We start from the raw sequence: 272,986 nt of genomic DNA, 5'->3' as shown, positions 1-272,986 counted from the left end.
AGCCCCAGCTATTTCCCCATCCTCCCAGTATCTCCCCACCATCCTCCCAGTATCCCACATCCTCTCCCTTGCACCCAGCTTCTCCCCCAATATCCCTCCAGCATCTTCCCAGAATCACTCCCAGCTCCTCCTCATCCTCCCTACCATCATCCTCACCCTCCTCATCCTTCATCTCACCATCCTCACACTCCTCATCCTCCCTACCATCATCCTCACCCTCCTCATCCTTCATCTCACCATCCTCACACTCCTCATCCTCCCTACCATCATCCTCACCCTCCTCATCCTTCATCTCACCATCCCCACCCTCCCCCCAGTATCCCCCCCGTGCCCCCCAACTCTCCTTTAGCTCCCACCCTCTCCCCAGCACCTTCCCAGAATCTCTCCCATCACCTCTCCATCACCCCCTCCTCCTCCTCCTCCTCCTCCCTCCCCGATTCCAGGGAAGGGGCGGCGCTGGCCACGGGCGGGACCCGCCGGGGCATCGTGGTGTCCACGCTGGCCGAGGCTCGTTTCTTCGCGGCCGGGGGCTTCGATGACATCCTGTACGCCTTCCCGGTGCCCCGCTGGCGTCTGGCCGAGTGCTCGGAGCTGGCCCAGCGCCTCCAGCAATTCCAGGTGCTCGTAGACAGCCCCCAGGGGCTGGAGCTGCTGCTGCAGAACCCCCTTCCCGCTGGGAAGCGCTGGCTGGTCTGGCTCAAGCTGGATTGTGGGAATGCTCGGGGTAGGTGACCCCCAAACGCACCCTGGGGTGCAGGGAGGGGGCATCGTGTGCTGTCCTGAGGGGTTTCATCCAGGATGGGCCGTGGGGTGGGATGCTCTGAGTGCCTCCCGGATCCAGCAGCTCAACCAGGATGAGGCATTGAAGTCCCCTAAAAGTCATCAATCAAGGATGTTCCTTAGGGAATGATGTCCTGCATCCCTCCAACACACCGGGTCCTCCATCCCAGCCATGATGGAGTGTTTAAAGCCCCCCAAAATCATTATTTAAGGATGGTGCATAGGCAGGAATCCCCATGTCCCTCCAGATCCTCCATCCCATGATGGAGGATTTAAAGTGCCCCAAAAATCGTTATTTTAAGGATGGTCCATGGGAAGGAACCCCCATGTCCCTCCAGATCCTCCATCCCAACCATGAAGAAGCATCTCAGCCCCTCCAAAGTCATTTTTCCCAGCCATGCCTGGGAAACACGGCACAAGTGGCCCCAAATCCCCACAATGGGATTTTCCAGCCCCCGCCTTCCCTCCCCATCCCCACATTCCCAGCGCCAGGATGCTATATGGGGGCCATGTCCCAGTGTCCCCTCCCACACTCCTGTCCCCTCCCCAGCCGGGATTCGTCCCTCGGATCCCGAGGCTCTGGCTTTGGCCCGCGCCATCGCCCAGGGCTCCCCGGAGCTGGTGACACTCGTGGGGGTCTACGCCCACTGCGGGAACACCTACGGCTGTCGCGACATCCCGGCCATCCAGGCCATCGCCAGGGACACCACGGCGGCAGTGCTGGAATTCGTCACCGCGTGAGTGGCCGGGATGAGCGGGATTCCGGGGATTTGGGGACAGGAGGGGTCAAGGCGGCCGCTGTCCCCTTCCCCAAGTGTGGGTTGTAAATGCCAATCACCCCCATAAAGGGGCCCTCAAAGCCCCCCCGGGGGGCGCCGGGGGGTGGTGGCGGCGCCGCTCGCCTTTGATGTGGCGGCGGGGGCGAGTTGTGACCTGGGGCATTGTCCCCTCCCTCTCCCTGTCACCCTTTCATCCCACCGGGGGTTCGCATCCTGCGGGGAATTGCGGCCGGATGGTTCCTGCTGGGAGCAGGGGGAGGGACCCTCCTCCCCCCATCCGCCAGGGACAGGGATGTGCCCACCTGGGGACACATCCCGGGGGTCACCGGCCCGTGGTGGCACCGGGTTGTGGTGGGGACACCCCAGATCCCACCCCCTCCCCAAAATCTGGGGGCTAACAGGCACATCTGGGGGTCCAGAAATACCTGGGAGGGGTCCCAAGGACATCTGGGGGGGGTGCTCGGGCACATCTGGGAGGGGTCCCAGGCACCCAGTGGCATTTCTGGCACATCTGGGAACAGCCTGGCACAGCTGAGGGGATCCCAGGCACATCTGGATGATCTCTGGCACAACTGCGGCCTCACAACCACATCTGGGGGCACCCTCGCACATCTTGGGGAGGTGTCCAGAACATCTGGGGGTTCTTATTCACAGCTGAGTGTGCTTTAAAACATCTGGGGGGGTGTCCAGCTATACAGCTGGATCCCTGGCACATCTGGAGCTGCTTGGGCACATCTGGAGGGTGCTCTGCCACATCTGGGGGGATCTGGAGGGACTCACACCAACCCTGAGTCTTTGAGGGGACTCTCGGGCACATCTGGATGTGTCCCCAGCACATCTGGATGTGTCTCCAGCACATCTTGAGCTCTCCCTGGCACATCTGGATGGTTCCCTTGAGCGTTTGGTGTGCTCCCCAGCACATCTGGGGCACCCAGAGGTGCAGGACCCCCCTCTGGTCCTGTTCCCGGCGGTGCACGGGGGATGACAGATCCACCTCTGCTCACCTGGGGGTGACATCCCCGATGACCCCCCGTGTGTCCCCAGGCTGCGGCAGGCGGGGATCCCGTGTCCCCAGGCCACCATCGGCTCCACCCCGTCCTGCAGCCACCCGGTGCCGGAGATGTCGCAGCTCACCGAGGTGCACCCGGGCAATTACCTGTTCTACGGTGAGCAGTCACGCGTGTTCTACGTGTCCCCCGAGGGTGGGAGGCGGCCAGGCTGAGCCCCTTGTCCCCCGCAGACCTGCAGCAGACCCAGCTGGGCTCGTGCCGGCCCGAGGAGGTGGCCATCCGTGTCCTCACCAGGGTCATCGGCCACTATCGCCACCGCGGGCAGCTGCTGGTGGACTGCGGCTGGTCCGGGCTGAGCCTGCACGGCCGCGACCGGGGACCCGCGGGCTGTGCCGCCATCGAGGGCCACCCCCAGCTCCGGTGACACCCGCGGGGACGTGGGAAAGGGAGGGGGGGACAGGCGGGGACGGGAGGTGACAGCCGTGCCTCGTGTCCCGCAGGCTGGTGGGGCTGACCCAGGAGCACGGGCAGGTGGAGGCTGTGGATGGGGAGCTGGATTTCGAGCAATTCCCGCTGGGAAGCACCTTGGCGCTCATCCCGTACCATGTGAGTGTCACAGCTCAGTGTCCCCCCTGTCACAGCTCTGTGTCCCCTCGGTGCCAGCCCTGTCACTGCTCAGTGTCCCCCCTGTCACAGCTCTGTGTCCCCTCGGTGCCAGCCCTGTCACCGCTCGGTGTCCCCTCTGTCACAGGCCTGTGCCACGGCTGCCATGCACCCCGTGTACTTCGTGCACGCTGCCGGGAAGGTGGTGGAGCTCTGGCGCCCCGTGCGCGGCTGGTAGAGAGGAGAGAGAGGAGATTCCGGGATTCCGGGGGGATGCAGCCGCATCCAGACCCTGCACCCAGACCCTGGACCAAGACTCTGCACCCCCAGCGAGACCCTGCACCCACTCCAGGTCCTGCATCCACGTGGGATGCTGCACCCACTCCCACTCCCTGCACCCATTCCCACAGCCATTCCCACTCCCTGCACCCACTCCACGTCCTTGTCCCTCCACCCACGCCACGATGCCGCGCCCACGCTGAGACCCTGCGCCCCCCCTCCAGGTGCTGCGCCCACACCTGGGCTCAATAAAGCTGCTTTTCCCGCTTTCAGACATTTATTCCCCCGGGGAAGAGCCGCGGGGAGATGGAGGGGGGCGTGGGTGACACCGTCCCTTCGCTGCCGCCGATCCCAGTTCGGACCAGTCCGGTCCAAGTTGGACCCGTTCCGGTGCGAGATTCCCGGGCGGGACTCGAACCTGCGACCCCCTGTGCTGCGAGGGGCCACGCCCCTCCTGCCGCGCGCAGCCAATGGGAGCGCGCCCCGCCCGGCCCTGCCCGGGGGAGCCACGCCCAGCCCGGCCCGGCCCAGGCGCGACGGGGCGGCCGAGGGGAGCCGAGCGGGGCCGGGCGGAGCCGAACCGGGACCGAGCGGGGCCGGACGGAGCCGAGCCGGGCCGAACGGAGCCGAACTGGGACCGAGCCGAGCCGGGACCCAGCGGGGCTGAACGGAGCCGAACCGGGACCGAGCCGAGCCAAACGGAGCCGAACCGGGCTCCAGCGGGACCGAGCGGGGCCGAACGGAGCCGAACCGTGACCCAGCGGGGCCGAACCGGGACTGAGCCGGACCGAACGGAACCGAGCCAGGACCCAGCGGGGCCGAACCGAGGCCGAGCGGTGCCGGACGGGACCGAAGCGGTTCGGAGCGGCTCGGAGCAGTTCGGTGCCGCTCAGCCTCGGTTCGGCCCGGCCCGGAGCGGGGTCCCGGGCCGGTCCCGGCGATGCGGCCGCTGCCGGTGCCGCTGCTGCTGCTGCTGCTGAGCCCGGTGCGGGCGGGACGGGACCGGGACGGGACCGGGACCGGGACCGGGACCGGGATTGGGACGGGACCGGGACAGGGACGGGACCGGGACCGGGATTGAGACCGGGCCGGGACCGGGATGGGACGGGCCGGGTCTCCCGCTGCCCCCGGGGCGCTCCGGTCACTTCACTCCGTGGCTTTTGTTGAAGTTTTTTGGGTTTGGTTCCGTTAAGTTTGGGCCATTTCGGTTCAGTTCCTTTTCTTTCATTTTATTCCATTTCCCTCCATTTTTTTCTCTTTATTTTCTTTTATTTTCCTGGTTTATTTCCTTTTCATTTTCCTTTCTATAATTTTCTTTTTATCATCCTTTTTATTTTTTCTTTTATTATATTTTCCTCTTTCATTCGCCGTTTTTGAATTTAATTTATTTTCCTCCTTTACTTTTTATTTCCTTTTTTTATTGTATTTAATTTTCGCTGTTTTATTTCACCCTGTCTTTACTTTCCTTATTTTCCTTTTTATTTCCCTTTATCTCACGTTATTTTCCTTCCACTTTAATTTAGTTCAGCTTTTCCTTCCCTTCTCTTTTATTTCGTTTCTTTTCATTCTTTTCCATTCCAGTGCTGTTTACCTCATTTTTATTTCCTATTTATTTCCTTTCCTTTTTACTCTTTCTGTTCGACTCCCCGCTTTTTTTTACTTCCCTTTCTCATCATCATTTATTTTTATTACTCTTTAATTCCCCCTCTCCAAACCCCTTTTTCCATGGTTTTTTGGGGCGCTCCCGGTGGGAATTCGCGGATTTTGGGGGAAACTGAGGCAGGATCTCCGCTGTGCCCGCAGGTGCCGGGGCGGCTCGGGGGGTGCCCCCCGTGTCCCCCCGATGTCCCCGAGCCCTGCGACAGCCGCTGCCCACCCTGCGCCCGCAGTGAGTACCCCCCAAACCACCCCGAACCCCCGAACCCCCCAAAAAACAAAACCCCAAAAATGCCCCAAACCCGCAGCGCGGAGCCCCACGGAGGAGGAGCCGGAGGAGCCGTGCCCGCCCTGCCCGCCCTGCACCCGTGAGTGCCACCAAAGGGGGCACTGGGGGGGGTCCCCTCTTGTGCCTCGGTTTCCCTCTTGTGCCTCAGTTTCCCTCTTGTGCCTCAGTTTCCCTTTTGTGCCTCAGTTTCCATTTTGTGCCTCGATTTCCCTCTTGTGCCTCGATTTCCCTCTTGTGCCTCAGTTTCCCTTTTGTGCCTCGGTTTCCCTTTTGTGCCTCGATTTCCCTTTTGTGCCTCAGTTTCCCTTTTGTGCCTCGGTTTCCCTTTTGTGCCTCGGTTTCCCTTTTGTGCCTCGATTTCCCTTTTGTGCCTCGATTTCCCTTTTGTGCCTCAGTTTCCCTTTTGTGCCTCGATTTCCCTTTTGTGCCTCGGTTTCCCTTTTGTGCCTCGATTTCCCTTTTGTGCCTCAGTTTCCCTTTTGTGCCTCGATTTCCCTTTTGTGCCTCGATTTCCCTTTTGTGCCTCAGTTTCCCTTTTGTGCCTCGATTTCCCTTTTGTGCCTCAGTTTCCCTTTTGTGCCTCGATTTCCCTTTTGTGCCTCGGTTTCCCTTTTGTGCCTCGGTTTCCCTTTTGTGCCTCAGTTTCCCTTTTGTGCCTCGGTTTCCCCTTGTTGCTCTTTAATTTCGTCTTTTGTGCCTCTTTTCCTTGGGGTGCCTCAGTTTCCCTTCATCATGTCTCTTTCCTTGTGTCATTCCTTTATTTCCCATATTGTGACTCAGTTTCCCTTAATATCTCTTTCCCTATATCATTCCTTTATTTCCTATACTGTGCCTCAGTTTCCCCTTGCTGCTCCTTAATTTCCCCTTTTGTGTGCCTCAGTTTCCCCGTGTTGCTCTTTCATTTCCTCTTTTATGCCTGTTTCCCCTTGGGGTGCCTCAGTTTCCCTTTTGTGCTCTTCATCATGTCTCTTTCCTTGTGTCATTCCTTTATTTCCCATATTGTGCCCCAGTTTCCCCTTGCTGCTCCTTAATTTCCCTTTTTCACTCCCATTTTCCTCTTGTGCCTCAGTTTCCCCTTTTGTGCCTCAGTTTCCCTTCATCATGTCTTTCCTTGTGTCATTCCTTTATTTCCTATGTTGTGCCTCAATTTCCCCTTGCTGCTCTTTAATTTCCCCTTTTTGTTCCTCAGTTTCCCTTTAGTGCCTCAGTTTCCCCTCATTGCTCTGTAATTTCCCTGTTTTTGTGCCTGTTTCTCCTTTTGGTGCCTCAGTTTCCCTTCATTGTGTCTTTCCTTGTGTCATTCCTTTATTTTCCACATTGTGCCTCAGTTTCCCTTTGTTGCTCCTTAATTTCCCCTTTTGTGCCTCACTTTCCATCCTGTTTCATTTTCCTTACATTGTGCCTCAGTTTCCCCACATCATTCCCTCATTTCCTCTTGTCCTGCCTCAGTTTCCCCTTTTGTGCCTCAGTTTCCCTTTCTCACCTCATTCCCTTTTTGTACCTGTTTCCCTTTTCACCTCATTCATTCCTGTGCCTCAGTTTCCCCTTTTCCCCCCTCATTCCCCCTTTCTGTGCCTCAGTTTCCCCTTTTTGTGCCTCAATTTCCACTTTTGTCCATCATTCCCTTTTTGTGCCTCAGTTTCCCTTTTTTGTGCCTCAATTCCCACTTTTGTCCCTTGTTCCCTTTTTGTGCCTCAATTTCATTTCATTCTCTCCTGTGCCTCAGTTTCCCTTTTCCCCTCATTCCCCTTTTTGTGCCTCAGTTTCCCTTTTTTCCTCATTCCCCTTTTTGTGCCTCAGTTTCCCTTTTCCCCCTCATTCCCCCCTTTTGCACCTCAGTTTCCCTTTTCACCTCATTCATTCCTGTGCCTCAGTTTCCCTTTTCCTCCTCATTCCCCTTTCTGTGCCTCAGTTTCCCATTTTTGTGCCTCAATTTCCACTTTTGTCCATCATCCCCTTTCTGTGCCTCAGTTTCCCTTTTCCCCTCATTCTCCTTTTTGTACCTCAGTTTCCCTTTTTTCCTCATTCCCCCTCACTGTGCCTCAGTTTCCCTTTTCCCCTCATCCCCTTTTTGTGCCTCAGTTTCCCTTTTCCCCTCATTCCCCCTCACTGTGCCTCAATTTTCCCCCGTGTCCCCAAACCTCCAGAGCTGTCCCCAAACCCGGGGGTCTCACCCCCTTACCCCTCTCCAAGGGGAAACTGAGGCACAGCCCGCAACACCCGCACCCCTTTCCCTTCATTTTTGGGGTTCCCCCAGACGAGGCCGCGGCTCCTCTCCCTGAGGGGACCCCGCCGGTGTCGGGGACCCCCCGGGTGACCCCGCCGGTGTCGGGGGCTCCCCCCGAGCCGCCCCCCGGCGACATCATCCCCCTGTACTGCGCCCTCCTGGCCGCGCTCGTCGTGGGGCTCGTGGCTTACGTGGCTTTCAAGTGGTGAGTGCGGGGATTTGGGGACACGCGGGGATTTGGGGACACGCGGGGGGTTGGGGACACCCCCGTGACCCCCTCCCCAGCTGGGACACCTGCAGGAAGAAGCGGCAGCTGGACAAGGCGAGGGACGCGGGGGACGCGGAGAAGCTGCGCGGGGACAGCGGGGACAGCGCCGGGCTGGAGCCACCGCGGGCACGGGAGCGGCGCGGGAGCGGCGGTGGGGACACACGGACACGGGCTGGGGACACACGGACACGGGCTGGGGACACACGGACATGGGACTGGGGACACACGGACATGGGGATTGGGGACACACGGACATGGGGCTGGGGACACACGGACATGGGGATTGGGGACACACGGACACGGGGATTGGGGACACACGGACATGGGGCTGGGGACACACGGACACGGGCTGGGGACACACGGACATGGGGATTGGGGACACACGGACACGGGCTGGGGACACACGGACATGGGGCTGGGGACACACGGACACGGGCTGGGGACACACGGACATGGGGCTGGGGACACACGGACATGGGCTGGGGACACACGGACATGGGGTTGGGGACACACGGACACGGGCTGGGGACACACGGACATGAGGCTGGGGACACACGGACATGGGTTGGGGACACACGGACATGGGGATTGGGGACACACGGACATGGGCTGGGGACACACGGACATGGGGCTGGGGACACACGGACATGGGGGGAATCGGGGACACACGGACATGGGGCTGGGGACACACGGACGTGGGGTGGGGACACACGGACATGGGGCTGGGGACACACGGACATGGGGCTGGGGACACACGGACATGGGGGTTGGGGACACACAGAGCTGGGGGTTTTGGGGTGATATCCGTGCGTTTGGGGACGCCCGGACCTGGGTGGGGTTGGGGGGAGATACAGTCCTGGGGAGGGTTTTGGGGACACCCAAACCTGAGGGGGTTTGGGGTGAGATCTGCAGGTCTGGGGACACACAGAGCTGGGGGATTTGGGGACACACAGACCTGGGGAAGGAACTGGGGACACGCAGACCTGGAAGGGTTCGGGGACACCCAGCCACGGGGGAATATGGGGGAGATCCGAGGGTTTGGGGAGATCCGAGGGTTTGGGGACACCCAGCCCTGGGGAGGGTCAGGGTTTGGGGGCAGTGAGAATTCTGGGATGGGATAATGGGATAATGGGATAATGGGATCACGGAGCACTTGGATGGGGTCGGGCAGCACGGGGTGGGGTTCAGGAGCATCCAGATGGGATCAGGGAGCCCCCAAAGGGGTCGGGAATCCCCTAAACGGGATTAGGGAGCCCTGGCTGGGGTCGGGAGCCTCCCCCATCCCTCGGTCCGTCCCTCCCGGTGTGGAATTGGGGGTGCTGACCCCGTCCCGCCCCGCAGAGCCCCCCGAGGGTCCCGGCGGGGTCGCGGTGTCCCCGCGGCGCCAGGAGGAGCCGGCGGAGCTGCAGCGGCTCCTGGAGCGGGGAGCGCCCGGAGGCGCCGCGGCCGCCCCGGGGGATGTCACCTCGGCCGTGTGACACCGCCCGGGATTCCTGGGGGGGTTTTACGTGGGTTTTGTACTTTTTTAGGGATTTTTAGGGGGGTGGGACGGGGGAGTTTTGGTGGCTGGTCCTTGGGTGGGGGCATTAAACGTGTCGCTGGGTGCCACCAGGGTTTGTGTCCTCGGGTGTCTGTGCGTCCCTGGGGTGTGTCCCTTCAGGTGTTCAAGCATCCCCAGGTGTCCATGTGTCCCTGGAATGTGTCCACGTGTCCCTGGGATGTGCCCCCTTGGGTGTCCCCAAGTGTCCCCAGCTGTCCGTGAGTCCCCTCAGGTGTCTGTGTGTCACCAGGATTTGTGTCCTCAGCTGTTTGAGTGTCCCCAGGTGTCCCTTTGTCCCCAAGGTGTGTCCTTGGGTGTCTCTGCATCCCTGGGCTGGGTGTCCCCAGGTGTCCCAGATTTCCCCAGGGCCTTGTCCCAAGGATGGGACCCCTCAGGTGTCCCTGGGATTCGTGTCCCCAGGTGTGTCCTGGGATGTGTCTGTGTGTCCCACACCCACCCCAGGCATGGGTGGCCCTAGGAGAAGGAGGGGACACCATAAAGACCCCAAGGCAGGTGGCACCAGGGACAGAAAAAGCCATTTTTAACCCCAAAATGCTCCCAGGTCACCCCAAACTTCCCCTCCCAAGGGATCCAGATTCCCAGGAATGCTGAGGGTGACAGGAGGTCACCAAAGCAGAGGGGACATCCCAAGCCAGGTTCCCCTTGTGTTGATTTTGGGGTTCAGGGTTGTTTTGGGTTGTTGTTTTTTTTTTTTTTTCTTTTGATTTTTTATTTCTCTTTTTTTGCTCTTTTTTTTTACATAAAAAGTTCCGTAAAAATTGGATAAAGTAAAATGCTCGAAGCAGTAAAATCAATCTTATCAACATGGCCAGAAATCCGCAATATTTACAGGGAAAACGGAGGAAACCTCGCAGAACCAAAAGGAAAAACCAAGGAAACAACCAAAAAAACAAACAAAAAAACCAAAAATAAAAAAATCTGGGAATAACCCCCAAAATCTCCTGCCAAACGTCCCCGTGGGATCGGCACGTTTGGGGCTGAAAGCAACGGGGAAAAAAAAAAAAAAAAGCAAATTATTATCAATATATTCACATATACGTTAAAATATAATACAGAGCTTGGGAGCAGTGCTGGGAGAGCCAGGCTTGGGAAAGCCTGGATCAAGTCAGGCTTGGGAAAGCCAGGCTCATCCTCAGCAACAGGAACCAAGTTTGTTTTTCCTTAAAAAAACCCAAAAAAAATTCCATCATGGTCATAATAATAATAATTAATAATAATAATAATAAATTCACAGGTTGGTGGCTCGGAAGGGCGAGTCCTGCTGGGAATGGGGGGGTTATTCCAGGGGCTATTCCAGCTCTGTGTCCTCTTTGGGCTTGTAGAGGATCCCAAATTTCTGCATGTATTTCTTGATGTACTCCTTGGTTTTGTGTTTGACGTTCTCGTTGCACTCCAGGTCCTCGGGGTTCTTGCAGTACTTGAGCTCCTTGTTCATCACGCCGTGGGTCAGCTGGGGGAGGTGGGAATTCCATGGGAATTCCAGGAGTCAGTCCTGCAATTCACTCCCCAGCCACTTCCCAAATATTCCCTCTTATCTCCAGACACTCCCTGAGCCACTGTCATACCATTCCCTAAATATTCCCTAAGTATTGGGTAGTGTTCCCTTAATATTTGCTGTTATTGTCCAAACATTGCCCAAGTTATTGTTATATTACTCCCCAAATATTCCTCAAATATTCCCCAAATATTCCTCAAATATTCCCCAAATATCCCTTAAATATTCCCTAAATATCCCTTAAATATTCCTCAAATATTCCATAAATAGTTGGTAGTCTTCCCTCAATATTTGCTGTTATTTTCCAAACATTGCCCAAGTTATTGTTATATTACTCCCCAAATATTCCTCAAATATTCCCCAAATATTCATCAAACATTCCCTAAAGATTGCCTAAATATTCCTCAAATATTTCCCAAACAGACCCCAAATATTCCCTAAATATTTGGTAGTGTTCCCTCAATATCTGCTGTTTTTTTCCAAGCATTCCCAAGCTATTTTCCTATTATTCCCTAAATATTCTCTGTTATTTTCCAGATATTGCCCAAGCTATTGTTGTATTACTCCTCAAATATTCCTCAAATATTTCCCAAATATTCCCCACATATTTCCCAAAATATTCCTCAAATATTTCTGAAATATTTGGTATTGTTCCCCAAATATCTGCTATATTTTCCAAACATTCCTCAAGTTATTTTCCTATTACTCCCCAAATATTTCCTGTTATTCCCCAAATATTCCCTATTACTCCCTACAATACTTTTCTATTACTTCCCAGATATTCCTCAAATAATTCCCAATATTCAATTTCCTATTATTTCCCAAATATTCCCTAAATATTTGGTATTGTGCCAATATTTGCAATTATTCCCCAAATATTTCCTATTATTCCTAAATACTCCCTAAGTTACTCTATTATTGCCCAGATATTCCCCAAATATTTTCTATTACTGCCCAAATATTCCCTACCTATTTCCTGTTATTCCTCCATGTTATTTATCCATTATTCCCCAATTATTCACTATTATTGCCCAAATATTCCCTAAATATTTCCTATTGTTCTCCCAATATCCTCCCACCATTTCTCCTTCCCCTCCCTCATCCTCCAAGGAGCTGGAATGACACAATCCCATTTCCTGGGGCCATTTCTTTGTCCCCACACTCCATTGTCCCCATGTCCCTGTATCCTGTGTCCCCAAGTTCCCATGCCCCTCATGTTCCCAACTCCTTGTGTCCCCATATCCTTCTCTCCTCCATGCCCCCACTTTCCACATTCCAATGGACCTGCACTCTCCATGTCCCCAATCCCAAATTCCCTGTCCCTGTATCCCCATGTCCCTGTGTCCTCATGTTTCAGCATCCCTGTGTCCCTATGTTCCCACATCCCCATGTCCCTGTACCCACTGTCCCTATGTCCCCATGTCCCTGTATCCCTGTTCCCATGTCCCACATCCTCATGTCCCTGTACCCTCTGTCCCCACATCCTGTGTCCCTGTATCCATATTCCCATGTCCTACATCCCTACGTCCCTGTGCTCTCCATGTCCTCACATCCTGTGTCCCCATGTCCCTGTACACATGTTCCCATGTCCCATATCCCCATGTCCCTGTACCCACTGTCCCTATGTTCCCATGTCCCACATCCCCATGTCCCTGGACTCTCCATGTCCCCACATCCTTTGTCCCCATACCCTGAGTGTGACCATGTCCCCGTGTCTCTCCCTGTCCCCATGTTCCCATACTCCTCGTGTCCCATGTCCCTGTCCCCCCCGTGTCCCCCCATCCCTGTGTCCCACCTTCCGTGCCAGGTGTTTGAAGTCCTCGGTGGTGGTGATCCGCCCCACCTTGCAGTCGGGCTTCCGGTAGGGATTGAGGCACTGCACGATGAACTGGGACATCTGTGGGAGACACACTGGATCCAGCTCCCTGCTCCCACCCCACCCCATTATCCCACCCCATGGATCCCACCCCATTATCCCATCCCACTATCCCACTATCCCATTATCCCATGGCCTCACCTCTTTCCTGAACACCTCCTTGCTTTTCTTGGCCAGCTCACTGGACGTGTCGGCTTCGGCCGTCTTGGGCTTCTTGGAAGACTGGAGAGGGGAACAGGGGGATGGCAACGCTTCCCTTGGGGACACTGCCCCTGTCCCACAGCCTGGTGGCTCCCAGCCCATTCCCAGGGACACTCCCAGGGACACTCCCAGGGACACTCCCAGCCCATTCCCAGGGACACTCCCAGCCCATTCCCAAGGACACTCCCAGCCCATTCCCAGCCCATTCCCAGGGACATTCCCAGCCCATTCCCAAGGACACTCCCAGCCCATTCCCAGCCCATTCCCAAGGACACTCCGAGCCCATTCCCAGGGACACTCCGAGCCCATTCCCAGGGACACTCCCAGGGACACTCCCAGGGACATTCCCAGCCCATTCCCAGGGACACTCCCAGCCCATTCCCAGCCCATTCCCAGGGACACTCCCAGCCCATTCCCAGGGACATTCCCAGGGACACTCCCAGCCCATTCCCAGGGACACTCCCAGCCCATTCCCAGGGACATTCCCAGCCCATTCCCAGGGACACTCCCAGCCCATTCCCAGCCCATTCCCAGGGACACTCCCAGCCCATTCCCAGGGACACTCCCAGCCCATTCCCAGCCCATTCCCAGGGACACTCCCAGCCCATTCCCAGGGACATTCCCAGCCCATTCCCAGGGACACTCCCAGCCCATTCCCAAGGACACTCCCAGCCCATTCCCAGGGACATTTCCTGCCCATTCCCAGCACACTCCCCAGTCCAATCCAGGTCTTCCCATCCTGATCCCAATGAGCTGCTCAGCCCAGCTCTGCTGAGCTTCCAGGCCCATTCCATCACACTCCTCAACCCATTCCCAACGCCCTTCCCAGCCCAAGGCCAGCACATTTCCCAGTCTGATCCAGGCACAGTTCCCAGATCAATGCCAGCAACTCCCACCCCAAACCAGGCATTTCCCAGCCTGGTGCCATGAGCTTCCCAGCCTTATCCCAGCAAACTTCCCTGCCCAGTCCTGGTGCATTCCCCAGTTCAGTCCTGCTGAACTTCCAGGTGAGCTTTCCAGTTCATCCCAGTGAACTTGCCAGCCCAATCCCAGCCCCATCCAGGCACACTTCCCAGCTCATTCCTGGTGAGCTTCCCAGCCCAGTCCTGGAATGCTCCACACCCCAAAGCAGGCATTTCCCAGCCCAGTCTCAGTGAGCTCCCCATCCCAATCCAGGCACAATTCCCACTCTGATCCCAGCACAGTCCCAGCATTTCCCAGCCTTGCTCCTGGCACTCCCCAGCTTGGTCCCAACACATTTCCCAGCCTAATCCTGGCACAATTCCCAGCACACTCCTGGGCTGGGAGGCACAGGGACCACTCCTTGCTCTTGTTTTCTTTAGGAAAAAAAAGCTGGAAAAAGAGCAGGAGTGGTTCCTGGGGCAGTCAGGCTGGTCCATAGTGGGAGTAAATCCTGTGGTGGTGGATTTTCCTTCAGGAATTCCCCAGGAGGGCTGGGCCCCCCCACAAGCATTCACAGGGATTATCTTTAGCCACAGGCAAGATAAAGGGAATTTTCTCGGAATTTCTGGCTCTTCCCTGAGTAGTGATCCCTGATTTACTAAGGGAGTAGAATCCTCTCCAGCTGCATCCTCAGGCCCATCCCTTCATGCTGGATCCACACCCACCTCCCACACACTCCCATCCCAAATTCTGTGATCTCCTTGGAGCCTAAGAATGGAAAAGCAGCATCCCTGCCACCAGCACCATTTTTTTGGGATCCAGGTCATCCCAACTTGGATTGTAAGGATGAGAAGAAAAAAAGGATTTGTTTGGAAAGCTGGGGGAGGTTTCCCTTCTCTTTCTGCTCTTTGATGATGTCCCAATATTTCTTTTAATTAAAAAAATCCCACTTTTTAGAAGTATTTAACACTGAAAAAAAATCCCTTTCAATCCCTACAAATGTGCCTGGCTGGAGGGCCGAGCTGCAAAATCCCGGGAGCAAAGGGGCAGGGTGTAAATCAGCCCAGCCAGGGAGGGTTTATGGCCGGGGCTTGGCTGAGCAGGGACATCAAAGCTCCGGCCCCAGGCTCGGCTGCCACTTCAAAAAGCTGAGAATGGGGAGCAGATGGCTCAGGATGGCTCAGGCACCAAACCCTGCAGAGCTCCACGGCCAATCCCTCACCATTCCCAAAGCTCTTGTCACACCCAAACCTCTCATCCTTTCCAAATCCTTCCCAAACCCCTTGTCATTCCCACATCTTTCATCATTCCCAAAGCCCTTGTCACTCCCAAACCTCTCATCCTTTCCAAATCCTTCCCAAACCCCTTGTCATTCCCAAATCCTTCATCATTCCCAAATCCCTCACCATTCCCAAAGCCCTTGTCACACCCAAACCCCTCATCCTTTCCAAATCCTACCCAAACCCCTTGTCATTCCCAAATCCTTCATCATTCCCAAACCCCTCACCATTCCCAAAGCTCTTGTCACTCCCAAACCTCTCATCCTTTCCAAATCCTTCCCAAACCCCTTGTCATTCCCAAATCCTTCATCATTCCCAAATCCCTCACCATTCCCAAAGCTCTTGTCACTCCCAAACCTCTCATCCTTTCCAAATCCTTCCCAAACCCCTTGTCATTCCCAAATCCTTCATCATTCCCAAACTCCTTGTCATTCCCAAATCTTTTATCATTCCCAAACTCATCATTCCCAAGCACTCCCCAAACCCCTCATCATTCCCAAACCCCTCATCATTCCCAAACCCATCCCAAATCCCTCATTATTCCCAAATCCTTCATCATGCCCAAACCCTTCCTAAACTCCTCACTCCCAAATTCCTCATCCTTCCCAAACCTCTCATCATTCCTAATCCCTTCCCAAACCCTTTGACATTCCCAAACCCCTCTTCATTCCCAAACCCATCATTCTCAAACCCTCTGTCACTCCCAAACCCTTCTACCACCCCAAATCCTTCTCCACCTCCAAATTCTCTTCCACCCCAAAATCCTTCTCCGTCTCCAAACCTTTCCCCACCAAATTCTTCTCTACCTCCAAATTCCTTCTCCATTACCAATCCCTTCTCCATCATTAAATCCTTCCCCACCCCCAAAATCCTTCTCCATCACTTTTCTCCATAACCAATCCCTTCTTCCCCCCAAATTCTTCCCCATCCCCAAATCCTTCTCCATGATGAATCCCTTCTTCATCAACAATCCTTTCTTCATCATCAAATCTTTCTCTACTAATCCCTTCCCCACCCCAAAATCTTTCTCCTCCAATTCTTTCTCCATCCCCAAAACCTTCTCTGCCCCCAAACCCTTCCCCATCCATCTTCTCTCCATGTGGGATGAGGGCAAAAATCAGTGTCAAAATTGGCAGGGAAAGATGAGGAGGAGAAATGAAAACTCAATTTCCAAGCTCCTCCCTGTGCCAAGGTACCAATTCCTCCCTGGAGAAGTCTTCCTAATTTTAGGCTAAAATTCTATTTTAAATTTATTTTAAGATCAAAATCTCCTTATCAAGGCCTTCCTCCCTCACCCCTCCAAGGTGAATCCTGCAATCCAAAAGCTGCCAGGAAAACTAAAACAGGAAAATCCCCAGAATGGTGCTGTCCCTGTTTTCCAGCTTCTGGAGGAGATGGGAATGGAGAAACCACAAAGATGGGGGGAAAACCAGCCTGGGATGAGATCAAGAAGTCAAATGTTTGGGAAAACCTGTAGGAGCCTGAGTGGGATTCTCTTTTCCAGCAGCTGGGATCTGCTCCACTGACACCAACCTTTCCATGGAGAACCAATGGAATGGCAGAGACAAACGCATCCCAAATCCAAATTTTCCTTCTAAAAGGATGCAAAACCTTCAGCAGCCAGCCCAGTGTCCCTGCTGGCCCTCCTCCCTCAGGAAAGCCATTTTTCCAAGGGAAAAAACAAGATTTCAAGTGTGCTTTAAAGGGAATAGTGATCCTGGCTTGCCTCTCCTCTTGTGCCTTTCCATCAAAATCCTCCCCCCTGGCCCAGGAACACCAGGAATAGCAGCAGCAGCTGCTGGATGGTGCCAGGGGGTTTAATCCCTCCTGGGGGGGGGTTAATCCATCTGGGAAAGGTGTGGGGTGGAGAGAAGGGTAAAAAATCCAAGGAATGTGGTTGTAATTCCAGAGAGGCAGGAGCTGTGAGCATGGGAATTCAGTGCCAGGAAAAACACAACCTTTAGGCCATCCTGGCCCAGAAAAAAAGGAATGAAAGCTCTGGAGTGAGTAGGAAGCAGCTGAGCCTGAGGTCAGCCAGAGTCATGGCTCATTGAGGGATGAGGGATTGGTGGATTGAGGGAAATTCAGGGATTTGGGGTTTGGAGTGAGCAACAAAACCTGGAAGGAGCAGCTGGTTTGTGTCCAGCCTGAGGTGAAGCCCTTGGAGGGTTCCTCTTTATCCTAATTTATGGGATAGAAGGTCATATTTATGGAAATGCCTTTTCTTGCTGCTCCCTCTGCTGTGCAGGCAGCAACAAGACCCTCAGAATTCCACAGGGAAGCAGCTCCAAGCTGGAAAGCACCAGCACAGCTCTATTTCCTTGCTCAGAAGATCCCAATCTTCTCCTCAGCACCTCTTCCCATCCCAGGGATGTTCCCCAACATCCCCAAGCTGCTCTCCACCACTGAATTTCAGCTCATCCCTCCACTGGGATGCATTTCCCAGTTATTCCAGTTTCAAATCTCCCTTCAGAGCCTCTAATTCACATTTTCTTGCTCAATCCCAATATCTGCAACCCCAGTATTTGCAAATATCTGCAAAGAATATTTGTAACCCCAAAATCCTGGAATATCAGGGAATGCCATGGGATAAATGTGACACTGATGAAGGGGTAAAAATGCTTGAAAAGGCTTCTCTGGATTCCTGTGTGGAAGCAGCAGCCCCCTGGCTGAGCAGGGAATGCCAGCTCTGAGCTCATTTTCCAATTAACTTTTTTCCAGGAAGATATTTGTTGGAGTGAACTCGCCAGGAATCCTGGCAGGAGCACTCAGAGACATTCTGGGACTGGGATTAACCCTTGGGATCCTGGCAGCACATGGAAAGGCAACAGCAGCCATGTGGGATGTTCCTGGATGGAAAACACCTCCAGGAAAATCCCAGCAATGTGGGAGCACCAGAGCAGCAGAATTGATTCTTTTCTTCTCATGGATTTTCTCCATCTTTCTAAGGAACCAGGTATGGGAAAGGCTCCTGAGCTACACCCTTAGTTTGTCCTTTTCCAGTGTTATTCCACCTCATTCTCATTTTTCTGGCCAGCTCCACACACAGGGCAGAACTTCAGGGGAGTCTGGTGTCCACTGGAGCCCTGAGTGTGGCCAGTGGAGCCACTCCAAAGGATCTGGGGTCACTCCTGTCCCTGTGCCACCTCCCAGCCCCACCCCATGGCCCATGCCATGTCTCCCTCACCTTCATGGGGTTCTCATCATAAGTGGGGGTGCCCAGGTCCATCTCAGCCTCGTGCTCCAGGCTGGCGTCGTCCCCAGGGCTGTCCCAGGTTGGAGGATCCCACTGGGTTTGTCTGGAGGAAGGAAAACAGAAAATTGTCACCTCCTCAGAGAAATTGGGACCTGCTCGTGGATGATCCCATCAGCTGGGACATCTGGGATCCATCAGAATTCCTGACATGTGGAATTCACAGCCTTGCTCTTAACTTGAAGGTTTCTGAGTTGGAGAAGGTTAAATCCAAGCAGGAAGAACTGAAAAATGGGAATTGCACCATTTTCTACCATGGTGACACTGTGGGACTGGCACCAGGATGGGATTTCCAGCATGGAAAGGTGGGAACATCCCAGCAGAGCCCAGGGAAGGTTCAGCCTCCACCAAGGTTCCCTTGGGTCTCATCATCCCATCCTGACACTTCCAAACAACAAAATTCACCAATTCCTGCTCCACTGGTTTGAATTCCAGGTGTTTGAGGGTGTCCTGCTCTGTTGTGTGCCAGGGAGCAGGGAGAAATCCAAAAGGGAAATGGAAAAGGTTCATGGATGCAAGGAATTGTGTGCCAGGAAGAACTGGCAGCAGGAAATGGATATGGAGAAAAATCTTCCTGCTTATCCCTTCAGAGGTGGATCCCCATCCACACCTCCCATGGAGTTAGAAATTTTTTAAAGTCCTTTTTAGAAGCTTAAAAGTTATTATAATTTCAGGTAAATTCATAGGGATTGATCCAAAACCTGGGGTTTTTTTTCCAAAACTGATGGGAAAGGTGTAGGAAAAACACTGGGAAAATCCTATGGAGGTGGGAACTGGGCTATTGTCCCAAAAAACAAGTGAGGCAACAAGAGGGATGTTCAGGTTGGATATTGGCAAAACTCCTTCATGGAAAGGGTGAAGTGCCCATCCCAGAGGGACCTCAAAGGCCCGTGGATGTGGCACTTGGGGACAGGGGACAGCCATGCCCACACCCACCTGGTGACCACGTGGTAGTAGTAGATCTTCCCCTCGGGATCCCGGGCTGTTTTCCAGTTGGGAGGGAGGACGATGGTTTTGGGTTTGGGAGGGGAAGGTGGAGGCAGATCCAGGAGGTTGTTGCTGACCACCAGCTCTTGCTGCAAACAGCACAGAAGGGATGAAGAGGGAATGGTGAGGGGTCACAAAAAGTGCCCTGGCAGCTCTTTATCCCATGGGAAAACCCTTCCCATCCCTCTGGATGCTCACCTGCTGGATGGGCTGGGGCTGCCCAGCTGCCACGATGGTGGTGACAGCTGTGGGTGGCTGCACAATCACTCCCTGTGGATGAGCTGTGTAGATCTGCTGGCCCTGGATGTACTGGAGACCTGGCTGGGCATAGCTCTGCAACAGGGAATCAGGGAATCACACTCAGCTGCTTTCCTCCCCACCACCAAAAAAAAATCCTTTACTGCACGAGTGCAGCTTCCACCAGACCACGGGGCTCCAAGCACCAGCCTGGCCTTGGACACCTCCAGGGATCCTCCAGGGATCCAGGGGCAGCCACAGCTTCTCTGGGAATTCCATCCCAGCCTCTCCCCACCCTCCCAGACAGGAACTCCTTCTTAATGTTACCCTTAGATTTTTGTAATATCATTAATTCTAGTAGCTCCAGACTCTACTTCCAAAAACCAGTGGAAGTTGAGCTCCCACATCCATGTTTTACTCAGCTTTTATCCACAAATCTCCCTTCAACAGCCAAAAATCCAAAAATATTCCTGCAAGTTGCAAATTCCTGGTTTGGCCCCAAAAACTATGGAACCATCATCCCTGGATGTGCTCAGTATTCCCCATTCCTAGATGTGTTCAACATTCCCAATTCCTGGATGTGTTCAGTATTTCCATTCCCTGGATATGTTCAATATTCCCCATACCTGGATATGTTCAGTATTCCCCATTCCTGGATGTGTTCAATATTCCCCAACCCTGGATGTGTTCAACATTCCCAATTCCTGGATGTGTTCAACATTCCCAATTCCTGGATGTGTTCAACATTCCTCACACCTGGATGTGTTCAGTATTCCCATTCCCTGGATGTGTTCAATATTGCCCATCCCTGGCTGTGTTCAATATGCCCTACACCTGGATGTGTTCACTATTCCTAATCCCAGGATGTGTTCACTATTCCCCATCCCTGGATATGTTCAGTATTCCCCATCCCTGGATGTGTTCAATATTCCCCATGCCTGGATATGTTCAGTATTCCCCAACCCTGGATATGTTCAGTATTCCCCATCCCTGGATGTGTTCAGTATCTCCCATCCCTTGGAATGTCCAAGGCCAGCTTGGACAGGGCTTGGAGCAGCCTGGCACAGTGCAAGGTGTCCCTGCCCATGGCAGTGAATGACACCGAATATTTTTTAAGATTCCTTCCAACCCCACATTCCAGGACTCTCCAGCTTATGCCATTTGCAGACAGAAAACACCCCAGAACGTGCTTTTCTCCTACTCTTGGGCAGGAATTTCTCAGAGAAGATGCTCCAATAAGAGAATCAGCAGAGGGTGAGCACCGGGCCGAGTTACCTGGACGATGGGCGGGGTGGTCTGCGAGTAGGGCGAGGTGACTCCGTAGACAGCCTGGCCCTGGTAGTAGATGGCAGGCTGGGACTGGGCAGGGGAATAGGGCTGCTGCACAGCCACGGGCTGCTGGCCCGAGTCCCACACGCCGTAAGCCTGGCCCTGCGCCGCGCCGGCCGCCGGCACCGGCAGCGCGCCGGCCGCGTTGGGCTCCTGGCGCGCGGCGGCCTCGCCCTGCGCCGCGAACTGCGCCGGGGCCACCTCCATGCTGCTGCTGGCCACGTGCTGCACCACGGGCAGCGGCTGCGGGCCGCCCAGCGCCGCCTCCGCCAGAGGCTGGGGATGCTCAAACCCCGCCGGGGAGCACATGGACTCCATGCTGGGCGTGGGCAGCAGCACCTTGCCGGCGTTGGGGTTGCTGGGGTCCACGTAGGCCTGCATGGGGTAGCCTGGTGGGTAGCCAATGAAGCTGTGGTGGGATGTTCCGTAGCCCATGGAGTCGTAGGGGAGGGGGGATGTCATTCCCAGGTTTTGGAGCTGCTGTTGTTGTTTTTGGGCTTCCCTCTGGGCCACCTCCTGCTCGAAGAGTTTCCGGCGCTCCTCCGTGGAAAGTTTGTTGCGGTCCTTGGGCCGGACTTTCTTCTTGGAAGATGCTGGGGTGTCGTACCTGGGGGAGAGGGAACAGGGGAAGAGGCTGTGAGGCCTCAGGAAGCTCCAGCAGCAAAAGGGGCAGTGGAAAACCTGGGCTGTCCGACAGCATGAGCTCCTAAAAACATTCCCCTTTTCTCCAGCTGTTTGTTTTCAAGAGAACACCCCCTGGTCCTGCTCATCCACAGGGAAACAGGGCAGAGGATGAGCAATCCCAGTGGAATGGCCAACATCAGCCTGGTGCTGATGGAGATGCAAGGATGCCACAAAAGAGGAGCTGCTCTGGGATACCTGAGAGGGAGGGAACATCTCCAAAAGAACCCAAGGAAGGGTCACAATCTGCAGGGTATCCCAAATTGGCCCTGCTGGAAACACTCTGCCATGTTTTCCCAAAGCAGGACAAACAGGGAATTTGGAAGAGGCACCCAAACAAGAGAAACACACAATGCAGCACCTTCCCCCCCAAATTCCAGTGCTGGGGTGAGAATTCCATTTTTCTAATCCAGAACTTCCACATGGGAGCTGCAGACAAGCAAGCAGCACATTCCTGTTTGGAATTCTGCTCGTTCCCAGACCGCAGCTTCAGCTTCAAAAAATAATGGTGTGGATGGGTTTTTTTTAATTCCTTAAGAGTTTTCATCCCAAAATGCACAGCAGCTGGAGGGATTTTTCCAGGGAATTAAGGGAGGAGGGGAAAAAAAAAAAAAAAAGCCTAAGGACTTTGATCAAAGCCCAGCCAAGGAAAATTTCAGATCAAAGGTGGATATTTCCAGACGTTACGAGTGTGGTAAAACAGGGATTACAAGGAAAAATGCTTTGGAGCCTTAATATAATGGATTCTACAAAGCATCCAGGATATTCTCCATATATTCTGTGTTCCTGGGATCCATTTACATATCAAAAGCACATTGCTACCAACAGATCTGCTGGAGCTGTTTCCTGGCACTCCCAGAGGAGCTGCAGGATCCGTTAATGGGAACCTCATTGCCCAGAGGAGTTTGATTTCCCTAATTAAAGTCTTTCCTGGCACTGCCTGGAGAGTTTGGAAGAGAAGCAGCTGCCATGGAGGGAGTGGGAAGAAGGAAAGTGAGGGTTTAGTTTTCCTTTCTCCATCTATTTGGTTATTATTAGATCCTTGGGATGACAAAGAGGGATACTCAGAGTGGGAAGAACATTCCCAGAGAAGGAACTTGGTCCTTCACTGACATGGACACAGCACAGGGCAGCAACTGCTCACCCAAAAAAATGCTTGTTGTGTTTAAACCAACCCCCAAACTCCAGGATTTACTTCCTGGGGATGTTTCCAGCCTCGTTGCAGAGGGATAGATTTACATCTGTATTTTTTATCCAGATGTTTCCAACTTTCCCAGCTCAGCTCAACACGAGGTTTCCTCGTCTGGCTGACTCGGCACCAATTGTTCCCTAATTATGGGGTGGCTTTGAGAGGGACAACAGAGAAGTGACTTCTTTAAAGGAAATTCCATGGTATTTTTGCTGCCTTTAACATGATCTCCATTCTCTCTGAACTGCAAGACACGGAATATTTTCCTTCTCTTCATTAGGAGTTGCATGTTCAGCCATGGCAAGGATGCCACCATTCCCAAGGGAAGGCAGGAGACCTGGCACAGCCTGCTGGTATCACACCCACCTGGACTGCTGTCCTTACAGGTATTTTTAGAGAATAACTACTCAATCAAGGAAGTTTTGGAGTCAGAAATCCTGGTTTGAGCACTGGGCACGGATTGCTCCAAGCTCAAAATCATTCCCAGCACACTGGGAAGAGGTGGAGCAGAATGGAATGGGTTTAGAAGGACCCAGGGAGCTCTTTGTATTATGAGAATCCTGGAATTCCTGGATTCCCCATCCCTGGAAGTGTCCCAGACCAGGCTTGGAGCACCTTGGGACAGTAGAAGTCCCCATTGCACAGGGTGGGACTGGATGGGCTTTAAGGTCCTTCCAACCCAATTCCATGATCCCTAATTTCTGTGCAGGAGCTGGCAGGGCTTCCCTCATCTCCCACCTCATTCCCAAACCACACCTGAAGCTGGAGGTGCAGCTTATCCCAGAGAAGAACCACCAGGATTCCTCCAGGAGAAAACTCCCTTCCCCAGCCCTGGGGCATCCCAGGATGGTTTTTCCTGGAGATTTTACCCAGGAATGTGGCAGACCCCTGCCACCACTTGCCTGTCCTCTGGCCTCTTGGTGCCCCTCTCATAGGCTGAGGATGGAGGGGACAGGGAATCTCTCCTCCTCTTCCTCTCCTTGCTCTGCCGCTCCGGGTCCCGCTCTCGGCTCAGGATGGGGTTTTTGGGAGTGGGGGTCTGATCTCTCCCACGATCAGCTGGTGGAAAAAAAAAGGAGGAAGTTTTATTATTTGAGTATTAACAGCTCCCCTCTCTTAGAAACAGCCTCAAGTTGTGCCAGGGGACGTTCAGGTTGGATATTGGGAATGTTTCTGATGGAAAAGGCTGGGTAGGGATAGGGCAGTGGTGGAATCCCCATCCCTGGAGGGATTTAAAAGCCATGTGGATGTGACACTTGGGGACATGGATCAGTGTGGCCTTGGAAGTGCTGGGGGATGGTTGGACTCAATCTTGGAGGACTTTTCCAAGCTCTCCAATTCCATGATTTTAATTGTAGGTTGTTCCATATCACCCTCAGGGCCCATCTCCCCCCACCCACTGCTCAGATCACCCTCCCTATTCCCAGGAGCTGTTTCCCAGCAGGAGGAGCTGTGCAGGCAGAATATCAAATATTCCAAACTGGGAAAATGAAGCAGTTTCATGGGAGCAGAGGAAAACCTGAGGAAAGGTGAGGACTCACCACTGTTCTCCTTTTCTGCTTGGCTCTTCTTGGGGATGCGATAAACCTCCTGTGGAAAAGCCACCAGCAGGGTCAGAATTCCAGCTGCTCCCAAAACCACCCCAAACAGCCAAGAATCACAGAAATCACACAAATCATACATCATTCACAACAAACCACCACAAAAAGGGCTCTTGAAGGAAAGTTTTGGGGTTTTTCTGGTGCTTTCCATATATTTCCTCTGCTCGGGGTTTGATTTTTGGTGGGTTTTGGTGGAATTTTGGGCCAAGAGCTCCATGGTGATGGATGAGTGTCCCAGAGTGTCTCCTGCTGTCCCTGCCCTGCTCTCCAGGGCAGTCTGAGATAACCCAGCAAGGAGCAGGGAGTTGGGCTGGGTGATTCCAGCCATTCCATGGCTCTCTGGGGCTGGCTCTGGTGGCCAACATCTGCTCATGGACCATCCCTGGGCTTCCCTGGGGACAGGTTCCCATTTCCATGATGTCCCCAAGGTCTGGTGGGAGCATCCTAAGGGAAATGAGCAGCAGGATCAGGCCCAGCTCTGAGTGACCCCTGTGACCTGCTGAGACTGGACACCAACACCCACCACACCTTCAACAGCAGCAAACTCCAAACTCTGCTCATCCAGCTCCTCCCTCCCTCAGCACAGGAAAAACCTGGAGAGATCCAGAGGAGCCCCCAGGGCTGGAGCCAGGCTGGGAGAGCTGGGAATGCTCCAGGGAGAGCTCAGAGCTCCTAAAGGGATCCAGGAGAGCTGGAGAGGGACTGGGGACAAGGGATGGAGGGACAGGACACAGGGAATGGCTCCACTGCCAGAGGGATGGGATGGATATTGGGAATTGGGAATTCCCAGAGAAGCTGTGGCTGCCCCTGGAACATGCAAGACCATTGGGGTGGGATCACCTGGGACAGTGGGAGGTGTCCCTGCCATGGCAGGGATGGCACTGGGTGATCACAAAGGTCCTGGCAGCTCCAGGTGGAGATGGCACCGTGGGAAGAAAGGGAAGAAGAGCTGGGAATGAGGATCAGAACTTGTTTAGCACAACATCCTTGTTAAACCCCCCTGCATTGAGCAGGAACAACTCTCCCCATGTCACTGGATGTATCTTTGCATCCCTCCAATTAAGAAATGAGGATTATTAGCACCTTTCCATGCCCCACTGTATTTTTAATTGGAATATTCTGGCATTCCCAGTGGAAATCCCATTTTACCTCAGTGATGCTCATGATCCTACAGAGGTTTTTACAGCATTCCTGACTGTCCAAGGTTGGGAAAAAAAAAGCTCATTTTTGTTTAATTCCAGCTTCTATCAAGGCCCTGCTCTGTTCCCCTCCTGAAGGAATACAGTATTCCCTATAATTCCCAATTATTTCCAGCAGAATGTGATGAACCAGCTGGTTTGTGCATCCCTGATGGAGCAGCAGCTGCAGCCCAAAAAAAAACCCCCATTAAATCATAAAGGAGATGCTCAGTTTAACACAAATAAATTGTTTTGGGGAACTGTGCTGACATTCCAGCTTTCCCAGGGCACCTTCCCTAAAATCTCCTTTAATTTGGGCCCTGGATGAGGCAGAGTGGGGAAAAATATGGATTTAACTGTTCCTGGGGGGTAAAGGCTGCTCCAGTTGGGAATTTAAAGCTTCCACATGCTCAGAAATGTGGAGTTTACCTTGACTTGACTTTCAGATTTTATAAAATATCCTCTTTTTTCTTTTAATTCCTTGAGTTTTTAAAGCTGTTTGGGAATTAATTAACGGGTGGCTCAGGGGGCTCATTAGCAACATGTCCACCCCCAGCTCTGGATGGGCTAAAAATGAGAATTTCCTTTAGTAAAAAAAAAAAAGGAAAATGAGAAGAAACCCTGTTGTGGTTTGTCCACAAGGCAAAACCACTTCAAAAGTGCTGCTGCTGGCTAAAAAAAAAAGGGATTCAGGCCAAGATTTTTAGGTTTTTTTAAGAAAATTTGCTTTTCTGTGAAGCCCAAACACAGCACGTGGAGTTTGAAGCACCTACACAAAAAAGGCATTAAAATTCCCCAAAAATGCCCTTTAAAGTTTTTAAAATTTATTTATGTTTTTGCTATAGGCTACAATACTCCAAATCCAAGGTTTTTTTGATGATATGTAAAGAAATAAAGGAGCAGCTCCATGTTTGGGATGGGGAGGGATGCATGATGAGCCCATAATTATATAGGATTGATATATTTATAAATGATGCAATCCCTATAATGTCCAATCATGGAATGGTTTGGGCTGGAAGGACCTTGAAGCTCATCCAAATCCAACCATGGGCAGGGACACTTCCCACTATCCCAGAGTGATCCAAACCCCATCCAGCCATAATCTATGGATTTAATTTTATTATTTAATATTATATTTAATTTTTATTTTAATTCCCATTCCATAGGAATGACTTTGCCTCTCTTTTCCTCATGTGGGATGGAGGTGACAACAGGGGCAGGTTCTGAAGCCCCAAAATCATCTTCCACCCAGTTTTACCTTTTTTTTTTTTTTCTTTCTTTCCCACATTAAACTCCTAAAAATGTTCATTTTCAGATCAGCACATCCAAAAAATCCCCCCAAATCAGCTCAGTTGTCCTCAGGAGCCACCAAGGAATGGGAGCATGGATGAATTGAGAGCAGAAGGAAAACACAAATGTTGAGAAAAGCTAAACTACAGCAACTTCCAGCTCCTAAAAAAGATCTGTCCCATTAAAGAACAGGATGGGGAATGGAAAATCACCAGGAAAAGCTTCAGTGGGAAGAGAAGGAGGATAAGGAGCACCTGGGACTCTGCAATCCTGCCATGCCTTGCTTCAGCTTCACCAGCACCCATTCCAGGATCCATCCCAACAAACTGGGCAGCCCTAAAAAGCCCAGGAAACCCAAAACCCAAAAAAAATGTTGAGCAAGGAGTGAGCTCCGTGCTGTGAGAGAGAAACTCAGCATCCATCCACGTGGGAAGAGGGAGGCAGCAAAGGCTTTGAAGCAGGAACAGAAGGATTTGAAATTGCTCCATGAGAAGCAGATGGTGGTCAGGCCAGGCTGGGGAAACTCCCAAGAAAAGCTGATTTTATTTTTGGAAAGGGAAGCTGCAGAATTCCTCAATGGCCGCTAACGGGCTCCAAATGGCTCCTGAGCTCCCAGCTGGGCTTTGAAGGGATTGCAGAGAAAATTAAATGCAGAAGGAAAAGTGACACGAGTCTGTTTGACACAAAAGAAGGGGGGAAAAAATGGGATTTAGGATGTTCAGCCTCAGGCACAACCCAGCTTTGGTTTGGGAAAGGGAAGAGAGCTGCAGGATGGAGTCACTACTCTAAGGATTCAGTGGCAATGGAAGATTGTGTCTTGATGGAAATTTCTCCACAAATCTGTCCCCCAGCTGCTAATCACTCCTGAATTAACAGGTGGATTTAATGACCCTGGAGGTCTTTTCCAACCTCAGTGATTCCATGAGTTTCTCCTATGATTTTATGAACTTCTGTTGACTTGTTGAAGGAACACAACACAACCGAATCCATCCCCAGCCAGGCTGGATCCTCTCTCCTCTCCAGGGATGGAGCAGAGCAAGAGGAAGGACAACACCATGAAACCCCTGCTTGAAGGCCAGAAAATCCCACAACAAACCACAGCCTGGACATTCCCCAATCCTACTGTCTTCCCCAACTATTCCTTGCTCTAAGATGTAACAAATTATAAAATTCCTGATTAAAGCATGGGATGTGCATGCTGGAGCCAGAGCCAGGCACTCCAGCAAAGGGACAGGCAAGAGCAGCTTCAAGGGGCTTCACCAGGATAAATCAGAGATTTGGGAAGATCATCCATGGGGAAGATGGAAGCTCAGCTGCCTCTGGTCACCCAAGATGTCCCATTCAGAGTTAAATGGTTCCAGGGGAGGTTCAGGTTGGATACTGGGAGAATTCCTCATGGAATGGAGTTGTCCAGCCCTGGCACAGCTGCCCAGGGCAGGGGGGAGTCCCCATTCCTGGAGGGATTTAAAATCCCAAATTTAGAAGTGGATGTGGCACTTGGGGACAGGGGACAGTGGTGGCCTTGGGGGCTGGGGGATGGTTGGTCTCAATCATCTCTGAGGGCTTTGCCAACCTCTCCAATGCCCTGATTCCAGGATTATTAAGCTCCCAGATGGGTGCAAAAAAAAAGAAAAAAAAAAAAAAAAGAGTCCACTTTGTCCCAAGTCAGGGTGAGGACTCAACCTTGAGCTCCAAGTCACTGCAAACACTCCCAGACCCAGAAATATCCAACTAAAACCTTTTAAACCCAAGGCTGGCTCTTCCAAAAGATTTTTCCTAAAACCAAGACCTGGTACAAGGGAAGAGCCTGTGGATCCTCAGAGATGCCCTTTCCCAGAAAGTGAGGGCAGAAGAAGATTCCCAAAGCTCCAAAGTGAGGCAGAGCAACCCTAAAACATCCTCTCTGTCCCTCAGCTCAGCTACTCAACCTCAGCCCTAAGAGGACCTTGGGAAAAGCTTCCCAAGCCTGACCCTACGGCGTGTCCTGGTGATTCCAAGAGGTCACTTGGCCATCAGGGATCAGCCCACAGACCTTACCTGAGCACAATCCACCTGGGAGAAGCAGGTGGGAGCAGCAGCTGTGGCCCTGCTGGGTGTGCACTTGGGCACTGGGAGGGAGTTTTCAGCCTGGGAGAAGCCAGGCAGCTCATCCTAGGAGAGCAGGAACGGCGCCCACGAGCCCGGGCTGAAAACTCATCAGTGTCAGGGTGTGTGTGTGTGTGTGTGGTGCCAGTGAGAATTGGGAACCCTGCAAGGACTTACAAGTCCTGTGTGTAGAGGTAGAGAAAAAAATTAAGCTCACTTAAATCCTTTCAGGCCAGGAGCTGGGATTTCCCCGGACGCACCAAAATAACGTCGGCATCCCCGAGTTAACCACCTCTGTCCTCCTTTCACCTATCACACTGCTCATGCATCAGCCAGCTTCCCAACCATCTTCTTGGTGCTATGTCCTCTCCCTTCTTCTGCACGGAGTTGGAGGAAAGGAGCCCCTTGGTCAGCTCTGGCTGCCCGGAGAAGCTGGATGGAAACGGTGGAAATTACAAGGGGGTCATCAGCAAGGCTGGAGAGGACAATGTTTCCGACCCTCCCGCCCCCCAGGTGTTCCACCACTCCAAAATCCCTGCTTTTCCAAAGCTTGGATGTGCTGGGAAAGGCACCTGGGGGTCAATTATCCATCCCCCTTCCAGCTTGGATTTGTCTTTTAGGCTGGGCTTTGGTGGCACCTCGTGAGGTGAGAGTTGGACAGAGGTAGTTAACTCCCAGAGCCAGGAAAAAGTTCAGGACAGGAGAAATTCCCAGCTCCCAGTTTGCCTAAAATTGTTTTATGGGTGGAAAAAAATGAGCTGTCACAGCCTCGTGTCACAATCCTGCTTTTTTGGGGTGGATTTGCTGGGATTACTCCAAGATTGTGAGATCCAACCCCATCCCTACAACCACACCATGACCTGAAGTTCATTAATAAATACACAGAGAGGATGAGAATCCACATGGGAATGTGTCAGGACTCCATGGTCCAACCACAACTTCAACAAAATTCTGCAGATTCCCAAGCTGAGCTTCTCCAAGCTCCAAAGAAAACACAAATCCTGGGGATGAAGAGACACCATCAGATCAAATTTGGTCTCAAACCAACATTTTGGGGGAGTTTTGTGAAATTTCACACATTTTATTAATATTTTATTGTTTTCTCTGTGCTGTTCTGTGCACATGAGCTTGAAAGGGAACTCCAAAGCAGCAGCTCAGTGTGGATACCCAACAGCAGAGCAGGACTAAGGCCTGACTTAACTTTTAGTTTAAAACAGGTTGGACTTGATCTTGGAAATCTTTTCCAACCTTAACAATTCTCTTGGAAATGATGGAAAAGGACTTTTCCCAATTTAACCACAAATTCAACCTGACAGTGTCACTTTGAGAGGAAAACCACACCAAGAGTCTGCAAATTCAAATCTGGTAAATGATCAGATCCACTTGGAAAAAAAAGAAGGAAAACACCAAATCACAACCCAACCTCTCTACAGAAATGTGTTTTGCCTCACTTCTTCCCCCTCTAAGATTTGTGTCATAAATTGTTGTGTCCAAAATCTGTGAATGTTCAGGAGTATCTGATCCTCCTGAAAAATTCAGACTGAGGTAAAAGGTCTCTGATTTCTCCTGGGAATCTCTGAATTTCTAAATCCTGGTGTTTGCAGCTCCAGGAATGGCACAAGCAAAGTTTAAGGTGAGGTCTCCTCCACCTGCACCAGTGCTGCACAATTAACACTCATTATTTTAATTAGCCTCTTCCAATCATTACTCATTATCAAAGTCAATTAATAAATAAACTCCTTAGATCTATGATGCATCAGAAAATATAAATTTGTTTAAAACTACTTCCAGTAATTAAAGCTGGGCTGGTGGTTGATTAAGAGAAGGGCAGAAGAGCCTCCAAGTCCCACCAAGCTGGAATTGTGGCAGAGCCTTCAATTCCTGCTTTATCCTCAGGAATCACTGGGTTTGGATTTACAAAGAGGCTCCCAGCCCTCCTGCCCTTGAATATAAGGAATATAAAATCATAAAAATAATAAAATGGAATGCAATCCTACAGGAGCAGCAGAGCAGTGAAGGGCTCCCAAAGAAACTCAAGGAATGACTGAAGTGTTGAGTGCAGTGAGATCCACAGAACCATGGAATGGTTTGGATGGGGAGGGACCTTAAAGGACATCCAGTGCCACCCCCTGCCACAGGCAGGGACACCTCCCACTATCCCAGGTTGCTCCAAGCTCCAACCCAGCCTTGGACACTTCCAGGGATCCAGGGGCAGCCACAGCTTCTCTGGAAACCTGTGCCAGAGCCTCCCCACCTTCACAGGAGGAATTAATTCCTTCTTCACCACTGATCTAAATCTTTCCTCTTTTAGTTTAGAACCATTACTGGAATGTCATCCTACATCCCAGCAAAAAGAAGTTGTTGGCTGCAGATGCCACTGGCCACCTATGGGACAGGAACACAATTCCAGAGGGGAGAGAGGCACCAAGCCCTTCTCTTGAAGAGGTTTTTGCTCCAGAACACTTTGATGGGAGTGAAACCACTGAAATCCCAAATAAGACCCAAATCTGGGCATTTCCAACTGCAAACACCCAGCACTGCCTTTGAGAGAACTTGCTCCACAAGATGCAGATGAAAAGCAGAGGTTGAAAGGACAGGAAAAGCTGGGGATGTTGGGATAACTCAATTCAGAGCATCCCAGAATGGCTGGGCTGGGGAAAACCTTCAAGATCATCCAATTCCACTCTGTGCCATGGGCAGAGACACCTTCCACTACCCCAGGATGCTCCAAGCCCTGTCCAACCTTGGACATTTCCAGGGATGGGACATTTAGGAGTAACACTGAACACTTGTGAGGATGAATTCAGGAGCAGACAGACATCAATCTGTCTCAACACTGAGGGATCTGGGTCACTTCCAGCCAAATGCTCATGGGAATCTCAATCCTTCAGAGCTGCCCTTTCCCTGGACAGTCTAAGAAACAAGGGGATGACTGAGGTGTGTCCAAACCCAACCAGCTGCAGGACATTTCTCAGGTCACACCCAGAGCAGCTGGCACCAGAGGATTTATACAGAAAGCACTTTTTGTGTAGAAAATGCCATTTAGTTAACAAACACTGACCAACAAGACAACCAACCAGCCCCATTTACACCACACCACCACCAAATGCACATTTTCCTCAGCTCCAGGTGCTGCACAGAGCTGCCTCTTACCTTGAGCTCCTTCCAGCTGTCGAGCAGCCTGCTGGCCAAGTCGCTCACATCCACCATTTTATCAGTCTGCTCCTGGCTCCTTTCACTCTCCACATCAGAAACTCCTTCCTCCTCATCCTGTGATGGTGTTTCCATGGCCATGGGCTCCTCCAGCTTCGCCCCATTGCTCTCCTTGACCTCTGCCTCAGGCTCAGCCTCCAGCTCTGCAGGTTTGCTGCTCTCCACTGATGCCTCCACAGCAGTTTTGATATCCTGCTGCTGCTGCTGCTCTTCTGCCACCTCCATTGGAGCTGCCTCCAGCTGCTCCAGATCCTCCTTGCCCTCCTTCCCTTCCAGCTCGCTGGTGGTGTCCGAGATGGCACTGTCCATGCTGTTCTCACTGATGATCTTCAGCCTGCGGAACACCAGCTTTTTGGGGGTGTCAGTGTCCCCCTCCAGGCTCTGCTTGGCCAGCAGCTCAGGGGTGTTGAGGGGGGTGTGTGCCCGGGATGTGTTTTCACTGGAGTATCCGTCGCCCTCGCTCAGCTGCGGCACGGCCGCCTTGGTCTGCGCCCAGCGCTGGATGATGGGCAGCACTTTGCTCTCCTCCAGCATGTTCTTGGTGGGGATGGGCAGCAGCTCCAGGGTTTTCATGATCTAAGGGGAAGGATAAGAAGGGTGTTGTTAGAGCCAGCAGGATTTAAAGCTGTGGTGGGCTTGGAATAATTTGATTTTCGCAGGGTGAATTAATTCTGGGATATCAAGGTGATGGTGGGATTCCAGAATGGTTTGGGTGGGAAGGGATCTTAAGGATCATCCATTTCACCTCCTGCCATGGTAGGGACATCTCCCACTAGCCCAGGCTGCTCCAAGCTCCATCGAGCCTGGCCTGGGACACAATGGGAAACCCACAACCTCTCTGGACAACCTCATCACCCTCACAGCCAAGAATTCCTCCCCAGTATCCCACCTAAAATCTAAATATCTAATCTAATGATGGTCACAGGCCATGAGTGAGGGATTTTGGGAAGGATTTCTTCATGGAAAGGGTTGTTAAATATTGGAATGGGGTGCTCAGGGAGGTGGTGGAGTCCCATCCCTGTGACACCTGGAGGTGGCACTCGGAGCTGTGGGCTGGGGACAAGGTGGGTGTGCCGGTTTTGTGTTAATTGGCACTTAGAAAAGAGCATTTATGGAAGCTTTCTTCTTGAGAACTTCCTTTGTGACTTGATGGGACTAATCAGAGGCTGGTTTAGGAAACTAATTGGAGGATTTGGTCTGTCTCTGTGAAATTTATATTTTGAAGCGAGCAAAAAAAATTTAAATATATTAAAATTGACAAATCTAAACCACTACAGTGGGAATCAGGCACAGCTTAGACTCAGTGATCTTGAACTTCCAGATGTCTTTGGGCATCCAATCCCAAACTGCTTATGGAAAATTGAAACATTTCATTTCCACTTCAGACTGTCAGGATCTCAGAATCCCTGTGCTCCTGCACACAATGAACAGCAACAATCTTTAAGTCTGGCTCATGGAATCTGCCTCAGGAGTCTAAGGAAAACCACAGGAGCAAATTCCATCCGTTTATTATGGATCTGCCTGAGGGCAGAAGTTTCAGCCTGTAGTTCTGAGGCACCTGAGGTTGTTTTCCATGAACACTTGGCACGGATTTGTATTTAAAAAAAAAAAAAACAGAAGGAAAAGAAAATCCTCGTGATCCTGAGCACTCTGCAAAGCTGCCAAAACCCTTTTCCCCAAAAAGGGCTGGGCCAGCCCTGGCACAGGCCAGAGTCCCCATTCCTAGAGGGATTTCAGGGCCCTGTGCATGTGGCACTTGGGGACAAGGGTGAGTGGTGACCTCAGCAGTGCTGGAGAATGGCTGGACTCCATCTCAAAGGGCTTTTCCCAAATTAAGGACTCTCCCAATCCCAGGGAATCACTGACCTCCAGCTGCAGCTTCAGGTTGTTGGCAGTGCTTCCTCTGCCATCACCCAGCTCTGTCATCCAGATCCAGAGCAGGGACAGCCCGTGGCACTCCAGGAAGGACTTCAGGCAGGACTGCGAGTGCGTGTTCTGGAGAGACAAAGGTGGCAACAGTCAGAGACAACAGGCAAAAACATGGAAAACTGCTCCCCTGGCATCATGGGCAAAGCCATCAACCCAGCACCTGAGCAGCCCAAGCTGATTTGAGTGGCTGCAGCTGCTGGGATTGTGTGGGAGCCCAGGGTGTACCCCTGGCCTCCTTGGGGGTCTCAAATCCCCCTGGTGAGGGTCTCAAAGACTCCTGAGTGAGACCCTGGTGTCACAGGTGCTGAATTCCAACCCTGGGGGAAGTTGTCAGCACAAAGAGAATGGAAACAAGCTACCAAAATCAGTAAAGTGTAAATTAGACCTTCAGAATGTATAAATAGGTTTTTTTGGAATGTTTATGATAAGGGACACGTGGCCAAGATGGAGAATTTGGGGGGTGGACACCTTTTGCTCCTTCTTCTCCATGTCATCTGTGTTGGGTGACACGTTGGCACTCTTGGATTGGATGGGGTCAGGGCTGGATCATTGAATAAAATTGTATTGTATTGGGAAAATTTTGTAAACATGTAATACACAGTACAAACTATATAAGATCAGCCCTGCCCTCAGCAGGCAGATCCCACCATGGATGCCAGGCTGAGCAGACCCTGCTGGCCAGGCAAAAAGTGCCTGAGATAAAATATAATAAACAATCCTTGGAACAAGAGAAAACCATCTCCAGCAATCTCTCTTTGGCTGCTTCAGAGAAAACCAGGGTTTGAATCACCTCATGTCCCTCTGGGGTGATCTGGGGGCAAAGGAGAAACCCCAGACTGGGACTGGATTGGAGCAGGGATGCAGCAGCATCCCAACCACTACAGCTCACACTGGGGAACAAAACTGAAGGAAAATAGATCCTGGAGCTGTTTGGCTGAGTTTGGGATGCAGGAAAACCTGCCTCCCACATTCCCCCTCCTCCTGTGAGGATTCATTGAACAACATGCTCACCTGGATGAGTTTGAGGCAGGTGAGTTTCTGCTCCAGGGTTTCAATCCGGACCATGAGGCGGGACAAGCTCAGCACCTGGTTTTTGTCAGAGAGACCCTCCCCATTCTCCAGCAGAGCCTCCAGCTCCCCATCCACCTGCACAGCCAAAGCAAACACCTCAGGCTCAGCCCAGGCAATTCCCCAACCTCCCTTGTCCAGAAGGAATGGCACATTTCAGCTCTGCTGGGAATTCCAGGTGGTTGCATCAAAACTCTCCCAGTTGTGAGTTTATCTTTTCTTTCTAAGAAATTATCTTTAATTGAAAGTCAAATTCATTCTTTATCTTCTGAATTGTATGAATTCTTTATCAATTTATAATGATTCATGGATTGTAAAGTGGAACAGATTATAATCCTTACAACTAGAGATTCCCTCTCCACACAGACACTGGAATATCACCTTCTCATTTAGTGACTGATTATGTTCTAAAACACCCTATAAATGATTTAGGAATTACTTCTTGGCTTCCTAACTCTACAAAGATGATTTAGGAATTATTTCTTGATTTTGTCACTCTCTGACAGTAGAATATCACCCTCTCATTTAGTGACTAATTGGTGTTTTAAAACACCCTATAAATGATTTAGGAATTATTTCCTGGCTTCCTCAGTCTTTATAAATTATTTAGGAATTATTTCTTGGTTTCCTCACTCTCTGATATAGCAAATCAAAAAGAAACTGACATTTTTTAAATTTCCCAAAAGAATTAGGAATAAATCTTCTCCATATGAATAGAAGTTTGTCACTTCAAGGATGGAATAATTACAGTTTGTAGGAATTAGAGAAAAGCCTATGCAGGTTCTTACACATTTCACCCAGAAAAATTCCTCTTGCTCTGGATTCTGTGCACTTTTTCATATGGTGTGAACCCATCCCTGCAATTCCATGTGCTGTCTCTAAAATTCCACCTCCCAACCTGGAGATGGAGAAACTCTGCCCTTGGAGCTGCCAAAAATTTCAGGTGATGCCCAAACATTGAAGCCAATATTGGTTATCCTTCATCAATGTTTATAAACCATGGGCAACAATCCAAATTTTTAAATCTATATGGAATTTATGGTGGGATTTAGCTAGGGATGAGCAAATACTGGACCTGGAGAAGTCACTCTGGTGGGACTTTGAATAACCAGGAGAAAGGAAATATGGATATAACTAAAGATCCAGGAAAACACAAATCTTGAGAAGCCTTGTGAAATAAAATCACTGGAGCTGGAAAAGACCTCCAAGATCATCAATTCCACAATTTAACATATCCATGGAAAAGGCTGAACCCTGAGGCCATCAGGAATCATCTCCCAAAGGAGCAGTGACAGGATGAGAGGAAACCTCCAGCTGAGCCAGCAGAGGCTCAGGTATTGGGGAAATTCCTTCCTGGAAAGGGCTGCTGGTGGAACCCCCATCCCTGGAGGGGACATGGGTGGCCCTGGCAGTGCTGGGGAATGGCTGGGGGATGCCAGAGGGATTTTGCAGCCCTGGGACTGAGGGAGAGCTGAACTCACCGAGTCCTTTTTGCGGGATCTTTCCTTCTTCATCTTGCCCCCCGCGGCGCGGATGCTGACCCTGTTCTCCCCCCCCAGGTACCCCCGGCAGTTGGAGGAGCCACAGAAACATTTCTGAGCCTCTTTGCTGTGGGGGAGACACAAAGGGAGATCCAACAACAGCCCAGCACCACCCACAGCCACCCCTCCACCTGCAGCAGCTGGGAAAGGGAAGGGCTCTGCCTGCAAAATCCAAATAAAGTCTTTATTTCCTACACAGATCCCATGATCCTGAGCTGGGGCAGTGCAAAGCCAAGGCTGCCTCACCCCCAGGTCAAGAACCAGGATCCACAAAGGAAAAGGTGGAGCTGGTGGGGCTGACAACTTCTTATTCCACCTTGCCATCATGATTTTCCTAAGGAATTTATCCTCAGGATTCTACATATATCCGTAAGGAGACATCCATAAGGAGAAGCTTGCATTTCATAGCATTATATAGCTATGAATATTATAATACATTCATTATTTTATAATATATTATCCAATATTATTCAGTGTTTTATTATATATTGATATATATTTTATTATATTTTATTTTTATTATCATTATTATATTGAATTTTAGAGCTCAAAATAGGATAAAGAATGAGCTCAGGATTCATGGAAGCAGCAAAATCCACATGGAAAATCTGTTTTGGATGTTCAGCCATGGATAATAAATACAATATATAAAATATATCATGTATATTATATATGTTACATATATTATATAACATATATAGCATATATAATGAATATAATGAATATAATGAATATAATTAATATAATAAATACAATTCCCAAGGAATATTTCTACCAAAAGTCTCTGTATTTCTCACTTGACACACCATCCATTTTAAACTCCATTCCACAATTTTCTTGGGAAAATGTTAAGGTTTTATTTTAAATTTGTGCAACCCACTGGAGGAACGTGGCTCTGCAGTGGTAAGAAGCAGAAAAGCTCAATTCCAGGAATTTCCAGGAAGGAGGAATCATCTTAAAATTCAACTAAAAACTCATTCCTGCTTACAGGAAGGACCTGGGGAAGGATCAAGAATGAAAAGGAAGGGATGTTCATCAAGTTATATTTCCCCAAATAGTAATGGAGGAATCTTAGGCTCAGGTTTAGCCCAGGGATCCAAATTCAGCTCTCCCTGCAGCCCTGGATTAGGCAGGGAGAGGGGATGAGCTCTCCAGGGGCTTTTTCAGCTCCTTAAAACAGCAGTGGGAAGGGAAGAAGAGGAATTCTTGAGGAATATTGCAAAGCCTGGAGCTTGGCTAATTACTAATCAGGCAGGAAGAAGCATGGAGGATAATTTTGTGGGAAAGGGAAGGCTGGGGAGGAGGGAAGGTGGGATGGCTGGGGCAGGGACAGGGACGTACCCGTATCTCTGGAACTGGTAATCGAAGGTCAGCTCCGAGCCTGATGGCACCAGCTTGGTGGTGAAAAAACCAACCCTCAGCTGCCCATTCACAGTCCACTGGGGAAAAAAGATGCCAGGAGTTATTCCAGCCTGGACTGCAGGTCTGATTTTCCTTGGAAAAACAGCACTGGGGAGTTTTAAACCCAGCAAAGAGCCTGGTTTGAATCAACCCAGCTGTTCTCGTGTCACTGGTACAACAGCGACAAAAACTCCCGAAATAAAGAAGGAAAATGTTTCACTCTGAGCTCTCCTGAGGGAGGAGCTGCTGGATTGGATCCAGCATTTTACCTTTTGGGTCTCACAGTTGGGCTCACAGCTGTGGTTCATGAAGCGGGAGCAGTTTCCTTTCTGGGTGGCATCGATGATCTGAGAAGGAACAAGAAATAAAAGGGAAAAGCTCATTCCTGGGAAACAGCTCCAAACACAAACCATGCAGGAATCAGCTCCTTTCCCACTCTTTGTTTGATATTCTCCATCTTTATTTTAGAGATTGGGGTTTAATTTGACACAAAAACAGGTTTTAGGTATAGAACTCCTGATTTTCCAGAGTTCTCCAGCTGGATGCAGATCTTGGATTTTGTTTTTGATACAGCCACGAGGGGCTGGGACAGTGAATTTTTCTCCCACATGCCTCATACTCCAAGGGAAAAGTCACCACAGGAATAAAAACTCCTTTTATAACTGGAAATGCTCCTTTATGACACTTAAAATCACACAAAGAATCCCAAAAAATCCTTCTTTTAGGAGGAAAAACACTCAGAAAAAATCACTCTGAATATTTTTAGCTCCTTTTCTCTCACACTCCCCAGACCCAAAAACTCCTGACAGGAGACAAAGGAGAATAAGAGATGGAATTTCTATTTATCCCCCTTGTTCTCAGGCAAAGGGAACAGCTCCACATCCCACAGAGCTGAAGCAGCCATAAATAATTAAGGATACCCCATATATAAATATTCCAGTGGCAATCCTGCACAGAGGGACTTTGCCAGCTTAAAACATCCCAATTTCACAGAGTTTAATGTGAAAGGAAATGTGGATTTTTGGTGTATTTGGGAACCCATAAAGGGTGAACAATGACCCATGCTCCATCTTTTCCTTTGGAAGGACACTGGGATACATTCAAGCTGCCACAATTTTGTTGGAATTCAGAAATGGGTTAAAAAATCCTGAGGCTGGAAGTTTCCTTTCCTCAGGAAAACATTCCCAATGTTTTCAGGATGTTGCTCCACAGGTTCCCAAGGAGCTGGTGCAGTATCCAGCTAAATCAGCTTTTCCCAAAGCCAATGCCAGCTCACCTCATCATTCTTCAGGGCCATGAAATAATAATGGATGTTCTTGTTCCGGGCATATTCCTTCACCCGAGCCTTGAATTCCTTGTGATCCAGAACTTCCCCACAGTATTCCAAGACAAAAGTGTTGCTGCAAGAAGGAAAACCATCAATTTTCTTTGCAAAAAAAAAAACCCACTGATAAACATAAAATTATCCCTCTTGAGGTGGATTCTCTGAACACAACTCCCAGCCTGGTGGTGTAGCAATAAAATGTGCCTTAATTTCAGGGAATTCTGATTAATTTGGGATTTTATGCTGTCACATGGGAAGTGACAGAAGGATGAAGCTCCCCTTGGAGCAGGGTTTGTTCTATATATTTGGTATATTCATAGAGTTACAGGATGGTTTGGGTTGGAAGGAAACTTTGAGATTGTCCCATTCCATGGTCAGGGACACCTCACACTGTCCCAGGCTGCCCCAAGCCCCATCCAACCCATCCTTGGACATTTCCAGAGATCCAGGGGCAGTCACAGCTTATCTGGGTGCTGGGCCAGGGCTGGAAAACACTTTTCAGGAAGGAATTTTCCCAACTTCCAACCTGAGCCTCCCCTGACCCAGCCTGAGGCTCTTCCCTCTCCTCCTGTCCCTGTTCCCTGGAGCAGAATCTGTCCCCCCCAGCTGTCCCCTCCTGTCAGGGATTTATGCAGAGCCAGAATTTCCCCCTGAGCCTCCTTTTCTCCAGGCTGAGCCCCTTTCCAGCTCCCTCAGCCCCTTCTGGGACTCCAGCCCCTTCCCTTTCCTGGGAGCACTCCAGGGTGCTCCTTTCTCCCAGTAAACCTCATCTTGCTCTCCCAATCCTGATCCTCTGTTGTGCCTCAATGTTCTCACTTTTCTCTCCTTTCCTGGCCTCACCTAAACCAGCACTTGGAATTACAACCCTGAATTAACAGGAGGAAACCCTGAAACAACAGGAGGAAAGATCCCCTGAGGATCTTCTTGTCCAAACGGGAGGAGGACTCAGGGAAAGAACTTTTGCAGAGCTGGGAGCAGAATAGACACAACTGGAGTAAAGTAGGGACAGAGACAGGGCAGGCAGATCCATCCCAGGAATAAACCATGGAAAGGCTGTTGGGAAACCAGGAAGAGCAAAACCAGAGTGGGAGATCAAACAACAAAGGCCAAAGAGGAAGAGAGACACACAAGCACGAGCTGGAAGAACCTCATCCCATCTCCTCTCAGGGAAATCCAGACCCCACAGACCCTTGTCCCTTCAGGAGGGAGGGAAAAGGTGGGGAAGGGCTGTGGGAAGAGGGAAGGCTTACGATGGCAGGTCCTTGGCAGCTCTGAGCCCCCAGCCCTTCTTCTCAGTCAGGATCACCTCCACATCAGCGTGCTGCTTCTTCTGGAAGCGCCGGTTGGAGCAGTAGTCACCGTTGGGGCAGCGGGAAGAGCTGAGGGAAGGGGAAAGAGCAGAGCAAATCAACTCCCAGCAGGAAAACAGAGCCAGCAGAAAGGGCTCTGATGGGAAATAAATCCCAAATAATCATTGTGAGTTCCTTGTGAAACCTTCAAATGTGGTTTGCTATAAAAAGCACAGCACGTGACTGTACACGTGCAAATGCAGATCGTTTCTTTTTGGGAGATAAAAATATTTAGAATGCTGATCTTGCTGTATTTTTGTATTTCTGGGGTCTTCTCCCCTTGTTTTGGGGGTTATTCCTTCAAGATATTCCCTGCCCTAGGTTTGATCTATGAGATAAAAGCAAACTTGGGATTCTGCCAGGTAATTCTAATCCTTCCACAATCCCTGTGCCAGGGGGGAATCCCACCAAGCACCTTGTCTCTGCCTCCAGCTCCCATGGAGCAGCAAACCTCTTCCAGAGGGAGAAGGAGACACCAGCCATAGGCTGGAGAGGCTCTGGGGAAAGGAGATCCAGGAGATTGTGACGGTTGAACTCCTGCAGATCATCCACAGATTTAAGTCATGGAATCATGGAATGGTTTGGGTGGGAAGGGACCTCAAAGATGATTTCATTCCATGGGCAGAGACACCTTCCACTACCCCAGGCTGCTCCAAACCCCATCCAACCCCTGAAATCTTCCAGGGATGGAGCAGCCACAGCTTCTGCTGGCAGCTCCAAAGGTCACAGCAAAGACATTTCACTGCCCCCTCCCAGGAATTCCTGAGTTATCTGAGGGGTTCCCAAGTGTGTTGGGTTGATGTGGCCAGAAATGTGAATTCTGTCACTGTCTGTTGGATCCAGGTGTGGCAGTGCCCCTGATCTCCTGGCTCACATTCTCTGCTAATGGGCCATCTTTAAACCAGCTGGGCAATCATCTTTATCTTTTCCATGACCCACCCTTCATCCAGGAGGTATCACCTGTTAATGGGCCATTGTTAGAAACTGGGTGTGGCAGCAATTCTTATCACTGTGGGAGATATCTCCTGTTAATGGGCCATTGTTAAAAACTGGGTGTGGCAGTGATCTTTATCTCCTGGCACACATTCTCTGCTAATGGGCATCTTTAAACCAGCTGGGCAATCATCTTTATCTTCCCACAGCCCATCCTCCCTCCAGGAGATATCTCCTGTTCATGGCCACTGAGTCCCAGTGCATGACTGATAAAATTCCATCATCCCACTGGGAGATGCTCCAGCCAGGGCAGGAGCCAAGCCTTTCCTACCCAGAGAAAAACTGAGATTTTGGACACCAAGGAACCTTCTTTCCACTGGATTCCAGAGGAAAGCCAGACCTTTCCACATCATCCCTGGAGCTTCAGAGGAAACTGCACCTTCTCCAGGAGCACTGCTCCAGCTGAGCCACATCTGCCCCTGCAGGAGGATGCAGCACCATGGAATGGGACTGTGCCACCACCCTGACTGACTGACTGTGCCAGCTTGGATTCTGACTCTGGCAGGGCTGGGATTGTTCTTTGTAATACTGCATTGCTATTTTAATTTTCCTAGTAAAGAACTATTATTCCTAATTCCCATATCTTTGCCTGAGCGCTCCTTAATTTCAAAATCATAATAATTAGGAGGGAGGGGGTTTATTCTCCATTTCAAAGAGAAGCTCCTGCCTTTATGAGCAGACAGGTGCCCTGAAGAGCATCTCCAGGCCAGCCCAGGACTCACCACTCGATCATGAGCAGGCGGTTGAGACAATCCTCTCCACAGGCCACCTCCCCCTGCGCCCGCTCCTCCTTGGACAGGGGGGGACACTCACACAGCATCCGCTTGATGTCCCGGTGGGATTTGTTCTTCTTCCTGGGGGAGCCAAGGTGTGGAAATACGGGTGAGACAGCAGCCAGCTGGGGAAATTCCTCCTCAGTGCTTAGCAGTGGGTTTTGGAAAAAAATGGAAAATAAATTTCTCGACAAGCCTAGGATAATCGCTGGGAGAGACAGGAAGAACCAAGGACACTTGGTGATGACTTTGTGATGATAAAAGATTTCTTAAAGAGAATTTCCAGGATATTTAGCTGGTTTTTCTTTCTCCTCCCTGTCCATTTTTATTTGGACTTCCATATTTTAATAAGGCAAATTGGAGGGTTTGGTTACTTCAGCCTCTGCTTCGCTGTCAAGTCAGAGGATGAAAAAGAGGAGAAAATCAGAGTTAGAGAAAAAGCAGAGCATTCACATTCTAGCTTCCATGAAGGATATAGGTATGCTCTGGAGTGTGGATCCCAACAAGGCAAAAAAAATCCATAAAAAAAACAGATTATGGCCATTGGATTAAAAAAGCTCCTGTGAGATGATAAATAAAACATGGAAGTAACCAAAAGCTTTGGAAAAGCACCTTGCTTGCCATAAAGCTTTCCCACACCTGACAGAATTCCCTGTGCCAACAGAAAGGGAACAAGCTGGCATTTGGGGACATTAAACAGGATCTGGTGAAGCTATAAAAAGGATATAAATTAATCAACCTTTCCCTCTGATCCTCCCATTTTCCAGCTCTCCTCAGCACTTGGGACTGTCTGGGCCAAACTGGAGGATTCTCTTCAGCTGGAGTGGCTTTGCCAAATGTGGGGAATGCAACATCCCTGCCCCTCCCTTAAGATGCTAATTTGGCCATAAAAACCCAACCCTCCTGGAATCAAATGGAACTTAAACCCCAAACTTGCTCAGGGAATTAAAACAAAGATCAAGCAGCAGTTACCTCTCTGTCAAGTAGACATTCTCCTCGATGAGGTCGAAGTAACAGGGCATCTTCCCCTGCTTGGCAAACTCCTTCCAGCGCTGGGGGTCCCTGAAATCATCCATGATGCACAACCTGCCCACCATGGAGGAATCCTGGGGCGCTGGCTCCACCTGCTCCCCCTCCACCTTCCCCTTCCTCTTCTCCCCGGAGTCACCATCGCTCTCCGAGTCGCTCTCCAACTCCGGCCTCCTTTTTTTTGGTGGGCCTCGTTCCTTCACCTCGTTTTTCTCCAAAGTTTTCACCTCCTCCTTCTTCTCCCCGCCCGGCACCGGCTCCTTGGTGGAATTGCTGCTGATCTCGTGTGCCTGCACCGAGCCCTTCTCCTTCTGCCCAGGCATCTGGGATTTTCCAGAGGGGCTGGGAAAGCGGGGCTTGCACTCCTCATCCCAACGTTCATCCTCTTCAAACTCCTCGTGGTCTTCGGTGAGGGAATCGGGCACCTGCCCCTGGATGCGTTCGTAGCTCACCACGTTGGCTCTGCTGCCTGTCCTGGCATCCCAGTAACCGTTGCCTTGCCAGTAGCTCTGGGAGCTGGGATAGGCTCCCGAGCCCGGCTGGTAAACGTAGCCTGAGTACACCCCAAAGCTGCTGTCTGGCTGCTGGTAGGTGCTGCTGGGCTTCTCCGACTGGGAGAACTCCCAGCCCACAGCACCCACCTCCCCCGGGGCACGGAATCCATCCAGCCTGGAGCAGTCTCCCAGGCTGGACTGGTTCCCGCCCTGCCCTTGCCGACTGTCAGGCTTGGAAGAGCCCATCTGGTGTCGGGATGTGTCGGTGCTTTCCAGACTCTCTGGGACACAGAAGGGCTGCTCCTCCATGGGCCTTCCCACGGCCACCACATCCGGCAGCACCGTCCTCTCCTCCGTGCCGGGTTTGCCGTGGGAATCGGCCGCCAGGTCCGCCTGGCTCGTGCTGTCCACGCCGTCGCTCTGGGCCTGGCACGGATCCGCCCGCAGCTCCTCCGCCTCCTTCCTGCTCAGCTCCGTGGAGGATGCTGGACTCTTCTCCATCCCTCTGGGAGAACACCTGCTCTCCACCTGGGCACCTCCTTTACTCCCCATGTTTTCTGTCCTCTCCTCATAGTAAGGCCTGCTGGGCTCGGGCCGCTCGTCATCCCAGTGGTCGGAGAAGCGCCGGCTGCTCCGGGAGGAGCCCGGGCTGTTCTCCTCCGTGGCTATGGTGGAATTCTTGGGAACCACCACAACCGACTGGAGCTTCTTCCGTGGCGTCCCATCATCGGAATCCGAGTCCTCCGTGTCGCTGTCCTCGCTGCCCCTCTCACTGTCACTGTCCCCCATGTCGGAATAATCGTCGTGGCCGGCGGGAATGAATTCCGAGGCGTTGCCGCTGCTGTCGCACGTCGGGGCTTGGGTCACCATCTCCGTGTCCTCTGCAGTGATGATGACATCAGAGGAGGGATACAAAGCGTCTGGAAAAGCTGAGGCCACCAAGGGCTCGTTTCCCTCATCCCTCTCGGCCGATACGCCGGGACACTGAACAGCCGGCTCCTCCAGCTCAGCTCCCTCGGTGGAAACAGCACTTTCTTCCACGGCCCCTCTGCCACGGTGCTCCAGTGGCACTTCTGAATAGTAGGAATGTTCATTCTGGAACGACAACTTGCCTTTTGCTGAGCCAAGATCAACATGCTGAGCATCCAACTCCAGCATCTCTTCGGCTTCCGAATGCTGGAGCGGCTCCTGGCACACACCCGGCGGGGGCACGTCCCATTTGGAAGAGACACTTTCCTCTGGCATGGCATGATCCGACTGGAGCCTCTGGGAACAGCCATCCTGGGAGGAATCCCTGCTCGAGCTTTCCACTGCCAGGCTGATTCTATGGGAAGGATGGCCATGCTCATCCTCCCCGGCACATTTGGAATGGGAATCCTCCGTGCTCTCGTAATCGCACGTCACCGTCTGCGGCTCCACCTGCACGTCCAGGAAAGTCTCGGGTGTCACTTTCAAATCCGCGGGCTCCGCTTCGATTTCCACTTCCGAGTGGTACAAACCAGGGGTGGCATCATCGGAAATGAAGCAAAAAATGGGTTCTTTGGTTTTGTCACACGGAGTCACCTCCTCATCCAATTTCTTAAGGACAGTTGTAGTAGGATCTACATTCACGGCAGGGAGAGGGGCGGTTTCCTCCAGCTGCTGCTGCGGATCTGGAGCCTCCCCTTCCCGGAACAGGCTGTTGCACTCGCTGGACTGGACCCGGGACTCATCCAGCTCTTGCTCCTGGGACACATCCGTGCTCTCAAACCCATTGGATGGCAATGGATCTGTCGGGCTCGTCTCGATGGCAGGGGACGCTTCCGACCGACCCGGGCCGTGGTCAGAGGGCGCGGTGATGTCCTCTGCTTTGGAGGCACTGGAAGCTGCCAGATGCTCATCCTGACCCTCCGGGGAGCCGTTCACACTCGATTCCGTGGGGAAACATGCCCTTAAGGGATCGTGCTTTGCCTTTAAGAAGTTTTCTTGCTCCTTAACACTGTTATGGCCTTCGTTTGCTGCAAGTTCCTCGGATTTTGAGTTCGCCAAACCCGCCTTGGACTCGTCGGCCTTCGGCAAAGCAGGAGAATCGTTGAACTGATTTAACGGAGAAACTGTCTTTTCCCTTTCCAACTTTTTCACACTGGACACCCTGATCTCATTGTTCTTTACACAAGAGGTCTCTAAATCTAGAGAATTAGACTTGGACTTGATTTCTTCGATCGATTCTGTACAACAGAAAGAACTCTTAAATTTATCAGGCTTTAGTGCGGGGGCCTTGGAAGGGGTGGATTTATAGCGGGAGGAATTCACATTACTGTCGGGCTTGGAATGGGATGTCCCCTTCCGATAGCCCAGTTCATCGAGGGGAGAGCACCTTTTGGATACTTCACTTTCAGAAGTCCTTTTGGAATCTCGATCGGCTTTCGAAGACGACCTCCCTCGCCTGTCCACGTCGGCGTGAGACGATTCCACTTTGCTGTCCCTGTCCGACTTGGAGTAAGAGGACCTCGAGTCTCTGTAGGAGGAGGAGGAGTGGGAGGACGTACGCCTGGAGTCGCTGGACCTGGAATGTGTCCTCCTGTACTCATCCTCCGAGTCCGAGCTCTCCCGCGCCCGGCTGTCCGCGTACGACCGGGAGTACCGCGACCGCTCCCGGTACGGGGAGCTCCGGTGGTACCGGCGGTCCGAGTCGTAGTAATGCGAGCGCTCCGACCTCGAGTAGGAGGAGCTGGTTCGGGAGCTGCGGTCGGAGCGGGAACGGGAATGAGACCGGCTTCGCCTCCTCTCTCTGTCCGAGCGGGAGCGGGAAGATGAGTACCGCGAGTCTCTGTCCGATTTGGAATAGCTCGAGTACTTCTCATCCCTGTCCGACCTGGAGCGCGACGAGGACTTGCCCGCGTCATCGCCCCGGAGGGACGTGGAGCTCCGTCTGGCATCTCTCTCCTTTTCCGTGCTGGAAATCTTCTGCTCGTGCGACCGCTGGCTGGAGGAGGTCCTCACGGAATCCTCGTCAGACTCGGAGCCCTGCAGCGCGCCGTCCGACTGGGAGAACTTCCTCTTGGCGCCCTGCCTCCGGGAGCAGGCGGCAGCACCCTTGGAGCCGTCGGAAACCTCATCCTCCTTCCCAATATGGGAATCCTCCTTCGGCGGGGTGATCTCCGTCTGCTCGGGCGCGGTTTGAGCCGCGCGCTCCTCTGAGCCGCGCGACGTCGGATCCTGCTTGGCGTCCGGCTCCGGCGCCTCCCTGGGCACCGGGGCTTCGGCTTCGCCGGGCGGCGACAGCAGCAGCGCCGGCATCGGCGGCACCGGCGGGGCCGTGGCGCCGGGAACCGGCACCGGTGACGCCGGCGGTGGCGGTGGCGGCGGCGGGGGAGGCGGCGGCGTGGGGGGGAAATCCACGGCCACCGGTTCCGTTACCGGTGCCGCCGGAGCCGGGGGCGGCTTTGCCGTGACGTTCAATAAATGTTTTTTAAAATGAATCTTCCCCAGTTCTACCTTCGGCTTTGGAGGAGAAGATTCCTCGCCTGAACCGGCGGCATCCCCCAGGTCCAGTTTATTTTTGGGGTTAAAATCAGTGGGAAGGGGAACCGCCGGAGGGGTGGGAGTTTCATTTTGTTTCTCGTTTCCCAGAGCAGTCAGGAATCGATTGGGTAAAGTTTTCTTGGTTAAACTAAAGCTGAAAGACACTTTTTGTCTTCCCTGCTCCTCAAGGTTAACCTTGGTTTTGGTGCCTTTGGGCAAAAAGCGGCTCGAGGCGACGCCTTTGAACACGGGGCCTTTGATAAAACCAGCTCTCGGCACCGTTTCAGGTTTGCCCTGTGGAAGAAAAAGAAGATGCAGTTGGAGGAATTGGATTTTGAGGGGTTTGAACTCAGCTCTGCAGCGTTTTCTTTCACCTGGTGAATTTTTCATGATGATAAGAGAGAAACGCATACCCTGGGTCTGTCTTCATTGCCCGGCTCTGTCCTGAAAAAATCAATCCCTCAGACTTCTTCAGCTTGAAACTAAACCTCCTCTGAGGTTTGGGCTGAGGCTTTTTATCTCACTTATTAATGACCAAGCTCAAACTCCTTTTATCATTTAATTCCTATTTTTTAAAAAAAGAGAGTTCAGCTTGCAAAGTTAATTGAGGGCAAAACTGGTTTTTTATGCTGTTTCTGTGGTCCCAGGCTAAAAAAGACCCTGAGTTTTAAGCTTAAAGTGCATTAGTTTTCATGTGACTCTACCTGGATGCAGCTTTCCAGTGCTAAAGGCTTCCAGGAAGAGCTCAGAGCTCCTTCCAGGGTCTGGAGGGGCTCCAGGAAAGCTGGAGAGGAACTGGGATGGAGGGACAGGACACAGGGAATGGTTTCCCACTGCCAGAGGGCAGGGATAGATGGATATTGGGATGGAATTCCTGGCTGGGATGGAATTCCCAGAGAATCTGTGGCTGCCCCTGGATTCCTGGCAGTGCCCAAGGCCAAGCTGGATGGGGCTGGGAGCAGCCTGGGACAGTGGGAGGTGTCCCTGCCATAGATTGGGGTGGCACTGGATGATCCTGAAAGTCCCTCCCACCTAAACCATTCTGGGATTGTGGAATTTGGTTCCAACATAAATCAGACCAACAATTACAGCAGGAATTTAAACCCCATCCTTTCCTACCTCCCCCAACAGCCTTCTCCTGGTCATTACTAATTCCTGCAAGTTCCCAGGCTGAGGACCAGAGCAGCATTAATTAATAGCTCCCCAGGAATTCCCATCAGGAGCCAGTGGTGCACGATGACTCCGTCACCTCTGGATCAACCGACTGCTCCAAGCTCTGTGTCCTTCCCACCAGCAGGTTCTGCCTCTGCTTCTGGCCTCCTGCCCAGGAGCCACTCAGCACCTTCTGAACCCAAACCCAGGAACTTGCAGAGCACACAAAAATTCACCCATTTGGGCATTTCTCCCTCTGTTTTAAATCTCAGCTCTTATCTGTGTCCCAGGAATAAAATCCTGGAGAACATCAAGTGGGAAAAGGGCTTTGTTGTCAATAATCTTTATCTGCAAAAATCCAAATTGCATCAGAATTGTGGAATTTTGAACAGTTTGGGTTGAAGAGACCCTCAGGATTATCCCATTCCACCCCTGCCATGGGCAGGAACACTTTCCACTACTCCAAGCTGCTCCAAGCCCATCCAACCTGGCCTTGGACACTTCCAGGGATTCAGGGGCAGCCACAGCTTCTCTGGAAACTCCATTTTGTGTGTTCACCCTAATTCCAAGGGAAAGAATCATATCCAAATTGTCCAGAGCCAGGTTTTGCAGCTGTAGCTGTGCCATGAGCACATTTCTGGCAGGAGCAGCAGTTTCCTACAGCCCCCTGTGAATTATTAAGGATTTTGTTATCCTTTAACTCATGGAAAACAACATGGAGCTGCCCAGGCTCAAGGCACTGCAGTAAATGATTAAATGAGACATTGGTGGATTGGAAATCCTGGGGGTTTTTGCACCATGGGACATCACATATCCCAAAAAAAATTATTTTTTCCAACACATTGGGGATTTCATTGTGTGCATCTTTTAATGGTCTATCCATGACTCATTCTGGTGACCCACTCTGGATCTGCAGCAGCAAATTCCCTTCACTGTGGGAAAACTGGGAGCAAAACCTAAAAGTATTTTCTTGAAATTCGTATTTTTTATGAGGGGACATTCCAGGGACAATTTTAAAAGAGTTTCATGGCTAAAAGGGCACCCAAAACATTGACTTTGGAAAAAAAGGAGCATCTCCAGCTCCGAAATGGGCTCCTCTCACTACAACTCACAACCATCTCCACAAAGTCCTGCTGAAAATGCCATCCCTGCTTTCCACAGGATCCACACATGAAAAGTGATCCTGGGAATAATCCACAATTTTTATCAATTAATTGATGGAAGAACAAAGGGCAAAATTAACACCCTCCTGTAGGAGTTCAGCCTCCTGAAGTATGAGGGAAAAGAATTTTGGGGGTTTCCTGGATCAATTAATATCCTTACAACCAGAAATTCCCACTTTTTTTTCTTTTACTCCAACATGGGACAACAGAAGCAAGCAGGTTCCTCTCCAACCTGAAGGATCTCCACAGATCTGAACCCAAATTCTTATCAGGGATTGGATTCTTTAATCATACTAATTGTAAATAATAAATCAATTAATGTACAGTTAAAATATTGGAAATTCAAGAAATCAACATTTCTTGCTACAACTCTGGTGCCATTATTATAAATGTCAACATTTTGATCAAAGTCCTTCTAATTTCAAGCACAACAGCTTTGAAATAATGGGAATAAAGGGGTTTGGATAGATCCACCTTTTCCCAAATATGGGATCTGCAGGCAAGAAAGAGCTGCCCCATTTCCATTCCTCCCCACAGCCCACTCAGCAGAGCTGCCACATTCCAGGATATTTCCCCTCATCTGTTCACCCTTCCAGGGATTTCTTCCTTAAATACCAACAATTTGAACAAAACACAATTTCCAGAATTTGAAACACACTCTACAGGTAAATTTAATAGGTGGGAATTCCAGGGAAAGCTCTGCAGGAGAAGAGGAATTCTCCTTCCTCTCATGTTTTACAGAAAGGGAGTATTTCCCAAAATGGAAAAAAAAAGCACATCCAAAATGATTAACAACTCTCATTCCAAAACCAGATTAAAATCTATCCCAGGCCTTCAAGTTTTCTCTTTTCCCAATAAATTCATTGAGTCACAAGCAGCAAAACTCATTATTTTTACAAATTAAGGCTTTAAATAATCAGCATCAACCCACACCAAGCTGTGCCATCACCACCCATGTGCTTGTGGCAAAAGTGATACTGGAATTATTGTCCCTCCTTCCCAAATTTAATGAGAATTGCCCTTCCTTCCTAAATTTAATGGGAATTATTGCCCTTCCTTCCCAAATTTAATGGGAATTACTGCCCTTCCTTCCCAAATTTAAGGGGAATTATTGCTTCTCTTCCCAAATTTAGTGAGAATTGCCCCTCCTTCCCAAATTTAATGAGTATTGTTGCCCCTCTTCCTCAAATTTAATGAGAATTATCGTGCCTCCTTGCCAAATTTGAGATTTATCACCCCTCCTTCCCAAATTTAATGAGAATTACTGCTCCTCTTCCCAAATTTAATGGGAATTACTCCCACCCCTTCCCAAATTTAACCAGAGGAATCCCACAAAAGCATCCATTTGCTTTATCCAGCCCCTCAATGGCCCTGGATTCATGGAATGTCTCAAACCAACCCAGCTGGGCTCACAGGAGATGCAGGAATGATGGAATTGCTTTTTACTCACCTCATTTTCTTCTTCTCTATTGCAATCCAGCCAGGGAAACATGGAAAAAAAAAAACAGGAAAAGAAAGTGTGAATACCAGGTAGGAACAAGAAATGCAAGTCTGGACATCTGGGAAGGGGATGGATTTGGGACACAGAGTGAGGGAAACACCAACAGCACCTGGACACAAACCCTGCTCTGAGGGGGGCACAGCACAGCTGGGAGGCTCCAAAATTCCCTGGAAAATCCCACATGGATCAGGACAGAGCAAACCTTTTTGGAGAGAATTGCTGGCTTGGTGCTGTCTCAAATTATTCCAACATGCTGCAGGAATAAAACCTTCAAAGATGTGATTGAAAAAGGTGGATTTGGGATTCTTTCCACTTGAATACTTTCCTGAGTAGCTGAAAGTTTCTGCCTCTTACTGACAGAAATTAAAGTTATTAATGAAGGTCTGGCTGCTGTGAATCTGCCCTGGCTATTTGCATAATTAATCCCTATTTTGGCAGCTTGAAAATGAATTAATTAGGATCGTTCTCCATGCTGAGCCAAGTTGGGTTTTCCCAATTTTCCACTTTTCTCAAGTTCTTTGCTCTGATCCCACAGTGAAGACATTTCTCCTCAAGGAAGAAGGAACAGAAACACAATTCCCTGGAAGGTGTCAGGGAATTTCCTGGCCCTACCAACACACCCCAGCAAGGCATCAAAATTCACCCATCCCTGTCATGGATCTACAGAGATCCCAAAATCCCTCTCCAGCACAGCTCAGAGCTGAAATTCTCCTGCATTTTATCAGCTTTTCAAATATTTCTTATAGAAAACATCACAGATTCCACCTCAAGCATCAGCTCAATGAGAAATATCCAATTCTGGAAGAAAAAAAACCAAAATTTTCATTTTGGAGCAACCTGGACATGGTGACAGAACAGGAACCACCCATGTTCCCACTGAAACCAGCAGCAGCTGGGAACTGGGAGGAAAGGGAAGTGCTGGGAAGAACTTTCCCCTCAGGAATGTTCTCTTGCCCTTCCAAAGGCTCCCATCCAAGTGACCCAGCTTATTAAAAGATTATTAATTATTCCCAGAGCAGCACCAAGAGGGTTTGGTTCCATCCAGGAGATCCAAACTGGGAGTTCTGGTCTGTGGAGTGGATGGGATTTAATGGGGCCAGGCAAACCAGGAATTCCAAATCCCACAAATTCAGGAGCACTCTGAGACTGGAATTAAGACCTAAAAGGAGCTTTCAATTTCAGGATCATCAAAAGGAGAGTTTGAGACTTTCAGGAAGTGTCACATGGTTTGGGTTTGAGGTTTTGTGGGGTCAACACTCAAGCAAAACCTTGCATTTGATGATTTAAGGGTCTTTCCCAAGCTCAGGAAGATTTTCCAGACTTCCTAAGGAAATGCAGCAGAGAATTGCAACCACCAGGTGGAAGCTGAGCAAAAATAAATCTCTTTATATACAAAAATACACCTTTAATCAGCTGTATATTGGGAGAGAGGTAATTAAATTTTGTGTTTATAATTAATGACAAGGAGAAGAGAGCCAGGATCCTTCAAATTCCAGAAAAATCCTGCAGAAAAAAAGAGAGGAAAGAGGTGATGCCCATCCCTGGAAATGCTCAAGATTAGGTTGGATGGGATTGAAGAAACCTGGGATAGTGGAAGGTGGGACAGGATGATCCCATTCCAACCCAAATATTGTAAAATTCTGGGATTCCATCAATTAAAATAAAAAGTGTTGACCTTCCTAAAAGTAGTTATGGATCCCATTTCCTTCCCAGCCTTTTCCTTCTCCCCAAACGAAACAAAAAAAAAAAAAAAAAAAAGAAATAAAACAAAAATAGAATTCCAAAATTAGGGAAGGCGCTGTCGTTCCCTCAGGAAGCTTGTGCCAAATTCCTCCCACACTGAGATGAAATTACATAAAAATCCCCCTGCTCCAAGCTCAGGATCCATCCCAACACATATTCCAGGGTTTTTCCAGCACTTTTCCAGCTCCACAGGTTTGGAGCAATTCCCTCAGCTGCACCTTGCTGCCTGCAGGCACCAAAAATCAAAGTGGGATAAAAAATTAACGTGGAATTCTTGCATTTTTGTGGCTCCTTCCTGGGAAAGTCAGGAGGAAAGAGTTGGTAAAACCCAAAATAAAACTGAACACCTTGAAGAAAATTTTAAAATAACCTAAAAAACCACAAAATCAACCAAAGAACAAAAAAAAAATAAACCCATCACCAGGAAGCTTCACCACCTTTGATCTGTTTCCAGCAGCTTGATGGGTTAATTCTGTTAAAAACCAAAAATTAAGCACCAATTAAATTCCAGGAAAAGCTGTTTAAAGATTACAGAACCACATTTATATCAAGATTCTTTACATGGGTCACATTTCTATCTTTTTTTTTTTTATATGGACCCATATTTAAACCAAAATTATTAATCTGAGGCCACATTTTGACCAAAATTCTTTGCATGGAGCCACATTTTGACCAAATTTTTCAGTATTTAAACTTTATCAGCTTCTCTTCTGATGGATACATCCCTATAATGTCATGGAAATGGTGATAAAAGTAAAGTTTTATTTTAATTCCAGGATTCAGCAGCTCCAGCATTTCTTGGTGCTTCAACAGGTTGAACTGAAGGAGATTTTTTTCCCTTTTTTAAGTGCAACCCACACAACAATTGGAATTTTATCCTGGTTTTTCCTTATGTAAAAGGAGCCAAAAAAATACCCTCAGGCTTCTAAAGTTTAAAAGACAAAACTTGAGGAGCTTCATCTCCCTTAAATCCCGAGGTTTTTTTTTTTTTTTTTTTCTTTTCTTCCCTTTAAAAGAGGAAAATGTGGAAGGCAGGAGCTTTTCTTCTTTAAGTATCAGCAGCCTAACAGCCCTGGGAGCTGAAAAGGCTCATTCCCAGCAGGAATTCAGCTGAGGAATTCACAGGGATCCATCTGAAAGCCAAAGAAAGGGAACCAAAATGCAAAAAGCTCAGCTCAGGAAATTGGGAATTAAGCTGTTTTGTTTAGGCTGGGTTAGCCCAAAACATCCTGGATGCAGCTGGAATTCCATGGAGCATCACCCTCATCCACACCAGGGCTGAGGAAACAAACCAAACCAACAGCTCAGGTGGAAATCTGGAATTCCAACAGGAATTCTCCAGGTGGGTTTTATCATTTTTTCCTGGGTGCTGATGGAGAGTTGCATCCATGGGTTTCTGCTGGGAATGCAATTTCCTGGGAGATGGGGAGGAAATTCCCTCCCTGCTGCTCTCATTCACAGAATCCCAAAATTCCAGAATGGAAGGGATCTAAATCTCACCCCATTCCCAGCCTTGCCATGAGATTTTTATTTTTTTTTTTCCTTCCACTATCCCAGGCTGTTCCCAGCCCTTGGACACTTCCAGGGATGGAACATCCAGAGTTTCTCCTGGAAAATTGCTCCAGTGCCTCACTCCCCTCATTGCCAGGAATTCTTTCCACATATCTATCCCAAATTTCCCCTTTAATTTCCATCCTCCAGACTGAAGAATTTGCTGGAACACCCCCAGGCCTTTGCTCTTCCATTTATGAATCCCTAAAGTGGGATAAAAAACAAGGACAAAAGTGCAGCTGTCCCTGTGCTTCATGGAATATTAATGGAATATTGGGAGGAATTCCTGGGAAGTCTTTCATGCAGAGCACTGGGCTTTTAATATCCCAAGGTGTCCCTGGCTCCCAAAAACATCACACTGCAAATGGAGAATGGGCAAGCAGGAAAAGAGATGGGGAGGTAAAAGGAAATCCTGCTCCTTCCCCCCCAAAAAAAAAAACATGGAGTGGAAAGGAAAAAGCACTCATGTGAGGAAGGAAAATCCCTGGAAAAAATCTGATTTAACCAGGAGGTGGAATCCAAGCTGAGTTCCCTGCAAAATGAGGTCAAGGTACCTGTGCTGCAGCACATCCCCAAATCCAGCTCTTCTGCTTCCCAAAAATCCTCATTTATTGGTTTAAACAAAATTCCCACTGAGGTTTTGGTGCTGGAAGTTTGGAGCAAGGGAAGTGATACCATTTCTCCTGTGCTGGAATAAGAAAAATAGGGAGGGACTGGATATTCCAGGGAAAGGAGGAGATAAATATACTGAAAATAAGGATTTATTTATAAATCTTTTCATTTATTAAAAAAAAAAAAAAAAGAGGAAGGGATGAGTGACTTCACTTATTAATTATTCCATAATTTATCTGTTACAATTCTAGGATTTTTAGAGAAGCCAAGATGTGCTCCAGGAAAAAGATCCAGCAAAGAAAAAAATACCCAGTTTTTCTGCTCCTTTCCCCAGCTGAGAATTCCCAAAAATCCTGTTTTTCCCTTTCTGCTCAGGGCACATCTGAAGAAAAAATTCCACTTGAAATCCTGAGAGGAATCAGGGAAAGCAAAGATGGGAAATGGATTCACCTGGCACAGGGAAGGAAAGGATGAGGATGGGGGTGGGAGTGGGATGGGACCCAAAATAGAGGCACAAATCCCAACTGGAATTCCAAACATGGCTCTTGGAAAACTTTCCCCCTCTCCTCCTCTTTTGGGAGCAGGGAAGAAGATTCCAGCAGCATCTTCCCATAAATGACACAGCCATGGGATCATTTTCCAGGTAACCCCTGCCTCAAATCCCCCCCCTTGGGCACAAAGAGCACCAAAGGAAAAATCCCACAGGGAATTTGCTGCATTTTCCCAACTTAAATCCCAAAATCCAGGCACATCCCTGAGTGCATCCAGGGGAAGGATGAGCCAAATGCACCTCCAGGATGGTTTCCCAGAGATCTCCCCATGTGCAACACCACAGGAGGGAATTGCACCCAGAACCCCAAAATCCACATTAAAACCCAGCTGGACAAAGAACCCCCAAATCCACATGAAATCCAAAATTCCATGGAAACTTTGGTCACAGGTGTGGGGCATTGCTGGGATCAGAGCAGCCAAGGGCATCATTTCACTCTGGATTTTCTCCCCTCATTAAAAAACTCCTAATTCAAATTAAAACTGTCCTAAAGCCAAGGTTAGGGCAGGCTTAAAGCTCAGGCTCTGTTCCACCATCAAAACATTTCCCCTACTACACAAAGCCACTTCCAGGACTGAAAATGTAGGAATTAGTGGGAATAGTAGGGGGAAAAAAACCCCACAATTTTTATCATTTTGCTCAAATCCCAAAATTATCTGTGCCCAGAGAAAGTTCCTCTGTTTAAGCTGCTTTTTTTTTTAAGTTGCTCTTTGTAAATTCTTCAATATAAGTTTGAGCAAGAAAAGGATTTCAGGAGGAAGTCCTGGAACCTGAAAATTCGAGGAATTTAGAAATTTTAAAATAATAATCATCAGAAAAATCCCAGTTTACTTACAATTGTTGCTACCAGGGATTCATTCCCAGGGATTGGGATTCATTCCCAGGTCCTGGATGTGCAGAGGCTCCACCTGAGCTGAGCAAAGAATTTGGGATTTGTGCTAAAAATCTCCTCGGAGCAGCAAAGTAAGACCCCTCCCTCAAAGGGGGAGGATTTGGGAATGGCCCCAGGGATCCAACACTTGCAGCTCTCCAGGGAAAATCAGGGATTTTCACCTCCCTGACCACAGCATCCCCACCCCAGGGGATTTTCCATGAATGGGAAGGAAATTCCAACCCGGATCTTATGGAGCCTGAATTACATCACCCCACCCCCCCACCCCCCCCCCACAGGCACCTTTTGTCTCCCAAAATGTTTGGAAAATAAGGAATTCTGGTTTTGGGATACAGATGGATCTCAACATCCCCCTCCAATAAAGAAGCCATCCTGTCCTTTCCATCCCAAAATTTACAATGAGGCAAAACCATGAAATTCATTGTCACCATTCCTAATAAAACTCCAAATATTGGCAAAATTCACCAGCTCAAAGGCCCAAATATCCCATTCTCAGTGCAAACTCATCCCAAATTTATCAAGAAAGGAAAATCATGAGGTGACCCTAAAATCCCATTTCAAAGGGCAGCAGCTGCAACCTGCAACTCAAAAAAAATAAAATAAAACAGAAGGTTCAAGGCTGGCCCTGGCTGAGCTCAGAGTCACTCCTTTGACAGAAATAAATAGAAGTAAATAGAAATAAATAGAAATTCTCCAGGGATTTATTTCTTACCTAATTATAGCTGAAGTTTAATGTCCTGGGATTTTGCCCAGCAGGAGCAGGGACACCTTGGGAATTGCTCTCAATTCCACAGGAGAGAATAAATCCCTTTCATGCTCCTTTACAGCAGAAATTTGCCATAAAATTCCAAACTGGGAATGGGTTGTGCAGGCAAACACCAAGCACCAGTTTTTTTCCTGTTGGATTTCCACGCTGCAAAAAAAACTGGAATTATAATTATTTCCTGCTACCTGGGAATGACACACTTTGGATTTCCAGCTGGAAAACTTCTGCTGCTGCATTTCCAACAGGAAGGGAATAATGAAATTACAGAGAGGCTGTAAAATCTTGGAGCAATCCAGAGGGAATTCAGTGGAAATGGGGCTCCACAAGAGCTCCAGCTCCTTTCTGATCCAGCCTGGTGCCTCTTCCTCACATCAATATTTTGGGAGGAAATTTTAACTCTTGGTTCAAATTCTCCTGAATTTTAGGTCCACTTCTGGGGTGGATCCCAAAAAGCTGAAGCTCACAGGAGAGGTGCAGTTGCAGGGATGGAGATACCTCCAAAAAGTCAGGAAGAATCAAGGAAAAAAAAAAATAATCTGTTCTACTAACACTCCATCAACCAGAGCCACACTTGGATATCCTCAAGACTTTTTCTCAAGGAGTTCTAAAATTCTGGAAGGAAAATGTCCATAAAAAGAAAGTGTTTATAAATCCTCTCTTCCCTTCTAAATATCCAAACAAATCCTATTTCCAATTCCATCAGCAGATCTGGGGACAGGCTGCCCTGAGGAGCTCCAGCCACCCCATTCCTGGAAATATCCCAGGACAGGATCCCAAATTCCCCATTCAGGTCCCACAGCCAAACACAGAAAGTGAGTTTTCCTTAAATAATCCAACTTTCCAGACACATTAAAGCTGGAAAACCCATGGACATGCTCAGACAGTGAGTCAAATTTTTCCTTTTCTTATCCCCATCCCACAGCCTGTGGGATCATCATTAATGCCCTTAATAAAGGGGAGGAGAATTCCAAGGGAAATGCAGGTGGAAAACTCAGCCTTTCCCTCCCCTCAATATCTCCAATCCCAGGTGGATTGGAACATGCTCCAAAATCTAAATGTGGGTGTTTAACCACAGCACATTTGCCAGGAGCTTGTGCTGAGGGATCCAACCTTATGGATGGTTTTCCTTAGGGAAAGGCAAAAAACAGAATTCAGATTGCCAGAAAAAAAAAAAAAAAAAACATCCAGTCCCCAAAGTGACACCAACAGGGAACAGCCTGGGAGATTCTACAGCTCCAATGAACATAAAAATAAAAAAAAAAAACTTAGGGAATAGCCACAACCAAAAACCTGGAGTTGCAGACTGTCTGAATCCATATTGGGTCATGTTAACAAAACCAATGGAATGTCCCATACTCTGATCCTAAATCCCAACCCTCCAAACCACCCAGCAAGCCCCACCAGGATCACCAGGATGGCTGGAAAAGCATCTTCCCCAAAAGGGAGCTGAATTCCCATTGTGGGGGGCTCCAGAAGCAGATGGATAAGTGTAGTTTCCATTGTGACAGAAGGAAAATAAATTCCTGGAGTCTCAACTCTGTCCTGGTACCGAGGTGTCGCTGGTCCAAGAGGTTCCTGCACCCTCAGGATGGGGATAATCTTGGAATCTTCTTCCAGGAAAGCACCAAGAGATGGAAGTGGTCATGTCCATCTTGTCCAGAGAAGCTGTGGCTGCCCCTGGATCTCTGGAAGTGTCCAAGGTCAGGTTGGATGGGGCTTGGAGCACCCTGGGGTGACACTGGATGAGCTCTGAGGTCTCTTCCAACCCAAACCAGTCTGGGATTCTAAGCAGCTCCATGGAGAAGCTCCATGTGGGATGTGGTGGCAGCTCCAAGCTCTGGGAATTGAGCTGGCCCAAATTTAAGCATCCAAAGAGTCAAGGAGACCTGGTTCTGCTGGATACTGAAGTTCTCAGGAAAATGAGTTCTGGCTGAAAGTGGACACGGAGACCGACACACGAGGTAAAAGTGAGCCAGAGTTCCTTTCCTACAGGAGAATTCCATCAGCACAGACATGTCATAGCTCAGCTCCCAGATCAGCATCCACCTTCTCTGGCCAGCCTGGAGCTCCAGCAGCATCCCTGAAGTGTCCAAGGCCAGGCTGGATGGGCTTGGAACAGCCTGGGACAGCGGAAAGTGTCCCTGCCCATGGCAGGGGTGGAAGGAGATGATCCTCAGGGCCCCTTCCCACCCCAACCATCCAATGAATAATTCCCAGAAAAGCAAGGCTGAGCCTGAGGATTCACCAGGCTCTGATTAACCACTCCAAGCAGCACAATCCAAATATTCTGAGCTCCAAAAGCAACTCATCCCAAAAAACCAACCCTGCACATCCCTCCTCATCCCACCCCGCGGCGGGTACGGAACAGGGGAAGCCACAAACATCCCACAGCCAGCACGGCTGGGTTTGAATTCCACTCTCCCTAAAAACCCCAAACAGATCCTCAAACATTCCTAACAACCTTCAGCCAATTATCCCAAACAATCCTTTTCTCCAGGTAAAAGTTCTGTGCTGGGAGAAGCACATCCAAATGAAGGCACGCCACTAACGAACACCGGGATTCCAGGTGGGGATGGGGAAACAACAACCCTAAAAAAACCAGGACACATCCCAAAAACTTCCTGAGTCCCAACACAAAACCCCAAGGAAACCCCAAAATCAGAAAATTAATCCAAAATTCTTGTTAAAGGAGCTGCTCCAGCTCCTTTCAACAGCCCAGGTGGGCATTACTGGACATTTTGAGACAACAAACAGCGACATGAGACAACCTGGACACTTTTGGACACCAAATTCCAAGTGCCAGAGCAATCCTGAGCACGAGGGTCCCTCTACACACTCCAAAAGACAAAAGTAAAATACCTGAATTAGCCTAAAAGTTTTGGGATGAACAAGAGAGTCCTTTGGACCCAGAGGGTCTCCAGGAAGGGATCATCCCATCAGGGTTAAGCTGAAGAAAACCAGGATTTATTCCCATCCTGGGAGCCACATCTGGCAAAATACAACAAAAAAAATCCTCCATTCCTCACTAATTTTAGGAGACTCAGCCACCAGCACTGCTTCAGCTGCAACAAGGGGAAGCTGTTCCTCAGCTGCTCCAGGTGGGCACGGGCAGAACTCTCTCAAAAAAAGGTTTGCTCTGTTGTCCCTGCTCAAAAAAAAAAACCACCATTCGTAGTTTTGCCTCCAATCCGGCCATCGCTCGGGGGGGTGCTCCATGCCAGATGTCTGCTCCTTCCACCCCAGAGCTGGCAAAGTTTACGGAGCCCCCTGAATCCTTCCAAGGAAGTCTAAAAATGTAAAAATAGCGTTGAGAACCAGCGGGAAACGGGGCGGGGGGGAAGAAACCCGGCAGGGACGGAGTGACTTCTCGGGAAGGGCGATAAAGCCGGAGGCCCTGGCGGGATGAAGGGGGTGGGTTGGTGAAATTCCCCTTCCAGAGGAGAAGCAGAGTTCCCGGCCATTAGGCTGCTCCCCCTTCCCTGGCTCCTTCCTCCTGGCAGAAAATGGGGTCAGGGCAGGGGCCGCCCGGGGGGAGGGAATTCCGAGAGTAAAAGCAAGACGAGGTTCGGTAACTAGGAAAAACAGCATTAATAACAATAATAATAATAATAATAATAAAGAAGGTAGTGAAAAATGGCCCCGCGGGGAGGCCGGGACACGTCCACACGCTCCGCCCGGCTCCCCCCGCGCACCCCCGGGCAGGGACGGGACAGGGAAAGGGACACGGGAAGGGACGGGGGGACACGGCCCCCGAGCCGACCCGCCGCCCCCGGCGCGGCCGCTGCCGCCGCTCTCCGCCCGCCCCGCGCTCCCTGCCCGCCCGCCCCGCGCCCGCCCCGGCCGCGGCCATCACGCAAGGCCGGGGATGCGCGGCCTACCCCGGACCGGCGGGAGGACGGCGGGAAGGGGAAGGGCGGCGGGACAGGGAAAGGGAAGGGGCAAAGGAACGGGAATGGGAAGGGGAACGGGAAGGGGAAAGGGAAAAGGGCAGCGGCCCGGCTGCCGGCGGTCGCGCGGTGCCGGCGGGCCCGAGGCCGCGGAGGGCCCGCGCTTACTCCGGCGTGGGGTGCTCCGGGTCGTAGAAATCCCCATGGTGGGTGGGCGGGCGCGGGGCTCCGCAAGTGCCCCCTGGCCGGGGAGGCCCCGCTCGCCCCGTCGGGGCTCCTCACATGGTCCGGCGGGGCCCCCCCGCCACCCGCGCCCAGCCCGGCCCGGCCCCGCCGCGATCCGCCCCGGCCGCCGGCTCCTCCTCCCGCGGCTCCGCGCAGCCCCGGGAGCCCTCCGGGAGCGGCCGCCGAGCGCCGGGACGCGCCGGCATGGGGCCCGCGATCCGCCGGGGATCTGCGGGATCAGCCCCGGGATCGGCGGGGCCGCGGCGGATGGCACCGGCAGCGCGCCAGCATCGGCCCGGGGGGCACCGGGATCCCACCGGGATCAGCCGCAGCACCACCGGGATTTCCTTGGGATCATGTTGGGATCGTTCCAGGGATGGCCGGGAATCAGCCTGGGGGGCACCGGGATCCCACCGGGATCAGCCGCAGCACCACCGGGATTTCCTTGGGATCATTCCAGGGATCGCTGGGAATAAGCCTGGGATCCACCGGGATCCGGGAAGGGGTCAGCAGGGCACAGCGGGATCAGCCGAGGGATTGTTGGGATCTCCTCCAGGTCAGCCACTGCACCACGAGGATCTCCTCAGGATCACTCCCAGGATCAGCCACAGGATCACTAAAATCTGCCCAGGATCACCAGGACCGTGCCAGGATCACCAGGGATACATCAGTTCAGCCACACTATTCCCAGGATTTCCGTGGGATTCCCCTGGGGCCACACCAGGACCGGCTGCAGGATCTCCTTGGGTTCATCCCTGGGATCCTCAGGATCTCACCAGGAACAGATGGGAGATCGCTGGAGCTGCATCTGGATACTCATGGGACAAGGAAGATCTTACTGGTATCTCTCAGCATCACACTGGAATCACCCCCAGGATCATGGAGATCTCCCCAGGATCACACCCTGAGATCACACCTGAACACCAACACCCCTTGGTACCAGATCCCTGGGGCTGTTCCCAGCCTCATTTGCCCTAAAAATCATTAAAATCCCTCTTTTTCCTTCCACAGGTCATTTCCCATCTTCTCAATCCCTGGAGAGCTCCTCCATGGAATGGTGCTGGAGCACTTCAGGAGACCCAGCTGCTTCTGGATGGAATCCTCCAAACCACATGTACAGCTTCCAATATTGAGATTTCTGGGATTTCCCCAGATTTGGGAGCATGGTGTGAGCAGGAGGGACCCACAGGGATGAGGTGGGAAGCAGAGGAGGGGTGGATATAGGAAGGACAAAGGGAAGTTTAGTTCCAGTCATGTAGAAGCATTTTCTTGGGAAATCCAGCCTGGCCTGAATTCCCAGCAGCTTTTTGAACCTCTGGAATCGCATCATTACAAGGAAAAGGTGATTTCTGGGATGTTCTCCAATGCCCTTCTAGGGGAAAGATGCAGTTATGGGGACAGAGGGAAGCTCCAACAAATTCAAGCAAACTGAACACCATGGATTCATCCACTTTCCCATTTTTCCATGTAAATGGGGGTGGCATGTGGAAAATCTGGGATGCCTGAATTAGGGGTGCTCCTACCATGGCTGGTGCTGGTTTTGGCAGTGGGATGTTCCTGACAGCTGTGGGGTGTGGGGTGTTGACTTTGGGGCTCCCAGCATTCTCATTCCAGCTTTGAGGGAGCTGGAGGGGCTCATCCTGGGGAAGAGGAGGCTCAGGGGGCACCTTCTGGCTCCCTGCAATTATCTGGAAGAAGGTTGGAGCCAGGAGGGGTCTGGCTCTGCTCCCAGGTGACAGGACAAGAGGGAAGGGGCTCAAGAGGAGGTTCAGGTGGGATATTGGGAATATTCCTCCTGGAAGGGGCTCTCCAGCCCTGACACATCAACCCAGGGCAGAGGTGGAGTCCCCATCCCTGGAGGGATTTAAAAGCCTTCTGGATGTGGCACTTGGGGACATGGTCAAGGTTGGTCTTGGCAGTGCTGGGGGGTGGTTGGACTTGATCTTGGAGGGCTTTTCCAACCAAAGCCATTCCATGATTCCCCAGAGATGAATCTTTGTTTTCATTCCCTTCTCCAGGCAGATCCATCAGGCCGAGCCTTGACTTGTTGCTCCAGTGGGGAACAGGCCTGGGAGGTGCTGCAGCTCCAGCACCAGGAAAGAGGGAATCAGGAGCAGCCTGGGTTATCCACAGCAACCTGTGTGCCATGACCCTGCCTTTTCCAGAGGAAAACAAGTGGTGCTGTTGGAACTGCCTGGCTCGTGTCCTGTCCAAACAGCAGGATCGATTCCCAGTGACTCCCTGCCTGCCCAAAGGTTGGGAGGTTCATTTTCCTGCTGTTTATTTTATTAATTGATCGTGGACGAGAGCATGAGGCACTTGCTGAGGTGCCATTCCTTCAGGAATGCTGGATCCAGGCTATGTCACTGGCAGGAAGGACAGGGCTTTCTTCTTCCCAGCAGCTGGGACCAGCTCGGGTTTCCTGCGCATTTTCCGGAGGACTGCCGTGGTCCTGCTGAAGGTTTGCTGGGAAAAAGGGAACACAAAGGGATCACTCAGCTCAGCTCAGCTCAGTTCTCATCTATAAAAGCTTGTTTCCTGAAAAATAAAACTAAACTTTCCAAGTGGTGCTGGAAAAAAAGCTGAGAAAATCTCCATCACACCAGCATTGCTCTGCTGATAGCAGATCAGGCTCCAAGGAGGGGACAGAAATCTCTAGGAAATTCTCCAGAGAACAGAAAAGCTGTTTTTTAAGATGTTTTCATGGAAGTCCAGAATTACTTCAGTTAAGGATTATCTCAATCCACCCCATTCCATGGGCAGGGACATCTCCCAGTATCCAAGGCAGCTCCAAGCCCCAATGTCCAACCTGGCCTTGGACACTGCCAGGGATCCAGGGGCAGCCACAGCTTCTCTGGGAATTCCATCCCAGCCAGGAATTCCTTCCCAATATCCCATCCAGCCCTGTCCTCTGGCAATGGGAACCATTCCCTGTGTCCTGTCCCTCCATCCCTTGTCCCTCTCCAGCTCTTTATGGCCTGGAAGGGCTCTGAGGTGTCTCTAGATCCTTCTCCAGGCTGAACATTCCCAGCTCTCCATGGGTGAATTTGTTCTGGCCAGCTTGGACAGGGTTTGGAGCACCCTGGGACAGTGGCCATGGCAGGGGCTGGGATTGGATGACCCTGAAGGTCCCTTCCATCCCAGTCCATCCTGGGGTTCTCCCTGGGCCCACCTTTTGATCTGCCTTCATCCTGGCCCTGTAGAAGGACACGGAGCCCGGGCAGTCCGGCAGCACCGTCTCCTGCATCTGCTCAAACTTGTCCTGCTCATCTTCATCCTGCCAGGGAAAAGCATTCCATGTGCAAAACACACACCTGGACACCTGGGACAACAATCCCCTTTGCTGCACCAAACACCAACTCAGCCAGGAAAAACCTGGAAGTGAGAGGTTCCCCTTTGCACACCTTGGAGGAAAAACCTGAAAGAGTTGGAATTTTCCCACAGGAGAAATGAGCATTCCCAGCTCTCCCAGCCTGGCTCCAGCCCTGGAGTCCCCTCTGGATCTCTCCAGCAGCTCCAGGTCCTTGTGCTGTTGGATCCAGGGCTGGGGCAGCTCTGCAGGGGAGGGTCTCACCTCAGAGGGGCAGAATTGCAGAATTCCCCTCTTCTGGTCTCACATTTTAAGATGCAAGAATTCTGGGAAATGAGTTGAACAGAAATGTGCTTTTCAGGATGAGAAAAGACCCCAGTCCCCACAGTGGTGGTTCCTACCACAGCACTGGTACTGACCAGTGCCACAAGAGTTTGGCTGCAAACCTGGGATCCCATGGGCTGGGAATCAGGTTCCCAAACATCCAAACATTGCCCAGTTCCTGATATTCCACAGACACCCAGGTGCCTCAGTCCCTGTCCTGATTTATCTTCTAAACAGTGAAGGGAATGTGACAGCTTCAGATATTCCATTTGTGCCTCACTCCTTTTTCTCCTCCTCCTCCTTCCACAGGCTCTTATTCCCTCACCACCCTACACGTGGCTCCTGAGGAGATCAGCAGAACTCAGGAAAACTCACCAGGCATGTGACTCTGTTTATGGGAATCATTCCAGGTCTGATGTTCCCACCAGGTTTCAGAGCTTCCTTCATATGTTCAGGGATATAGAAGGATTCATTGTACCAGATCTCAAACTCTGTGAAGCAAAGAGGGGCAATTAATGGCTGTAATTAATGACCCAAAAGACAGCATGGATTTGTTCTCCCTATGGATCTCAGTGCTCCTAAACCCTCAGGAGCTCAGAACTCCAGGATTTGGAGTTTAAACGGTTGGAAAAGTGAATTTAAGGAGGCTGTTGGCTGTGCAGAGGTGACCAGGAGGTGGTGGCAGCTCTGGGGACAGTCCCCTGGCCATGAGAAGCCACCACTCCTTTGGAACCAGAGTCCCTTTGGAATGGGCAGCATGGCTGGGGCTCAGATTTCAATCCCACACACTCCAGCACAGCCATTTGCCATCCCATAATAGGCAGTGAGAACACACAGCAGGTGGGAATTACGTCCTTATTAATCCTGGGCATTTCCCAGGCACTCCACTCCTGATCTGGGTGAGTCCTGGATGTTTGAACAAACAACAAACATCTGGAGCACCCAAAAATGCCAAACCCAGATCCAACAGAAAGCAATGGCACAGTTGTGATTGGATCCTGTTTATCCCTGGAATGATGGGAATGATTATCCAATTTCTTCCAGTGTGGGATGTTCTGATGGATCCAAGCTGTCCCCTGGCAAATGTTGCATGTGTGCAGCATCCAAATGTTTGGGAGTATTGAATTCCTACAAGGACTGGCTTCCCTTAGAGGGGCAAATCCAGGGATACAGCAGGGGCAGTTTGAATCCATGGATTTCAAGGTGGAGCCCACCAGGAATTTGCAGGGATTTCCCAGGCAGAGCTGTGGCCAAAGTCTTTTTCCTGGTAAGGCTGTAACTCTGGAACCTGGAAATCACACAGGGACAGAGGAAATATTGGGAATCCAGAGGCAAAGCCCTTTCCCAGGGCAGTTCTTTAACCATCACCTCTATAAAATAAAATCAAGGATGAGATCCAGGGTCAGCAGTGTACAATTCCTTGTGGAAGGCAAGGAGTAGAGGGACATTATCTGGGAGAGAGGATCTGCAGCAATTCAAGGTTAGGTCAGAAACCCCCACCTGATTATGGATCAAATCCAGTCTGGAAGGCAACAGGAAAAAGGACAACAGAGTGGTGATTTGGCAAGGGGGTGGAGGGACAGGACACAGGGAATGGCTTCCCACAGCCAGAGGGAAGGGTTAGATGGGATTTTGGGAAGGAATTCCTGGCTAGGAGGGACTGGGATGGAATTCCCAGAGAAGCTGCCCCTGGATCCCTGGGAATTTCCCAGGCCAGGTTGGACACTGGGGCTTGGAGCTGAAATTGTGGGAGGGGATTGGAACTGGACAATCATTAAGGTCCCTTCCCACCCAAACCATTCTGGGATTCCATGATGTTTGTGAGTGCTCCAGTGTGGATTTATCCCAGCTGAGCTGGAGGCTGCTGGGCCCTGGTGCTCTGTACCTGAGATGAGCCTTTTCCTGCATTTATCCACCAGCTGCTGGCAGTATTGGATCTCTGCCTTCAGGTCCTGCAGCTCAGCAAAGCCAGCCCTGTGCTCCTCCTTCAGCTCCTTCAGCTTCAGGATGAGGGAAAACTCCTTCTCATCAATGATCACCTGTCCTTTCTCATCTGTGTATTCTCCTGGACAGGGAGAAAAGGAAGGGAAGGTTCTGGTGAGGGTGGAGAGCAGGGACAGGGCTCTGCAGATGTGACACCTGAGGGAGGGTCTGACTTGGCTCCCAGGGGAAAAACCCTTGAGATTGTTTAAATGGGATATTGGGCAGGAATTCCTGGCTGGGAAAATGGGAAGGCAAAGAGAAGCTGTGGCTGCCCCTGAATCCTGGAAGTGTCCAAGGCCAGGTTGGATTTGGTTTGGATTTTGTTTGGAGCAACCTGGAAGAGTGAAAGATGTCCCTGCCCATGGGAGAGATGGAGTGGGATGATCCTTAACATCTCTTCCAACCCAAACCATTCCATGGAATTCCTGGAAGCCCAGAGCTCCATCCCTCACCCTCCTGCCTCCTCTTCCTCTTCTGAACCTCCAGAGCCTCCTTGATGGCCTCCATCTGCTGCTTGATATGATTGACCTTCTGTGCCACAGAGTGGCTTCTCTTCTTCCTGGAGATGAGGATCCTCTTGTTCTCCCTGAAGATCCGGTGGATCTCCCGTCCAGCCTCCTTCTTGAACAGCTCAAATGCCTCATGCTTGGATGGAGGGGAACTGGAAGCAGACACAGACACAGGGGGTCACTCTGTGCTGCCCTGCAGTGTTGGAATCATGCAATGGTTCAGCTTGGAAAAGCCCTCCAGGATGGTGGGGTTCAACCATCTCCCAGCACTGATCATGTCCCCAAGTGCCACATCCATGTGGATGTTCCATCCCTCCAGGGGTGGGGACTCCACCACTGCCCTGGGTAGCTGGGCCAGGGATGGACAGCTCATTACAAAAAGGAATTTTCCCAGTTTTCAACCTGAGCATCCTCCTGTCCCTGTTCCCTGGGAGCAGATCCCAAATTCCCCCTGGCTGTCTCCTCCTGTCAGGGAGTTGTGCAGAGCCAGAATTTCCCCCTGAGCCTCCTTTTCTCCAGCTGAGCCCCCTTTCCCAGCTCCCTCAGGAATTCTCCAGCCCCTTCCCAGCTCCATTCCCTTCCCTGGACACCCTCCAGCCCCTCCAGGTCTCTCCTGTCAGGAGAGGCTCAGAACTGGATGTTCCTGTGCCAACCCCAACACTCCCTGTCCCCCAGGCTACTCCCAGAAGAAAGTTCTTCACACAGACACCACATTGCTCAGGAGATGCCTCAGAACTGAGAATTCCCTGGAAAACCAACCTTTCATGGGTTGAATTTTCACAAAAATAATGGGTATTGTTTTTCCCTATTGTTGTACAAATGGCTTTGCTTCATTCCCAGCACAGATTAATCCCCTCTGCCAGCAAAACCCACAGCTCCAAGGGTTGGCCAGCTGCACAACTCTGCTGCCATGCCTTGGAAGTCCTGCCTGTTTTCCAAGTCACAATTCCAAGAGCCATCCCCAACTTTTCTGTGCAATGGCTTTGATGCCAGTGTGTCCCTGTGAGCACATTGGTTATTCCAGTATGAGCCAATCCAGGCAAAAATAAAAGGAGAATGTCACAGTCCACAGATGCTGCTCTGCTGTTGATATTCCTGGAGAGCAGGATGGATTTGGGAGCAGAAGGCAGAAACAGAAAACCATGGAATGGTTTGGATTGGAGGGAACCTTAAAGCTCATCTCATCCCAGTGCAGGTCCCCAGAAGCCTCCACATTCCTCACTCCAAACTCCAGCTCCTGCCTCCCCTGAGTGACCTCTTAAGGGCATTTTCCATCTCCTCCAGGGCTGAGTGCTGCTGTTCCTGTGCCAAAACTGGCACAGGGCTGTAAACAACAGCCCCTGGGCAAAGTGCCACAGCTCCAGCTCCCAGAGCCAGCTCTGAGCTGCTGCAAGTGCTCTGGGATGTGGCTCCTGCAGCTGCAGCAGCCTGTGCTGCCAGCCCTGGGAATGCCAGAGGGACACAATTCCCATGTGCAGGGTGTGGAGGGAATGGAAACCTGGTGAGGAGCAGCCAGGAGGGAATTCTGCAACAGCTGCACTGCTCTGCTGGAACCCAGAAACCACATCCTGAGCTGATTGCCAGTGTGGCCAGAGGAAATGGGGGAGGCCAGAAGGAATTCTGCCCCTCTGCCCCCTCAGGTGAGACCCCCCTGCAGAGCTGCCATGGATCCAACAGCACAAGGAGCTGGAGGGATCCAGAGCAGCCCCAGGGCTGGAGCCAGGCTGGGAGAGCTGGGAATGTTTCCTGGAGAGGAGAAGCTCCAGGGAGAGCTCAGAACCCCTTGCAGGGCCTGAAGGGATCCAGGAGAGCTGGAGAGGGACTGGGGACAAGGGATGGAGGGACAGACACAGGGAATGGCTCCCACTGCCAGAGGGCAGGGATGGAATTCCCAGAGCAGTTGTGGCTGCCCCTGGATCCTGGCAGTGTCCATGGCCAGGTTGGACACTGGGAGCAGCTGGGACAGAGGGAGGTGTCCCTGCCCATGGCAGGGGGGTGGAATGGGATGATCTCTTAGTTCCCTTCCAACCCAAGCCAGCTGGAATTCCATGATTCTCTTGATCCATTTCCATGACTGTGGGGATTTCTGGCTGGATGTGAGGCCTTCCTGCAGTTTCCCTACTCACCAAAGGGATGCTGCAGTTTAAAACAACTAAACTATTAAATGAACGAAAATAAAAATCTAATTAAAGAAATTAAATTAATTTAATAAATTAAATTAATTGAAGTTTTTAAAAAATTCAAGAGCAACTGCCCAGGGCAGAGCTGGAAGCACAGAAGTGACCCCCACTACCATCATTTGGTGCTCAGGGTGCTCCCACCACCACTCCTGTCTTATATTCCCTGAAGATCTCCAAACTTTTCCCATTTGCCTTGGAGTTGTACTCAGGGAACACAATCCAACCATTCCAGTGCAAAGCACCCTCTGGAAAAGGGGATTTACTCTCTCACAGGAAAAACCTACTTGAGCTGGAGATCCTCCCCTGCAGGTGAGACTGACACCTCTTCATCACTGTCCTGGTCACTTCCTTCCTCTTCCTCTTCCTCTTCCTCATCCAGAGTCTTGCTGGGACTTTTGGGTGGTGAGGAATCATCCTGAATTGTCTCAAGAGGAGGGGTCCCACTTTTTTCTTTCCTGACAGGGGAGAAAGGATGAACCAGATTCATTAATTTCTTCACCAGAGGGATCTGGAACCAAAACACACTGTGGGTTTAGCTCTGCTGAGTTAAAAACTGGTGGTCTGAGGTGCCAGATCAGAAGAAGGTGATCCTCTACCAAAGTTTCCAGAGAAATATCCACTGACAAGGAATCAAATCAGCCCTGTCCCCACAGATCCTTAATTCTGAGAGTGGAGGAACTGCCCTGGATACTGTGGGATGAGCTCTCTTGAGAAGGATCACAAGGACAGCTCTGGGCACAGCTGGACAAGGACTAACCCTCTCCAAAAGGAATCTCCAAGGATTTGATTTAAACCAAGCCTAACTCCCTGCTCCTTCCCCTCCTCTTCCTGCAGGGAATAGAATCACCATGGAATTATGGAATGGTTTGAGTTGGAAGGGTCCCATTCCACCCCTGCCATGGCCAGGGACAGCTCTCACTATTCCAGGCTGCTCCAAACCAAATCCAGCCTGGCCTTGGGATCCCAGGGATCCAGGGGCAGCCACAGCTGGGAGCCTCCCCATCCTCCCAAGGGATTTGTTCCTAAGGAATGCTGTGAGCAGGACAGTGGGATTTGGAACCCAGACTTGGAGTGTTTGCCACAGAGTCTCCCTAAATCCGGAACAGCAGAGCCCAGGGGTCACATGGACACCAAAGCCTTGGTGGTTCCTCTGCTCCATCCATGAGGATTTTGGGGAAATGTCAGGGAGGAGCCAAGCAGGGAGTTACTTCTGTAAACTGAAGGCTCTTCCTCTGCTCAGGACTGGCTGGTTCCCCCTTCCCTCCCCAAATCTCTCCTCCTCTGCTCCTCTGGCAGCTCCCTCCATTCCTCCCTGGGCTGCACATTCCTGCCAGAGCTGGGCACTGCCAAGGGCTGGGTCCTTGGGGCACCACAAGGATTGGGGACAAAGGAATTGAGGGGGACAGGAGGTGCCAGGAAACAGGGACAGGACAAGGGGAAACAGTCCCAAGCTGTGCCAGGGGAAGATCATGTTGGATATTGAGAAAATTCCTTTCCAAAGAGGCTGCCCAGCTGCCCAGGGCAGGGGTGGAGTCCCCATTGCTGGAGGGATTTAAAAGCCCTGTGGATGTGGCACTTGGGGACAGGGACAGGGGTGGCCTTGGCAGTTCTGGAGCCTCCATGATCTTGGAGGGCTTTTCCAACCTTGACAATTCCATGATTCCACAATTATCAGAGGTAAAGGAGAAGTGTGACTGCTTAACTCACTCATCATCCTTCTTGGCATCCTTCTGCCCATCAGAAAGGGGGGATGTAGGATGACTTTCAGTCTCAAGAGTTTCTTCATCCTCTTCCTGCTCCAAATCTTCATCATTATCAACTGTACTTTCCTGGAAACAGGAAGGAGTTACCCATTTGTGCATCCCCTGGAAGCTGCACAGGCCTCTCCCAGCAGCTCCTCCATCCCCTGGAACAGCCTCATCTGGGAATTAAAAACTCTGGGAGAGCCCACAGGAGGATTTATGGATTAAGTGGGATTGATAACACTTGGCTGCAGAAATTATAAGGATTAAAAAAGGGATCTCAGCAGAGGCAGAACCTCATTTTCTCCAACCCAGTGACACACAGGTCACTTTGGAGATTGCATTGTACAGGACAAGGGGAGGGGGCTTTAAACCAAAAGGGGCACAGTTTAAATGGGATATTGGGGAGCAATTCCTGGCTGGGAGGGTGGGGAGGGACTGGGATGGAATTCCCAGAGCAGCTGTGGCTGCCCCTGGCCAGGCTGGATTTGGTTTGGAGCAATTTGGAACAGTGGGAGCTGTCCCTGCTCATGGAATGGGATGATGTTTAATGTTCCTTCCAACCCAAACCCTTCTAGGATTCTAATTCCCATTTCATAAATTATTCTGTGCAGATAAGGGACCCAATTAATCCCTCTGCTGCCAGGAATGAATTCCTCTTTGTTAATGGTGCATCTCTGGACACATTTTTTTTTTTACAAACTCACCCCAGTGCCATTTCTGAGTTTGATTTCAGCAAGGCAAATCTGCTTCCTACAATTCCCATTTTGGCAGCAAAGGAGCCAAGGGGGATTCTTGGCATTAATTACCATGTCCTCCTGCTCCTCCTGCTCCTGGGACTCATCCAAACCCCACTCAGAACTAGAGCTGGACTCTGACTCAGCTGCCATGTCTCTCTGTCCCAGCCCATATTTTTTCCAGAGCCTGGATTCCACTTCTTCCTCCTGTTGGCTAAGGAAAAACCAGCCCTTTAGGAATCCTTTCCCACCTGTCAAAGCCAGATTCCCAAAGAAAAATCCCTTTTAGCTGTGGTTTTATCCCCAACACTCCTCCCACACTTCCCATCAGAACCTTTGTCCACTCTCTTCCTCTCCTTTTCCATGATATTCCTTTAGGCCTCTTTAATATTAAAGCTTTTTGAGGTTATTTTAATGCTTTCCAGGAGCTTTTAATGGTCCACATCAAACCATGCTAATTCTGCTCAATCCCATCCCTTTCTTTGAAACTTAAATTCAGGTTGGATGGGGCTTGGAGCAGCCTGGGATAGTGGGAGGTGCCACTGCCCTTGGAATGGGATGGAATTCCATGGAATTCCAAACCAGTCTGGAATTTCTGAACTTACCTTACAATCACTTTGAATTGTCTAAACACCTCCTGCATCTGCCTGACATTCACAATCTGAGGGAGAGAGGTACAAAGGCATCAATTTTGGTATTAGTTATATAAAGGAGTTCCAAATAAATCAGTTTAAAGGGTTTTAAGATGAAGGAAAAGTCTCCTGGAGCCTCCAAACCAGCAAAAATGGAATGAAAACATGCAACAGACTTAACATGCAAAAAAAAAAAAAGAAATTAAATTACAATTCTGTAGTGGGTTTGGGGTGAAAAAAACAGCCTCTTCAAAAGACATTTTCACTGTTCCTCTCTTGGAGGAAAAGGGGATGGATTTAAGGATTTAAGGATTTCAGGATTTCAGTCCTTTTTTTCACTACATACATTGATTTCCTCAATGACTCCTCTGAGGTATTTCTGGACCTGGGATCTGATTTCTGCTCTCTGGGCTGTAGTCAGGGGGTTGTAACTCATGAAGGAACGATTTGCCTAAAAAAAAAAAAAAAAGATGGAAAAATGAGAATGAGGGAGTTACAAAAAGCTGAGGGAACAACAGGGACAAATCTTTGGGCAGGTCCTGGTGGTGGGACAGGGAGTGGTGGTTTTAAACTAAAAGAAGGAAGATTAGGCAGGATTTAAGGAAGGAATTCTTGGCTGTGAGGGTGGCACAGGTGCCCAGAGAAGCTGTGGCTGCCCCTGGACCCCTGGAAATGTCCCAGGCCAGGTTGGATGGGGCTGGGAACAGCTGGGACAGTGGGAGGTGTCCCTGCCATGGCAGGGGTGGAATTGGATGAGGTTTAAGGTCCCTTCCAACCCAAACCATTCTGGAATTCTGTGATTCCACTGGAGCTGCTGTGCCCATTTCTGCTTGGGATTCTCATCCCCTGACTTGGCAGGAGATGGGATTTGGGAGCAACCAACCAACCAAAGAGCTTCAAGAGTCTGGGAAAAAACCCAAACCCCAAATCTCCAGTGGTTGGGGATTGAAATTCCAGCACAGTCCCTCTGTGTGGGATGTTCAGAGGTTTCCCTAAGCCCCAGGGGATGGTGCTGGGAGCAGAGGGAGGGACACAACCCCCCTGTCCTTACCAAGGAGTCTTGCAGGATCAGCTCCTTCTTCAGGAGCTGGATCTCTTCCTCCAGAGCCTTCACTGATGCCTAAAAGGGAAAAAAAAAAAGGGGAGTAAATTATTAAATTAAATTTTGGGGGAAAAAAAAACCTGCTAAAAGCAGCATGAAATGGGCTGCTGGAGAATATCCCAGATCCCAACTCCCTCAGGGAATCAGTGGGTCTGGAAATCAGTTTGATTTTCCTTTCCTTAGCTCCCCAAAGGACAGTTTCTGCTGGGTTCTGCTTGCAGAGCCTGCCTGAGCCATCAAACAAAGGCCACTGCTTTTTAATGGGATGATTTCCTGGTCTGGAATTGCAGGGACCATCAAATTCCAGGCTCTGGGATGTTTTCCTGGAAGCCAAGCATTGTGCAGGGCTCACCTCTGCCCTGAACTCAGCAGCTCTGACAGTAACTGGGACAAAGGAGATTTTGCTGTGCTGTTTTTGGCTGAATTTTTCCATAACCTGGAATATCTTCAAGGATTCATTATTTAAAATGTGTTTCCAGAAAGGTGAGCACAAAAATCTTGGGATTCAGGGAGAAGTGGACACTGAGCTGCCTTGAAGTGACCTCTGGAACACAAAAGCACAAAATTTCCTTCCAATTTCAGCTCTTCCTGTTTGGTTTTCACTCTGAAAGTGCACTCTAATATCCTGTGATCCCTTCCTTTAAATTATTTCCTTAATTAACCCAAGTTTTCTAATTGTGGAGAAGCTGTTCTGTTACCAGCAGCAACAGGGATAAAGCTGCAGGAGGACTGGAGATGATTTCCCTGCATGTCAGGGGAATAATTCACCATAAAATCTCTCTGTTGAGAGCTGAATCTCATCAGAAAAATGTGGGATATGCAGAAGAAAGAATTCCCAGGAAGATGTGACCACCTGCATGGTTGGGCCTTAGATCAGGGAACTGTAATTAAAAATCTATAAAAAGGTTTAATATTGATCCATTTGATCACCCACCTAAAATCAGCAGTGTCAGCTTGGCTGAGGATGGGTCATTTATTAAAATTCCTAATTTTCCTCTGGTTTTTCAGGTTATAATTCTAAATATGAATGATAATATAATAATATTGCCCTTCCTCCAGGCCCCTCCTGTCCCTACCTCTTGATAAAAGGGTTTGTTGGGGACAGGCTCTGCTGTCACCCAGTTCATCCTGGTGGCAAAACGAAGGGAGGACAGCTGGAAAACAAAGGTTTGAAGTAAATCAAAGAGATATTGGCAGAAATAGCATTTTCCTAATCTTTCTACTTAATTCTATTATATCAAATTGCAGAGAAATATAAATTCTGTGAATTGTTCCAGGTGATTCCTTCCTGTTTGCTGCAGAACCAGCTCACACAGGGGGATTTTCACCCATTTTATCATTTACAGGTTAAAAAGCAACCTCTGGGAGATTCCTCCTGATTCCTGCTCCAGCAGGGAGCCAGCTCAGCTCTGCTGTGAACTGGGGGAATTCCAGGGAGTCAAAGAGGTGATGTTCCATGGAAACATAGATATAATAATAATAATAATAATAATAATAATAATAATAATCTCTCCAGTGAGCTTCAATCTGAGCAGCTCCTGCCTCCTCTCTCATCTGACAGGAGTCTGGTTTAGAGCCTCTGGGACAAGATGAGCTCTGCAAAGTTCTGGATGAATTAAGAAGGAAGTTTCCCTGTTAAAATCCTCCAGAAACTGTTCCTTAAATCAAGCAGAATCAAGGCCTGGATTTTGCAGCAATTCCTCCAACTCACAGTCTCTTCCAGGTGCTCAGCTTCCCCATAGATGTTTGTCACCAGGACAGTGTTGCAGTTTCCCCCTAGGAAAAAAAAAAATTATTAATAATAATAATAAAATTTGGGGTGATTTTTTTGTTGGTTTTTTGGTTTTTTTTTTTTTTTTCAGTGTATTTTATTATGTGCTGATTAAAATAGAGAGGAATCCCAGAATAGTTAAGAATCATCCATTCCTTCCCTGCCATGACAGGGACACCTCCCACTGTCCCAAGGTGCCCCAAGCCCTGTCCAACCTTGGACACTTCCAGGGAACACCCACAGCTTCTCTGGGAATTCCCTCCCCACCCTCCCAGTCAGGAATTCCTTCCCAATATCCCACCTAAGGCTTCTTTCAATTTAAAGAAGCACACAAAGAACACACCAGAGTGTAACTGTCCCTGCAAAGGGGACAGAAAAAGAGGCAGAGTGACTAAAAAGGTGAAGTTTGTGTCTCATGGAATGAGGATGCAGGAAGAGAATGGGAATAAAACCTCTGAGTTCCAGGTGTTTGTAAAGATTCTGTTTTTCAGGATAATGGAAGAGAAGCTGTGGCTGCCCCTGGATCTCTGCAGTGCCAGGTTGGACACTTGGAGCACCCAGGGACAGTGGGAAGTGTCCCTGCCATGACAGAAATAGATGATCCTTAAACTCCCTTCCAACCCAAACCATTCCAGGATTCCTGGATCAATGACCCCCTTAGGACTTGCTGTGCCCATTGAAACATGATTTTTGCAGCAGCTGTTGGAGTCCCAGCTCTTACCCAGCGAGTCCTTGAGGACATGGGTGAGTTTGCTCTGCCTGAAGGGGATGTGCTCTCGTTTGGGGTCAGCCAGGGCAATGACCAGCTGCTCCAGGAAGGTCAGGGATTTGTTGATGTAGGAAGCCTCGAGCCTGACCTGGCCCTCAGACTGCAAGGGAGAGCAGCAGGAAACAGATCTGGTCAGACAGCAGGACAGGAGTGTTCCTTAGCAAGGGAGAACTCTGCAGGGCTGCTGTGCCTTGGATTCTGATCTATGCAGAATGTCACAGAGTCAGGGAGTGGCTGAGGGTGGAAAAGATCCAGTCCAACCATCCCCTGACTATGTCCCCAAGTGTCACATCCACAGGGCTTCTAAATCCTCTCAGGAATGTTCCACCACTGCCCTGGGCAGCTGGGCCAGGCATGGACAGCTCATCCCAGGAAGGAATCTTCCCAATATCCAACCTGGAGCTGTTCCCTCCTGTCCCTGTTCCCTGGGAGCAGATCCCAAATCCCCCCAGCTGTCCCCTCCTGTCAGGGAGTTGTGCAGAGTCAGAATTTCCCCCTGAGCCTCCTTTTCTCCAGCTGAGCCTCTTCCCAGCTCCCTCAGCCCCTCCTGGGGCTCCAGCCCCTTCCCAGCCCCATTCCCTTCCCTATTTTTCCAAAGGGACCCAAGGAATCTGAGGAGCTCCCATCACTCACCCCAGTCTTGCTCAGCCTCTCAGATCCTGCCAGGTCAATTAAGGTGATTTTGGATTTAAGGCATTTGTGATTTGTGTAATCTCTGGAACGACACTGAGGACAGAGAGGAAGAGAAACTGCACTTAGGAGCAGACAGAACTGAAATAGAGGAAAAAACAGACTGCAAAGATCCTCTTGGATCCCTAGAAAATTGTTTCAGTTTGTAGGAACAAGGCTGGAGCTCTCACCTCAATGTACATGGTGAAGATGCAGTGGGATCTGGAGGAATTCTTATTTAGGGAGTGCTCTCCTATCACTCTGTTGGTCTCACCCTGGCAATGGAGAGAAAATTCCAGGCTCAGCTCATGGAATTGTGACTTTTTGAGGATAAACCAGGCAACATCTCTGTGGCTCTTTCCATTTCCTGATGGCTGGAAAAGCAAAGAGCTCCCCAAGCTTCAAATGGCACTGAAAATTCCCACAGGTGTGATGGCCACAGGTGTGATCTGAACCTCTGCCAGGAACACAAAGGGATGTTGGAAACAGCCTTAAAGTCCATCCCATCCACCCCACACCAGGGACACCTTCCACTAGCCCAGGGGGCTCCAGTCTGGCCTTGGACACTCCAGGGGCAGCCACAGCTTCTCTGGGAATTCCATCCCAGCCAGGAATTCCCAATATCCATCCATCCTGCCCTCTGGCAGTGGGAGCCATTCCCTGGGTCCTGTCCCTCAATCCCTTGTCCCTCTCCAGCTCTCCTGAAGCCCCTTTAGGTCCTGCAAGGGGCTCTGAGCTCTCCCTGGATCCTTCTCCTCTCCAGGGCAACATTCCCAGCTTTCTCAGCCATCATCACCCTCCTTCTCCTCTTTAAAAAGGAAGAGGCAGTTCCTGCACATTCCAGAGCTCAAGACAGCACTGGGTTATTAAAAAAAATTTAAGGAAATCATTTGCCTCTGGGTGAGGATCCACTTCTGCAGCCACACCCAATTTTTTATCCCTGTTTTCCTCACAAACTGAAGCAGCCATGAGGAAAAGAAAGATGCTAATCTCAGCAACCCAAGTCCCCTCACAAACCTCTCACCCTGACCAGCCCTGCTGTCCATTCCAACAATCATCCCAAACCATCTTTTCTTGGAGCATCTTCCAGAATCCCTGAGCCAGGGACATTTTCCTTGCCACACCAAGAGTTTCCCATTTTTCACCCCACAACCAACAGGGATGGCTGAACCTCATTCAACCATCTTGGCCACTCACTGCTACTTTTCCACCTCCTCTTTCAGCCAGCACCCACAACCCTGGGATTAAAGGGAATATTTGGGTTCTCTTGCCTCAAAAAGGAGATGCAGAGCCTCCTCCTCGTGGCTGACAGGGTGGATGGAGAGCCCCTTGACATAAACCCCCTGAGGACCATCCATGACAGCCAGCTGGTTGTCCTTGCTCCCCCTGCCCAGTGCTGGTGCCAGGAGGTCAAACAAGGTCTCATTGTAGATCTCCAGGTAGGAAATTCGGACAGTGACCAGGATACTGAGGAATTCTGCAGCTGATTTGAAGATCTGCAGCAAGACAAAGGGGTTGTGTCCATTCACAGGCAGGATTTTCAGTTATTTGTGGCTTTTCAGAGAGGATATTTATGTTGATATGAGATATAAGTGAGTGTGATATAAGGAGATGTAAGATATCGACAGGTATAAAATAGAAATAGATGTAAAATATAAATAAATACATTGAGGTGTATACAAGACATAAAATTCTGTAATATTGAGAGATATTTATAGAGAAATAGTTCTGAACTAGTTGAAGCTCCAGTCTAGGGGTGTGTAGGGCTAAATCTGAGCTCTGAGGACTCAGCTGGGATTTGGATTTAATGATCTTACAGAATCACGGAATTTTGGAATGGTTTGGGTTGGAAGGGACCCTAAACCTCACCCAGTGCCACCCCTGCCATGGCAGGGACACCTCCCACTGTCCCAGAATCCTGTCCAGCCTGACTTTGGGCACTGCCAGGGATCCAGGGGCAGCCACAGCTGCTCTGGGCACCTGTGCCAGTGTCTCTGTGCCTTAGAGGTGTTATTTAATGATTTTATGATCAGTTTAAACCTGATTTCCCAATGTGACAGTTTGGAAAGCACCTCTTTTGAAGGCTCAGTGACATTTGGGGAGCAGCAAGAACTCCAAGAGGAACTAAAAAGGAACAACCTCTGAGAACAACAAAACTCCTTTATTCTTAAACCATCATCCCTGGGGTAAAAGGAAGAAGAAAACCCCACATAAAACTTATTCACTGTGTTCAAACACTTTTCTATCAGCAAGAGCTGGTGACAGAAGAGTGCTGCTTGGTGTTCCTCCCTCCTCTTTTCCCAGGCAGCTGCAGTACCTGCTGGATAGCTCTGGGGATGATCCCTCTGTTTCTGTACTCAGAGGCTGCTCCAGTCATGGTGTAGGTTTTGCCAGCCCCAGTTTGCCCATAGCACATGACAGTGCCTAAAAAAAAAACCAAAATAAAAATCCAAAAGCAAAAGGAGAAACTCAGGAGGGAGCCTCCAACAGAGCAGCAAATGGCTCCCTGCTCAAATCCAATCTCTGTCGAGATCAAAAGAATGATAATTGCAATAAATCACCGTTGTAGCCCTGCAAAGCTTTGGTCACCAAATCCTTTGCCACAGTCTCATAAACCATTTCCTGGGGAGTGTTGTGGAGGAGCCCATCCAGCTTGAAGGACCAGTCAGTCTGAGTGTTATTCACAACTCCTCCCTTGGGACTCTTTCTGATGTAGATATCAATGCTCTGCAAGCCAAAAAAGAGAGAGATCAACTCAGCAGCCCTGAGGGTTTTCAGCAATGCAGGAGCTGGGATTAAAAAGGGAGCACAAATAACAGAGTTATTTTACTGCCCTGGATGGTTCTAGATGTGCTAAAAATATCTGGTAAAGCTCTCCAATTTCTGGTGATAAGTATTGTAAATAAAAGGAAATGTGGTTAAGCTCATCTGTTTAACTTTCAGGGATTTTGTGCCTCAGGGAAATTCTTAATTAAGGAAGGGAAGGCAAAGGGAGGAATTTGCATAAGAGGGGATGGAAATAGACTGTGCCAAATTGTGGTTAGCACTGGGAATTCCTCATGGAACAGCCAGTCCTATCCTTTGTAGGATTTTCCTGGTGATTATACCACAGAAATTGCATTTTCCATCCTCACACTTGCAGTGACAAAACCACTGTCAAGCAAGAACACAAAAACCAACACCCCCCAAACCTTTATCCACAGCTTCAAGGGGTAGAAAAACCCTGGTTTTCCATTGGAAAAGCTGAAGTCAAATTCCAAACCTTTCCTACTTGCAATTTTTTTGTACTCTACCTTGTTGTCTGACCCAAGCTTGATCATATCTTGGGCAAAATGAGCAGTTGGCTTGACCCTCACAAATGCCAGGACTCTCTTTGGTGTTCTAAGGAGAGAGGCAAAAAAGAGGAAAAGAAGGATCTTGCATTCCCTAACCTGCAATTTATATTATTTGTCAGCAAAAAGTGAGGCAGAGGGAATCAAAAATTCAAAATAAATCGTTGGCAATTACCCAGCTGCTGGTTTTATTTCTATTAAAAGCAACTGCAGGCAAAGAGTTGTTGAAAATTCCATCCAGCCTTGGAAAAGTGAGGATGTGGAATGAGAAGGGTCAAAGTGATCCTGATTTCCTGATTTCCTCATGTGTACCAGGCTCAGGAATGTTGGAGAACACCAATTTTCCTCCTCTCAGCCTTGGAAAGTAAAATATTTGCAGGAATGGGAGAGGGGTTTTATTTTGTTACACACAGCCTTTTTAGAAATCATTTCAATTCCTAATGAACAGCTGATTTTGAATTTCCTGGAGGAAATATCCACAAGCTGGAGGAGCTGCTGAGTAAAACCCACACAAGGAGAGCTCAGGGATCATCCAGCTGCTAAAGCCACATGCACTGAGGATTTTGGAAATGTGGAGATCCCAAGTTTTCCCTCCAACAATTCCTCCAGACAGCCTGTGCTCAATAATTATGTAATAATTATAATAGAAGTTAGCACTACTTCTAATTATTTGGGACAAAATCTTTGGGATTTCAGGGTTTTTGTGACCTCACAAACTCCAGCTGCTGTAAAATGAGTTGTGGAGGTTTGAGCTGAGCCAGGATTTGTTGGATTTCAAGCAGGGGAACATTTGGGGGATACCTGGGGCTGCCACCCTCGAGTTCTGCATCACAGAGCAGTGAGGAAATGATGCTCTCCTGGTCCTCATCCTCCTCCTTCTTCTTCTCCTGCTCTTGGCCTCCTTCTTTTTCCTGCTCCTGTTCCTGCTCCTGAGATTTAACAGAGGTCACAGAATTCTGCCCAAAAAAACTGCAGTGTTGGAGCAGAAAGGAAAATAATTTGTGGGAAAAAAAACTCTACTAGGGATCAGAGAAAGAACAAATTCTAAATGTGTGATATTTTCTTTGTTGCAGCAAAGCCCTTTGTGGGGCTTTTGGTGGTTATTAACATGAGGAACTGGGATGGAATTCCCAGAGAAGCTGTGGCTGCCCCGGGATCCTTGGAAGTTTGGGAATTGGGGCTTGGAGCAGCCTGGGGCAGTGGGAGGTTCCTTCCCACCCAAACCATTCCAGGATTCTGGCTGGGTCCAGCTGCAATTACCGTTTGTTCACTCTCTGCTTTGGATACAGAATTTTCAGAGTTTTCCAGCCCCTCAGAGCTCTCCTGCTGCTCTTCCACCTGTCAGGGAAAAACAGCCCCAAATCCCACATGAAAAATTATTCTGGAGACACAGGGGACACCTTCAAAGCCTTGGGAGTGGGAGGTTCCCCCTCCCACACTTCAGAGGAGCAGATTTTGGCAGCATTTTAGGAAAAAAAATCATCTGTAAGGCTTGGGACTTGTCCAGGAAAGCTGTGGCTGCCCCTGGATCCCTGGAAATATCCAAGGGGTAGAGGGAAATGTCCCTGCCCGTGGCAGAGGGTGGAATTGGATGATCCTTAAGCTCCATCCCGTTTAAATGGCCCCGTGTTTCTCCCCAGTGCATCTCCCGCCCGTGTGGGGGCTGATGGCCGGGGCAAGGGGGGCGATGCTTGAGGCGCTGCTGCCGCCCGGGCGGAGATACGACCTCCGATCACTCCTTGAGGAGGGGAGGGAGACCCCCCGGGGACCCCCGCGGTCCCTGTCCCACCTGCGACCCCTCTACACTCGAGTCCTGGGTGGCGTCCGGGGTCGCCATGGCAGCGTCCACTTCCGGGTTCTCTATGGCAACGGCGACTTCCGGGAGAGCCCGGAAGTGGCCGCGCATACGGGGGCCGGGCGGGGCCAGCGCGCGGCGGGGGCGAAGCAGGACGGCAGCGGGACGGGAGTGGCGGGGACGATGCTGGAAGCGGCGGCGGCGGCGGACCCGGAGCTGGATCCCGAGGATCTGGTGCATTTCTCGGTGGGAGACCTGCCCAGCCGCGGCTATGGAGTGATGGGCGAGATCCGGCGGCAGGGAAAGCTCTGCGATGTGACGCTCAAGGTGCGGCCCGGCCCCCGGGGGCGGCGGGGGGGACGAGAGACCACCCGAGCCCGGAGGGGTCTGAGCGGGGCTGGGAGACCTCGAGCGCTGAGGGAGAGTGAGGGACCCCGGTCCTTGAGGGGGGACATCAAACATTTGAGGTGGGGCTGAGGGGAGATGCTGAGGAGGCTTCGCCCAGTCCCTTTAAGAGGGAGCTGAGGGAGCCCCTGGTCGCTAAAGGAGGCTGAGGGACCCCCACAGCTTTTGAGGGGGGCTGAGGGTCCCCAGCGACAGGAGGGGGAGATGAGGGATCCCCCCAATTCCTTAGGGACCCCAGCCTCAGGAGGGGAGATGAGGGATCCTCTCTGCCATTCCTGGGGGTCCCCAGCCTCATAAGGGGGAGATGAGGGATCCCCTCTGCCATTCCTGGGGGTCCCCAGCCTCAGGAGGGGAGATGAGGGATCCCCTCTGCCATTCCTGGGGGTCCCCAGCCTCAGGAGGGGAGATGAGGGATCCCCTCTGCCATTCCTGGGGGTCCCCAGCCTCAGGAGGAGAAGACGAGGGATCCCCCCAATTCCTTAGGGACCCCAGCCTCAGGATAAGGAGATGAGGGATCCCCTCTGCCATTCCTGGGGGTCCCCAGCCTCAGGAGGAGGAGATGAGGGATCCCCTCTGCCATTCCTGAGGGTCCCCAGCCTCAGGAGGAGAAGATGAGGAATTCCCTCTGCCATTCCTGGGGGTCCCCAGCCTCATAAGGGGGTGATGAGGGATCCCCTCTGCCATTCCTGGGGGTCCCCAGCCTCAGGAGGAGAAGATGAGGGATCCCCTCTGCCATTCCTGGGGGTCCCCAGCCTCAGGAGGGGAGATGAGGGATCCCCTCTGCCATTCCTGAGGGACCCCAGCTTCTGGAGAGGGACTTGAGGAACCCACAGACCCCTGAGGGGTGACCCCAACCCTTAATGGAGGGGGCTGAGGGACCCCCAGTCTCTTTTCCAGAGGGAAGGAGGCAGCTGGATTCCCTCAGACCCCTGTGGTGGGAGATAAAGGGGAGAGAAGCCAGAGCTGAGACCCCCCCAAACCCCCTTAGTGGGGTGTCAGGGGCTCTTGCACCTTCCCAATCCAGGATACCTTTCCTTAGGAAACCCTTATAGGAGCATCCCTTCTTAGCATTCAATCAAAATGAATGCAGCAGCGTGGTAAATGCAGAGGATGGTGTGCCTGGCTCTGCAGGGAATGGCTGGGAGGGCTGGCAGAGCTGCTGGAATCCCTCAGGATTGCAGCCTCGGTGGGGTGGGAGCCACACGCAGCTCTGAGTCACTGCAGAATTAACTCTGCAGTTTAATTAAAGGTGCTCCCAGCCTACTCACCCTGGAAGCTGCCAGGGGAAGGAGCTGGTGGGGGCTGGGCTGAGATGGGATGTGGGATACAGGGATCAGGGATGATGAGGGTTGGGATCTTCCTTGGAAATGGTTGTTGCTGGGCTGGAACCTGGGGGAATTCTGTGGCAAGGCTGGTTTGGGCTGCAGAGTGTCCTGTTTTTAGGATTAAACTGGGTGTTGGTGTGGCAGGAGAAGATGACCAGATCCTGGCAGTCCCATGTTTCTGGGAGACAATAGGAGGAGCTCTGTGATCCCACTCTTATCTTGGATAAATTCCTCACCATTGTTTGTAAAATTCCTGTGAATAATTATCCATTTCTGTGGATTTTCCATACCAAAGAGCTGTTTAAATCCTCTTTATCCCTACAGAAGTTTAAAAGATATTAGGGAAGATCAAAACCATCACAGAACAGTTTGGGATGGAAGGAACCTTCAGGATCATCCAGTGCCACCCCTTGGATGGGCAGGGACACTTCCCACTGTCCCAGGCTGCTCTAAGCCCTGTCCAGCCTGACCTTGGACATTCACAGGGATCCAAGGGCAGCCACAGCTTCTCTGAGAATCCATTCCAGGGCCTCCCCACCTTCACAGGGAAGAATTCCTTCCCAAAATCCCAGAGACAGATCCCTGCTACATTATCAATCCTCTGTCCATGTTGTTTCAAGCATTCCAGCTTTCCCTCCTACACCCACAGCTTGGAATTCCAAGCATTTCATTCATTTGATTCCTCCTTGTTTTGAGTCATCCTGTGAAAATATCCCACCTTGTGCTGCCTCTGCCTCTGGACATGCCTTTTCCCAGTGCCCAGGTGTCCCTGGAGATGGAATTAGTGCAGCCAAACCTTCCCACACCACTGCAGTGAATTTATTCCCTTTTTTTTTCCACTTTTTATCTGCCCCATCTTGAAATCAAAAAGCTTCCAAACCCCCCCTTTGTCCCAGTAGTTGGGTCTTGATGTGCCCAATGCTCCAGCTCATGCATTTTGGAAAGTTCTTTTCCCTCCCTGTCTCTTTAACAGCTGCAGGTCCTGATGTTCCCTCACAGCTCCCTTTGGAGCCTCTCCTAAATGTTTAATTAAATATTCATTTGCTAGGAACACACATGGATGGACTGGAGGGAGGAGGGGAGGGAGGAGACACACCTCAGTCTGTGGTTAATCATTTTCCTTTGGAAAAAAAAAAGTAGTTTTGCTTAGCAAAGCCAAATTTCTGCTTTCTTCTCTGAGAGTCACTGAGGTGGGCATTGGTGTGGCCATAAAATAACCAAGCAAACCCTTTTCCCCAATTGATCCCCATGCCAGTTGTGTTCTGGAAGGTGAAGCTGTGCTTTCCTCCTCATCCAGCACTGATGGTGATGAAAAGATGATGGAGGTTCCAACAAGGGCAGGGAAACACCAGACCTGGAATAATCCTGGAGAGAACAGAAATGAGGCTTCTGAACCTTTTTGTTCTTTCAATTTGGTGGGGTTTGAGGCTTTGAACTCCAGCTGAAGGGGCAGAATTCCTCTGTGAGAACCTCTCCCCCTTCTGTTTAGTGGATTTCCAGTCTTCTTCCCTTTGCAGCTCACAACTAAACCCTGCAAACACCCCAAGAATTCCAGCTCAGGGACAATTCCAGCGTTTGGGGCTGTAATTCCCTGAGCTGCAGATCCTGATCTGATTTTTACCAGCTCCAAGGAATCTCCTCAGTGCTCTTGTTCTTCCTGAGCATTGTTTCTGGGATTGTTTCATCCTTGCAGGATGGAAGCAGCCTGGGCAGCTCTGTTTGCTGGGATGTGCTGTCTGTGCTCCAGCCAAGGTCTGAGCCCTCTCAGGGGACACATCAGAGGCTGCTGGAATGCACCACTCCACAAACCAGGGAAAACAGATCCATGCTATTCCTTCATTACAAATGAAGAGGGAATCAATCCCTTCCTAGCTCCTGAGAATGATCCAAGTGCCAGAAATCCTGGCCAAACTGTGGCAAGAGGGAAGGTTTGTGCCTTCCCAAATCCTTGGAGAGCAGAGTTGACGTGAGCTCCTCTTGCTGCTGCAGCTCTGAGCTGCTCCAATCCCATTTTTCCATGACTAACTCCAAGACTAATTAGAAAAGTCTCCTAAAATATAATCCAGGTCTGGCAAACAAATAATTCCCAGCTGTGGAGAGGGTACAATATTTGCTTTGTGTCCAATCCCAATGGCACTGACAGGTCCTAGCCCTGGTAGCTTCTCTGCCATCCTGATCCCAGTTTTTCCAGAGCAGGTTGTTAACCCCAAACCCCCCAAACTGCAGCAGTTGCACCCCTGAGAGCTGATGCAGAGGTGGAGAAACCTCTGGATAAGTGGGATTCCAGACAGCTCAGGCTGCCTGCCCTGATTCCAGCAGGATCCTGGAAAACTCAGTGCCTGGCTGTGCTGCAGATGTTGGAGCATGTTTGGGAGATCCTCCAGGAAAACAACCCTGGAAAGAGAGGGAATTTTTTATTATATGTTTTATAACTCCTCCCCTGTTTTATGGGAGAGGTTGGAAAAGCAGATGATCCATTGTGCACAGAGAGCTGCAGGATGAGGATGTGATTCCAGCCTTGTCACTCAACATACAGGAATTGTTTGGGATTCTGCCTGGATGTGATTCTCTGAACTCTCAGCTGTTCCCTTGCAGAAAACATGAGGATTTTTAGTTTTAAGACAACACAAAATTTCTTTCTGCTGTCCCTTCAGGAGCATTGAGAAGGGCAGGGCTGGAACTGATCCCTTTGGGATGCTCCCTGTCCATGTGGGAAATGCAGGGACTGGAATTCTGAAAAGCAGTTGGGTTTCATTGAGCTGGCAGGGAATTCTCTGGGAATGTGATTTTGTTGTACATCCAGAGGGAATGTGGGGTTTTTTGAGACCTTTGCAGCCCAGAGCTCAGCAAGTTCTGCAGGATGCTGATGTCAGGAACACAAGGAATGCCTTTCTCCCACCTACACCCTCTGCTTGGGAGAAAGGCTCCTTGTGCCCTGGAATTTGTGAACATTTGGGGCTGTGGGGGCAGATTCCTTTGTTAGCTGCTAGAGACATGTCAGAAGGGAATTCTGGGATTGCTGGGGTTGCTTGGAAAGTTCCTTTTATGCTGGAAAACAGAATCTTTTGCCTTAAAAGCAAAAGGACCTAAAATTATAAATTGTAAAAAAAATCATCCTGGAGTGGTATCAGGAAGAGGATGAGCTCTTTCCCACTTGTTCATTAGGGGTCTCCATTAATTTAGTCATGGAAAGGGAGGACCTTTGCCTCTGGAGCTCTCTGGGAAAGAAAATACAAGGATGAGCTGAATGGACTCATCCTTGGAAGGATTTTCCATATTCCACAGGAAAAAACTTGTCCTTTGGCTGCAGCAGAAAATGCAGCTGTTCCTTGGAGGCTCACCATGAACATAATGATGGTTTTAGAGCAGAGATCCCAATTTCTGCCTCTCCCCAAGGGCTCTCCAGCACTTGGAACAAATTCCAAACAGAAGGAATCCCAGTTTTTGTCTTGTCCAGCAGCAGGGAATATTTCCTGGGCTCTTTGCTGATGCAGCTCCATGGATCTCACTGCTCCCAGGGTCCATTCCCAAGGGGTTTCATCCCAGGGATGATTTCATGCCAGCTGCCATTATCCCAGCAGGAATCTTGCAGGGTGCTGGGGATGTTTGCTCCTGCAGGGCCCAGGGGTGCTGGAGATAATGAGGCTGTTTGGTGGCAGCTCCTCACAGGGTGGGCTCACAGCAGGAGCTGCTGGAACCTTTCACCCCTTAAACCACTCAGGGCATGGAATCATGGGGTGCTTTAGGTTGGAAAAGCTCTCTTGGATCATTGAGCCCCAGCACTGCCAAGGCCACCCCTGACCATGTCCCCAAAAGTGCCACATCCATGTGAATGTCACACCAGGCCAGGGATGGCACCCACCACTGCCCTGGGCTGTCCCTTCCAATGCTTCACCACGAGGAAATTTTCCCAATTTCCACCCTGAGCCTCCCTGAGGCCATTCCCTCCCCTCCTGTCAGGGAGTTGTGCAGAGCCAGAACTTTCCCCTGAGCCCCCTTTTCTCCAGGCTGAGCCCCTTTCCAGCTCCCTCAAAGTTTTCCCTTCCCTGGACACCCTCCAGCCCCTCAATGTCACTCTTGTCATGAGCTGCCACCTGGCTCTGTAATTTACAGTTATTTGGTGAAATAAGGGCCTTTTTCTCCTCCTTGGGTCACACTACAGGCTTGGGGTTTGAGTAAATATAACCTTGGTGTTGAAATTCCTGTTATCTTCAGTTATAAAGATAATTTTTCATATAAATAGAAGGTCATTGTGTGCATTTAAAGCAGGTGTTGTACTTTAAGAGGTGCCTGTTCAATTTTAGCACCACTTTTCATTTATTAAAAAGCTGAAATGAGATTTGGACAGTTGTGATTTTTGGCAGCTTGAGTTTAGGGGGAAATGAAAGTCAAGTAAAATGTTGCTTTTCTTGCACACTCAGCCTGAATGGGAGCACTCATCCAAACAAACCAAATGAACTATTCCAGGTTGGAGTGAATTCCTTACAGAATTTTAGAGATAAGAGGAAACCTTGTTCTTTCACCTTTCAGAAACAGCAAAAGGCAAACTGGAGCTTTTCTGTGTTTTGGGATGTTTGAGACACCCAGAAAGGGATTTTCCAGCAGCATGAGGGAGTATCAATAATAGGATTTATTACTGATAAACAATAAATTTATTTTAGTGGTGGGTTGGGCCAGGAGCAGCTGATGATGGAATGATCCCTGGGGAAGGGCTGGAGCTGCAGAGCAGGTCTGGTGTTCTGAGCCTTGGGGCTGGAATGTGGACAGGCCAAGCAGCAAATTTGTCCCCATGGTCACCAGGCTGTGTCAGCCCTTCCCACTGGGAATTCCCAAACCCAGAGTTGGGTGTCCTGAGGGATTTCCCTGTCCTGAGCAGCACCTCAGACACACAGAGTCCACATGCTCAGCTGGCAGGGAGGGAATGAAAATCCCAGGGATTTGGGGAGGAGCTGTGGTCCCTCAGGTTCTGGAATCACTTCCCTTTATGGCCTTTCCTTATGAAATTTGCTGTATTTTTAAAGCTCTGTGCTCTCTGTGTAGTCAGGGTGGGAACCTGCTCTCTCCAGAGCAGGGAAGTGGCTTTGAGCTCCATCCCCTCATGGACCCTGGGCCTGACTCCTTTTCCCAGAGATTCCCCATCCCACCATGTGCACAGGAGGAGGCTGGCACTGATTTTTCAAATATCTTGGAGCCTCTGGGATGTTTTCCATGTGCTTTTGGGTTAGGAGAAGGGGTTGGTGCAGCCCTTCATCCCTTCAAGTTGCACACAATTATAAATGTGAAGGGTTTTTTTTCCATGAGCTGTCATAGTCCAGACTTCTTCACTCCCTGATTTTGCTCTGGGAATTAGGAATGCTGCAAAATCCAGGAGAACAGGATTTGTGCAGCATAATGCAGGCACAGACAGCATGGACAGAGATTCAGGCACACCTGAGCTGCCCAGGACAGAGAAAAGACTCTCCCAAAGTGCCTCCTTTTTCCACCTGGCAGGAATTTTGCTTTTAAAACCCCTGGCAAGTTTGTATTTACTGGATCTGAGGGAGAAGGGAAGCACTGTTGGGAATCATGGAATTCCTGAATCTAAACAACATTCCTGTTCCCTCTGGAGGTGACATGGGGTGAGGATTTTGCAGAGTAGAAGAGAACTCCTTGGATAACCTGAAGGGAAGGGCCCTGCTGTGCCAGCTGCAACAATGGGAAACTTTTATTTAAGTGAGGAAAAGGGCACGGACTGGGATGAGCCTGACTGGAAATTAAGGCAAAAAACCTCTGAGAGAAGCAATCAAAGAGCTGAGTTGAGAGCTTGGATGCTGCAGGGAATCCCTGGAACTGATCCCTGTTCCCTCCCTAGGTGGGGGACCATAAATTCAGCGCTCACCGGATCGTGCTGGCAGCTTCCATCCCATATTTCCACGCCATGTTCACCAACGACATGATGGAGTGCAAGCAGGATGAGATTGTCATGCAGGGCATGGATCCCAGGTAAAATCCTTAGGGAACATCCCTGCTGAGCCTCCCTGTGTGTGCCAGGCTCAAAGGTGTGCTCTGTGTGAGTGATCCCACAGCTGTCCCAGTTCAGTGCATTTTCTGCCCTTTCTCCCTGGTTTTAGTGCACTGGAGGCTCTGATTAACTTTGCCTACAATGGTCACCTGGCCATAGACCAGCAGAATGTGCAGTCCCTGCTGATGGGGGCGAGTTTCCTGCAGCTGCAGAACATCAAGGATGCTTGTTGTACCTTCCTCAGGGAGAGGTGAGTGGGGCTGGGGGGATCCTGGGGGGGTCAGTGAGGTTCAGTCACCTGTGTCCAGCTTGGGAGGAGCAGGGTGTGTCCTTCTAGCAGGATGAGGAATGTACATCCCAAAATTTGGCACCTGTAGAGTTATGGAACACAAAATGATTTGGGAGGGACCCTAAATCCCATCCTAATCCACCCTTGCCATGGCAGGGACACCTCCCACTGTCCCAGCTGCTCCAAGCCCCAATGTCCAACCTGGCCTTGGGCACTTCCAGGGATCCAGGGGCAGCCACAGCTGCTCTGGGAATTCCATCCCAGGGCCTCACCACTCTTCCAGCCAGGAATTTTTTCCCAATATCCCATCCATCCTTTATGGGGACACAGTAAAAGACCTTGGCCAGTCATAGGAATCAACACCCAGAGCAAAACTGAGGAGACATTTCCCTTTCTGAGAGCCCATCCTGGCAGGAATTGCCCTTCCTGCTGCCATGTGTGCTAAAGGGGAGGAACACAGTGCCTCAGCCCAGGAGCTGGACAGGAAACTGTGGCACAGCCCTAAATTGGTCCCAGGTTTTTCAATTTCCTCCCTGGTGTTTGGCTGTGAGGCTGTTCCAGCAGCATGGTCTGGAAATGGAGAGCTGGGATACTCTTTGTCCACATTCCACATGGATTCTGAGCCCTGCCAGAGAGTCTGACGTGTTCAGTTTTCCCAGCCTGGCTTCTCTGCAGCTGCTCAGGGCATTCAGTGGTGTGATGTTAAACACACCCACCAAATACAGGGATTGGCCACCAAAATTCTCCCAAATCCACCAGGAGCAGCCAGGTGTCCTAAGTGAAATCCTGGCTTTGAGTGCACAGCTGCCAGTTTGGTTAATAACCAAAAATTAGTGGGATCTGGCCACCCTGGAGAGCTGGGACATGGACACTGAGCTCTCCTTCTTAAGTGGAATTGAGATATTTTTAGGCAGCTGTTTTGTAGTCAAGCCCTGTGGGAGCCCTCAGAGTCACCTTCATGTGACAGTTCCCCACCCAACAGCACAAGGACCTGGAGCTGCTGGAGAGTCCAGAGGAGTCCCCAAGGCTGGAGCCAGGCTGGGAGAGCTGGGAATGTTCCCTGGAGAGGAGAAGCTCCAGGGAGAGCTCAGAGCTCCTGAAGGGATCCAGGAGAGCTGGAGAGGGACAAGGGATGGAGGGACAGGACACAGGGAATGGCTCCACTGCCAGAGGAATGGATGGATGGATGGATGGATGGATGATGGATGGATGGATGGATGGATGGATGATGGATGGATGGATGATGGCTGGATGATGGATGGATGATGGATGGATGATGGATGGATGGATGATGGATGGATGGATGGATGGATGGATGGATGGATGGATGATGGATGATGGATGATGGATGGATGGATGATGGATGGATGGATGGATGGATGGATGATGGATGGATGGATGATGGATGGATGGATGGATGGATGATGGATGGATGGATGGATGATGGATGGATGGATGATGGATGGATGGATGGATGGATGGATGGATGGATGGATGGATGGATGGATGGATGATGGATGGATGGATGGATGATGGATGGATGGATGATGGATGGATGGATGGATGGATGGATGGATGGATGGATGGATGGATGATGGATGGATGATGGATGGATGATGGATGATGGATGGATGATGGATGGATGATGGATGGATGGATGGATGGATGATGGATGGATGGATGGATGGATGGATGGATGGATGGATGGATGATGGATGGATGGATGGATGGATGGATGGATGGATGATGATGGATGATGGATGGATGGATGATGGATGGATGGATGATGGATGGATGATGGATGGATGATGGATGGATGGATGATGGATGGATGGATGGATGGATGATGGATGGATGGATGATGGATGGATGGATGGATGGATGGATGGATGGATGGATGGATGGATGGATGGATGGATGGGATATTGGGAAGGGATTCCTGGCTGGGATATGGGGAGGGGCTGGCACAGGGTGCTCAGAGCAGCTGTGGATGCTCCCAGAGCCACCTGGATCTATCCAATGCCACTTTGGCAGGGACAAGGGGACATTTGTGTTTCCCATCCTCTGGCTCTGCCTTGGGTTCACCTGGAGCTCCAGGTGAGCTGGGTGAGCTGGGTTCAGCCATCATGCTGAACATCTTGCCCTGCACTGTGTGTCCTGCAAGACTTCTGTGCTTCCCACAATCCTGGAATGGTTTGGGCTGGAAAAGAACCATCCCATTCCACCTCCCACTATGCCAGGCTGCTCCAAACCCCATCCAACCTGACCTTGGAAAACTTCCAGGGATCCAGGGGCAGCCACAGCTTCTCTCCCATTAACCTGACATTGCTGTTGCTCTAACCCTGCCTTTTTCCAGGCTTCACCCCAAGAACTGCCTGGGTGTTAGGCAGTTTGCTGAGACCATGATGTGCACAGTGCTCTATGATGCTGCCAACAGCTTCATCCACCAGCACTTTGTGGAGGTCTCCATGTCTGAGGAGTTCCTGGCCCTGCCCTTCGAGGATGTCCTGGAGCTCGTGTCCAGGGATGAGCTCAATGTGAAATCTGAGGAGCAGGTGGGTGAAAATGGTTTGGTTTTACCTTCTTCCTTCACTTAGAGTCATGATTGAATGCTCAGATTTCTTGTTGGGACTGGGTTGTTTATTAAATCTTATCTAAAGTACAGAGACTTCTGCAACTTCAGCTAAAAGTGAGCAAAATGGAGCTAAATCCAGCTAGTTACAAGGAATTTTAAAGCCTAACTATCCAATTAAGAGCTAACACCTGTATTATTTATTTGACCTATATTATCTATATTATTTCTCTATATTTATCTATCTATATCTCATTATATATATTATTTGACCCAATGACCAAACACCTGTGACCCACACTGCAGCACTTTCAATCCAACCAAAAACTACCTGAAATCATGAAGAAGGAACAAGAAAGAAGAGCCAACATCCCAGAACCTCCATCTTGTCCCATACCTGTTACTATATTCTAAACCCTTCACCATGTGAAATTATACACTTCTATTCTAACTACACACCAGTGATTCTAACTCTCTATCACTCAATTTTGGAAGCTTCTCCAAGGCCTCAGGTGAAAAGCAGGGTCAGTGTCAGAAAACACAGAAAGTTTAAAACTCCCAGGCTTCAGGGTTCCAACAGGTACCTGGTGTAAGTCTTGGCCCAGGAAAGTTTGACCTTGAGGAGTTTCTTGTTGCTTGGGAGTGGAATGGGATGGGAATTGTGCTGTTCCTGTGCTGGGTGAAGCTGTGATGTCCTGGCACAGTGGGGACATTCAGAGGGGCTCTGGTGGTTTCCTGTGCCTACTCCAGACCGACTTGTCCCTGAAGAAACAGAAAGCAGTGCTTCTTTAGGATCAGAGAGCATGGAAAATCCCTCAGAGACCATTGAGTCCAACACTTCCCCCAGCACTGTCAAGGCCACCACTGACCCATGTCCCCAAGTGCCACATCCACAGGGCTTTTAAACCCTCCATCACTGGGGATTCCACCACTGCCCTGAGCAGCTGGGCCAGGGCTGGACAGCCTTTTTGGGGAAGGAATTTTTCCAAATTCCTGCCTAAACCTCTGCTGGGACAACATGAAGCTGTTTCCTCTCCTCCTGTCCCTTGTTCCCCAGCAGATGAGCTGAAATCACACCTGACTGCATGTTCCTGTCAGGGAGTTTTTGGGAGTGAGAAGAGTTTAGGGTGTTTCCACAGCCTTGAGAATCCACTGGTGTGGGCTGACAGTGAGCAGAGAAAACAGAGCCTGTCCTTGAGCCTGGAAATCTGCCCTGCTCTTCTCAGGAGGTGACAAAGGCAGAGCAGACCTGACCTCCAGCTTCTCCTTGTAGGGTAAAAATGCTTCTTTAATCAGGCATAGGGGGGGAGGGGAGCCTGCCTCACATTCCAGCCACATTCCTGTATCATACCAAGAATTCCTCGCTCTGTTTTTCCCAGAGCAGGTAGGATCCAAGGAGTCCATCCTGGGGACATTTCCCCATGCCCTGGCACCTGCCAGCACTCTTCAGAAATTCCAGCAGCACCCTGTAGAGTGAAAGAAAGTTGGTTTGGGGTTTTTAATCCCTGTGGTGCTGTTGGAGAAGCATTTTTGCACTGGAAACTTTGGGAATTGTGTTGGGAAAGATCCCAGATGCTGCTATGCAAGAAAGAGTTGATGATTTTGTTCTGGTCAGTTGTCAAGGCTGCAGTAACCTTATTGAGGAGTCCTGTGAACCCAGGCCTGTGTGCCCCAAATTAAACTGGGAGCAGGGCACCTGGATCCTTTTGTAGCTGGAGTTATCCAGTGGGACTTCAGAGAGCTCTGTCCCTTCCCATGTATGGGATGGAGCCTGGAGAGACCAGCTCAGCTCCAGGTGTTGTTATCCAGAGAGAACAGATGGATCCCTGTCATCAAACCTGTCTCCTAGTTTCTCATGGAGCAGCACCATTCCTAGTTTTCTTTCCCAGTTTGGAGATTTCTGTCACTACATAAACACAATTTTGAGTTCTGCCAAAATCCTCCTTGTAGCTCCCTCATCTTGCTGTGACCTTCTGTGCTGAATGTCTTATCTCACAGGACAGGAGATCAGGATTGTCCAAGGCAGGGAAAGAATCCTGCATGGAGCCAGGCTGGGAGAGCTGGAGAGGAAAAGGCTCCAGGGAGAGCTCAGAGCCCCTTGCAGGGCCTGAAGGGGCTCCAGGAAAGCTGGAGAGGGACTGGGGACAAGGGATGGAGGGACAGGACACAGGGAATGGCTCCCACTGCCAGAGGGCAGGATGGATGGATATTGGGAATTCCTGGCTGGGAGGGTGGGGAGGCACTGGCACAGAGCAGCTGTGGCTGCCCTTGGATCCCTGGCACTGTCCAAGGCCAGGTTGGACTCTGGAGCTTGGATCAGCCTGGCACAGAAGCAGATCCCTACCCATGGGATCCCTTCCAACCCAAACCATTCCAAAATCTATCATTTCATTCCCATCCACTTGCACAACCCAAACTCCACCTTTCCCCTGCTGTGTGCTGCAGGTGTTTGAAGCTGCCTTGGCCTGGATCCGCTACGAGCGGGAGCAGCGCGAGCCCTTCCTGCCCGAGCTGCTCTCCCGAATCCGGCTGCCGCTCTGCCGGCCCCAGTTCCTCACCGACCGCGTGCAGCAGGACGACCTGGTGCGCTGCTGCCACAAGTGCAGGTGGGTGGGATGGTCACATCCTTCCATCCAACTGCACACACTCACATCTCCTCTCTGACCTTGAGAAATGGTTCGTGTTCGTCACAGGAGTTTTGGAGAAATCACAATACTTAAAATAAAAAAAAAGGATGTTGACCTAAAGGGAAATATATAGTTAAACTCACTCTGTTTAAATCCCCCTGTTATGAATATTGTGTATACCAGTTTGTAAAAAAAAAAAAAAGGGTTTTCCATAGTCTGAAAGGTTTTTTGCAGAATCAGATTTCCTGCCTTTGTGCGATCAATCACAAACTCTCTGCTAAAGATCAGACTTCCCAATTCTTCTGTTTTGTATCTACCCAGACCAGATGGTTCCATGACCAATTGTCCCAAGAGCTGTCTCAGGGAAGTTTGGAAGTTTCATTGACCACCACTGCTTACCTTGCAGGATTACTACAGCAAACCAATAACAATTATTGATTACTGCAAGGAAAACCATCCTATAAAAAGGGAGCTGCAAACCAAGTTGGGTGGAAGCATGGAGCGGGCAGTGACCCCTCGCGTATATAAAATAAAGCAATGTAAATTTTGCTGGGTATCCAGATTTGTTTCTCATCTATGACAACTCCATGGTTGGATTGCAGGGATCTGGTGGATGAAGCCAAGGATTATCACCTGATGCCCGAGCGCCGGCCGCACCTGCCGGCGTTCAAGACGCGGCCGCGGTGCTGCACGTCCATCGCAGGGCTGATCTACGCCGTGGGGGGACTCAACTCAGCAGGTACCTTGCAGTGGAAAGACCACCAGGGCCTGGGTGGGGTGATGGGATGCTGGAAATCCCTCAGAGCAGTTTCTGCTCCTCCATGCAGCACTTTGAGCCTCCCAGTGAAACCCTCAGGGTGGTTGTGCCCATGGTTTAATATCTTCCATCTGCAGTCCTGGCCAGGTGAGGGTTATTTAGGATATATTCCTCAAAGATGGTGTCCTTACCTGGAGCACCAAGCTGGGTTTGCAGAGATCTCCACAATGTTGTCAGGGCTGTGGGATGACACTTTGACATGAGCCTCACCGTGGTGTGAAAAGGGAACAGAAAGTGACCCAGGAAAATGCAGCGACACCACAGATGGGACTTGCAGATCTCTGCTGCCCCTTGGAGGACAGCGGAGGTGCCACTTCCACAGAGGGGACATATCAGGGCTCTGGGGGAGCTGGGAAATGTTCCCTGGTCTTTTTGAGTGTGGGAACAATGGGAGTTGTTCAGAGCAGGATCTCTGTGAGTGAGCAGCAATGTGTGGTTGGGAAATGTCTCTGTGGGAGCAGGTAGGCTGGAATAGGATGTGAGAGCCCAGGATAAAACAGAGAATCCCAGAATACTCTGGGTTGGAAGGGACCTTAAGGATCATCCCATTTCCACCCCCTGCCATGAGCAGGGACATTTTCCACTGTGCCAGGCTGCTCCAAGCCCCATCCACCCTGGCCTTGGACACTTCCAGGGATCCAGGGGTATCCACAGCTTCTCCAGGCACCCTGTGCCAGGGCCTCACCTCCCTCACAGAGAAGAACTTCTTGCCCTGACTTAGATGCAGCACTTTGCATTTGGCCTTGCTGAATCTCATGAGATTCCATTCCTTAAGCTTATCCAGCTCCCTTTACATACCATCCCATCCTAGCAGATTCAATACTTTTCCCAACTTTTTTTCCCCCAAAGAAAATCACACCAATTCCCCATACCAACCCCATCTTCAAACACGCAGCATCACTCCATCACTACCCCAGGCCTTCATCAGGTCTCCCCCTTTTAATTTGAGTAGCAAATTTCTATGCAGGCGACTCCCTGAACGTGGTGGAGGTGTTTGACCCCATTGCCAACCGCTGGGAGAAGTGCCAGCCCATGGGCACGGCGCGGAGCCGCGTGGGCGTGGCCGTGCTCAATGGGCTGCTCTACGCCATCGGCGGCTACGACGGCCAGCTGAGGCTCAGCACCGTGGAGGTTTACAACCCTGACACTGACTCCTGGTCCAAAGTGGAGAGCATGAATAGTAAGAGGAGGTAGGTGCAGCTCGCTGGGAAGAGATTTGTGGGAAAGCAGGGGGAATGATGGTTTTTCTTGCAGCCAGGTGGGAGTCGGGCTCTGCTGCCAGGGAACAGGGATAGGACAAGGGGAAATGGTCTCAAGCTGTGCCAGGGGAGTTCAGGTTAGATACAGGGAAAATTTCTTCTTGGAAAAGGTTGTCCAGCCCTGGTCCAGGCTGTCCAGGGTAGAAGGTGTATGTGCTCCTCACCAGGCTTCTCTGGAGCTCCCTCAACTACTCCTGGTGCTCCAGCCCCTTCCTCATCTCTATTCCCTGCTCTGGACACACTCCAGCCCCTCAATGACTTTTTTTTGTTGTGAGAGGCCCAAATCCAAGCCCAGGATTCAAGGTGCTCCTGCCATGATCACCTTTCCCCTCTGTGAGGTCAGAGTTCAAGTGGGACTGAGCAGTTTGGAGGTGAATCCAGGGAAAAGGCAGTTTGGTGGGATGGCACAGGCAGAGTGTGTGGGGTCACAGTGTTGGGGACAGGGTGGCAGCACCTCCAGCACCTCACAGTGTCCTGCTGTCCCTTGCAGCGCCATGGGAACGGTGGTGCTGGATGGGCAGATCTATGTGTGTGGTGGATATGATGGAAACTCATCCCTCAACTCAGTGGAATCCTACTCTCCAGAAACAAACAAGTAAGAGCCCTTCATGTCCCAGAGCTTTCCCAGGAGTTTCCCCTTTGGTGTTCCATGTCCTGGCACCGCTGTGAGAATGAGTGGGGAAAGGAGAGGTGATGGAATCCAGCACTAGAAAATCATGGAATAATCAGTGGGAATCTTGCTAAGCTCTCCCCTCTGGCTGCCAGGTGGACAGCAGTGACCCCCATGAGCTCCAACCGCAGCGCTGCCGGAGTCACCGTGTTCGAGGGCCGCATCTACGTGTCCGGGGGGCACGACGGGCTCCAGATCTTCAACAGTGTAAGGCCCTGGGGCCCTGGGCAGGGCTCATCCACTGCACCTCAGGCTGGGGCTGGAAGGCTCCCTGTCCTTTCCCTGTGCATCCAAACAGCCCCGAGTGGTTGTGCCACCAAATGATGTCACTTCACCCATAACAGAAAAACCTGAGGGGGAACAGAAGTGACTCATTTTATCCAGTCAGGGCCATAGAGGGCTGGAGCCCCTTGGATAGTGAGACAGGCTGAGAGAGAAGAGAAGGTTCCAGAGAGACCTCAGAGCCCTTTCCAGGGCCTAAAGGGGCTCCAGAAGAGATGGAAAGGGACTTGGGACAAGGCGTGGAGGGACAGGACAAGGGGGAATGGCTTTAAGCTGAAGGAGGGGAGATTTGGGTGGCATATTGGGAAGGAATTCCTGGCTGAGAGGGCGGGGAGGCCCTGGCACAGGGAAGCTTTGGCTGCCCCTGGATCCCTGAAAGTGTCCAAGGCCTGATTGGACACTGGGGCTTCGAGCAGCCTGGGACAGTGGAAGGTGTCCCTGGCCATGAAGTGACATGAGATCTTGGAATGGTTTGGAAGGAAGCTCAAGAGTCATCCAGTGCCTGGGGCAGTAGCAGGTGTCCCTGCCCATGGCACTGGATGGCCTTTGAGCTCTCTTCCCACCCAAACCCTTCAGGCACAATCCCATACCTTTGACCTGAAGGCAGTTCAGTCCTTTCACCTACTCCTGCTGCCCCAGATCCTTCCATCACGAAAAACCCAAAACCTCCCCCAACTCAGCGGCGCAGGGACATTGACAGAGCAAGCCCCAAACAGCAGCAGCAGCACCCCTGACAGCTGCCCTTCTCCACCACAGGTGGAATACTACAACCCTCACACCTCCAGCTGGCACGCCGTGGCGCCCATGCTCAACAAGCGCTGCCGGCACGGCGCGGCCGCGCTGGGCAGCCGCATGTTCGTCTGCGGCGGCTACGACGGCTCCGGCTTCCTGAGCGCCGCCGAGGTCTACGGCTCCACGGGCGACCAGTGGTACCTGCTGGTGCCCATGAACACCCGGCGCAGCCGCGTCTCGCTGGTGGCCAACTGCGGCCGGCTCTACGCCGTGGGCGGCTACGACGGACAGTCCAACCTCAGCTCGGTGGAGATGTACGACCCCGAGAGCGACCGCTGGACGTTCATGGCGCCCATGGTGTGCCACGAGGGCGGCGTGGGCGTGGGCTGCGTGCCGCTGCTCACCATCTGACAGCCCGCGGGGGGGTTCTGCGCAAATCAGCCAGGATTGCCAGGTGCTCCATGGAAACATGAAGAAACTTGACAGAGTGATCCCTCCCCCCCCCTCCACACCCAGCTGGTAACTTTTTGGGCTGAAGGTCCTGAAAGGTGAAATGTGGTGAGTTTGTGTGTGAGCAGAGATCTCTCGGCCTCTCCCGGAGCTGAGGCTGAGCGGATCCGTCCATCCGCCCACCCCTCGTCGGTTTTCCTGCGGTTGCACCGTTGTGGGCTGGGGGAGGGGGCCAGGCTTCATTGTGACATTAAAACAGCCACTTCATGGACTTGGAAAATCCACCTGCACCTTCTGGGAGCAGCAAAACTACCTGAGCCCCCCCAGGGGCGTCAGCAGCAATTTGGGGGGTGCTGGTTGCACAGGGGGGGTCTCCAAACAGGACAAACACGACGCTGTCACTTCCAGGAGCTTCTTACACAAGACACCCCAATTTCTCGTGCTTTCCTCAGCTTGATGTGGAAAACTTCTCCACAAGAGCCACAGGATGGAGAAACAGGAAGAGGAAAAGTTCTGTTAAACCAGGATCGTTTGGGCAAGTTCTGGAGAAGGATGGATGGATGGAAACAGCTCCAGGCAACAGCCTGAGAGTTTCAAAATGGGAAACATTATCAGGATGTCCTTTAAATTAAATATCAAGGTATTTTCCAAGCCTAAGAGGCAGCTGGAGCAGAAAGGCTGGGATATTTTAGGAGAGGCAAGGAAAATAAGTCGTGAGTTTGTCGTGCTCTGCTGGGAAAGGTTTTTGCCATGGGTTTTGTGCCACGAAACTCTGGAATGCTGGCAGAGCCAAAGAGCTGCCTGGCAGCATCTTCCCTGCATCAGCCCCTTCAGCCCCTCTCCTGCATGATCCATGATCCACCATCCCTGTGGAGCTCTCCGTGCCCGGCTCTTCCCGTGCCCCCCTGGGCACAGCCATACCTCCTCCGGGCAGGCAGCAGCAATGGCACTGATCCCAGCTGCCAGGGGTTGGGGATCTCCCCTCTCTGTGTCCCATCCCAGCTTTCTGAGGGGCTGGGAGGAGCAGGGTGTGTCCCCAGCCCCCCTCCTCGTGTCTGTTCCTGCTCCCAGCATCCCTGGGATTCACTCTGCCTGTACATGTGGGTGTCTGTATTGGGGTACTGTGTATATTTTAGGGTCTATCATGAGCATATCTGGTCTGGTTATATATGTGATCTACCAGTACATATCCATTTCTCCCACATCTATCCACTGCTGGCTTCCCAGGAATGGGAATCCTTTGGACTTCTCTGTGCTGCTCAGACTTCAAAAAGGAAAAAAAAAAAAAAAAAAAAAAAAAAAAAGAAAAAAAAAAAAAACACGAATCAGATCAGAATGAAGTTGTTGCCTGTGTTATCTTCTCCAGGACCCCTCATGATGGTCTCCATGGGCAGAAGAGGCTCTGGTGAGCTGCTCTCCTGGTGTTCCATTATCCTTCCTCCCTCCCACCATCTCCAGCCTAGGGCTTGTGTCCATAACAATGGGAATATTGGAACAAATGCCTTTGGAAGAGCAGCAGCTCCCCTGACACCAGGGCTGTCGATGGCCCCTGGGCTTCCAGAGCTCTGTTCCTGGGCACAGGGATCCCAAGAGACTCAGGTGTCTCCCAGATGTGCTTCCTGGGATTCCTTCCCCAGGGATTTCTTTGCTTTACTCTTGTGAATGAAGCAAGGAGCAAGGGGACAAGAAAATACTGAATTTTGGGGAAACAAGACCAGCTCACCCAGGGAAGGCAAACTGGTAGAGCAGGATCCAGAGTGTAGTCCTCAGCAAACTTTGTGTTCTTGAATCCAGGGAAAACCTGGGTGTGGGGTGTTTGGATAAATCTGAACAGGGTGAGGGGGGTTTTAAAAACCACAAATCGTGTAAAGAAACAGAGAGGGGAGGGGGCTCCTGTTTTTTCCCTGTGTGGGAACCAGGAGCTCAGGAGGAGCAGGATCTGGGTTGGACCAGCGTGCCAAAAAACTGGGAGCAGGCACAGCCAAGGGGCCGCGGAGGGGGATCGGCTGTGCCGAGCTCCAGCATCGCCGCATCCCCTGCAGGTCCAGGCGCGTTCCCGCCGCGGCGCCGGGCCAAGGGAAACAGCCAGGGGGCCGCACGGGGGCCGCTGTTTATCCCGGAGCCGGAGCCGGGGGCCCCGAGCCCGGGGCTGCCGCGGAACCGAGGGCTCATCGCCCCATGGCGCTGCTGCTGGGGGCCGTGCTGCTGGCGGCGGGCGCTGCCGTGCCCGTGTCCCGGTCCGGTAACCCGGCCGTGTCCCGGTCCGTGCCCCCGGCCCTGCCCGCGCCCCGGGAGCTGGCGCGCTCCGTGCTGGAGACGCACGGGCAGGAGCTGCGGCTGCTGCGGCTGCTGGGAGTCGCCAGGACGGTAGGAAAAGGGTGCGGGCTCGGGAGGGGGTGCTCCCGGCTCCGGCACCCATCCCATCCATCCCGTGCGGGTCCCCACGGAGCTTTTCTCCCGGCAGAGCTTCGACTGGGGGACGCACTTCAGCATCAACTTCACGGCCCGGCAGCCGCCCTGCCCCAAGCCCGCCCCGGACCCCCGCGGCTGCCGGGGCCGCCCGGGCAGGGTGAGCGTGGCCTGGGACCCCCAAAAACCCCCCAAAACCCGGGGGCAGGGGGTGCCCGGGGTGCTGAGGCCGCTCTGTCCCCAGGTGCAGCGCTGCTCCGCCCAGGTGTCCGTGTTCACCTTCCTGCCCGACGTGCCGCTGTCGATGGTGGAGTGCGGCCGAGAGCCGGTGAGGGCTCCGGGAGCCCGTCCTGGGGGTGTCCCCCTCACTTCGGGGGGTTTTGGCTCTGCAGTTACACTCTCCCCCCTCCCTTTATTTCTGCCCGCAGCAGCCCGCTGACAGCGCCCAGCCTCGCTCCCCTGGCACCAACCCAGGTCGCTCATCCTCATCCTCCTCATCCTCCCCCTCCTCCTCCTCTTCATCATCATCATCATCCTCGGGGCCCCCCCCGCGGCCTCGGTCCCTGCAGGGACCATCCCGCCGCCCCCTGTCCCCAGCGGAGCTGCAATAAAGAGATTTCGGGCTCGGACGTGTGCGTGTGTGCGGGTGAAGGATTGGGGGACCCGGGGGGCGCCCTCGGCGTTGGCCAACAGCGATGGGGCAACTTTGGGGTTGTGCAACCCCGCGGGCACCAACCTGACACGGGCAACGTGGCACCACCGGGGACCCCGCTGGCCCCCCAAATCCCCCCCGAGCCAACAAAGAAGTTCCCAAAAGTGGGGAGCCCGAGGGGTGCAGATGCCACCGCCCATCCACGGGGACACAGCGGGACCCCCCCGCACCGGCGTGTCCCCGCAAAGCAGCGGCGGCTCCGCGGGTGGGGCTGGGCGTTTCCCAAGGGGGGAGCCCGGGGCGGCGCCCCAAGCTCCCGTGGGGAATAAAAGGAGCCCGGGGGTGGCCCTGGGGACAGAGATGCCGAGCTCGTGGCTTCTGGTGGTGGCGGTGCTGGGGGGGGGCCTGCGCCCTCCCCGCCCCGGAGTCCTTCTCCTACACCCAGGCGCTGGTGCAGGCTGTGGATTCCTTCAACCAGCGCCCAGAGGTGCAGAACGCCTTCAGGCTGCTCAGCGCGGAGCCCGAGCCCGCCCCGGTGAGTGCCGCCCACCCGGGACCCCCCACGGGTGACAACCCCCGGGGTCCCTCTCTCTGGACCCCCTGTTTGCGACCCCCCCCCCCCCCCACTCGGGACCCCATTCCTGTCCCCACTCGGGGTGCGCTGTGCCGACCCCAAGCCCGGCTCAGTGAGTCTCACCCCCCCTGGTGACCCCCCGCTAGTGACACCTCCATCCTTCCCCCCCCAAATCGCGGACCCCTCTCCTGTCACACCCCCCCGCGTCCCCAGGGCTTGGAGCTGAGCTCGCTGCATGGATTCAACTTCAGCATGATGGAGACGAACTGTGCCAGCAGCTCCCGCAGCGACCCCGAGGCCTGCGACTTCAAGGAGAACGGGGTGAGCAGGAGGAGGAGGAGGAGGAGCGGGAGGAAGGGGGGCACGGGCTGCCGGTGCCATCCCCAGGGTGACACCGCGTGTCCCCGTGTCCCCCCAGGTCATCTTGGAGTGCTTGGGGCTGGTGAAGAACATGCAGGACTCCCCCGAGCTGGACCTGAGCTGCTCCGACGCCTCCTCCGACGTGAGTGGGGGAGCCGGGGGGCACCCGTGGGTGGGGAGGGAGGGGAGGGTCCCTCCTCCTGCCCCACGTCCCCTAAAAGGGACACCCCGATGGCTCCAGAGGAGGGTGGGGGGTCCCGGGGAGCTCACAGGTGCTGGGTGGGGTGTTCCAGGTGTGAGGTCCAGGGGCAGAGTCCCGGGTTTTGGGTGTGCAGTGCAGGGCCCCAGGCGGGGAGTTCTGGCTGAGGTTCGGCTGTGGGGACATGGGTGAGGTCCCAAGTGTTGGATTCTGGATATGGGGTCCCAAATGTCCCAGGTGTGGGGTCCCTGGTGTGGCGGCACGAGTGGTGGCTCTGATTTGGGATCCTGAGTGTGCAATACTCCTGGTGTGGGGTTCTGAGTGGAATCCTGGGTTTGCAAAATCCCTGGGTGGGATCCTGGGTGTGTACCCAGCTGCAGGGGGTCCCAGGAGTGATCCTGGAGATGGAACATCCCTGAGTGGGACCCTGGGCATGGGGTCACTGGGTGGGGTCCCGGGTGTGCTCCCAAGGGAGGGGTCCCGTCCCACCCCCCGCACCCCCTGACTCCCCCGCCCCTCCCGCAGCCGGTTCTGGTGGAGCGCGGCCGCTTCGGGCGCTTCGTGCGCAAGATCCGGCGCTTCCGACCGACCATCAAGTTCGACGTTCGCCTAAAGGGGAAGGTTGGGCTGAGGCTGGGCTGAGCAATAAAGGGGTCACAGCAGTGACCGTGTGGGCACCGCACTCCTGAGTCTCTGAGTCATTCGGGGAAACTTCGGGGACCCCCAAGGTGTGCTGGGGACAGGGAAGGACAATCCCAGGGGTCCAAGTCCCTGCAGGAGGCCGGGGACAGGAAGAGACCCCGGCGGTGCCCGTGTTGTGCCAATTTTGGGGCAGCTGATCCTGCTCCCCCTGCCACCTTCTGCCACCAACCCCATCCTCGTGTCCCCTCATGGTGACAGTGGCAGCACAGCAGCTGGAAGCAGCTGGATTTGGGGAGGGACTGTTGGGGGTCCCCAAGCTGGCAGCACCTGCAGGGGGGTCCCTTTGCCTCTCCACGGCTTTCAGGAGGTGGAGGGACCCCAGATCTGCCCCAGTGAGCGCCCCCCACTCGTGACACCCCCACTCGTGACCCCCAGGGTGTTCCCAGCTCTCACAGCTCCTTGGATGAACACAGGGGGGATTTGGGGGTCTGGGAGCGCTCAGGGGTCCCCACTGGGGTGCAGGGACACTCAGAGTGACACCAGAAGTGATGCAGGGACCTTTACTGGCACTGAAACATCTGGGTCGTGGACAAAGGGAGGGGACACAGGGTGGGGACACAGGGTGGGGACACAGCAGGGCCACCCCTCAGGCTTTGGGTGCCTTGAGGTTGAGCCTGTCCCGGATCCAAATCCGGCCGCACTGGAAGAAGGATTGGAAACGCTGCTTGACCTTGCCAAAGAAACCCTTGAGCTTGGATTTCCAGATCCGGCCAAACTGGCAAGACAAAGAGGGTGTCAGACTCGGGGCAGGTGAGGAGGGGACCCCCAGCAGCCGGGGGGACACGGAGCCGTTCCCACCCCTCTTACCGTGGCTGGAGCCTTCTCACAGGAGAGCTCCACCGTGGGCTGCTGCCCCTCCAGGAAAACGGAGCCCTGGCACCAGGTCACCGCCTGCGGGCACAGAGGGGACACAGCAGAGCCCAACCCCCTGCTGCCTCAGTTTCCCCCCTGGAGAATCCCCAGTTCCCACAGCACCAAGCCTCACCCCGAGCCAGCGGCTCCCGCAGCTGCCACTGGCCGTTCCTGGTGTCCTGCACGTGGTTTCCTCCAGGGTGAAGCTCAGCTCCTGCCGGCCCTGCAGGTCTGAGGGCTGGGAAAAGGGACAGCATCCATCAGGGATCCATCCATGCCACAGCTGGCCAGAGCCAGCCCCAAGAGGGGCCACATCCAGCCTGGAATGGGTCAGGCTCAGCCCTGACTTGTTCCTCAGAGTTCAAACCCAAAAAGGGACAGATCCACACTGAGAAGGGCCAGATCTATCACTTTCCAGTCCTGGATTTACCCTTGGAAAGGGAGAGCTCAGCACTCACCCAGCCGGAGCCGCAGGACGTAGGGACTGACATTCCTGGCACTGAGCAGCCCCACAGCCGCTGCCACCACGTCCCCATAGCTCAGGGACCCCGGTGGGGACACTGAGGTTCCTTCCCATCCATCCCGTGCGGGTCCCCACGGAGCTTTTCTCCCGGCAGAGCTTCGACTGGGGGGACGCACTTCAGCATCAACTTCACGGCCCGGCAGCCGCCCTGCCCCAAGCCCGCCCCGGACCCCCGCGGCTGCCGGGGCCGCCCGGGCAGGGTGAGCGTGGCCTGGGACCCCCAAAAACCCCCCCAAAACCCGGGGGCAGGGGGTGCCCGGGGTGCTGAGGCCGCTCTGTCCCCAGGTGCAGCGCTGCTCCGCCCAGGTGTCCGTGTTCACCTTCCTGCCCGACGTGCCGCTGTCGATGGTGGAGTGCGGCCGAGAGCCGGTGAGGGCTCCGGGAGCCCGTCCTGGGGGTGACCCCCTCACTTCGGGGGGCTTTGGCTCTGCAGTTACACTCTCCCCCCTCCCTTTATTTCTGCCCGCAGCAGCCCGCTGACAGCGCCCAGCCTCGCTCCCCTGGCACCAACCCAGGTCGCTCATCCTCATCCTCCTCATCCTCCCCCTCCTCCTCCTCTTCATCATCATCATCATCCTCGGGGCCCCCCCCGCGGCCTCGGTCCCTGCAGGGACCATCCCGCCGCCCCCTGTCCCCAGCGGAGCTGCAATAAAGAGATTTCGGGCTCGGACGTGTGCGTGTGTGCGGGTGAAGGATTGGGGGACCCGGGGGGCGCCCTCGGCGTTGGCCAACAGCGATGGGGCAACTTTGGGGTTGTGCAACCCCGCGGGCACCAACCTGACACGGGCAACGTGGCACCACCGGGGACCCCGCTGGCCCCCCAAATCCCCCCCGAGCCAACAAAGAAGTTCCCAAAAGTGGGGAGCCCGAGGGGTGCAGATGCCACCGCCCATCCACGGGGACACAGCGGGACCCCCCCGCACCGCGTGTCCCCGCAAAGCAGCGGCGGCTCCGCGGGTGGGGCTGGGCGTTTCCCAAGGGGGGAGCCCGGGGCGGCGCCCCAAGCTCCCGTGGGGAATAAAAGGAGCCCGGGGGTGGCCCTGGGGACAGAGATGCCGAGCTCGTGGCTTCTGGTGGTGGCGGTGCTGGGGGGAGCCTGCGCCCTCCCCGCCCCGGAGTCCTTCTCCTACACCCAGGCGCTGGTGCAGGCTGTGGATTCCTTCAACCAGCGCCCAGAGGTGCAGAACGCCTTCAGGCTGCTCAGCGCGGAGCCCGAGCCCGCCCCGGTGAGTGCCGCCCACCCGGGACCCCCCACGGGTGACAACCCCCGGGGTCCCTCTCTCTGGACCCCCTGTTTGCGGCCCCCCCCCCCCCCACTCGGGACCCCATTCCTGTCCCCCACTCGGGGTGCGCTGTGCCGACCCCAAGCCCGGCTCAGTGAGTCTCACCCCCCTGGTGACCTCCCGCTAGTGACACCTCCATCCTTCCCCCCCCAAATCGCGGACCCCTCTCCTGTCACACCCCCCCGTGTCCCCAGGGCTTGGAGCTGAGCTCGCTGCATGGATTCAACTTCAGCATGATGGAGACGAACTGTGCCAGCAGCTCCCGCAGCGACCCCGAGGACTGCGACTTCAAGGAGAACGGGGTGAGCAGGAGGAGGAGGAGGAGGAGCGGGAGGAAGGGGGGCACGGGCTGCCGGTGCCATCCCCAGGGTGACACCGCGTGTCCCCGTGTCCCCCCAGGTCATCTTGGAGTGCTTGGGGCTGGTGAAGAACATGCAGGACTCCCCCGAGCTGGACCTGAGCTGCTCCGACGCCTCCTCCGACGTGAGTGGGGGAGCCGGGGGGCACCCGTGGGTGGGGAGGGAGGGGAGGGTCCCTCCTCCTGCCCCACGTCCCCTAAAAGGGACACCCCGATGGCTCCAGAGGAGGGTGGGGGGTCCCGGGGAGCTCACAGGTGCTGGGTGGGGTGTTCCAGGTGTGAGGTCCAGGGGCAGAGTCCCGGGTTTTGGGTGCGCAGTGCAGGGCCCCAGGCGGGGAGTTCTGGCTGAGGTTCGGCTGTGGGGACATGGGTGAGGTCCCAAGTGTTGGATTCTGGATATGGGGTCCCAAATGTCCCAGGTGTGGGGTCCCTGGTGTGGGGGCACGAGTGGTGGCTCTGATTTGGGATCCTGAGTGTGCAATACTCCTGGTGTGGGGTTCTGAGTGGAATCCTGGGTTTGCAAAATCCCTCGGTGGGATCCTGGGTGTGTTTCCAGGTGCAGGGGGTGCTGGCTGGGACCCTGGGCATGGGGTCACTGGGTGGGGTCCCGGGTGTGCTCCCAAGGGAGGGGTCCCGTCCCACCCCCCGCACCCCCTGACTCCCCCGCCCCTCCCGCAGCCGGTTCTGGTGGAGCGCGGCCGCTTCGGGCGCTTCGTGCGCAAGATCCGGCACTTCCGACCGTCCATCAAGTTCGATGTGCACCTGAAGGGGAAGGTGCAACTGGGCTGAGCAATAAAAGGGTCACGGCAGTGGCCGTGTGGGCACCGCACTCCTGAGTCTCTGAGTCATTCGGGGAAACTGAGGCACGGGGGGACACGGGGCTGCTCCCCAACCCAACATCGTCCTTGCGGACTACGGGGACACAGAGTCAGACTGGGGACAGGAACCCCACCCAAAAACGCACCCACATCATCCCCACGGTGTCACTGTCCCCACAATGTCATTGTCCCCATGGTGGCATTGTCCTCAATGCATCGTGTTCCCCCCAAACCAGCAGTGATGTCAAAGGGAGATGGGGGACACAGGGGACACTGTGAGCCCCCCAGGGAGCTGCAAGGAGGGGCTGGGGGGATTTCAGGTCCCGAGGGAACCCCCATGATGGGCCATATTTGGGGCAGGGACATTGTGGGTGAAGAGCTGGGGGGCTCAGGGACCCCTGTGCCCCACAAGTGGTTGGAGCAGAGTCATGGCTGCAGCCCCCTGGGGGTGTTCCTCCTGTCCTCCCAATATTCCTGTGGATCTGTACCCCACGAACACCTCTGTGGGGACCCCCAAGGTGTGCTGGGGACAGGGAAGGACAATCCCAGGGGTCCAAGTCCCTGCAGGAGGCCGGGGACAGGAGGAGACCCCGGCGGTGCCCGTCTTGTGCCCATTTTGGGGCAGCTGATCCTGCTCCCCCTGGCACCTTCTGCCACCATCCCCATCCTCGTGTCCCCTCATGGTGACAGTGGCAGCACAGCAGCTGGAAGCAGCTGGATTTGGGGAGGGACTGTTGAGGGTCCCCAAGCTGGCAGCACCTGCAGGGGGGTCCCTTTGCCTCTCCACAGCTTTCCGGAGGTGGAGGGACCCCAGATCTGCCCCAGTGAGCGCCCCCCACTCGTGACACCCCCACTCGTGACCCCCAGGGTGTTCCCAGCTCTCACAGCTCCTTGGATGAACAAAGGGGGAAATTGGGGGTCTGGGAGCGCTCAGGGGTCCCCACTGGGGTGCAGGGACACTCAGAGTGACACCAGAAGTGATGCAGGGACCTTTACTGGCACTGAAACACCTGGGTAGTGGACAAAGGGAGGGGACACAGGGTGGGGACACAGCAGGGCCACCCCTCAGGCTTTGGGTGCCTTGAGGTTGAGCCTGTCCCGGATCCAAATCCGGCCGCACTGGAAGAAGGATTGGAAACGCTGCTTGACCTTGCCAAAGAAACCCTTGAGCTTGGATTTCCAGATCCGGCCAAACTGGCAAGACAAAGAGGGTGTCAGACTCGGGGCAGGTGAGGAGGGGACCCCCAGCAGCCGGGGGGACACGGAGCCGTTCCCACCCCTCTTACCGTGGCTGGAGCCTTCTCACAGGAGAGCTCCACCGTGGGCTGCTGCCCCTCCAGGAAAACGGAGCCCTGGCACCAGGTCACCGCCTGCGGGCACAGAGGGGACACAGCAGAGCCCAACCCCCTGCTGCCTCAGTTTCCCCCCTGGAGAATCCCCAGTTCCCACAGCACCAAGCCTCACCCCGAGCCAGCGGCTCCCGCAGCTGCCACTGGCCGTTCCTGGTGTCCTGCACGTGGTTTCCTCCAGGGTGAAGCTCAGCTCCTGCCGGCCCTGCAGGTCTGAGGGCTGGGAAAAGGGACAGCATCCATCAGGGATCCATCCATGCCACAGCTGGCCAGAGCCAGCCCCAAGAGGGGCCACATCCAGCCTGGAATGGGTCAGGCTCAGCCCCAGCTTGTGCTCAATCCCTCAGGGGTCAGTCCCAAAACAGGGGCATCTGTACCCAAAAAGGGACAGATCCACCCAAAAAGGGAGAGATCCACCCCAAAAAGGGCCAAATCCAGCACTGCCCGGTCCTGGAGTTTCCTCTGGAAAGGGAGAGCTCAGCCCTCACCTACCCGGGCCTGGAATGGGTCAGACTCAGCCCCAACTTGTCCCTCAGGGGTCAGACCCAGAACAGGATAAATCCACCCCAAAAAGGGACAATGCACCCTGAGAAGGGACAGATCTATCTCTTCCCAGTTCTGGAGTCTCCCTGGAAAGGCAGAGCTCAGCACTCACCCACCCAGGCTGGGGCTGAGCCTCCCAGAAAGGGACAGCATCCATCAGGGATCCACAGACCCCGCAATTGGCCAGAGCCAGCCCCAAGAGGGGCCACATCCAGCCTGGAATGGGTCAGGCTCAGCCCCAGCTTGTGCTCAATCCCTCAGGGGTCAGACCCAAAACAGGACAGATCCCAAAAAGGGACAGATCCACCCCAAAAAGGGACATTTCCAGCACTGCCCAGTTTCCCCTGGAAAGGCAGAGCTCAGCACTCACCCAGCCGGGCCGGGGCTGAGCCTCCCGGAGCCGCAGGACGTAGGGACTGACATTCCTGGCATTGAGCAGCCCCACAGCCGCTGCCACCACGTCCCCATAGCTCAGGGACCCCGGTGGGGACACTGAGGTTCCTTCCCATCCATGCTGTGCTGCTGTGGATCCGTGTGGCCCCGTTGTGGAGGCTCCAGCCAGCCCCAAGCCCAGCAGCAGCAGCAGCGGCAGCGGCGGCGCTCGGCTCGGCCCCATGGCAGCTCCTGCTCCTGCTCCCACCCAGCCAGGGGAGCTTTTATGGCAGCTGCCACCAGGGGTGGGACAGAGGGACATTCCAGGTGGGATGAATCTGGCCAGGAGCCCAGCCCAGCCCGCTGGGTCCCCAGGTCACCCTCGGGCACAGGGTTTGGGGTGCTCCTGCCATGGGGGTGACAGTGGTGACACATGGATGGGAGTGGTCCAGAGCATGGTGGGGATCAAGGTCTGAAGCAGGTAAGGGTCAGGTTCTTCTCCCAAGAACGGGGACAGGACAAGAGGGAACGGCCTCAAGCTGAGCCAGGGGAGGTTTAGGGTGGATTTTGGGATAATTCCTTCCCTAAAAAAGCACTTCAGCCCTGGCACAGCTGTGGTGGAGTCCCCATGGCTGGAGGGATTTAAGATCCCTGTGGATGTGGCACTTGGGGGCACAGTCCAGGGTGGCCTGGCAGAGCTGGGGATGATTGGACTCGATGGCCCCTGATGACTTTTCCCCTCAGCACTTCCTTGACTGAAGACAGGCAGGGTTTTCCAGCCCCGGGGTGATTTATGGCCTGTCCCTCTCTGCAAACAGGGTTTGGTTCCACCAAACATCCAACAAGGGAGTGGCCACCCTCTGCCAGGGGAGCAGCTCCAGGAGAACACCCAAAATCCTGCCCTGAGGGTGACCTTCACTCCAGGCAGCCCTGGAGCCACCCAGCAGGTTCAGAGCTGAGACCACAGAAAACATAAATCACAGGGGGACAAAGACACCAGGGATGGCAGCTGGAATTCCCCAGGGAGGGATGGAAGCAGCACAGCCCCAGCTGACCCTGGAACATTCCAGGTGCAGCCAGGAAAAGGGACCTGGGGGATTATCCTGCAGCACATCCAGGCTCCCCTCAAGAACCTCCAGGGATGGAAATTCCAACACAGCCCCAGGGACTGATTGGTCTCTCTGCTTTCCTCCTTGTCTTTCCCAATTCCTTCCAAAGTGTCTCCCATTCCTTTACAAATTCCCTTTAAATTCTGTAATTCCTTCCAAATTCTTCAATTCCTTCTGAATTTCCTCTGAATTCCTCCCAGCTCCTCAGTTATTCCCATTTTCCCTGTGTATCCCAACTGGGATTTAACAGCAAGATCAAGAGTTTCAAAATAGATGTAATATATTAAATATATTGAAACGATCATAATAAAATATATCATAGTATATATATTTATTATCAAGAATATTTTTATATATTGTAATAATAATAATAATAGTAAAATAGATGTCATATATATAAATTTCATTTTTAGCTGCCTGTGCCGGCTCTGAGCAGGCTCCAAAAAGCCACAAAATCCTTGGAGGCTGTTTGGGGAATAAAAAGGGGAAAAAAAATCAGTGAGTTATCATCAGGAAGTTGTGATTCCCAGCAATCTCCCACCGCTGACTGGAAGGGGAATAAATCCTGCCCAAACCCAAACCCTGAGCCCTGAGCTGGGGAAATTCCCTGCTCATAAATCTAATCCAGGGTTTATTTGCTCTTCCCTGGATTTTGCTGCCTTTCCTCGTTCCAGAACAGCCCCGGGTTTGTCTTGGAGCTGTTCCCACAGCCAGACTTTGATCCGACCTGGGCAGTGAAGGTTCCCAGGGTGGCACTGGATGAGCTTTAAGGTCCTTCCAACCCAACAAATCTGAGATTCTGGGATACTGCAGGGAGGGCTGGTCCATCATGGAATTATCCTGGAGTGGTTTGGGTTGGAATGGAGCAAAAATCCCATTCCATACCACCCCTGCCATGGGCAGGGACACCTTCCATGTCCCAGGCTGTTCCAAGCCCTGCCCAGGATCCATAAATTCTCTGGGCACCCTGTGCCAGCCCGTCCCCACATCCCAGCCAGGAATTCCCAATTCCCAATATCTATCCATCCTGCCCTCTGGCAGTGGAGCCATTCCCTGTGTCCTGTCCCTCCATCCCTTGTCCCTCTCCAGCTCTCCTGGATCCCTTCAGGAGCTCTGAGCTCTCCCTGGAGCTTCTCCTCTCCAGGGAACATTCCCAGCTCTCCCAGCCTGGCTCCAGCCCTGGACTCGCTCCATTGGCTCCGTGTCCCCGCCCGGTCCCTTCCCGGTCCCTCCGTGTCCCCGTTTCCTGCTCCGGGCCGCGGCGCGTCCCTGGTTTCCACGGCAACGGCACCGCCCTGGTCACCATGGCAACCGCGGCGAAGGGAGCGTGACCACGCAGACCACGCACGACAACACACGCACGCTTCCGGTTTGTGCCACGCCCCCAATACAGTCTCGCGGTTTAACCCGGAAGTGGCGCGTTCTCGCGCTCACAGGGCGGCGCCATGTTCGGAAGACGTACAGCATCCGGGGCGCGCGGCGGGCGCTGATTGGCGGAGCGCGGCACGTGACGTGCAGATCGCGCTGCGATTGGGCGGCGCTGCCGCCGCTTCCGCGAGCGTTGCGGGTCGGGGGTCGTGAGGGGAACCCGGGAATGGGGGAAGGGGACGGCAAGCCCTGGCCTCAAAGCACGTCTGGAACCGGGACAAAGTGGCTGCTGAGACATTTCACCGGTTTTATTAGCTTTAAAGTTCCGTTTCACCGTCCGCCAGCACCCGCAGGCGGGAATGTCATTGCAGAATCACAGAATTGTTGATATCAGCAAAGCCCTCACAGGTGCCCGAGTCCCCAAGTGTGCCCACATCCACACAGCTTTGAAATCCATCCAGGGATGGGGACTCCACCTCTGCTCTGGGTTGCTGTGTCAGGGCTGGAGAGCCCCTTCCAGGAGGAATATTCCCAATATCCCACCTGAACCTCCTCTTGAGCCCCTTCCCTCTTGTCCTGTCACCTGGGAGCAGAGCCAGACCCCCTCCTGGCTCCAACCTTCTTCCAGATAATTGCAGGGAGCCAGAAGGTGCCCCCTGAGCCTCCTCTTCCCCAGGATGAGCACCTCCAGCTCCCTCAAAGCTGGAATGAGAATGCTGGGAGCCCCAAAGTCAACACCCCACAGCCCACAGCTGTCAGGAACATCCCACTGCCAAAACCAAAATGGCGGGAGCACCCCTAATTCAGGCATCCCAGATTTTCCACATGCCACCCCCATTTACATGGAAAAATGGGAAAGTGGATGAATCCATAGTGTTCACTTTGCTTTAATCTGTTGGAGCTTCCCTCTGTCCCCATAACTGCTTTTCTCCAAAGCCTCTCAATCAATCCCAATTCATGACAGGCCCCACATTCCCAGTTTTACCTCCCCCAATCCTCCTCTGCCATGTTTGTCCTCCTGAACCCCATGGATTGGGGAGATTGAGTGCTGTGCCTCAGGAAATCCCATCCCAGTTTCCCTCCAGGGAGTCAGGGCTTCTCGATCTCCGTCAAGTTGTCGATCTGGATGACGATGGGCCAGATGCTCTTCACTTGGGAGAACCCCTGGACCTCGAATCTCTGGCACAGGGATTCCAACATGTACCCAACCACCTTCAGCACATCCTGGATCATGTCCTGGATCACCGACACCCGGGATTTCCGGGGTCCTGAGCGTCTTTCCAACTCCCGATTGGCTCCGGGATCCTCCGCAGCCTTTGCTCCTTTCCTCACCCCTTCACCCACGACTGGGGCGGGGGTTGAAGCCCCACTTCCCAAAATCCCCTCCGGGGCACCTGGCGTGCCCACTGTCACCCCCTCGGCGCTCCCGGCGCTGCGGATCTCGCGCGGCTCAGCCTCATCCGTGTCGGGGCAAGCCCCGGGGCTCGTCCCCTGCACGGCGGCGGCGCGGCAGCCGGTGCAGCCTCTCCCGGGAAGGCCCGGCCTGCGGTAGGGCCGGTAGCGCCGCAGGACGTCCCTGGCTCTGCGCAGCGCCCTGCTGCAGCGGGCTCGCTGCCGCGCCAGCCGGCTCCTCCTGGTGCGGCGCTGCTGGCAGTAGTTGTGTTCCCACAGGGAGCAGCGCCGGGGGGCGCGGGGCGCTGCCGGCTCGCTCCGAAGGCAGTAGCTGTGGTCCTTGGCTGCCGCCGCTCTCCGTTCCTCCACCCTCAGTTCCCCGGCTCCTGATAGAAGCGTCGCCTCTCCCAAAGTGAGTCCGTGGTTTTGGGGGTTCCCGTGATTTTGCTCCCCGTGGTCATCCCACAGCTGTTCCCAAGGAGCCAGGCTCTGCTGTTCCATCATGGAATTAAGCAGGAGTGTCTCACTCTGGGTTAGGTCTTCCACGAGTTCAGGTTTATCCTCCACTTCCTCCTTCACAAGCCATGGCTGGGCTTGGGTCCCCACTCCACTGTCTGCTACCGACACAGATTCACTCTTTCCCTTGTGACAGTCAAACTTCTGGAACCTCCTGTCCTGGAGACCCCACAATGTGCTCCACCCTGCTGGGAGAGGGTGGGAAGGGGTTGGATCCTTCCTGGCTGGAGCAGGGAGAGGAACATCCTTTCTTCCTGGTCTGGGACTGTCCAAGCTCCACATCCCAACTTCTGCAGACATCAGGAGAGCCAAGCAGTGGGAGTAGCCCAGGGGTGGGGCTGGAGCAGGAGGGAGCAGGAGGGAGCAGGACTCACCTGGACACGAGGTCTCTGGCTCCTGGTACCTGCTGTCTTCAGGCCACCAGTCAGAGGAAGGCTCCTCCAGCCAGCTCTTGGTGTGTTCTGCAGGGAAAACAGTGAATGTCACCAGCCTGGCCGGGAATCTTGACTCTCCACAGCCATGGGAATGAAGGAAGAGCCCTGTCCTTGTCCTCACCAGGAATCTCAGCTGCTCCTTGGCCATGGGGATGGAGGAAGGAGTCCTGATCCCATCCTGGATGCAGGCTCCATCCCACAGGGTGGGGATGCTGCTGCTCGCCTGGGGATAGGTAGATCCAGGGCTCTTCCCCCCGCTCCAGCCGGTGCAGGATGTCGGGCTTGGGTCCTGGATAACCTGGGAATGGGACAGAGAGAGTTGTACTGTCCCTGATCACGGGAAAACCAAGGCCTGGGACACCCCAGCTGTGCCTCACCATGCATGGCAACACCTCTGGGACGGGGGAAAAGCAAGGGAGGAACCAGAGCTGCTGCCAGAGAGGGATTTATTTCTGAGAGCGCTGATGGAAGTGTGGGAGGCAGCTTCCAGTTCCACTGACAGGCCTTCCCAGCGAGGGAATGTCTCCTGCTCATCCTGGGAGCAGCTCCCCAAGGTGGGACATCCCATCCTGCTCCCTGATTTAGGGAATCATTTCCAAGGGTGCTCAAACCCACACCCAAATCCTGCATTTTCCTGATCAGCCCCCATAAGGGTAAACTCCTCATGGGAGGGGTTGTCCAGCCTGGAGGGATTGGAAAGCCGTGTGGATGCAGCACTTGGAGACACGGATTAGTGGTGGCCTTGGCAGTGCTGGGGAACAGCAGGACTCAGCCATCTCCAAGGCCTCTTCCACCCTCAGCCACTCTGGGATTCTGGGATTCAGTGCTCTGGGAGCCTGGGGAGGGATCTGAGGAAAGCCATGGCCAGGGTGATGGCCAGGGTGATGGCCAGGGTTACCCAGGGAGCTCAGGAGCTCGTAGGTCTCTGCCACGACGTCCCGGTACAGCTGCCGCTGCCCCTCCGGGAGCGCGTCCCACTCGGCCCGGCTCAGGAACATCATCACGTCCTCAAAGGTCACCGGCTCCTGCCACGGGATCAGGGGTCAAATCACCCTCAGGGATCAAATCCTCCTCAGGGATCAAATCACCCTCAGGGATCAAATCCTCCTCAGGGATCAAATCGTCCTCAGGGATCACAGCCTCCTCAGGGATCACAGCCTCCTCAGGGATCAAATCCTCCCTCAGGGATCACAGCCTCCCTCCCAAGCCTTCCCCAGCTCAAAGGAGCCCCCAGGACATGATCCCATGGGTGGGACTGTCCCAGGAAGGTGCATTCCCCACCAGGATGGGAATTCTGGATCTGGGAGCAGGACAGGCTGGAATCCAGCACCAAACACCAGAATGTGGCATTGTACCATTCCTACCAGGAGCACTCCATGATCCCCATGGGATTGGGATAGTCCAGCTCACCTGGAGCCCCCTGTGACCCCCCCAGGGACCATCCCAGGAAATCCCTCAGGTGCAATCCCAGTGGGGACAGGGGAACAGGGGGGCAGAGAGAGGGAGGGGAGAGATGTGGGGGGAAAACATGGGGGGGTGATGGGGGCTTTGGGTTGAGGGGGCAATGGAGGTGGGGTGAAATGGGTTTTTTTGGGGCTGATTGGGATTTTGGGAGTGATGGGGATTTTGGGAGGTGACGGGGTGGGGAGGGATGGGGTGGGGGTTGATAGGGGGTCTTCAGGGGAGAATTTCATGGGAGTGGGGGCAACGAAGGGGGTGATGGGGTGGGATCGCGGTTGTGATGGGGGTGATGTGGGGGGGTGATTTGGGATTTTGAGGTGGGGGTCCCTGGCCACTGGAGGCCCAGCCCCGCCAGCAGGTAACGAGGGGGCGCTGCGGGACCCCCTTGGATGGGGGGGGCGGGAGGGACAGGACATCGACGGCTCGGGCGGCGGCTCGGGCGGCTCGGGACTCCTCCCACCATGGCCCGGCTCCTACCTGCGCCTGCCCCGCCATGGCGGCCGGGGAGCCCCGGGGGTCGCGGGGGGGGGGGGCGCGGGAGGTTCCGGGGGGATGCCGCCACTTCCCGCGGCCTCTCCCGCACGCGCTTCCGGTATTTCTCCCGCCCACACCGGAAGCGCCGCCATGAGCGGCCGCCGGAAGCGGCGCCCCGGAAGCGGCGCCGTGACCCCGGCACGTGAGGCGGGCCCGGATCCCGCCGGGAATTCGGGAATGGGGAATGCGGCCCTGCCATGGCGGCTGTGGCACGGCTGGGCAGCCCTTCCCTGTGTTATACATGAGAAACAAAGTCTGGATACCCAGCAAAATTTACATTGCTTTATTTTATATACGCGAGGGGTCACCGCCCGCTCCGCGCTCACACCCAGCTTGGTTTGCAGCTCCCTTTTTATAGGATGGTTTTCCTTGCAGTAATCAATAATTGTTATTGGTTTGTTGTAGTAATTCTGCAAGGTAAGCAGTGGTGGCAAAGAAACTTCCAAACTTCCCTGGGACAGCTCTTGGGACAATTGGTCATGGAACCATCTGGTCTGGGTAGATACAAAACAGAGGAATTGGGAAGTCTGATCTTTAGCAGAGTTTTCTTTTTGTGTGATTGATCGCACAAAGACAGGAAATCTGATTCTGCAGAATCTGCTGGGCTGTGTGAACGCCTTGTTTTGCAAGCTGTCAGCAGGTACAACTTATTTAGAAAACAAAATATTTAAAATAAAATCATTCAATCGTATATTTTCCTTTCTTTAGTGTCATGCTTCATTTCAGACCTGAGTATTCTGGTTTATACAAACCCCGATACTTTTATGATTGACAGGAATCTTTTATCAATTCTCACACTCCCGTGTGCAGTTTCTCCACGATTCCCTTCCCACCAAGCCCCGTGCGGTCTCCATCCATCCCCTGGAATTCCCTGTGGAATTCCCCTGTGCTGCCTGCACCCTTCCCATCTGTGCCACCAAAAGCCAGAAATGGGGAATGAATCAAATTCCAGCAAATCCTAGGGATCCTCGGGAGTGGCCAGGACTAATTGCTTGTCTCTAAATGGATTCAGTGAGTCTGGTTAGGCTGGGTGACAATCCCAGCGGCTGGAATTGTGGGGAAGGATGTGGGAGAGCTGTTGATAGCAGGCTGGGTGGATGATCCTCACATTCCCTCCCATCCCAGCATTCCAGGACTCCATGAGAGCAGAGCAGGAAGAGCGGGACCCCCAAATCAGAGTTTTGGGGAGCAGTTTCCTGCAGCTCATCCCTTCCCAGCACTGTCCCTTTCCTCTGGCTGTGTCCCGCAGCTCCCGCTGACCTTTCCGGGCTCACCCTGGTGACATGGGGTCAATGTCCAGGCGGGGCTCGGGACAGCGGCGGTGGCACCATGAGGCTGTGGCTGCTCTGCGCTGTCACCGTGGCCGTGGCCGGAGTGGCCGGAGCCGGAGCTGACCATGGGATGGCACGCGGGAGAGAGGTGGGTAATGTATGGAGAGGGGCCAAACCGGGAATAACGGGGAATGTCGGCACCGCCAGCAAATCCCGCGCGCAGCTTTTCCAGCCTCCCCCGTCCCTGCGGGGCTGCGCTCGGCGTTCCCGGTGCCCGGGATTGGCGAGGGAGCACCGGGAGCACACGGCGGGACGGGGTTCCGCGGGGATCCCATCTGCGCCCGGGGCTGCCCGCATCGCCCGCCCCGCGCTCCGGGGATCCCGGGCCGAGCCGAGCCGAGCCGGGCCGAGCCGAGCCGAGCCGAGCCGAGCCGAGCCGAGCCGAGCCGAGCCGAACCGAGCCGAGCCGAGCCGGGCCGAGCCGAGCCGAGCCGAACCGAGCCTTCCCTCCGCAGGGCCGGCGGCGGCCGCACAGACCCTGCTCCGGCTGCTTCTCCGTGCTGAGCGAGGTGAGCCGGGAATGCGGGAATTCGGGAATGCGGGGTGCGGGAATACTGAAAATTGGGAATACGGGAAATTGGGAATGCGGGGTGCGGGAAATTGGGAATGCGGGGTGCGGGAATGCGGGAATACTGGAAATTGGGAATGCGGGGTGCGGGAATTCGGGAATACGGGGTGCGGGAATTCGCGGTGCCGGAATTCGGTAATGCGGGAATACGGGAATGCGGGATGCGGGAACTCGGGAATGTGGGAATACGGGATGTGGGAATGCGCTATGCGGGAAATTCAGGAATTCGGGATGCGGGAAATTCGGGAATTCGGGATGCGGGAATACAGGAATACAGGAAATCGGGAATTCGGGAATGCGGGAATTTGGGAAGGCGGGGTGCGGGAATACAGGAAATCGGGAATTCGGGAATACGGGAATGCGGGATGCGGGAATTTGGGAATGTGGGATGCGGGAATTCGGGAAGCAGGAATTCGGGAATGAGGGAAATTGGGAATGCGGGGTGCGGGATGGTCGCTCCCACACCCGCGTCTGTCCCGCAGGAGTCGCAGTCGATGCCCTGGAATTCCCGTGAGGACGCTGCGGCTCAGCCGGGCAGGCGGGCATGGAGCGGGAAGGGGCTGGAGGTACCGGAGCTGCCCGGGAATGGGAATGGGATGGGATGGGATGGGATGGGATGGGATGGGATGGGATGGGATGGGATGGGATCTCTCTCTCCCCGGGCTCCGTTTGACTCTCCCTCTCACTCCCGCAGGGCAGAGCCAGGAGGGAGAGCCCGGAGCCGGCCCAGCCCGCGGGACACCCGGGGCACATCCCGCCGCTGTGACAGGTGACAACGGAGCCCCGGCAGGACTCCGGGCCCGGGGGGACCCCTCGGCAGCCCCGAGTCACTACTTGCAGGAGTCACCGAGCACCCAAGAGCGCGGCGGGAGCGATGCTGGAGCCTGGGAAAGCTGCTGGACACAGGGAGCAGCCCCACGCCAGGAGAGAGCTCAGCCGCCCGCTCCCTTCTCTGAGCTGAGCCCCCCGCCCTTCCCACCCCCCAAAATGCCTCTGAGGCATCTGCCCCCCGCTTTGCAAGCCCCCAAATAAAGCCGGCACACCGGAGGGAGCAGATGTGTTTGGGGGGAACACACGCAGGGTGGGTGACCCCCACAGAGCCACCCCGCGCTGGACTGGGCTGGGCTGGAGTATGGGGAGACCGGGGGTCTGAGCCCACCCGTGGGTGTCTGCACAGGGGGAACCCCAGGCACCATGAGGCTGGGGGACCCTCCAGAAGTGCTGATCCTGGCGGTCCCCCAGGAACGTCAGTTCAAGGTGTGGAAGATCGCCCAGAATGCTGGATCACAGGGATAGGGAGACCCCCCTGGAATGCTGATCTCAGGGGAGGTGGGGCTGGAGGACCCCCCAGCAATGGGGATCCCCCAGTTCAGGGGAATGGCGGATCCCCAAGAACGCCGGATCGCAGAGATGCAGCGGGTCCTCAGGAATGCTGGTCCCTGAGGAGCTGGGGCTGGTCCTGGGCTCCCACAGGGCCCCCAGTTCAAGGCCCGGCGAGTGTCCGGGGGGTGTCCGGGGGTCCGCCCGTGGTGACCCCGGAAGTCTGACCCCGCCCACTGTCTGACCCCGCCCGGTTTCGGTCACGCCCCCCGGTGTGACCCCGCCCACTCCACACGAGCCCCGCCCCGGCTCTGGCTCCTCCCGCCCGCCAGGGGGCGCCGCTTCCCGCGCGGTGCCGCTCTGGCGGACGGCGCCCCCTGTGGGCCCGGTGGCGGCGCGGGCGCGCTGGGGGCCCGAGGCGGCGGTGGCGGCCGCGGCCATGTCCCGCCGGGGGCCCGCGCAGGTCAGGGCCCGCCCGGCCCACGGGCCACGGGCCGGGATGCGCCACGGGACACGGGACGGGGCGGGCCGCAGCGGTGCTGGATCAGGGGCGTGCGGGGATCCCGCGGGGAAAGTGGGACTGGGGGTCCGGGGGGGTCTCTCAGGTCCTGGGCGTGGCATGGGGTGGTCTCTGAGGGGTGACAATTCGGGGGGTCTCCGGGAGAGCTGGTTCGGGGGATTGAGGGGTCCCCCAGGGGAGGTGGGCTGGGGGAACCCCCAGGGGTGGTGGCTCTGGGAGTCAGGGGTGTCCCTCTGGATCCTGGGAATGGGTGACAGCTCTGGAGGATGGCGGGATGCCCCAGAGATGGCATAGTTCATAGGGATGAAGGGATCTCCCGGGGGTGCTGCTCCTGGGAGAGGTGGGTAACCCCCAAAGGTGCTGGTCCTGGGGGTTCCCCTGGGGTGCCTATTCAGGGGGTCTCCCTTTGGTGCTTGGGAAGGTGGCACAGGGGCAGGCGGGGGTGGCAGCCAGATCCCTGCGGAATTGGGGTCTGGGGAAATCCCTGGGGGCTGCCGGCGGGTGCTGAGCGGGTCCCCATTCCCTGAGCACCCCCTGAATGCCCCGCAGGTGTCGGGCAGCCTCCGGCAGAAGGCGGCGCCGGGCGCGGCCCCGTCGGAGCTGCGGGAGCTGCAGAGCCGCACGGAGCGCGCGGAGCGGCGGCTGCTGGCCTGCGAGAACCTGGTCGGGGAGCTGGGCAGCGGCCTGGCCGCCCTGGGCACCCTCCTGCAGGGCTATGGGCAGCTGCAGCAGCGCCTGCTCAACCTGGAGAACCTCCTCAAGAACAGGAACTTCTGGATCCTGCGCCTGCCCCCCAGCTCCAGCGGGGAGATCCCCAAGGTAGCAGCGGCACTTCCCGGGGATCCTGCGGGACTGTGGAAGGGTTGGGGGCCGAGCTCCTGTGTGCCCCCATAGTGGGCTGGACGCGTCCTGAGCCCCAGGTTCCAGGGGAATTCCCTGTCGTTGCAGGTGCCGCTCACCTTCGATGATATCTCGGTGTATTTCAATGAGCTGGAGTGGGAGACGCTGGAGCGCTGGCAGAAGGATCTGTACAGGGCTGTGATGAGGGGCAACTACGAGACCTTGGTGTCCCTGGGTAAGGCTTGGGGGGCTGTAGCTCTTGGAATCATGGAGTAGCCTGGGTTTGGAATGCTATGAAGTGGTGAGGGCATGGCACAGGTTGCCCACATCCCTGGAAGTGTCCAAGGCCTGGTTGGATGGGGCTTGGAGCAACCTGGGATTGTGGAGGGTGTCCCTGACTTCCACTAGAGGGAAATGTTCCAGCCAAAGCTTTTCCCTCATTTGGGATTTTAGTTCATGTTCTGCTGGTTAATATCTTCTCTGCCTCAGCTGCATCTGTGTTTGAGAGTAGATCTTGCCTTGGAGACAAGATGTTTGGAGTAAGGATAAGGTGTTTGTGTCTGCCAGGACTGGGATAGGGGACAAGGGTCACTTTCTGGAATGTGCTTGGCTAAAGACATGGCCAAATCCTAATCAACCCCCTCCATCCTCTGCCCCACGCCCAGACTACGCCGTGTCCAAGCCTGACATCCTGTCCTGGATAGAGAGGGATGAAGAGCTCAGTGACAAAGAGGGTCAGGAGCCCCCATGGACACAGTCTGGGGACGGTCAGGAGCCCCCCTGGGCAGCAGAAGAGATGGACAAGGCAGATGAGGCTCCAGGAGATGAAATCCCCATGGAAGCTGGCCCAGGTGGGTGCCAGGAGGAGGTGGCTGTTCCTGGAGATCTCGCCTTTGTTAGGAAGGAAGTGCTCACCCCGTGGATTAAAGCACCCAGGAGCACCATGAATCTTCATTCCAAGAGGAATGGTTGTGCTTGGTCGGATGAATCCCACAGAGAAAAGCAGTCAAAGCCTTCAGAAGGGTCTGGAGCAGTGGGAAAGGCCTCCTGTAAGACTGGGGCTTCCAGAGACATTCCTGCCTGCTGTGGAGGGACAGGAAACGTGCTGGAAAGTGAGGAACTGGGAACTGAGGTGGGAGGAGGAGGAGGCTGGAGCTGCTCTGCTTGTCCTGGGGGAACAGAGGAGTCTGGGGAGCCTTGGGGCTTAGATTTAGAGTGGGAGAGCTGGGCAGGAAGGTGGGAGGTGCTGGAAAGGGGCAGACAGACCCAGACAGGGCTGGGAGCAGCGGAGATGTGAGAAGAGCCATGGTTGAGGGCTCTTTCCTGCAGGATTCAGGAGCTGGGAAGGGTAAAGACACCCCAGGAGAAGCTGGGCAGGTGCTGTCCCATGGGAAAACTCACCTGGAGCCCAGGTGGGAGTTTGGGGGTTGGATTGGAGGAGAGGAAAACTGACACAGAGGGATGTTTCCTTTGGGGTTCATGGCCTGTTACTCAGAGTGTCTCTCCTGTGTGGATCCTGCCACGGGGCCAAGGAGGCGGCTCTGCCATTGGGATTGGAGCTGTTTGTGTCTCTGCTGGGGCTGGGAGAGGGGACAAGGGTCATTTTGGCAATCTGGCAGGATAAAGGTGCAGCCAAATCCTAATAAACCCCCTGTTCTCTGCCCTGGGAGCAGATGGTGCCAAGTCCAATGGCCGGACCTGCATCAAGAAGGATGAAGAGCCCAGCAACAAAAAGGGTCTGGAACCCTCATGGACACAGAATGGGAAAAGCCAGGAACCCCCACAGATACAGACTGGGAACAGTCAGGAACCCCCAGAGACACAGAATGGGAACAGCCCAAAATCCCCACGGACACGGAGTGGGAACAGCCAGAACTCCCCACAGACACAGATTAGGGATAGCCCAAAATCCTCATGGACACGGAGTGGGAACAGCCAGAAAACCTCACAGACACAGACTGGGGACAGCCAGAACCCCCCACAGACACAGACTAGGGACAGCCCAAAGTCCTCATGGACACGGAGTGGGAACAGCCAGAACCCCCCACAGACACAGACTAGGGACAGCCCAAAGTCCTCGTGGACACGGAGTGGGAACAGTCAAAAAAACCTACAGACACAAGCTGGGGACAGCCAGAATACCCCATGGACACGGAGTGGAAACAGCCAGAAAACCCTACAGACACAGACTGAGGACAGCCAGAATACCCCATGGACATGGAATAGCCAGAACCCCCCACAGACACAGACTGGGGACAGCCCAAAGTCCTCATGGACACGGAGTGGGAACAGCCAGAAAACCCTGCAGACACAGACTGAGGACAGCCAGAATACCCCATGGACACGGAGTGGGAACAGCCCAAAGTCCCCAAGGACACAGACTGAGAACAGCCCAAAGTCCCCAAGGTCACAGACTGGGAACAGCCCAAAGTCCTCAAGGTCACAGAGTGGGAACAGTCCGAAGTCCCCACAGACACAGAGTGGGAACAGCCCAAAACTCCTATGGACACAGACTGGGAACAGCCCGAAGTCCCCACAGGCACACACTGAGGACAGCCAGACACTGCCTCAGACACAGACTGGGGACAGTCAGAGCCCCCTCCAGACAGGTATCCCCAACAACCAGAAGCCCCCACAGGCACCAGAGGAGATGAAGCAGGAAGAGGCTCTGGGAGAGGATCCCATGCCCACGGAAGCTGGCCCAGGTGAGTTTTAGGGGTGCCAGGGAGGATGTACTTCCCCTTCCCCAGCTCTCTGGGGCTCTGGCAGTGTCCAGGGCAGAGGGGATGGCCCTGGTGCTTGCCAGGGAGCCTTGGGATGCTGCCATGGGACAGTGGAAGAGGGTCTGGACACAGGAATGGGGAGATGGTGAGGTGAGGCTGCTCCATGAGGTGATGGCATGTGGCACCTTGGTGTCCTTCCTCCCAGCCCTCCCTCTGCTTTTGGTCCATGTGTGGCTTCACTACTGACACCTCCCAGCCTTTCCATAGAATTGCTGGGATTGGAAAAGCCCTCTGAGATCATTTGGTCCAACTGTCCCCCAGCACTGGCAAGGCCCCATGTCCCCAGGTGCCACATCCACATGGCTTCTAAACCCCTGCTGGAACAGGGAATCTACCACTGCCTTTTGCAGGGCTGGACAGCCCTTTCCAGAAGGAATTTTCCTGATAGCTGATCCACATCCTGGCTCTTGAGCCACAGCTTTCTCCAGCTCTTGCACACACTCCAAGCAATCCCTGGTTCATGATGCTGGAGCAGGGTCCTGGGAAGTCTCCATTGGTCTTTCAAATCCCTGTTCCCTGCAAACAGAATTCCCCATCCTGATGATGAATGTGATGTCCCTGGGGGACCATCAGCCAGGGATGGTGGCAGAGGAGGAGCCAGAGATGGAGGATGACCCTGCAGAGTCTGACACTGGTGAGTCACCCTATGCTGGGGACACAGGGCCTGGCAGGCAGGTGGGAAGCAGCTTCCAGAGCTGATGGGCTTGGAATACAGAGGAAAAATGAAGTTTCAGGGGTTCCTTTTATTTTTTCCAGCAACATCTTGTGGGTTTGGAAGTGGGTCCCTTGTGCCAGTGGTCCTGACGGCACTCACGGAGGGCTCAGCCTGGGAGTCCTGCAGGGATGGGCTCTCCATCCCTGCCCTGGGCTGCCGTGCCAGGGCTGGACAGCCTTTTAGGGGAAGGAATTTTCCCAATATGCAACTTGAACCTCCCCTAGCACAGCTTGAGGCCATTTCCCCTTGCCCTGTCCCTATTTCCTGGGACCGGGGCCCGATTCCCTCAGCTGTCCCCTGCTGTCTGGGAGTTGTGCAGAGCCACTGAGCCTCCTTTTCTCCAGGCTGAGCCCCTGTCCCATCTCCCTCAGCCTTTCCTGGGGCTCCAGCCCCTTCTCCAGCTCTGTTCATTCCCTGGGCATGCTCCAGCCCCTCAATGTCTTTCTTGTCATGAGAAGCCCAGAGCTGCCCCCGGGACTGGAGGTGCCTCAGCAGTGCCAGCCCAGGGAGGGGCCCTGGTGCTGTGTCACACCAGTGCTGGCACCAACACGGTGCCTCTGTTCCAGAGGAAGCCTCACCCATGGAAGATGAAACACCGTGCGAAGGGGCTCCTCCCGAGGACATCAAGGTGAAGGAAGAGGAGCCTGAGCTGCTGGCAGAGGAATCCACACCCTCTCCCAGCTCAGAGATGCAGAAATATCCCAAAAACGAGCTGGTGAAATCCAAGAGCAAGAAGAAGCCGAACCGGTGCGAGAGCAGGGAACTGGGGAACTGCCGGCGCGGGTACGTGCGGGAATGGTGCCACCCCTGCACCGAGTGCGGCAAGCGCTTCCGCCTCAAGATCAACCTCATCATCCACCAGCGCAGCCACGCCAAGGAGGGGCCCTACGAGTGCCCCGTCTGCGAGATCGGCTTCAGCACCAAGCGGCACCTGGAGCTGCACCGCAGCATCCACGTCAAGGACAGGGCCTTGGGGGCCAAGGTCTGGGGCAACGTGCACCCCGAGCTGCGCATCCGCCCGCGCAGGGAGCCGTGCGGCGGCCACGGGCTGGCCAGCAACGCCCACGCTGGGGGAGCCTGGCTGGGCCAGCCCAAGGAGGAGCCGGACAGAGAGGGCTTGTCCGGCTCCGGCTTTGTGCGCCCGCCCGATTCCAAGCTGAAGTGCCCCTACTGCAAGAAGTTCCTGTCCTGCTCCGTGTCGCTGCGGCGGCACCTGCAGACCCATGCGCGGGAGCGGCCCTACTGCTGCAGCTCCTGCAACAAGTGCTTCACCCGCAGCAATCACCTGCTGCGCCACAAGAAGATCCACGAGCGCGCTCTGGCCGCGCTGCAGCGCCAGGCCAGCGCCCAGCCCCCCGCTGCTGTCCCGGCATCCCTGCAGCACAGGGCTCCTGAGGCTGAGAGCAGCCTTTCCCAAGGGAACAGCAGCCCTGAGGCCGCCAAACCGAGCCTGCCCAACGTGCTGCTGCTGGGAGCCACACCGCTGGGCGAAGGCTCCCCGCTCCCTGACTGCATCAGGAAAGCTGTGCAGCCCGTGGTCCAGCTGGGATCCAGGGCAGTGGCTTCAGAAATGACCCTGGGACATCTGTGAGCTGTGCGTGTCCCTGGAGAGAAGCTGCGAGTTTGTTGGGTTTACATCTGGTGGGACACCGGGACTGGGAATCTGCTGCGTTTTAGGAGCTTCCTGGGTTGGAGAAAGAATTGGAAGCTTGGAGACCACAACAGAGAGCAAACTGCAGAAGCCTCCAGTGATCCATAATGCTTCACCATTCCACTGACTCGTTCCTGTTGGCTGATGTTTGACTTTTCCTAAGCTGACTTTCCTGGGAGATGACCAGGTGAGTCCTGGTCAAACAGGAGCAGAGCTTTCGCATTCCCTGATGTTGGAGCTGACTCCTTGCATTTGGGAACACAAGAAGGCTTGGAGAAGGGAAAGGAAATGGCAGCATTCTCAAGCAGCCCTTTGCTCCATGGACCAAGCTTCCTGAGATACCAGATGAAGAGTGACATCTCTGAGATCCCACCACGTCATGGCCACCCTTGCCACCCCCATCCTGGGGACACCAGCCAACACCCCCTCCAGCAGGTTGGGAACACTGAAGCTTTGCACTGGAAGATCCACAGGACAAACCAAACCCCAATACTCTGTGCTGGCATATTCCAGAGAGGCCACAGGCACCCTCGGGACCATCCTGCATGGGTGCAGAGTGATTTTAGGATACTTGACAGCCAGCTCCATGCTGCAGCAGCACCCCTGATCCTCATGGATCTGCCTGCACAGAGCAACCCCTCAGCTCTGGAGGAAACTCCCACTCTCCCAACTGCAGCTCATCCCCTTTTGCCCAAAATCCCACCATAATGAATCCTATGGGAAAACAGTTCTGCAGCTACCTCATTTGGGGAGAGGGGGACCTGCCTGGAGGCAGCCAGTAGAAGCCAGGCCTGGCACTGCTCCAGTGTCCCCAGAGCCACCAGAGCAGTGTCCTGGCCAGAGCCCCACGTGCTGGGTATGCACAGGGAGCTCATCCCGCCTGGAGCCATTGCCACACTGACCCAATGGAGCAGCTGCTGGGACTCTTGCATTTAGTTCTCCAAGTTTGTTTTCTTTGAGTTGTTTGATGTAATTATTTGATATCCTGAGGTCTCTGTCCCTCTCTGAGCAGTGAACACTGGTAGGCTTTTCCCATCTTTCATTCTGAGTCACTCCTGACGTGTGATGATGCTGCAATGGGAAGCTTTGGGAGCTGAGGGAACACCTGTGCTACATCCAGGTGTGATCCTCAGCCACCTCCTGCTCCACGGGACAGACAGCAGTGTCCAGCCTGCTCCCTGGGAACACACTTGGCATCCCACTGCTCCTCTGGGCTGGTGTCTCATAATTCCTGCCCCTGGGATTGCAGTGTGGAGCACTCCCACATCAGCAGGAGCTGGGAGGGGTGCCAGTGGTAGACAGGGGGGCAATTGATGCCTTGTGGACATCCCTGCCCAGATCCAAGAGCTCCACAGGTGATCCCAGGGGCATGGCTGAGCTGTTGTTGCCAGTGGGTGAATCCCCCCAGGCCAGCAGAAGGGCCAGCAGCCTCAGCCTGGCATCTGCTGTGACTGGGAGCAGCATTTTCTATGACATTCCCAATTCCTTTCTCAGGCTGTGGAATCAATAAAGTATTTGTCTCTATGTCCAGCTGCTGTGGGGGCTGCACTGGTGCCTGTGGGCACAGAACTGGGATCGACCAGGACAGCTCTCAGCAGCAGGAGGGTTTGGGAGTCACTGCCAGCAGCTCCAGAGCCCCCAGGCCACTGGGAGAGTTGTGGAATCCCACCCAGGAAGGACAAGCAGCTGAGGGGAGCAGGGAAGGACAGGGGATGGAGTGGTCCTGACTACCATGGGTGGGACTGTCCCTCAGCACTGCCAGGGAGTCCCAGTGCCCAGATCTTCTGGAGAATCCTGTGGGGGATTCCTGTGGGACTGCTCCATATTCCCATCACACACTCCCAGCAGGTAGCTCTGCATTCCTCTCCTGATTGCCCCATCCCTGTTGAGCCAGGGATGTCAACCCCCAGCCTGCCCAGAAGCACAAAAGGAGACCACTCAGCTCAGTCTTTTATCTGATTCTCTTCCCGGCTGGTCCTGCCACCCAGCCCCCACAGCCTTCTCAGGGCTATCAGCTGCCCCCAGGCCACTGACCTGTGGTGGTGTTCAAACAACCCGAGTTCCACCCTGGGATCTGGCACAGCCACTCAGCTGAATCCACGGGGCAGTGGCACCACCCAGCTCAGCCCCAGCTGCTGACCGTCCCCTCCTTGCTGCCTCATCCCACCAGTCCCACCCACCCCGGGCCCCTCCCTGCTGGAACAGCACAGCAGGCTCCCTCCTCCTCAGACCCAGGTGGTGCCACAAATCCCACAGCATCATGGACAAACTCCCGGTGTTTCCACAAGTCCCAGGTGTGTGCCGCGCTGAAGAACCACCGTCCCTTTTTTCTCCAGCCCTCTGGCTACCGATTATCCTGGCTCAGAGGCTCGCAGGGCTCCAGCTCCGGCTCGTGTTCCGGCAAGCTGCCGGCCGGAGAGGCGACCACGGCGTGCACCTTCTGGTGGTGGTTCAGCGACTGCCGGTGCCGGAAGCTCTTGGTGCAGCCGTGGCACTGGAAGGGGCGCTGCTGGGTGTGCCGGCGCTGGTGCTCCTCCAGCGACGTTTTCTGCGGGAAGCTCTCGGCGCACTCGATGCAGCGGTAGAGCCGCTCGCCGGCGGCGCCGGCCCGCGCCGGCCGGCCCGGCCAGGCGCTGCGGAGCTGCGGCCCGTGGATGCGCTGGTGCTTCTGCAGGTGGTGCTTCTGCACGAAGCCCTTGCCGCAGGCGGGGCAGCGGTACGGCCGCTCCCCGGTGTGGATGCGGTAGTGCTTGTTGAGGTTGGACTTCTCGTTGAAGCTCTTGCCGCAGGCGGGGCACTGGAAGGGCCGCTCGCCCGTGTGCAGGCGCTGGTGCCGCAGCAGCGCCGCGTGGTGCGCCAGGCTCTTGCCGCAGGACGTGCAGATGAAGGAGCCGTTGCTCTTCCTCGCCCGGCTCTGCTGCCGCGCCAGGAGGTTCCGTGTCAGCCGAACGCTCTTCCAGCCCGGGGGATCGTCCTGGGGACTCTGCTGCTCCCAGCCGGGCTGCGGCGAGGCCACCTCGGCCGCGGGGTCTTCTCCCAGCGCCATTCCCTGGGCGAGGGCGAAGGGCTGCTCCGTGCCCGCTGTGCCCAGCGCGTGCTCCGTGGGGAAGGGCAGGCCCGGGGCAGGGTGAGCCTCCACCGGCACCACCACCGGCTTGAATTCCCCCAGGCAGAATTCCCCCAAGCCCGCTCCGGCCGCCTTCGGCCCGGCCGCGCCGTGGCTCTCCCAGGAAAGCGGCTGCTCCTGGCTGAGGGGGAGCTCCTCGTCCAGCCTGACCGAGGGCACCATGGGCAGTGCCAGGAGCTCAGCCCCGTCCTCCTGCGGCTGCTGCTCTTCTGTCTTGATCACAACCATCTCACCTGTGGAGAGACCGCAGTTCATCCTGGGAAGGGAAGTCCCCTCATGCCTGCAGCTCCACAGTGGGAGCGGGAGCAGAGCTGAGAGGAACAGGCAAAGAAACAAAGGAAGCAGGAAGGGATTCCCAGGAGGAGATGAGATGAAGGGGGGTTTTATGGGCAGCTTGTTGGACTTCCATGGAATCATGGAATTAATGAGGTTTGCAAAGCCCTCCAAAATCAGAGTCCAATCATCAACCAAGCACTGCTAAGGCCACCACTGACCCACGTCCCCAGCTGTCACATCCACACAGCTTTTAAATCCTTCCAGGAATGGAGACTTCACCCACCACTGCCCTGGGCATGCTGGACTCAATGGACACAATTGACTGACAATACAATCCTCACAAAAAAAGTCAAGCCAGAGGGAATGTGAAGGCAAAGCTGAGGTGCAGAGTCCTCCACCTGGAAAGAACCCTATCAGGAATGGCAGAGTTTAAGTGGGTGAATTGAGGGAAAAGGATCAAAGCAAAGCCTCCCCAAAGCAGGAGGGAGAATCCACCCACAGGTACCCAGCCCCAGAGCCATCCTTACTGAGCCTTGCCCTAGGTTTTCCCATTTTCCATCCTTAAGAACCCTGCCCAGTCCGGGTGGATTATCAGTGCCCACCCTCAGCCCCTCTTGCTGTCACTCACTGTCACCAAGCTGTCCTGGCACCGCTCCCTTCTCCGGCAGCCCGGGGCTCCCTGGATCCTCCCTGTCCTCAGCTGGTGGCAGCAGTGCAGGTTTGGAACCAGCATCTTCAGACCCTGGGAAGGAAGGAGCAATGGGATGAACTGCTGGCAGTGGGGACCAGCCAAAGCAGGGTCCTGGAATTCCAGGACATCTGATCCCACAGGCCACTGGCAGCCAAACCAGACATGTGGTTTTGGCTTATCCCAGGAAGTGCCAGGGGGACATTCAAGATCTCAAATTTCAGCCCAAAATTAATGAGCACCAAAATGCAGGACTCTCTGCAGCAACTCCCTGCAGGGTGATCCATGTACAGTCCATATCCCAGGAAAAAACAGTGCAGGAACAGTGCTGGAGGGCTGCAAGACACGTCACCTGGAATCCCCTCCATGTTCCACGTGGGGAGGAAGCTGCATCAGCCCAGGGATGAGGATGCTTCTGACATGATCTGAGTGATCCTGACTCACCGAGAGGGACCATGGCCTCGTAATTCCCCTTCCTGACAGTCCCACGGAGCTCCCGGCTGTCCAGGCTCCCCAGCTCCTGCTCCGGCAGAGCGCCCGCCTCACCCTCACCCGCTGCTGGCACCTGCAAGTACAGGAGGCTCCACCTGGGGGTCCCCACTGAGCCCCTCCCCGAGCCCCTGGGGGTCCAGAGCTCCTGTGACATTCCCAGACATGGCAGCAAGGCTCAGCTGTTCCTCCCCAGAGCAGCAGCAGCAGATTGCCAGGCTCCATCCCGGCAGCCAGCTGAGCAGTGACCCCTCAGGGTGGGAGTGGGACAGGTGGCACCATCCCACATCACCCCAGCAGGGCCCAACATGGCTGAAACACTTGGGACAGGTGTTCTGCTCACCCTCTTCCCTGGGGACAGGCACAAGTCCCAGAAGAGCCATGTCCACCTGGCTCCGTGCAGCTCCTGAGAGCCAACAGCACATCCCACACGGTCACCTGGGGCACCTTCCCATTGCTTTGGGCACATCTCTGTCGCCTGCAGCCTGTCCCTGACACCTGGGCACGTCCCTGTGAGCTGGGACACATCTCTGTCCATCTTTGGCACATTCCCGTTTGTCACCGCTGGCATGTCCCTGTTAACTGGGGCACGTTATCTACACCCCATCCCTGTCACTGAGGGCACATCCCTGTTCCCTGGGACTCATCCTCATTACCATGAGCCCATCCCTGTCACCGTGGGTTCAGCCCCATCCCGGTACCCAGAGCTGGCATGTCCCCGTCCCCATTCCTCAGAGCTTGTCCCCGTCACCGTGGGCTCAGCCTGATCCCCACTCCCTGGCACCCGTCCCTTTCCTCATTCCCTGGGGCTGGTTCCCGTCCCCCGGGCCCATTCTGTCACCGTGCGGGCCCGTCCCGGTTCCCTGGGCCCGGTCGCGGTTACCTGTGTCCTCTCCCGGCCGGTGCCGGTGCCGGTGCCGGTGCCGGCGCGGTTGCCCCCGCAGCGGCAGCGGCGGAGCTGGCGCTGGATGCGGCGGAGGCGGCGGGAGTTGTCCCTGAGGAGCGCGGCCAGCCGGGCCCCGCCGGCCCGCACCGTGCGCTCCAGCCCCGCCACGCGCCGCTCCAGCCGCTCCAGCCGCCGCTCCGCCGCCTCCACGCTCCGCTCCAGCCGCCGCTCCGCCGCCGCCACCGCCCGCAGCGACAGCCCCGCCGGGGCCGCCCCGCCGGGGCCCGCGCCGGGATCGGGGCCCGCGCCCTGCAAGGCCTCGGGCGCCCACTCGGGGTCCTGCTGCGGGGGGAAGAGAGCGGTGAGGGGCGGCCCGGCCCGGGGTCCCGCCGGGGGTTCGGCGGTGCCGGTGCCGCGGGGTCCCGCCGGTACCTGAGCGCGGCCCCACCGGGCCATGGCCGCCCCTCACAGCGCCCGCCGCAGCGCCCCCTGCCGGCCCGCGCCGCCCGCGCCGCCCCGCCCGCGGCGCCGCTGCGAGACCCCGGCCCGGCCCGGCCATTTACAGCCCCGTCCCATCTACAGTCCCATCCCATCTACAGCCCCATCCCATTTACAGCCCCGTCCCATCTACAGTCCCATCCCATCTACAGCCCCATCCCGGCCCGTTTACAGCCCCATTCCATCCCATCTACAGTCCTTTCCCATCTACAGCCCCATCCCGGCCCGTTTACAGCCCCATTCCATCCCATCTACTGCCCCATCCCATCTACTGCCCCATCCCATCTACTGCCCCATCCCATCTACAGCCCCATCCCATCTACAGCCCCATCCCATCTACAGCCCCGTCCCATCTACAGCCCCGTCCCTTCCACAGCCCTGGCGCGGGCCGGCCACAGTGTTTACAGCTCCATCCCATCCCATCCCATCCCATCCCATCCCATCCCATCCCATCCCAATCCTATCCTTGCATCCATCCTATTCCCAACCATCCCCATTCCATCCATCCATCCATATCCCCTCTCTCACCCCCATCCCACCCTACAGCTATTCCCTCCTCATCCCATCCCCATCCATCCTCTCTCCTGCATGAGAACCACAGCTCCACCCCTCAAATCCCGTGTCTGGCAACCTCCAATGCCATTCCCAGACCCCCAATCCCACCCCATTCCCATCTCAGACTTGGACTGCAGCCCCCCAGCAGCAGGTGACACCCCTCACCCAGTGTTCTGTTCTCACTCTTCCATCACTCCATCCCATGGATCCCACTCCTGGTGCTGCCCACCCAGCCAGACCTGGCAGGACCCTCCCGGAGCCCCATCAAGGAATCCACATTCATCATCCTGGTTTCTACAGCATCTATTGGCACTCTCCAGAAAAGGGACCCACTCTCAGCATCCCACCCACCCACCAAGGCTTGGGAACAAGGAGTTCCTCTCACATGGGCTGGGCAGGTGCCCCCCACCCCCACACCAGGGCAGGAGAGCCAGAAAATATTGTCCATGCTCCAGCCTTCATCTGGAGAGGGAGAGAGGGGAGAAGGTCCGATAGTCCTCTGGTCCCCAGGAGGTCACTTCATGATCCAGCAGCATCATCACACCCCTGGGAGTCACTTCAAGGTTCTGTAGCAGCATCCCATTCCTGGGAGGACACCTCAAGGTTCAAGAGCAGCATCTTACTCCTGAGAGGATACCCTAAAGCCCATTGGCAGCATCCCATTCTTCACCTCAAGATCAGACAGCTCCCTATCCTAGGGAGGTCAACTCAAAATCTGTCAGCAGCACCCTGTGTCTGGGAGGTCACCTCAAATTTCAGCAGCAGCTTCCCACCCCTGTGAGTACACCCTGAGTTGCCAGGAGGACACCTCAAGGTCCAACAGCAGGTCCAGCAGCAGAGTCCCCTCCCTGGGGTGTCACATCCTGGCTTCTGGTCCCGTCTCCTGCTGCAGGCGCCGCCACGACCGGCACCGGGTTGGCGCAGGCAAACGGCCGCTCCTGCCGCCTGTGGATCCTCTGGTGCTCCTTGAGGTGGGAGAACCTCTTGAAGGTCTTCTGGCAGATGCCACACTGGTGGGGCCGGACGCCCATGTGCTTCCAGTGCTGCCGGACGAAGTCTGAGACCCAGGTGAAGCTGCGGTTGCAGCAGGGACACAGGATGAGGTGGTGGCCGGAGTGCCGGCGCTGGTGCACCGTCAGGAAGATCTGGTTGGAGAAGGTTTCCAGGCACTCGTTGCATGTGTACATCATTTTCCCAGATGACAGCGAGCACCTGGAGGGGCCAGGCTCCTGCCACACTGTGCCACAGTCCCTGCTTGGGGCTTGTGGCTGGGATGTTGGGCACGGCCCCTGGCTGGGACATGCCTTCACATCCGAGGGCTGGCAGGAGCCGTTGGCTGCCCAGGTTTGGGGCTGAGATGTTGGGAATTGAGATGTTGGGCACGGCGCCTGGCTGGGACATGCCTTCACATCCAAGGGTTGATGGGTACCATTGGGTGTCCAGGTTTGGGGCTGAGATGTTGGGAACTGAGATGTTGGGCACGGCGCCTGGCTGGGACATGATTTCACATCCAAGGGTTGATGGGTACCATTGGGTGTCCAGTTTTGGGGCTGGGATGTTGGGCATGGCCCTTGGCTGGGACATGCCTTCATATCCGAGGGCTGGCAGGAGCCACTGGGTGCCCAGTTTTGGGGCTGGGAGGTTGGGAACTGAGATGTTGGGCATGGTGTCTGGCTGGTACATGCCTTCACCTCCGAGGGTTGACGGGTACCATTGGCTGCCCAGGTTTGGGGCTGGGATGCCGGGCACGGCCCCTGGCTGGGACATGCCTTCACATCTGAGGGCTGGCAGGAGCCATTGGGTGCCCAGTTTTGGGGCTGGGGGGTTGGGAACTGAGATGTTGGGCACAGCACCTGGCTGGGACATGCCTTCACATCCGAGGGCTGGCAGGAGCCATTGGCTGCCCAGGTTTGGGGCTGAGATGTTGGGAACTGAGATGTTGGGCACGGCGCCTGGCTGGGACATGCCTTCGCATCCAAGGGTTGATGGGTACCATTGGGTGTCCAGTTTTGGGGCTGGGATGTTGGGAACTGAGATGTTGGGCATGGCCCTTGGCTGGTAGATGCCTTCACATCCAAGGTCTGGCAGGAGCCATTGGGTGCCCAGGTTTGGGGCTGGGATGTTGGGCATGGCCCTTGGCTGGTAGATGCCTTCACATCTGAGGGCTGGCAGGAGCCATTAGGTGCCCAGTTTTGGGGCTGAGATGTTGGGAACTGAGATGCTGGGCGCAGCCCCTGGCTGGGACATGCTTTTGCATCCCCATTGGATGCCCAGTTTTGGGGTTGGGAAGTTGGGCACTGGGATGCCGGGCATGGCCCTTGGCTGGGACATGCCTTCACATCCGAGGGCTGGCAGGAGCCATTGGTTGCCCAGTTTTGGGGCTGGGATGTTGGACATGGCACCTGGCTGGGACATGCCTTCTCATCCGAGGGCTGGCGGGACCCATTAGCAGCCCAGGTTTGGGGTTGGGATGTTGGGCACGGTGTCCTACTGGGACACTTCTTTGGCTTTGAGGCCTGGCAGGTGCCGTTGGCTGCCCAGCTCTGGGGGTGGGATGCTGAGCAGGGCACCTGGCCGGGCTCTGAGGGCTGGCACGTCCCGTTGGCTGCCCAGGCGCGGAGGTGCCGCCGGATTTTCTTCTTGGACATGAACTTGCGGTCACAGTGGACGCAGACATAGGGCACCCAGTTGGTGTGGCCACGCTCGTGGATCAGGAGGTTGATCTTCAGTAGGAAGGTTTTCCTGCAGATGGGGCAGGAGTAAAATGGCCTGGCAGATTTTCGCTGCAAGGCTGCTGGCCGGCCCACGCAGGAATCCTTCTGCAGCTCCCCTGGGCTGGGATCTGCCTGGTCTGTCTGTTTGGGGACATCTGGTGTCACCTCCTTTTCTGGTTCTTCAGGAATGTCGGCCAACAGATCTTGGCCTGTATTCCCTGAATCTTTCACAGTCTCCTCTTCCAGACCCTTGTCCTCTTCTGGACCCTTAGAGGGTGTTTTGGGCATCGATGGCTTCTCTGCAGCAACTTCCTCCTGCAGCACCTCCCCTGGGATCCCCTCCTCAGCATCTCCTGGGAATTTTTTAGAATCCAAACATCACTTCCCACATGGTTTTAAGGCATCAACAGCAAAAGTCTTTGTTTCCACCCTCCCTCATTTCCCAGCCAGCACAAATCCCAGCCTTGCTCTCCTCTTCCAGTTCAGTCTCTAGACTATGTAAAAGCCAGGAGCAGCCACAGCTTATCCCTATAGACACCCCTAGAGCAGTTTGAGGTGACAAACATCACCTAGGGGGACAGGGGACTCTAAGCAGGTGCACCCATGCCATGCCTTATCCCAAACGGTTTCAGGGCTGGTGACAGAATTTGCTGCCCTTTCCTGGAAGCCCCAGGCCTGGAGAGAGGCCCAACAGATCCCAATACAAGCTGTGGCCCCACCAAGGAGGAACAAAAGTTCTGCCCCAGTACCTGCTGCAGAGGGAGAAGAATTGGGATCCTCGGCTTCGTGGCAGGACATGAAGAGCAGGCAGGGAGGGGATGGAGTTGGCTGGCTGAGATCTGCCAGGACAGCAGAGCCTTCCAGAGGGATGGGTGCTTTGAGGGCAAGAGCAGTGATAAAAGGGGGTGAGGAACAGCCAGGCAGAGATCCAGGACCGTTTGAAACAGCAACAGGATTTGTCAGGCACTCACGTGTGCTGCAGTTCTCTGGGAAGACTGGGCTCCTGTATTTCTCCATCATGTTCTGACTTTCTTCTGCTGGGCTCCTGCTTTCCTTTGCTGGGTTCCTGTTTTCCTCCACCAGGTTCTTGCTTTCCTCCACCAGGTTCTTGCCTTCCTCTCCCAAGCTCCCACTTTTCTCTGCCACATTCCTGCTTTCTTCTGGCTCCCTGCAGCCCCTCTCCATTGCCTCTGTCTCCAGCAGTGTGTCATCACTGGTGCAGTTCTGTAGGACCAGCTCTGTGGAGGACAAGGACATCTGGATTCACCAGGAGCCAGTGCAGGGTCCCATTGCACAGGGTGTCAGGATCCCTCACACCCAGCAGCTGCTGGGACAGGGACTTCCAGGCTGTCCACATGTTCCCTCACAGCAGACACCTCCCAATCCCTGCAAGTGTCCCAGGTTGGACAGGGCTTGGAGCAACCTGTGATAGTGGAAGGTGTCCCTGACCATGGCAGGGACCTGGAAAGAGATGAGTTTTAAGATTCTTCCCAACCCAAACCCAAAATTCTGAGATTCTGGGATTCACGATCCCAGTGAGCAGGCAGAAGCTCCTGGCACAGAAGAAACCCAGTGTCACCCACCTGCAGCCAGCTCTGGGGACACCTCTGCTGCCTCAGGCTCCGATTCTGGCGGCGTGCTCAGCTCTTCTCTTTCCAGCTGTAATAACAGCTCAGGCTTGGACAGGGAACAGTCTGGGCAAGAGCAAGGCAGACATCAGGGACATGATGGGACAGGGACTCTGCACCCACAGCTGGGCAACAGAGCCAGTCCCAGCCCAGGAAACTTCATCTACAACCGAGGCCACGACAGGAGTTATGGATAGAGACAGGAAAAAGCAGGCAGAGCTGACAGGGGAATATGGAAAGAAGACTCTGACTGCTTTTCTTGGGAACAACTGCAAGAAAATCCATCCTTGCTCCAGTCCTGCTACAGAATTCCCTGTTCTCCCAGAAATTCACTTTGCAGATAGGAAAATACCCTGAATGACTAGAAGGGAATTGTGAGGCTCCTGACTGCATGTTTGCTCAGAGCATGAGGGCAGTGCTGAGGGACCACCTCAAATCCTGGGGGCAATTCTGGGTCCCTCATGCCAAGGAAGACATTGAGGGGCTGGAGCATGTCCAGGGAAGTGAACAGACCTGGGGAAAGAGCACCAGGAGCTGGGGGGCTCAGGCTGGAGAAAAGGAGACCCAGGGGGAACCTTCTGGCTCTCCACAGCTCCCTGACAAGAGGGTGCAGACAGAAGGGAATCAGGATCTGTTCCCAGTGAACAGGACAAGAGGAAACAGCTTCAGTGGGAGGTTCAGGTTGGATTTTAGGGAAAAATCTCATGGAAAAGAGTGTACCAGGCAGAGAATTTTGGAGGTGACAACCCAGGGAGACGACACTGCCAACAATGTACCTGTTCTCCATGAGGAAAAGACACCAAGCACTTACTACCCTGTCCTGCATGTTCTGCCACGCTCCAACTGCTGCCAGAGAGGACAGGGAAAAGAGAGGATTATTTGAGAGCTGGAGATTGCAGTGAAAGGCAAAGAGGCAGAGAAATGACCCCAAGAGAGCTCCTTGGGGCTGCCAAAGCGGCAGAAACACAGCCTACACAAGGACACCAGCATCTCGTAGTTGCCTTCCATGACGCTCTGGTACATTTCCCTCTGTCTCTCGTCCAGGCTTGCCCACTCCTGCCGGCTGAACCGCACTGCCACATCCTCGAACAGCACCGGGATCTGCAACACCGGCTGGGATGTGGCACAGGGCAGCATCCCCGAACAGCTCCCAGCCCTTCAATGGCTCCCAAACTCCCCATACGGAGTCCCCCTTGCTTTTTGCCAGCCTCCCAAAGCAGCCCGCTCCCAGCAGCCCATTGGATTCATCCCCATTCTCCTGAAACCCACTGCTGCCCCCTGAGGAGCCGCTCGAATGGCTCCGGCCAGCCGGGAGCCACTGGATTCCCCTCCCGTCTCCTGAAACCCACCGCAGCCCCCCGAACCGCTCCAGCCCTCAAGAGCCCCACGGGCGATCCCCATGCTCCCTCCGAGCCACAAACCCTCCTTCCATTAGCGACCCCCAGGCTCCCCCTCAACCTCCCAAGAGCCCCTCAGTGACTCCCCCATCCCACTCCCAGCCCTCCTCGCCTCCCATGACTCCCCTAAGCGACCTCGGTCTCACCCTCAGCCCCACAAGCGACCCTCCCCTCGCCCTCCCCGGGGTCCCCCCGGTTCGCCCATCGCGGCGCTCACCCCGGGGAGCCCCAGGGCAGCGAGGGGCCGGTCCCGCAGCGCCGCCTCCGCCCGCTCCATGCGCCGCTCCAGCTCCTCCAGGCGCGCCCGCAGCTCCGCCATGGCCCCGCGCCGCCGGAGGGGCGGCACCGGGCTCCGGAGGGGTGGGTCCGACGGACGGATGGGCGGTGGGATGGGTTGGGCAGTGGGATGGGTTGGGAGGGCGGCACCGAGCTCCCGGAGGGGTGGGTCCAATGGATGGATGGATGGATGGATGGACAGTGAGATGGGATCAGCGGTGGGATGGGTTGGGAGGGCAGTACCGAGCTCCCGGAGGGGTGGGTTAGGTGGGTGGGTTAGGTGGGTGGGTGGATGGATGGATGGATGGATGGATGGATGGATGGATGGATGGATGGATGGATGGATGGATGGATGGATGGACAGTGAGATGAGATTGGTGGTGTGTTGGGAATGCAACACCGAGCTCCTGGAGGGGTGGGTTAGGTGGGTGGGTTAGGTGGATGGATGATGGATGGATGGATGGATGGATGGATGGATGGATGGATGGATGGATGGATGGATGGATGGGATGGATGGGCAGTGGGATGGGTTTGGGCTGGGTGGCAGCTCCCAGAGGGTCTGGGTCAATGTCAGGGGATGTGGCTGCAGGACTGGGCTCTGCTAGGCTCGGCATTGTTTGCCTGGTTCATCCCCAGCCTGAGTGAGAGGGTCAATGCCTCCCCAGGAGGCTCTCCCAGGGATCAAAGCTGGGAGGAGCGGCCAATCCCCTTGAGGGCTGTGTGGCCCTTCAGAGGGACTTTGGCAGGTTGGAGAGATGGGCAGAGAGGGAACTTCTGGAATTCAACAAGGGCAAGCACAGATGCTACACCTGGGGAGGAACAGCCCCAGGTACCTGCACAGGCTGGGGGTGACCTGCTGGAGCAGCTCCATGGAGAAGGAACTGGGGTTCCTGGGTGACAATGAGCTGTCCCTAAGCCAGCCGAGTGTCCTGGGAGCGAGAGGCCAATGAGATCCTGGGGTGCATTGGGAAGAGCATTCCCAGCAGGTCAGGGAGGGATCCTGCCCCTCTTCCCAGCCCTGCAGGAACCTCTGGAGTGCTGTGTCCAGCTCTGGATCCTCAGCATGGCAGGGATAGGGAGCTCCTGAAGAAAGGCCAGCGGAGGCTGCGGAGATGAGCAAGGGCTGGAGCATCTCTGTGCCCAGGAAAGGCTGAGGGAGCTGGGGCTGTTCTGCCTGGAGAGGAGCCACAGCTGAGAGGGACCCCAGCCCTGGCTGTCCCTGGCTGTCCCTGGGTATCCCTGACTGTCCCTGGGTATCCCTGGCTGTCCCTGTGTGTCCCTGGCTGTCCCTGTCTGTCCCTGGCTGTCCCTGTGTGTCCCTGTGTGTCCCTGGCTGTCCCTGGCTGTCCCTGTGTGTCCCTGTGTGTCCCTGTCTGTCCCTGTCTGTCCCTGTGTGCAGGGAGGGTCAGAGCAGCCCAGACTCTGCTCCAGGGCCCAGCAGTGGCACCAGAGGAACGGGCAGGGACTGATCCCAGGAATTGCCCCTGCACAGGAGGCAGAACTTCTGCCCTGAGCAGGGACCGAGCTGGAACAGAGACCTGAGAGGGGCTGGAGTCTCCTCCCTGGGGATATCCAGAATTATCTGGGTGCCATCCTGAGCCCCGTGCTCTGGGACGGCCGTGCTGGAGCAGGGAGGTGCCACCAGGTGCCCTCTGTGGCCCCCTCCATTGTGGAATGGAGGAGGACCGCTGCGTGCCGGGCAGCGCGGCTGCGGTGGAGCCCCGGGGCGTTTCCTGCCGCTCCGATTGCCATGGCCCCTCGCCGGTGAGTGACAGCTGTCAATCACCGCGGGGGCTGCCGGCCGGCGGGGGCCGCTGTGGCGGCGGCGGAAGCGGAGGAGGAAGAGGAAGCGGCGCTTCTTGGCGGCAAGGAACGGCGGCGGCCGAGCGAGGGCCGGTCCCAGCGGAGAGCTCCAGCTGCGGGCCGCGAGGCACGGGAAGGACCGGCGGCCGAAGCGGGGCTGTGCTGCCCCGCCGTTCTCCCTTGGCCAGCCCCGTGGCCCGGTCTGCGCTCCGTTTGTGCCGGTGCGGGGATGGAGCTGGCGGGCGGCGGCACCATCTCGCTGTGGACCGTGGTGGCGGCCGTGCAGGCGCTGGAGCGCAGCGTGGCCGCACACGCGTCCCGTCTCTTCAGCCTGGAGCACCGGGCCGGCAACAGCGAGAAGAAGCACCTGGACTGCGAGAAAATGGTCGGGGAGTTCGGGAGCCAGCTGGAGAGCAAGTGCGCGGCGCTGGGCACTCTCATGCAGGAGTACGGGAAGCTCCAGCGGCGCCTGGAGAACATGGAGAACCTGCTGAAGAACAAGAACCTGTGTATCCTGCGGCTGCCCCCCGGGGTGGAGGTCCCCAAGGTAAGGGATGAGTCTTTAAGGGGGACAGGGACAGAGCAGAGGCTCCTGTGCTCCTCTGTTGGATTGTGTCCTTTTCTGACCCAGAGATGGGGCTTTAAAAAACTTATTCCATTTTCAGTCTCACATGAAAAGAGACTTTCTGTCGAACCCTAAAAACTCTCAACAAATCCATTTCCCACACTTCTCACCTCTGCCGGCAGCATTCCACCATGGAAATCATTGCATAATCTCTGCCAAGATTTCTTCTGTCACCTGTCTTGCAAAGGCACGAAAGCAGGAAGTGATTGCTCCTGTGGATTGTTACATTCAGCTGGTTTTCCCTACCAAAGGATGGGCTGTCATGTTTTTACCAACAACGGGAAGTTTTTCTCCTCTCTGAGGTCCCCAATGGGATCAGGCTCCAGGGGGAAGTAAGATTATTGTGGAATAACACAATTCATCTCCCAAAGTTCAGCCAAGATCCAAACTGTTACTCTCAGTGCCCAAGACAGGAATTTCCTTTCCCTGTGACCTGGTAGCAGGAATAAGTAGGGGGTGGGATTCTCTGTGTTCCAGGAGCAGTGCTGAGTGTCACTTTTGGGATTGCAGGCCCCGGCCGTGGCGTTGGAAAACGATGCCACTGGCTTTTCCACTCAGGAGTGGGAGAACCTGGAGGAGTGGCAGAGGGAGCTGTGTGGAAAGGTGCTGACAGGGAAGAGAGAAGCTCCAGTCCTGCTGGGTGAGTGTTGCTGCCGGGTTGGTCATCAGCACTTTCTGGTTAGGGAATATTTCCCACACGTGAGAAGCAGATTTGTGATAGCACAGTGAGGCTGCTGCCTGTGTTTGAGCACTCTGTGCTGCCCAGCCATGTGCTGTAGGTGATGGAGCTGCTGCTGGGTGTGTTCCTCCCTGTGGATGCAGCACAGAAACATTCCATTCTCTGTTTCTTGTCAGACGATGTCATCTCTGAACCTGCCCTCCTGTCCCGGCTCCAGGGAGGAGAAGTGCCCTGCAGTGAGGAGGAGGCAGCTCCCAGAGAGATGCCAGCAGAACCAGGTGCAGGTAAGGGATGAATTAAAGCACTAATGCTGGGGGTGAGGGTTGTGTGGAGGCTGTCATCACACAGAGCCTGGCACAAGGTGATGGTTCTGGTTTGCTCTGAGGATGCTTCTAGGATCTCAAAAGGAGTGGATTCAGGGAGAGTAGCAGAGGGTGATAAAAAAATGTAACAGGTTTGACTTTTAGGATTACAAGTGAGGATGGTGAGACCCTGGCACAGGTTGTCCTGTGGCTGTCCCTGGATCTCTGAAAGTGTCCAAGGCTGGGCTGGACAGGGCTTGGGGCAATCTGGGATAGTGGGAGATGTCTCTGACTGTGGCAGAGGGTAGAAGAAGATTAACCTAGGGTTTCCTGGGAATCTGTGATCTGATTCCATGATTTCTGTCATTGGCAGAGGCTCTGCTGTTTGAACTCAATGTGAGCAGCTGGGACAGCAGAGAAGCACAGGAAAACCAGGAGGGAAGAGCAGGGCTGGCTGAACCTGGCCATGGTGAGTGTTGTGGAAGGGCCTGGGCTCAAGGGTCTGGAGGACCCTCTGGAACTGGGGGGTACTGGGAGAGCCCCTTCCCTGCAGGGCAGAGCAGAGCTCCCAGAATCAGGGATGGGAGGTGCTGGAGAGGTTGTGTGTGGCAGCAGGGTGAGTGGGCACAGACTTCCTGGGGCAGCAAGGGAGGAGTCCAGTGGGGCTGCAATAACCAGTAAAGGACTTTTCTCTTTCCCAGTAAAGGAGTTTCCTCTTTTCCTCAGCAGACTGCAGCATTCCAGAGCCCAGCTTTGCTGTCATTGTGAAGCAGGAAGAGGAGGAAGAGCCATATGCAAAGGAGCAGGGAGCCATGGAGGGCGTGGAGTTTTCTGAGCTTGGTGTGGGTGAGTTCTGAGTGATCCCACAACGTCCTGTGCTGCTGGAGATGTGGGAATCCCTCACATTCCTGCTGTGGGACAGTGTGGGATGGAATATGGGGGCTGAGGGGAGACAGCAGGAGCCATGCTGAAGTGGGGAGTGGGCAGGAAACCTGGGGAGAGTTTTATTCTTGGGAAATGAAAAGTGCTGGGAGGATGAGGCACTGCAGGTGAGGAGACTGGCATACCTGGAATGAATCCCTCAGAATACCAGGAATCATTAAGTTGAAAACAATTCAGGGCAGGGAACTTGTTTCTGTCTATTTGAAAAATGCTGATTAAATTCACAGCGGTAAAGACTTGATTTTTAATAAAAATAACATTAAGCCTATGAAGTTCTAAACGCTTTCTTTCAATCTTTTTTATTTTTCAAATCATTTTATCTGCTGTAAATTATAGTTTGTAGTATTGTACTTTATGGATGGAGAGACAGAAGTTGGCCTCAAATCAAAAAAACCCATGGGGTTCAATTTGTTTTGATTTTTTTTCAATACTGTGGTGGAACCTGAGCAGGAGAAGGGTTCTCCATGATCCAAACAGGCCTGAAGTGTAAAAATGTCTAAAAATAGGGTGTAAATAAATTAAGCTCACAATACTATTCTCATCCAGATCAATCCTGCAGCCAGCAAAACATTTTCAGTGTTGTGGTCATGATGGGTTGAGTCCAGGAAGAGAAAATAATGTTTAGTTTGTGGTTTGTTTTGAGGTTGGGTTTGTTTTTTTTTTAATTTCTCAGTGCATTTCACTTGTGTTTTGACTGTAGCTGTTTGTTCTGGAACATGAGTTCAGGGAGGTTGTTGCTCTCCAGAGTCCCCATCAGTGCTGTCACAAGAATGGTAGAATATTGCAATTTATAGAGAGATTTAGACCCCAATATAGAGGGTAGCAAGGAGAGAATTTGAAAATAAACAGAATTAATTAAAACACCTAAATAATAACGACCTTGTAATTATTAAAGTCACACAGAAATTGGCTTTCTGCAGAAAAATTGATCCTTTCTGGTTCAGCATAAAATTTGGAGTTTCAGTCAAAATGCTCAGTTGTGAAGAGCATTTGTAGTTTGCTCTTATCCAAGAATCCATGGGTTCTGTGGGCTGACAGATGATTTGAGGAAATCCATGAAATCAGCAGTTCATCTCACATCAAAATTTCATGGAGACATCAAACCTCTTGACTCAATGGAGTCATGACAATGGAACTGTTGGGGTTCCTGCTGCATTTCATCTCCTTGTGGGTTTAATGGTTGGATATGGAAAACAATTTCCAGTCACAATCTGCTTGGTCAGATCTCACTCAGGAGCAAATGAGTTTAGAGCTCTCCCTAAAATTTTGGCTGATTTGCTGCTTTAGTATAAAAAGAGGGAGAATTACACTCCGTGTTTTGGACCAGTCAGAACTTGGATAAACATTTTATTTTATACCTTCATTTTTAAAATTTTGTGCCCTAAATTGCAGAATAATATTGAGGCAAAGACTTTCTGCTGGGTTAGGTGGGTTATTGGGAAGGAATTCCTGGCTGAGAGTGGGGAGGCTCTGGCACAAGTTACCCAGAGAAGCTGTGGCTGCCCCTGGATCCCTGGAAGTGTTCAAGGAAAAGTTGGAAAGGGCTTGGAGCAACCTGGGATAGTAGAAGGTGTTCCTTCCCATGGCAGAGGGTGGCACTGCATGAGCTTTAAGGTCCCAAAAACCCAAACCATTCCAGGATTCCCTAAGAGCAGGATGTGTTCTGGGATAAAGAGCAAAGTGGTGACCCTGTGAAGCAGTGGAGGGACATTTGCAATTCCCCTGTGACCAGAATATTCTGAATTCTATTTGGGATTATTCCAGCAGCACTTCTGGATTATTCTATGAACAACCTTAGTTGCTGTTTCTGGGCTGTTTCTGTATTTTACATGCTCCATGTTTCATCACTTTTTGAAGCTGCCTTTGATATCAGAGGTGACGCAGTATTTTATGGTTTTTGTGTTCCAGAGCCCAGCTCTTCTGAATTTCAGAGACAAATACATGTCTTTGTAGCAAATCTCTGAGCTATTTTGGGATTTGTGTTGTTTGAGTTGCAAAAATAGAACCCTGAATTCAAGACAAAATGTGAAGTGACACAGAAAGGTGAAGTGACTCCTTCTTCAGGACTGAGAGGAAGAATAGAGATTGTCCCTGTGCACAGGCAGGATGATGTTTGCAGGAGTCACAGAATCATGGAATTGTTGATGTTGGGAAAGGCCTCTGGCTGTCAAATCCATCCATTTCCCAGGCAAGGCATCACTAACCCATGTCCCCAAGTGCCACATCCAGATGGCTTTTAAATCCCCTCAGGGACAGGGACTCCATCACTGCCCTGGGCACCCTGTGCAGGGGGTGGACAGCCCTTTCCAGGATGGAATTTTTCCAGTATCCCACAGCTCAGTGAATCCTTGATCCCTCATGGCTCTGAGGGGGGTTCCTGTTCCCTAATGGCTCTGGTGGACCCTGATCCATCACGGCTCTAAGGGAATTGGCCCTCATGGTTCGGAGAGGATTTCCAATTCCCTGTTTCCCTCATGGATCCGTGTGGACCCCAATCCCTCATGGCTCTGAGGGGGAATCCTGTTCCCTCAGGGCTCTGTGTGGACACCAATCTCTCATGGCTCTGAGGGGAATCCTGTTCCCTCAGGGCTCTGTGTGGACACCAATCTCTCATGGCTCTGAGGAGGATCCTGTTCCCTCATGGCTCTGGGCAGACCCCGATCCCCCACGGCTCTGAGGGGGATCCTGTTCCCTCATGGCTCTGGGCAGACCCCGATCCCTCATGGCTCTGAGGGGGATCCTGTTCCCTCATGGCTCTGGGCAGACCCCGATCCCTCATGGCTCTGAGGAGGATCCTGTTCCCTCATGGCTCTGGGCAGACCCCGATCCCTCATGGCTCTGAGGGGGATCCTGTTCCCTCATGGCTCCCGGTGGACCCCAGAGCCTGAGGGGGATCCTGTTCCCTCACAGAGCGCTGTGGTTCAGGGTTCAGGCGTGCATGTGGCAGGACGCAGTGAGGGTGGCCGGGGTCATGGCGGGCGGTGAAGGAGCCCCATGGTGCCGCCCCGGCCGCCCCTCAGCCGCCATTCCCCGCAGGGCCGGACGCCGCTGGACGCAGGGCCCAGGCCGTGGCTGAGCAGCGGGACGTGAGGGGCAGTCCCGGCACCGGCACCGGTGAGTGGGGTGCTGGGTGGGGGGACGTGGGACACCCAGCACCTCCAGCTTTTGGGGGTGTCTGGGGTGTGGGTGGTGTTTTGGCCTGGAAAAGGAGGCTCAGGGGGGAGCTCTGCACAGCTCCCTGACAGGAGGGGACAGCACAGGAGTCGGGCTCTGCTCCAGGGGACAGGAGGAGAGGAAATGGCCTTGAGTTATGCCAGGAGGGGTTTAGTTGGATATTGGGAAAACCCCTTCCTCAAAAAGGCTGTCCAGCCCTGGCTCAGCTGCCCGGGGCAGTGGTGGGGTCCCCATGGCTGGAGGGATTTAATAGTCCTGTGGATGTGACACTTTGGTGGCCTTGGCAGTGCTGGGGGAATGGTTGGATTCAATGGCCTTAAAGGACTTTCCCAACCTCAACAATTCCATTATTCTATGACCAGCATCTCTCCAAGGCACTTGCTGTGCTGAGTTTGATCTTCCAGCTGCTGCTGTCAGGCATTCCATCCCCACCAGCCTTTCCAGGATGCTCCATCACACCCTAATTTTCCCTCTCTTGGGAAATCCACCAGCCCCCTTGGCCAGGTCTGCAGTGTAAAGGTGCAGAGCACTGGCCCATCTGCTTTTCTTTATTTATTCCACAAACTTTTGTTATCTTTTTTCTATAAGTTTCATGACTTACTCTCTAAGAACTCTCTTCTTATGAGTGTTTCTCTGATGGGTGAGAAGTGGTGTGTGACTGAGAGGGATTGAAAAGGAAATAACAGAACTCCAGCAGCACCAAGACAGAAATGAAACTCAATGACAAGAATTCAAGTGACTCTGGCCTCTCCTGAGGCCATGGAGAACGTGTTTTCACTTGCATGAAAATATGCATTTCTCAGGCTCAAACATCTGCTGAGGGTTTTGTAATCAAGATTTCAGGTCTGTTCAAGAAGCCTTGGTCAGCAAGAACTAGAACTAGAGCAAGGTTTTCTTTGGAATGTGGGCTAGAACAGAGCAGATCTGGCTGGGCTGGGCTGACAATTGGAATTAATTTTGTGTGGTGTTAAAATAACACTGGTTCCTGTTAACAGAAGACAGCATAATCCAGATTAAGCAAGAGGAGCTGTGCCCTGCAGTTCGGGAGGAGGAGGCTGCAGAAGCTCCTGGAGAGCCCTGCCCAGGTGAGTAACTGCATACCTCAGAGGGAAAATGAAACAGAGGATATAATTCCAGATTGTGTATGGGCTTTTCTCCCCACCTCTGGTCATGTATTCCAAATCTTGAGGAAATTCTGAGCAGACTTGCCAGCAGACCTGACAGGTGAGGGCTGGGGTTGCCCCTTTCCCTTCTCATGGACATTTAGGAGTTTGTGGCTGCATGGTTGGTTTTTACCCAAGTGTTCATTAGGAGTTGTTTCATCCTCCCCTAAATTCCTTCAGGTTGCCTTTTCCCTCCTCCCTTCCCTTCCTGGGTTTTCCTGGGTAAGGAGGAGCACACAGACTCCTCTCCAAAGCTGTTCTTTGCCTCTCACTTAGAATCTCTTTGTTTTACAAATCAGCTGCTCTGCTTTGCAGATTTTCCTCACTCTTCACAAAGGTAGCAGTGCTGCCTGTTGGCTCTGCTGCAGCTGTACTTAGCTTCCTGTGTTTTAGCCAGCTGAAATTTTAGACCTTTCCAACAGGTTTCCCTAAGAAACTGGGTTTAGGGGAGCTTGGTTTGGGGTAACAACCTCCAAAGCCTAGACCAGAGCAGGTTTTCAGCCTTGTGAAATCCTGAGTTTAGATAGGCATGTTACACTTCTGGACTTCCTCCCTTAACAGAAGGAGGATTTTACGAGCCTGAGGTATCCAGTCAGACCAGGAAAGGCAGTGAGGTGGATGCCAGGGAGCTGCCAGGCACAGAGGGTGACAACCTCCCAAGAGACACAGGTGAGGATCTGCCAAAATCTGCACTGCAGGAATTACCCCTTAATGGCTCTTCCTGCTGGCTTTGTTACCATTGAGCATTCCCAAATTATCCAGGCTTTGTGTCTTCCCCCTGTGTTTCTCAGTTGTGTAAATTCTCCCCAATGAACAGGATTTCAGACTTATGCAATGAATGTTTCATCGTGGATTAAACAAGAGGAGGAGCCACCCTGCTCAAAAAAACAGGACTTGGAGAAAGAGGAAATCTCTGCAGATCCAAGTACAAGTCAGTAACAGATTTCAGCTGATATTTTGGGAACAATAAATCCAATTTACAGTATTTTTTAATACTATATGAAATACCACAACCACATTAACCATGAGAGAACTAGGACAAACCTCAGTCTGCTGGTTAATATTTGGTCACAGAAATTTTGGGCTCTGTGAGCTGAAGAGGTTCCTTCCCCCTTCAGCCAACCAAAAGCTGTCAGAGGCACTGGCTTGGGCTTGTGTTGAGGCAAACCCAGAGCTGTGCTCAGGCTGCATGGATCGAGTTTGTGCTGCTTTTATCTGGAAAAAAAACCTGGCTGAGGGCTGGGCCAACAGAGTGCTGGGCAAGGGAGTGACATCAGCTGGTGGCAGTCACCAGTGGTGTCCCCGGGCTCAGTACTGGGCCATTCTGTTTGATGTCTTTATCAGTGATGTGGATGAGGGGATGGAGGGCACCCTCAGTCCTTTTTATGGCCAGGATTCCCTGCCCTGAAGACAAGTTTCTCACTTGCCATTTAGTCAGTTCTTCCAGGCCTTTCTGGAAATGCTTTGGAGTCTTTGGAGACTTTGTAATCCATTCCCATTCTTGACCTCATTTCTGCCTTTGCTCTGTGTTGTGCTTGTCTCCAGGAGCTACAACAAGGGTGTCTGTCCCAGAAATTGCTGCCCTATCTCCACATGCCCCTCCCTTCTCCAGCCAAATCTTGTTCTTTCTCCATGGCTCCATGGCCATACAGTTATCAGTGTTTGGGACATACATTCCTGTATTTTCTGGGAACTGGGAGCTTAGTGGGTGTCACTTTGGACTGCAGTGGGCTTTTATCACAGTGATTTTTAATCCTGGCTGCAATTCGAGTCAGTGACTTTCTTTGAAAGTTTCACAACAAAACTACTACTCCGCTTGGGTTGTTATTCTGGCAGGCACCAATTCCTGGGAGCAGAGAGTGCTTCTGATAAGCTCAGAAGGAGAGGTTTAGTTTGGATATTAGGAAAAGGTTCTTCCCCCAGTGGGTGGTTGAGCACCAGACAGGTTCCCTAGGGAATGGGCACAGCCCCAAGGCTGCCAGAGCTCAGGGAGCATTTGGACAACACTCTCAGGCACAGGGTGGGATTGTTGGGGTGTCCATGCAGGCCAGGGGTTGCACTCCATCCTTGTGGGGGTCTCCCAGATCAGGAGGTCCCACAGTTCAGTGACTTGCTGAGCTGGATCCAGAGCCCTGCTTGGACTCTGCTCCTGGAGATGCTCAGGGCAGTGTCTGGAGTGCAGCTGGGATCACTGAGATGGGACAGTGCCTGCTCTGTGATCTGAGTGAGAGGCTGAATCTGAGACTTCAGCAGTTATTTTTAATGCAGATTTTTAAAAATACAGTTTTAAAAAAGTCCTTCTACTTTCCTGGAAATTTTGTTTCAGTTGATGCTGGTACTTTGTTCCCCCCTCAGTATTAAAGAAGTGGCTTTGGGCTGGGAGGGACATTCCTAAGGGGACTCCTGAATTTAAAATCTCTAAAATCTCTGTTTCAGATGAAAATTTGAAGAAGAATCATCCAGCAGATTGCTTAGAGAGCAAGACCTGTGACTTAGAGGTACCAGGAAGGCCAGGAGAAGGATTTCCCAAAGATCCCAGCCATGGAGTGACATGGGACAGTCAGTGGAATTCAGAAATGATGGAAACAACCACCACTGGGAATGGGAACAGCCTTGAAGGTGATGCTCAGTACAATTTCTTTAGTGCTCAGGAAAAGAGCCTGGAAAAGAGGCCCTGTGTGTACAAATGTGAGAGAAACTGCCCACAGCAGAACCAGCCTCAAGCACCTCAGGGAGAAGTGGAAATGTTTCCAGGCCCCACATGTGACAGGATGTTCCCTCTGCTGCAGCCACACCTGGGAGAAATGGGAATGGTCCTGGGAGAGAAGGGAATGGGCCCAGGAGAGAAGGGAATGGGCCCAGGAGAGAAGGGAATGGGCCCAGGAGAGATGGGAACTGGCCCAGGAGCTGCTCCCACCTCCTGTGAGGGGCCAGGGCCCCGCTCTGAGTGTGCAGAGACTCCCCCAGGGCCAGGCAGGGCCCGTGATCAGGACAGCCTGGGCACAGAGGAAGCTGCTGAGAACGAGGAGAGCTTCCCCACGGACACATCGGGATCCAGCCCCTGCTGGGAGCCACCCCTGGCCCGGGGCAGCCCTGCCCAGCAGCAGAGCCAGGGCCGGGGCAAATCCTACATTTGCAGCGACTGTGGGAAAAACTTTGTTTGTCATTCATGGCTCGTTAGGCACCAGACAAGTCACACAGGAGAGAGGCCCTACAAGTGCTCCAAGTGTGACAAAACCTACAGGAGGAAGGATTATCTCCTGAACCACCAGCGCCGGCACACGGGAGAGAGGCTTTTCCAGTGTCCTCTCTGCAGCAAGAGATTTGTGCTCAAGAGGAGCCTGCTGAAGCATCAGGAAGGTCACATGCAGGACACCCACGTGCCACTGGTCAACTGGCCCTGCAGGGACATCAGGGGCTCCGTGATGCATTCCATATAGGACATCCCCCACAGCTCCCTCTGTGTCCCCACCCCCAGCTCTGTGCCAGACCTGATGGCAGGAGGGGCCGTCCCGAGCCCCTCCCAGGAAAAGGGAGGTGGCTGGGGATTATTTTCCATGTTAGACAGCATTCACCAGTGCCTGTGGATTTGGGGAGGTGGAGTTTGGAGATGCTGCTGGCTGTGAGTCCATGTGGGAGAGAAACTGCGTTGACATGGAACAATTTGTGATGTCTGTTACAAAGAAGAGTTGTCTGAATAGACAAAAATATCCAAAATGTTATCCCAGGAGCCCAGAGTCCTTGGACTGGGCTGGGAACACATGAGTTAAAGGTATTAATTGTCCACTGAATGAGTGAAACTGTGTCAGGAAACACCCACTGGGGTGAGATGCTTTGGGAAAGGAAGTGTTGCACCTGTAGCTGTAGGAGGAAGGTTCTTTCTTCAGTGGCAAACAGAAAGAAGGTGCAGAGCCTGGGGGGCAGCTTATTCCCACTGTTCAATCCTAGGGCTCCTCACTGCTGAACCCCAAGGGAGAATTCCTGAAGGGCCAGATCTTCCTGGGAGTTGTAAAATGGACAGGGAGCCTGGAATATGGTTTTAATTCTGCATAGCCTTAAAGTTGTGTTGCATTTCTTTTCCCACATTGTTCATGGTCTTCTGTGTTTGTTCAGTTTTCCAAATCCTCTGACAGCAGAACATGGAGGTGCTGCAGAAACCTGGGAAACAGAGAGTTAACGAGCTGCTGTGTCCCAAACACTGATAGCAGGATCTGCTGGAGAGGGGGCCGTGTGGAGGATGGGCAGCTCTGCTCCTCCAGCCTCCTCCCTTGGGTCTGTGTGTCCCACTGCCAAGAGGAAAGAAGCTCCCAAGGTTTGTAGATGCCTGTGGTCAAAAAGGAATGACAGGTGTCAGAATTGTCCAAGAAAGCTAATAGCAAATTCTGCTCTTAGCATGGGAATTGGTATTTTTGCCCTTTTTTTATGGTAGGAAGAGAAAAAGGTAAAAGGGAAGAGAGAGGGAGATCAGAGGGATGAAGGGGAGGACACCAGTCCTGGCTCCAGCATCCACCCAGCTGAGACTGTCCAGGATCTCAGAGGTGCCCCTGTGAGCCCTGGATCACCCGTTTACAGCCAAGTTTTCCACACCCTGGGGTTACTTTTTTCCCTTCTGATGCAAATGAGTCAGCAGACAGAGTCCATCCCTCTGGATCCTCTTAAAATGGGTTTAGTGGTTTTGCTCCCCCCACCTTGATCAGTCCTTGTTGGACACTCCATGCCCTGTGCTGTGCATGATGTGCTTATCTCCAGGAGCCAGAACAAGGGTGTTTGTTCCAAAAAAGAGCTGTCCCAGCTCCATCTGCTCCTCTTTTCCAGCCATATCCCATCCTACCCCACAGCTGAGACTCACCCCCTTATCTCCTGGCCTTCTACAGAGTCCAAAGTGATAAACCTGGGCCTGAAAAATTACCAACCTCTCTCTGAAGGGAGAGAGAATTCTTTGAGAATTTAGATGGGAAAAAGCTTGGTAGAGACAAGCAAGACCCCTGAGAGGAAATGAAAGGGAGGAAAGGAGCTGAGTTACTGCTGTCAGTGAAAACTGAGCAGCTGCAGAAAGAGTTAAGGAAGAAAAGGAAGAAGACAATCCCAAAACTGGAAAAATCAGAGGGGCTGAAAATATCAGAGGGTCCTGTTCTGCAGATGGGACCTATTCCAGTTTGTCCCTTGTTATGCAGGTTTGGGACACAGCAGCACTTTAACTCCTTGGTGCCCAGGATGCTACACCTCAGGGAACTGCCCATATGGAATTGGGACCCACAGCTCTTATTGAGGCCAACTCCAGAAATTCCCTTTACTGCCGCGGCAGGAATTTGCAATTGTGGTACTTTAATTTTAAATCAAAGGGTGCAGGTGCTGCATGGAGTCACTGTACTGTAGCCTCTGAATTCTTTTGGGGTTAAGGTTGGCAGGTTCCTGCTTTTCACCCAAGAGTCATAAATTAACCTGAGCAGTTTGGCACGGGGGGATTTGTTCCAGGGATTTAACTCCTTGCCTTCCGAGTCCTACACTAGCACCCTGCTATGTTAACACTGGATATTGTGCTCCCTTGTCCATTAAACATTCGTATTAATTGTTGACCAAAACCAGCTGAAATGTGAATGCCCAGGCCGTTATTCCGACTGTGTGGATAAGATTCCACTTACTGGATGTGTGGCTTTTTGGAAATTTCCCTGTCTGCCCATCCAGGAGCCACTGTGGAGTCACAGCTGAGCGTGACCTGAGCTGGGACGGGCTCCTGTGAGCCGATGGCTCCCTGTTTGATCCCACACCACACTCACACAGGTTTCCTCTCAGACTCCATCCCACATTTCCCACAGCAGCTGGATTTTACAGCAATTTAATCTTGATACAACAGTTCAGGGTGGTGCCTCCAAGGAGGGACCCCAAACAAAGAAATTCCACCCCCTCCCCGGGCTTTTCTCACCTCACAGCCTAACAGAAGGTGTGGGATGATCGGCTCCTGCTGTGTCCCTGCCTGTCCCTCACTGTTCCCTTTGTTATGGAAAAGTCAGGCAGTTCTCGGCCCCTGGGGCTCCGGATTGTTTCCCTCCCTCCACAGCCTCCAGGATGCTCTTGCCAATCAACCTGGATCATGCCGAACGGGATCTTTTTTCAGGAGCTATTTCCCGCTGCATCTCCAGGAGATTCAGGGGCTGTGGGAGGAGATAAAGCGTGTATTTCCCCCGGTTCTCGGGATCACCCCGAGTTTCCATCCCGTTCTTCAGGGCACACAAGCGGATCTTACTCTGTGCAGTTGTGGCAGCCGGGACTGCAAGGAGTTAAGGCTGTGTCCCGAGCAGTGATAAGGAACAGGAGTTAACAGGATGTGCTTGGGGGGCAGCGCTGTTCCAGCTCCTCCCCGGCCGCAGAGACACAGCACTGGACAAACACAGCGGGACAGCGAGATCTGCAGGGGAGAATCGGGACCACCACAACCCCTCAAAGCCCTCCGACCCAATTCCAGAAAGGTCCAGCGGCAGAACTGCGCACACTCCCTCATTTGCATGGGAAATGGGAAACCCGATCCCGGGGCGGGGAACAGTTACCCATAAGAATGTGCCCCCACAGCATCCTTGGGATCGTGCCCACCCTGCACATCTGGATCGCCGCTGGAACCAGGGCTGGTGATGTTCTCTCACCTCTCCCCTCCTTCCTTTTTAATTTACTAATAGCAGATAAGGGGTAACTCATCCTAATCTCCATGCTAAGTGTATAATTTACTAATCAAACCTCGTAGCTCTTTTGGGACCCCCTGGCGTTCCTTTTGGACCCCGGGCATCTCCATGCCCGAGGAACTTCCCTTCCCTTTGGAGCGGGACACGGCGCTGCTCGTTCAACATCCTTCAGAGACCTTTTGCTCGTGTTCACGGCTCCTCAGGGATTGAGTCGGACGTGTCGTGGCCTTGTAAGGACACGATTTATTCCTTTTACTAATAAGAATCTAGATTTGTCACCTGTCGCTTTGTCGGTGACGTACTGGGGAAAAATAGAGAAACAGAGTTGTCTGAGTTGGGAAAGAGCCCGTGTGAGGTTAGAGCTCCTTTTCCTTAAAGAAACTTTATTGGCGTGCGTGTTTCTGTTTAGTTTTGTCCGGATGTTTGATTCGTTGGCTGGATATTTCAGGGGTTTTAATTAAAATTGTCAAATACCACGGGTCGTTCTGCGGCGGGAGGGGAAGGAAAGAGCGAGGCTGAAGCCAGAGGAGGAGTTCAGAGGCTGCTACCCCCCCAAATCCCAGGTTTCAGGGCATCTTTGTATTGGGAAGAAAGGGTCGGGGAGGCGGGGGCTGGTCCCGGGGTCCGCCTGCCATCCAAGGCGGGGGAGTCCCTTCGTTCCCCCGGCCCGGGACCGCGCTCCGGGCGAATCCCGCGTGCCACCGGTGCTCGGAGAGGGAATCCCGGTTCTCTAGTCCCGACCCGCGGCCGGTGCTCGGAGAGGGAGTCCCGGTTCTCTAGTCCCGACCCGCGGCCGGTGCTCGGTAAGGGAGTCCCGATTCTCTAGTCCCGACCCGCGGCCGGTGCTCGGTATGGGAGTCCCGGTTCTCTAGTCCCGACCCGCGGCCGGTGCTCGGAGAGGGAGTCCCGGTTCTCTAGTCCCGACCCGCGGCCGGTGCTCGGTAAGGGAATCCCGGTTCTCTAGTCCCGACCCGCGGCCGGTGCTCGGCGGAAGCTCCTCAGTTTCGGCCCCGCGCCGTTGCCATGACAACGAGCCGACGCCGCACCCCATCTCCGCCTCCCTTCTCGCCTCGCCCAATCAGCGCCTTGCTTTCCCCGCGCGCTGACCAATGGGGATGAGCGCTCCTCCCGTCCTCCCCTCGTGGTGGCCACCGCGCACAGGAGGCTGGGCGGACGCGGCGGGCCAATGGCGTGGGGGAGTGGCTGGGGCTGAGCTGTGATTGGTCGCTGCTGCCCGGCGCCGCCTGTGATTGGCTGCTGCGGCTAGGCGCGGCTGAGGGGGAGGAAGATGGCGGCGCAGCGTGGCGCTGAGCGGGAGGCGCCGGGGCTCGTGTGGGGCTGCAGAGCCGTGCTGAAAAGGACTTTAAAGCCCGACCTGCCGTGGGCAGCGACACCTTCCTCTATCCCAGGATGCTCCAAGTCCAAACTGGCCATGGAGACTTCAGGGAACATCCACAGCTTCTCTGGGCACCCTGTGCCAGGACCTCCCCACCCTCCAGCCAGGAATTCCTTCCCAATATCCCTTCTCCCTTTCAGTTTGTCAGGAAAATTAATCCATAAACACCAGAGGTTTATTCGAATAAAGGGAGAGGCCATGGGGCATTCCCTTGGGATCTCTCAGAATTTTGGAGGATGCAGCATTCTTTTATCCCAATTTCCCAACCGCATTTCCCTCTCTTTCCCCATAGGCTGAGGTACTTGAGAGCCTGACACCTGAGATTACCCTCTAATGTATAACCCTCCCTTTTAATTTTTAATTCTTATAGAATTCATAGTTTTTCCCCATTGCTGCTTTCATCTTCCAATATCCAATTTCATTTATCAGCAAACCTGCAGTTTGTTTGTAAAGGCAAATGCGACGTTCCTCTCAGGAATGGGTCAGGAAAGATTGACCCTTTCCAGAAAGCTCTGGCAGAAGGGGACTGTTCATTCTCACTCATTTACATGAAAAAAGGGAAAACCTAATTCCAGGGAGGGGAAGATTCCAGGGTGTGAAAATGTGCCCTTAGGACGGATCAGTGCTGGAGCCAGGATTAGTGATTTCCTTCCCTCTCCCATCTGATCTCCCTTTCTCTTTTTATTCTTTTATTTCTCTTATTACCACAAGAAAAGGGCAAAAATACCAATTTCCATGTTTAATTCAATAATCAAGCTCTGTGAGATTTTTTTTAACTTCTGATCCTTGATCCATTTTAACCACGGGCATCCTCAAACCTTGGGATCTCCTCTTTAGAGCAGGATCCCTGGATGGTTTATTCCCCTTTTCAATGTTCCTGTCCAAAGATCTCCTCACTGCTTGACACCCCTGAGACTCTCCTCTGATATGATGGAGGATATCACAACCCAAACTTTTATTTTTTGGGAATTATTTGTCTCTCAGCCCTTTGCTGTGGGCTGAATAACCTTTGCAGCTCGTGGATACACAAATAAACAATGTGTGCATACCACAGGGGTTAATAAAATGTAAATCTGCATATTCAGGAGCATTAAGCTGATTTTAAAGCTTTTTTCCCTTTTCAGATCGTTGACTTAAAGCCGTTGGGACAGACCTGGCTCCTCTCTGTGGGAACTTCAGTCCCGTGTTTCACTTCAGCTCCTCCTCTTTGCCAAAACCACGAGGTTTTTGGAGAAATTTAGACCTGCTTGGGACCGAGGTTGATTAGGAACTCCCTAAACTTCCTCCCTGGTGTGTTTTTTTGGCTTTTCCCCCCGCTGACCATGGGTTACTGCGCTGCCCTGAACTGCCACAACGCCACCAGCGGCATCTACAAAAACAGCTCGGTCAGTTTTTATGGATTCCCCTTACAAAACAAACCCCTCCTGAGGCAGTGGATCCAAAACATGGGCAGGGACATGGAGACCCCCTCCAGGTACCAGAGCGTGTGCTCGGAGCATTTCGAGGAGAGCTCCTTCAAGAATGACCCCCTGAAAATCGGCAAGAGGCGGCGCCTGCTGAAGGAAGCTGTTCCCAACAAATTCATCCTGGCCATGGATGGCACCTGGCTGGTGGGGACCCCCCAGGGCTTCAGCACCAGCAGCAAAAACCGAAAACGGATGCGCAATTCCGAGCCCTGCAGGGTAATTGAGGGGTTGGGGAGCGGGAATAAATTAAATTCATGGGCGGATTTGCATCTAAAGCAGCTTGGGAAAAATAGCCCTTAGAGGGTTTAATTAATAATAATATTGTTATTCACTAATAATATGCTTTCATTAGAAGGGAGGAGATTTTCCAGTCTGACAGATCGTGGCACTGCCTCAGGGTTTACTTAAAACACTGAATTATTTTATTTTTTCATTGAAGGGAAAGCCACATTCCCTGAGGGGGCTGGGCGTGGATGCTGACCACGGATATCTGTTTTTTATGACTAATTTCTGACCCAGTTGTTGGAGCAAATCATTGTTCTGGCTGAGTCACATCGCTTTAAAGCCTTTTTTCTCATTCTGGATTAACAGTAGAAGGTTCTTATGTAAAATCCTTCATTAATATGCTGCTTACACATAGCACAGACATCGCTGGGAGCAGCTGGAAGGTGCCCACGGGTTTAAACTGTTGGAATAAGAGGGTTTTCAGGGATTCACAGTTCCCCTGACTGTGGAACATTTTGCTTTTTAGAATCCTGAGATGCTTCCTCAGTGGCCACGTCTGGAGGATTGGCAGAATGAATTTCATAAGCAATTGCTGAAGGAGAAATATGGATCTGTCATCACAATGGGAAGAGGTCAGTTTTCCCTTTCCAAAGGGACACACTCTGGCTCTGGCCTGCCTCTTGTCACTCCTCAAATCCCTGGATCTGATACTTTAAATCTGAATCTGTGAGGCCTCCCTGGCTCCTCAGCATTCAGGTAATTCCTTGGACTGATTCCTAGAAGAATCTACTGAAACTGGGGGCGTTGCACAAGGAGGAATTAACTGGGAAAAAGACAGGACTGAACCATAAAACCCGGCACCAGGCAGCTGAATTTGGGGTTAAGGCTCAAATCTGAGACCTTCCACTTTCCAACATTTAATCTTCAACCTTCTGGGTGTAATTTCTGGAATATTTTATAAAAGATGGAGCACAAATCCTGTTCGCCTGCATCCCAGTCACCCTTTTAGCCACCGGGGCAGCTGCTGCTGCTCCCTCCTCATTGAGTTTTCCTGGAATAACAGAGATGCTCTTTAGAGAATTAGTGATGCAGGAATTTTCTGGGGGAAAATATTAATAACTATCATTTCCATGCTTTTTCTGTTCCTTGTTCAGACTTGTTCCTTGTTCCCAAAACCCATATCCCAGTAGGACAGGTGGGGCAGGTCAAGGATCCGTGGCATTTGGAGAGAAGGAAAATTCCTGCCAGCCTCAGCACAGGTGTGTGGTGTTTGGGAATTCATTGACAGCACTTTGAAATTGCTAGGATTGGAGGGATGGGGCATTCCAGATCATCCCTGTTTGTTGGTTTTTTTTAAACCCAAAACTATGATGTTTTATCCAGAAGCAGTGAATGGGGGGAATTGTCCTTTGGAGATTTGTGTTTGTGGGAATGTTTGGAATCTCCTCATTGCAGGCCGTGGTGGTACAATCCAGTCTGCAGGAGGCACACAGCTGCATGGATCATCCTCAGGAGGAGCATCCCAAGCATCCCACTGCCACCACTTGGACCAGGGGGAAACCTCGACAACAAACCTAACAACAAACCCAGCCACAAACCCATCCACAAACCCAACCACAAACCCAACAACAAACCCAGCCACAAACCCATCCACAAACCTAACAACAAACCCAGCCACAAACCCAGCCACAAACCCAGCCACAAACCCATCCACAAACCCATCCACAAACCCAGCCACAAACCCGGCCACAAACCCAGCCAACCTCATGGGAACAGGGAGCTGCAGCAGCAGCGTGCTGGCAGGGCAGGAGGTGGATGAGTTCAAGCAGTTCCTGCTGGACCACCAGGGCGAGCCCGAGGGGGCGGCGGTGCCGTGGTTCATCTGCACCGAGTGCGGGCAGAGCTTTGCGCGGCACGCGCACCTGCTGCGGCACCGGCGCGCCTGCCGCCGCCAGCGCCGCCCTCCCCGGCCCCCTCGGAGCACATTCCTGCACTCCCTGCCTGCCTGGACTAGGAGTGTGCTCTCAGCACTCAAAAATCCCACTCTGCCCACAGTCGGGATCTGAGGGCGGTTTTGCCAAAGTGAATCGAGTTCTGGTTCAGTTTGGTGCTGACCAGGACATGGATTGTTGGTGTCATTGCTCCTCCTTGGAGCAGCATGAAAAGGGGCTTTAAAAAATGTGGTGCACCAAATAACACGTGCTGGAGAGCATCCAGAGTAGCACAGGGAAACACTGGAAGTTTTCAGGGATGAAAAATGGAAGAATTTAGAATGGGATTGTAACATGATTCCAGGCATTATTTCCCCACTTTAGCTGCTCTCCCATTACTGTACCTGCAGAACTAACTGTGGTTTTGGATTCTATTTTTATACTGACCCCATGTTTTCCTGTGGGGTGAGATGCTGCTTTGGTTTCTGAAATTCTGGGGAGAAGAAAAGAATGGATATATTTTAAATGTGTGTACAGTGTGTCAGTGATTTTCCTCTGGGAAGTGGAAATGCAGCAGGGAGAAGGTGAGAGGAGAGGAGGGGGAGCCTGTGGAGGCAGCACATACAGATTTTGTGTTTTCTCCCCATGTGCTGGTGGTTTACAGCATTTTTGAATATTCAGGTTGAGTGCCAAGAGGGAAAATGTGTTGCCTCCAGTTGGAGGGGTGTCCTCAGGCACAGACTCCAGCTGGAATGAAGTCTCTGGGCTCAGCAGCCCAGAGAAACAGCAGAGAACACCCAGCTGGTGCTGTGCTGGAGTTCCAGGAGTTCTGTGCAGGATTGGGAAAATACACTCGGCCCCAAACCATCCTGCCCATCCCAGGTACAGGAATAATGTCCCAAAAACCTTTTGGCACTGTCTTCTCATTGTTTTCATAAGTAAAGTCTTGGGAGTTTGTTTGGTTTGGAAGGGAGTTTAAGGATCATCCTATTCCCACCCCAATCTATGGCAGGGACATCTCCCACTGTCCCAGGATGTTCCCAGCCCCATCCAACCTGGCCATGAACACTTCCAGGGATCCAGGGGCAGCCACAGCTGCTCTGGGCACCTGTGCAGAAGAACAACTTCTGAGAACAATAAAATTCATCCCTGGGGTAAAATGAGACAAAAAAACCCCCCAAAAACTACGTAAAACTTTTTCATTGTGTTTAAACACTTTTCCATCAGCAAGAGTTGGTGATAGAAGAGTGTTGCTTGGTGTTCCTCCCTCCTGATGGGGCAGAGCTGCTGTGTCAGACCCAGCTTTAACTCCCCACTGCCACAGAGTGGGATCTTCAGCAGGTGCTGTCCTGGGGATCAAAGCTTCTCCCAGGAGGAACTGACATCCCAAGGGAAATATAAGAGATGCTTGGAAAATTTAGGAATAAACCAAGCAAACCCTGTCTGTGCTGGCAGCAGGTGAATCCATGGCTGAGAGGAGGAAACCTCAGAGGCTGGGGGAGCTGGAAAGGGGCTCAGCCTGGAGAAAAGGAGGCTCAGGGGGAACTTCTGGCTCTGCACAACTCCCTGACAGGAGGGGACAGCCTAGGAGGGTTGGGCTCTGTTCCCAGGGAACAGTGAGAGGAAAATTGGAAATTAAAATTAGAAATCAACTCATATTTGAATTGGATATTGTAGAAAACGTCTTCATGAAAAAGGCTCGGCCCTGGGGCCGTGTGGCAGGGCCTGGGGGGCTTGGGGTGTCCCAGCTGAGGGACACAGTGCTGGAGGGGACAGGGAGCGATGACATCCTGAGGGAAATGGCTGCTCTGGCTGCTGTGACGCTGCTCAGCCCATTAACCCCTCCTGTGCCACTGCCCTGCCTTCCCCCGGGGCAAGAGTCATCCCACTCCCTGTCCAACCCAGGGCAGCCCAGAACACCGAGCACTAGAGGAGATCTTGCCGGGATAATCCCCGCAAGGTGGGACCGTAGCGCTTTTCCCTGGCCTGGCACCAGCCCCAGCCCTGGCACGGTTCAAACGAAAGGTTCCAGGGTCAGGATGAGCACTCAGGGTGGTTCCCAAAACCGGAATGTCCCCCTACGATGATCTGGCCAGGACGGGGGTCCTGCTGCGGGTGGCCACGTCCTCTCCCTCCGGGGATCCTGACCCTCGGTGCCACCCAAATCGGTGTTCCCAAAATTCACTCCAATGTCACCCCCGCTCGTGTCAGCGTCGGTGCTGATGTGGATGCCGAGACTGGTGCCGGTGGCAGAGCCCATATCAACGCCCATGGCGGTGCCAACGCCGCTGCTGGTGCCGGTGTCGGTGCTGGAGGTGCCGGTGCCCCGGGGCCACCGAGAGTGGCAGTGCCGGTACCCGCGGCCGTGGCGGAGGCACTGCCGGTGCCAGCGGACTGTGGCAGTGCCAGTGCCGGCGGCAGAGCCGCTCTCAGTGCCGGTGTGGGTGCTGGTGGCGGTGCCGGTGGCGGTACCGGGGCCGCGCCGGTGGCGGAGCCGCTCCCGGTGCCGGTAGGCGGCAGTGCTCGGCGCTCCGCGCTGCCGCCGCTCCCCGCCCGCTGCCGCCCAGCCCGGAGGAGGCGGATGCGATTCCCCGGCTGCCCGTGGCTGCTCGGCGGGGCGGCGGGGCCCGGCCCGTGCGCAGGCACCGACAGCGGCCCCGGCCCCGCTCCCGGCCCCGGCCCGGCCCGGCCCCGCTCCGCGCTCGCCGCCGCCGCCGCCCGGCCCCGAGCCCAGCCCCAGCCCCAGCCCCGGCCGCGGCCGCCGGGGCCCGGCCCAGCTCCGCGGGGCCATGGCCGAGTGGGCGCCCGCCCAGGTAAGCGCGGCCCGGGGCACCGGCACCGGGCACGGCCGCAGGCGGAGCCGCCCCGCCCGCCCCGCTCCCGCCGCCGCCCGGTCCGGCCCGTGCGCCGCGGCCGGGACCCTCCGGCACCCCCAGCCCGCGGGGCCCCGCCACCTCCGGGGAGCAGAGCCGCGGTGGCCCCGGTGCCCCGGGATGTGGCTGAGCACCCCTGCCCCGGAATGTCCGTGCGTCCCCGGGATGCTGACCCGGGATGTCCACGTGCCCTCGGGGTGCCCCGGGATGTCCCCAGGGGCGCGACCCGCGGTGGCCCCAGTGCTCCCGGGATGTCCCGCTGACCCGGGATGCCCGTGTGTTCCCTGCCTGTCCCCAGGCACCTCTGTCCCGGGATATCCCCATGCCCCGGGATGCCCCAGGGTGCCCTGGGATGCTCTGAGCAGGCTTCAGCCCAGGGACTCCCCAGGCGTCTCTGTCCTGGCACGTCCTTTTATGTCCCCAAGGTCCAGATTTGCCCTGGCTGCTTCCTGCCCACCCAGCCCCATCCTCCCGAGTGGGTTCCAGCCCGGGCAGACCCAGGAATGGCTCCCAAGGGATTGGCAATTGGGGTGACAAGTCGGGAGGGGGTCACCACGGTGACCTGCCTAGTTCTGGCAAGTGTTCCAAGGGGACAGAGATGGCCATTGACCCCATGGCCACCTAGGACTGCCACTCACTGTCCCCTCGGGCCGGTGGGCATCCCACTCAGGGATCCCCTGCACTTCTGGGGCTGCTGGTGGCCAAAAGCCCTGGAAATGGGGAACAGAGGCTCCAGGGGGTGACCGTGGGCCTCCTCCCACTGGTGCCCCCCCGGTGGCCCAGGTGCAGGAGTGGAACATGGAGGCGCCTCACCTGATGCCGCTGCAGCCGCCGCTGCTGCCGGAGCGGGCGCACGTGCGGGAGGCGCAGCTCCACTCCGCCGAGGCCTCGCTCTGGACCGTGGTGGCCACGGTGCAGGCCATGGAGAGGAAGATCGACCTCCTGGCCACCCGCCTGCTCAGCCTGGAGGGCCGCTCTGGCACGGCCGAGAAGAAGCTGCTGGACTGTGAGAAGACAGCCATGGAGTTTGGGAACCAGCTGGAGAGCAAGTGGGCCGTGCTGGGCACACTCATCCAGGAGTACGGGCTGCTCCAGCGGCGCCTGGAGAACGTGGAGAATCTCCTGAAGAACAGGAACTTCTGGGTGCTGCGGCTGCCCCCTGGCCCCCGGGGAGAGGTCCCCAAGGTAAGGTGTCCCAGGGGGCTGCAGGACAGTGGGGGGACTGTGAGCTTCCCTGGGGAGTGGGCACTGCTGAGCAGGGGGTTCTTGTCCCCACAGGTGCCAGTGACATTTGTTGACATCGCCGTCTACTTCTCAGCGGAGGAGTGGAAGAACCTGGAGGAGTGGCAGAAAGAGCTGTACAACAACCTGGTGAAGGAGAACTATGAGGCTTTGCTGTCCCTGGGTAAATGTCCCTTTTCCCCCTTTCCTGGCGGGAGCAATGGCTGTGTCTCCTCAGTGGGTCCCCAATGTCCCTGGTTCCCTGTCAGTGGCCGGTGGTGGCACTTACCGTGTCCTGGGACCACCCATTCCAGAGGGATGGCTTATACTGTGTGTGGGGACAGGGTGACACACTGTGCCATGCCAGTGCTGCCACAGTCCTTGTCCCCCAGGACCTCAGTGTCCAGCATGGAGCTGCTGTGGGATTTAGGCATGTTCTCTGCCAGGAGGGACACTGCAGCCTGGTGTGTCCCCAGAGTGTCCCCTGAAGCCTGTGTGACTGGGAGGGGGTGACAGGCATGAGGTGACATCATTCTGTGTCCCTGGCAGACGGGGCCCTGTCCAGAAGCGAGGCACAGCCCCGCAGTGAGCGCGGGGACGGGCCCTGTGTCCCTGAGCAGCGGGAGCTGGAGCAGAGGGAGCTGCCCCCGGACGCCTGCGCAGGTGAGGCACTGCAGGAGGACCCGTCCCCACTGTCCCCACTGTCCCCACTGTCTCCTGTTCCCCCACCCTCCTCACCCCAGGAACGCCTCTCCTCCTTCCCTAAGAGTCGCAGTCCCAGTGGGCCCAGTTCTCCAGCTGTGACTGGGAACTGCTGTGTGACCCCAGAAAACCTGTGATTGTTGTGCTGGAGATCTTGGGTATCCATCACTGGGAGATCCACGTGTCCCCTGCTGCCACCACGTTGTGCCAGAGCCCATGGGCTGTGTCACAGTCACCCAGCCCCATCAACCATGCCATTGTCACCTGTCCCCAATGAGCTCTGCCACAGTCATCTATTCCCAGGGGTTGTGCCTGTCCCCATGGGCCATCTCAGGGTCACCCATTCCCAAGGGCTGTCCCACAGTCACCTGTCCCCACAGCTCCCTGGGGGTGTTGGCTGTCCATAGCTGCTGTGGGATGGGGATGTCCCCTGAGTGCAGGGGTCACACACTGCAGGGTGTGGTGGCCGTGGGTCACAGTGTGGCTCCATCCCGGCCCCGGCCAAGTCTCTCCTTGTGAACAGAGTCGCTGATCTCCACCTCCGACATCCTGTCCCGGATCAAGCAGGAGGTGGCTTTCGTGGGGGAGCAGCAGTTCCCTGAGGAGCGGGGGATTCCTCCAGACCCCTGTGCAGGTGAGCACAGGGGCTGAGCCTGCACTTACCGGAGCCTTCCCTCCCCCGTCCCCCGGAGCAGGGTGTGGCACCCTTGGCTGAGTCCCTGTCGCCGTCCCTGTCCCCCACTGCAGGCGCGGACGCCCTGATCACAGCACACGACTTCTTGTCGTGGATCAAGCAGGAGGAAGAGCCCTGTGTCCGGGAGCCCTGGGAGCTGCCCGAGAGGGAGATGCTGCCCCCGGGCCCTGGTCCTGGTGAGCGATCCCCTCACCTGGGGGGCTGGGGTGGGGGGAGCATCCCTCCAGGACGAGCTGTGACTTGGGGACATCTCCAGTGTCCCCCGTGGACCTGACCGGTCTCTCTGTCCCCTGCAGCCAGCGAGGGGCTGTTGGTAAAGACGGAGGAGCGGTGCCCCCACGCCGAGCCCCCCGAGGAGGTGGGTTTGCCGGGCAGCTCCGGGGAGCTGCTGTTCCCCGCCCCGGGCTTCGGGACCCCCGAGGGACAGGCGGCGGTGCCAGCGGCGGTGGCTCTGCCGGCGCAGCACAGACTGGGCAAAGCTCCGGGCCCCGAGCCGGGTCCCGATACCGGGAGCGTCCCCGCGGCGCCGCCGGGCCCCGCCGAGGAGCGGCCGCACGGATGCGCCGAGTGCGGGAAGAGCTTCAGCGGCAAGAAAAGCCTGCGGATCCACCAGCGCAGCCACGCGGCCGAGCGGCCCTACCCGTGCGCCGAGTGCGGCAAGAGCTTCAATTGCCACTCGGGGCTGGTGCGGCACCAGATGATCCACCGCGGCGAGCGGCCCTACAAGTGCTCCGAGTGCGGCAAGTGCTACAGCCGCAAGGAACACCTGCAGAACCACCAGCGGCTGCACACCGGCGAGCGCCCCTTCGCCTGCGCCCAGTGCGGCAAGAGCTTCATCCGCAAGCAGAACCTGCTCAAGCACCAGCGCATCCACACCGGCGAGCGCCCGTACCAGTGCCCCGCCTGCGGCCGCAGCTTCCGCTACAAGGAATCGCTCAAGGATCACCAGCGGGTGCACAGCGCCGAGGCGGCGCCGCCGCCGCTGCCGCCGCCCGGGATCCTTCCCCCCGGGGATTAGGGGCCACCCCGCCGCGGACTGGCAGCCCCCCGGGACGGGGACAGCCACCGGCCACGCAGCTTCCGACCAAACCGAGGTGCCCGGCCGGGGCGGGGGGCACGCGGGGAGCCCCGGGGGGGAGGACGAGCCCCCAGGTCCCCGCCACGGACGGACACTTCACCCCCCCAATGTCGCCGCCGTGTCCCCCCCGCGCCACCCCCCGCCTGCCGCTCTGTCCCCTCGCACCCACCCGCTGCTTATTTTTACTGCTCCCCTCCCCGCGCCGTCCCGCTGTACAGTGCTTGGGGTGTAGTTTTGTATGGACGAAGCGATACGGAATAAAGTCGTGCTGGGCTGCAGAGCCTTCAGCACCCCCGCCGCGGGTCCCCCCCGTGCTCTGTGGCCGCATTCCCGCCCCGGCCCCGGGGTCCTGCGCCGTGGGAAGGCAGCGGCGGCAGGATGGGGAAGTGGGAATGTGGTGGTGGGACACGGGGGGGTGGGAATGGCAGCGTTGTGGGTCCGGGGGTGTGGGGGGTCGGGCTGTGTAGAGACCCCCACTCCTGTCACCGACCCATCCCTGGGTCCCTCCTACCTCTGATTTGGGGATAGGAGTTGCTTCTCACAATTTTTTTCCCCCACAGCCATGTGAATCCAGGGTCATTTTTCAGGCACCGTGGGGTCCCCAAGCTGGGTGTCACCATCCTTCTGGGAGGCCACGACCAGAGCTGGGTGACCCTGCAAATGTCACAGCTCCTGCTGCCCTACTGTCCCCTCCTTGGGGGCTGCACCCTCCTGTCCCACCCCACCTGGGGGGGAAGGAACTGCCAGCGAGCAGGATGTGGCAGTCAAGGGGCCCTGGATGCTGGGGGGCTGGGAGAGGGGACAGCACAGGGGACAAAGGGGGTTCAGCAGTGCTGTCACCCTGATGTGGGCTGGACATGGAGGGGGCAGACAGGGGGTGCAGTGCTGGGGTGCCCTGGGGACACAGCACAATGCTGTGGGGACACTATCTGCCGTGGGGACCTCAGACATTCTCTGGGGACCCTGCACACTGTCCAGGGGCCTTGCATGATAGCAGGGACCCTGCTGGGGTCCCCAAGCACTGCTGAGGACACTGCACCGTGCCTGGGGACCCCAAAAGCTGCTGAGGACCTTGGACACTTCCTGGGAATCCTGCACGCACTCTGGGAACACTGCACAATGCTTGGGGACCCTGCACACTCCCTGGGGACGCTCTTGGGGAACTTGGGACACTTCCTGGGGACCCTGCACGCTGCCACACTCCCTGGGGACACTGGACACTGCCTTGGGACACTACACACTCCTGGAACCTGTCAGGCTGCCTGGGCCCTGCACATTGCTGGGGAGCCTCTGAACTCGCTGGGGATGCTGCACACTGCCTGGGGACCCCAAACACTCCTGGGGACCCCAAATACTCCTGGGCAGGGGACCCTCCACGTTCCCCCCCACCCCTCTCCAGATGCACAGAGCTGCTGTTTCCAAGCCTGGACAGCACAGCTCCTGTTCCCCAGCCCTGATCCCAGGGTGCTGGGCTGCCCCAAAGGAGTGGGGTGAAGCTCGTTTGTCACATGGCCTTGTCCCCATTCAGAGCTGCAGAGCCATGGGTCAAACGACTCCACTGTCCCAGCTCCAACCCCCACACAGAGATCACACACAAAACCGTAATTTCTGGGTTTTTTTGGAGGCTTTTTTTCTTTTTTAACAGAAGTTTTATGGTTATATGCAAATTAGGTCATTAAATGATTTGCATAAAATGTTCGCACGTCAGCGACTAAGTGTTCCTAACTCCCACCCCCCGACAGGTAGTAAATCCTACTGGACTAGCGCTGTCACGCCGCGCTGTCACACGTGTCCCCCGCGAGCACGGCGGCGTCACCTCCCGCGCCTCGCTGGCCCGGGGGACAGGCGGGGGACAGGCGGGCACCGCCCGGAGCGCTCCGAGCCGCCCGCCCTCTGTCCTCGGTCCCTCCCCGCGGGGATCCATCCGGGTGCCGCCCGCCTCACCGCGCACCGTCCCGCCGGGGCGGCCGCGGGCTCTCCGTGTCCGTGGCGGAGCGGCTCCCGCCCGCCCCTAGCTGTTGGTGAGGAAGAGGCGTCTGTGTCGGGAAGCGGAGCCGCGCGGCCGCCCGCGGCGCCGGCCCCGGCCGCGGTTACCGAAGGGGCTCCGGCTGGGCACGGCGGTGTCTGCCCAGGCGGCGCTCCCGGCCGGCGGCTCGGGGAAGCTGGGCTCGGCTTTGGGCTGCTCGAGGAGCGGGCTGGGGTCGCGGCGGGGCTCGGGGGGCGGCGGGGCCGGGCTCTGGCGGGTGCTGGCGCGCTCCTGGCGCAGGTAGCGCAGCTCGTCGCGGATGTCCGTGAGGACGCCGAGCAGGCGGAACTGCAGCTCGCGGTCGCGCGCCCGCTCCTCGCGCTGGGTGGCCCGTTCCTCCTGCCACATGGCCAGCTCCTGGTGGTACAGCTGGTCCCACTGCTCCTCCAGGTCGAGCAGGTGATGGATGCTAGTCCTCCAGCTGTCGCGGCGGTCCTCGCGCAGCCGGGAGCAGCCCAGCCCGCGGGCGGGGCCGGCGGCGGCCGGCGCGTCTCCCGGCGGGGAGGCGGAGGAGGGCAGCGATTCCTCGGTCAGCGCGCCGTGCAGCGGGGAGCGCGCCGGCGGCTCCTCCTCCGCCGCAGCCTTCTCCCAGGTGGGCCCCATCAGTACCCTGGGCAAGGCGCCCACCTCCGGGCCCGGGCCCCCCGCCTGCTCCTCGGGATGCGCCGAGTCGAGCCCGCGGCCCAGGGCGGGCAGGTCGGACACGCCCTCGTGCCCCCAGTCCGAGTGAGCGTCCGCGGGGTTGAGGGAGTCCTCGGGCAGGGAAGTGACGGAGCCCTGGGAGCTGCAGCGCCGGATCAGCATGGCCTGGCGGGACAGTTTCATGTCCTCCTCCGCGGACATGGGGGCCTCGGGCCCCGGCTGCATCCCCGCGGCCCCGCCGTGGCCCCTCTCCACCTCCCGGCCTTCCCGTTCCTCCTCCTCCGACATGGAGGCGTAGGAGACCAGGGAGTCGTTCCGCAGGGACGGGGAGATGGCCGACGCGTCCGGAGTGCGCAGCTCCGCTCCCGACTCGGCTGCGAGGGAAGAGCAGAGAAACCTGCGGTGAGCCACGGCATGCCCTGGCCCCAGGCCCTCCATCCCAGTGGATCTCCATCCTGACCCAGCGGATCTCCATCCTGAGTCGGAGGATCTCCATCCTGACCCAGTGGATCTCCATCCTGACCCAGTGGATCTCCATCCTGAGTTGGAGGATCTCCATCCTAAGTCGGAGGATCTCCATCCTGACCCAATGGATCTCCATCCTGACCCAGTGGATCTCCATCCTGAGTCAGAGGATCTCCATCCTAAGTCAGAGGATCTCCATCCTGACCCAGTGGAACTCCATCCTGAGTCAGAGGATCTCCATCCTGACCCAGTGGATCTCCATCCTGAGTCAGAGGATCTCCATCCTGACTCCACTCCCAGCAGATCCCCATCCAGAACCCCACTGCCACTGGATCTTCAACCAAACCCTCCTGCCAGAGAATCCCCATGCAAATCCCACACTTCCCAGCAGATCTCTATCCTGACCCAGTGGATCTCCACCCTGACCCAATGGATCTCCATCCTGACCCAGTGGATCTCTACCCTGACTCAAATCCCAGCAGATCCCCATCCAGAACCCCACTGCCACTGGATCTTCAAATAAACCCTGCTGCTAGAGGATCTCCACCTAGATCCCACACTTTCCAGCAGATCTGCATTCTGACCCAGTAGATCTAGACTCCAACCCAGAGCATCTCCATCCTGATCCAGTAGATCTCTTCCCTGACCCAGCAGATTTCCATCCTGACCCAGCGGATCTCTAACCCGACCCAGAGCATCTCCAGCCCCACTCCCCTCCCAGCAGATCACCATCCAGAACCCCACTGCCAAACCCTGCTGTAAGAGTATCTCCATCTTGATCCCACTTTCCAGCAGATCTCCATCCTGACCCAGAGGAGCTCTATCCTGACCAAGTGGATCTCTATCCAAACCCCACTCCCAGTGGATCTCTATCCTGACCCAGCAGATGTTCCATTCTGACCCAGTGGATCTCCATGCATACCCCACTCCCAGTGGATCTCCATCCAGACCCAGTGGATCTCCACCCAGACCCAGTGGATCTCCACCCAGATCCCACTCCCAGTGGATCTCCATCCAGACCTCACTCCCAGTGGATCCCCACCTAGACTCCACTCCCAGTGGATCTCCATCCAAGATCCACACCCAGTGGATCTCCATGCAGACCTCACTCCCAGTGGATCCCCACCTAGACTCCACTCCCAGTGGATCTCCATCCAAACTCCACATCCAGTGGATCTCCATCCTGACCCAGCAGATGTCCATTCTGACCCAGTGGATCTCCACCCAGACCCCGCTCCCAGTGGATCTCCATGCAGACCCAGTTGATCCCCACTCAGACCCTGTTCCCAGTGTATCTCTATCCTGACCCAGTAGATCTCCATGCAGACCCCGCTCCCAGTGGATCTCCACCCAGACCCAGAGGATCCCCACCCAGCCCCAGTGGATCCCCACCCAGACCCCACTCCCAGAGGATCCCCACCCAGCCCCAGTGGATCTCCACCCAGACCCCACTCCCAGTGGATCTCCACCCAGACCCAGAGGATCCCCACCCAGCCCCAGTGGATCCCCACCCAGCCCCCACTCCCAGAGGATCCCCACCCAGCCCCCTCTCCAGCCCAGGCCGTGCCGTCCCGCCGTACCGGCGCCGCCCTGCCCCTCTCCTCGGCCGTACTCCCCGGCGCCGGCGGGCTCGGGGCTCTGTCCCGGCAGGCGCGGCGCGGCCGAGCCCTCCACGTCGGGCAGGGCCGAGGGCTGCCCGTTGGTGTCGATGTAGATGCTGGGGTGGCTCACGCCGGGCTGCAGGTGCATGAAGGGCTGCTTGGACGCGCCGGGGAAGAACAGATCTGTGGGACACACAGGATGTGGCCTCACTGGTGGGGACACGGCGGCCCCCAGGTACAGATGACACCCCGTGCCATCGCTCAGCCGCACCTGCCCCAGCACCATCCTGAACACCCAGGGGCTGACATGCCCTGGTGCCAGAGAATTGTGGGGTTGGGGAATAACCTGAGCTGGGAGGGACTCACAAGGATCATTGATCCAACTCCTGGCCCTGCATAGACACCCCAAAATCCCACTCTGTGCAGTCCAAACATTGCTGGAGCTCTGGCAGGGTTGGAGCTGTGCTCATTCCCTGGGGAGCCTGGGCAGTGCCCAGAACCCTTCCCTGATTTCCAGCCTGACCCTCCCCTGGCACAGCTTCATGCCATTACACAGGATTTCTTCCTTCAGCCTAGATCCCTGTGCTCAACACACAACTGATGTTTGGAACAGAGACTGCTGAGTCTGGGCCACGTGGACTGAGCCTATGATGCCCCCAGTGAAACCAGGGAGGCCACTTTGGGATCAAACAGCATCAAATTAAAGAAAAGAAGAGAAGAACAAAAAAGACATGCTCCTGCAAAGCTTGAGGTGATCCTGTTGATCTGGCACGGTTTTCCCAGAGAAGCTGTGGCTGCCCCTGGATCCCTGGAAGTGTCCAAGGTCAGGCTGGACAGCGCTTGGAGCAACCTGGGGTAGCAGCAGGTGTCTCTGCCCATGGCACAGGGTGAGCTTTAAGATCCCTTCCAACTCAAACCACTCTGAGATTTCTACAAATCACCAATCCCAGGTTATTTCCACAGAGGATTTTTAATTCCAGCACACGCAGTTCCCTACCCTGTGACTGGCACTTGGGTAACAACAGGACCACAACTCTGCTGCAATCCCAACACACACTCCAGAGTCTCTCCACAACCCACACCAGCCAGCGCTCCAACCACCCCCTGCCCGCAGAACCTCCAGCACTGACCTGGGTCCAGGATGATCTCGGGCTCCGAGTCGTGGCTGGCCTGCAGGAAGGTGGAAGCCACCATCTTCTCCAGGGGCGTGAGGCGCGGCTTGTGGAGCGGCCCCCCGGCGCGGTTCACGGGCAGGTGCTTCTTGGAGGTGATTTTCTTCTTGACGTCCAGCCGCAGGTCGCGCCACTTGTGCTTGAGGTCGTCGATGGAGCGCTCGGTGTAGCCCAGGAAGTTGACGCGGCTTTGGATTTGGGTCCAGAGCTGCTTCCGCCGCACGGGGTGAGCCCGCAGGGCCTCGGACCCGTACAGGGCGCTGAAATGCCGGACCACATTCCAGACCAGCGTCTCGGTCTCGTCATTGGAGAAGTTGGCCTTCCTCTTCCGGCCAGACGCTGGCATCGCCTGCGAGGCTGCGGCAGAGGTGGAAGGGGCACAATTGAACCTCGGTCCCCACTCCTCTCTGTCAGCTCCTGGGGGGAACATGGGGCTGCGGGAGCCCGAGGGAGCCGCGGAGGAGGGAGCCGAAGCAAGAGCCCCGGAGGCTTCCATGGCAGGGGAGGCTTGGGCCGGGGAGGATCTAAAGAGCCGCTTCGGCACAGCACGCGGCACGGGCGCACCGCATCGCCTCGCCCGGCTCGAGAGCACCTGGGGGGGGAGAGAAAAGGAAAGGGCAGCGGTGGCTGGCGGCAGCGCGGGGGGACGGCGAGGGCCCCCCGGCTCTCTCCAGCCAGAGGCACCCGGCGGGCGCCGCGGACAGGGACGTGGCCGTGCCGCGCGTCGGCACCGCGGTGAGGGGTCCTGGTGACCTGCCCGGGGGCCACAGCGCTGCCTCACAGGGTGCCAAGGAGCACCTCAGGGACAGGTTCGGGGTGATGGGGGCACCTCGAGGCCATGGCAAGGGGATCACGGCGATGCTAGCTATGATGGGCAAAGTCTTGGGCATGATGAGCACTTTGGGTTCTCAGCCAGGGCCTCGAGGCCACAGCACTGTCCAGGGGCACTGGCCATGGTGAGCACCTCAAGATCTTGGGCAAGAAGCAGACCTTGGCAAGGGTCTTGGCCATGGTGAGAACATCAAGAGCCCAGAGAGCACCTCAAGTTCCTGCTGAGGACCTTGGGGTCATGGTGAAACCCACGGCCACAGTGAGAGCCCGAGGGCCGTGACCAAGGCTCACCACTTGACCAAGGCCATGGCAAGTGTTGCAAGGCCGTAATGAAGACCTTGGCCATGATGAGCACCTGAAGAGCCCAGTGAGAATCTCGCACCACCAAAAAGACCTTGACTTCGGTGAGCACCCCAAGCTCCCAGCAAGCACCTTGCGGACACAGCAAAGACCTCGGCCAGGTGCACACCTGGAGCTCCCAGCGAGCACCCTGGGGCCATGGCAAAGACCTCGGCCATGGTGAACACCGTGACCACGGTGAACACCCCAAACTCCTCGTGAGGAATGTGAGACCATATCAAAAACCTTGGCCGCAGCAAGTGCTCCAAGACCATGATGAAGCCCTTGGCCGTGGTGCACACCTGGAGCAGGTGTGCACACCTCAAGTTCCCATGAGAAGCACAGCAAAGACCAGGGCGCCCACCCCAACCTCCCATGGCGCCCGCAGCCGCCACGGAGCCCCGGGAGCGCCGCTGCAGCCCCGCGCAGAGCCCGCAGCCCCGCCGTGCCTCCGACGCCCCTTGCATGCCCCGAGCCCCCTCCTCATCCCGGGGCCCCCCGGCAGCGCCCACCGCCGCGGGGCCCGGGGAGCCGTCCCTCCGCTTTGTTCGCGCTCCTGTGCCCGGGGACAAAGCGGCCGGGCCGGGGCCTGCCCCGCCGAGCCCCCCCCCCATTCGGGATCCCGCTGCGGGCGGGGGCGCGGGGCAGGCACCGGCCACGGCCCCGCCGCTCCCCCCGGCCCGCCCGGCTCCCCCCGGCCCGGGGCAGCGCTTACCTGCGCCGGGACGGGCGTGCGGGGCGCGGGGGGCGCGGAGCGGGGCCCCGGCGGCGGCGGGAGGGGGGGCTCAGCTCCGGCGGCGGGTAATGGCTCCCGCCTCGGCGGAACTCGCCTTCATTTCCTCCGAGCGCCGGCGCGGGCCCTGCGCGACACCGCCGCCCGCGGGCTCCCCCTGGCGGCACTGCCGCGCACGGGCGGGGCGGGACCGCGCACCGGGACAGCCCCGAGGGAGGGGACGGCACACCGGGACAGCCCACCGGAACGGGACAGCACACCGGGACAGCCCACCGGAACGGGATATCCCACCGGAACGGGACGGCACACCGGGACAGCCCACCGGAACGGGACATCCCTGCGGGAGGGGACATCTCACCGGAATGGGACATCCCGCAGGAACGGGACAGCCCACCGGGACATCTCACAGGAATGAGACATCAGACTAGGTCCCACCTGGAGGGAGGGGACAATCCCACCGGAATGGGACATCCCTGCGGGAATGGACAGCCCCGCGGGAGGGGACATCTCAACGGAACGGAACATCCCACCGGAACGGGACATCCCACCGGAATGGGACATCCCACCGGGACTGGACAGTGCACCCGGAGGAACAGTCCCGCGGGAGGGCTCATCCTACCGGGACGGAACATCGCTGCATTCCACCCTGCGGACAGGGTGCACAGTGTCCAGGGGGGCTGTGCAGGGGATCCCAAGGGTGCCCGTGGGTGTCGCCAGGACTGGCACAGCCAGGACAGGGGGGTCAGCCAGTCCATGCCAGGTGCTGCCATGGCCCTGGTACCCGGGTGGGAATGGCACAGCTCGGGATGGCCCCAGGAGAGGAAGGGGGGATTTGGGGTGTCCCCACTACTCTCGGCAACCCCGGGCAGCTCTGCCCCACTCAATAGTGGATGCGACAGTAGAATAAAACCACCCGTGCTTCACTTTGCTGAATCCTAACATTTTAATGCCTGTAACAATCCTCCGGGCACCACGTGGTGACAGCAGCCGATGGCACCCGATTCCCCCATGGGAAAGAGCTGCTGTCCCCAGCACAGGGACACTCCAGCACCACCCACATCCCCCCACGGCAGTCACAACTACCCCACTCAGGGTAAATCCCCACTGGCAGCAGCTCCACACCATTTCTTGCTGGCTGCAGCAGCCATCCTCTTGGGAGAAGGTTCTGGCAGCATGTTTGTGTCCCCAGCATTGCCACTGCCCCACGGGTGACACCCAGAGCGTAGCAGCTCCACGCACGGTGATCCCACGGGGCCACGCAGACCCACAGCAAACCCCACGGCACAACTGCAGGGAACAGTGGCCAGGCCGGGCCAGTGATGGCCCCAGTGAGCACCGGTCCCTCTCACGGCTCACTGCTTGGGACGGGCGTCCCCGAGGAAGGCTCGCCCCGCGCCGGCTGACACCATGTGCACCGCATCCTCCAGCTCGTAGAAAGCCTGGAACAGGTCCGGCGAGGTGGCCTGGCACTCCAGGTACCGCCGCAGCGTGGCCAGGCTCCTCCAGACCTCCCGCTCCGAGGGGCAGGGCGGCACGGCCGCCAGCTCGCCCGCGTCCTCGCCCTCCGCCGTGCCCTCGTCCCCGTCCGCCGCGTCCCCGTCGCGCTGCAGCCGCTCCCGGCCGAGCAGCCCGGCTGCCGAGGTGAGGGACACGGCCTCGGCGCCGGCGTCGGGGGTGAAGCCGGCGGCGCGGAAGCAGCTGGCGATGAGCCCCGGGTGAACATCGCCCCAGGCTTGCGCCAGCATGTGCAGCACATCCAGCAGGCTGGGCTGGCCCGCGCCGCGCTCCGCCGGCAGCCACCGCAGCAGCCGCCGCCGGTAGTGGCCCTTGAGGTCGCTGGCGATGCCGCGGTCCAGGGGCTGGGCCAGGGCGGTGGCCGGAGGGACAAAGACCATCCTGACGTTGGACAGCTGCAGGTAGGGGTGCGCCTCGTGCTTGGCCAGCAGGAGGAGGACGCTCTTGCCCTGCCGCCGCTTGCCCTCGTTGAACTCCCGCAGCCACTCCGCGAAGAGCGGGGCGGTCAGGCCGGCCGGGCTGCCGGCGCGGTAGCTCCACGGCATCTGCTCCAGGTTGACGCCGCGCAGGCAGCGGGGCCGGGGGCTGTCCCCCACCGCCCGCAGCGGAACCTTCTCCGAGCCGCTGGCGTTGGCGCACAGCAGCAGCAGCAGCCGCTCGCCGGGGCTCTCGCCCGTGCCGGGGCCGCCGGCCGGGAGCAGCACCGCGGTCTCCCCGCAGGCGAAGATCTCGGCGGGCGCGTAGCTGCGGAGGAGCCCGGGCAGCACCGCGCCGGCCCAGTGCTCCGCCGTGGGCTGCTCCGCGTCCCCTTTCTCTGCCGGGGGTTTCTTGCCGGCGAGGGCGTGCCGAGCGCCCAGGCGAGCCAGCCAGCCGCCGCTGGGCTCGGGATCGGGCCGGGCCAGGTGCCTGGCCCTGAGCTGCAGCAGCGGGCGGCCCACGGGCAGCTCGGCGGTGCGGACACCCTCCACCCAGCGCAGCAGCGCGGCCTCCAGCGCCGCGTCCTTGCCCTCCCGCTTGCGCTTGCGCTCGGGGTCGCCGTTTCGGTGCCACTCGCTCAGGATGCGTTCCTTGTTCTTGATGATGCGGCAGATCTGGGGCTGCGACACCCCGAAGCGCTTGGCCAGCTCGCTCTGCGACACCTTGGGGCCCTCCAGCATCTCCAGCACACGCACCTTCTCGGTCAGCGACAGCTCCTTTCGCTCCTTCCGCGGCGCTGCCGTCGTTCCCTCCGCCGTGCCCGGGGAGCGCCCGGGGCAGGGTCCCGGCCGGTGGGGGCTGCCCGTGGCCCCCAGCCCCGCCGGCTCGGCGAGGCCTCTCCCGCAGCGGCCGCAGCCGTAGCCCAGCTCGGCGCCGCGCCCCAGCCGGTGCCGTACCAGGTCCGGCTTGTGCCCGATGCCTCGGCCGCACTCGCACTCCCCGGGCCGGCAGCGGAGGCTCTCGAAGGCGGGGGGTGCGGCGATGAACCCCCCGTTACCGGCACCGGGATTCGGCTCCGGCTCGAGGACGCCGCAGTAGCCGCAGCCCCGATCCCGCAGTGGGATGAGGAAATCGGCGGGGCCGGTGTGGCGGGCCGGGGGGGAGCAGGGCGGTGGGGACACCCCGTCCTCGCTCTTCACCTCCTTTATCTGCCAATCCCCTGTGGAGACAGGAGCGCGTTGGGGAGCGGCCGCCGCACCGGGAATCCCGCGGGAGCGAGTCCCGGGCTGGGCGGGACCCGGCCCAGAGCCCGAGTGCCGTTCCTGGTCCCGGATGGCCACGATCCCGCCCGTCCCCGAGCCCCGCTCACCCTGGGAGGGCCCGGCGGGTGCCGCATGCGGCCGGGGGCTCTGGTGCTCCCCGTACGGCCCCGCTGCCGCCGCCACCTCCTCGTCCCCTCGCTCCACCTCGGCCAGGATGTCGGGTTTGGTGATGGCGTAACCTGTCACAGAGACAAGAGGAGGGACAGCCAGTGATGCCACCGGCGATGCCAACGGAGATGCCACCAGGGATGACACGGGTCACTCCAGGCCAGGGCTGGCTGCCCGTGGCGATGGGTACAGGAAGCCGGTATGCTCCCGTGGTGACCCCAGAGCCACCCCGTGACCTCCTGCTCCCGGCACCGACCCGGTGAGGCCGGGCCACGACCGGCAGTGCCAGAACCGCTGCCGGGCTGGCCCCGGTGCCTCACCCAGGTCGACGGGATGTTGGCGGTCCTCCTTCATGACACCAGCACCGTCCCGGTCCTCAGAAAACGCGGCGACACCGGCTCCCGGTGCTGCTCTCTTCGAGGCCTCAGCAGAGCGAGGGATGGCGGTGATTGAGTGATGCCGCACCGGGATGACGGAGCGCGGCCGGGCGGCGGGACGCGGCGGCAGGGCCGGTGGCGGGGCCGCCGAGCCCCGGTGGGCCGCGGTGGCGTTTTCGTACCTGTCCCTATCCCCGTCCCGATCCCGATCCCGGTCCCGGTCCCCTCTCGCCCGCCCGATCCCGCCCGGCGCCGCCCCCGTCTCGCGCGGCCCCGCTACCGGCGGCGGGAGCGCGCGTGACGCCGGGCCCCGCCCCCTCGGCGCTCCGCCCCTCCATTGGCTGCGCCGCCGCCCAATGGGCGCGCGGTCCGCCCGCCGCCGGGGGTCGCTGTGGCGCCGGGCGCCGCCGCCGCCGCTCCCAGCGCGCCCCGCGCCCTCGGCATGGCCGCTCCGCCCCGCCGCTGCTGAGCCGCCGCCGCCGCCCGGCCCCGCCGCCGCTGCCCGCCCGCGCCGCCGCCCCGCACCGCCCGCAACGCCCCCCGCGCCATGGCCGACTGGGCCCCCGCTGAGGTAAGCGCCGCCGCCGCCCCCCGCCTCCCCCGCCCCCCGGCCCGGCCCCGCGCGTCCCGCCCCCCCCGCGGGGCTGCGGGCGCGTCCCCGCGCTGACCGCGGCGCGTTCCCCACTCAGGAGCTGGAGTGCATGATGGAGCCCCAGGAGCTGGGCCTGGAGCAGCCGCTGGCCGCCCCCGAGCAGGGCCCCGGCGGCGAGGCCGAGCTGCCGGCCGCCGAGATCTCGCTCACGCTGGTCACCGAGATCCAGGCCGTGGACAGGAAGGTGGACACCCAGGCGGCCCAGCTGATGAACCTGGAGGGCAGGATGAGGATGGCGGAGACCAAGTTGATCGGCTGCGAGAAGACGGCGGTGGAGTTCGGGAACCAGCTGGAGAGCAAGTGGACGGCGCTGGGCACTCTCATCCAGGAGTACGGGCAGCTGCAGAAGCGGCTGGAGAACATGGAGAACCTGCTGAAGAACAGGAACTTCTGGATCCTGCGGCTCCCCCCGGGCGCGAAAGGGGAAGTCCCCAAGGTAACGGTTCTCTGATCCCTGCTGTAAAACGGGGCTGTTCTGCACGTGTGCTGGGCTCGGAGCCCTGAGCTCACAGCCCCAAGCCCTGTGCAGCCCCATATCCTGTGCATTGTCAGCCCCATATCCTGTAGTGGCAATCCCATATCCTGACTCACAGCCCCATATCCTGCACTGGCAGCTCCCTATCTTGTAGTGGTAGCCCCATATCCTGAGCTCACAGTTCCATGCCCTGTGCAGCCCTATATCCTATGCATTGTCAGCCTCATATCTTGAGCTCACAGCCCTATGCCCTGAGCTCACAGTCCCATATCCTGTGCATTGGCAACCCTATATCCTGTGCATTGTCAGCCCCATATCCTGTGCATTGGCAGGCCCATATCCTTCACTGACAGCCTGATCCCTTCACTGGCAGCCCCATATCCTGAGCTCACAGCCCCATGCTCTTTACAGTCCCATATCCTGCACTGGCAACCCCATATCCTTCATTGACAGCCTGATCCCTGCACTGGCAGCCCCATATTCTGTACTCACATCCCCATATCCTGCAGTGTCAGCCCCATATCCTGCACTGACAGCCTGCTCCCTGCACTCACAGCCCCATTTTGGGGCAGCTGCAGCACTGAGGGCAGTTCATGGCTCCCCCACAGCACTCTTTTCCCTTCAGCACTCAGAAGCACCAGCACAGGTCCTGCTGTGTTGGTGATACTCTGCTCGTGCATGTGTGATCTGGGAGGGATGTGACAAATTCCTGTGTTTGGATCACGTGGAATTTTGTGGCTCAGCCCTGTGTAATTGGGAAGGCTTGGGAACATCCCCAGTGGCTGTTCAGAGGTGTTGAGCAGCAGAATGTGTCAAAAAGGAGGTGAAGAGGAGTCTGTGCCAGGCGCTGTGCACGGGGCACTGCCTGTGACAGGAGGAGGCTGAGCAGGGGGAGGTGACAGGCGGGTGACAGGGGAAATCCCCGTCTCGTCCCTTGAGGGATGAGGCACGTGGGAAGGAGCAGATGTTCCTGCCTGGGACTATCCTACACAACACTTGAGGAGTCTGAGTGAGAAAATTAAATGAGGAAACATCTCCAGATGTTTTCTTCAATGAGAAACCAACCCCGTGGTGCTGCTCCTTGCAGGTCCCCGTGGCCTTCAACGACGCCTCGTTTAACTTCTCTGAGGAGGAGTGGAAGAGCCTCAACGAGTGGCAGAAGGAGCTCTACAGGCACATCATGAAAGGCAACTACGAGGCCGTCATCTCCATGGGTAACCATGGGCCAGGGTTTGCCCTCAGCCTCCTGGCACTGAGTTTTCCTGGGAACTGGTGGATGGAAGCAGCGCTGTGTCCTGCAGGATCAGGGAGGGGGTGGTGTGCTCTGGGGAGGTGTCACAGCCCTGGCAGTGAGTTCAGCTCTCACAGCCACACTGAGGGTGGAAGAATATCGTGAATGTTACTACAGGGATAGTGCACTGTTGCTTCCTGATGGTCCTTGTGACCATCCAGCCCAGCAAGTGCTGGGATTGTGAGGAGGAGGAGGGGAAGTGAGAGGAACCTTGATTCAAGCAAAGCTGGGGAAGAGGGAAGTTCCTTTGTCACGCCAAGGTCCACAGATCCACTGCTCTGGGTACATCAGCCCCCTGGCTGCTTAGGGCAGCAGAGGGTGCCCTGCCTCTGAGGTTCCTTCCAGCCCTTTCCATGGGTAGTTGTGCAGAGTTCCCTTTCTTCTCCCACGAGGGAGAAGTGACATTTTCCTGGTGCTCTGTCCAGCCCCAGGGAGTGAGTCCTGCTCGAGTGCTGCGGGATCTGCTGGGGCAGAGCTGGGGAGAAGCAGCAGTTGAGGCTGAGCTTTGCCTCCTGCTTTCCCCTCAGCAGCTCAGGGCAGTGCATTCCCAGCCAAAGGAACGCGCTCCGCTCGCTCCTGCCAGTCCTGGCCATGGGAATTCCCTCTGGGGAACACGTTGCCTTCACAACATGTTCCAGAAGTGACCTTGCCTTGGAGGTGGGGGTGCAGACACTGTCCCTGGTAGCCAGACACTTCCCTGTGCCGGGTCCAGGCTCATCTGCCTCCCTGCCATCCAGCTCTGCCCAATCCTTTCCTGCTTTTTTTTTTTTTCCCCCCTCATTTATATCTTCAAACAGAGGTTTCCTGCAGTCCTTGTGTGCCAGGGAGAAAGGCAGAGGGTAACCACAGCCCTCATTCTCCCGTTTTCAAACCAATCCCATGTCCTGTTCCTGAGGTGCAGGAGTGCAGCTGTCCTGCTGCAGGGGATCTGGAGATCCCAGCCTGGAGCTTAGAGAAACGTATCTGTGCTTCATCCCAAGGTTTCCCTTGAGAAACGAGGTTTAGGGCTTTGGCTCCTGTGTAAGGCAAACGGATCCACCGGAGCAGAGGTGGGAATTTAACCCCCCAGGGCCTCCCACATGTCTGGAAGTGAAGTTTTCTGCTCTCCACCCGAGCAGAGATGGTGGTTGTCCCCGTTCCCCCACCAAAACCCGCGAGCAGCCCGTGACTCGGAGGAGCGGGACGGAGCGGTGCTGGCTGGAGGGAACCGCACGGGGAGGGCAGTGCTGGCAGCTCTGCTGCTGCTCCCGAGCTGGAGTCCCCATTGTAATGGATCCGCAGACCTTAGCGCAGAGCAGAAGACAGGAGAGCCTGCAGGTAAGCCTGGGTGCCTTTTGTTCCTGTCCTCCTCATGCTGCAGGCTGGGAGGTGCTCCTCACCTGAGCAGAGTGTGCTCCTGCATCCAGGGCCCACGCCAGGTGAGCGGGGCAGAGGGGTGACAGCAGCTTCCTCAGCCTGTCCCTGAGGTTCCCAGTCAAGGAAGGTCGGTGGGCAAAGGCTGCACAGTCGCTCTCCTGCCAGGGCAGGGGAAACATTCTCATCTGCTTTTCACGTGCAGATGCTGCTATTTCCAAACCTGAGCTGCTGACACGGATTGAGCAGGGAGAGGATCCCAACGCCGAGGATCAGGAGGACTCTGAGGGAGGAGAGACTCCCACAGACCCCACCACTGGTGAGCCACGAGGGTGGAGAGGTGGAGGCAGGTGTGGGGCTGTTCTATTCTGTCAGGTCTCTCCTCAGGTACAGGGGGACTTTGCTTTCCTGCTTGTCTCCCACCTGAGGCATCCATCTCTCCTGGAATCCTCTGAAGCAGCTGGAAGGTTGAAGTGTAACTCCTGCTCTTTTCTCTTGCAGAGTTTTTCTTCCCTGGACCTGATGACAGCTCGTGGGGTAAATATGAAGAGGCTCTGGCTGAAAGCCACGAAGGCTCTGAGGAAGAGGAGAACATGGAGGTCCCTGGTACATGTGAGTGCACTGAGCTGCTTTGGGAAGTGTCCCTTGCCTAGATGTGGTTTTGCCTTCCCAGCCTCATTCCCAGGAGCAGCTCAGCTTTTCTGGATGGTGCTTTTCTAGAATTTCAGGGAGTTGCTTTGAATCATGGTTTATACTGTGGGAGATCCTTCAGCCTCAGCCCATGAGGAAAAAAAGGTTTTTTTCCTTTTTCCTCTGTTTTTTTTGGCCTTTATCTTAACCCACAAGTTCTTAAAGATGTGTCCTGCTTCAGGAACCCTCTTTTTTCCCTCTGGCTACCTATCTATAGCCAAATTATATACATAATGCTATATTACAATATAATTGAAGCCAGGATGTTGCTAGAGTGTGTCCAGACAAGGAAATGGAGCTGGGGAAGGGTCTGTAACGGATCAGGATCAGCTGAGGGAGCTGGGAATGGGGCTCAGCCTGGAGAAAAGGAGGCTCAGGGGGACCTTGAGGTTTTTCACATCTCCCTGACAGGAGGGGACAGCCGGGGGGATTGGGCTCTGCTCTCAGGGAACAGGGACAGGAGGAGAGGGAATGGCCTCAGGCTGTGCCAGAGAGGGTCAGGTTGGAAATTGGGGAAATTTCTTCCCCAAAAGGGTCTGCTCTGTATTGTGGCTGCCCAGGGCACTGGTGGAGTCCCCATCCCTGGAGGGATGTAACATCCATGTGGATTTGGCATTTGGAAATAAGGTCAGGGGTGGCCTTGGCAGTGCTGGGGATGGTTGGACTCGATGATTTCCGAGGCCTTTTAAAACCTCAACAATTCTGAGATTCCAAATCAACTCCCTCTGCCTCCCCAAATGACACGAGTGTCTCTGCTCTGCCAGACGAACAGCCGTGCGATGAGGAAGGCTCTGAGAACATGGAGCTTTCCAGGTCCTTGACAGGGAAGTGGGAAGAGGCTTTCTCCAGCCCAGAGGAGGAGATGCAGTCGAGCAGCAAGAGCCAGAGCGGCTCGGCCCCGCCGCAGCGAACGGCGACGGGCAACGGGCTGAGGCGCTCGGTGCGCCGCGGGAGAGACTTGGCCAGGAAGGAGCCCGAGGAGGCGGCGGCCGACAAGGGGCCCTACATCTGCTGTGAGTGTGGGGAGAGCTTCCTGGACAAGCAGCTCTTCGCCACCCACCAGAAGGCGCACGCCAGCCAGGAGGCCCGCACGTCCCTGGAGCGCGGCGAGAGCTTCCGGCAGAAATCCAAAGCCAAGGGCCAGGGCCCCTCCCGCTCCAAAGCGTCCAAGCGCCCCGACGGGGAGAAGAGCTCGGGCTTCAAGTACGGCTTCGTCAGGCACCAGGTGAACAACATGGTGGAGAGGCCCTACACCTGCTCCCAGTGCAAGGAGAGCTTCAGCCTGGAAGTGAGTCTGATCCTGCACCAGAAGCTGCACACGGGGAAGGGCGACGGGCCGCTGACGTGCACCTACTGCGGGAAGGACTTCCGAGACCTCTCCAAAGCCATCCGCCACCAGCGCATCCACACCGGGGAGAGGCCCTACCAGTGCACCGAGTGCGGCAAGAGCTTCATCCGGCGGGACCACCTGCTCAAGCACTGGCGGGTGCACACCGGGGAGACCCCCTACCAGTGCCCCGTCTGCGGCAAGCACTTCCGCTACAAGGAGTCCCTGAATTGCCACCAGAAAATCCACTCCCGCAACCCGCGGCCCGGCGAGGATTCCCAGCACAACCTGGGCTCGGCGGGCACCCAAACCGACCATTTCTGCGTGAAGAAAGAGACTAAGCAGTAGCCATGGTGGGGCCCGGGGCAGGAGGGCTGGCGGTGACCGCGACGGTCCGGCAGGTGGACGTGCAGCATGATGGCAGGTGACTTGTATCGCAGCTAATCCATGTGGTCATGCTACGAAGCCCGCTTTGGTGAAGCATCCAAGGAATTCCTCTTACAGACTCTGCTCGGCCGGCCCAGGCAGCTCTGGGACCCCGCGGGGTTCCCGTGGCGCTTCCACCGCGGCGCAGGCCCCGTGTGCTCGCTGTTCCCTACGCAGGGTTGGATTCTGCCCGTAGAGAATAATCCCGAGCGATTTCTCTGGGGTCCGTATTTAGCAGGTGTTCCCCCACCTATCTTTGTGCATATTCAGGAGTGACAAGCTTTCGCTTTCTTTTTTCCACTCGTTTCACTGCAAGGCTGGAAGCGCGAGGAAGGAGGGAGGGAGGGAAGGAAGGCGCCGTTCCCAGCCGGCCGCTCCCGCTGCGTCGCCGCGTCCCGGAAAGGCTGCGAGGCCAAGGACTGGGAGCAAGGCAAGAGAGAGGTGCTCAGGGCACGAGGCGGGATTTGTGAAAGGCGGAAAAGCGGAGAGGAGAGCGTGGCAAAGAGCAGGGTGAGATGAAGCAGGTGCAGGAGAAAGGGCTGAGGACATTGGAGCAGGAGGAGTCGGGAAGAGCAGCGTTTGGAGGCGTGCTGGGGTCACTCCCACGAGGAGGACACGTCTCTGTTTTTTGGAAGGGTGTCACTGGCACCAGCCGGGCTCTGGTTCCCCGCTGGGCCGACACACGGACTCCTGGCAATGAAGGTGATTTTATTATTATTTTTTAACTGGGTTTGGTCTCACTCAGGTAAGTCAGACGAGTGAAAGCAGCTTCTCCTAACCCCTGTAAAGAGCTGTTTGGTTTTTAGTTAACCTAGAAGTAGTCTGTTATTATTATTATTAATTATTATTATTATTATTATTAATTATGATGATGATAATACTACAAGGAAAGGTGTGACACTATATTTCACTCTAAAACACTTCCATGTATGCGATAACCGCCCGGAGTTTTCCAGCTGTTTGTGTAAATATTGGATGACTTCTGGAGCTGTTGGTGTTGTTCTGAGGTGCCTGTACGTGGTGTCTCTTCGCTCTGTATCGTCAGCTGCTGGTTTGTGACCGTGTTTTGTAATAACTTTTGTAAAGTCTGTCAATACAGTGTTTCCATTCTGAATTCCGTGCCGGCCCTTTGCTTGTACCTGCAGCTCGCTCATCGTGCTCCTGGCTGCTACTCAGGAGCTTTTCCAGGTAATTGTGGAACAGGTGAACAGCACAAGCCAAGCTCAGCTGGAGAGCCAGGCCTGGCTTTAAACGAGGCTCCTCTGCGATGCTGCATCCGGGATTTGTGGTTTGCTGCTATGATTTGGGTTTGTGCTCCAGGAGCCAGCCTGTGCCACACACATGGGGCTGTGGACAGCTGAGGAATCCTTGGATCTGTGGTGGGATGGAGCTGGGACATCCCATGCCCAGGATGAGGGAGAGGGATTGATGGCTGTGGCCACCTTGGAGCTGGGATCATGGAATCAAAGAATGGCCTGGGTTGGAAGGGACCTCACAGGGCACCCAGCTGGTGCCACACACTGGGTGATTTTTCCTTCCAGGCTCCCTCTCAGCCCAGCATTCCCCAGGCTCTTCCTTGCCAGAGCCAGGATATGGAGACAGTTCCTCTCCCCACCAGAGACCCCCCAAGCTCCAACGAGGCTCAGGGGTTGTTCCAAATTGGGACCTGGTGGGGACGGGGCAGCCTGAAGGTCAGAGCCACCATGGGGATATGGCACTTGGGATCCACAGAGACTGGGGGTGCCAGAGTCCCTCAGGCATCCTGATCCGTGCTGGGTGCCTGGGGGGTGGAATGAGGGACCCCAGTGAATCCCCCACACTCTGAGTGACCCCAGTGAATCCCACTTGTCCTCTCCCTTTTCCCACAAACCAAAGGGTTTCCTGCCTTTCCCTGTGCTCAGTGTCACCAACTCCCCCTCAAGGCGTGCCAGAGCAGGGGAGATGGGATGGGGATGGGATGGAACAGGGTGGGTTGGGACAGGGCAGATGGGATACAGTACAGTGGGACAGGATGAGATGGATGGAAAGGGATGTGATGGGACAAAATGTAGGATGGATAGGGTGGGACTGGATGGGACAAGAGCGGACATACAGCACGGAATGGGATGGGTGTATGGAGTGGGATGTGCTGGGGCAAGAAGAGACAGCGTGGATGGGGTGGGACAAGAGGGCATGGATGGGACAGGGCGTGGTGGGATGGAGAGAATGGGGCAGGGCAAGACAGAACTGGGATGGGATGGGATGGGTTACAGGGATAGGATGGGATACAGGGATGGGATGCGATGGGATGGGATAGGATGCGATGGGATGGGATGCGATGGGATGGGATAGGATAGGATAGGATAGGATAGGATAGGATAGGATAGGATAGGATAGGATAGGATAGGATAGGATAGGATAGGATAGGATAGGATAGGATAGGATAGGATAGGATAGGATAGGATAGGATAGGATAGGATAGGATAGGATAGGATAGGATAGGATAGGATGCGATGGGATGCGATGGGATAGGATAGGATGCGATGGGATGCGATGGGATACAGGGATAGGATGCGATGGGATGCGATGGGATACAGGGATAGGATGCGATGGGATAGGATAGGATAGGATGGGATGCGATGGGATACAGGGATAGGATGCGATGGGATAGGATAGGATAGGATGGGATGCGATGGGATACAGGGATAGGATGCGATGGGATAGGATAGGATGGGATGCAATGGGATGCTGCGGTCCGGTATGGAGGTGAGGGGAGGGGTCGCTCCATCCCCACGGCGCCGCCGCCTCCGGCCGCCATTTCCGAGCCCGCAGGGAGGGGCGGCGGGACCCGACGGGCGGGGCCGGGGAAGGCGCCCCGGGGCCTCCACAGTGACCCCCCGGTCCCTCCCCGGTGGCACCGAGCCCCTCCCGTCACCTTGCACCACAGCCCGGGGCCTTCCCAGTTATTCCTCAGAGCCCCGAGTGCCGCCAGTCGCCCATCCCGCCCAGTGCCCGCAGTCCCGCCAGCCCCGTCAGTTCCCCAATCTCTCGGTCCCCGCCTGTCTCCACAGTGCCCCCCTTGTCCTCGCAGTGCCCCCCTTGTCCCCGCACTCCCGCCTGTCCCCGCAGTCCCGGTGCGGGCGGCGCCGTGAGGGGGCCCCGACGGGGCGGGGCGCTGACGCCGTGGCGCCGCCAGGGGGCGCTGTGCGGCGCGCGCCCGCTCCGCTCCGCCCCGCTCGGCGCGCGGTCCGGCGGCGGCAGCGCCCCCTGGCGGCGCGGCGGGGCAGCGGCGCGGCCGGAGCGCCGGACCCGGACCCGGACCCGGAGCCGCGCTCGGTGTCGGAGCCGCCGCCGCCGCCCCCGCCCCGCCGCCTCCGCCCGCCGGGCCCCGCGCCGCCCCCGCCCCGCCCCCGCCGCGCCGCGCCCCCGCCCCGCCGCGCCGCCCCGCGCCCAGCCCGATGCCCGGCGGCGGGCGGAGGTGAAGCAGCGAGCGGGCGCTGGATCCTCCCGGCCGCGGCCCCCGGGGCCCCGGGCACGGAACAAAGGGCCATGGCCGAGGGGGCCCCCGCTCAGGTAAAAAGGCGCCCGCCCGCCGCGGGGCCGGGCCCGCCGCGCACCGCCCGCCCGCGCCTCGCGGGCCGCACGTCGGGGCTGCCGGGCCGCGCCGTCGGGGCCGCGGCGGGCGGGGGGGCGGCGGGCGCTGTCAGCGCGCGGGGCCGCGGCCGCTCCCCCGGGGCCACGGGCGGCGACGGGACGGGACGGGCGGCCCCGGGGGGGCGGCGGCGCCGCGCCGAGCCGAGCCGAGCCCGGGCCTCCGCGGCCGGCGGCGCCCGCGCTGCCGTCGGGGCCGGGCCTGCCCGCTCGCCGCGCCCCCCCCGCTCCGGCCTCGCCGCCGGGCCCTGCGGCCCCCCGGGACCCTCCCGTGACACCGCCCGGTCCCCATGGCGACGGGGCGCCCGCAGCCCCCCGGGTGTCCCCTCGCCGTGCCCATGGCAACGGGGCTCGGCCGGCCCGTGTCACCCCCCGACCCCCCCTCCAATCCCGTGTCGCCTCCCCCCCGCCCCCGCCGCGCCCGGTGCTGCCCGTCCCGCGGGGCCGGCACGGGGCGGTGTAAGCGGCTTAGCGGGGACACGGGGACGTCCCCGCCGCCCCGCCGAGCGCTGGGCCCTGCGGCGGCCATCCCCGCATGGCCCCGGGATGTCCCTGTCACAGCGCGGCGGAGCGGGTCTCTATCGCCCCGGGAGGGTCTCTATCCCCCCGCGGGGATCCATCCCCCGCCCTAACCCGTCCCCTCGTGTCCGCAGGCGCCGGAGCCGGTGCGGCCGCCGCGCTGCCCCTCGCCGCTGCGGCCAGCGGCCGGCCCCGAGCGCACCTCGGAGCGGGAGACGCAGACGGCGGAGCTGTCCCTGACCGTGGTGGCGGCCGTGCAGGCGGTGGAACGGAAGGTGGATTCCCACTCCACCCGCCTGCTCGACTTGGAGGGTCGGACGGGGATGGCGGAGAAGAAGCTGATCGATTGTGAGAAGACGGCGGCGGAGCTGGGGAATCAGCTGGAGAGCAAGTGCGCGGCGCTGGGCACCCTGATCCAGGAGTACGGGCTGCTCCAGCGGCGCCTGGAGAACATGGAGAACCTGCTGAAGAACAGGAACTTCTGGATCCTGCGGCTGCCCCCCGGCAGGAAGGGGGAAGTGCCCAAGGTAACGGTGCTGGGCACTGCACCCGAAATGCTCCTGCAGGGCAGGGCTGGGGTGGGTGAGCAGGGACAGCCCAGCACAGGTGAGTCTCTCACCGCTGCAGCTGCCCATTGCAGCTCATCCCCTGCTGGGACTAAAATACAGCCTGGGAGGACATCCTGACACTCAGTCCAGAGGTTTCAGTTCTGCTCCACTGCGCTGCACAGCCCCGGGGCCGTTGGCTCTTTTTTTGTCCTTTATGTTTTTTTTTTTTTTTGGCCACCATTTGAAGAAACTCTGCAGATTTTGCGTTCTTTAATTTTGACCACCTTGATGCTGCAGAGTCTCCCAGGCCAGGGATGGAGCAAGTGGGAGTTGCTGCAGAGGAGGGGGAAGCTTTGGGGTTCAGGAGGGCAGATGAGCTCCCTGGGCTTAGCTGAGCTCTGGAAAGTGCCCACCATCAGTATTCAGTTCCTACTTGAGTTTCACAGAGTGTGCAGATGAGACCATGTAGGACATGGGAATGGGAGTATCTCTGGAGGGAGCAGAGGGGATCAGGAAAAGGTGGGTTCAGACCCTGACACCCCATTAAGTGCAGTTCAGGGACAGAACTGGACTGCTGTGTTCCCTCTGAAGAGCTCCACTCCAACACAGCCCAGTTTGCACATCCTGAATTTATTCTTGGGAGTCGTCCCTTGGCTGACAAGCTGGGAAGCTGTGGATGGTGGGCACACAGTAACCAGGGATATTTGGAAGCCCTCTGGGCCTGGGTAGAGTTTTCCCTGGAGTTCTGGGGTAATTGAATCTGGGAGTTACATCAGCTCATCAATAGGGATGAGTCCAGCCCATCTCCTGGGGTGTCTCTCCCTTACAGTCCCCCAAGCCTGATCACCCTGCAGAGAGCAGAGGAGGAGCTCAGGGTCTTTGGGGAAATCTGGAGTCATCACTAGGAGCCATCCCTTTGGTTGAGTCCTTTATTCCCAAAGAAATAGCTGCCCAGGAGTTGTTTTGAATGCAAAAAGCAGCTCACTGATGGCCTTGAAGGAGCTGTGGCTGTGTCCAGGCTCCTGCTGGAACCCGCTGTTGGCGTTGCAGGTGCCGGTGACCTTTGATGATGTGTCCGTCTATTTCAATGACAAGGAGTGGGAGAAGCTGGAGGAGTGGCAGAAGGAGCTCTACAAGAATGTGATGAAGGGGAACTACGAGTCTCTGATCTCCCTGGGTAAATACAGGGGTGTCCTCGACCTGGTGAGGGACAGGAGGCTCCTTCTGGCTCCTCCTTGGAGATCCCCTTGGATGAGACCCAAATGTCTCATTTTAAAGGTTTAAAAACACAGGAGGATGTTTTTAGTCTGGGTTTATTCCAGCTCATGCTGTGGTGGTGTTCTGGCTGGGTGAGGGATGCCCTGTGGGCAGGTGGGCTGGAGACTTCCCAAACCTTTTCCAGCCACAGAAACCATGGCTGTTGGGAGGGCTTCCCTGCATCTTCTGGATCTGCAGTGGGTACCAGCCCATGCACCCCTTTAGAGGACTTTGGAGCTGTGGATGTTCCTGAGTGTCCTCACATGTCCCCCACACACTGGGAAGAGATGGAAGCCAATACTAGATTCCCAGTGCAGTAATCCCTCTCTCCCACCCCTCTGTCTCTCAACAGACTATGCAATTTCCAAACCTGGTGTTTTGTCTCAGATCGAGCAAGGGGAGGAATCGCGGGGCAGGAACGAGCAGGACCTGGAGGAGAGTGAGATCATTACTGATGCCACGGCAGGTGAGGTGGCACCTTGGCACCAGGGCAGCCCTGCCTTGTGTTCCCAGCAGCTGCTCATCCCAAGGCTGAGGCAGATGTTGCTGGGAGCTGTGGCTGATGGGGTTTATCAGGAGAAGCCTTGCCTAGGAATGGGATAAATTTGGCTGATGAGAGGTTTGATGTCCAGGTACAGCTCAACATAGAAACCAGGGCAAGCAGAGCCTGGAGAGTTGGGCACTGGGGGCCCTTCCCAGCAAGGGAAGCATCTGCAACCAGACCAGGTCCTCAGGGAGCCAGTGTGCCTGGCAAGGAAGGAGAATGGGGTCCCATTGGGAGAGCCCATCCACCCAGAAAATCCTCTCCACCCTCTCTTAGTATGGATGGTGCCTGGGTTTATCCTTGGAGCATCCTCTTGGGGAGGGAAGCCTGGTCCATGCTGTGTGCAGGGAGGTGGGATGCTGAGGGGCAAGACTGGGCTGGGAATGGGTCCCAGTGACCCTGAGGCCCAGAGCAACTCCTGCTCTGTGATAAGAGGGCTGATAAGGACATGAGGAGGTGGCCTGGAAGAGATGGTGGCATCTCTGATTCCAGGCTGTGGATGTGGGGTCATGCCAGCACCTTGCTTGTGCTTTTCATCACAAGGATCTTGAAATTAAATTGAGGCCAATGGGAAGAGGAAGATCGTGGGGTGGCCAAGGGGTGCTGAGCTGTGGCACCAACAGCCCAGGCCAGGTGGAGTGAGTTCCCTGTGCCTGCAGAGGGTCCTGGGCTGGAGCTGGGAGTGTGGCAGGGGTGGGTGAAGGGCAGGGGCTGCAGGGGCATTGCTGGGAGCAGGATCATCCTGGCAGCTGGGAGTGATGGCAGGAATCTCTCGTTGCTGCAGCTGGAATAAGGGTCGTGATCAAAACAGAGGAGCTCCTTCCTGAAGACAGCCCCGAGAACCCCGAGCTGCACGGGATGTCAGGGCAGTCTGAGGGCAGCTTCCAGAGCCCAGATGAGGAGGCAGCTTGTGAGAGCCCCTATGGCTCTGTGTCCCCACCCAGGGAGCTCCCAGGGACCAGCCTGGGGGACTCCTCCGAGTACGGAGCCGACTTCAACGAGATCCAGAGGGTCATCGTGCACCACGGCAGCTGCACGGGTGAGACACTGGGGACACGGCTCTGCACACCTGCTGTGGCAGGGACAGGAGGCCACGGGGCTGTGGTGGCTTTGGAAAAGGTGGGGAAGGGGTTGGATGGGTAGGAGGAGTTAAATCCTTCCCAAAATCGGCACCAGAAGGAAAGTTTCTGGCTGTAACAACTTCCAGGAGTGGCTCTGGTCAGGTCTTGAGTTTGGAGGAGGAGGCAGCACGTCCATGGTGGTCTCTGAGGGGCTCCTCAGGAGCACAGCAAGCACTGGCCCAGTCCTCTGAGTCTGGGAAAAGCCCTGGTTACCCACAGAGACCAAGATGTGTCTCAGGCAGTGTTCTGTGAGAGCCCCAGTGAGCCCTGCTCCCAAAACCCTGCTGTGGCAGAAGGCAGGTGTTGGTGTGAGGTGTGGAGGAGTGGGTGGTTACACACTGGACACAGCTGGAGGAATGTGGGAGGTCCTGCAGGTTGCCAAGTGTGGGAGTTGCTCCACAGGATAGGGAAGAATGTGGCTGGAGCTCTGATTTGGGAGCTGCCAGGAGGGAAGGGGAAGGATGAGGTGATTTGTGGAGAGATGAGATGATGGCACCAAGTGTTTCATGTGTAGAATTCTGCCAGTGCAGTGGCAGATACAGGCCAAGTCCTGCAGATGTGCTGTAAAGGTGGGGATGGGAGAGCAGGGAGATGAGAGGTTGGGCATGGTGAGTTCCCTCCTCCTGATGGCTTTGTGGTGGTGAAACACAAACCCAGACACAGAGAGTTGGGCTCCAGAGGGCCTCAACTCCGTCTTGTGGGTCTTGTGGTTTGCTCAAGGCTTTGTGAGGGAAACCAGCCAAGCCACCAGTGGGGCTGGAGCTGATCCCTGTCCGAGAGCTGCTGCCTCTGCCAGAGCATGGGGCCTGGCTGGTGGGGCTGTGGCTGTGGCTGTGCTGGCCAGGATGGGGGCTGAGCCCCCAGGTCCTTAGAGAGGGCAGGGAGAAGGACCTGGGTTTTTCCTTACCTCGGAGGGACGAGGGCCATGGCTTTGACACATCCACTCCCATTGGTTTCCTTTTATTGGGAAAGTGTAGCTGCTGTTCCTGGCAGAGTGTTTAGGCCTGGCTTAGGTGCAGTGTGGGGTGGCATGAGGGGCGCCCCATGGACCTTTCCTTGGGCTGTGCTGGCCCCATGGGATGGCTGCTGTCACCAAACAAAATCCCTGGCTCACATCCAGCCTTGGTGACATGAAGGGGAGCCTGGCCTGCTGCCATCCACCCCACTGCCATCCACCCCACTGCCATCCATCCCACTGCCATCCACCCCACTGCCATTGTATCCCACTGCCATCCATCCCTCTTCCATCCATCCACTGCCATTGTATCCCACTGCTATCCACCCCATTGCCATCCACCCCATTGCCATCCATCCCACTGCCATCCACCCATTGCCCTTGTATCCCTCTGCCATCCACCCCACTGCCATTGTATCCCACTGCCATTGTATCCCACTGCCATCCACCCCATTGCCATCCACCCCATTGCCATCCATCCCACTGCCATCCACCCATTGCCCTTGTATCCCTCTGCCATCCACCCCACTGCCATTGTATCCCACTGCCATTGTATCCCACTGCCATCCATCCCATTGCCATTGTATCCCACTGCCATCCATCCCATTGCCATCCATCCCACTGCCATTGTATCCCACTGCCATCCATCCCATTGCCATCCATCCCACTGCCATCCATCCCACTGCCATCCATCCCACTGCCATCCATCCCATTGCCATCCATCCCACTGCCATCCACCCCACTGCCATTGTATCCCACTGCCATTGTATCCCACTGCCATCCATCCCATTGCCATTGTATCCCACTGCCATTGTATCCCACTGCCATCCATCCCATTGCCATTGTATCCCACTGCCATTGTATCCCACTGCCATCCATCCCATTGCCATCCATCCCACTGCCATCCATCCCACTGCCATCCATCCCACTGCCATCCATCCCATTGCCATCCATCCCACTGCCATCCATCCCACTGCCATCCACCCCACTGCCATCCACACCACTGCCATCCACCCCACTGCCATCCACCCCACTGCCATCCATCCCACTGCCATCCATCCCACTGCCATCCACCCCTCTGCCATCCACACCACTGCCATCCATCCCTCTGCCATCCACACCACTGCCATCCATCCCTCTGCCATCCACACCACTGCCATGCATTCCACTGCCATGCATCCCACTGCCATGCATCCCACTGCCATCCATCCCTCTCCCATCCATCCCTCTTCCATCCATCCCTCTTCCATCCATCCCTCTTCCATCCATCCTCTGCCCTTGTATCCCACGAACAGCTGCAGGAGCCCGTGCAGGCGTTTCTGCAGCACCCAGGGCTGTAAGAGGCCTCCCCATCCCACCCCCTGACGCTGACCCTGTTTGTTTTCCCCCTCAGAGGACGGCATCGTGATCAAGACGGAGGAGGAGGAGGAGGAGGAGGAGGATGCGGAGGCGCTGTTTGCGGGGCGCGGCGAGGCGCCGGCGTTCCCCGCGCACGAGGCGGGGCTGGGCTGCGAGGCGCAGTGCAGCTCCAAGGCGCCGCCCCGCAGCCTGGCCCGCGTCAGGAAAGCCTCGGCCTGCGACAGGGACTCGGGGGACATGAAACCGGCCGGCGGGCAGCAGCGCAACCGCACGCGGGAGAGACCCTACATCTGCCCCGAGTGCGGCAAGAGCTTCATGCTCAAGATCAACTTCATGATCCACCAGCGCAACCACCTCAAGGAAGGGCCCTACGAGTGCCACGAGTGCGACCTCAGCTTCCGCAACAAGCAGCAGTTCCTGCTGCACCAGCGCAGCCACACGCGCCGCGGCGTGGGCGTCCCGCGGCGCCCCGAGCACGGCCTCAAGCCGCCGGCGCGGCCCCCGCCCCCGGGCAAGCCCTACAAGTGCTCCGAGTGCGAGAGCAGCTTCAGCCACAAGTCCAGCCTGAGCAAGCACCAGATCACGCACGTGGGGGAGCGGCCCTTCACCTGCGGCGAGTGCCGGCGCAGCTTCCGCCTGCAGATCAGCCTGCTGATGCACCAGAGGATCCACGCCGGCAAGAACGAGATGGCATTCCTGTGCCCCCAGTGCGGCAAGAACTTCACCCGGCCCTCCCACCTGCTGCGGCACCAGCGGACTCACACCGGCGAGCGGCCCTACCAGTGCAGCCAGTGCGAGAAGACCTTCAGCGAGAAGTCCAAGCTGACCAACCATTACCGCATCCACACGCGGGAGCGCCCGCACGCCTGCGCCGTCTGCGGGAAGGGCTTCATCCGCAAGCACCACCTCCTGGAGCACCAGCGCATCCACACGGGCGAGCGGCCCTACCACTGCAGCGAGTGCGGCAAGAACTTCACGCAGAAGCATCACCTCCTGGAGCACCAGCGGGCGCACACCGGCGAGCGGCCCTACCCCTGCACCGAGTGCACCAAGTGCTTCCGCTACAAGCAGTCGCTCAAGTACCACCTGAGGACGCACATGGGAGAGTGAGGGGCTGCCCAGGCTTCCTCTCCCTCCATCCCTTCCTTCCTCCTCATCCTCCTTCTCCTCCGCTGATCTCTCCCTCCCTTCCCTCCATCCATCTCCCCCCCACCCCGGCTCAGGGCATGGACATCAAGGAAGCTTTGTGTGGTAGCGCCGCTGGTCTGGTGGAGACTCGGCTGATTGGAAAATAAATTAATGAATTAAAGCAAGCAACGCGCGGCAAAATTAAAAGATTATATATATATAAAATTAACAGAAGCAGCTGATTTAGGGGGAATCCTCACCAACAAGCAAACCACCAACAAAAGAAACCTGTACACAGGGTGTTTTGCCGGATTAGGACTCGTAACTGCTCTTTAAATCTACTGTTTGTTTTTTTTAATAAATGTGGAGGAACTTTTTATTTGATAAACAACCTTAGGGTGGGCAAGATTTTTATTTTTGTTTTGTTTTTATTTGGTTTTTTTGTTTGTTTTGGTTTTTTGGGTTTTTTTTGTTTTTTTTTTTTTGTTAACTGCTCTGTAGGCTGATTCTGGCACAGTCACTTTTTGTCCAGGAGCTCTGTGGAGGCGCTGCCTCGTCCGGGTTGGCTGCGACAGGAGGAGCTCCAGCCGGGGGGAGGAGGTGAGTAATTAACAGATGCAGCTAATGAGGAAGTTGTGCGTGTGTCTAGATTGGAAGCGCTGATTGGTGCCTGCCCGGCTCACGGGGCTGTGATGCACTCCTGAATTATACAATAGAATAAAATTCTAGTTGCAGTAAAAGACCCTTTTTCTGGTAGGACCCCTCTGCAGGGCTCCTCCAAACACTCATTCCTAGTGTTCAATCATCCCACTGGGGGCTGGCCCTGCCACCACCACTGGGGTGCTGTGGGGTTGGCTGTGGGGGGCTGTGGGGTCAGCAGGGACTGAGAGCAGGATCTGGTTGTGTTGAACTGCTCTGCTGTCCTTGAGTTACTGCTGGTGGCATCAACTGTGCTCTGAATGGCAGGACTGGCAGGATTCCTGCCCAGGGGAGGAGCAGCTCCAAGGAAAGACCTCCCTGCTCCTGGTCAGCTGCTGCTGGGGTGGGCAGGACAGGATCCATCTCCCTGCAGTTGGTCTGAGCTCCTGTTTGTACCAGCTCGGTTCCTTGGCGTAGCCATGTGGAGCTGCTGAGAGCCACCAGCTGCTCACCACTGTAGGTGGGAGCATTTTGGGGCTGCCAGGGCAAGCTCCTGCCAGGGTTCCTGCCTTCCCACTGCTGGAGTGGTGCCTGCAACTCCCTGGAAGAAGTTTGGGGTTTCAGGTCAGGGTGTGTTGTCTGACAGGAGCTGACACTTCCATCTCTGGAATTTGGCCAGGCTGGATGAGGCTTCTGGGATTGTGGAAGGTGTTCCTGCCTTTCTAGGGGGGTGGAACAAGATGAGCTCCGAGGTCCCATCCCACCCAAACCATTCTGGGATTCCATGGAAAGTGCTCTGGTGGGGCTGCAGCCCCGTGTCCCTCAGCAGCCTCCCTGCATCCCCCTCACCAGGACTAAATGCAATTATGGGGAAGAAGCAAGTGAAAAGCAGAACTGATTCTGCTTCTCAGCAGCTCGTGCCCGTGACACTGGCAGCAACACAGACCTGGCAGAATCCTTTTTTCTTCCTAAAAATGGATGAATTCAACTTTTTTTCTGCAAAAGAAAAGCTGAGGAGCCTGTACTAGCCTGGCTGCCCCCTGCAGTGGCAGGACCTTGGTGTGGCCAGGGTGGCAGTGCCCATGCTCTGCTCTATGTCACTGTGCCCTCCACAGCAACTGCTGCTCCTCCAGCTGCTCCTCCACACACAGATCTAACAGCCTCAGCCACTGGACACTGCTGGATTTAACTATCCTGGTGACCTTCAGCAGCTCAAATGTCACCAACCCATCTGCAGACACAGCTCCTGTGCCAGTGGGACAACACAGCCATGGTGGCCCTGAGAGCAGGTGGCAATTAACAGCATTGTCCCATGGTGGGACACTCAATGCTCCTGTCCCTGCAGCTTGGGCTGGTGACACACCCAGCCCTCCCTGGCCTGGGGTGCTGGAAGAACTGGACACAGATGCTCCCAGAAAGCAGCTCCAGGAACAGAGGACAAGCAGGAGCCAGCAGTGTCCCAACCTGGGTGTGAGGTGGGCAGTGTAGCCCAGGCAGCACCCTAGAGTCTGCAGAGGAGTGGGGACATCAGGCTGTCACCCTGGGGTGCTGCAGGGACAGGGGCAGGGGGCTGGAATGACCTGTCACAGCTGCTGGCCCAGGGCCTGGGGCAGAGGAGCTGGCAGTGGGGTGACAGGGACACTCGACAGGGCACGGCCATGGCAGGGCAGCAGCTGCCTGGAGAGGGATTTGATCGATTGCTTTATGGTGTCAGGGGGTGGATGGTGCCCCCCAAAACACTCCCTGGGCCCTGGCTGGCAGCACGTGAGGGTGGAGGAGGAGCAGAACCAATGGCTGAATACAGGGGCTTGGTTCTGAGCACCCAGCAGCCTCCAGTGCTGAGCCCAGGGCAGCAGCACAGAGGGGACAAGGGAAGAAGGCAGCTCAGGGGCTCTGCTCCCTAAGCACTGCTGCTCTCGGGGTGAGAGTGAAGGGGTGCAGGGATGGAGGCTGGAGCTCTCCTGCCCCAGAGTACCAAGGGTTTGGGGGATTTTAGACAGCACAATCCCAGCCACAATCCCTTCAAACTGCATTAACCCAGCCCGGGCGAGCGCCAGGCCTGGGGCAGGATCCCAGAACAAGGGCTGGGGAAGGGATTTCTGCTCACCAGGGCTGAGCCGGGCCGAAGCTCCCGGCTGCTTTCCAGGTTATTAATGATTCAATTAATTGAAGCATCCCGAGCATCCGCGGGCGCTGGCAGCACCGTGCCGAGCTGTGCCCCGGGGGAAGGCGGGGATGAAGGCTGGGATGAGGGCTCTCACTCTCACTCACACTCACACTCATCCCAGCCCTCCCTTTCTGCGGCCACTGCTGCGTCCCCGCTCGCATTGGCTGCCCACGGGCACACACAGCACACACACGGCCCCAGCCCGTGTCCCCCCGGGGTTTTCCTGTTCCTCCCCTGTTTACACACACACGGACATGGACACGTGTGTTTGTATTGTGAGATGCAGGCACAGGAATAGACACAGGGAGAGACGGACACACAGAGGCGCAGACATGGACGCACGTGTAATGACATGGATGCACGCACACGTGTGTGCAATGAACGGATGCACTCACACACGTGTGTGCAATGGACGGATGCACTCACACTCATGTGTGCAATGGACAGACGCACTCACACACGTGTGTGCAATGAACGGATGCACTCACACACGTGTGTGCAATGGACGGACGCACTCACACACGTGTGTGCAATGAATGCCGGCAGCGCGTGTCGGCCGCGCTGGGGGATGCCCCTCGCCCCGCCGCCTGCCCGCAGTGCCGCTCCCCGCTGCAGCCGGGCTCGCTCCGGCCATGGGGGAGGCGGCCCGGCGCGGAGCCCCCGGCACGGCTCGCTGTGCTGCTGCTCTGCCAGCCCTGCTGCTCCGGGCTCCAGCACCGCGTCCTCCCCGCCGAAGCGGCGGCGCGGGAGCTGCGGGTACGGGCTGGGGGCTTGGGGCGGGGCACGGAGCGGGATCGCCCCGTGCGGGCCCCTCCAGGGACAGGCAGGGGCCCCTCCGGGCACACGTTAGTGTCCTGTCCGGGCACACACTCTGGCTCCCCTCCATGCACGGGTGGGTGTCCTCCATTCCCCTGCACACACAGCTTAGGGTGCGTCCCTGGCCAGCCTCACCCAGCTGCTGGCTGGGGTCCCTCTCTGGCTACCACTTTGGGGGCTGGGGTCCTGTATCCCACCCTGCTGGAGCTGCTGGTTCTGCCACTGCCTGGCCCCAGCCACCCAGGTCCCTCTCACTGCCACCCCTCTGTGTCCCTTGTGCCCCAGATGTCACCAGCCAGGGTTTCACCCCCACTATGTGGGTGGGGTCTCGGCTCCCTGCAACTCAGGAGATAACTCAGAGCATGGGGAGTTTTTTAATACTAGAGCAAATTTATGGAGCTTGTCTGAGTCCCTGCTACTGTTGCTGCAGACCTCTTCCCAGGAATCCCACTTCCAGTGTTGAAAGTTGTTTTTTCTAATAAATAAATGATCCACAAACTCCAGGGTTTCCACATGAAGTTATTCCAGAAATGTTTCTGGAATATAAAGTCATAAGAGCTGTGGATGGGGATCTCCCCAGCCTGACTAAAGTGAGTTTGGAGAGGTGGGTGCTGTCTCTGAGCTCAAAACCCACTGCCAGGCACTCCCCAGTGACTGCCCAAACTGGGATTGTCTCCACAGGGGCTGTTTGGTGGCATCATCTCCCTCCTGCGAATGTCACTCCAAAATTACCAAAAATGTTTTGGGTTTGTTTTTTGGTTTTTTGGGTTTTTTTGGTTTTTTGTTTTTTTGTTTTTTTGTTTTTTTAATCCAGGAGTCGTTCCAGAGCAACCTGCTTTTTCTACAAAAACAGAAGGAAAGACTGAAGCCCAAATGAGACCAGAAAAGCTGTGATCTGCTGGTGTGTGTTCCTCTCCATGTCCCCCCACTGCTCACCCCCCTGTCTCCCCAGGAATGTCCCATCTTTCCCTCTCTCCATATATATTTATCTCCTAATCCATAACAGTGTTCTTTTCTCTCTCCCTTTCTGCCCATCTCCTATGGCCTCCTTGGATCCAGACCTGCCACCCCTCTCTCCATTCTCCCTGGTCTGTTTTTTTTCCTGTACCAAACCTTTGTGTGTGATCTTTGCCCCCTCTCTGCAGCAGCAGCTGGAGGCTGGACAGGCTCAGGGTCTCTTTGCTGTGCCTTGCAGAGGACAGTGATGTTGGAGTTGCAGTGTGTGCCCGAGACCTTTAAGGAGCTGCAGCAGTTCCTGAGGGAGCAGGAGGAGATGCTGCTGGCCCAGCTGCAGCTTGTTGAGAAGAGGTTTTGGAGAGAGAGTTTTGGAGAGGGAGTGCCTGCTGGACACGGTGACTGCACAGATCAAGGAGATGCAGGACAAGCTGATGGTCGAGTTTCTCATGGTGAGGCTGCACCCTCCCTGGGCACTGTGACCCTTGGTGGGGCTGGGGACACCCACCTGGCACCCTGCACACCCTGTGCCCGCTGTGGGTCAGAGCCCTGAGGCCAGGGAGGGGTGGGATGAGGTGTGGGTGACCCCCAGCCCCATTAACCTGCTTCTCACAGCTGGGCAGACACTGCAGCTCTCTCAGCAGTGCCAGAGCTCACCTGTGTTTTCTCTCTTCCAGGATGTTGGCAAAATCCTGAGCAGCTATGAAACAGGCTTGGTGTCCCTCTCCTCCTGCACAGCTCCTTTGGGAAGAGGTTTGGGAACGCTGCAGGAGCTGGGAGGGAGGTGGTTTTCCCCCATGAGGATTTGGGATTTCATGTGCTGTTACTGGGAACCCCTCCTAAAGATGAGGTTCCTGTGCTGATAGCTGGGACCCAGCTCCCCTGGGTTGTGTGGCTGCAGGGATTTCCCTGTTTGCCTCCTGGCTCTGAGCTCCTCTCCCTGTTGTTCCCTCAGCTGTAAGGCAGCCAGCACCCCAATCCCAAAGCCAGTTCCCCCCAAGCTGCAGAGGAAAGTTGAGAGCCTCTCTGAGATGAGCCAGCTGTTTGTGGACATGGCAGCCAAAATCAAAGGTAAAGCTCTGCTGGCTCCTTGTTGTGCTTCCTCTGGGCTTGGCTGGCAGCAGGAAATCCTCACTGCCTGGGGCTCAGGAGCAAAATTGCTGCTCCAGATGGGAACCATCCCCAGGATGGGCTTTGCTGGGCCCCACATCTGCCTTGCTGCCCTGATGGGGAACAGGAAAGGTACCACAGGAGAGACACTCATGCATCTTCCTTTCCTTCTTCCAGTGAACCTGCAGAGCGGGGTAGACTGGGAAAAGGGTAATTTTCTGGGGCTGGTGTGCACAACTGAGGGGGAAACCCTTTCCAGGATGAATTTCCTCATGTTCTGGGTGCAGGGATAGGCTTACACCACATCTAAACCCAGCACCTGTGTCCTCGTGCCAGGCAGCACCAGGGATGCTGTGCTGTGACAGCAGGAGGCCGTGCCAGGCTGTGCCCAGTTAAGCAGAGAGGCTGTACATGTTTTTAGGCATTTAGGTGTGATCAGAAGTTCTTTTGCAGGTGCTTGGGGCCAACAGGATGCAGCATCACTGGGCTGAGGTCTGGCTGGCACCATTTGTGCTGAAGCTGCTCTCCACACTGCTTTTGGGATGATGCCCTCGAGCACAGGCCAGTCGTGCCTCAGTTTCCCCCCTGCAGTCCCCTAGGAGTGGGTTTGGCAGAGGGTCTGCGGTGGTGACACTGCACGGTGACACCAGTGTGGCTTTGTGGGATGGCCACGGGATGGCAGCAGAACATCCCTGATGGATGGGCAGCTCTGGCTCTGGAGCGTGGCTGCTTGCAGAGTTCTGAGCTGGGTGAGCACTTGTCACAGCAGCGTGGGGACAGTAAGGGTCCTGTGTCCCATGTCCCTGTGCTCCCCGCACACATCCCAGCCCCGTGGTGCAGGGTGGAGAGGTGCTGGTTCTGTTCTCAGCAGCACAGACTGATGTTTCTGTCACCCCTTAGAGCAGGTGACACTGAACCCAGAGACAGCAAAGTCCTTACCTGATGTTCTCACGGGACCACAGAACCCTCTGGCACGAAAATAGAAAACAAAACCTCCCTGACACCTGCCAGAGGTTCACAGGCAGCTGCAGTGTCCTGGGCTCCTGGGGGTTCACCTTTGGGAGGTGGAGGTCGAGAAAGGGGGTGACTGTGCCACGGGAGTGTCCCTGGAGGAGTCGGTCACCGTGGCCATGGGGAAGATCTGGGTCCTGAGGAGCTGTGGAATGGCACAGATCACACTGCACACTCCCTGCAGCTCTGCATCCCCTCTGCGATTTTCTGCATTTCCCCTCGCTGAGTCCTTCGGAGCATTAAAGAAGTGCTGTCCTGCCTGGGGATATCTGCGTATCCTGGCCAGATCCCACAGGGATGGAGTCCTGCCTCTCCTTGTGGGCACTGGGGGCATAAAATCATCGGGAGTGAGGCGGGAAGAGGCTCTGATTGTCCTTTGTTGCTGCTGTGCTGTGCTGGAGCCATGAACTGATAATAGTGGTGCTAACTGCTCAAACAGTTTGTGAAAAAGGAAAATGCTGAGGGAGGGAGAGCGGGAGTGAGGGCACGCCTGGAAGAGCAGCAGGAGCTGGGGGTGTGATGGGGAATCTCTGAGGTCTGGGGTGGTCAGGGAAGGAACAAACCCTGTCTAAACCAGGAACCAGGCAGAGGCATGCAGGGTATGGGTCATGTTCTGGAGATCTGAATCCAAAGTGATCAACTGGAGACAGCAGGACCACCGGAACCACCGGAGAGACATGGCAGAGGATCTGCCAGGGACTGGACAGCACAGATCTGCCAGCCCTGAGCTGAGGAGAAGCTGTGTATCCTAAAGAGTTTGTGTGGAGTACAAGTGGGGGGCTGTCAAGTCTTTCTTCTCCTGCTCGTCACTCGTGACCCCATGCTGGTGTCGCAGGGATGTGCCCTGCTTTATTTCACCAGCTGTTCACCAAACGCCTCGTAAAGCGGCTTTTGTTCTCGTGGAGGGCTCATTGATGACAAATGATGTGGAAATGGCTCTTTGAGGAGAAATGATGTGGGAAGCACGCTTTGTCTCAGCGAGGCCGTGCCATCTGCTGAGTTTGTGCCTTTTCTCTTTAATCTTCCCCATTTTCCCCTCACGCCCAGGCTAAAGTGAGACGGCCGGAAACATGGCGGCAAAGCGGCGGCGCTGTGAGGCGGGAACTACATTCCCCAGCACGAAGCGCAAGGAGCGATAACGCGGCGCGCCTGCTAGGAATGCTGGGAAATGTAGTCCTCCCCACGCTGGCGCGCATCCCTCCCACCCCGGTTTTGTCGCTTTCCTATTGGTTCAAAGCGACGCCAAGCAACCGCCGTGGGCGGGGCCTGGCCGCGGCGCCGCCGTTCCTACTGGCCGGGCCGCGCGCGGTGGGAGGGGAGGTTTGAAAAAAAACAACCCGCCCCCCGCGGGACGCCGCGCGCTGATTGGCTGAGCCGCGGTTTGGCGCCAGCTTCGGAGCGGGCGACGGGTACCGGCTGGGGTCAAAGCGCTGCGGCGGCCGCGCTGACGGCAGGGACGGGACGGCTGCGTTGGATTCCCTATTCCCACTGCCATGGATCCCACCCCGAACGCTTCTCACCGCCGCCGCCTCCTGCTTCTCTCGCCGGCGTCTTCCGCCTCGCCCGCCGTGGTGAAGGCGCTCTTTCAGGATGAGCTCTCGCCTCTCTCCGATCTCCGCCTCACCATGGAGCAGCTGGGGCGCGGGTGAGTCGGGGCGCGGGGCCCTGCGAGCGCTGGGCCCGGGCACCCCCGTTTTTATCGCCTCTGTCGTGATCCTCCCCCAAAAAAAAGCGAGGTTTGGAGAGCTCATCCCCCGCTTCTTCCACCTCTCCCTCACCCCTATCAGCCCTCCGGGGCACTTTGTCCCCAATCCAGGACGTTCTTCCCCCTCTCCAAGAGGTTTTTTTCCCCCTCCCGGACCCGATGCGAGGCTCCCCCATCTATAAGAACCCCCAAAGCCTCCAGCAGTCGTTTTCCTTCCGTTCCGTCCACCCCCGTAATTCCCTCCCGCCTTATGGCATTCCCGCTCCCCGAAAACACCCCAAACCCGTGGGCTGTCTTTATCCCCCCTCTCAAACCCCAAAGCCCCAGGGATGGCTTTTAATACTTCCCCAGACCCTCGGCAATGTCTTTTCTCGCTCCTCTCCACTGCAAGATCTCAGGAACTCATTTCCTTCCCTATTCTTCCTTCCCTGCCAGCAGCAAGGCCTCGGGGTGCCCATCTGCCCTCACCCCCCCAAAAAACCCCAAAACCTCGTGGATCCCTCTTTTCCCTTTCCCCCACCTCTCCTGGAGGCCTTGGGGGGTCCCTTCTCCACCAGGAATGAGGCACTGAAGGTTCTTTTTTGCTCCCACACCTAAAACCGAGGCCTGCAGTTCTCCCAACCCTCCCCCCAAAAAACCGAGAGCTCCCGGGGCTGTTTCTTCTCCCCACACCCACCACGAGGTCTCAGTTTTCCCCCTCCCAAACCTCCCTGCCTGCCTTAGGGTCCCCCCACCCCTTTGGTGATGCCTCCCCTCTGTTCCCTGCTCCTGCCCCCATCCCACATGGATCCACGTTTTGGGATCCTTCCCCCTGCCCTGGTTCTGTTCTGGGCATCCCCCTCCCTTCTGAGCCTTTCCTGGGCTTCCCTCTCTCCCAAAATTATCTTTGTGTCCCTTCCCTGTCCTGCAGCCTCCTGCTCTCTGCTCTGTCTCCCTGTTCTCACAATCCAGCCACAGCTGCTCCATTTTCCTGCTCTCTCAATTCCTCTAATCCCATTATTCCCACAGTTTCTCCCTTCTGGGGTTCCTGTTTTGTTCTGGCCCACTCAGGTCTCAATGGGTTTTTGTTTGTTGATTTTTTCTGGCATTTTCATTTCTGCAACCACCTGCTTTATGGTCCTTCCCTCCTTCAGATTTCTGGGATTCCTGCAAACCATTGGCAGTGCCCCCCATGGAAATTATTCAGCCCTTTGATTTTTGTAGCCCTGGCTACATTTTATTTTTTAAATTAGCCACGTGCTGGAGCCTCACTCAAGCAGCTTTTCCCTTCTATATGTGTTGCTCCATTTGATTTTTCTCCTCTCTCAGCACTGAGGTTTAGCAGATAAACCAAAATTTGGGAGATAACTATTTATCAAAATGGATTTGAATTAGAAATTTGACTGATTTCTCTATGCAAAATCAGAATTAAAAGAGTGGCTGCCAAAGAGAGGGTTGCAATTCCAGGAAGTTAAACTGATAGAAATCCAGGTGATGCCCACCTGTGCTGTACCTACCTACAGTGTTGTATTTCTTGATTTTAAAGCAAATCCCAAATTTCCTTTGCAGGCAACATGAAAATCTGGATCAAGATGTGGAAACCAAAAATGGATTGCACAGATCAGCATCTTCAGAGTCCACAGACTCAGGTGGGGCTTCCTCAACTAATAAATAATGATTAAGAATTGGAAAGCAATGAACATTTACATGGCACCAGGGCTTGGAGAGGGATCTATGAGCCTGCAGCTCATGGCTTGGGCTGTGGATATGGTTTTGGAGTTTTTTGGCTTTAATTGTCTCAAATTGTCCTCACTTTTTTCTCTCTTTAAGCCCAAACTGTGCCAGTGAGTGGCTCTTGTCCTGTGTTTTTCTGTTAGGGCTGGTTGATGATCTGAAACCCCTCAGTTCTGGTACTTCCTGGGAGGATTTCCTGTTTTTCACATGAGATGTTTTATCAGTGAAAATGAAATCAGCTCTCACCTATAACTTCTAGATTCCCTCTGGTGCTTCATTGCTGCAGCTCAGGGAAATCAGTGCTCCCACCTGGATTTATGCCCCATTTTGAGGGCACTTTCAGCCTAAAAAAGAACTTTATGAAGTGTTAAAGCACAAATACAACTCACACACCCCAGAGCAGGATAGAGCAACCAGCCTTGCTAAATCCCCATTTTCTGTGGCTCCTCAGGAATCTGTGCTGGAGTGATTTTGGATGTGTCTGTGCCATAATTCTGTGGGGCTGTAAAGTTGTGCTTGGTTTGTGCTTCTGAAGTGCTTCCTGTTCACTCCAGGACATTTTACTGCTGCTTTTTTGCAATGAGCCCAAAATTTCTTCTTAGGAAGATAATTGTAAACATGGCTTTTAAAAAAACCCAAAACCCCAAAGGATTAAATTGCTTATGAAGGTGTGTGGTGGATAAACAGAGTATCTCATGTGAGTGACAGCCCAGGCAGGGTTGGGGTGGCTTTTTTTTTTTTATGATTCCTGTTTTTTCCTCAAGCCCTGGCCCCTGATGATCCACAGCCAAAACCCCCTGTGGGGTTTTTATTCTGCACAGGGGTGAGGCTGCAAATGGGACTTCCCACATGAATTTCCTGGGTCTTTCTGTGGAAATCTGCAGCAGATTAAATATAAATGGATATAAATCAGTGGGAATTCTGTGTCTCCTCTGCAGGTTTGGCTCTGGATTCTCCTGGCCCTGCGACCTCACACGACACCATGGAGGACACGTGAGTTCCCCTGGCTCCTGGGATCATTAACAAACCTGGAATCATTAACAAACCTGGGCTAATGAGGCCTGGGGAGGGATTTCCTCTGCTGGCACTGGGGTTTCCCTGCTGCAGCTCTCCATGTGCTCCAGGCTGGAATGCTGGGATTGGCCCTGCCCATCCCAGGGCCCTGCACATGGCACTGGCACCTCCCTGCAGGCTGGGGCTGCACCAAGGTCTCAATTGCATTTTTTAACATTAGATTTAAATCTGTGCCTTAAGAACCACAAAATCATTTAATTTGGGAAAGACCTTTAAGGCCTTCAAGTCTAACTTTTGATTCTTTGCTTTTAGGTTTGAGAAAGCAATCAAGGCCAGCAGGTATAATTCTATTTTAAATTCTTCCTCAGTGTCTCTTTTAGAGTTGTGGGGGAGGGGGTGATTTCTGTGCATGTCACTGCCTTTTATAGCAAAATGTTGAAATAAATTTTGTTTCTTTTTTGTTGTAGCCTTCGGATACCTTTCAGAAGAATCCATTCCCTGCCAGTAAGTGAGAGTGGGATTGATGTTTTATGTTTTGTGTTAAAGGATTTATCACAGTTTTGGTTGAATGCATTTAGTTGAATACTTGTTAATTTTCTGCCTTCAACAGCAGCTGCTGGGGTGCTTAATGTCAAAATTGCAGTTTGTACATTCCCAATCTCACTTAATTTAGTGTGAAATTCCCATGATGTGCCTCCATCACTGGTGCACTGAAGCATTTTGGTGCCTGTACCAAGATTCCTGCACAGGGTGTGCAAAATTCGCAGAGACTTTTCAGTCCTTATTAACCCTTTTAGTGCCTGAAATGTGCTTGTGCAAGGACTGATGCACAGTCCTGAGCTGTCCCTTCTGTGTTGCAGCAAAGCCTGCTGGGCTGCAGCCCTGCTCTGAAAAGAAACCACTCTGACTCTCTGGACACTGATGCTTTCCAGCCTTTGGAGCAGGATGAAAACAAGGAAAATGTGAGTGCTCTTGTGATAATCCAGTGGGAGGGCAGGGACAGCTGGATTAGCACAGCCCTGCACAGGGAATGTGATGGGAAAGGCTTCAATTCCTCCCTGCCAGGCTCTTCTTCAGGCACAGTTTTACTGAAGGGAATTTGCAGCTCTAATCATTAGAGTGGCTGCAAACTGTTGGGAAGAATAAAAATTGGGAAGATTTTGCCTAGTTCTGCCTTTGTGCCACTGACCCTGATTCATTTCTGATTGTGGGAAAGGAAAATCTGCTTGCTCTGGACAAGAGGTGCCTCCAGCAGGGGTTTGGGGAGGTCACCCCCTCTCTTCCCACTGCTGCCATGGGGAACTCTGGTTTCTCTTGGATTCAGTGTCCTGGGCCTGCCCTGGCTGCTGGAAATCCTCTGGGGAATTATTCTGCAGAGAATTGACAGAAATAGAAAAGCCCTGAAGCCTGTAGGTGATGCCACGAGCATAAATGCAGGATTATGTTAAATCAAACACTCCTGTAACATCTTTAATTTTAAAACTTTCACCTTCAGACTATTCCTGTTGGCAGCAGGGAGCTTGAATCCAAAATATCAGGCAGCTTGAAAACATTGAAAAGATGAAAGGATCCAAGCAACTTACACAGTTTGTCATTTTGGTAAAATGATCCTTTTGCTGTTTTTTATTCCAGGAATCCTTTGAGTTTAAGAAGCCAACCAAGCCAGCTTCTCGTGGCTTCCGTGATGGGAGGGGTGTTGCAGCAAGGCAGAATTCATCTCCAGCTCAGGTACTTGCTTCTTTTCAACTAATTCTCACCTAATTCTCTGGGATGAAAATAACTATATCAAGGTTCTGAAGTGCTGATGCCAGTCAGGTGGCAAACAGAAAAACTTGTTTGTCTGCCTGATAAGAAAATTCTTCTCACCTTTTGGCTCATGAGAAATTTGAAGCATTGTTCTGGGAAAGACAAGTCAGCACAGAGCTGAGGTTCTGCTCAGTAACTGAAGGGGGGTGTGGACACTGATGTGGGATTGAAATGATCAGTGAAGTTGATACTTAATGTTCAGGAAAATTCATTTGGAACAACAGACTCAACTGTGTAAGTGCAGCTGGGATTTGTGTCCAGATGTGACTCAGGGAGAAAATTTACCTTATTCATACCCTGTTGTTTAGAAAAAGCAGCTGATAAATCACTGTACAGAAACAGAGCTGGGGGGCCAAGTGATCCACAGCCCTTCACCCTGCTGGTTCCTGCCTGTGCTGCAGCTCAGGGCTGGGAGTAACCACGGTGCTCCCTGAAGTGCAGAGAGCTGTGGCAGCCCCTCTGTGCTTCCAGCACCTGCAGGGAGCACAGGGAATGATGTTTAAACTGCTTCTGTCTCCTCTCAGCTGCCCATGGGGGAAGCAGCCTCGGGGGAGCAGGAGAACTCCAGGGCAGCCTTCCTGCAGCAGCACTCCCTGCCCTCCTCAGAGAGTGAGGATGATGATGGCTTCCTGGAGCTGCTGGATGACCAGGACTTGAAGGTGTGTGCAGAGGGAGTAGGGTGGAGATGCCCAAATCAGCTCTGCACCAAACTGCACCATGCTGGGTTTTTGGGAATCACAGAATCCCAGACTGGTCTGGGTTGGAGGGACCTTAAAGCCCATCCAGTTCCACCCCCTGCCTTGGGCAGGGACATCTCCCACAAGGAGATTAATTAGTTCTCATCATCTTCTCCAGCTCACACTGGGGTGTTCTTTATCTTATAAGTGCTCATTCTTAGTGCAGCCAGTGGGATTTGTTTGGGGTGTGAGCAAGTGAATTATTTTCAGTTTGAGAACTGAGGGAATTCTTTGAACAGTTGGCATTTTTCTTTAGAACCTTGCTGAAAAAGTCAGAGGTGATGATTGCTTTGAGCCATTTAAATACAATACTGTTTCCAAGAGAATTTGAAGTGCTTAAAGGCTCATCTTTGTTAATCAATCAATGAATTGATAAACTCATCTTCTGCTCAGCTCGGTTCCACTGTTCCCCTAAGAATTGCACTGGTAATGGAGTTAAATCCCTGAAGGTGCTCTGGCAGCTGAGTCCAGCTGGGGTGTTTGCCTGGGCCATGCAGGAGCTGTACCTGCAGTGTCTCCTGTGCTGAGGTGGGTGAGCATGAGCTCTGAAGGTCTCTTCCAACCCAGTAATTCTGTGAATTCCCTCTCCCCAGAACGATGAGGAGATGCCCTCAGACGTGTCCAGCCTCTGGACGGCGCCGCTGGTCATGAGGAGAGCAGAGAACAGGGTGAGTGTCCCCACACAGGGACAGGCACTGTCCCTGGCAGCTGGGACAGCTGATCCCACTGTGCCCTGCAGCCCCTAAATCATCAGCCCCCTGCTGGATCCTCTTATCTCTGGAGCAGTTCAACTGGCAGACTTTGGCAGTGTGGAACAATCGGCGTTTATTGGTGTAAAATTTCTATTTGCACTTCATAAATGTGAGATCTTGACTTCCCTTATCAGAACCTTGGCATATCTGGAATTCACTCTGCACAGACTCACCTGGAATGCTGTAACCTGATCCTCTGATAACAGACTGGGAAGGGAGTTTAGGCTCCAGCAGAAAGCTCCTTAATCTGCTGATTAATTGGCTGCTAATTGGTGTAGAGCTCTTTGCTGGCTCTTTATCTAGCTTATGATGCTCCAAGCTCCCCCAGAAACAAGTGTTACTGGAAATGTAAAGCCTGGATAATTCAGATTAGCAGCCCCCTGTTGCTGTGCACTGGTGGTGCCTTAAATAAGGCCAAGTTTGGAATCATCTGAAAGCCTGAGTTGTGTTTATTTTCTTTTATAAATCTTTGCTGGACAACTCAACTCCTCTTCTCCCTGACAGGCCAAGAGGTGCAGGTTGTTTGGCTCTTCATCCATGTCAGGCATTGCAGGAAGAACCACCCAAAAAAGGATGGAGAGATCCCAGGAGGAGAATTCTCCAGGGAAAAGCAAGAAGAGGAAAAGCCTGCCTGGAACTTCTGAGGACTCCACGGTTGGTGGCTCAGCATCCAGTTTGTGCCAGAGCTGATGAAAGGGGGAGATGCAGAGCTGGGCTGTGGTTTGTGAAGGTTGCTGGGATTGTTGGGGTAGCAATTCCATCCTGAACCTGAGCTTTGCTGTGAGCAGGGGGCAATTCAGGCCTGGGCAGTGCACCCCAAGCTGTCAGCTGTGGGAAACAGGCACTGGGATGTGCCTGAACATCCCATGGTGCTCATGGATCTCTCTCCTGTGTCCTGCAGTGTCTGAAGCTGGTGAGGACCCAGCCCTCCACAGCAGAGATAGAGAGCATTCTGGACAGTGACCAGAGGGACCTTATTGGGGACTTCTCCAAGGTAATTCCAGACATTCCATGGCCAAGTGCTGAATGAAGTGTTTGAAGGGCCTCTCCTGGTGGGGATGTCTCAAACCAGCCCAGAAAAACACTCCCCTTTATAGAGGCTTTTCTATTCCCTTATAAACCTGCCTTGGCCTTGATCTTGGAGGTCTTTTCCAACCTTAACAACCAGGAGAGGCTGTTGGTGAGAAGGGGATGTCCCAACTTAAACACAAAGTGATCCATTTGTGGTGAAAGCCCTGTAAAATCCCTCTAGTGTAGGAGCCAAAAACTAAATTCTGTGCTGATTTTAGCATTCTTAGGAGTCTTAACTCCTGCAGAGGTTCTGGCCAGCAGAGTATCTGTTAGAGAGTGACCTGCTGGATGCTGTGCTGTCACCCACGTGACTCACAGCTGGAATTTTCTCAATTCTGTCTCTTCCAGAGTTATTTATTTGACACAGTCGATGGGAAACATCAAGATTTAAAGTACATCGACTCAGAAATGGTGAGTGCTCCAAGAGAGCCAGAAAAATTCTTTAGTGGAGGTTGGGAAACAACACAAGAATGGCTTGAAACAACTGACCTCTGTTTTTTGTGGTCTTTTTTCTCAGATTGTGTCTGTGCTGACTGGGAAGTTTGAGAGCTTCATCAAGCAGTGTGTGATAATTGACTGTAGATACCCCTATGAGTATGAAGGGGGACACATCAAGGTGAGTTGGCCCCACAGGAGCAGTGCAGGTGCTCTGAAGCTGCAGCCTGAGCTCACTTGGATCCCTGTGGGGCTGATTTTTATCCAAGGCCCTGTGGATGTTTTTCCTGAGGGGATCCTGTCATGCTCAGCCACTGCCTGGGTTTGGACACTGAGCTCACATCTGGGTTCTGGAGTGACTGTTCCCTCAAAAGAGGGGACATTCTGCTCTCTGTGAGCAGAGGAGGGGATGTGGCACTCAGTGTCCAGGAAGCTAAAACTGGGATGTTCAACTTCATTTCAATGACAGACTTCAAAGAACAAATGGCTGTGTAAAACATAACCAGGGACAGGTCACCTAGGCAGTGTCAGAGCCCCTGCCAGTGGCTAGAGGGGCTCCAGGAGAGCTGGGGAGGGACTGGGGACAAGGGACAGGACACAGGGAATGGCTCCCACTGCCACAGGGCAGGGATGGATGGAATATGGAGAAAGAATTCTGGCTGAGGAATCACACACAGCCAGTTCCGAGTGTCCTGGTGGTTTTTGCAAACCCAGCTGAGGAATTGGCTCCCAGGGAAGTGGGATGAGTTTGTGGCTGCTGCCTTGCACTCAGTGCTGGCACTGTGCCCTTGCAGGGTGCCATAAACCTGCACATGGAGGAGGAGGTGGAGAATTTCCTGCTGAAGAAGCCCATCCAGCCCTCGGAGAACAAGCGGGTGATCGTCGTGTTCCACTGCGAGTTCTCCTCGGAGCGGGGCCCGCGCATGTGAGTCCCTGTCCCCTGCCCCCTGTCCCCTGCCCCTTGTCCCTGTCCCCCCTCTGGCTGGCAACAGCTCTGGGGCTTCTTTCTCACCCCCAGGGTGCTCTGTGGCACCACACTCCAGAGCTCTATAGGCTGCTGCCCCAAGCTCTTAGGCTCTTGCTTGTCGGGTTATTTTAAATAATAGTTAAAAAGGTTATTTATTACAAAGCACATCTTATTGCAAAGCACATCAGTCTCAACAGGCAATAGCAATGGCACAGCAGTGGCAGAAGCAGCTGCAGTAAGCCATAAGTGAATGGCTAGAAGCCCTGGCAAAAGCCAATGGCTAAAAGCAAAAACTCTCCCCAATACAAACTCTTATATAGGATTTTTCCAACAAGCTAAGATTCAAACTCAGACCACCACTCCTTAACCCATAGAATTCTAGTTTCTTAGCACACCAGGTTACTTGTACAATTGCTCATACAATCTAATTCTATCTAAGAAATGTCAGCAATATTCTTACTGCAGCTCTGTTGTATCTAAGCACTGTCTGTAACTGTGGGCCTGGAGCCTCTACTGAAGATCTCAGTCTGTTTCAACCCTCACTAGAACACAAGCTACTGCTGTGAAATCCAGACCTTTTACTTACTAAAAACATTCAAACTCACTCTAGAACTTATTCAATCCCTGCACTCTGATTTGTCTCTGAAGAATTCAGAGACCCCTGACTCAGACTCCAACACCTCAGCACTGGGGGCTGGCCTGGCTCCAGGGGCTGTGCACGTGCTGTTTGTCACCTCTGGCAGCTTTTGGCACAGCCTGGGCACTGCAATGTTCAGAGGGGAAAGGAAAATCCTCTGAGCTGTGCCTGTGGGGCTCCTCAGCCTCTCCCTGGCAGCTCCAGCTCCTCCACTGAAGGATGGGATGTTTGGGGTGCAGCTTTGGGAGTTGTTGGATGTGGATTTAATGGGATTTTCCCCCCTGCAGGTGTCGGTTTGTGAGGGAGCAGGACAGGCTGAGCAATGAGTACCCCAACCTGCACTACCCAGAGCTCTATGTGCTCAAGGGGGGCTACAAGGATTTCTTCTCCAGGTGCCAGGTGAGTAATGTGGATTCCTCATCCCTGGAAGTGTCCAAGGCCAGGTGGGATGGGGCTTGGAGCTGCCTGGGATAGTGCAGGGTGTCCTTGCCCATGGCAGGTGTGGGATAATTTAGGTCCCTCCAACCCAAGACTTTCTGTGATCTCTTTCACACTCAGAGGAGAAACAGTAGATAAATAATATGTATTATTTATATATTATTTATCTGTGCCAGTTTATTGCTACTCAGACTTCTCTTTGGGGCAGTGGTTTGGCTGGGGGGCTTTTCCTGCTCTTTCTCTCTGGGCTGTTCCCAGGGCAGCTCAGCCTGTTCCTGTCTCAGAGCTGTCTTCCTGCCACAGCTGAAGGGCTTTTCCACTTGTCTCAAGAGTCAAATAGAAGTGGTTTCTGCCCCTTTAGAACAAACTGTCACTCAGAGAAAGGATTTCAGTCTGCTCAGACAGGGGAGAAGACAAGGCTTGACAGTAATTGCTGGATAATAAATGGAAAGCTGAGGTCTTGTACAGTCCTAAACCAGCAAAATTGAAACCTGAGCTTGGAGTTTGCAGCCTCTAATTGGAACAAGGAAACTAAAACCACCCCTCCAGCTCTTCCCAGCACTTCAGGGGTGGGATTTCTCCTGTCCCTTGGCTCCTGCTCCTGCAGCATTTCATGGTCCCAGTGCTGCTGGGATCTGTCCTGCTGCTCTGACACAATCAGATCCTCAGGACCCCACACTTCAGTCATCCCTTGGGAGATGGGAGTGACCTGGCCTGTCCATGGCCAGCTGGGTGGGGCTGTCACTGCTTCCCTGTGGGGTGCTGGCTTGTTGGCAGCCTGTGCTGCCCTGGGTTCTGGCTCTCTCTGATCTGCTCAGCCCTGGCCTGAGGGACACCTGGGTTTGGGCTGTCCCTGTGAATTTTGGGCTGTTCTGAGGAGGGGGGGTGATGCCTCAAGGTGGCAGCAGGGGACAGGCAACAGGAGCTGTCCTGAGGATCAGGGAGTGCTCTGGGCTGGAGTCAGAGCAGTGATTGCTGCTCCTGCCTGGAGGGAATCCACAGCCTTGGCACCATCAGCTCCCACTGAGCTGGAACATCCTTCCAGTCTGTGCCTCTCCAAGGTGAACTCTAAACCAGCTCAGCCTGAGTGTTGTTTGCCAGGAAATTTGGGATGAGAGCCCTGTACACAGAGCCCTTGTTTTGGTGGCTGTAACCTGAATATCCCTGTGCTTTGTGTGTCTGTCCTGGAGCAGGGGGTCTGTCCCTGTTTGTGCAGATCCCTGAGCTGACCCCCTCTGCTGTTTCCCCAGAGCTTCTGTGAGCCCCAGAGCTACAGGCCCATGCACCACAAGGACTTCAAGGAGGACCTGAAGAGGTTCCGCACCAAGAGCCGCACCTGGGCCGGCGAGAAGAGCAAGAGGGAGATGTACAGTCGGCTCAAGAAGCTCTGAGGCTGCAGGGACCTGCAAGGACTGCCCAGCCTGGGGGCTGCAGGGGGAGAATCACTGTGTCCTGTGCTCCCTCTCCTCCCCTCCCTGGGATCACCTGGAGCTTGGCCCCACCAGCCCGACCGTCCTGGCCTGGGGGTTCTTTTGGTTACGTTGCTTCGTGAAAATGTTGTGGCTTCTCGTGTTGTGGGACACCCCCAGATGGCCCAGGGAGGGTGGGGACAGCCTGGTGGGGCTGGTGGGTGTCAGCACTGCCAGGGTTTTGTAGTGCCTGTTCATTTTTAAATGCTTAATTTTATTTAAATACAGTCAAATGAAGCCAATACCGCTGCGGTTGGATCATCTGGATTGTACTTAAACCTTGTTTCTGCTGGGGGGGATTGGGGGGTCATTGTTTGTCTCAGCTGCAGTTTTTGGTTCTGTGTATTGTCATGGGGAAGGAAAATGGGAAATGTCCCCTGATGGCTCCAGATTCCCATGAGGCAGAATGCTGTGGGGAGCCTTGGGAGCCCAGCTAAGGGAAAGTTGCTTCTTGTTCATAAACATCACGTTCACCTCGTTTACTCCAGGCTGTTCTGCTTCATATCTGTTTGTGTTGCTTCTGGAGGAGTTGGTGTTTCAGTGGAGGGAGAGTTTTTGGGAGCTGGGGGGTTCAGCACTTGGGTGATCCCAGGATTGTCGGTGGTGTTGCTGCTGCCTCTGAGCCTGTGAGTTGTTCTCTTTATCCTGAAATGCTGCCAGGGCAGATCCTGGTTGTGAGGGACCCCAGGAAGCTGCTCTGACACTTCTGTGTCTGCTGGGAAAGGCAGGAGCTGGAATTTATCTGTGAGGGAAGCAGAACTTCCTTGGCTGTGCTGGACCCCCCAGCTGAGCAAGTTCTGCAGTCCCAAACTGATTTGCTGCTGGTTTTGGGGTCACTTCAGCCCCAGCTTCTAAATCCATCTTCCTCACACCAACTTCCCAGTGAAAACTGGTGCTACTGGGAAGCTCCACCTGCCTGGGAACTTCCTGGTTCACTCTGTTGTATCCATGTCAAAAAATATTGAAATGGAGGTGTCCTATGTGGAATTTTTAAGTTGCTTTTTTTTGTTTTGTTTTTTTGGAAACCTATTTCTTAAAATCTGCTGTTAATCCTTTTGCTGCCAAGAGGATTAAACTTGGAATTCTTTCTTGTTTAAAAAAAAAAAAAATTGGAATGTTGCTGTTTTCCCTCAAAGCTGCATCCCTTGAATGGGGAGATGATGAAATGTTAAATGAGAAGTGCTGGTTGCACATTTCCCCCATTGCTTTGGGCAGGGGATGAGGGGTGGGAGGAGGCCCTGAGTGACCCAAGCTGCCCTTTGGGGCAGCCCCAGGGGTGAAGCACCAGCTCAGCACCACAAGGGCTGGGCAGGATTTCCCAGTCCCACTCTAATCCAACAGTTGCTCCCTGGGAATGTTTTCACTCCTCCTCTGTGTCCAGAAGCAGCAGATGGAGACTGGCCTGGGGCAGGATGCTCCTTTCCAAGGTCACTCAGCTGGAGCAAACCATTGCAGCAATCCTGGTTTACAGCTGCACTTCTCCTGGATCTCATTCCCCCCACTGCTCCTCAGCTGGGGGGTGAGTGGTGTGGCTGACCCTGTGCAGGGATTGGGAATGTCTGAAACCCCAGAGGGTTCAAATGTGACCCCCCTGTCCCAGCCCACCTTGTTCTGTGTGCTGGGAGTCCTGGGGAGGGAGAGGGACCCAAACAGGATCCAAACTCTGCCATCAAGACTAAGAGAGTGCTGTGGGCACTCAGGGGAATGAAGTCCTGGCAATCCAAGCTCTTGACTCCACCTGTCCTTGCAGCAGGACATGGATGAGCTGTTTGCTGTCCCTGCTGTGGCAGGGGAGCCCCAGGCTGGTGCTTGCTGCTTTTTGTGCTTTTGCTTTTTCCTCCAGGATAAACTGCCAGAGCAGCTGTGGCTGCCTCTGGATCCCTGGCAGGGCTGGGACAGTGGGAGTGTCCCTGTCATGGCCCAGGATGAGCTCTGAAGTCCCTTGAACCCAAACCATTCTGGGATTCCAGGCTCAGGGCTGTCAGATCTGTGTGCTCCCCTCACTCCATCGATGCTGTGGACAGTCACAGCTGGGTTTTGGGGTTTTGGCTCAGGATCCTGCTCTGTGCTGGAGTTTTTCCCAGGGGAGCACCTGGAGGGGGCTGTTGTGTGGAGGCTGTGATGAGCAGGTGGCCAACAATGGGGTCAGACTGAAAAGCTTCCCTGGGAAATCCAGCCCTGTGCCTCCAAAGCTGGAGCAGAGAACTGGGTGGGGTATCTTCCCCCCTTCCCTCCATCTGTCACCCTGAAAACTGATGTTGAAAGCAGCTTAAACCTTCCTCAGCTTCACCCCCAGCCCCTGAGTGCTGCAGAGCTCAGTGTTTCCTCCCACACCCCCCTCCCTTTGTGGCCTGAAGGACCCTCATGTTGTTTTTGGGGCTAGTCAAGGCCAACTGCAAGTGGCCAAAGCTCTGCTGTGCCACAGCTCCTGCAGCCCTTGGGGACCCTTGGGAACTGGCAGTGGGTGCTGGAGACCCTCCAGTGCTGCCTCAGTGCTGTTCAGGCTCCCTTAAGAAAAACAAAAGGGGATTTTAGCCATAACCAGGCAATTCTCTGATTTTAAATCCTTTTGCATCTTTTCAAACAAACCTTGTGTTTTTGTTTTTCTGCCTCTTGGTGCAGCAGCTCTTTCCAGGTCCTGTTCCTGCCCTGCACATGCCCAGCCCCTGTGAATCCCAAAATTGGGACTTTTCTGCAGTTCTTTGCCCAGTGAAGCTGCTCCCCCTGAGGTTCTGCTGGGCCAGGAGGGATTGTCCTGGCTGGGGGCAGGAGCACAGTGAGACCCAGCAAAGGGCAAAGCAGGAGCTCTGCTCTGAGTGCTGCTGCTCAGGTAAAATTCACTCAAATTCCCCAACAAGCTCCTGCAGGTTTGGCAGTGCCAGGCAGGGCTGGGGGAGCCCCCTGCCCCCAGGCTGAGGGTTTGCCAGGGAGATAAAACAGCAGAAATTCCTCAGATTAAATCCTGGCTGGGGTGACAGCACAGGGAGAGGGGACAGTGCCACCCCTGTGTCACTGGGCAGGGAGAGGGGACAGTGCCACCCCTCTGTCACTGCACAGGGTGAGGGGACAGTGCCACCCCTGTGTCACTGGGCAGGGAGAGGGGACAGTGCCACCCCTGTATCATTGCACAGGGTGAGGGGACAGTGCCACCCTCTGTCACTGCTCAGGATGAGGGGACAGTGCCACCCCTCTGTCACTGTGCAGGGAGAGGGGACAGTGCCACCCCTCTGTCACTGCTCATGGTGAGGGGACAGTGCCACCCCTCTGTCACTGCTCAGGGTGAGGGGACAGTGCCACCCCTCTGTCACTGCTCAGGGTGAGGGGACAGTGCCACTCCTCTGTCACTGGGCAGGGAGAGGGGACAGTGCCACCCCTCTGTCACTGTGCAGGGAGAGGGGACAGTGCCACCCCTCTGTCACTGCTCATGGTGAGGGGACAGTGCCACCCCTCTGTCACTGCTCAGAGTGAGGGGACAGTGCCACCCCTGTGTCACCAGGCAGGCCCTGCTGCAGCAGGGAGCCAGGGCTGCCAGGCAGGGTGGAAGGTCCTTGTTTGAGGTCCCCAAAGGCAGCAGGGCTGGAAAGGAGCTGCTCTGGGCTGGTGCCAGCTCTGGGGCTGGCAGAGCTCTCTGTGGGCCTGTCCCAGTCCCCTGAGTGTCCCCTGAGTGTCCCCTCCTGCCACTCCTGGTGTTTGAGGGCATGGAGGAGGGATGGCACTGAGATACCCACCAGGAGCTCTGGGTTTGGGGTTTATCTGCTCTGGGGGTGCTGCCCCAGGGCTCTGTCCTGGCTCTTGCTGTTGGATGAACTCACTGGGGCTCCAGCAAGGAGCCATAAAATGGGAGAACAGCATCAAAGGCAGAAAGTGGAAGGCAGCCAAGAGGAACGTGGCCAAGTGTCCTTTCCTTCTTTCTCTTTCCCTCATGTGGGAAATCCCCCAGGCTGTGGCACATCCCTGTGCCAGACATGGACATGGCTCTGCCAGCTCAGGGCCACGAGATGGGAATGGAACAGGGGAGAGGGCCCAGGGGAGGAGACCCTGCTGGGGCCAGGATGGAATTCTGCTGCAGGGATTGTCCCCCTGGGGTGGTTCTCCCATGGGTGGGACCCTGGGGCTGTGCTTGGTGGTGTTCTGGGGGTGCCACTGAAGGAATTGAGCAGGGTGGGGAAGGAATGGGTGCAAACACCCCACAGGCAGCCCCTGCCAACCCCAGCTCTGTGGTGCCCATCCCTGAGACCTCCTCACTGGGATTCCTGCCCCAGGAAACCCCCAGGGGAGCCCTGGGGCTGGTGATGGGTTAGGAAGCGTGGCTGGCACTCAGGGTCACCTGGCAGCTGTCCCCATGGTGACCCGTGTGACATCAGGGCTCTGTGACACAGGGAGGCTGCCAGGAGCCCCTCTGGGCTGTGCCCTGGCCTGTCCCGAGGGTCTCGTGCCCTGGCAGGGGCGCAGGAGGTGCCAGGGTTTGTTCTGTGCCCTGGGAACAGCCCTGGGCAGCCACAGTCCTGGCTGTGGGTGACACTTGCTGTAATTAGCAGCTGCTGTAATTAGCAGGAGCCAGAGCTGCTGGGGTTTGTCTCTGCTTCCTCCTCCCACCATCCTCCTCCTCCTCCCGGGGCTGGGCTGTCCCAGAGCTACAGCTGAGCCCAAACAGGTCCCCAGCTCTGCCACCAGCCCCTGGCACACAGGCTGAGCAATTTGGGAAGCAATTTCAGGGGCAGAGCCATGATTTGGAAAGCAGGTTCAGGGGCAGAGCTGGTTTTTTGGGAAACAGGGCTGCTCTTTGGGAAGCAGAACTCTTTTTATGGGAAGTAGGCTCAGGGGCAGAGCTGTGCTTTGGGAAGCAGGCTCAGGAACAGAGCTGTTTTTTTGGAAGCAGAGTCATGATTTGGGAAGCAGGTTTAGGAGCAAAGCTGTGTTTTGGGAAGCAGGTTTAGGAGCAGAGCTGTGTTTTGGGAAGCAGGTTTAGGAGCAGAGCTGTGTTTTGGGAAGCAGAGCTGTCCTTTGGGAAGCAGGCTCAGGAACAGAGCTGCTCTTTGGGAAATGACAAAGGATTCAAACCCACTGAACCAGTCTGGCAAGTGCTGAGGTCGATGGGGGAACGTTGTGCTCCTGGGAACTCTCCTGGCATCACCAGAGTCCTGGGAAATGTGGGCTCTGCCCCAGCAGAGCGAGCACAAGTGAATTTGGGGCTGTTTGGGGCTCTCCTGGGTGCAGAGCCAGTGGTTTGTGTGTGGAGGGGATGGATTTGGTCCTGCACATTTTCCTGTTGCAGCAGCAGTGGTGCCACAATCGGCACTGGGAACAGCTGGGCACATCCCCACCAGCCCCAGCAATGCTCAGCCCCTGGGCTGCTCCATCCAGCTGGAATTGGGGGAGAGTCTGAGCACCCAAAGGTCCCACGGTGATCAGAGGGATGGAGCAGCTCTGCTGCGAGGAAAGGCTGGGAGGATTGGCATTGTTCAGTCTGGAAAAGAGAAGCTTTATTCCCGGGGGATTTCACCCCAAATTCAACCAGACAGAGGGCTGTTCCTGGGGGGTTTCACCCCAAATTCAACCAGACAGAGGGCTGTTCCTGGGGGGTTTCACCCCAAATTCACCCCAGGCAGGATCTGATCCATCCTGAGCTGTGTGCCCCAGCCCTGCAGGGTCGGGGGCGAGCAGGGACGGCTCTGAGCTGGGCAGGGACGGGGGGAAGCGGGATCTCCATTCCCTGGAGCTGCAGCAGCTGTTTGCACAGCCCGAGCGTGTCCGTGGCCATCATCCCCTGGCCATCAGCCCCTGGCCATCAGCCCCTGGCCATCATCCCCTGGCCATCAGCCCCTGGCCATCAGCCCCTGCAGGACACTGTAGGACACTGTGCGATGGGAGGGTGGTCAGGACGGTCGTGACAGACTGAGTGATCTCTATAAGGTAGGACTTGAAACTTGTGGTTTATTGCACAGGGCTGGATAAAAAGGGCCCTGCTGGAGCTGCCAGCCACAGCTGGAGCAGGGCAGAGAGAGAGTGGGGGGTAGTGAGAGTTCTAAGAGGAAAGAGAAGGAAGTAAGAGAGTGATTTTCCCGTTTACAATACAATAAATCTTCTTCTATGTTGAATATTCTAATTTCCACTAACCAGTCCAATCCATAATACCAATCCTACAGCATTTACATACAGCCTATAGGAACCATTACATTGCCATGTATATACTTTAAACCTAAAAACTACTCTTTGGAGCCCTTCTGCCAAGCTAGCAGGGTCTCTGACCTTTGGACCATTGTTCTATCAAGAGGGGATTACTTTTTGCCAGCCATCCTATTGTCTTCTAGTTGTTTAGTAACTAAGGTTTGGTATCTCAAAGATGGCTTTTATTGCAATCTCGCTTATGGTTTCCATATTCTCGAAATCTTATGTTAAGCAATCATATTTATAAGGTTTTCCTGATTTATCCTTCCCAACACTTTCCCTTCAGAATTGCTCTGGCTCCATCAGCTTCGGATCCCTCCGAAGGGGGTCCCTCCCTGTGCCGGGGGTGTCACCACCCTGTGCCGGGAATGTCACCCTGTGCCGGGAGTGTCACCCTGTGCTGAGAGTGTCACCCTGTGCCGGGGGTGTCACCACCCTGTGCCGGGGGTGTCACCACCCTGTGCCGGGAGTGTCACCACCCTGTGCCGGGGGTGTCACCCTGTGCCGGGAGTGTCACCCTGTGCCGGGGGTGTCACCACCCTGTGCCGGGAGTGTCACCCTGTGCCGGGAGTGTCACCACCCTGTGCCGGGAATGTCACCCTGTGCTGGGGGTGTCACCGCCCTCAGACAGTCACAGCCACACACTCACAGTCACTGCTCCTGCCCGCAGAGCATCTCCTGGTGATGCCTTGGCTTTTCAGTTTTATATTTTTCAGAATCTCTGCTGCTTAGTGTATAACTCTGACTCCATGTTAGGTGTTAGTAAATTCTCTTCACAGAGAGTTGGACAAAATTCCTTCCCAGCTAGAGAATCAAGGACAAGTGGTACCCAAAAGCAGAAACAATGGCAAGGGAAGGGGGCAAAGCAGGGGCTGAGACTGCACAGCCTGGGGCTGTGGCTGGATAAGCGACCCCAAAGTGTAGATGAACCAAAACTTATAAAAGTAAAAACCCATCTGGGATTTGATTTGGGTGTAGCCCCATTCAGGCCCTTGCACTGCCCAAGGTTCATGCTTTCGATAAATTCCTATTTTATCCCTTTTGCTCTGTCTGCTCTCTGTTCCAGGTCAGCCTCTCCAGCCAAGCCCGGCAGCTCTGCCCCTGCTGCCCGAGCCGGGCTGAGCACAGAGGGAATTTTCGGCATCCCGGGCATTTCCCAGCGCTGGAGCCGGGGCCAGGCGCTCCCGGGGGATGCGGTGCCGGGGCATCCTCACCCTCCTGCTGCCAGGAGGACTCTGAGCCCCAGGAAAATGCAGAGCCCTCGAAGCAGCCTCCCCTGCCACCCCACTCTGGGCTGGAAGCTTCCCTGCCTTGCTGAACACCGACGGCAGAGCTGAAGTTTGGATGCTGTTCCCTCCTCCTGGAAGTGGTGGGGGAATCCCAGCCAGGCTCCTTCTCCTCCCTCACCACAGGACAGCCAGAATGGCCTTTTTTTCCTGTGGGATGCTGCTGCTGCTGACAGAGGTATGTAGACACCCACCCACTCATGAATAAGTGGGTTATTGCCAAGCAGAGCTGGGCTGTGCTGCAATTCCCCCTGGATCTGTGCTGGGTGAGCCTTGCCCAGCTCTCCTGGGCTGGGTTTCAGTGGAGTCACAGGGTCAGATGCTGGGAGCAGCCAGTGCAAGGCATTTTAACCAGCCCAGGAGCAGAAGCTGTTCCAGCAGAGAAGAGCAGAACAGTTCAGCTCTTCCCAGCCCAGCTGTGTGTGCAGGATGTTCAGTCTGTGCTTGAAGGAGCCCAGGAGACAAGAGGGTTTCCCATTTTCTCCCCCAGCACAATCAGAGTCCTGAGGCTCTTCCATGTTTCATCAGACTTCCTGTGGGAAGAAATTCAATATTCAAATAAGAGCAGCCAAGATTTGTGGGATTATTTCAGCACTGGTACGTGTTCCTTTGTGGGGTTTATGTGCCAGCATGGACAAACTGGGCAGGAGGTGCTTTTTGGCAACCCCTGGGTGTTTCTCTCACAAGTAAATCCTGGAATATCCTGGGTTGGAAGGGCCCACAAGGACCATGGAGTGCAGCCCCTGAGTGAGGGATGCCTGAGGTGGGGACAGCAGGTACAGGGATGAAAGGCCTGGTGTTTTCTCCTTCCCTTCACCCCCTGGTGCTCCTCCAGCCCCACACCTGCCATGGCACACAGCACTGCTGCAGCCTGGAGCAGGACCTGCACAGCCTCCCACAGGTGACACAGCAACATCACCTGCTCATTTCCACACCCATGGCAGGGCTGGGAGGAGATGAGCTCTGAGATCCCCTCCAGCCCACACCACTCTGGGCTCTGTGACTCCCTGAAGAAACAACAGCAGCACTCCCTCCTGCCCATGGTTATAGAGATGTAGATGCACAAAATGTCTCTTTGATGCTCTCTTTGTTTAGCAGCTCCAGCTGCTGCAGAATTAATGGCCTGGAAAGATTAGAACCAGGCAGAACCTGTGTGGGGCTCAGCTGAAGCTGCTGCCCCTGGTGAGGCTCTGCACAACATCACGGTGCCACCTCAGGGGTTTGGTTCCATTTCCTCCACTGGCCTGGCAGAAAAGGAAATATTTTATTTTAATGAGTATCAGTGTTTGAAAATGTGCTGATTGTTTTCAGCTCTCTGCATTTGCAGTGATAACTGAACAGCAGCAGACAGCCAAGCCCCCCATCTGGGCCTTTTTTGGGGTTGAGTGTTGGTGATGGGTGCTCCAAGCCTCCCTAAGATCAGCCTTCCTTTTCCTTCCTTTTCCTGAGCTCTTCTTGCACTTGGAGCCTGATTTTCCTCTCTGAATAGAGGCTGCCTGTTGTCAGCTGCCAGAGGACAGATTATCTCCACTCTCTGTGCTGGAGTGTCCTGGCTGGGAAGCCCTGAGGGATTACCATGGGATAATTTGGTAATAAATAGCCATATTTGTAATATTTGGTTGCAAATCACATCCTAATGAGCTTTAATAATGGGGAGTGTTTACCATGCAGACAAAAAAAATTTCTCTTTCATCACAAACCCTCCAGGATTTCTTCTCTTTTTATCTAATCCTAGAAACACAATCCTTACTCCAGTGGTCTTTCAGCACGCTGCCAAATTCTGTTGGTTCTCTTCTCCCAGCCCAGAGCCCAACTTGGGGGCAGCTCATGGAGAGTTTGGTGCAGGACCTTGTCAGAAGAACCATCAGCAAAGGAAAAAAGGATTAATTTTGCCTCAAGGCACCATCCCTGCAGTGAAAGGAGAGGATTGGAAGCTGCAGGGGCTCCTGTGGTCCCCATTCCTGATGTCCCCAGCTCCAGCATTCCTGCCAGCTCTGGTGCTCCCCGAGGACCTGGGGTGGAATTTCAGTTTCTGAACAAGTAAGGGAAGTTTCTTTTTTTTCTCAGTCTCCCATTTCATGGTGAAGGTTTAAAAAGCAAGGCCCTGCTGCTCTGGCCCAGCCAGAAGATAAAGAGTCACCTCTGCTAAAACACCTGAGTGCATTTGTGCTGGGCTGTAATTAACACAGGGCAGTGCAGCCATAATTACACTCGTGGCTTTTTGCAGTGGAGAGGGAAATCAGGGGCACTGCTGCCCTTCTGTCACCTTTCCTTCCAGCCCAGGGTCACATCCCAGAGCTCCTGGAAGGGCCTGCCCAGGTTCTCCAGACTCTGGAGAGCTTCAATTCCTTTTAATCTCCCCTCCTGTGTCTGTGCAGCTCCTCTGGAGGAGTCAGGGCTGCTGCAGGCAGTGCCACTGCTGGGTGGGAGCCCTGGAGGTGGCACAGGGACACCCAGAGGGACCCAGAGCTGGGATGGACACAGCTCTGCCCTGGGGGATGGATGGAGCAGCAGGAAGGGGAATCCTGGTGTTCTCTGGGGGATCTGAGGGGGGAATTCTGCCCCTCTGTGCTCTCAGGTGAGACCCTGAGACCTGCAGAGCTGCCCTGGACCCAGCAGCACAAGGAGCTGGAGAAGCTGGAGAGATCCAGGAGCCCCCAGGACTGGAGCCAGGCTGGGAGAACTGGGAATGCTCCAGGGAGAGCTCAGAGCCCCTTGCAGGGCCTGAAGGGCTCCAGGAGAGCTGGAGAGGGACAAGGGATGGAGGGACAGGACACAGGGAATGGCTTTAGCTGAAGAAGGATAATTTAGATTGTTTATTAGGAGGAAATTCTTGGCTGGGAGGATGGGCAGGCCCTGGCACAGGTGCCCAGAGAAGCTGTGGCTGTTCCCTGGATCCCTGGCAGTGCCCAGGGCCAGGCTGGACAGGCTGGGAGCAGCTGGGACAGTGGAAGGGTGGCACTGGGTGACCCTGAAGGTTCTCCCAGCCCAACCATCCTCTGCAGTGCTGTGAGCTGCAGAGCTCAGACCTGGAGCCCTGCTGGACCAGGCTCATTCCAGCTGCTTTCCCACCCCTGCTGCAAGAGCCCTGTCCCCATGTGAGAACCTGGAGCAGCTCCCCTCATTTAACAAGCTTTCTTGCAAACCTGCAGTCATTCATTAATGCTCAGGCTGTTCTTAGTCCATCCCCTCTTTAATAACTCTCTCTCACCAGTGCTTATTTGGGATGACTGTGGGAAGGTTTTGAAACCAGATATAGGCTTGGCAAAACACTCATTATGGCTGTGGCTCATCTTCTCATCCCAGAAATTGCATCTTCCCCCAGTGCCCCAAATCTGCTTCCATTTGCTGAAGCAGCAATTTGACATTGAAGTCATTTGGTTCTTCTCAGTGGTTTCACATTCTCAGGTTTCCTGAGGAATTTGTTGCAGACTTAATGTTTAATTGTGCTCTGGTAGGGTGACAGCTCAAGTTTAGAAAAAATGTGCTAATGTTCAAAGCAGGAATAATTTAACTCCAAAGCAGATGCTTTCCCAAAGGAATGGATTTATTTAGATACTAATTTTGGGGAAATGCTTGGGCTGGTTACAACCAGCACTGCTCTGTCAGCATGTAAAGCTCTGTGCAGCACGTTCCTGACACTTGTGACAAGCTGATTATCCCTAATTCTCCCTTAAAAGACTCCATGGCCAAGGAGAGGAGACAACAGCCATGGGAGCCTGTACTCAGAGGGAGCAGAATTAATTCACTGCCTTTGAAAACTGCTCTGAGGCCAACTCTGACAGAAGTAATCCATTAACAAGGAAAGGGAGTGATGTCCACATGGGACACGACTTCAAGCAGATTCCCTTTCCAAAACTCCCTCTGCAATGAGAGATTAAAAGGTTCTCTGCTCCCTGAGATCAAGAGCTGTGAAGGTTTCCAAGAGCTCTCCTGGCAGGATCTGGATGCTGTCCTGGCCTCATCTGGGTTCACACAGGGTTTACAGAAGCCACAAGCACAGTCTGCAGGGTTTTCAGCCTGGATTTCAGCTCAAACCTTCTCTCAGTGATTTAGTAATGGGCCTGGCACTCAGCAAAGGCTTCTCCCACAGGGACACAAGCTCCAGCAGCTCTCCATGGACTGTGGGTGCTCCTCTTGGAGGGAATGGCCTCAAGGTCACCTCAGGGAAGTGCTGAGACACCTGAAACCCCTTGTCCCATCTGTCTGGGCACCAAGTGACCCCCCAGCTTCCCAAACTCCCTGTTGCCTGTACAGTTCCTCCTGTCACCTCCATGCCAGGTTCCCTCCAGCCCACGTGCCCTCTTGAACAAGCCCTGAGCAGAGGATTTGAGCAGAGGATTGAGCAGAGGCTGCACTGGGTGACTCATGAGGATGCACAACCACCTCTGGGAGTGGCTTTCATTTGGGAAAGGATCCTTGAGTCCCTCAGGCTCCCCAGCCACCATCTCCCCCTCCCACGGGGCATCCTGATGTCCTGAGGGTTTGCTGTCTGTGCCAGCACCTTCATCTCTCCCTGGCAGGAGTGAATTGCCAGGGAGCTCTCTGATCTTCACCACTCTCCTCTCATCTTCCCCACCCCTCCAGGAGCCTTTTCCCAAGCTTGCTCTGCCTGTGTCATTCCCTGTTCAATGCCTGATCTTCTGCACTTATTTCTTTATCACTGACTTGGTGTGACATTTCGTTTTCCCAGCTGCCACAAACCTTCCTCAAATCAGACAATTTGGGAGCAGTTTGGACAAGGGGGGGCTTTGACTCCTTCAGAGTTTGTTTTCTGCCCCTTCAAAGCAGTTTTTAATGCAGACACCACTCCACAGCTGAGTGCTGCTATTAGGGATTCATTCAGTTTATCAAAAACTTGAAAATAGCTGAATTGGGCTGTTGGTTGCCTAGATCCTTGGCTGGTGGATGCTTCCAATTATAATCAATTCACAGAGGTGGAGGCCCAGATTTCCTTTAATTCCTGCTTGTCTGCTGCCCTGCTGCTTTCTGTGATAAATCCTCTTGGCTGCAAAAATTAAAAGTGCCAGGATGATACTTAAGATCAGTTGCCAACAGCCTCCTTTGCTGGCCCTGAGACCTGCCTGCTCTCCCCAAAATCTGTTTTATCTCTCAAGAGGCTGCAGAGGGGCTGTCTCTCAGTCTTTTTGTTTCTGCAGTTGTTCAGACTTTCTACTTTTCTGCCTTTTTTGAATTTCATAGCCTGCCAAGATTTTTTTTCCCCTTGGATTATCATTATTTTCCATGATTTGTATGAAGGAATTGTATTCCTACTCCAAGCAACTGCAGCACATTCACTCCCCCCTCCACCCCCTTCCTTAAAGTCACTCATTTTTGGGAGATGAATAAGAATTTAAATTATTCTCCCCCATAGTACTGAGAGCTGCTGTCATTTCCCCCAGCTCTTGTGTCTTTTAAAAGCAAGAGCAGAAAGAGATGTAGAGAAATCCTGGCTGTTTGTGGCCTTTCAGCACAAGCTTTGGATATTATTGGCACTTTTTCCCTCCCTGCAATGATGGAATTTCACAATCAGGTCTCAGGTCTGTTGTGGAGTCCCAAGGGATGAAATTGCCTTCTAGAGCCTGTGTTTATGTTGTCTTCTCCAGAAAGCTGGGCTTTAACAACACGGTGATTAAATTAGATGACAGATTGACTTTCATCCTTTGGCATTTCCAGGCAACTTGTAATTGCAGTGTGAGCCACGCTCTGGCTGAGCTCTGGCTGGAGCAGCACTTTGTGCTGCTTGGGACCAGCTCTGCAGTCACACCCTCACCCCAGCTGTCCCAGCTCTGGAGCTGGGACAATTCCCCTCTCTGCCCCAGCCTCGGGGGTGAGCTGATTCACTCTGCCCTGCTGTGCCAGCCAGGGCTTGGGAGCAGAGGCAGAAAAGTCTTCCCAGCCTGAGAAACCTTCCTGGCAAGGGGATGTTTGGTGTGGAAGGGCTGGGTGGGATTTGTTGTCTGGCACTGGGACAGGAACCAGCTCTGGCCCCCCAGGTGAGTCCAGAGACACCAAGGGCTCCATGGCAGGGCTGCAATGGGATCTTCCTCAAGGTCCCTTCCCAGCCAAACCAGGAGCTCTCTGCCCTTGCTGCTAAGGTGACACTGCCTTTAATCCACACAGAGACCTGACTTCTGACCTGAAAAGGTGTTTTTCATGCAATTTTCCTGTGCAGCTCATATTTAAACTGCAGCATCTGCATGAAAGCCACACACCCTTTATTTGCATGCCTGAAGTGCTGAGTGTGCAGGACAGGACCAGCAGTGGCTGCACAGCCCAGGGTGAGCATCACACGTGTCCTTCCCAGCACACATGTCCTTCACTGGGTGCATGCAAATGGCCTGGCTGCCCAAACTGAGAATAAACAACAGAAAATGCCCTGGGAATTCCTCAGGCAGCCAAAGTGCCCCCAGCCATCTCTGTGCCCAGGGGACTTCAGGAGAGTCAGGTTCCCAAAGTGGCATTTCCAAAATCAGGCTTGGGCACTACTGTGCACAGAGTGTCCTGCCCTCTGCCCAGGCTGGGAGCACAGGGAACAAGGTGTAAGAGATTTAAGGGAGGAAGATGAAGAGGAATGGAAGAATTGGGACAGGGATGAGTGATGCAGGAAATGTATGGAGACGGTACAGTCTTCTCAAAGGCAATTCCCACAGCACACTGCAAGGATGCTGGAGATTCAGGAGAGTTCACCAAAACTGGAGGGGCACCTGTGGAAGAGAGAAGAGCTCGTGGTGAGACACTGAGAGATCAGCTCAGTGGAGATCAGCTCAGATCCCACCTCAGGGGAGGTCAGAAATGGTGTGATGGGACCAGAGCAAATCCTGAATGGCCAAGGGAAGATGCAGCAGAAAGCCTCCATTATTTTTCCTGTTTTAACATGAAAACAGAGGAGTTAGAAGGCAGGACCACTACCCTCTGTCAGTTATAGCCATGAGAAAGTGCTGGCCCTGGGCTGGGGGGCTCAGAAGGGTCTGCTGGGTCCCAGGACTGCCCAGAGTAGTCCTAAGGAGTGGTATGAAAAGTGTGTGCTCTGAAAAGTCCTGTCCCAGAGCTCCAAGCAGTCCAGGAGGAGATCCAGGTGAGGAGATCACCCCTGTTTGGCCTGGCCTTGCCTGTACCTGGCACACCTGGCACAGCTGTCCCCAGGCACAAGGTTCCACACCAGATGTGGCTTTTGGTTGCCTTTCACAATTCCCTTGTTGTGTGCCAGCAGTGCCAGCAGGTCTCACATCATCTCAAATCCTCTGCACACCGTGTCCTTCATGTCAGCACCCCCGGGCTCTCCCCCAGCCTGCAGGTGAGAACTTTCCCACCTCATCTCGTACCTGCTCACCTGAGGAAGGAGCAGCACATGGAACCAAGCCAGGCCCTGCTCCCTCACACTGTCCTTGGCACTGAAGGGTTTGACTTGCAGAAAGCTTCTTGCAGACCCCCAGGCCTGCTGGAGAGCATCTTTGCAGACTGTTCTCCCCAGAACAGTCGTCTTGTGTCTCATCAGGCAGCTTTTGTCAGTCCTGCTCACATGCTCTGTCTGCTTTGGGCTGGCAGCTCCTCAGGGCCCAAGGACCTCTCACCCTCTCCTGTCCCCCAATGTGCTGTGCACCAGAAGCAGGACAGAAACAGCCAATCACCAAGTGATCAGGAGTAATTTGGGAGTGGTGTGTTTGACACAGCAAGGAAGAAAACACCCGTGGCTGCACCAGGGAGAGCAGCAGCGAGTGGACAATGTCACAATCCCCTCTGTCCCCCACTTGGTGGCTTGAGGAGAATAATTTGATTGAAAAGCAAATCCTTTAATCTGCAGATATAAATCAGCAGAGTGGCAGAATTGCTGAGGATGGAACATATCATATAGGGCATGTCCTGTATGTCTTTTCCCTTTAAACAGCCACGGGCCCTCCAGCTGTTAACCTATTTATAAAAGGTAACTTAAGGCTACATGCGAACTCCTGAGGACATCTCATTCTGTCATTACAGCACAGACTCGATTTTTTCTGCCTCACAATAATTGGGCTTGGTTTATGAAGGCCCAGGCTAGAGAAGAGATCAGCTGTGATACCAGCAGCCCTCCCCAGAGGAGCAGGATGAAGCTCTCCAGAAGGCCAGGCTGCCCCGTGCTTCCCAGGACAAGGCTCTGCTTGGAGGAAGAACAATTCAAATATCAGCAACTGCATCCTGACAAGCCAAAGCAGGCTCTCCTCTTCCCACATGAGGAATCCCAAGCTCCTGTTCCTGTGCTGTGTGTGGGAAGTGTCCCAGGTCACTCAGCAGGACCTGGGGTGCAGGACAGCAGCAGGAGCTGTGTTTTCTTGGCAGTGGAAGTCACTGCCCCAGCCACCTTCCTCCTCCTCCTCCTCCTCTGTGGCCCCACACCAGGTTACAGTGATGGAGAGATCACAGGGTGTGCCAGCTGCAAGGCAAATCCCATGACCAGTCAGAGAGCCTTGACAGGTCTCTGGGATGGCAGGGATCCCTGGCCAGAATTCCAGGCCTTCCATTGTGCTGGAGTCAGCTTTGATGAGCTGAACAGCCCTGTCTGGCTGGCAAATATCTGCCAGTGACCCACAAGGCTTTTGTTGTCTCTGGAGCAGCGTCCTGCCTCATTGAGTAGTTACCTTCCCCTTGAATCCCTGATCCATGATAGGGGAGTGACGAGACATTTGTTCTGTAAGAGTATTCAAATTCTCCAAGCTGCTCACAGACATTCACTTTTAAGAGTGAATGAGCTGAAATTTCCTAAAAATGAGAGTCTGTGGGTGCTGTTCCAAGTGTGGAGGCAATTCCCTGCTCCACTCAAACCCTTTCCAGCTCTGCTTCATGAGCTTTTCTCCCTGATAGAGTGTGGTTCATTAGTTACTGAGTGCACTGCTGGGCACTGATTTTTGGATGTGGCCCTGCCCAGGCCCTGTGCCTGTCTGGAAGGAGTGAGGGATGTGAGGAGTGACAGCTCAGCCCCGTGTCCCCAGAGCCATCCAGCCCCTGCTGGGCACCCACATCCCTGCTCTGGGCAGGGCATGATGAGCTCTGCCAGAGGGGAAAGCAGGAAAGCTGCCATCAGTGCTTATCTGCAGCCCTGGTGCTGTCAGTGCCCTGGGATGGGCTGGGTCACCCAGCGTCCTTCATTTGCAGCAGCTCCCATCAAAGCAGTGACAAACCAGCGTTCCCAGCCCGAGCTTTCCCTTCCCAGAGCCCACAGGTGACTCACCCAGCACGGGTCAGGCCCCACCTGCCCTGCTGGGGCTGGCCAGGAGTGACTCCTTAGGGAGATGAGCTGGGTCCTTTCTCTTTTCACAGCCACTTTCCCTGTCTGGCTTGATGAAAGGGCAGAGCCAGTGCCTAAACACCTTCTCTCCTGCCACCAACCCCACCAAACAAAATCCCCCCTCTGCTGGGACAAGGACAGACACACCTGTGGTGTCTCACAGATTTTGTCTGCCTTACACTGAGGATGTTGGCTCATGCTGCCCTCCCTTCCAGGCCACGTGGAGATGGAGAGGACTCAGAGTCTGGAAAAGCAAGTGGAGAAATGGGTTGTTCTCTTTAGAGGGACAAACAAAGATTAAGGAGATGCTTTGAATTTTTGCACAGGTGAAGTATGTGGAGAGGTAACAGACTGTGGCCTGGGGTTGCTCCCAGGAAGCAGAGAATGGACATTAGATTTTAAACTAAACCAAGGAAGTTTCATATTAAACAGTTCCCTGGAAAGCCATGCTAAGCTAGAGGGTGGAATTCCCTTCCTTCCTTCCTTCCTTCCTTCCTTCCTTCCTTCCTTCCTTCCTTCCTTCCTTCCTTCCTTCCTTCCTTCCTTCCTTCCTTCCTTCCTTCCTTCCTTCCTTCCTTCTCTTCCTTCCTCCTTCCTGCTTCCCTTCCTTCCTTCCTTCCTTCCTTCCTTCCTTCCTTCCTTCCTTCCTTCCTTCCTTCCTTCCTTCCTTCCTTCCTTTCCTTCCTTCCTTCCTTCCTTCCTTCCTTCCTTCCTTCCTTCCTCCTTCCTTCCTTCCTTCCTTCCTTCCTTCTTCCTTCCTTCCTTCCTTCCTTCCTTCCTTCCTTCCTTATCCTTCCTTCCTTCCTTTCCTTCCGTCCTTCATTCCTTCCTTCCTTCCTTCCTTCCTTCCTTCCTTCCTTCCTTCCTTCCTTCCTTCCTTCCTTCCTTCCTTCCTTCCTTCCTTCCTTCCTTCCTTCCTTACTTCCTTCCTTCCTTCCTTCCTTCCTTCCTTCCTTCCTTCCTTCCTTCCTTCCATCTATCCATCCCATCTTTTCTATGATTTAGTGGAAAGAAATCCCAAAGCTGTGGGGCTGTTGGGAGCCCCGTGTACAATTCCACAGGGATGCCTGGATTATGGTGGACAGTTGCCTGCTGCAATTCATCCTTTGCAATGGACACACCTGTGGCATTACAGGCTCTGCCTGCTCTATGATTTCAGCTGTACCTGGCTGGGATTTGGGTGATGTGTCACAGCTGCCATGGGACAGGGAGAAGCCTGGGCACACCGTGTCTTTAATCCACCAGAGGTTTGCTCCTGTGTGATCGCTGTGCAGGGCTTTGGGCTCTCAGGTTTTTCTTTAGGGGAATAAAAGTTAGGCTCAGAATTTGGAAGGAATGGCCCAGAAGCTCTTTTTGAAGGTGAAAGCAGTCAGCCCAGTGGTCAGCCATGCACTGATGTAACCCACAACCCTTTGGTGTGTTATGTAACCCCTGCTTTTTGTTGCATTACTGGGTCTGTTCCACAGACACAGGAGCACTGTCCTGCCCTAGGACCAGGGTGTACCCTATCTCAGAGACAGGCAGAGGAGAAAAGATGTGAATTTCCTAAAGAGAGAGGGATCTTTAAGCGTCTGATGATCAGGGTAGGCTGGGACAGCCCTGACATTCAAGCCACCGCCCGACCCTCCCAAAGAAAGCCATCAGGGTGCTATTTTATCTTGGAGCTTAAAAATAGCACTCGGTACAAGCAGTTGTTGTGGATCCGCCTTTCACAGGGACACAGGATTTCCCCCTGCCAGCTGCAGCCATGGAAAGGTAGCCGGGCTTGGGAGGCTGGGACAGGGGTGGGCAGACCCTGCCTGCATGGGGTGTGCCCCCTCCCACACCTCATGCCAAGGGTGTTTCCTCCCTCCAGTGACCAGACATGAGACACACCTATTTTTGTTTGAATTTAGTCACCACGCTTTGATTTTCTTATCTGGCAGGCCAGCGTGTCCCATATTTTCATGATTTAGTAGCTGTGCCCTCGGGGCAGATGGGTGACACAGAGCCCTCGGGGACACGCAGGAGTCACAGCCAGGGGATGGTGTCCCTCCCTCCCTGCTCCCAAAATGTGCTGGAATGGTTTCTCCATGAAGAATGAGGCTGAATGCTCCTCCTGCCCCAAGCCGGTGTCACCTCGTGCTCCTCTCAGGCAGCTTCAGCCACGGGAAATGGTTTCACTGAGGGCAAACAGTGGAGTTTGTGATGGAGGATGAGGGAACAGTGACCGGTGTCACTCGCCTGGACTTGTGCAAAGTGTTCGACTCTGTCACACACGATATCCTCGTGTCCAGAGTGGGGGGACAGGGATTTCATGGATGGGCACTCGGAGGATCAGAAGGGCTGGAGGGTCACACCTGTGTCACTGTCCCAGTACAGAGCAGTGATGAGAGGGACACTCGGGGTCAGGGAGCTCCAGGGCCTGAAGGGGCTCCAGGAGAGCTGGACAGGCACTGGGGACAAGGGAGGAGGGACACAGGGAATGGCTCTGAACTGAAGGAGGGTAGATTTATTATGGTTATTAGGAATAAATTCTTGGCTGGGAGAGTGGGCAGGCCCAGGCACAGGGTGCCCAGAGGATCCCTGGCAGTGCCCAAGGCCAGGCTGGACATTGGGGACAGTGGAAAGTGTCCCTGTCATGGCAGGGGTGGCACTGGATGACCCTTCAGGACCCTCCAAACCCAATCCAGTCTGTGATTCTGTGACTGCAGCTGTGCCTGCTGTAAACATTTCCTCTCATCCCTCAGCGTCCTGCTATGTACACTTCATGCCTTTATCCTGTTTTGCTGCTCTCCTCCTGCATGTGCAGAGGGTTTTCTTTCTGGGCCAGAAGGGCCAAGGAGGATTATGAGCAGCAGCACGAGTGGTCCCTGCTGTTCGGCCACCTGGAGGGGCGGCTGGGCTCCATCTGTCCCAGGCCACTGCTTTATCACCACCCTCCTTCAGCTCCTTCACGGCCACGGCTCCGTGCCACTCCCAGGGTCTCCTCTCCCCGTTTAAATACCGTCCTTTCCGGCCGCTTCCCAAAGCATGGGATCGCTCTCCCCCCGTCCGCCCCGTCCCCTCAGCCTTGTCCCTCCTCCATCACCGCCCCTTGGCCCCGCCCCTCCCTCAGGCCCCGCCCCCGACCCCGCCCCGCGCCGCACCCAACCCCGCTGCCCGTTCACCGCAGCGCCGCCTCCGCCCCGCGCGGCCGCGCACCGCCCGCGCTGGCGCTGATTGGTCGATGCCGGGCGCGGCGCGGCGCTGATTGGCTGAGCGGCGAGGGCCCCGCCCCCTCAGCCAGCAGGGTAGTGCGCTCGGCGCGCGGCCAGCGCGGCTCCGCTCCCCGCTCCTCCTCCCGCCGGGCCCGCAGGGGACAGCGACACTCGCCAGGCGCCTCCGTCCCGGCGCTGCCCCGCGCCCCCGCTGCTCGGTAAGGCCGCGGGGAGGGGGCTGCGCCCGGGGACGGGGCACGGGGACACCGCATTGCGGGCGCGGCGCCCTCCGCTAGGGCGGAGGGGCGGCCCGGGCCGAGCGGGGGCTCCGGTGTCCGGGGGGCCGGGGCCGGGCGGGCCGGGAGGTGCCGGGGGCTGCGGGGCTCCGGAGCCGGGCAGGGAGCGGCCGCAGCATCCCCGAGCATCTGCCGGGGGAGCCGGCGGAGGGAGCGGGCGCTGCCGGGGCGCGGCTTTGTTGCCGGGGGCAGGGGCTGGGCTGGGGGCGCTGCTCCCGCTGCTCCCTCCGGGCGCAGCCACCCGCGGGTTCCTCTCAAGGGCGGCGCAGCCTTCCCGCACTTCTCCTTGGGACGGCTCGAAACTTTTCGTTCTTCGCCGTCCCTGCCCGCTGTGCTGCCGTTGGATCCCTGCTTTTCCCGGCTTTATAAGGCCGGCGGCGGGCGCGATGGGCAGAGCGGCTCGCAGCGCTGGGTGTGGCGGCCGGGGATGCGCCGGCTCCGGCCTGTGCTCAGTCATCGCAGCGCTTTCGGGATGAGCAAACTTCTCCTGCGGCACTTCAGCTCGTGTTCGCCACGGCGCCCTGCAGGGCTGCTGTTAAATCAGTTTAAGCTCGAGGCTTAAAGGTGAAGTTTTGGGTTTTGCAGATGCTGTTCTGCTGCCAAGAGCTGCGAAGTGTATCCTGGTAGTATGAGTGTTGTACGCTCTCCATGTCTTAGAGGGGTGTGTAAAAACATACTGAACCTGAATTTCGATATCTAGTTCTCTTTTCTTTACGTGGTTCTTATTCTCTTCTTTACTTGGTTGTTCCCTCGCTTACTCCTTGCCCCGATTCCTCTGTGGATGTAGCAGATCAACCCATTGACTTTAGAGATTTTCAAAAAAGTTTTTTGTTTGTTTTTAAAGCTGGAATCATCTCTTCAGTGAGCCATGTTCTTCCCAGCTTACGATTCCAGCTGAAAGGTTTCTTGAACAATACAATAGCTCAGCGTTTCAGTGTGGAGCACCAAGCCTTGCTGGGGCCTCCTCCTGCCCTGCGTGTGATGCTGCTGTGGCTGCATTTTGTAAACTGAAGGGACAGGACTGCACTGGAGTTTTACAACTCTAAAGCTTCTTTTCTCCATGCCAGGGCCTGGTGCTCCATCTGGTGTGTTCTGCTGCTGTTGTATCTGTAAGGTGCTGTTGCAGCTTGATTATCTCCTCTTTTATTTGAGAAGGGAGAAAATGTAACTCAAAGTCATTCAGGTTGACAATACAGGTGTGATTAAAGGTGATGTTGGCTGGACAGACCTGTCTGTCAAATTTACTTTATAGGTTTTTGTTTGTTTTTCTTTTTGAGAACTGATGACATTTCTGATTTTGCTTCCAGATGGATTTTGGAAGATTCACAGGCTCTTTTTGGGTTTCTAATTTTTTATTCTTTTGTGCCTTCTTGCATCAGAAGAGATGGGCTTTTTCAGTTTGAAAAAGAGCTGCACTTACTTGCTGTTGCAACAGCAGCAATATCCTGTGTCTTTTGTTTTGTTTGGTAATAATTACATGTTAGTGACAGATAATAAGCTTGAAGGCAGAATAGCTGATCTGTTTGTGACTGTGATTGTTGACTCTGAAGCTGAAGGCCGTGGATATTATTAAATCTGTTTTTATGTGTCTCTGCAGAAATGACATCAGGGAAAGAGCAGATAATACAAAGAAGTGTCAGTGGTTTGAAGATGCCAGCCCGGGGAGCTCAGCTAGAGCCCAGTGTTGCCATGGGTACAGTTTGTGGGTCACCCCTGGTTCCCCCTGAGCCCTCAGCTGATATTAGGAGAGGATTATGTCACTCCTGTCCTTAAAGAACAAACGGGGAGGCTGCTGGAGGCTGCTTATGGCAGCGGATCCTGACTTTATCAGCTTGTTCCTGCAAAGCCAGGGCTGTGCCAGGCACTGTCCTGTGCTGGCCACTGACCCCAGGCAGGCTCCTGGAGGGGGGGACAGGCTGGGACAGCTCAGCACCTCCCCTGGCAGCAATCTGGAGATCTCCCTGAACAGGTTAATTTGTCTGTGGGGAGCTTTGAAGGCTGTGAGTGCTCTGGTAAATGATGATGTTTGGGTGAGCACTGGAGTGGCCAGGGGGTGAATAATCACACCACAGGCTCCCAGCCACTGCTGGAACTGAGCTGGGCTCACTCTGGGAGCAGGGTGTGCTGCTAAGAGTCATTTACAGGTGGGAGTACTAATTCTGAACAATTTGGGTTCAGTGCACTCGTTTGTTCCCTCCCAGGGACACCCAGCAGTTTGAAGCAAGATCTTAAATAGCAGAGGATTGCCCAAACTGTTCTGTGATGACATTAAACACCCCCACACCTCCAGCAGCCTGAGCAGCAGTGAGCACAGAAGCAAATTGGGGTTTTGGAGGGGCAGAAGGTGAGGCTGAGTGGAGGCTGGGGCAGGGCTGGATTTCCAGCCTTAAGCTTGTTATGTGAAGTCTGAGGAGTGCTCAGCTGAACCAAATGAATTACGTATTCCTGCTGGTAAAAAGGGCTGACACAGCTGTAATTTCAGCAAATGGAGCTGTAATTATATTTGAGGTCCCAACCCCTGTAGTATTTTAGTGGTTGCCTCTCTTCCCTAGAAATGAAATGAATCTGAGCCATTCAGTCAGCTCTGAGCTCTTGCAGAGTTCAGGTCTGGTTTACACCCCTTGCATGTTCCTGCTCTTGTGTACCTCAGGCTTTAACTCACCTGCTGGTTGCTGAACCAGTGATGTCTCCATCACTCAGAACTTGGGAATCATTTGTCTCTCTGCACTGTCTCTTGATGTGCAAGCTTCCAAATTCTGACCTCCACCAAACTTATGACTCAGGGAAACCACTGGTCAGACAGGGTTTGAGTCTGTCAGGATGAATTCCAGCTACTTGCAATTCAAATGAAAGTGATGGTTACTTGAAAGTGAAATAATGTGTGACTATACCTTGGTTTGGTCCAGAAAAACCCCAAATAATTTATTTTGCTAAGCCAGACTAGATTGGATGATAAAATTCCAGTCTCCTCTGCTGAGAATGAGGAGTTCAAGGCGTGTTACTCATCGTGTCAGATTGCAGACAACAAAATTATCATTTGTGTAGGTACTTGTGGAGTTTCAAAGGCAAATTGAAGAAGCTGATAGTGCTCTGAAAGGCAGAGGTATTTCCTGGAACTCTGTGTTTGTGCTTCCTGTCCTAAATAAAACAGATGAATCTCTTGCTTAGTCAAATGTATGTGTCCACAGCTTCCTCGTGCCTCAACAGCAACTGAACTGATTATTTCTGTGCTTTTTTCTTTTTTCCTCCTTGAAGGCAAATGAAATTATAGTCAGCTGTAGATCAGAGAAGCCAGGGGTCTGTGATTACAGCACGTGGGAGGGTGGCAGAGAGCTTGAGCTGCATCATCTGCACAGTTCATCTCCAGAAAAAAGGGTGGATGTCCTTTGGAGCAGGTTCTTGGCAGATGGAAAAGCTGGGCTGAGCACAGCAGGTAGGACCCCTGCATCCTGGGGGGGGGATTTCTCCTCCTACAGCTCAGAAACCAATTCCATGGCTTAGTGTTCTGCACATGGGAAGGAATTTCTTGTGGGAAGAAAAGGTCAGTGAAATCAGTTGCTGTGGATGTTATGCAGATTTTAACTTGGTAATGAGGGGAATGAAATATTTGTGGCTCATGCTGGTGCCCTGTGTTGCTCCTGAGGAGGCTTCTTAATATGAAGTTATAAATGATTAAATTTTAAATTTATTTGAAATTATTGGGAAGTCTGACCCTGAAGGATTATGAACAGACGTTGGTGTGATGTTCTAGCACTCTTAAAAATTGCATCAGGATAGTGCTGAGGGTTTGCCCCAGACAAGATCAGTCTTGGACTCCTCTGAGTAAGTTACTCCTTTTGGATGTTGCCATAGGAGCCCATATTTTGGAATGCTGGAGAGCAAACCTTTCTGCAGTTGCTGCTGTAGAAAACATGGGAGACACAAAGTTAATGGGAAGTGTGAGTTACTCCCTGGATAAAAATGGCTGTACATGTAATAGATGGTGTATTCCAGCTCCATAATGCACATTGCTCCCTGGGAATGTCTGCTGGAAGGTGGGAGGGTGGTGGGTTGTTTATTCTGTGCTCCCCTGGAGACAAGGAAGGGGCTGATTTCTTCCCTTGCTCTTAGAAAAGGCTGCTCCTTGCTGCTCTTTTAATCCCTGCCTTGTTTTACTCCCTACCTCTTAAAACTTTTCTTGGGTAGAGTGGCAGCTTCTGAATTGGTGGTTCCTCTGGGGAGTAGCAAGATAGCAGCACTGAGATAAAGCTCACAGTGTCCCTGTGATTTGAACAAAACTGGCAAACAAAAACAAGAGTTGTAGTTGCATTATCGAGGGAGGTTTGTGTAACACAACAGGCCCTGGATTAGCTTTCCTTTGGCAAGGCTGGATTTCCAGGCTCCTGGAGCTGTTGTAAAGAGTTTAGCACAGACAGACACTGTGTCCCCTGCCCAGAATGAGTGTGCTGGCAGGGTGGGGGGGGTTAATACAGGTGTATCCCTGAGCAGGTGACGTGCCACGGGGCAGGATTAAGGTGGGATGAGCAGTTTGCCCTGGCTGCGTGCTGCCTCTCAGGCTGCTCCAGGAGCTGCTGGGAGAAGTATGCACTTAATCACATCCATTAGCATGATTAAAATCCTGATTAGCTTGTGTCACTCACTCCCATTTTCCTCCCACACTTCGCCCCTTTTTATCCGGGGTGTTTGCAAGCTCAGGCTGGGAGTTGTGAATGGACCCCAGGATTCTGAGCTTTGTGTTGGAACAAAGTTCCCCAGAAAGCTGCCCAGCTGCTGGCTGAGCAGAACATCTGAAAAATCAGCTGGAGGAGCCTCAGCAGGACTGTGGGGAGCCCAGCTGAGCATGGAGTACATTTGTCTTGCTAGCAAGTCCAGGGATGGCATGATAGGGAAAGACAAAGCTGAAATTGAGGTTAGGGAAACTGCAGATCAGCTGGTTGGATTTTGACTAGAAGTGAAAAAAAAAAGACAAAAAATGAGATAATAGTGTAAATTCCTGTGTGAAAAATCTCTTCTCTGGTTGGGGAGAGAATATATATTCAAACTGGACCTTTTTGGAAAAGCCAACGTCTCTGAGCATTAGGTCATACACTTCCACCACATTCCCTCCTGGGAGTGAGTCATTGTCTTTTGTAAAATTGTATTGGAGCTACATCATCCCCAAAAGCTGTTTTTCAGCTCGATTTCGGGTGTTGACACTTGCTCTAAACAAAGTAAAACTATGGGAGCATTTATCAGAGCAATTTCAAAGTGTGTTTACATACTCTGGAGTTGTGACTGGAGCTCAATTCATTCCTGTGAGTGGAAACCCTCAGCTCTCCCACTGAGGATTGGGGCAAATATCTCCATGTAACTTAAATGATGTTTGTGAAGTGCTTAAAAGCCTCTGGAAAGGGTGGGGAAACATCCAGGTGCTATTTCTCCCTCCTCCCACGTGTTTCTTGCAGGGTCTGTGGTGTGTTGGCTCTTGGCTGGAGATACTCTGGCAGTTTGTCCTTCCAGGAGTTGATGCTGAGGTTTTGTTTCCATATTATGACTTTATTTTCACTAACAAAACTCGTTTGAGGTTCCAGCCCTCCTCTACTTCATGGTTTCTATCAGGTTGTTGTGCTAGAAGTTCAGTGCAGTGAAATGGGTCAGTGCTCAGGTGGGATTTCTACAGTTAATTTTAGAGGCTGCATCAATTCTGTTAAAGGGGAAGTAGAAACAACTGCTTGGAGAAGAACCCCAAATCCAAACTCAGTGTTGCTGTGTTTGCTGTTACCTCCATTCCCACTCCCCAGAAGGGAACCTGGGTGCACACAGCAGGAATGAAGCACCTGGAGCTGCTGTGAACAGCAAATGGAAATCTGAAAGTTGGGCTTCACTGACAGTTCTCCTGCAATCCCCTCTGGAAAGCACTGGGCATTTTTAAACTGTCAATAGTTCAGATTTGTCTGGGTTTCAGGACACTGAGAGGAAGAGAAAGGTGAAAGGAGTTCCTGGGTTATGCTGAAGGTCCCTGTGGCCTGGGAGGTGCTCTGGCAGTGACATCTGCTCAGCAAGTTCATGTGCTCCCTTCCCTGTGGGTAAGGGCAGCTTGATCCACTCTTGAGGAGAAAATCAGCAATGATATTTCCCAATAATTTCAAATAAATTTACTATTTAATAATTTCTAATAGATTTGAAATGCTGTTGAAAATACTGAGGAAAACCCAACTGTAAACAGCAGCTTAAAGAAAGTGTTTTTAAAGGTGATTGTGGGTGCTGTTTATAGCAGTTCCAAGTGCTGAATTCCTGCCTGTACCCTCACTGCTGTCTGCACCCGGGTTCCCTTTCTGGTGCACTGAAATGGTGTGAACACCAAACATGAGTTTGGAATGTTAGTTTTTCCTGGAATCCCAGGATGATGTGGGTTGGAAGATAATCTCATTCCACCCCCTGCCATGGGGTTCTCCAAAATCTCCTGCCTGGCCCGGAACACTTCCAGGGATAGGGGATTTTGTTTTGTTTTTTTTTTTTTTTTTGTTTTAACCTCTCTATTTCAGCCACTTCTCTGCTGTATTAAGTGCAGTGCTCTGTTAAAAATGCTCCTTTTCTTATCTGCACTGGTTTTAAGGAATCTCAGGTTTTTCTGCTGTCGGTGGGTACTTTCACTGTTGTTCATTAGGTAATGGGAAGCGTCCAAAGTGGGAGAGCAAAAACAAAAATCCCCCAGCAGCTCCAGCAGAGGCTCTGAATGAGGCTCTGCAGACAGGGGAGGCAAAGAATGAAACAAAGAACTGAGTCACCCTCTCTTCCTTCCTTTGGGCTCTTGTGGTGGGAGTGAATCGTTTCTGCTTTAAGTCATAAATAGGAGCAATTAGCAGAAGGGTTCTGGATGTTAATGGGTGGATCACTCAGACTTCTTACTTAGCAGGAGCTGTGGATTTAAGTGATGTAAATAAGCAGCATAAATTAGATAGTGATGGGCTGGTGCTGGATTCCCAGGGGATGTTATGGATGCACAGGCTCAGAAGTGTTGATTTGATAACTCTGAATGCAGCCCCCAGCCCTGGGCCCAGCACAGGAGCAGAGAGCCCAGGGGGGCACAGGGGGACCAGAGGGATGGAGCAGCTCTGCTGGGATTGTTCATCCTGGGGAGCAGAAGCTTTGGGGTGAGCTCAGTGTCAACTTCCAGGACCTGGAGGAGCTGCAGGAAACATGGAGAGAGACTTTGGAGCAGGGATGGAGGGCCAGGACCCAGGGAATGGCTCCCACTGCCAGAGGAGAAGGATGGATGGGATATTGGGATGGATGGGATATTGGGATGGATGGGATATTGGGATGGATGGGATATTGGGATGGATGGGATATTGGGATGGATGGGATATTGGGATGGATGGGATATTGGGATGGATGGGATATTGGGATGGATGGGATATTGGGATGGATGGGATATTGGGATGGGATTCCTGGCTGGGAGGGTGGGGAGGGGCTGGGGTGGAATTCCCAGACAATTTGGGGATCCCTGGCAGTGCCCAGGGCCAGGCTGGATGGGGTTTGGAGCAGCCTGGGACAGTGGGAGGTGTCCCTGCTGTGACAGGGGTGGCACTGGGTGGGCTTTGGGTCCCTCCCAACCCACACCATCCCAGGGTTCTGGTTCTGGGGGTGTTTGCTCAGCTCAGCAGCTGCTCCAGGTGATTTGGGTGTCTGCTCCTGCCCAGGTCTGCAGGATGTCACTCCCAGAGTAGAAGTTGGTTCCACCTCCATGAGCAGGAGGATGGGACACACCCTGGGGATGTCACTGAGGCTGAGCCCTGCATTAAATCCTTTTGGGATGCTGTGCTGTGGATCCAGGTCAGGTGTGACCCCACCAGGCTGGGGACTGTAGATTGCTCTGGGTGGCTCAAGCTCTATTTGCTTTCACAAATTTGCATTTATATATGAAACTACAATGCATATAATCCACAGGGTTAATTTTTCCAGGATGCCTTCATGGTTAAAGCATATATGCTATTTGTCTTAGGCTGTATTTTAACCTATTTTAGCATTTATGACATGAGAATTAAAGGATATTTCCATCTCGTGTTCTGAGGGCTGGATTTTCTTTAACTGGGTTGGTTTTTTTTTAGGTAAAATGTACTATTTTTTTGCATTGGGATTTGGACAGAGCATGTAGGGCAATAGGATCAAGTGTCACATTGGGGATTACATATTTGTCCTGAAGTGACCCTCTTAGGAGCTTGCCTGGGTGTAATTGGTGAATGACTGGATTTATAGGGATGTATATCTGCATTAGCACTGGTTTGATGGGACTCGAGCTGATTTGTTTTTGGCCCAAACTATTTTCAGCTCGGGGAATTCACTTTTAAGGAGAGATGCTATAATTTGCTCATATTTTCCCTTAAAAGCAGTGGATTTAATAGCTCTAAAAATGAATGTAGAGCAGTGTTGCACGGCATCGTCTGGTGGCTGAAACCCAAATTTATCCCAAAAGCTGCACATTTGACATCTCTGGGTGTTAATGGTGTGGAAAAAACCTTTCTCATTATCAACTTTCCAAGATTCTTTTATTGCCTCAGGTTTTCTTCTCATTCTTAAAACTATAACAACTCTTTCACTCGTGGCATTCTGAATTATTTTGGTGTGTGCTGTCCCTTAGCTGGGATTTCCCTCTTCTGCAAGGAATTATGACTTTGGAGGCGTTGGGGAGCATGAAGGGAGTTCCTTGCAGCTCCAAGCTGAATTTTCTGCAGGGAGGGTTCTGAGTGTGCCAGGTGAGCAGTAATTGCTGCTCCTGCTGACAGACTCTCCCCCTGGGCACATCCCTGTGTCTGGGCAGAGCCTGGCACCTGTTCTGGCTGCAGTCTGGGTTTTCTGGGTGCCTCTGCCCTGGCAGCTCTGGGATCCCTGCAGGTGCTGATGGGTGAGTGCAGGGCTGTGATTCACAAAGCTCTAAAGGATCCATTTGCATTTTTCCTTTAATTACCCTGAGCTGTGGTTGTGCCACAGGTTTCCCTCTGCTCCCCCTTCCTTCCCTGCTGCTCTGCTCTCTGCAAAGCTCCCAGCTGCTCTTCTTTCTCTCCCATATTTGTTTTCTCAGATCCTCTTTAAGGCCATCTGAATGTATTCAGTGTTGGGTGGGTTTCTTTTATTTTCTTTTTTTTTTTTTTTTAGCTACAAGGACCTTTTAAAAAGGCTGTTGGAGGGGTGATTGGAGCACAGAATTTACCACACTGCTCCCAGAAATCCTGACTCTGGCTGGCATCAGCTGATGGTGTCTTGTTTAAACATACCACAGACTTGATGTTTTTTCCCCTTGGGGTTTGACTTCCTGTGATAAAAGGAGATTCCCTTTTAAAGCAGAGCTCCCTGGTTATATAATGAGAGAAGGAAATACTCCAAAAGTGACATTGGGAGAACAGAGAAGTTATTTTGGTGACTGTTAGACAGGAGAATAGAAACTTCACTCAGGAGGGCACTGGTAACTGGAGTCCTGTTGGGAAATGAGAGGAGCCCATTCCAGGGATGGAGTAAGGGAGTGCCCAGGGCAGAGCAGGGAGAGGCAGGTTGTGGTGAGGACAGAGCTGTCCAGTGCACATCTAGGATTCCTCCTGGAGGATTTAACTCTTTCCAAACTGCTCTTCCTCTCCCCCAGCAGCTGCTCCCAAGCTCCAGGAGTCTCCAGGTCTGACCCTCCAAGAGCTGGGCTTTGGCTGTTGGAGTGGAAGCCATGAGTACAAGTTATCTTTGAATTTGCCTTTCCCCTTTCCCTGATGGCACACTTGCCAAGGACTGTGCAGGAGTCAAACTGAAAATTGGCTTTTTATGCTGCTGGAGGGGTGTAAATGGAAGTTTGCTGTTCCTCAGCCTGGCTTTTTTGGGATACAAACTCCTGGGGAAGCCAGCTGGGTTCTGGCAGGGAGTCGCTGAGCTTTCAGAGTTCTGCCCTTGCAGTTCAAACTCAGCTCTGCACACACCCCACACTCCTTCCAGACTCTGTCTGAGCTCCCTGTGGATTTAAAGTGGAATATTGATTTCCCTGCTCTGGGATGTGCCTGCAGAAACATGGAAAATGCCCACGATTCATCAAAATTAAGCTGGTTTTCTTGCTAGTCTGGGCTATGTTTATTTTTTCTAGTATGTAATTTATCTGTAGAATAATTTTTCAGCAGCCAGATATGCTGACTGTGCCTGTTAGGTTTCCCCAGTGAAATTCCCTGGCAAGCTTCATTTCTTCCAAGATCATTTTGAGGTGCTGATGTAATCAAACAGTTGAATGTGAGCTCAACAAGAAATTATGTAGTGCAAAGTTTGCTCTTAAAATCCATGAGGGATTGAAGTGCATCTGTTATTTTTGTGTATTTTTAGTGTAGCCTTTTGTGCTATTCAGTAACTTTGTGCTCATTTGTTAATTAAGAATGTCAGTTTATGCCTGAGGAGGGGAGGAAGCAGGACCCACGGTTACAGATCCTTAACACCTCATCAAAATTTCAGTGGGAGTTATTTTTTCAGCTCTATTTGAATAATTAAACATTATGCTGAACTAATTTTGTAAATGTGTGGGGGGAGCACAAGGAGTAATGAAAATACTTAATCTAAATTGAAATATATCAGAGCATCCTGGTTGTACAAGTGTTAACACCCTGCTTTATTCTAAACAGTTGTATTACTTCAAAGAAACTTCCCAATTTATAAACTGAGTCATGAAATATAAACAGAGATTGGGAAATGATCCTCTGAAAGACAGGAGTGCAACAGAGGGGCTCTGGTGATGGATACCTTGTTTAACACAGATCACCTTGAGCAGTATAATTTTCCATGCTGAATTTTTAACCCTTGCTTCAAAGCAGGGGAACTTCCAAAGTGCCTCAGAGGACCTGCATTTTGTCCTTAAATTAGTTTAGTTTTCAAATGAAAGATTGTAGAATCTCATTATTTATGAAACAGAAGCTTTGGATTAAGCTCAGATGTTCCTTTATTAGAGAATTCCAGCTACAAAGGGAGGCTGGATATCCACCAGCTGCACTTGCTGACTGATAACAGGCTTTTCAAAGTAGTTTTCTTTCAGCAATCCTGTTAATGCTTTAAATTCAAGCCTCAACTTTTTTTTTTTTGTGGGATTAGGGGTAGGAAGAAAAAAAAAAAGCTGCATCAGAGGAATAAATGCAAATAATTCAGCATGAACAGCAGAGCAGGAGGGTGAGGTGAGTCAGGTATTGTGATGTGTGTTTGTAAGTCAGCAGGGCAGTTTTGCACTCCCTACTTACAGAATGTAAGAACTGTGACAGCAGATCAGGCAAAAAGGTTCATGTGCATGGGTTTGTGCAGAGTTTGGTTTGTTTTGTCCCTCTCCCATCTCCTTGGTTTTCCTCTGGGATGCTGGGGAGGTTTGGGCTGTGTCCCCATGGCTCCTTGGTTGTGCTCTCAGAGTCCTGGGGCTGTGTGGGGTTCAGATCACAGAACTGGGAAGGACCTTGAGGATCATCCAGTTCCACCCCTGGCAGGGGCTCTGAGCTCTCCCTGAACCCTTCCCTTCTCCAGGTGAACATTGCCAGCTCTCCCAGCCTGGCTCCAGGTGCTGTTGGGTCCATGGCAGCTCTGCAGGGACAGGACAGGAATCCCCCCTTCCTGCTCCCACCCTGGGAGCAGCCCAGGCTCAGGGGGTCTCTGGCCAGGCAAGGTTCAGCTCCTCATCCCCCATCCCTTCATCCCCAGCCTGGATTGGTGCTTCTGAGCAGCCTGAAGCCCAGAAAGGATAAAAGCCTCTGTAAAAAACAACTTGCAGCAAGAGGGAAATGCACAGGCAGGTGAGAGGCAAGGCAGTAGAAAAGCTCTGGTTAGAAGAGCACAGCTGTGGGTGTCCTATTCACAAAATGCTACAGAGAATAAACAGGCTGTGGGATGGTTTTGTTGGGGATTTTTGTTCATCCCCAGCCTGGGTTGGTGCTGGATTGTCCCAGGCCAGGGACAGGACCTTGTCCTTGGCCCTGTAGAACCTCCTGAGGTTGGCACAGTCCCACCTGGCCAGGTCCCTGTGGGTGTCCCATCCCTGCCCTGCCCTGGGACAGCACCCAGAGCTCAGTGTCACCACCAGAGTCCCCAGGGTGCCCCATCCCTGCCCTGCCCTGGGACAGCACCCAGAGCTCAGTGTCACCACCAGAGTCCCCAGGGTGTCCCATCCCTGCCCTGCCCTGGGACAGCACCCAGAGCTCAGTGTCACCACCAGAGTCCCCAGGGTGCCCCATCCCAGGTGTTGGATTTGGCTTTTTCAGAGTCTCTCCACCTTCTCTGCAGCAGAAAATGCCTTTTCCTCCTCAAAGCCAAATGCTCTGTGCACAGGTTAGTACTGAAATATCCAGCTCTAAGGTCTCAATACTGGCAAATAAAAGATTATTTGTGGCTGTCACTGTCACCTTTGTCCTCTCAGCACAAGCTTTCTCTCTTGCAGCTCACACTAACCACTCTTCTCCCTGCTTATCTCTTGGGAGAATTTTCCTTTTAATCTCTGAGTGCAGGAGCTGGGGTTTCTACATGAAATGCTTTATATTGTACTTTTCAGAAGCATAATACCAAAAAAAAGGGGGTTGTGTACTGGGAGGAGCATTTTCATCCACTGAACAATGTATTTTATGTAATTGATTGTAATATGGTTTTTAATCTGGAAGTTGCATGTGGATTGTTCTCTCTCAGCAAGTTTTTACTGAATTCTTTTATTCTGCTAATTTAGTTTTTAATTATATTTTTGAAAAAAGAAACATGGAGTATTTTATGATGCTCACAGTGTTGACCAGACTCAAGGCAGGCTTTTGCTCTCACATGTCCTTTGTGTAAATTCTGGGTTAATTAAGTGACTCATTCATTCAGTCTGGCTGAGGCTGCACATGATGAGGTGAAGGAAAAAAACAAACCCAGCACAGGGTGAAACTCTGAAACAGCTGAGCTTCCTTCTGGAAAGTGAATAGTGAACAGGCATCCTGTGCCTCAGTGGAGAGCAGGGTTGGGCATTTCACAAGCAGAACCAGAGTTTTTGATTCCTGAACCCTTCAGGGCTTCTGCTTTGTGTCCCCCTGATTCCTGGGGCCTGGCTGTTAATAAATGTCTGTGCTGTGATCTCAGTTCTGTGCTGTACAAGGCAAATCTGCATTCTGCACCATCTCAGCTGGCACAGGGCAGGGTTAGGTGGGATATGGGGCAGGAATTCCTGGCTGGGATGGAATTCCCAGAGCAGCCCCTGGATCCCTGGCAGTGCCCAAGGCCAGGCTGGATGGGGCTGGGATCACTCTGGGATCATGGAATGGGATGGGATTGGGATGATCCCTAAGGTCCCTTCTGACCCAAAACAGTCTGCAGTTAGTTTTGTTTTATTCCAGAAGCAGTTCCCAAAACAGACATCAAAACCTGCAGTGCCTGGTTAGGAGGGTGATGGACAGACCTGGAAGTAAGATCTGAAAGTATTTCTTCTTTCAAACACCAAAGAAGAAAGGGGAAAAAAAAAAAAAGGAGAAAGCCCCTCCCCAACCCCTCCAGAATCCATCTCCTCATGATTCTAAAAATTTAACTAAAAAAATTCAGAAATGTCTTATAAATACTCTAAATCTGGAGAGGTAGAAGTGTAAGAGAAGGAGAGGGGAAGTACTGAACTTTTTGTGAATAACAAAGTGGATCTTTCTGTAAAACATCTTTACTAATTAATCCAAAAAACGAAGCACACTGCAGTACAGCAGCTTGTAACAAAAAGCTTTTTGATGGAGTTTGCTGCTGGGAATGAGCTCATCCTGGTGCCCAGCTGGGCACAGTGCAGGGCTGGAGCTGTTTGCTGCTCCCAGCCTGGGCTGGGGGGAGCCTTGGGCCATCCCAGCCTCCAGATCAGCTCTGAGCTTCTTCCAGCAGGAATTTGGATGGTGGATTTGCTGTACTTATCTTTCTGGTTTTATCTTTTGGTTTTTAGGTACAGCAAGAGAGCTGGAGAGGGGCATGGAGTGCCAGGGCAAGGGGAAATGGCTTTAAAGTGAAGGAGGGTAGATTGGAATTGTTTTTTAGGGAGAAATTCTCAGCTGTGAGATGGGGACAGGGTGCCCAGAGCAGCTGTGGCTGCCCTGGATCCCTGGAATGTCCCAGGCCAGGCTGGACATTGGGTTTGGAGCTCCTGGGACAGTGGGAGGTGTCCCTGCCATGGCAGGGGTGACACTGGAGGATTCTTAATGTCCCTCCAACCCAAAATTCTCTAATGAAAAGTTGCTACAGAAGAGTGAAGAAATGTTCCAGTCTTCATGGACAAACATCACTTAGGTCTTAAGATGGAGCCAAGCAAGACTGAAATTAAAAGTTAAGTGTCAGTGGCTCTTGGCTTCATAATTTTAAGTTATCCCTTTTAAAACATGGCACAGTGAATCAGTCTGCCTTGTGTGCTTGCTGCCCGTTTCTGTTTTAAAATTGCAGAATTATTGCTTTAAAATAAGCAGTTAATTGGGAAAACTACTTGTAGTAAAGGCAAACCCTGAATATTCAACTTGTGCAATGCTTGTGGGGGTTGGCACTGGGATCTTACTGAGTGGGAATACAGTGATGTGCCAGAAACAGAGTTTGCTTCATTCTAAGTCAACTTTAAACACCAGAAGTTGTATTATTCATTGTTTTTTTTTTTCATTTTCTCACCCTGATAAGCTGCTTTGTTGTCCTTGGAGGCACTGGGAGCCTCATGCTGGTTCCAGTTTAAATTGCAATATCAGTGTGTAGGGGAGGCTGGAAGGTTTGCAGTCTGCTGGAACTCCAATACAAATCTTTTATTTCTGCCCACTAAACAAATGCTGAGAACTGTAAAAATAACTGAACTGATGTGAGACAACGTGTTAGACTTGTCTCCCTTGTCACTGGAATTTGTCTTTAAAATGATGGGAGAATGAATCTCCCCAGCTCCTTGTGCTGCTGGATCCATGGCAGCTCTGCAGGGGGGTCTCACACATCTCCATATCCTCAGCACTCCTGGTTTTCTTTGGATCTGGGTGAGTGACTGCTACCAGGAATGTGTTTGTGTCTCAGCCAGGAGCAAGTGAAAGTGTGGATGGACATATGAACAGCTGGGCTGGACTTTTATTATATTATTTTTTTTTCTTAATGAGTCTGAGCTGAACAGTTTTAGGTCCAGATTAAAAACTGGATGGTATAATTATTTTTTAATTGGTCTTTCCAATAAGAACCTGTGCATTAAACTTTCTGAATTGCAGTTGCTGTGAGAAATAGAAAAGAGGTGGATTAAGTATAGTGCTGGAAATTCATGTTAAGGAAATCTCTGAAGCATTTTCATTCAGTCCTAATTCAGTATTTATTAATGCAGCTTTTGATTTCTGAAGGTGTTATTGGAGGTTTTGGAGCAGTGAGGCTGCTCTGATTTATTTGGTTGTGGTGTGAAGTAACACACGTTGTACTGGTTCCAATCTTGATGGGGAAACTGCTGCTGGTCCTGCTGCATTTTCAGAGCAGGAATCACTTCCCTTGATAAGCACAGAGCAAGGATCAGAGCAAACACTTGCAGCAGCTCCCTGGGCTCAGGCTCTGGTAGCACAAACAGGTGAGAGCTGCTCCTCTGCTTTCCCAGGAGAAGAGAGTCTGTAGGGATGGAATCTTTGAAGATGCTGAATCTCTCCCTTCTTTTTTTTAATTTTTATTTTTCCTGTAGTTCTTACCCAGCTCATTGCTTGTTTAGTGTGACTGAACCTTCAAAAATGCAGCAAAGTCAAAGTGCAGAACTCTCAGGGGGGACCTTCTCTTTCTGCAGCTGCTGGGGAGGAGTTTGTAGTGAAAAAGGGGCAGGATAGGAGGGAGCAGCCTCAGGCTGGGCCAGGGTGGCCAGCAGCAGGAATTCCCCATGGAAAGGATGCTCAGGGATTGGTTTGCAGTGCCCATCCCTGGGGGTGCCCCAGGAATTCCTGGAGGTGGCACTCAGAGCTCTGGGCTGGGGACAAGCTGGGGGTCTCAGCTTGGATTTGGTGACCTTGGAGATCTTACCAATCTTTATTCTGGATGCTCATTCCCTCCACTCCTCAGGCTGCTCCTGCCATGGCTAACAGGGTTCAGTCCCTGTGGCTGGGATGTTTGGCAGCACCTGCAGGTTCAGGGCAGGGTGGTGGCACAGTGGGTGGCAGTGCCATCCCCTGCTGCTCTGCAGGGTGTGTTTTTTGGGACCCTCTGCTGTCTCAGCTCCTGCAGCAATTTGCTGCTGGGTTCTGCTTAACCCAGCTGTCTGCACCTTGTTGAAACCTGTCAGCAGCTGGTGGTGGGTGCTCAGACTCCAGCCCAGCTTTTCATGCTGGATTGAACAAATCTGTGTTTTCAGACAGTTGCATAATGGGAAGTGACTGCTCATCTTCTGTTCCACTTATTTTTTGTTGGCTTTAGAAATCTTAATTACTCTACTACAGTTGTAAGTAAACATCTGAAGGATTTATCAGGTAATGTCAGGGCTGGCCACTGTTGCCTTGAGTTGGCTAAGAAGTGACACTGCTTAAAAATCTCTAAAAGCCAGTTTTGCTGCAGAATAGATGAATGTGTTCCAGCTCAGTCCAAGAATTTATCCACAAGGTGGCTTTGAATCCTGCTCTGACTGGTTGGTTTACCAATGCACCTTTAACAAAGGGATACTTACCCCTTTTTTTTTTTTTTTTTTTCTGATGGGTTTATTTTTCAATCTGAGCCTGAGAAGCTTGGGTAAGGTGAATGTCTTTAAGCCTTGGAAATGTGATCTGTGAGCTAAGAGGCAAAGAGAACTAAATGTTAATGACCTTAACCCTATCTAGCTGCACTGCCCTGACCTTTTTCTCCCATCTCCCCTTTCCCCAGGTACAGGTATCACTTTCTGCTTGCACCTCCCACAACAAATCTCTGAATTTGGTGGAAATCTGAAATAACAGGAGAATATTGCTTTTCACTGGTTTCCCTGCACACTGGCAGTGCCCAAATTCTTCTTTCTGGGGTGGAGAGAGGTTGGCTGTGCTGGGGATCCCTCAGAGCTGACCTAACAAAGCTCTGCCTAAGCTGAGGTGCAAGTTCTGTCAGGTTTTGGGCACTGTCCCCACACAGGGGAGGTCAAGTGATGTTGTGAATTTGCCAGGAGAATTTGGGATGTTCCATGAGTGACTTCTGCCCAGCTAGGATCACAGTGTGTAATCAGGAATTTAATATTTTAGTAGTTTTGGTATTTCAGGGACAGATATTTTAATTCTTGCTGATCTGGTCTTCTCCAGGGAGAACTTCTGGAATATGCTCATATTCTGAATGGATTTGGTTTGAATTGATTCTAGCACTTCATGAAATTCTTCCCTGCTCATTGGTGATTTCTGGCCCTGAAGCAGCTGCACTCCTGTGCCTGCACAGGGTGTAAATGCCTTTTTTACCTTCCTCCTTGTGATTCACATTTGTAGTTTTGCTTTTGAGAATTCAGAGAAATCAACTGATGATGCAGAGACTTTAAACCTGCTGTGAAAATAAAGATTGTTTGGTTTTTAATGCATTCCTTGGACACTGCTTGTGTTGGTGTCTGGCATAATTTAAAAATCAAAAGTTGTAATCCTTTTTCTTAAAAAGAGTGAAGCATCTGCTGTATCATTGTTCTAAAATTGATATGGAAAAGGTAAAAGCAGAATCCTAAAATCCCATAATGATTGTGCTGGAAAGGACCTTAAATGCCATCCCAAACCTACTCAGCTGATAAACCAACCTCACTGAGCAGAGGTGCTGAGTGTGCTGTGGGGTGGATTCCTCTCAGTGTTGATCACCTTTGGTGGGACTGATGGGTGGGGACATGAGGGATGCCTGGATCTCACTCCTGGTGTGTTCCTGCACATCTGAAATATTTCCCCTCAAATACACAGCTTATTAAACCTGACACACTCATCTGCTGAGATACTGCCCTTGATTTACAGCACATCTGAGACTTGGCTTTATAGACCTGTGTATAGATTTCCATTTCTTCTTCTTGGAAATATTTATATTAACCAAATAACATCTTTTTTTCAGAGTTTTTAACCCAGTGTCCTGGTCATGCTGCCAGCTTGTATCTTTGGTATTTTTTTCCTTTCTTCCTCCAAAGCATCCATGCAAGATCTACTGCCATAATAAGTTTCTAACCTGAAAATCCAGAAATTAAATAAATCCAAAAGCTCTGTTGTACTTTTAGGTCCAGACTGGGTCAGTTGTGGGTTGGGGTGAAGCAGCACAGTCAGTGGTTCCACCACGTGTGAGTCCCTGTAAAATGCTTCATTCACAAGCAGCAAGCAAAGCTCAGCTCCAAGAGCACCCACTGATCTCTGCATGGATCCTTTCCCATAAAATCCTTCCCAGGTGGGTTTTGAAGTGCTCAGTGAGGTCCAGGAGCTGTCCCTGAGTGGAGACCTGCAGCTCCCTGGCCACCCACACACCCCATGGGATAATCCCCTGCAGGACAGGGACACAGGAGGAGCTTGGCACCTGCTGCAGGTGAGCAGATATTGATGGGCAGCTTGGGCACTGCAGTTATGAAACTTGGCAGGCATCAGCCTGGAAAACCTAAGGAGATCTCAGCCTCATGAATTTTCATGCTTTCTTACCATAATAAAATATCAGAGACAGTTGGGAATTCTGCAGGAGCTGTTTGGGTTAAAGCTGTTGCTGTGGCAGCCTGCATGGCCCAAGGAGATGGGAAATCCAAACTTTTCTCTACCCACAGTAGGTCTGAGCTGACACTGCAGAAAACATTTCTTAATCTGGTGTAATGTGGTAAAATCCCTGCTGGTGCCTGCAATTTCCTTCTTGGTGTTCTTTTTCCAAAGCTGAGGAAAGACAGTGTTGTGTAGTTCAGTGGGATTAGGGAGTTCTCCATTCTGGTGTTTGATACAGAATCATGGAATGATTTATTTGGGTTGGAAGGGACCTCAGGGATCATCCCATTCCAAACCCCAGCATGGCAGGGACACCTCCCAGTGTGGATCCCTGGGCACTGCCAGGGATCCAGGGGCAGCCACAGCTACTCTGGGCACCTGTGCCAGCCAGGAATTCCTTCCCAATATCTGATATAAATCTCTCCCCTTTCACTTTAAAACCATCACCCCTTGTTCTGTCACCTTCTTCTGCCTCTGTCTGTTGTCTGAGCCCCCTTCAGGTCCAGGCACCTTCTTCATGTTCATTTTTGGGTGTCCATAACACTGCTGACCATTCCTTTGATCAGCACAGCAAGGGTTTGTGGTGGGTGAAAGGGGAATAAACCCAGGGGCTGTTCTGGAAGCATCTGCAGCCTTGCCAGAGGAGCAGCTCCTGCTCTGGGTGTGCCAGCAGTGAGTAACACCAGCATCCTTCTTGCTGCACATGTTGAACAACCTGTTACACCTCAGCTGAGAGACCTGGTAAAAAAAGGCTGTTCAAAAACCAGCAGAAATCTTAGTTTTTAAAGAGGCACTGAGAGATAAGCCCTTGCAAGTGCCCTGTTTGTTCCAGCTGTGGGCTGGGGAGGTTTTTGTGGTGCTTTGCTCTTGGGTAGTGGCAGGTGAGCTATAAAAAAGTTCAGTAAGAGCTGCTCCCAGTCTGGTGTCTCTGGCTGCCCTTGTGCTCCTGAGTTTTGTGATCTTTGGTGATTTCTGGATGCTTTGTTTCAGGAGATTTCCCCTTTCAGTCTTTGACCCCAGGCACAATCCTCTCCCACACCCTGGTGGGTGCTGTTCAGGGCTGCCATGGACCAGGACCATTCTCTGATCTGTTACAACCCTGGTGTGGAGAGCAGGATTTTATATGTGAGAATGTCCCTGGTCACTCTAACCCATCTGACATTGAGGAGCTCCTTCCCATTCCTTCCTGATGCAGGAGGCCATCAGTCAGCTCAGAGCTTCTCATTAATGGGCAAATGACATTTGGGTAATGAAAGCTGCTGCTTCTCCCATCAAAGAGTTCATTAATGCTCCCCCAGGCAGGATGGGCACTGGAGGAGCTCCAGCCTTCAATGATGATTTCATAGAGCTTGACTCTGCTCTTACTGCTCCTTCTATAATGTGTGTGCAACTGAGTCTTTATGGATCTCAAGTGATTAAAAATGCTATTTTTGGTCTGTAGTATCCCAAAAAGAAGCAGGTTGGGTAATGCTGGCAGAAGGTGGTGTGGGGATGTGCTTTGACAAAGCAGGTGACAGGAGTCACAGTGGATCTGTATTGATTAGGCAGAACAGTAGGAAGAATTCCTGAGTTCTTAAAGACTCTATTTTTAGATAGATTTCGTCTGGGCAGAAGGCTTTCTGTTCCCTGAATTGTTCCAAAAATAAATATTTCAGAAGAGAATTAAACTTGAATGTGAAAGACAGACAGTATTTTTTTTATGCATCAGTGTTCATGGAAGGAGCTGGTCAGAAATCACTATTCTCCTGAAATTTGCATGCTCTGAATCCAAATTAAAGATGCTTTCACTAAAACTGCTCATCCACACGGGAGGCTGGAGGTGCTGGTGAGAATGCAACTGTGAGAGCTAATTTTAGCTAATTCAGTCCTGTGAGCAGCAGAGTCCTTCAGCTGTGAAAAGAGACACTTCACTCTTGCTTAAATCACTTTCTTTTTTTATGGAGCTTCTGCTGAACAGGGGCAGGTTTGCTGATTCTCACCAAGGGCAACTTCTGCCTTGGCTTTTGGTGCTGAGTTCCTTTTTGGTGTGAATCTGGATGTTAAGGTTTTTGCTTTGTTTTGTTTTGACACTTGAGAAAGATCTTTGAATCAAAAATGTCCAAATCCTTCATCTCAGCAAACATCTCAGGTGTTTGCAGGCAGCTGTCACACACAGTTTGTGTTCCTCTCTTGGGCACTGACAGGGCTCTGGCTTCTGGAATTTTCCTTGCCAGGTGAGTGCAGCCCTTGGTGCTCTGCCCAGCCTTCCAGAGCACTTTGGGAAGGTCCTTGGCTGGTCCTTGACACTGGCAGCCCATGAGTCACTCCTCCAACTTCCCACAGTCATTGCACGTTGTTTTTTTTTTTTTTTCCAATTGCTCCTGACATCCCAAAATCCGTGGTGCTGTAAGAACAGCTCTGCCTGTGCAGCTGCTGATTTCCTGTCTGCCTGTGTGAACCTCACTGGCTTTTAACTTTGTCAACCTCAATTGCTGCCCAAGACTCTCATTTTAGAGTCTGTCCCCTCTAATAAAGATAAAATGTGGATGCTGCCAGGGAGTATCTGTTTGCTGTGCAGTGGAAGGTTTTCCTTTTTCCTTGTGTGTGGGACAGGGGAGCCCATGTCCTTCTCCAGGCTGCAGGATTTGCGTGACTGCTGGGCAGCTCTGCCTTGCTGGTCATGAATATTTCCCATGAAAATTATTCACTCTTCAAGTGCACTGGAAATACATCCTGTCTTTTGAAGACTCTTTTAAATTATTAGTCTAACTTAACTTCTCTTGGGAGAAGCTGCACTCAAAAGCCTGGAATTAAATGTGAAGGTAGTTTCTTTCAAATCTCAGAATCATTTGGGTTGGAAAAGAACTGAAGGGCCATCAAGTCCAAGCTGTGCCCAATCCCCTCCTTGCCCTGAGTGCCACATCCAGTCATTCCTGGGACACCTTTTCCAATGCCTGGCCACCTTTCCATGCAGAAATTCCAGCTGGTGTCCCAGCCTGAGGCTGTTCCCTCTCCTCCTGTCCCTGTTCACTGCAGCAGATCCCAATCCCCTGGATGTCCCCTCCTGTCAGGGAGCTGTGCAGAGTCACAGGGTCCCCCTGAGCCTCCTTTTCTCCAGGCTGAGCCCCTTTCCAGCTCCCTTATCCATTTCTCCTAGGATTTACTGTCAGCTTCATCCAGATATTGCAGTGTGGGGAAAGGTGTTTGATGCTGAACAAAAATTCAGTGAGTATTTGGCAGTGGTGTCTATGAAGGTGAAAAGTCCATCATGTATTTGTGAATAAACTCTTGGTTTAGGATCTTGGTGAGTTCAGGAACAGGTAAGGAGACAAGGTAGAGAATTGTGGCCATAAAGGCAATTTTCCTTCTCAGAAATGAGATCTTTAAGGTCCCTTCCACCCCAAACCATTGTGTGTTTCTGTGTTTCCTTGTCATGTTGTTGTAGTTATTGCTCTGGGAAGAACCAGGGAAGGAAATCTGAGCTGCCCAATCTGGATTTCAGTGTATATTTAGCTCAGGGTTCACCAGCCTTTGCCTTTGGAGCTGCATCTGACACCCTGGGGCTGCTTTGCATGTGGAATGTTGGAGCTGGGATGGACAACGCCCCTCTTGGCTCCTGTCAGTGATCCTCATGGCCTGGATGTGCTGGAGACAGGAGCTATTTAAAGGGAGTGTTTATCCAGAGCTGTGGAAACCGAGCCTGAAGGGTGAGAGAACAGGAAACTCCAAGGTTGAGGGGCTTTCTCCTGCAGGGCACACGAAACTCCTGAATTTGGGATGGGAAATCAGCAAGTGCTGCTTGGTCAGGGGGTTTAAGGGAGCTGATAAGGGTTTCTGATATGGGGAATGGCACATTCTTTATTTCTGTTATGAGCTCAGGGGCTCTGAAGTGCATTCCACCTGGCTGGAATCAGAAATAATTCAGAGCATTGCTCTGCTCCCTGCCTCTGGCATCACTGTGCACACAAAGTCCTGGATCCTTGGAGCTGGAGACTGTGCAGTGATGATCATTTTGTGATGTTTTGCATCATTTTTGGGTGGATTATCAAGCTGAGCTCAGTGCTTTTCCCTGGGACCAAGCAGAGCTGGGAGCTCACCCTCCAAAGGCTGTCACTGGAAACTGGTGGAGATGAGTGGGTGCTATTGAGAGCAGTAAGAACCTTCAAAATCACAAAAACCTGAAGGGAATAGTTAATGTTTGCTCTGAAATATGGATATGATTTTGTAACTCCTCAGGATAACCATTGTCTTAGAGATGGGCTGTGTTCAGGTGAGACTGGGTGGTAACCTGTAGGTACCCAGTGTGTTAATGTGCATTCATTTTTTCTGAAGCTGGAGAAGCTCTTGGAATGCTCTGTACCAACAGGATGAGGAGCTGAGGAACAAGAACTGCTGGTGCAGGATGTGGAACTGGATGTTAGAGGGACAGCAAGCATGAGCAGCCAGGGAGAGGCAGTGATGGATCCCTGCCTTGCCTTGCTGCTGCTTCTCCACCTCAGCTGTGCAAAACTGTGCTGGGGAGGAGGGGAGGAAATTGGGAATTTGGGGTCACTGTGCATGGATGGACAGGTATCTCCAGTCATTAAACAGTTCTCAGAAGGATTTCCCCAAACTGGTTATTCATGGGCTACATGAGTTGGGATTTGATGGATATATGGGTTTTCTCCTGCTGTTCAGCAAGATTCTGGAACAGAGTTTTCCTCAATTTGTCATGTGAAGGGATGGGGTAAAGTCTCTCAGATTATTTTAAGGTCCAACACATAAGAAATCTTTGCAGCCACACCTTCAATTTCAGCAAATCTCTCAGTTTGGGATAAGAAGCACAAATATTTAACACTTCTGCTTGTCACTGAGAGCACCCCCTAACATAAAAAGCATCAGTTTTACAGTGGGGGCAGCTGAGACACCCACAGTACAGGAATTCTGCCCTTCAGGGGTTACTTGGAGAGCAACCAAAGGTGCAGCTTTACCAAAGAAAAAATTGGTTTTCCCAGACCAAGAACCTGTGGTGGATTTTATCTCACAGGCTGACCCAGCACTGCCCCATTTGAGCTGGAGCAGCACTAAAAAAGGAGCTCCTGCTTCTCATTTTCTTCAATTCTGCCTCAAAAGAGAGGTCTCTGAGTTGTTTTTCTTAACAAATAAGGTAAAGTTTTAGTGGTTTCTGTGCAAAGAGATTGGAATCTCCTGTGTGAGAGTGGATCACAGCAAGAGCTGTGGGATGGATGCCAAGGGAGCAGCAGTGGGGCTGAGCTGCCTTGGGGAGTGCTCTGGCTGTTCTGCAGTGGGGAGCAGCTGGAGAGAAGGACCCTGATGTCCCACTTTATCCCAGGGGTGTCCCAGTTTATCACAGGGGTGTCCCAGTTTATCCCAGGGGTGTCCCTGATGTCCCGGGGTGTCCCTGATGTCCCAGTTTATCCCAGGGGTGTCCCTGATGTCCCAATTTATCCCAGGGGTGTCCCAGTTTATCCCAGGGGTGTCCCTCATGTCCCAGTTTATCCCAGGGGTGTCCCTGATGTCCCAGGGGTGTCCCTGATGTCCCAGTTTATCCCAGGGGTGTCCCTGATGTCCCAGGGGTGTCCCAGGGGTGTCCCAGTTTATCCCAGGGGTGTCCCAGTTTATCCCAGGGGTGTCTCTGATGTCCCACTTTATCCCAGGGATGTCCCTGATTTCCCAGTTTATCCCAGGGGTGTCCCTGATGTCTCAGGGGTGTCCCAGGGGTGTCCCAGTTTATCCCAGGGGTGTCCCAGTTTATCCCAGGGGTGTCTCTGATGTCCCACTTTATCCCAGGGATGTCCCTGATTTCCCAGTTTATCCCAGGGGTGTCCCTGATGTCCCAGTTTATCCCAGGGATGTCCCTGATGTCCCAGTTTATCCCAGGGGTGTCCCTGATGTCCCGGGGTGTCCCTGATGTCCCAGTTGATCCCAGGGGTGTCCCAGTTTATCCCAGAGGTGTCCCTGCAGTGAGGATGTGCAGAAAGCAGCTGTGGGTGGGTTTGTGTGTCAGCAGTGTCCCTCTGTGGGGAAGGGGAGCATCAGTGGGATCACACAAGCAAGAGCTTGTGCAGCTGAATCCTCACCAGACATCCCTCCATTCCTTGATTTATGTGGAATTAAAACCCTTCTGAAGGGAGCAGGACTCTTCTGGAAAGCTTTTCTCACTCCTGAGTGCTTCACTGCTTTACTGAAGCTAAAATGACACTTTTCACTGGGCTGTTTCCTCATTTAGCTAAAAGCTCTGGAATCTTTCTTCTCTGGAACACAAAATGCCCATCTGTGGGCAGAGGAGCCTGGGTTAGTGTTTCTGTCTGACTGCTGAGCAGGTACTGAGATGAGATTTTCCTGTGCCTTGATGACTTGCAGTGGTTGAGAAAAGTTGGACTCTTATTTCTCCATGTGGATTGAAATACTTGATGTCTGTGGCTCAGTTTGTGTTCTCTTCTGCATGGGGGCTGGGATGGAATATTTTTTAATAGCTGTGTTTGCTTCAAAATTAAAAAACATCATCAACAGAATGTAAAATATTGGGTAGGAAAATTTGGAACACGACACCCAGGTGAGGGGATGGTTCCCTGGTAAATCTGGTGGGAGCTGCACTGGAATCATGGCAAAAGTAGGGAAAAGAGCTGGAATGGATAAAGGTGGGCTGGTGCCTGGGATGTGGCTGTCACAGGTGGCTGGGCAGGTGTGACAGGGACTGACAGGCCTTGTGAGCCCTTAAGCCATTGATTGAGCACCTGAAATGCTGCTTAGGGCAGGGATGTCCTGCTCAGCCTGGATTAATTCAGCTTTAATGCTGTGTTTGGGGAAACCTATTAAGGTGTGCAAGGAGGGAAGAGTCACTGAGAGTTTCATGGAATATCCTGAAGAGCCTGAGCAAGTGTTGGTGGGAAATGGCAGCCACAGCATGGCTGGAATGTGGGGCAGCTCTGGGGATCAGCCAGGCAGGGTCACCTGCAGCAGTGGCACTGGGATGTGCCCAGGTAATTTTGGGATGACTCCAGAGAGGGGACTCCAGCCCCCCTGCTCCAGGGACAGAGGCTTTTCCTCCCTCCTGCTCAGCTGGGATTTGTGCTTTGCTCTGTGTCCACTGCTCCTCGTGCTGTCCCTGAGCAGAGCCTGGCACCCTTCTCCTGGCACAGTTTGAGATTTGTGTGCACTGATGGGATTCCCTGAGCCCTCCCTTCTGCAGGCTGAGCAGGCCCAGCTGCTGCAGAGCCCTGCAATCCCTGGGGCTCTGCTGGAGCCTCCATATTCCAGCTGGCCTGAGTGGAGGGGCAGGATCCCAGCACTGAGATCTTACTCCTGTTGAGGAGGCAGCACAAAAACAAACCTGCCTGGATCACTGGAGGGGTCTGCAGCAATCTGCCAGGTCTTAGTTAATTCTATAGTTAATTCTGAGTCTTGTCCCAGCATCCCTAATTTGCCAGCCCAGGGCTCTGTAATCACAATTCCTTCTGCTTTGTGTCTTGCAGATAAGCAGTTTCTGAAGACTGAAGTACCTGCCCAGGGAACACCTGCTTGTGAGGTAGGAGCTGATTTTCTAATGACCCAACACCAAATATTTTATTCAGAAGCAGAGGTTTAGAACAGCTGTGCTGGGAATTGCAGCCACCACCCAGAGATCTGAGATGAGAGCTCTGCCTCTCTTTGTGGAGCAAGCACATCTGGAATGCACTCACCTTTCATTCTGTTCTCTTAAACCTTCTAATTACTGCTCTTTTTACATCCTTCCTGTTAAAATCCTTCCAGGCAGAATCACAGAAAGGTTTGGTTGGAAAGGACCTCAGGGATCACCCAGTGCCACCCCTGCCATGGCAGGGACACTCCCATTGTCCCAGGTGCTCCAAGTGTCCAACCTGGCCCTGGACAATTCCAGGGATCCAGGGGCAGCCACAGCTGCTCTGGGAAATCCATCCCAGCCAGAAATTCCATCCCAATATCCCAATATTCTGTTTGGGATAACAGGGCTGCTGTGGAACTTTAGGCTTATCCTTTCTGGCCACTTCTTCCCTTGCCTTTTCTGCTTCAAAGGGCTCACATCTTGTTTAACTTGGTCATTCAAATCTTCTTTTTACCAGAGTAAGAGGACTACAAAAGATTAAAATGGGTAAACTAGGCTAAGAAAAACAAGTCTGATTTGTTTTGTTAGGAATTGGGAGCAGCAGATCATCCCAAGTTTTTTATCCTGGCTGTCCTTTGGGGAAGGCACAATGAAGCTGCACTTCACTGGAATCTGCAATTCAGGGTGCAGGTGCTCACATAATGTGCTTTGGGGATGGAATTACAATTTATTCCTGATTTTTGTCTGGACTGAGAGACCCAGGTGTCTTCTGCAGAGCAGTTTGGGATTGTTCTCAAATACTGGTTATGCCTTGAAGTCCTGAGAGGAATTTCAGTGTTTGAGCCATCCACCTGCCTTGTCCTGCAGTGGCAGTGCTGGTACCAGTGACCCTTGGCTGGATGGAGCTCAAAACACCTTGATTTAACATCATCAGCTTCATCCACTGTGATCTGGAACTGCCTGGAGGTGACAGGAGCCTCACAAGTCTCCTAAAAACTAGTTGTGGGATAAAATTGTTCCCCAGGTGCCTTTTGTTTTCAGTGCCCTTAAGTGGCAGGTGCAGAGGTGACACCAAAGGTGCAGCTCTTTATCTTCAGTGGGGCTGGTGTCCTGTTGGGGGTGGGACTGGAGGAGGCCCTGTGTCCCTGCTCCTGAGGATGCTCCTTTGCTCCCTGGGGCATTCCCAGCTCCTGCTGTCCCTCCCAGGGCTGTGGCCAGCAGCCAAACCATCTTAAGTCATTGTCCCCAAGCCACTTGAAGAGCAGCCAGGGAAGGGGCTTATCTCCCCTGGGTGGGGTGGAGGGGGCCCACGTGCTGTCCCTGTGGCCTCAGTGGACCTGCAGAGGTCACAGGAGGTGGGGTGGGTGTCACCTCCTGCACAGGGACAAGTGACAGAGCAATGGGAGAGATCTGTGTTTTCCTTCCTGCACCTGCCAGCCTTGAGTGGGTTTTGTTTTTCCTCTTTTCTACCTCTCTTGGCTTGGCCCAGTGTGGTCTGAAGGTCTGTCTGGACTCAATTTAGATTTCATGGAATATCTACAGTTGGAAGATCCCTTAGGGATCCTAGAGTGCGATTTCCTGCTCCTCATAGGACCGCCTAAAACTAAATCCCCCAACTCAGAGTGTTCTCCAGCACCCCTGGAACTCTGCCAGCTCATGCTGGACCTCCCAAAGGTGACTTTGCCATCAGGATTTTCCTCCTTGCATTTCTGCACTGTACAAACCTGGGAAGCTGCTGCTGCAGTCCCAGCATCCCTGCACATCCCTGCACATTCCATCTCCCATGGGTTCAGGACCTGCAGAGCAAGCAGGTGTTTGCCAGGGCTGCACTGAGCAGCACAAGTGCTTCCTGGAGTAATTTATGCAGGAATATTGAATGCAGGATCATTGACTGGGGTGAATAGCAGCAGCTTCCTCCCCCACATCCTCAGGGAGGCAGGAAGGAGGAGAAGCCTTGGTGGGGCTGGGCACTGCCTGCTGCTGCTTGGGTGAGCTGGCTGAGGAGTATCTTGGGATCTTTACTGACCTGTGATCTCAGATTGTGCCTCAGGAACAGCCTGGGCTCCTCCTGCTCATTGATTAGGAGCTTTTCAGGGGAGTGTTTGGTCATCCCTCTTAAAATGCACACACCAACCATGATGCTGGCACCTGGATCTCCATTTCCATGTGTACAGCTGGGGAGAAAACACTTCTGAAAATGTTACCTGCCAGATAAATTTCTGTTTTGTTGTGTAATGGCTGTAACTGGTAAGAAACAGCCACAAACCCACATTTTTAAGGTTGGTTGTGTTGGGTGTGAGGTCCTGGCACAGGGTGCCCAGAGCAGCTGTGGCTGTCCCTGCATCCCTGGAGTGCCCAGGGCCAGGCTGGACACTGGGATTTGGAGCAGCTGGGACAGGGGAAGGTGTCCCTGGGGTGGCACTAGATGGTCTTTAAGGTCCCACTAATTCAAACCATTCAGGAATTTGAGGATTCTGAGTCACTTTACCATTTAAGGTCTAATTTTCTTAAAGTGATGTGGGAATCACCCTCAATTAAAATGAAAAGTTTTTTTTTTTTTTTAATCAGTTTTACACTGAATAATTATTTATTTAGTCCCTTTTTCCCCTTTTGGAGGGGAATTGCTGTGTCCAGGGGCAGCTCAGTGTGCACTAAGCAAGTGAATCATTCTCCAAAGAAATAGCACACTGTGCCTGATAAGGCTGCAGGGACACCTGGAATGCCTTTTATTGCTCTTTCTTTGCTGAAATCTCAGCTTTTGTTTTCTAAGCAAAGCCTTGTTCTCCAGCACCCTTGAACGTGTTTGTCATCAGGAAATGTCAATACAATGGTGGTTGGGCTGCAGCAGCTCCTCCCTTCCTGCCCTTGGGGAGGGGGGAGCTGCTCTTCCCCATTCATTCATGGCAGAAAGGGCTGTTCTTGCCCCTGCTGCCACCCATCACATCTCACAGGGACAATCCTCTCCTTGAGACCAAGCACTAGCACAAGGCCTGCTGCTGTGGCTGCTCTTGGCATTTCCCCAAGCTCCTGCCTACCAGCACATCCCATTTTTAACTAGATAAGCCACACAGGCACTGCTTGACTTGAACTGAGGCTGCATTCTTCTGCTTGCAACATTTCAACTCATTTCCTAGAAGAAAAGCTAAAAAAGCTGCAGCCTTTACCAGCCCGAGTGTCCCAGCCTGAATTTGCAGCTGTTTTTGGGAGTTGTTGTGCTGGATGTGGTTGGTCTCTGGGAGCTAATGTTGGTTGATCTCTCAGTCAGCAGGAATTCTGTCATTGAGACAGGTCAGGATGACAAAAAGGCTCCAATGCAGAATTTGTTCTTTGGCCTCACTGGGGAGGAATTGGGCTCAGCTGTTGGATGTGAGCAGTCACTCTGTGCCTGTCATCTGCTTTTTTTACTGACTCTGTCCTGAGCTTTGCATGGCAGCAACAACTTTCTGGGCAGAGTTATTTCTCCTTCAGTGAGCAGGGCCTTTGTTGCCTGAGCTGGCAGAGCAGCTGGATGTGTCTGCAGCACCCAGGCTGCTCCCTGCTCACTGCCCAGGAGTTCAGTGACCTCCTCTGGCCCTGGGCCAACTGTGGGGCTGAAGCAGCTCAAGAAAAATCCCTGGGATCCTCTCAGAGAATAAACATCATGTGAGAGCAGGAGTGTCCCCCTGGCTGGGGACAATCAGTGTGTCCTGCTGGGAGGCAATAACAGCAGCTTAGGGGCTGGGCTGGCATCCCTTTGGTGAAGGGATCAGTGCAGGGCCCCAGGAGGGGCTGGCCTGCACCTGCAGCTTTCCTTGCTGCTTTCAGAGCCTGCTGGGTTTATAAATCAACAGTCCTGTTTGGAAGGAGGTGGGAATGCCCCTGCTGAAGCTGTGCTCTGGTGGAGCTCCCTGCAGGTGAAATCCAGCTGAAATCCAGTGGATGTGCCACTGGACAGGTTTTCAGGCTGTGGCTGTGTCTGATGTCCCTGCCCTGGTGCACAGGAGGTGCAGGTGTGGGTGATGCTGCCTGTGGCTCCTGGTCTGGCACTGGCACTGAGGGATGCTGAGCTAATTCACCTTCCCAGGAATTCCCTGGCACAGGGACAGGGACATCTCTGCACTGCTGCTGCTGCTGGAGCTGTGATCTGCTCCATGGTCTCTCAGAGCATCCTGAGTTCTCTCTCCCCTGGGGAGCTTTGGGGTGACTCACTGCACCTCTCCCTGCCTCACACCTGTTCTGAAGCTCTGTTACCCTTCTCCCTGTCCTTGGGAGCTGTACCATCATCACGCTTGGATCACAGGCAGGTTTTGCTTCCCAAGCTTACACCAAATCCTTTCCTGAGCTGTTGTGGCCCAGGGTTCAGCTCTGCTTGCAGAGGGGCCCAAGTGAGATCAGCACTTTTAAAGCTAAAAGCCTCTACCTTGGTTTAAAAGGATTTCAGTGATTTTCCTTTCTCACCTGTGTGTAGCCACAAATATCCCTACTTAGAAGTAATTCTATTAAAGTGGAATATGTATAATCTCCATCTCACCTATTGTGGGGCTGCACCATGAAGAACAAAATCTATATAGGGAATTGCCAAAGGTGGTGCAAAAAGGCCCTTTCTGAGCATCTTCTAGTGACACAGCAGTGTGTAAAGGCAGAATGGGATATCCTGGAGGTGTCCTTAACAGAGTCAGGAGCAGGGTGAAGAACAGGGATATCCCAAAGGTGTCCTTAATAGAGTCTGAAATAGGGATATCCCAGAGCAGTCAGGAACAGGGATATCCTAAAGATGTCTAACAGAGTCAGGAACAGGGTAAGGAACAGGGATATCCCAGAGCAGTCAGGAACAGGCTGCACAGCTTGAAACTTTCCAGGTGTATTCTGCTCCTACCCTAAATGTGTTTCTTAGGGACTTGAATTCTCCAGGAATTTCTGAGCCCCTGAGTGGCCCCCAGAGGAGGAGGGAGTTTTGTTCTGTGTGTGGATGTGCTTGGGGACACGTCCCCGTGGAGCAGAGCTGGGCACTGACAGAGAATTTGTTTTTCCTTATTAAACATCTGCCTGCACAGGGCTTTGTTGTGGTTTCCAAACTGCAGCCCCTGACCTCTGCACAGCCCAGTGTGTCTGTTCCATTTCCAGGTTCCTCTGGGGGCATTGCTGGGAGGCTGCAAAAGCCACCTCAGAGGCAGCTGCTGACTCCACACATCCCTCATTGCTCTAGCCAACACCTTGCAGAATTTGCAAATAGCTAAAACCCATTTCTTGGTTCAGAACCTTCCAGTAGTGTTTGAAAGCTTTAAAATATTGTTTTCTCTTGACAAATCCCCTTGGGAAAGCATTGCCAGGTTTGCTGTTCCACTCCTCTGGAACACCAGGCTGGTGCTGAGTTGCCATGAATGAAAACAATTCTCCACTCAACTTTCTCATGTGGAAGCTTCCAGTCCTGTGTCCTGATGGGCAGGTTCTGGTGCTCTGTAATTATGTTGTCAGGGGAAGGATTTATTTTAATTAAAAGTGGAATAGCTGCTCTGATACAGTCAGTGACACAACTGGAATTATTCCATGCAGGAAAGGAGTGGAGCCTGTGTGGAAGTGGAGTGGCTGGAAGCAGAGATGGTGTCCAACCTGTGCTGATCCACAGATTAATTTCAGAATTCATCCTCTCTGGCCTTGTTTTCCCTCCTACACTCTCAGATGTGTATATACACATATTTATGTATTATTATATATACAGAAGGCAAAACCATGAGTTGATGAAGGCACTGAGGCCTGCACAGTGATACTGAAACTATAATTAGGCTGGACTAAACCTCTGAATTTTTTTCTCACAGCATGACTTGAACTCATTCTCATCTCTGGGTTTGTCCTTCCAGTGTTTGTGCTGTACAATTTTCATCCCATCTTAGAAACTGAGAACAATGAGAACAAAATCCATTCTTTTGGGAGACATGTACATAGGACAAACATGGGATAGGATGAATTCAGAGGAGCTGGCACAAGGGCTGATGAGAACTTTTGTAGTGCAGCTTCTCCCTTTCTGTGCACTCAGCTGTTGTGCCCAGTGAGGTGATGCCACAGCAAGAAGAGCAGCAGGTAAAGATGAGAATGTTTGGGTGATGCAGTGTGCCAGTGAGGTGCCATCCCTCCCTGAGTCCCTCTGGAGGAGGCACAGCCCCTGTTCTGCTCTGCAGGGAGTGGGATGCTGCTGCTATTAAAGGAAAGCAGCTGACAGGAGCAGCTGCTGGGGCTGGGGCTCAGCCCAGCATCCTCCAGAGAAAGTGCTTTGCAAACAGCCCTTTCCTCCCCTGCCCCCACTTCTCCTTCCCTGTGCCAGCAGCAGAGAGGAGACTCTTCCCCATGATGGATGAAACTCTCCTTTTTTGGTGCTGCCTCTCCTGGGAAGCAGCACACCAAATCCCCTCTGCTGCTGAGCACCAGCAGCCAGCCTGGCTCTGTAGAGCTGCTCATTTGGGAGCTGCAGCTTCCAGCTCTGGGCAGAAGGTGGGCAGACTCTCTTTTTCCCTTAGATAAATATTTAGGATTTTTGGAGTCCTTTTTAGGTCTCTTACTTCAGTGCTCCTAGGCCTGTGTGGAGCTCGACTCTTGAAAGTCCCTCACAGTTATTATCTATGAACTCATCTTCCATGTGGCTTTTTTGAAGGCCAGCCAAGAGCATTAATCCCCACCTTCTAGAGTCCCTAATCCCTGCTGGGGCTTAGAGCAAAGTTATTCTTGTCCTCCCAGTGAAGCTGCTCTGGCAGAGCATCTCTCTCTCTCTCTCTGTAACTCAAGGCAAGTTTATTAATGTGACTTTTTATCAGCTTGGACAGGGTACAGCTCTGGATGGAGCAATCCAACTTGGACAGCCTTGCCCCATCCTGCTGAGTGCTTCATGGCACTGACATTGCCCACAGGGAGGGAATCATGCAGGAGGTTGGTGTGTTCTTATCTCAGCCATAATTACCAATAGGAAAATGCTCTTTGCAGGCACCACAGATTTTTTTTGGGAATGGCTGCAGCCATTCAGGGTTGTAAGTGGGCTGCTGGGGTGATTCTTTGCAGTTGTAGCACTCTTCCTCTCCTCAGCCTGACATTCCTAAAGCCTCCCAGCTCTGGTTTTTGTCCAGTTGTGGCTGTGCTGGCACCCAGCCCTCTCCCTACGTCAGCCTCCCCCTTCCCACCATCCTGCTTGCTCACAGTCTGCTCTGCTCCAGGAGCCTCCTCTGAACCCTCCAGGCTGCTTCAGGGGGGCTTCCTTCCACTTGTTGTCCTTCCAGGGGAGTTGGAGCAGTTGTGCCTTTGGTCCTGTGGTGGGTTTGGTGGCTTTGGGCAGCTCTGATGTTCAGTGGAGGCTTTGGGAGGTGGCTCAGGGTCCTGGCGTGGAGCTGAGCTGCTTCTCTTCCACAAGGAAATTGCAAAACACCCCTGAGGCTCTTGGACAAGTGCAGAGCAATTGCAGCCATGCCCAGGAATGCAGCAGGGCTGCTCTCCTGGGTGTCTGGAGTTCCCTGTCTCCCAGTTCTGGGGGCAGAGTGTGGCTCTCCAGAGCCTGAGAGCAGCAGGAGCTGCTGTGGAGTGCCCTGATAAAACAGACTCGTGCACAGGGGAACCTGACACAAGGCTGGAGCAGAAGGGAACTGGTGGAAAAGCTGCAGGTGAGAGTCTGGAATGAGAGTTTGCAGAGCTCTCAGTGCAGCTGGGCACAGGGCTGAGGTCAAGCAGGGATCTGTGCTGAGTTCACAGGGCTGGCTGGGAGGCACAGGGTGCCAGAGCAGCTGTGGCTGCCCCTGGGTCCCTGCAAGTGCCCAAAGCCAGGCTGGACAGAGCCTGGAGCAGCCTGGGACAGGGGGAGATGGCCCTGATTTTGGCAGGGGGTGGCATCTTTAAGATCCCTCAAGCCAAAGCATCCTCTGGTCCCATCCCATGACACCAGGTACCTCTGTGTGTGTATTTGGACATGCTCAAACAGGAATTCTCCCTGCTTCTCCTGCATTTGGATATTCCTTCTGCCTTGATCTTTGGCAGAGATCTGGCTCCAGCTAATTTAGTTTTATTTTGCATAAGTGCAGAATGTAGACTTTATTTTTAAACTGCTTTTTCTGAGTTGAAAATAATGTTAATCAGGGACATGTAATATGCATGTTACCCACCCCTGGAATTCCTCGAAGTCCTGAAGTGCTGGAATTTATTTCTCTGCTAATAACAGCCCTGGCCACAGTGATCCTTTGTGTGGAGACCTGGCAGTGATGGCATCAGCACTGTAAATGTGCATTGTCCTTTTGGGTTTGGTGTTGCATTGGTGCCTGTGACAGCCTTGCAGCTCCAGTGCAGTTTTTATGGGTGCTGGGAGCTTTTCCTTCCCGCAGTGCATGGATTGTGACATCCCTCAAATGCACTCTGCAGAATCTTGAAGGTTGAAAAGGCTCCCAAGGTCACAGAGTCCATGCTTTGACTGACACCCCCATATCACCCAACCCACAGTTTTTAACTCAACTAACCTTGAGTCATCCTGGTTGTTGTTGCCTCCCCTGGATGCCCTTCTGGTGCTGCACTTTCCTTAAATTTCTCTTTTGTTGAATCAAATACAGAGAATTTTAGTATTAGTGAATATCCACAGCTAAAAAGAGCAGGTGGGAACTGCTCCAGTGAACTGGGGAATGGTGGCCTGGCAGCTTTCAGTAATGGCTTTTTGAGCTGGCAGTGAGTAGGAGCTCCACACGTGGAGAGAGGAGCTTGTTCTGCAGCTTGCCCTTGGCTAGTGAGGGATTTCTGCCTGGTTATCCCTGCAGAACAAATCATCCCATGAAGTGTAAGCTCTCCAAGCCATGAGTGCCTGTGAGGCAGGAAGAAAATAGAAGTTTCATCCACTCTCCAGAAATTGAGAGAGTGTTTTTAACATTGCCAACGAGGCAGGAGTGCTGGGGGACTGTGTGCTGCCTGCTCTGCTAATTCATGTGGCATCTGAATAATTGATGATGGGGAAGGCACAGCTCATTGGCTTTATCAGTGCTTTCCTAAGGGAAATGGAGCTGATGAAAATGTTGCTGATGATGGAGCAGAAATCATCATTAATTTGCATGTTGGGTTTATTTGTAGTACCAATAACAGCAAAAATAATGCTTGAAACAGAGAAATGGCTCATTCCCTAAGGAATGAAACCCTTGAGGAGCCTCAGATTTCCCCACTGAGGTGGGAGCAGCAGCCAGAGGCTGTTCCTGGCCTGAGAATTGGGAGGAGGGAGATGCAGACATGGAGGAGGAAGTGGCTGGGAGCAGACAGTGAGAGGAGGAAACAACTGGGGCTGAAGTTCTGCCTCAGCTTTGGGATCTTGTTAAAACTTCATTAAACCCACCTGAAGTGAGAACTTCAGACTTCCTGATTGTTGTCTGGTGTGGCCATGGAGGGATTGTGGAGGGCACTGGGATCTGCATGAAACCTTCAGAGCCATTTCATGGTCACAATCCTGGAATCCCAGACTGGTTTGGGCTGGAAAGAACCTTCAGGATCATCCAGTGCCACCTTTGCCATGGCAGGGACACCTCCCACTGTCCCAGGTGATCCAGCCTGGCCTTGGGCTCTGCCAGGGATGCAGGGGCAGCCACAGCTGCTCTGGGAATTCCCAATATCCATCCATCCATCCATCATCCATCCATCCATCCATCCATCCATCATCCATCCATCCATCCATCATCCATCCATCCATCATCCATCCTCCATCCATCCATCCATTCCATTCCATCCATCCATGCATCATGCCAGTCATGCCATCCATCCACTCATCCATCCATCATCATCCATACATCCAGCTCCATACCATCAGCCATCCATCATCCATCCATCATTCCATCATCCATCCATCCATCCATACCTCATCCATCCATCCATCATCCAATCCAATCCGTCATCCATCATCAGCCCCCATCCATCATCCATCCATCCATCCATCCATCCATCCATCCATCATCCATCCATCCCATCCATCCATCCATCCATCCATCCATCCCATCCATCATCCATCATCATCCATCCATCCATCCATCCATCATCATCCATCCATCCATCCTCCATCCATCCATCCATCCATCCATCCTCCTCCATCCATCCATCCATCCATCCATCCATCCATCCATCCATCCATCCATCCATCATCCATCCATCCATCCATCATCCATCCATCCATCCATCCATCCATCCATCATCCATCCCATCCATCCATCATCCATCCATCCATCCATCCATCCATCATCCTCCATCCATCCATCCATCATCCATCCCATCCATCATCCATCCATCCATCCATCCATCCATCCATCCATCCATCCATCCATCATCCATCCATCATCCATCCATCCATCATCCATCCATCCATCCATCATCCATCCATCCATCATCCATCCATCCATCCATCCATCCATCATCCATCCATCCATCCATCATCCATCCATCATCCATCCATCCATCCATCCATCCATCCATCCATCCATCCATCCATCATCCATCCATCATCATCCATCCATCCATCCATCCATCCATCATCCATCCATCCATCCATCCATCCATCCATCCATCCATCCATCCATCCATCCATCATCCATCCATCCATCCATCCATCCATCCATCCATCCATCCATCCATCCATCCATCATCCATCCATCCATCATCATCCATCCATCCATCCATCCATCCTCCATCCATCCATCCATCCATCATCCATCCATCCATCCATCCATCCATCCCATCCATCATCCATCCATCATCCATCCCATCATCCATCCATCATCCATCCATCCATCCATCCATCCATCATCCATCCATCCATCATCCATCATCCATCCATCATCCATCCATCCATCCATCCATCCACCATCCATCCATCCTCCATCATCCATCCATCCATCATCCATCCACATCCATCCATCATCCATCCATCCATCCATCCATCCATCCATCATCCATCCATCCATCCATCCATCCATCCATCCATCATCCATCCATCCATCCATCATCCATCCATCATCATCCATCATCCATCCATCCATCCATCCATCCATCATCCATCCATCCATCCATCCATCCATCCATCCATCCATCCATCCATCCATCCATCCATCATCCATCCATCCATCATCCATCCATCATCCATCCATCATCCATCCATCCATCCATCCATCCATCAACCCACCCTCCATCCATCCAGCCATCCATCCATCCATCATCCATCCATCATCCATCCATCATCCATCCATCACCCATCACCATCCATCCATCCATCATCCATCCATCCATCCATCCATCTCCATCCTCCATCCATCCATCCATCCATCATCCATCATCCATCCATCATCCATCCATCATCCATCCATCATCCATCCATCATCATCATCCTCATCCATCCATCATCCATCCATCCCCATCCATCCATCCATCCATCC

At 54.0% G+C, this 272,986-nt stretch overlaps 23 protein-coding genes and 3 long non-coding RNA genes across 35 annotated transcripts in view; 16 read left to right on the top strand and 10 right to left on the bottom strand.

The window, feature by feature from the left end:
* The window catches only part of LOC306800692 (D-serine dehydratase-like), a 4,448-nt gene extending 730 nt beyond the window's left edge, over positions 1-3,718 (top strand). The window contains exons 2-7 of the mRNA XM_079302967.1: positions 444-724; positions 1,331-1,517; positions 2,604-2,725; positions 2,800-2,989; positions 3,070-3,175; positions 3,321-3,718. Of these exons, the coding sequence (XP_079159093.1) occupies positions 444-724; positions 1,331-1,517; positions 2,604-2,725; positions 2,800-2,989; positions 3,070-3,175; positions 3,321-3,410 (976 nt within the window). The 3' untranslated portion in view covers positions 3,411-3,718. The remainder of the gene's footprint in view (positions 1-443; positions 725-1,330; positions 1,518-2,603; positions 2,726-2,799; positions 2,990-3,069; positions 3,176-3,320) is intronic.
* Positions 3,719-4,221: 503 nt separating this feature from the next.
* On the top strand, positions 4,222-9,369 carry LOC306799080 (uncharacterized protein; the record flags this gene model as incomplete). Its single annotated transcript, XM_079299616.1, has 6 exons — positions 4,222-4,436; positions 5,255-5,339; positions 5,416-5,475; positions 7,654-7,828; positions 7,909-8,042; positions 9,233-9,369. Exons 1-6 carry the CDS (start codon positions 4,392-4,394, stop codon positions 9,367-9,369), a joined length of 636 nt encoding a protein of 211 aa, XP_079155742.1. The 5' UTR covers positions 4,222-4,391.
* A 1,091-nt stretch (positions 9,370-10,460) lies between these two features.
* Positions 10,461-51,544, bottom strand: SETD2 (SET domain containing 2, histone lysine methyltransferase). Its single transcript, XM_079300800.1, is given in 21 exon segments — positions 10,461-10,902; positions 12,743-12,844; positions 12,965-13,045; positions 18,395-18,506; positions 19,397-19,536; positions 19,646-19,780; positions 20,960-21,620; positions 23,786-23,942; positions 24,425-24,473; positions 32,191-32,826; positions 34,117-34,245; positions 35,191-35,325; positions 36,729-36,855; positions 38,130-38,227; positions 38,459-38,536; positions 39,466-39,589; positions 40,764-40,892; positions 42,578-42,709; positions 43,601-47,949; positions 51,421-51,474; positions 51,476-51,544. Coding segments are annotated over 21 exon segments (7,644 nt in total). The 5' UTR covers positions 51,530-51,544; the 3' UTR covers positions 10,461-10,740.
* Positions 51,545-62,525: 10,981 nt separating this feature from the next.
* LOC306800238 (kinesin-like protein KIF9) lies at positions 62,526-68,100 on the bottom strand (the record flags this gene model as incomplete). Its single annotated transcript, XM_079302196.1, has 6 exons — positions 62,526-64,163; positions 64,870-64,974; positions 65,707-65,822; positions 67,217-67,396; positions 67,767-67,975; positions 68,081-68,100. The coding sequence occupies 6 exons, from the start codon at positions 68,098-68,100 to the stop codon at positions 64,056-64,058; spliced, it is 738 nt and encodes a 245-aa protein (XP_079158322.1). The 3' UTR covers positions 62,526-64,055.
* Positions 68,101-70,268: 2,168 nt separating this feature from the next.
* Positions 70,269-102,882, bottom strand: LOC306799587 (kinesin-like protein KIF9). Its single transcript, XM_079300817.1, has 13 exons — positions 102,878-102,882; positions 78,697-78,717; positions 77,617-77,700; positions 77,390-77,482; positions 76,709-76,856; positions 75,928-75,992; positions 75,293-75,370; positions 74,166-74,234; positions 73,461-73,565; positions 73,088-73,143; positions 72,555-72,696; positions 71,711-71,832; positions 70,269-70,458 (listed from the first exon to the last, which is right to left on the bottom strand). The coding sequence occupies exons 3-13, from the start codon at positions 77,626-77,628 to the stop codon at positions 70,284-70,286; spliced, it is 1,065 nt and encodes a 354-aa protein (XP_079156943.1). The 5' UTR covers positions 77,629-77,700; positions 78,697-78,717; positions 102,878-102,882; the 3' UTR covers positions 70,269-70,283.
* On the top strand, positions 82,664-100,644 carry KLHL18 (kelch like family member 18). Of its 2 annotated transcripts, none has more exons than XM_079300812.1 (10): positions 82,664-82,879; positions 90,134-90,264; positions 90,393-90,533; positions 92,929-93,127; positions 95,590-95,750; positions 96,374-96,510; positions 97,541-97,778; positions 98,338-98,442; positions 98,613-98,724; positions 99,556-100,644. In XM_079300812.1, exons 1-10 carry the CDS (start codon positions 82,736-82,738, stop codon positions 99,940-99,942), a joined length of 1,755 nt encoding a protein of 584 aa, XP_079156938.1. In that variant the 5' UTR covers positions 82,664-82,735; the 3' UTR covers positions 99,943-100,644. The 2 variants fall into 2 exon arrangements, with proteins under 2 accessions (XP_079156938.1, XP_079156937.1); XM_079300811.1 differs by having other exon boundaries at positions 82,669-82,879; positions 97,556-97,778.
* Positions 100,798-103,017, top strand: LOC306799588 (uncharacterized protein). Of its 2 annotated transcripts, XM_079300819.1 has the most exons (4): positions 100,798-102,348; positions 102,446-102,550; positions 102,635-102,718; positions 102,819-103,017. In XM_079300819.1, the coding sequence occupies exons 1-4, from the start codon at positions 102,160-102,162 to the stop codon at positions 102,999-103,001; spliced, it is 561 nt and encodes a 186-aa protein (XP_079156945.1). In that variant the 5' UTR covers positions 100,798-102,159; the 3' UTR covers positions 103,002-103,017. The 2 variants fall into 2 exon arrangements, with proteins under 2 accessions (XP_079156945.1, XP_079156944.1); XM_079300818.1 differs by having other exon boundaries at positions 102,446-102,718.
* Positions 103,018-103,402: 385 nt separating this feature from the next.
* On the top strand, positions 103,403-104,817 carry LOC306800236 (cathelicidin-2-like; the record flags this gene model as incomplete). Its single annotated transcript, XM_079302195.1, is given in 5 exon segments — positions 103,403-103,438; positions 103,440-103,577; positions 103,830-103,937; positions 104,035-104,118; positions 104,701-104,817. Coding segments are annotated over 5 exon segments (483 nt in total).
* Positions 104,818-105,399: 582 nt separating this feature from the next.
* LOC306800253 lies at positions 105,400-106,170 on the bottom strand. The gene is made up of 3 exons (XR_013773782.1): positions 105,863-106,170; positions 105,685-105,768; positions 105,400-105,592 (listed from the first exon to the last, which is right to left on the bottom strand). It is a non-coding gene; the product is annotated as an uncharacterized lncRNA (long non-coding RNA).
* A 187-nt stretch (positions 106,171-106,357) lies between these two features.
* On the top strand, positions 106,358-106,920 carry LOC306799179. The gene is made up of 3 exons (XR_013773547.1): positions 106,358-106,452; positions 106,538-106,621; positions 106,722-106,920. It is a non-coding gene; the product is annotated as an uncharacterized lncRNA (long non-coding RNA).
* A 341-nt stretch (positions 106,921-107,261) lies between these two features.
* On the top strand, positions 107,262-108,722 carry LOC306800308 (cathelicidin-2-like). The gene is made up of 4 exons (XM_079302253.1): positions 107,262-107,478; positions 107,730-107,837; positions 107,935-108,018; positions 108,572-108,722. The coding sequence occupies exons 1-4, from the start codon at positions 107,305-107,307 to the stop codon at positions 108,680-108,682; spliced, it is 477 nt and encodes a 158-aa protein (XP_079158379.1). The 5' UTR covers positions 107,262-107,304; the 3' UTR covers positions 108,683-108,722.
* A 977-nt stretch (positions 108,723-109,699) lies between these two features.
* Positions 109,700-113,531, bottom strand: LOC306800231 (cathelicidin-B1-like; the record flags this gene model as incomplete). Its single annotated transcript, XM_079302176.1, has 5 exons — positions 109,700-109,905; positions 109,998-110,081; positions 110,176-110,280; positions 110,974-111,233; positions 113,492-113,531. 5 exons carry the CDS (start codon positions 113,529-113,531, stop codon positions 109,777-109,779), a joined length of 618 nt encoding a protein of 205 aa, XP_079158302.1. The 3' UTR covers positions 109,700-109,776.
* Positions 113,532-114,247: 716 nt separating this feature from the next.
* LOC306800216 (uncharacterized protein) lies at positions 114,248-117,750 on the bottom strand (the record flags this gene model as incomplete). Its single annotated transcript, XM_079302144.1, has 5 exons — positions 114,248-115,650; positions 115,735-115,821; positions 116,018-116,092; positions 116,693-116,819; positions 117,733-117,750. The coding sequence occupies 5 exons, from the start codon at positions 117,748-117,750 to the stop codon at positions 114,542-114,544; spliced, it is 1,416 nt and encodes a 471-aa protein (XP_079158270.1). The 3' UTR covers positions 114,248-114,541.
* A 1,330-nt stretch (positions 117,751-119,080) lies between these two features.
* Positions 119,081-120,729, top strand: LOC306800066. The gene is made up of 4 exons (XR_013773748.1): positions 119,081-119,208; positions 119,576-119,629; positions 120,171-120,254; positions 120,383-120,729. It is a non-coding gene; the product is annotated as an uncharacterized lncRNA (long non-coding RNA).
* A 621-nt stretch (positions 120,730-121,350) lies between these two features.
* On the top strand, positions 121,351-129,041 carry LOC306799579 (uncharacterized protein). 4 transcript variants are annotated; one of them, XM_079300802.1, is made up of 8 exons: positions 121,351-121,471; positions 122,078-122,347; positions 122,477-122,603; positions 123,034-123,480; positions 124,042-124,774; positions 124,808-125,073; positions 125,678-125,785; positions 126,433-129,041. In XM_079300802.1, the coding sequence occupies exons 1-8, from the start codon at positions 121,448-121,450 to the stop codon at positions 127,455-127,457; spliced, it is 3,000 nt and encodes a 999-aa protein (XP_079156928.1). In that variant the 5' UTR covers positions 121,351-121,447; the 3' UTR covers positions 127,458-129,041. The 4 variants fall into 4 exon arrangements, with proteins under 4 accessions (XP_079156928.1, XP_079156930.1, XP_079156929.1 ...); XM_079300804.1 differs by having other exon boundaries at positions 123,034-123,219; positions 124,042-125,073; XM_079300803.1 differs by having other exon boundaries at positions 123,034-123,236; positions 124,053-125,073.
* A 724-nt stretch (positions 129,042-129,765) lies between these two features.
* Positions 129,766-133,540, bottom strand: LOC306799586 (uncharacterized protein). Of its 2 annotated transcripts, none has more exons than XM_079300815.1 (5): positions 133,416-133,540; positions 132,981-133,325; positions 132,053-132,173; positions 131,549-131,662; positions 129,766-130,877 (listed from the first exon to the last, which is right to left on the bottom strand). In XM_079300815.1, the coding sequence occupies exons 1-5, from the start codon at positions 133,437-133,439 to the stop codon at positions 129,862-129,864; spliced, it is 1,620 nt and encodes a 539-aa protein (XP_079156941.1). In that variant the 5' UTR covers positions 133,440-133,540; the 3' UTR covers positions 129,766-129,861. The 2 variants fall into 2 exon arrangements, with proteins under 2 accessions (XP_079156941.1, XP_079156942.1); XM_079300816.1 differs by having other exon boundaries at positions 132,981-133,322; positions 133,416-133,463.
* Positions 133,541-134,845: 1,305 nt separating this feature from the next.
* On the bottom strand, positions 134,846-140,138 carry LOC306800116 (uncharacterized protein; the record flags this gene model as incomplete). The annotated part of the gene is made up of 8 exons (XM_079301907.1): positions 139,993-140,138; positions 139,353-139,479; positions 138,334-138,444; positions 137,722-137,988; positions 137,500-137,625; positions 135,890-137,103; positions 135,565-135,794; positions 134,846-135,248 (listed from the first exon to the last, which is right to left on the bottom strand). The coding sequence occupies exons 1-8, from the start codon at positions 140,092-140,094 to the stop codon at positions 134,846-134,848; spliced, it is 2,580 nt and encodes an 859-aa protein (XP_079158033.1). The 5' UTR covers positions 140,095-140,138.
* Positions 140,139-141,792: 1,654 nt separating this feature from the next.
* Positions 141,793-154,502, top strand: LOC306799580 (uncharacterized protein). 3 transcript variants are annotated; one of them, XM_079300805.1, is made up of 10 exons: positions 141,794-142,401; positions 142,990-143,119; positions 143,335-143,442; positions 143,834-143,929; positions 144,187-144,306; positions 147,439-147,516; positions 148,572-148,661; positions 149,301-149,408; positions 149,557-149,670; positions 151,176-154,502. In XM_079300805.1, the coding sequence occupies exons 1-10, from the start codon at positions 142,084-142,086 to the stop codon at positions 152,177-152,179; spliced, it is 2,166 nt and encodes a 721-aa protein (XP_079156931.1). In that variant the 5' UTR covers positions 141,794-142,083; the 3' UTR covers positions 152,180-154,502. The 3 variants fall into 3 exon arrangements, with proteins under 3 accessions (XP_079156933.1, XP_079156931.1, XP_079156932.1); XM_079300806.1 differs by having other exon boundaries at positions 144,190-144,306; positions 151,176-154,500; XM_079300807.1 differs by lacking the exon at positions 147,439-147,516 and having other exon boundaries at positions 141,793-142,401; positions 143,335-143,436; positions 151,176-153,406.
* A 3,629-nt stretch (positions 154,503-158,131) lies between these two features.
* Positions 158,132-161,313, top strand: LOC306799544 (uncharacterized protein; the record flags this gene model as incomplete). The annotated part of the gene is made up of 4 exons (XM_079300702.1): positions 158,132-158,491; positions 159,027-159,132; positions 159,655-159,759; positions 161,096-161,313. The coding sequence occupies 4 exons, from the start codon at positions 158,132-158,134 to the stop codon at positions 161,185-161,187; spliced, it is 663 nt and encodes a 220-aa protein (XP_079156828.1). The 3' UTR covers positions 161,188-161,313.
* Positions 161,314-162,987: 1,674 nt separating this feature from the next.
* On the top strand, positions 162,988-167,297 carry LOC306799583 (zinc finger protein 783-like). The gene is given in 8 exon segments (XM_079300810.1): positions 162,988-163,164; positions 163,166-163,244; positions 164,088-164,489; positions 164,583-164,709; positions 165,075-165,188; positions 165,751-165,861; positions 165,975-166,097; positions 166,218-167,297. Coding segments are annotated over 8 exon segments (1,830 nt in total). The 5' UTR covers positions 162,988-163,012; the 3' UTR covers positions 166,940-167,297.
* Positions 167,298-167,969: 672 nt separating this feature from the next.
* LOC306799589 (uncharacterized protein) lies at positions 167,970-174,965 on the bottom strand. Its single transcript, XM_079300820.1, has 5 exons — positions 174,791-174,965; positions 172,864-173,497; positions 171,713-171,916; positions 168,212-170,041; positions 167,970-168,142 (listed from the first exon to the last, which is right to left on the bottom strand). The coding sequence occupies exons 2-4, from the start codon at positions 173,399-173,401 to the stop codon at positions 169,011-169,013; spliced, it is 1,773 nt and encodes a 590-aa protein (XP_079156946.1). The 5' UTR covers positions 173,402-173,497; positions 174,791-174,965; the 3' UTR covers positions 167,970-168,142; positions 168,212-169,010.
* Positions 174,966-175,738: 773 nt separating this feature from the next.
* LOC306799581 (tigger transposable element-derived protein 3-like) lies at positions 175,739-178,843 on the bottom strand. Its single transcript, XM_079300808.1, has 2 exons — positions 178,491-178,843; positions 175,739-178,241 (listed from the first exon to the last, which is right to left on the bottom strand). Exons 1-2 carry the CDS (start codon positions 178,522-178,524, stop codon positions 176,161-176,163), a joined length of 2,115 nt encoding a protein of 704 aa, XP_079156934.1. The 5' UTR covers positions 178,525-178,843; the 3' UTR covers positions 175,739-176,160.
* Positions 178,844-178,958: 115 nt separating this feature from the next.
* LOC306799585 (zinc finger protein 783-like) lies at positions 178,959-185,434 on the top strand. 2 transcript variants are annotated; one of them, XM_079300813.1, is made up of 6 exons: positions 178,959-179,118; positions 179,237-179,635; positions 180,762-180,888; positions 182,524-182,637; positions 182,820-182,930; positions 183,773-185,434. In XM_079300813.1, exons 1-6 carry the CDS (start codon positions 179,095-179,097, stop codon positions 184,681-184,683), a joined length of 1,686 nt encoding a protein of 561 aa, XP_079156939.1. In that variant the 5' UTR covers positions 178,959-179,094; the 3' UTR covers positions 184,684-185,434. The 2 variants fall into 2 exon arrangements, with proteins under 2 accessions (XP_079156939.1, XP_079156940.1); XM_079300814.1 differs by lacking the exons at positions 178,959-179,118; positions 179,237-179,635; positions 180,762-180,888 and adding an exon at positions 181,084-182,282.
* Positions 185,435-188,033: 2,599 nt separating this feature from the next.
* On the top strand, positions 188,034-196,213 carry ZNF777 (zinc finger protein 777). The gene is made up of 6 exons (XM_079300809.1): positions 188,034-188,313; positions 189,045-189,437; positions 190,509-190,635; positions 191,068-191,181; positions 192,044-192,298; positions 194,729-196,213. Exons 1-6 carry the CDS (start codon positions 188,290-188,292, stop codon positions 195,802-195,804), a joined length of 1,989 nt encoding a protein of 662 aa, XP_079156935.1. The 5' UTR covers positions 188,034-188,289; the 3' UTR covers positions 195,805-196,213.
* A 4,556-nt stretch (positions 196,214-200,769) lies between these two features.
* Positions 200,770-203,658, top strand: LOC306800114 (vespryn-like; the record flags this gene model as incomplete). Its single annotated transcript, XM_079301903.1, is given in 7 exon segments — positions 200,770-200,850; positions 201,076-201,100; positions 201,356-201,469; positions 201,686-201,718; positions 202,409-202,437; positions 202,439-202,572; positions 203,574-203,658. Coding segments are annotated over 7 exon segments (453 nt in total). The 5' UTR covers positions 200,770-200,817.
* CDC25A (cell division cycle 25A) lies at positions 202,920-215,505 on the top strand. The gene is made up of 16 exons (XM_079301552.1): positions 202,920-204,164; positions 205,773-205,852; positions 206,876-206,930; positions 207,264-207,290; positions 207,419-207,455; positions 207,812-207,913; positions 208,584-208,679; positions 209,282-209,416; positions 210,088-210,162; positions 210,751-210,900; positions 211,148-211,240; positions 211,666-211,728; positions 211,835-211,933; positions 212,547-212,677; positions 213,644-213,755; positions 215,045-215,505. Exons 1-16 carry the CDS (start codon positions 204,013-204,015, stop codon positions 215,183-215,185), a joined length of 1,548 nt encoding a protein of 515 aa, XP_079157678.1. The 5' UTR covers positions 202,920-204,012; the 3' UTR covers positions 215,186-215,505.
* The last annotated feature ends 57,481 nt before the right edge of the window (positions 215,506-272,986 follow it).

The sequence above is a fragment of the Erithacus rubecula genome (genome assembly GCF_903797595.1).
Source record: "Erithacus rubecula genome assembly, chromosome: 3".
Classification (NCBI taxonomy): domain Eukaryota; kingdom Metazoa; phylum Chordata; class Aves; order Passeriformes; family Muscicapidae; genus Erithacus; species Erithacus rubecula.
This window is presented reverse-complemented; position numbering and strand designations above follow the sequence as displayed.

Bases quoted from the DNA above. Each gene is read 5' to 3' on its own strand.
- LOC306799587 (XM_079300817.1), bottom strand. The intron at 75,993-76,708 runs GTAAGAGCTGGG...TTTTTTTCCTAG, and splicing joins TGTCCTCAAGGACTCGCTGG to GGGGAAACTGCAACACTGTC. The intron at 73,566-74,165 runs GTAAGGACAGGG...TTTTTTTTTTAG, and splicing joins TGATCCTGCAAGACTCCTTG to GCAAATCGTTCCTTCATGAG.
- KLHL18 (XM_079300812.1), top strand. From the start codon at position 82,736: ATGCTGGAAGCGGCGGCGGCGGCGGACCCGGAGCTGGATCCCGAGGAT. The intron at 82,880-90,133 runs GTGCGGCCCGGC...TTCCCTCCCTAG, and splicing joins TCTGCGATGTGACGCTCAAG to GTGGGGGACCATAAATTCAG. The intron at 96,511-97,540 runs GTACCTTGCAGT...TAATTTGAGTAG, and splicing joins GGGGGGACTCAACTCAGCAG to CAAATTTCTATGCAGGCGAC.
- LOC306799588 (XM_079300818.1), top strand. From the start codon at position 102,160: ATGGCGCTGCTGCTGGGGGCCGTGCTGCTGGCGGCGGGCGCTGCCGTG. The intron at 102,349-102,445 runs GTAGGAAAAGGG...TTCTCCCGGCAG, and splicing joins TGCTGGGAGTCGCCAGGACG to AGCTTCGACTGGGGGACGCA. The intron at 102,719-102,818 runs GTGAGGGCTCCG...TTCTGCCCGCAG, and splicing joins TGGAGTGCGGCCGAGAGCCG to CAGCCCGCTGACAGCGCCCA.
- LOC306800308 (XM_079302253.1), top strand. From the start codon at position 107,305: ATGCCGAGCTCGTGGCTTCTGGTGGTGGCGGTGCTGGGGGGAGCCTGC. The intron at 107,479-107,729 runs GTGAGTGCCGCC...CCGTGTCCCCAG, and splicing joins CGGAGCCCGAGCCCGCCCCG to GGCTTGGAGCTGAGCTCGCT. The intron at 108,019-108,571 runs GTGAGTGGGGGA...CCCCTCCCGCAG, and splicing joins GCTCCGACGCCTCCTCCGAC to CCGGTTCTGGTGGAGCGCGG.
- LOC306799579 (XM_079300801.1), top strand. From the start codon at position 121,448: ATGTCCCGCCGGGGGCCCGCGCAG. The intron at 125,074-125,677 runs GTGAGTTTTAGG...CCCTGCAAACAG, and splicing joins GCCCACGGAAGCTGGCCCAG to AATTCCCCATCCTGATGATG. The intron at 125,786-126,432 runs GTGAGTCACCCT...CCTCTGTTCCAG, and splicing joins CCCTGCAGAGTCTGACACTG to AGGAAGCCTCACCCATGGAA.
- LOC306799586 (XM_079300815.1), bottom strand. From the start codon at position 133,439: ATGGCCCGGTGGGGCCGCGCTCAG. The intron at 133,326-133,415 runs GTACCGGCGGGA...TTCCCCCCGCAG, and splicing joins CCCGGTGGGGCCGCGCTCAG to CAGGACCCCGAGTGGGCGCC. The intron at 131,663-132,052 runs GTGAGTCAGGAT...CTTCCTTCCCAG, and splicing joins CGAGGCCATGGTCCCTCTCG to GGTCTGAAGATGCTGGTTCC.
- LOC306799580 (XM_079300805.1), top strand. From the start codon at position 142,084: ATGGAGCTGGCGGGCGGCGGCACCATCTCGCTGTGGACCGTGGTGGCG. The intron at 143,930-144,186 runs GTGAGTGTTGTG...TCTTTTCCTCAG, and splicing joins GCTGGCTGAACCTGGCCATG to CAGACTGCAGCATTCCAGAG. The intron at 148,662-149,300 runs GTGAGTAACTGC...CTCCCTTAACAG, and splicing joins TCCTGGAGAGCCCTGCCCAG to AAGGAGGATTTTACGAGCCT.
- LOC306799589 (XM_079300820.1), bottom strand. From the start codon at position 173,401: ATGGAAGCCTCCGGGGCTCTTGCTTCGGCTCCCTCCTCCGCGGCTCCC. The intron at 171,917-172,863 runs GTCAGTGCTGGA...TGTGTCCCACAG, and splicing joins CGAGATCATCCTGGACCCAG to ATCTGTTCTTCCCCGGCGCG. The intron at 170,042-171,712 runs GTACGGCGGGAC...CTTCCCTCGCAG, and splicing joins AGAGGGGCAGGGCGGCGCCG to CCGAGTCGGGAGCGGAGCTG.
- LOC306799581 (XM_079300808.1), bottom strand. From the start codon at position 178,524: ATGAAGGAGGACCGCCAACATCCCGTCGACCTGG. The intron at 178,242-178,490 runs GTGAGGCACCGG...TCTCTGTGACAG, and splicing joins CCAACATCCCGTCGACCTGG to GTTACGCCATCACCAAACCC.
- LOC306799585 (XM_079300813.1), top strand. From the start codon at position 179,095: ATGGCCGACTGGGCCCCCGCTGAG. The intron at 179,119-179,236 runs GTAAGCGCCGCC...TTCCCCACTCAG, and splicing joins CCGACTGGGCCCCCGCTGAG to GAGCTGGAGTGCATGATGGA. The intron at 182,638-182,819 runs GTGAGCCACGAG...TTTCTCTTGCAG, and splicing joins TCCCACAGACCCCACCACTG to AGTTTTTCTTCCCTGGACCT.
- ZNF777 (XM_079300809.1), top strand. From the start codon at position 188,290: ATGGCCGAGGGGGCCCCCGCTCAG. The intron at 188,314-189,044 runs GTAAAAAGGCGC...TCGTGTCCGCAG, and splicing joins CCGAGGGGGCCCCCGCTCAG to GCGCCGGAGCCGGTGCGGCC. The intron at 192,299-194,728 runs GTGAGACACTGG...TTTCCCCCTCAG, and splicing joins GCACCACGGCAGCTGCACGG to AGGACGGCATCGTGATCAAG.
- CDC25A (XM_079301552.1), top strand. From the start codon at position 204,013: ATGGATCCCACCCCGAACGCTTCTCACCGCCGCCGCCTCCTGCTTCTC. The intron at 204,165-205,772 runs GTGAGTCGGGGC...TTTCCTTTGCAG, and splicing joins ATGGAGCAGCTGGGGCGCGG to GCAACATGAAAATCTGGATC. The intron at 207,456-207,811 runs GTAAGTGAGAGT...TCTGTGTTGCAG, and splicing joins GAAGAATCCATTCCCTGCCA to CAAAGCCTGCTGGGCTGCAG.